Source organism: Bufo gargarizans, chromosome 1, assembly GCF_014858855.1.
Source record: "Bufo gargarizans isolate SCDJY-AF-19 chromosome 1, ASM1485885v1, whole genome shotgun sequence".
In the NCBI taxonomy this organism is placed as follows: domain Eukaryota; kingdom Metazoa; phylum Chordata; class Amphibia; order Anura; family Bufonidae; genus Bufo; species Bufo gargarizans.
The window spans coordinates 63,388,750-63,677,107 of NC_058080.1; the positions used below are offsets into that span (position 1 = coordinate 63,388,750).

Genomic DNA, 288,358 nt, shown 5'->3' on the forward strand with positions numbered 1-288,358 from the left:
TGTCCAATTTGAAGCCCCCCTGATGTACCCCTAGAGTAGAAACTTCAAAAAAGTGACCCAATTTTAGAAACTACACCCATCAAGGTATACAAAACTGATTTTACAAACTTTGTTAACCCTTTAAGTGTTCCACAAGAATTAATGGAAAATAGAAATAAAATTCAATTCAAAATTTTTGGGCAGATTTTCCATTTTAATAATTTTTTTCGAGTTGCAAAGCAAGGGTTAACAGCCAAACAAAACTCAATTTGTATGGCCCTGATTCTGTTGTTTACAGAAACACCCCATAAGTGGTCGTAAACTGCTGTACGAGTACACGGCATGGCGCAGAAGGAAAGGAATGCCATACGGTTTTTGGAAATGCAAAATTTGCTGGACTGGTTTTTTGACACCATGTCCCATTTGAAGCCCCCCTGATGTACCCCTAGAGTAGAAACTCCAAAAAAAGACCCCATTTTGGAAACTACAGGATAGGGTCGCAGTTTTGTTGGTACTATTTTAGGGTACATATGATTTTTGGTTGCTCTATATTACACTTTTTGTGAGGTAAGGTAACAAGAAATAGCTGTTTTGGCACCGTTTTTATTTTTTGTTATTTACAACATTCATCTGACAGGTTAGATCATGTGGTATTTTTATAGAGCAGGTTGTCACGGACGCGACAATACCAAATATGACTAATATTTGACATATTTGTTTGTTTGTTTCAGTTTTACATAAGAAAAAATAAGATTCTTTAGTGTCTTCACATTCTGAAAGCAATAGTTTTATTTATTTTTTGGGCGATTGTCTTTTGTAGGGGCTAATTTTTTTTCGGGATGAGATGACAGTTTGATTGGCACTATTTTGGGGAGCATATGACTTTTTGATTGCTTGCTATTACACTTTTTGTGATGTAAGGTGACCATTTTTACACCATTTTTATTTTATTTTTTTACGGTATTCACCCTAGGGGTTAGTTCATGTGAAACAGGTTCTTACGGATGCGGCGATACCTAATATGTATACTTTTTTAATTTAATTACGTTTTACACAATAACACAATAACAGCTTTTTTAAAACAAAAAAAATGATGTTTTAGTGTCTCCATATTCTGAGCCATAGTTTTTTTTATTTTTTTGGGCGATTGTCTTAGGTAGGGGCTCATTTTTTGCGGGATGAGGTGACGGTTAGATTGGTACTATTTTGGCAGGCATACGCCTTTTTGATTGCTTACTGTTGTACTTTTAGTGATGAAAGGTTAAAAAAAAATATTTTCAACTTTTTGGGGTCTGATCCCCTTTACAATGCATTCCAATACTTCTGTATTGGAATGTATTGGCTGTATGAGTAATACTGTGTGTATTACTTATGCAGCTTCCTGCCTGTAAGATCCAGGGGGCTGAATCCCACAGGCTCTTCACCGGAAGGCAGCCCCGATGCCTAAGGAAGGTATAGAGCTGCCTTTCATGCCATCGGGTCCCATTACAGCAGCATGGGGACCTGATGGCAACGCTGATCCCCGCCTGAATGACCAGTAAACGCTGCAAACCGCAGGTCTGAATTGACCTGCGGTTTGCAGCAATCGCCGATACGGGGGGGGGGGTCACAGGACCCCCCTCGGCATTGTCACAGGGTGCCTGCTGAATCACTCTGTTCTGATCACACGGAAATACACAGGCACACAGGTACGCCTTGTGTCCTTAAGGACTCGGACATCAGGGCAAAATAAATAAATACTGTATCCGTTTTTCCGGATGACACCAGAGAGAGGGATCCAGTGTTTCAATGCATTTGTTAGACAGATCTGCATCCGGATCCGTCTACAAATGCTATTGGTTTGCACACGGATTTCCGGATCCGGCAGGCAGTTCTGGTGATGGAACTGCCTGCCGGATCTTTACAACGCAAGTGTAAAAGTACCCTAACAAAGCTAGAACCAGCCCTGTACCTCACATGGGTCCAGAGATCTCTACATTCATTGCTCCAATTGCTCTACTAGACTATTTTTAGCCTGGCAGTTCATGGGTCATGTCCTTTCTGCTGCAGCTCTATCCCTGTAACAGCCCCAGCTTCTAACAGTACAGCTGGTGGCAGTTGAAGATGGAAGTGAAACGGATGAAAAATAAGTAAAAGAACCAACAGCAGATGGCGCAGTCCAGATACATTTTATTAAATAGCATTCTGGTCATACTACATTTTTAATTACATGCAAATAAAGTATTCAGATCCAGCTAGTTAAAAAAATTTACAATATGTTTCGTGACACAACCCCTTTTTACAGAAAAAAATATGTCACAGAGAAAACAATCATGTACAGGCGCAAAAGTTTTATAACATAGAATTATCGGACATAAATGTTTCATTTGACACTAAATTTGCAAAAGTGAACCACTTAAGGAGGATGTATCATCATGACAATTTATTCTTTATCCACAGGATAGGGGGTAAATGTCTGATCAGTGGGGGTCTGACCATTGGGACCCTTGCTGTTCACGAGAATGGAGGTTTTGTGAGATGGGGAAGCAGCTCTCATTGTCTGAACACTGTTTGTGTAAATTAAGTTAAATATCTGGACTGACATTCTGATGTTTGGCCACAAGATGCCGCTGTTTCCTAAACACAGCTACAGACTGCATATTGTTCCATATTCATGAGAGGTGGAGTTACAAGAGCCTGCAGAGGAAGAGATAGAGCAGCCATCTTGGGAAGAGCTTGGAAGAGGATCCAGGAGCTGTGTGTGAGGAGGATCCATCGACATCCAGGCGTGGGAGCATCCTTCGGTTACTAGAACTACAGCCCAGTAAAGCTGAGTATGTCCAAGGCCCTGATCCTGTCCAGAGAAATTAGGATTGCTTCCAGGAACGCTGATGAGAGCTGTGGAGCAAAGCAACATACACTGCGGTACCACATGCTTGTTTGAGAAGCTTTTGTTCGGTTCACAGCCACTAGCGGATGCAGAGCAGACCCTCATCACAGTGCTGGCGCCTGAAATCCTAGAGACCAGGACTGTAGTCAGTTAGATTGGATTTCGGTTTGTGTCAGGCCACAAGTGTTGCTGACTGTTCATTGCAAGGACTCTACACGTGACATTTCACACTGGAGAGCTGATAAACTGCTGGGGTTTGGGTTCAAAAGGAATACTCTGGCACGTGCTACAAAACCAGTTATGGGAGCGGGAATTCTGTAGAGCATTGTAAGTTTGTAAGCTGTTGTGCTGCACCGCAGACTAGCCCATACCACACACCCAAATAGTTGTTCTTGATCTTTTAGGCTAATAACAGGTAAGGCGTGGCTGTTTAATTGTGCCTGCAAGTAGGCGGCGCTGTGCAGCACTAGGGTCTCAGCCTTCAGGCTGGGTGTATGTAAATTTATTGTGTGTTCCCAGCATTTGTGGTTGTGCTCATTGCAACGTTTAAGTAAAATACTGTTTTGGCAAAAGCTGGTGTTGGAGTTGCTTTCCTCATTCGTAACTTTGGTGTAGCCTGGGGAGCCCAACCTGGTACACGGCTCACAGTTTGAGCACACTGGCGGTCACTTGTGCACTGCCGCTCCATACTGCTCTATGAGGCTAAATAGCTGAGCATTTGTGCTCAGCTATCTCCAGCAGACCTATAGAATCGAAGAGAGGTGGACACAAGCGTGTCTGACGCTCCATTAAAATGGAGAGTACATGACCCTGTTCTCATGATTGATGGTCATCCCAGTGATTGTACTCCCACTGACCTTACAGAGCGGATCAGTGCCCTCCCCTACCAAGCAGCAATGGTGGTCACAGTGGTAGGGGAGGGCACTGATCTGCTCTGGAGCTGAGGTGGTATCCACCCTTGTGGTCTAGATTGGAGAGTGGTCTTCCCGATTAAAATGAGTCTGAGAGCCCTATGAGATTGTATTATGAGGTTGAACTCAGTTGAATCAGACTAGGTACTCAGACCCTGTGTTGAGGACGAGTAGTGGACACCTAGTCAGTTAATTAGATATTAACGATCACTGAATCTCTTTTGACTCCTATGTTTTAATATCACGGGCTGATTTGCTCCTAATGTTGGGTCTGATGTGTACAAATTAGGCATACAAGTATGTGGTGGTGAAATTGTAACAAATAATAGAAAGTTCAGCTTGCATTATATATGAGCTGTCAAGTATAATGACAGGAAGATTCTTGTTTATATGATCGACATGACGTCGACGCTGAGGGCGTCATATGGTGACGTGGGACCTGCCGTCGGATCCTGTTGCGGCTTACGTTGGGGCGGGAATGCGCGCTCCATGTTGGAGACGGCATGGATGAGTGGCGTCTGGTTCCCATGACACCGGACGCACGGGGGCGCTTGAGACTGACGTCATAGAGGTGGCGCGCAAGCGCACTGGACACAGAGGAACGCCGAGGAAGCATGGCGATCATATACACATTTGGATAGAGACGGGTCCATCTAAAGCAGTGGTTCTCAACCTAGGGGTCGCGACCCCTTTGGGGGTCGATCGTCCCTTTCCGGGGGGTCGCCTGAGGCTTCCTATTATGCCCCTATTCCCGCCCCCCAAGTGAGCCGCCGCCAAGCACAGGGAGATGAGCGCTTCCATTGCGCTCATCTCCCTCGTAATCTGCCTGTGCTGCGGCGGTGCAGGGGAGGGAGAGGTGTGTCCCCTCCCCTTCCTCTGATAGGCTGCCGGCGCACTAGGCCGGCAGCCTATCTGACGCCGGCACAGGCGGCGCGATGACGTCATCACGCCGCCCTGAGCCTTACAGCGCGGGACACAGGCCAGAAGAGGCCTGCATCGCATCGCTGACACTGAGGTAAGTATAAGTGTTTTATTTTATTACAATACTGGCACATGATCATGATCATGATGGGGGGGGACTTAATACTGGCTGGCACATGATGATAATGGGGGGGGACTTAATACTGGCTGGCACATGATGATAATGGGGGGGGGACTTAATACTGGCTGGCACATGATGATGATGATAGGGGGGGGACTTAATACTGGCTGGCACATGATGATGATGGGGGGGGACTTAATACTGGCTGGCACATGATGATGATGGGGGGGGACTTAATACTGGCTGGCACATGATGATGATGGGGGGGACTTAATACTGGCTGGCACATGATGATGATGGGGGGGGGACTTAATACTGGCTGGCACATGATGATGATGGGGGGGCACTTAATACTGGCTGGCACATGATGATGATGATGATGGGGGGACTTAACTGGCTGGCACATCATGATGAAAATGGGGGGGGATTCAATACTGGCTGGCACATGATGATGATGGGGGGGACTTAATACTGACTTGCACATGATGATGATGGGCGGGGGGACTTTATACTGGCACATGATGATGATTGGGGGAGGGCGACTTTATACTGGAACATGATTGGGGGGGCGACTTAATACTGGCACATGATGATGATGGGGGGACTTAATACTGGCACATGATGATGATGGGGGACGGGGACTTAATACTGGCACATGATGATGATGGGCGGGGGGGATTATACTGGCACATGATGATGATTGGGGGACGACGACTTTATACTGGCACATAATGATGATTGGGGGGACATATCAGATATTTACATTACAATTCATAACAGTAGCAAAATTAGTTATGACGTAGCAAGGAAAAAAATGTAATGGTTGGGGGTCACCACAACATGAGGAACTGTATTAAGGGGTCACGGCTTTAGAAAGGTTGAGAACCACTGATCTAAAGAGATGTCCTCCCCAGGTCTGCAATAGGTATCGCAGTAAGTAGGTCTTATTGTATAAAATATGAAGTGAGATGTTAAGCACTAGATGGTTTATTTTCCCTATAATGGGGTGAGCACTAAAAGGGGTGGTACAAATTTTTTGCAAATGTCTATTAACATAATTGATTGGGTCATGTGACCTATTTGGTAGGGTATATGTATTTGATTTTAGTTCACTCTGTGAATTGCTTGAGAAAGATCGCACAGATCGAAACGTTGCATTATTTTGGTGAATAAAACTCTGAAAGATCAAGGCTGGAGAGTTCTGTCTGTTGGGCAGTGAGTGGAAATGTCAACTGCAGCACTGCTCCCATTCACTTCAATAGGAGCAGCTCTGTCTTTAAACTCTGTCTACTGCACAATGGACGGAGCTGTGGAGTTCCAGTGCCGAATTCCAGCACAGTAGCTACTGTGGAACAACTGAACCCCACCAATCAGATAGTGATGGCCTCTTCAGTGGATAGGCCATCACTTGTAAAGAATTCTGGTGTAGAGGCCACTTTGCAACAGAGACCCCATAACGATTAGTGATGTTGCGAACATAAAATTTTCCGTTCGCGAATTTCCACAAATGTTCGCGAATGGGCGAACCGCCATAGACTTCAATAGGCAGGCGAATTTTAAAACCCACAGGGACTCTTTCTGGCCACAATAGTGATGGAAAAGTTGTTTCAAGGGGACTAACACCTGGACTGTGGCATGCCGGAGAGGGATCCGTGGCAAAACTCCCATGGAAAATTACGCAGTTGACGCAGAGTGTGGTAAGTTGAATTCGCAAAGCGATTAATATAATCTGCATTAATCGCATTGCGATTACAACTTAGATCTGAGTTCCTAATGGTTGTATTGCTAGAATTGATGAATATAACGAATATAGCACTATATTCTCAATCTTCGTTATATTCTAGCAATACAACCATTAGGAACCCAGCTCTAAGTTGAATTCGCAATGCGATTAATATAACCTGCATTATTCGCATTGCGATTACAACTTAGGTCTGAGTTCATAATGGTTGCATTGGTCGCACCGTCACGTGGTAAAGGAAACGGGGGTGTGACTCACTGCAGCCTGGTGAGCGGTGGGGCGCCCCGGCAGCTGCCCTGCAGGAGTCTCTGGTGTCGGGAGGAGGAGGTAGGTAGAGCGGCTCTGACTTTATAGACCAAATTATTTTAATAATACCCCAATAATAAGTTAATAACCTAACCCCATTCATAAATTACTGTGGATTATTATAGAGACGGCCCCAGGCCAGGAGACATAAGGGGTTAGGTTGAACTGTGGGATGGGGCCACCCGGCCACATTTAATAATCTTTGCTCAGGGGGCCCTCATAAATATAGACCCACATGGTATGAACTGGTCATTTTTACTAAGGAATATAGTTTAAACGTTTATGTGCAAAAGAGAAAATAAGAAGTCAGCTCCAATCAGATATCTGCACATGGACCAAGACTCTGGGTCTATGCAGATATCTGATTGGAGCTGACTTAGTGACTTCTTTTTTTTTCTCTTTATCTCTTTATTATGGCTTCGGGGGGGGCAGGGGTGACACCACGCCACTGTAACCATTAGGAACCCAGCTCTAAGTTGAATTCGCAATGCGATTAATATAACCTGCATTAATCGCATTGCGATTAAAACTTAGTCAAATTTGTGACACTGCAGCTTAAGAATTAATCTAAGATGGATGCTATCCCTAAGATGGATGCTGTCCTTGCTATTTGATAGGAGGTGGGAGGGTCTAGGAGGGAGGGTCTACTGCTGATTGGCTGGAATGTGTCTGCTGACTGTGAGGTACAAAGTCAAAGTTTTCTCAATGATGACGTATAGGGGGCGGACCGAACATCGCATATGTTCGCCCGCCGCGGCGAACAAGCTATGTTCACCGGGAACTATTCGCCGGCGAATAGTTCAGGACATCTCTAGTAACGATCAGATAGTGATGGCCTCTCCGTTAGATAAGCCATCACTTGTAAAGAATTCTGGTGTAGAGGCCACTGTGCAACAGAGACCCCATAACGATCAGATAGTGATGGCCACTCCGTTAGATAAGCCATCACTTGTAAAGAATTCTGGTGTAGAGGCCACTGTGCAACAGAGACCCCATAACGATCAGATAGTGATGGCCTCTCCGTTAGATAAGCCATCACTTGTAAAGAATTCTGGTTTAGGAGCTACTGTGGAACAGAAACCCCCACTGATCAGATAGTGATGACCTCTCCAGTGGATAGGCCAAACCTTTTAAAGAGTTGGATAATCCATTTAAGGCCAAAAATAGCATGGTCTTCAAGAGGTCAATGATGTGAAAAGTTAAAAAAAATGGGCAAAAACTTTACAGGTCTTTGTAATTTTTATATAAAACATAAGTTCGTATATTGTCATCTATCGTAGGCTACAGTGACACAATATTGTGTTCATTCTCAGAGATAAAGGTAAAAGGAAAAAGTTTTATGCAAAAGTCCAAACTCCACACCAGAGAATTTCATCGACTGAGCTGAAACAAATCAAGCACATTGTGACAGTGACACAAAGTAATCATCCTTCCACATCTAAGCCCAGGAATTATTTATGACGGTAACATTTGGATGAAAGTGACGAGGCAGAGGACATGTTCTTCTCAACCTCTCGAAACCAACAGGGAAGTGTATTTAATTGGAAGAGATTTGTTGAGTGGAGTGTCATCGGCGGTGACACGAGGTGGGGGGTAATCATCACCTACTCCTCATGACATTGGTTTATGGATTGGAGAGTGTGTGGGAGAGAGGGAAACGCAGAGACATCTTCAGCCGCGTATCAATTATACATAAAGGAGAAAAGAGAAGTAACTGACAGCGGGAAGATAAAGTGAAAACCTCTTATTTCCTCCTCTATTTCCACCAATAACTAAATTGTCAGATTAGGGGTTTAAGCAGCAAATGCTAAACAGATCTTGAAATTATATAAAGAAAGAGCATGATGTCATAATCATAGAACATACTGTGTAAAGACAGAAGGGAAGATCTTCAGGATATGTCAAGGAGCTGAATTTTTGTTTTGTCAATTAAATGTAAGGATGTAGAAATATGTGTGTTTTATGGAAGTTAATGGAGAGAAATGGAGGAGGGTAGTTTCACCACGATACGTCTGGATAGTGTAATTTACATATGATGTGCAGTAACTTCTGCTGCATGTAAACTTATCTTTAAAGCTGAGAGTTCCTTAAGAGATAAGGGTCAGGTTACAATCTGCCCACAGAAGTCTATGGAGAGGGGAGGGAGACAGGGTAACAGACAAACAGAGATCCTGCTGCTGTGTCTGGTAATTTTCTTATCTCACCCCAGAACTGGATTCACAGCTACACTGGTCAGTACTGCTGTATAATGTGCTACTGCTTCTGAGTGTGGATCTGAGAGATAGGGGAGCAGGATCTGAGAGAGATAGGTGACAGCATAGCAGCTAGTCTCCAACATTAGATAAGGTAAAGTGATAATTAGAGATGGAGCCTGCAGAGTAGGAAAACTGTTGAAAAATGCAGAATACAAAAAGTCATAAAATGGTCACATATAGTGATATTCCTCATGTACACACAAGGCAAATTATTCAGTCACCTGAAATGATAATTACACTTTAAAGGGGTTTCGCGTTTTGATATGTCACTGCTGAAGCCAGGTGACCATGCTCACGCCCGGCTGGAAGTAAAAAAGTAGAGATCGGAACATGTACACAAGGGAGCCAGTGCCCAGGACCAGAGTGGCGGGGAGCAGGTAAGTATGACTCTTTCCATAGCGGAGGCAGGCTGCAGGGATCAGGAAAAGTTAGTTATTTTGAAAAAACCCTTTAAGATTCATTCAGATGCTAACATGACAGCGGGTCCTGGTCCGACCACAGATCTAATGATCCAAGCTAACAGCATCATTGAGATCTACAGGTCCTTCTAAAAAAATTAGCATATTGTGATAAAGTTCATTATTTTCTGTAATGTACTGATAAACATTAGACTTTCATATATTTTAGATTCATTACACACAACTGAAGTAGTTCAAGCCTTTAATTGTTTTAATATTGATGATTTTGGCATATAGCTCATGAAAACCCAAATTTCCTATCTCAAAAAATTAGCATATTTCATCCGACTAATAAAAGAAAAGTGTTTTTAATACAAAAAAAGTCAACCTTCAAATAATTATGTTCAGTTCTGCACTCAATACTTGGTCGGGAATCCTTTTGCAGAAATGACTGCTTCAATGCGGCGTGGCATGGAGGCAATCAGCCTGTGGCACTGCTGAGGTGTTATGGAGGCCCAGGATGCTTCGATAGCGGCCTTAAGCTCATCCAGAGTGTTGGGTCTTGCGTCTCTCAACTTTCTCTTCCCAATATCCCACAGATTCTCTATGGGGTTCAGGTCAGGAGAGTTGGCAGGCCAATTGAGCACAGTAATACCATGGTCAGTAAACCATTTACCAGTGGTGTTGGCACTGTGAGCAGGTGCCAGGTCGTGCTGAAAAATGAAATCTTCATCTCCATAAAGCTTTTCAGCAGATGGAAGCATGAAGTGCTCCAAAATCTCCTGATAGCTAGCTGCATTGACCCTGCCCTTGATAAAACACAGTGGACCAACACCAGCAGCTGACATGGCACCCCAGACCATCACTGACTGTGGGTACTTGACACTGGACTTCAGGCATTTTGGCATTTCCCTCTCCCCAGTCTTCCTCCAGACTCTGGCACCTTGATTTCCGAATGACATGCAACAGTCCAGTGCTGCTTCTCTGTAGCCCAGGTCAGGCGCTTCTGCCGCTGTTTCTGGTTCAAAAGTGGCTTGACCTAGGGAACGCGGCACCTGTAGCCCATTCCCTGCACACGCCTGTACACGGTGGCTCTGGATGTTTCTACTCCAGACTCAGTCCACTGCTTCCGCAGGTCCCCCAAGGTCTGGAATCGGTCCTTCTCCACAATCTTCCTCAGGGTCCGGTCACCTCTTCTCGTTGTGCAGCGTTTTCTGCCACACTTTGATACAGTGCCTTGATACAGCACTCTGGGAACAGCCTATTCCTTCAGAAATGTCTTTCTGTGTCTTACCCTCTTGCTTGAGGGTGTCAATGATGGCCTTCTGGACAGCAGTCAGGTCGGCAGTCTTACCCATGATTGCGGTTTTGAGTAATGAACCAGGCTGGGAGTTTTTAAAAGCCTCAGGAATCTTTTGCAGGTGTTTAGAGTTAATTAGTTGATTCAGATGATTAGGTTAATAGCTCGTTTAGAGAACCTTTTCATGATATGCTAATTTTTTTAGATAGGAATTTTGGGTTTTCATGAGCTGTATGCCAAAATCATCAATATTAAAACAATAAAAGGCTTGAACTACTTCAGTTGTGTGTAATGAATCTAAAATATATGAAAGTCTAATGTTTATCAGTACATTACAGAAAATAATGAACTTTATCACAATATGCTAATTTATTTAGAAGGACCTGTATAATGCAGCTAGTCTGTGTTTTTAGACCAAGGTAAAATGTAGTTGCATTATGGCTGTCTGAATGAGGCCTTACAGTCTCCAGAATGTGATGGAGTAATGCTCCTACCATAGAGATCATGGAGTGACAGAGCAGCTGCATACAAAACAGTATCTGTGTGTATAATCTTGCTATCTTGGCTTATCTAAGCCTCCAGCAAAATAACAGAACTGTCACTCTGTTCCCTGCCCTCTGCTGACCCTGTCCCAGTCTACATGGTTAAGCTAAAAAAAAACGAGCTGTGGAAAACAGAAAATGTCATTTTATTGTTTGTGCTCCAGTGTCTGGTCTGAAAATCGGAATATTGTAGAACAGTTTTTTTATATGGATAGTCACATAAAAATGGAGAGATAAAAAAAAACAAAAAACAATACATTGCTCCCACCCAATGGTATTGATAAGATGTTAGGCGAGGGCCTTGTTACAGGTTTTGCATCAGGAGCTTCGAGTTATTTCTCAAGCGACTGATCGAAATGTGTGGGCATCAATCCCCTGGGAACTCAAAACACAGAAGGACCTTCCCCAGAGATGTTTCCTAATCACTCTCAACCAATAGGAATTGCTGCACAGCCCCATTCACCTGCACTGTCAATGTTGCAGTTCCATGCATGGGGGCTCATGTGAGAGGTCCCAGCGATCGCAGACCCCCACAACTGTACACTGATCCTATTGCTATGCGATCAATGTAATTTGTGGGGGGAAAAACCCTTTAGGCTTCAATCTGAGGCAAGTATACCAGACTCCAGAATGGGAAATCGTCCTCGTAATATTACAATGTGGGTGCTTTACACATGTACTAATGTGGGTGCAGAACTAATAGAAAAAAACTGGCCTAAATGGGTGGAATTGCTCCAAACCCAAACACTGTAGCGTGTCTATAACCGGGGGAGCAATTCGCAGAACGGCAAACCCCAGCAAAAAATGCGTACAACGGAGGATGCCGGGGCGGACCGCATGCACCACATGGACTTCTTACACAAAATAATACAATGTGCAGATGAAAAAATATATAATTCCAAAAATCACTGCAAAACATGCACCAAAATGATACGCAACTGACACTACTAGCTAATTCCTTAGGCCGATGTTAAAAGCTGAGAACTTTGCCAATATCTTCTAGTCAGGAACATATCGGAGCCCCTCATGCACCACGTCACGGTGTCTGAGCACGCATGGAGTCCTACCACTCAACTGCCCGTGGTGTGTGAACAGGGTCTGAACAGTGCTAGAAACCAGCTCACAGCCAGACTCTCACATGCCTCCATAGTGGTATCACCAATGCACTGTGAGGTAGGATAAAGCTGTGAGCCGCCCCCACAACAGACCATGTGACACAGAAGCCGCACCCACAACAGACCATGTGACACAGAAGCCGCACCCACAACAGACCATGTGACACAGAAGCCGCACCCACAACAGACCATGTGACACAGAAGCCGCACCCACAACAGACCATGTGACACAGAAGCCGCCAGGTGCAAAAGAACGTTACCAACGAAATGAAGTGGCACATTCCATACACATAAGGACAAAAACGCCTAAATGGGTGGAAATGCTCCAAACCACAGCTTTATCCTACCTCACAGTTCATTGGTGATACCACTATGGAGGCATGTGAGAGTCTGGCTGTGAGCTGGTTTCTAGCACTGTTCAGACCCTGATCACACACCACGGGCAGTTTAGTGGTGGGACCCCATGCGTGCTGAGACACCGTGACGTGGTGCATGAGGGGCTCCGATATGTTCCTGACTGGAAGATATTGGCAAAGTTCTCAGCTTTTAACATCGGCCTGAGGAATTAGCTCGTATTATCCGTTGCGTATCATTCTGGTGCATGTATTGCAGTGATTTTTACAGAACTAATAGGCAGAAACCATCAGAATTCAGAGATGTTAGAATGACAACTTCCGTGAGAGCTGGAAGAAATGTCTTTTTGGTTTCCAGTTGAAAGATTCAGACCAGCATAATTAAAGGGAGTTATCTTTTGTACTTACACGTACTAAACAATTGTTCTATTGAACAGCCTTTCTGTGTCCACCTCAGTAAATGTGCTAGGGTGGTCACACATGCTCAGTCTTGCTTCTCTCGCTGTTCCTTTGGATACATTATATGAATGCAAAGGCGGACATATTTGCGGATCCGTTATTTGCGGTCTGCAAATAACGGATCTGCAAAAAATATGAATGATGTCCGTGTGCATTCTGTGTTTTTCGGAACAGAACAGCTGGCCCCTAATAGAACAGTGATAATCTTGTTCGTAATGCGGACAATAATAGGACATGTTCTATTTTTTTGTGAACGGACATACAGAAAGCACATGGAGTAACTTCCATATATTATTTTTCTTTTGGCCTATTGAAATGAATGGTTTCGCATATGGTCCGCAAAAAAAAAAGAACAGACACAGATAAGAAAATATGTTCGTGTGCATGAACCCTTAGAATGTATGGGCTCAGATGAGCTGAAGTAAGTTATTCACAAAGTCGCATGTGACTTTGTTTAATAACTTCCGTAGTTGATATTTAACCCCTTCCCGACCTATGACATACTACTACGTCATGGGAACCACTGCGTTCCCGCAATTTGACGTAATAGTACATCATGGTGATCGCGCGGGCACCGGAGCGGTGCAAGCGGGATCACTGCAGGGGCCTGGCAGTCCGTGGTAGCCGGGCCACCTGCCGTATTAACCCCTTCTATGCCGCGGTCCGCGATGACCACAACATAAAAGGTTTTTTTTGTTGGGTGAGTGATCGCATCGAGGCCCCGTGCTGTGGTGGCGGGGACCAGATTCGTCACAAGGCAGCCCGATGCCATGCAGAGGCTGCCCAATGCCTTGCACGGCATCGGGAACTGCCTTTTACGGGTGCCGAGGAGATCCCGGCCTCAGGCTGGGTCTCCTAGGCAACCTGTTAGGACTCTTTTACACGGGCGTCATATTTTTTGCCCAGATAAGATGCTGGTGCGTTGCGGGAAAATGCGAGATTTTACCGTGCGAGTGCAAAACATTGTAATTCGTTTTGCACGCGCGTGAGAAAAATCAGCATGTTTGGTACCCAAACCCGAACTTCTTCACAGAAGTTCGGGTTTGGGTTAGGTGTTCTGTAGATTGTATTATTTTCCCTTATAACATGGTTATAAGGGAAAATAATAGCATTCTTAATACAGAATGCATAGTACAATAGGGCTGGAGGGGTTAAAAAAAAAATATAAATTATTTAACTCACCTTAATCCACTTGATCGTGCAGCCGGCATCTCTTCTGTCTTCTTCTTTGCTGTGCACAGGAATAGGACCTTTGATGACATCACTGTGCTCATCACATGGTCCAATCACATGGTTCATCACCATGGTGAGGGACCATGTGATTGGATCATGTGATGTGACGTCACTACAGGTCCTCAGCCAGCAGCTCAACATTACAGAAGAAGACTGTACAGAAGAAGTGGACTCGGTGAGTTAATTATTATTTTTTTTTAACCCCTCTAACACTATTTTACTTTGCATTCGGTATTCAGAATGCTATTATTTTCCCTTATAACCATGTTATAAGGGAAAATAATACAGATCGGGTCCCCATCTCGATCGTCTCCTAGCAACCATGCGTGAAAATCGCACCGCATCCGCACTTGCTTGCGATTTTCATGCGGCCCCATTCACTTCTATGGGGCCTGCGTTGCGTGAAAAACGCAGAATATAGAGCATTCTGCGATTTTCACGCAACGCACAAGTGATGCGTGAAAATCACCGCTCGTGTGCACAGCCCCATAGAAATGAATGGGTCCGGATTCAGTGCGGGTGCAATGCATTCAACTCACGCATTGCACCCGTGCGGAATACTCGCCCGTGTGAAAGGGGCCTTAGTGTATGACACTGAGTCATACACTAACAGGAAATGCATTACAATACAATATGTATTGTAATGTATTGCAGAGGGGATCAGATCCCCAAAAGTGAACATCAGAAATAAAGTAAAGAAAAAAAAGCTTAAAAAAAGTGTTTTTAATGAAATTAATAAAGTAATAAAATTAATAAAGTAAAAAAACGCCCCTTTCCCCTTTTTTTATACTAAAAAACAGAAAAAACAAAACCCAAACATATTAGGTATCGCCTCGTCCGTAATGACCAGCTCTATAAATATATCACATGATCCACCCTGTCCTATAAACACCATAAAAAATAAAATAAAAACGGTGTAAAAAAAGCAATTTTTGTCACCTTACATCACAAAAAGTGCTACACCAAGCGATCAAAAAGGCGTATGTCCCACAAAATGATATCAATGAAACCATCACCTCATCCCGCAAAAAAAAATCCCCTACCTAAGACAATTGCCCAAAAAATCTCAGAACACGGAGACACTAAAACATCTTTTTTTTTGTTTAAAAACTGCTATTATTGTGCTAAAGTTAAATAAATGAAAAAATATACATATTAGGTATTGCCACCAGTGATGGCTGCCATTGTTAATAAGGTAGACTCACCTGTCCGGCGATGCACAGGTAAGCCCTTACTGGTGCAGTCACCAGGAGCAGGCAGTTCCGAGAACAGCCGCCGGGGACCTTCTCGGAACTGCCTGCTCCCGGTGACTGCATTTTATTTCAGACCGGCTCCCGACACAGGCGCAGGTAAGGGCTTACCTGTGCATTGCCAGACAGATGAGTCTACCTTACTAAAGATGGCAGCCCGCATGTGTTCGCTGGCGAACACTGCGAAGGGACCATCACTGATCACCAGATAAGATGCTGGTAACAACCAGCTCTATAAAAATATCACATTACTTAAAAACAAACAAAAAAAAACTGTAAAAAAAAGCCATTTTTGTCACATTACATCACAAAAATTGCAACAGCAAGTGATCAAAAAGGCGTATGCCCCACAAAATAGTACCAATCAGACCGTCACCTCATCCCGCAAAAAATGAGACCCTACCTAAGAGAATCGGTCGAAAATAAAAAAGCTATCACTCTCAGACAATGGAGACACTAAAATATGATTATTTTTTGCTTCAAAACTGCTATTATTGTGCTAAAGTAAAAAAAAAAAAAAAAAGTATAAATATTAGGTATCGCCATGTCCGTAACAACTGGCTCTATAAAAATATCACATGACCTAACCACTCAGGTGAACACCGTAAAAAACAAACAAAAAAAACTGTAAAAAAAAGCCATTTTTGTTACATTACATCACAAAAATTGCAACAGCAAGTGATCAAAAAGGCGTATGCCCCCAAAATAGTACCAATTAGACCATCACCTCATCCCGCAAAAAATGAGACCCTACCTAAGAGAATCGGTCAAAAAATAAAAAAGCTATGGCTCTCAGACTATGGAAAAAGTAGACATATTAGGTATTGCCACATCTATAAAAAAAAAAGTCACATGACCTAATCCCTCAGGTAAATGCTGTAAAAATAAAAATGGTGCCAAAACATAAATATTTTGGTTACCTTGCCTCACAAAAAACTTAATATAGAGCAATTAAAAATCATATGTACCCCAAAATAGTACCAATAACACTGGCACCTTATCCCGTAGTTTCCAAAATGTGGTCACTTTTTTTAGTTTATACTGTAAGGGTGCATCAGGGGGGCTTCAAATGGGGCATGGCATCTAAAAACCAGTTCAGCTAAATCTGCCTTCCAAAAACCATATGGCGTTACTTTCCTACTGTGCCCTGCAGTGTGCCCGTACCGCAGTTTACGATCACATGTGGGGTGTTTCTGTAAACCACAGAATCAGGACAATAAATATTGCGTTTTATTTGGCTGTTAACCCTTGCTTTGCTACTGGAAATTTTTTTATTAAAATGTAAAATGTGCCAAAAAAGTGACATTCGGAAATTTAATCTCCATTTTCCATTAATTCTTGTGAAACATCTAAAGGGTTAACAAAGTTTGTAAAATCTGTTTTGTATACCTTGAGGGGTGTAGTTTCTAAAATAGGGTCATTTTGGGGTAGTTTCTATTATGTAGGCCTCACAAAGTGACTTCAGACATGAACTAGTCCTTAAAAAGTGGGTTTTGGAAATTTTCTGAAAAATTGCAAGATTTGCTTCTAAACTTCTAAGCCTTGTAACGTCCCCAAAAAATAAAATGTCATTTTCAAAATGATCCAAACATGAAGTAGACATATAGGGAATGTAAATGAATAACTATTGGAGGTATTACTATGTATGACCTGATCTATAAAACGGTCATGTTACTTTTCCCGAACGGTGAACGCCATAAAAATAAAAAATAAAAAACTATGATGAAATTGAAATTTTGCCCACCTTACTTCCCCAAAAAAGGTAATAAAAGTGATCAAAAAAGTTGCATGTACGCCAAAATTGTAACAGTGCTCAGTGCTGAGCGATCGCCTCCATGTTCCAAGGCAAAATGCAAACTAACAGCGGAAACGTTCCTTGTTTTATAATGCGGAATGTCGGATATATGTTTTCTAATCCTGGTTTTAAATGCATTTGTTGTGCAACCCACGTATTGAAGCAAGCAGATTTGACATGTGATTAAATAGATGACGTACTTGGTATTGCAGTTCAAATATGTCTTGATTGCAAATTGTCTTTTATTCACCGTAGATTTCCTAGTGTTGGTGCACGTCGTGCAACGCATTTAATACCGCCCTGTGTGAGTCTTGACCAATCCTTGTCAAAACTCAGAACAGGGAGATGTTTTTTCATTATGTGACAGATGTCTTTGTACTCTTCACTGTAAGCGGTCGAGAACATAATGGCATCACCACCGGACAGATCATCTACATTGGATCTCAAACGTTGTTTACTATTAGGGAAAATCAAAGCCCTTCTGTCCAGTGATGGCGCCAAGTTCCTCTGACCTGTTAGTAATTCGGGGGGGGGAGAGCCTTTGCTCCAATCTCCTTTTGACTTTGTTAGACTCATTTTTAAAAGTGCAAACATCACTGCTCTTGCGCCTGGTTCGGATCATTTACCCCCTGGGGATATTGCGCACGACATGTGAAGGATGGCACGAAGTAGCCAGCAGGATTGTGTTGCCCACTGTGTCCTTCCTATAGGATGAAATACAAATGCCAGAGCTATCAACATCATCACCCCTGACGGATAAATCCAAAAAGTGAATGCACTCAGTGTCATCTTGACAATCAAAGGAGAGGGCAGCCAAGCATTGATTGAAGTAGGCGAAAAAGGTTGGTATGGCCGTCACATCGCCTGACCATACAAAGAGCAGTGATGTTTGCACTTTTAAAAATGAGTCTAACAAAGTCAGAAGGAGATTGGAGCAAATGCTTCCCCCCCCCCCCCCCTGAATTACTAACAGGTCAGTCCCAGCTGACTAGTCAGACGTGATAGTCAGATTTGAGCCAACCAGAGGGGAGGGTGAATCCTTTGTCTGCGGAGGAAAGGGTTAAAGGTGCTGATCACTCCTCTGTTTTGTGTGTGTGTGTCAGTCTGAAATACTGTTGTTTTGAGATGGGTCAGTCCCACTCACATGAAGAATGAAAAAAAAAAGTGACAAAGACAGTTAAGAATGTGACAAAGAAAGTTAAAATGTGAAAAAGAATGTTAGAGAAAGTGTAGACTCGTACAGAGGTCGCCCCCTGGCAACAGGGATGAAGATCTGTAAGAATCTGTGAAGTTAGAGCTTACAGACTGTGGGCATCAGAACTCCCATGATTTTGAGGGGGGGGGGGAGTTCTAATGAGTGAGAAACAGAGCAGTGTCAGGATGTTAATTGATGGCATTAACAAGAAAGAAAGTGCCCCAGTGTCTGCAATCAGAACGGCGCTTGTGTTAAATGTTCCGAAACGAACGGTTAAGTTTTGTTACCCTAATAATATGTGTGTGTTTAAATAGGGAATATCCTAGAGATCACAGCAGTAAAAGATGGTCAGTTAATGGATAGGTGTTGTATCCAGTGTGAGCTACAGAGACTTCCCCCACCTTAACAGAAACATTCCTGAGATAAGGGGAGCAGGCGAAGGAAAAAGGGGGGAGGGAATGAGGGAATGATGCAGAGTAAGTGATGTGTAATATATTATACAAGACAAAGAATTGTTCAATAATTTTCTTTCTTCTTTCCCAAGCAGGGTACTGTGGGAATCCAGCTTTTAACAAAATGACTGTATGATTATAACATGTATATTGTCTTACAGCGACAGACCATCAGCAATTCTGGGTGTGGTGTGGCTATCTGTTTCCAGGAAAGCTGTGTTTGTCTGTGCTGCAAGTTTTGGGATGAAACAATGTGGGTTGGAAGACATAAATGATTCAGTGGAATGTGAATGGGTGTGGCTTTGAGTTGTAATTGAGGCAAATATGTGTGAAGACTGATGGAGGTTTTTAGCAGAGCTGTGAATGCAATTCAGTTTTTATGTATGAGGGCGTGGTTATGAGCCGTTTGTGAAAATGAGTACATGAAAACATGAAAATATGAATGCGTATGGAGTACGGTATTTTTATTTATTTATTTATTTTAAATAATATGTGCATTGAGTATTTTATTTTTCTTGGAAGTTTTTTTTTTTTTTTGGTGCCAACAGCATTGATCAAGCTGTACATTTTTATTTATTTATTTTATTTTTAAATTGAAGTCAATGAAAAGTTTCTTATGGGCCCTTTGTGTGTTCATGTCTGTATTGTCAGATCTGTTTGTTTCAATGTTTGAAGTTACGTGTTACATGTTAAGTGTTGTGCTTCACATCAGAGCTCTGTTCTCATGAGCGGCTGGGACACTAATGACAGAAAGAAGGAGGACCACAGCGTCCGACTGAAGGGGGTGGACTTAGATGACTCAGAGCAGAGGGATGAGGATAGGGGTGGATGTTACAGACAACGACAGCCCTTGTGCCCATCCCCTAGTTACAGACACTCCCATGGAAGATGAGAAGTCCTGTTTTGTTTTCCAGTCTATTAATTCTGCGATAGGAAAAGTTGGATACTTCTGTAAGCCAAAATGCAGAGTAACATCAAGCGGCATTGGGTGGTTCAGTGGTGCCAACCATAGGTAGTGTTCCTTTGGCATTGCTTCAGCCCTGATGTCAAACGCCTCATTGAAGTGAGGGAAAAAGTAAGTCTGCCACCCTATGATGGGCCTGCAGAGTCTGTGGGACCCAGATCCCAGAAGAGAGAGTGTTGTGGTGTGTGTGGTACTCCTCATCCACACCACACGAGAGGATTGTATTCTATGTTGACCATGCCCGGATCACTGTCCGTCCCCACAGACACCCATGTTTTTTTGTCATAAGGAGAACACAGACAGGTGAGGGGGGGGGGAGTTAGATCAAGATTAGGAAACAGGAAATCCAGTATCGGCTCTACTTTTAAACATTTTTTAGCAGATTCAGTCTGCCCAATGATATCCCTCACTCTGGGTGATAAAGGAGTAGTCCCGTTTTTGATTGATACTGGAGCAGCCAAGACAGTTGTGCACAGCAAACATGGCCTCCCCTGATTTACTCTCCAAGGACACCAGCCTTTGGGTAGAAGTGGATGGGAAAGTAGTACGCTCCCTTTTTTCAACAGAAACCATCCATATTAGATTTGCCCCTAACCAAGATGCGCTTGCCCGTTTGCTGGTCAGTGGTAACGCCCCTTGTTGCCACCTAGGTGCAGATTTGTTTGCAAAAGTACATGCTGGTATCTCACATCAGGAGGACGGCACTGTGAAGCTTACAGGTGCCCTCCACGACCAAGAACTTTGTTTGTTGGCCATTAGTGATAAAATTCCCTGGTCCATGTTTGTATCAGTACTCCCAGAAGCTGAGAAAAACAAACCACTCACCATTGGATGGTACATGACCTACATGCTGTTAATGAAGCCACAGTTTCTAACACCCACATCGTGCCCAACAGACACCTTGTCGGCTCAGGTTCCCATTACCCCTACTCACTCCACTGTGATTGATTTGTCCTTTAGTCCCTACCGCCTCACAGATGAGGTGGTAGGTGTTTTTTTATGCCTAGAACTGGCAATTTTGTGCTCCCCCACACTGAGCCTATCAGATTATTACATTTAGATTGTATTGTTATGAAGTGAGTGGCCATGACTCAGCTGTCCTCACCCAACTGCATGGCCAGCAATAACGCCCCGTAGCATATTATTCAGTCAGACTTGATCCCGTGGCCAGAGGTGCCCCTTTCTGCATCAGAGCTGTAGTAGTTGTACTAGCTATGCTTGATGAAAGCTCTGAGATAGTTCTGAACCACAAAGTGATGGTGATATTACATCTATCCTCATGAACGTACAATCCAAATGATTGTTTTGTTGCCCATTATTGTTCCATTTTGTTGCCTGACAATGTTGCTCTCCAAAAGGTGTAATACTTTGGACCCAGCCACCCTGTTGCCTCTGGATCAAGGGGGGAGGGAAGAGTTAGGGCACCGCACTTTAAACTTTTCTTTCAGATTCAAAGGAAGAGGCTCCGGACTGTTTGCAGATGATGTCACAAGAGGTAGTGGGATTTCGTTAATCAGCCATTAGGTAATCTAGATCATGTGCTTTTTGTGGATGGATCGAGGTATGGCCAGTATGGCAGGTACTACACAGGTTGGGCAGTGGTGATTAAACGTGAACTACCACACATGTCTGCTCAAGAAGTGGAGCTAAAAGACTCTGAAGATGGCTTGCAGATATGCAGATGGAAAAACAGCCACCATTTACACTGATTCCAGGTGTGCTTTGGGATAGCCCATGACTATGGGCCCATATGGAAAGCCAGAGACTCCTTGATCGCTTCAGGTAAACCCATCGAAAATGGGGAAGCAGTGAGGTCTCTGATGGAAGCCCTCTTGTCACTAACATGAGGGGTGATGATAGCAACGAAAGGCCACTGTAAACGGATGCAGAGGAGGCAAAGGGGAAAGCCACGGCAGTTCAGGCGGCAAAGATGGCTGCCAAATTACCTAAGCAGACCCCTGTCTTAAGTGGCCACAGTTCAGATCCCTGAAATAACTCCTCCTGTCTCCCGAAAGTTCTTAAGACCTTACAGAACCAGATGGGGAAGGAGGAAAGGGACTGGTGGATGGAAAAGGGGGGACTACAAATAAGAAGGGAAACTTTACCTTCCCAGGTACCTCTACTCCACGATGGCACAGGCAACCCATGGAGTGATGCACCAGACAAAAACTGCTATGTGTGATTTAGTACGTAGCATATGGTACGCCCCAGGGTTCAGCACTGTAACAGTCAGACATACTCAAGGATAAATGGTTTGTGCCCAGAACAACGTGGGCAAGGTGGTTAAGGTACCCAAGAAACACGTCTTGCTTTTTGTATCTGTTTTCAACGTTTGCAGACTACCTTCAAATACCCAAGGTGGGCATGTATGAGTATGTATTGATATGTGATGACTTGTTTTCAGGATGGCCAAAACCGTACCCAAAGAAGTAAAGAAGATTATGGCCGAAGTTGTGTGCAAGTATGGGGTACCTTAGATCATTGAAAGTGACACAGGTGTTCACTTCACAGGTGAAGTGATGCAGGAGATGACGAAGGTTTTGGGTGTAGGACAGGCCTTACATGCTTCGTACCATCCACAAAGCAGCAGTAGAGTAGGAAAAATGAACTGAATGGGACACTAAGTTAAAGATTCAAAGCCTTAGTAGAGTGCCTGCTGGTAGCCCTCTTTTAGTAAGGTATACGCCTAACCGTGAGACAGGCCTTTGTCCCTATAAGGTCCTTTTTGGGTCAGCCCCTAGAATAGGATTTTACTTCCCACAGCAGCTCCAGATGCAACATGGTTGTCTGACAGATTATGTGATCAGTTTTGTATAAGCATTTGACTAAAGTACATTTTCGAGTTTTTGCTTCACTTCCAGGTTTTGATAAAGTACCAGGAACCCACCCACTTGTGTCTGGAGATTGGGTGGTAGAAAAAGACACGTTAGAAAAGTCCCTAAACCCTGGTTTGATGGTCCATTCCGAGTGTTATTGACCACAAGCACAGTGAAGCTCAAAGAAAAGCATAATTGGATTGATTTCAAGGAAGTGTTGAGACTGGTTTTCCCTTGTGTGACTGTTGATCATGACTCAAAAGAATATGGAAAAATTGTATGAAAACTTCGATCCAGAAAATCAGGAGCACTGATGACCTCCAGTCCCCCCATATAATATCAACGCCAGTTAGGGAAAGATCATCTGACTTCCCCTTGCTCAAATCCAGTGTCACAGGAGGCTGTTCGCTAGGTATGGCTTGTCGTGGAAGCTGGTGAAGAGGAGGCGGAGCATTAGGACAGATGTTTAGGTTTAATGAAAATTAATGAAATTCAAGGGGGGACTGTTAAAGATGTGTGAATTTTATTCTATATTTTGTATATCTAGGATTGTAATGAGTTAACTTTTTCTACTTCTAAGTGCCCACCCACCCCCCTCTTTGTTTCAAGACTGAAGAGGAGAGAGAGGGGGGCAAAGAGCTGTGCTGTGGGAAGTGTCTGATTTCTCATCTTTCTACAGGTGTCCTATAGAGTGTGGTGGAATGCGTAAGCCAATCATATGGCTTGATGATATGTATATATTATTCACTGCCTATAGAGAAGCACCTCTTTGAAGTGTCACATATGACGTAGGCAGTATTCTTGTTAGAATAAACTCCATTACAAAATGGCGATGGTAACCAGATGTTTACATTAGTTCACATTCCAAAGTAGGACCCAGTGCGCAGAAGCCAGGGTGCTATCTCCTCTCTCTTATCTCTTCTTCCTTTTTGACCAATGAAACAATGTTTTAGCCTCAGTGAGGACTGCCCTCTTCTGAAGATGTATATACGCTTACCCCCATGTAATTAAAGTTAGAGATTGCCTTGACCAACTTGTGTGTCAGTGTCTAGTCTCTCAGCCACGCGTGGATATTAACCCCTGGGGGGGGGGGGTACATTGATATGGAACACCAGAGTGTATCTTAAATGCCCTAATTTAGGGCGGTTTCATCAGGGGCCATCACAGAAAGCTTCTCAACAGAGAGACCTTCTGGATGTTCCAATTGAATACCCGGATCCCAGCAGGATTAAATAAGAGACCAGATTTAATTTTACAGTATAATTAAGTGTCTATGGGATTATGTTGGAATACATCAGCCAATGTTGTGGGTTTCTTGCTACACGTTTTTGATTTGAGTAACATATGTACAAGATGTTTTTACATTATGTCTGTTTTAAATCCTACTAAACAGTTAAAACACCCAAGTGATGCCTCAACCTCCGTGGATTGGTGGAGAAGGGGTATATGGGTGTTCAGTTTGGGTTTTTTAGGTCATAATTAAGGACTGATATACGAAGGTCCGAAACGCGTTGACTATACCCTGCCTATGAGGATTGGAAGCTTTACTACTAAATAAAGTGTCTCCTGTTGTTCCAGAGCCGGATTTTCTTTTTTTGTTGATTTGCTGTTGCGGCCGTGTCCAGGCTGGTACCGTGCTCACCACAGGTGCAGCAGGTGAGAGCTGCTCAATCCTCTCATTGTATTATAAAAGTAGAGAAATTGAAATTTGCTAAATTTTTCCAAATGTTTTTTTTTAAAATAGAATACCACTTTAAAACTTAAAACTTCTAAGAGACGGTTCTCCGTGCAGTATTATTCCGAAGTTTTGAACGAAGCGACTTCGGATTAAGCATCCGAAGCTCACTTTGCTCAACTCTAGTGGTGACGTGAGCCATGAGCCAAGGGGGGAGCAATGGAACTGGAACCCAGCAGCGGGGATCAGGTAAGTATGATCGCCATCGCGGGTCCGGGCCAAGCACAGGAAAGGTGGACAGACACTTTAAAGGAGTTGAACCACCAAAACTACTTCCCATAGAAATGTACCGACCCATATATGGTCAAATTACAATACCAGCAAGAATATATGGATACTCACTAGATCACCTAGAACAATGTGCCAAGACAGAATATAATCATATCATGCAAAATTTTATTATAATCACTAAAGAACACATAATTCACAAAACACACGATTAAAACACTGGAGCTGGTGGTGCATGATTAGCGGACCACAAAAATATATAATAGGATAATAAAGTGCGAATGTGCGGACAGCAGCAATAGATGGATAAATGCTGGCATCCAATAGTAGCCGACGACAATATGAATAAAACAAAACATCGCCGGCGTCACTGTTGTGACACACACAAGGCACCGAGGAGCTCAGCATTAAATTAATACAAATACAACTTAATAGTGGTCACCCTAGTTTGATAACATCCACCAAAATATACAAGGGAAATACCATTGCAGGCATACTGACCACCAAATAATCCACAACCAAGTGCACCCCTTGAGAAAGCAGCACGCAAAACGCGCGTTGGGGAGTGGACTGGTGGTGCGTGCACTTGGTTGTGGATTATTTGGCGGTCAGTATGCCTGCAATGGTATCTCCCTTGTATATTTTGGTGGATGTTATCAAACTAGGGTGACCACTATTAAGTTGTACCGATTTTGTATTCATTTAACCCCTTAGGGACCGGGCTCATTTTCACCTTAAGAACCAGGCAATTTTTTGCAAATCTGACCAGTATCACTTTAGGTGTGAATAACTTTAAAACGCTTTTACTTATCCAGGCCATTCTGAGATAGTTTTTTTCGTCACATATTTACTTCATGATACTGGTAAAATAAATTCATTTTTATTTATAAAAAAAATACCGCCGCCTTGGGGGCTCATCCTCATCGCTAGATGAGGAGGACGCGGATGACAAAAGGAAAGTGGGGTCATCCTCGTTCTCACTGGGGCTCTCGGACTCTTCGGCCGAGAACATCCGGCAGGCAATAGGGGAGTGTGTGTGTAGGGGCACGGGTGTTCGCGGACTTTGCCCTAAAAAATTTTTTTTTTTTTTTTTTTTTAATGCCCAAAAATTGGAAAAACTAAAATAACAAATTCAAACTCGCTGATCAGCCGTCCGAAGCTGATCAGCGGTGGGGTGTGTGATGACGCTAAGAGTGCCGGTCACAGTCAGCGTACGCAGAAAAAATAAAAACTGCTCGTGTCCCAAAATATGTGGGGGGGGGGGGGGGGGGGGCGGCAAGTTGCAGCTGTGGACCCCAGACACCCGATTAGGGTGATGCAACAGTTAAAACTTTTTTTTTTTTTCCACTAAACTTTCCCTGAATATCCCTGCTTAACCTAACCTGCCAGATGGCACTGTGGAGGGTCAGAAGGGGGTGCTGGGCACAGATGGGGGTGCTGGCTCTGGAGGTCGGATTGCAGGCTCCTCTCTCCCGGACACAGAAAGGAGGAGGAGAGCTGCAATAATTTTAACCTCCCGCCTGCCCTGCAGCCAATCAGAAGCGATCCTGAGCTCAGGATGGTAATTGGTGGTGTATTATCACATCGCCGATCACCATCCTGTTCCGGGTTATCGGGGCCCCAGAGACCCGAATAACAAGAAAGCGCAGCTAACCGCAGGACCCCTTCCCCCCCCCACACACACGCATTGTCCCAGGGTGCCTGCTGATTGATTTCAGCAGGCACCCAGTTCCTATCACCGCCTGCCATGCGGCGGTGATCAGAACTACACATGACATACCGGTACGTCATGTGTCCCCAAGAGATTAATGCTGAGCTCCTCTGTGCCTTGTGTGTGTCACAACAGTGACGCCGGCGATGTTTTGTTTTATTCATATTGTTGTCGGCTACTATTCGATGCCTGCATTTATCCATCTACCTCTGTAACTATTGCTGCTGACTGCACATTCGCACTTTATTATCCTATTATATATTTTTGCAGTCCACTAATCATGCACCTCCAGCTCCAGCATTTCATACTTTAAAGGAGTTCGCCAACTTTAAAGTGTGTTTTAAATAACCCCCACAGACAGCGGGATCTGTCAAGGAAATCCTACTTACCTGCTCTCTGATGCTTGGTATCAGCTCCTTGGGTCCACTGCTATTTTCACCCAAGTGATGTGCTGCTTTGGGACACGTCACCGTAGAGGTGTATGTGATCCCCATCTGTGCTGGAAGTTTACATACAGGCAAAAGCGGATCGGCCAGTCACGGTAAGTAATGTCCGTCGATCCCAGTGTTTATTAATGCTGGGGGCATCAAGTAGTTATGTACCTACAGATACCCTGCCGATTCCTGAATTCAACTGTACTGCCATCCTGAGGCGACTAGAGTAGATAGACAGAACATGGCAGCTGCGCTGGCCACCACAGAGGGGTAGCTTCTGGGAAGGGGTGCACCATCAAGAGGCACAAGGTAGGGGAAAGAGGGGTATGATGCTTCTGCAGAAGCACAGTATGTGGCGCTGTATTACCCTGTATGTTTTGTATGTCTTTAACAGTAGGGCTGGAGGGAAGGGGTTAGGTTGAGAAATTGTCATTAGGGGGTTGGACGCCGTTTCGGTTTTCGCTTCTGGCAGCAGAAAGGCTAGGTGCGGCCCTGCGTCTGGGAGGTATTTTGTGCGTCACTGTGGTTTTTGATGCTGCTGAGGCAGTTTATTGTGTTGCCCTGTGGTATTTGTCTCTGCCGGAGCGGTATTTTGTGCTGCAATATGGTATTGCTGGCCCTGGCTACTTGGGTTAGCCCCGACTTCTGTCAAAGTGGACCCGCCTAAACACGGGGCAGCTTTTAGTTTTTACTTTCCCTGTCCGCCCCCTGCCTACAGAGAATCAAGCGCAGTGAAGGGCGTGAGGGGGAGAGTTTCTAGGAGAATACAAGTATTCGATAAAACCAGACATGTCAGGTTAGGTGACAGGTCTTTTAGGAAGGGGGAAATGGTCTGTAAGGACGACTCTAGAATAGAACAACTGAAAGGCCATTAATCTTCATAAAGTACATCTGGAAGCGTTCGTGTAAGACGTACAGCGGTGTGAAATGAAGGTTAAATGCTCCAATTGTTCCAAAGTGTTCGAGTCACCAGCCTAATTATTGAAATGTGGCTTCCCGCGGTGTACAGCAGGCTATAATTTACCCCGCACCTTTTGTTCTCAACAATTGACATAAGACCTTTATATACGCCAGTCACTTTATCCTCATACTTCGACATAAAAATGTGAATTATAATAATATCCGTCATTGAAGTTCATATTATTTCTATTGTGTCGAGACTGATTTTTGTTTGTTGTGTTGGCAAAAAAAGAACAATAAAAGCAAAAAACTGCAGATAATGAATCACGGCAATCATTAGCGAGAACATTCCTTGAATTTTTATTTTCAGAAAGTTTAATTAAAAAATAAAAATAAAATCACAGAAAATCAGTGAGCAGGATGGTCTAACATGTAAGGTGCAGAGCAGTCTTATGCTTTTTAGGTAAAGGACATGGCCGCAGTTCTTCAGCTCCGTGTGCGTACGGGCAATGGACGGAGGGACGAGGACAGCTGTCGGAGTGGTTGACATAAAACCAGCAAAGTCGCGTCTTTGAGGTATTGGCTGAGAGCTTGCGTTTGGCTTCTGTCTTGCGTTTATCTGTAGAGGTTCTCGACTCTTGGCTCCAATCGCGTATGGAAACCAACGAATTGCGCACTGCAAAGAAGACAAAGTGTGTGGTTACGCAGAGATCAACATACTAAGTTTTCTATACCGATTCTGAAGAAGGTTGAGGTGTAGCAGAGACACCCCCTTAGCAGTGGCGGGCTAAGGGGGGCGGTCCACCCCGGGTGTCAGCTATACAGGCGGTGCAGTGCCGCTGCGAACTGTGAGTGGGAGAGCATCTCGGCCAGCCATTGCCAGTGAATCATTAACTGAATGGCTCAGGCGGGATGAGTGCAGTCAGCAGTGACAGAGGAGGGGAGGTCACGTGGGCAGCGTCGCAGCAGGGGGATCAGCCTATGAGGTAGCGTGCGTGATCTGAGTCAGGGAGTGTGCACGCACCTATCTCGCTCACTTGTATGCTTGCCTCCGGCCGCCGCTCACCCTCCTCCAGGCAGGAAAAAAATAAAAAACTTTCCATCTATGCTGCCGCTCGCTCGATCCAGTGCTCCTCTCTAGTCCTCCTGAAAACAGCTGTGTGCCTTGTAGTGAATTGAAGTGACCACCAGTGTTGTGTCTCACAGACAGGGTGTGTGCAAATATACACTGTAGCCGAGCTGAGCCTGCTGCTGCTTCCAAAAATAAAATAAAAAAAAGCTGGTGTGGTGTGCGTGTGTCAGGGCATATTACTGTGCAGGGGGCATTACTACTACGGAGGGGTCACAGAGGGCAATACTACTACTACTACGGAGGGGTCACAGAGGGCAATACTACTACTACTACGGAGGGGCACAGAGGGCAATACTACTACTACTACGGAGGGGCACAGAGGGCAATACTACTTCTACTACGGAGGGGCACAGAGGGCAATTCTACTACGGAGGGGCACAGAGGGCAATTCTACTACGGAGGGGCACAGAGGGCAATTCTACTACGGAGGGGCACAGAGGGCAATTCTACTACGGAGGGGCACAGAGGGCAATTCTACTACGGAGGGGCACAGAGGGCAATACTACTACGGAGGGGCCACAGAGGGCAATTCTACTACGGAGGGGCACAGAGGGCAATTCTACTACGGAGGGGCACAGAGGGCAATACTACTACGGAGGGGCACAGAGGGCAATACTACTGTGAAGGGGGAACAGAGGGCATTACTACTGTGAAGGGGGAACAGAGGGCATTACTACTGTGAAGGGGGAACAGAGGGCATTACTACTGTGAAGGGGGAACAGAGGGCATTACTACTGTGAAGGGGGAACAGAGGGCATTACTACTGTGAAGGGGGAACAGAGGGCATTACTACTGTGAAGGGGGAACAGAGGGCATTACTACTGTGAAGGGGGAACAGAGGGCATTACTACTGTGAAGGGGGAACAGAGGGCATTACTACTGTGAAGGGGGAACAGAGGGCATTACTACTGTGAAGGGGGAACAGAGGGCATTACTACTGTGAAGGGGGAACAGAGGGCATTACTACTGTGAAGGGGGAACAGAGGGCATTACTACTGTGAAGGGGGAACAGAGGGCATTACTACTGTGAAGGGGGAACAGAGGGCATTACTACTGTGAAGGGGGAACAGAGGGCATTACTACTGTGAAGGGGGAACAGAGGGCATTACTACTGTGAAGGGGGAACAGAGGGCATTACTACTGTGAAGGGGGAACAGAGGGCATTACTACTGTGAAGGGGGAACAGAGGGCATTACTACTGTGAAGGGGGAACAGAGGGCATTACTACTGTGAAGGGGGAACAGAGGGCATTACTACTGTGAAGGGGGAACAGAGGGCATTACTACTGTGAAGGGGGAACAGAGGGCATTACTACTGTGAAGGGGGAACAGAGGGCATTACTACTGTGAAGGGGGAACAGAGGGCATTACTACTGTGAAGGGGGAACAGAGGGCATTACTACTGTGAAGGGGGAACAGAGGGCATTACTACTGTGAAGGGGGAACAGAGGGCATTACTACTGTGAAGGGGGAACAGAACAGAGGGCATTACTACTGTGAAGGGGGAACAGAGGGCATTACTACTGTGAAGGGGGAACAGAGGGCATTACTACTGTGAAGGGGGAACAGAGGGCATTACTACTGTGAAGGGGGAACAGAGGGCATTACTACTGTGAAGGGGGAACAGAGGGCATTACTACTGTGAAGGGGGAACAGAGGGCATTACTACTGTGAAGGGGGAACAGAGGGCATTACTACTGTGAAGGGGGAACAGAGGGCATTACTACTGTGAAGGGGGAACAGAGGGCATTACTACTGTGAAGGGGGAACAGAGGGCATTACTACTGTGAAGGGGGAACAGAGGGCATTACTACTGTGAAGGGGGAACAGAGGGCATTACTACTGTGAAGGGGGAACAGAGGGCATTACTACTGTGAAGGGGGGAACAGAGGGCATTACTACTGTGAAGGGGGAACAGAGGGCATTACTACTGTGAAGGGGGAACAGAGGGCATTACTACTGTGAAGGGGGAACAGAGGGCATTACTACTGTGAAGGGGGAACAGAGGGCATTACTACTGTGAAGGGGGAACAGAGGGCATTACTACTGTGAAGGGGAACAGAGGGCATTACTACTGTGAAGGGGGAACAGAGGGCATTACTACTGTGAAGGGGAACAGAGGGCATTACTACTGTGAAGGGGGAACAGAGGGCATTACTACTGTGAAGGGGGAACAGAGGGCATTACTACTGTGAAGGGGGAACAGAGGGCATTACTACTGTGAAGGGGGAACAGAGGGCATTACTACTGTGAAGGGGGAACAGAGGGCATTACTACTGTGAAGGGGGAACAGAGGGCATTACTACTGTGAAGGGGGAACAGAGGGCATTACTACTGTGAAGGGGGAACAGAGGGCATTACTACTGTGAAGGGGGAACAGAGGGCATTACTACTGTGAAGGGGGAACAGAGGGCATTACTACTGTGAAGGGGGAACAGAGGGCATTACTACTGTGAAGGGGGAACAGAGGGCATTACTACTGTGAAGGGGGAACAGAGGGCATTACTACTGTGAAGGGGGAACAGAGGGCATTACTACTGTGAAGGGGGAACAGAGGGCATTACTACTGTGAAGGGGGAACAGAGGGCATTACTACTGTGAAGGGGGAACAGAGGGCATTACTACTGTGAAGGGGGAACAGAGGGCATTACTACTGTGAAGGGGGAACAGAGGGCATTACTACTGTGAAGGGGAACAGAGGGCATACTACTGTGAAGGGGGAACAGAGGGCATTACTACTGTGAAGGGGGAACAGAGGCATTACTACTGTGAAGGGGGGAACAGAGGGCATTACTACTGTGAAGGGGGAACAGAGGGCATTACTACTGTGAAGGGGGAACAGAGGGCATTACTACTGTGAAGGGGGAACAGAGGGCATTACTACTGTGAAGGGGGAACAGAGGGCATTACTACTGTGAAGGGGGAACAGAGGGCATTACTACTGTGAAGGGGGAACAGAGGGCATTACTACTGTGAAGGGGGAACAGAGGGCATTACTACTGTGAAGGGGGAACAGAGGGCATTACTACTGTGAAGGGGGAACAGAGGGCATTACTACTGTGAAGGGGGAACAGAGGGCATTACTACTGTGAAGGGGGAACAGAGGGCATTACTACTGTGAAGGGGGAACAGAGGGCATTACTACTGTGAAGGGGGAACAGAGGGCATTACTACTGTGAAGGGGGAACAGAGGGCATTACTACTGTGAAGGGGGAACAGAGGGCATTACTACTGTGAAGGGGGAACAGAGGGCATTACTACTGTGAGGGGGAACAGAGGGCATTACTACTGTGAAGGGGGAACAGAGGGCATTACTACTGTGAAGGGGGAACAGAGGGCATTACTACTGTGAAGGGGGAACAGAGGGCATTACTACTGTGAAGGGGGAACAGAGGGCATTACTACTGTGAAGGGGGAACAGAGGGCATTACTACTGTGAAGGGGGAACAGAGGGCCATTACTACTGTGAAGGGGGAACAGAGGGCATTACTACTGTGAAGGGGGACAGGGGCATTATATGTGAAGGGGGAACAGAGGGCATTACTACTGTGAAGGGGGAACAGAGGGCATTACTACTGTGAAGGGGAACAGAGGGCATTAATACTGTGAAGGGGGAAACAGAGGCATTACTACTGTGAAGGGGGAACAGAGGGCATTACTACTGTGAAGGGGGAACAGAGGGCATATACTGTGAAGGGGAACAGAGGCATACTACTGTGAAGGGGGAACAGAGGGCATTACTACTGTGAAGGGGGAACAGAGGGCATTACTACTGTGAAGGGGGATGGAGGAACAGAGGGCATTACTACTGTGAAGGGGGAACAGAGGGCATTACTACTGTGAAGGGGGAACAGAGGGCATTACTACTGTGAAGGGGGAACAGAGGGCCATTACTACTGTGAAGGGGGAACAGAGGGCATTACTACTGTGAAGGGGGAACAGAGGGCATTACTACTGTGAAGGGGGAACAGAGGGCATTACTACTGTGAAGGGGGAACAGAGGGCATTACTACTGTGAAGGGGGAACAGAGGGCATTACTACTGTGAAGGGGGAACAGAGGGCATTACTACTGTGAAGGGGGAACAGAGGGCATTACTACTGTGAAGGGGGAACAGAGGGCATTACTACTGTGAAGGGGGAACAGAGGGCATTACTACTGTGAAGGGGGAACAGAGGGCATTACTACTGTGAAGGGGGAACAGAGGGCATTACTACTGTGAAGGGGGAACAGAGGGATTACTTCTGTGAAGGGGGAACAGAGGGCATTACTTCTGTGAAGGGGGAACAGAGGGCATTACTTCTGTGAAGGGGGAACAGAGGGCATTACTTCTGTGAAGGGGGAACAGAGGGCATTACTTCTGTGAAGGGGGAACAGAGGGCATTACTACTGTGAAGGGGGAACAGAGGGCATTACTACTGTGAAGGGGGAACAGAGGGCATTACTTCTGTGAAGGGGGAACAGAGGGCATTACTACTGTGAAGGGGGAACAGAGGGCATTACTACTGTGAAGGGGGAACAGAGGGCATTACTACTGTGAAGGGGAACAGAGGGCATTACTACTGTGAAGGGGGAACAGAGGGCATTACTACTGTGAAGGGGGAACAGAGGGCATTACTACTGTGAAGGGGGAACAGAGGGCATTACTACTGTGAAGGGGGAACAGAGGGCATTACTACTGTGAAGGGGGAACAGAGGGCATTACTACTGTGAAGGGGGAACAGAGGGCATTACTACTGTGAAGGGGGAACAGAGGGCATTACTTCTGTGAAGGGGGAACAGAGGGCATTACTACTGTGAAGGGGGAACAGAGGGCATTACTACTGTGAAGGGGGAACAGAGGGCATTACTTCTGTGAAGGGGGAACAGAGGGCATTACTTCTGTGAAGGGGGAACAGAGGGCATTACTACTGTGAAGGGGGAACAGAGGGCATTACTTCTGTGAAGGGGGAACAGAGGGCATTACTACTGTGAAGGGGGAACAGAGGGCATTACTACTGTGAAGGGGGAACAGAGGGCATTGCTACTATGGAGGGGCACAATGGGCATTATTACTGTGAAGGGGCACAGAGGGCATTACTACTGTGAAGGGGAACAGAGGGCATTACTACTGTGAAGGGGGAACAGAGGGCATTACTACTGTGAAGGGGGAACAGATGGCATTACTTCTGTGAAGGGGGAACAGAGGGCATTACTTCTGTGAAGGGGGAACAGAGGGCATTACTTCTGTGAAGGGGGAACAGAGGGCATTACTTCTGTGAAGGGGGAACAGAGGGCATTACTTCTGTGAAGGGGGAACAGAGGGCATTACTTCTGTGAAGGGGGAACAGAGGGCATTACTACTGTGAAGGGGGAACAGAGGGCATTACTACTGTGAAGGGGGAACAGAGGGCATTACTTCTGTGAAGGGGGAACAGAGGGCATTACTTCTGTGAAGGGGGAACAGAGGGCATTACTACTGTGAAGGGGGAACAGAGGGCATTACTACTGTGAAGGGGGAACAGAGGGCATTACTACTGTGAAGGGGGAACAGAGGGCATTACTGTGAAGGGGGAACAGAGGGCATTGCTACTATGGAGGGGCACAATGGGCATTATTACTGTGAAGGGGCACAGAGGGCATTACTACTGTGAAGGGGGAAAGATTAAAAGAATGAAATGTATTTAGCCTTGAGAAGAGATGTCTAAGGGGGGACATAATTAACCTATACAAGTATATAAATGGGCCACACAAAAAAATACAGTGAAAAACTGTTACATGTCAAATGCCCTCAAAAGACAAGGGGGCACTGCCTCCGACTGGAGAGGAAAAAGTTCAAAGCTTCTTTACTGTAAGAACGGTGACTCTGTGGAATAGACTTCCTCAGGACGTGGTCACAGCAGGAACAGTGGACTGTTTATAAAGGGTTTAGATGAATTCCTAAAAGTAAAAAACATTAATGCTTATGAAAACGTGTAGAAATTCGAGTCTCACTTCCTTCTGGGATTTGCGTCTCCACCTATCCCTTGGTTGAACTCGATGGACTTATGTCTTTTTTCAACCGTTATAACTATGTAACTATAATATTAAATTTAGGCGGCAGTTTACACGTCGGTATAAAATGCAGCTGCCGGTAGAAATAAACCTGCACTTAGCCCGAGGGCCCGTCTACCTGGGAGAGCAGAGGGAAGCTGAGGTCAGAACCGCTATTTATTCTGACCTAGAAACGTATTGATGGCTCATAAGGAGAAACACAAGAAAACAGAATGTGCTCCTCAGATTACGGAGAGCTCCTTTTATCATCTTATGTAACATAACAGGAGGTCGGCCCGAGTGCACTCTGCAGATAAAAATCATTTATAAAGTGCACCTCAAGCTACAAAACGTACAGTCCAGTATCTAAGTATCTGCACTAAGCTAACAAAGACATTGCTTCTTGGAAACTGTCAGCAAGTAGGCTACCTGCATAAGCTCAACTTATTCCCAGCATTGTTCAGATAGCAATATGTACCAAGGATACAACAAAAAACAACTAAATATTTCAACTCCATTAAGACTTTTCTGCTGTTCTTAAAAGGGATTGTCTAGAATTTTCTCATCGATCAGTCCATTTATCAGGTGTCACCGGAATGGGAGCAGCGCTGCAGTAACCAGCACTACCCATTACACAATGGGCAGAGCTGTGTACTTCCAGCTCATCAGCAGGGGTGCAGGGTGTCGGATCACGCTGATCAGATATTGATAGGCCATCAATAGTAAAATCCTGGACAATCCTGTAAGAGGTCAATGGCATCTACTCTGGTGGTCTATGGTAAAGAGGAGGTTAAAGGGGTTGTCCAGGTTCAGAGCTGAACCTGGACATCCCTCCATTTTCACCCCGGCAGCCCCCCTGACAGGAGCATCGGAGCAGTTCATGCTCCGATGCTCTCCTTTGCCCTGCGCTAAATCGCGCAGGGCAAAGGCATTTTTCTGAGTTCCGGTGACATACCGGGCTCTCTATGGGGCTGACAGGAACCCCGGTGACGTCACCGGCACTGATGGGCGGGATTTGGCTCTGCCCTAGCCAGTAAAACGGCTAGGGCAGAGCTAAAGCCCGCCCCTCAGAGCCGGTGACGTCACCGAACACACTGCTGGGCGGAAGTTACCGCCCGGCAGTGTGTTATTGAAAACACAAGAGCCCGTGCCCTGCGCGATCTAGCGCAGGGCACTGGAGCGCATCGGAGCATGAGATACTCCGATGCCAGGCTCAGGAGGGCTGCCGGGGTGAAAATAAGGGTATGTCCGGGTTCAGCTCTGAACCCGGACAACCCCTTTAATAATCTATTCCCTAGTGGTTTGGGATAGAAGAGGGGTCAATACTGCATTTCCTGGTGGTCTCGGGTAGAAGACTGTATAATATTTTATTCCTTTGTGGTTTTGGTTAGAATGGGGGGTTAATTAAAAACTATCCCCTGATGTTTACACACATATATGTAGTAAATAGTTGTACGGTGCCCGCGGTGGTCCCTCGATACAGGACGGATAAACAGAGAAAGTCCGCAGCACTCCTTGAAGTAAAAAATGTGCAGTTTATTCACACGTCAGAAAATTGACAACATTTCGGTTCTCTCACAGAACCTGACTTGAGAAAGGTTCTGTGAGAGAACCGAAACATTGTAAATTTTCTGACATGTGTGAATAAAACTGCACATTTTTTACTTCAAGGAGTGCTGCGGACTTTCTCTGTTTATCCGTCCTGTATCGAGGGACCACCGCGGGCACCGTACAACTATTTACTGCATGCGAAGGAGTGCTGCCTAACCTTTTCTATGTATATATAGAATCCTGCACTTGTGGCCAGCTGCTTATGACGATCCCCAGCAAAAATGCATACGGTGGAGGATGCCCGCAGCGAACCACAAGTACCACAATAGACATCCTACACAAAAGATAGCAATTATGTGGATGTGATAATCAATATAACAAAATAATAGCAAAGACAGGTGCACTCTGCGGTCTTACTAAAGCCTCAAACTGAGCGATTAGCCTCATGCTCCTGTAATTTGCCCACTGGCTCCTGGTATTGCCCATACGGCTCAGGTAGGAGAGTGTTAGGTCCTGGGCTACTTGAGAAACCTTGGCGTGGTGCCCGGGATCAGACATGTCCTATATTTGATTCCCTAGTATTTTAGGATAAAAAAGAGGTGTTAAAATTATATCCCCTAGTGGTCTAGGGTAGAAGGCGGGTCAATATTCGTTTCCCTAGTCACTTTGGATTGAAGAGGCATTAATATTAAATTCCCTAGTGGTCTAGTGTAGAAGAGGGGTCAATATTAGATTTCCTAGTATTTTAGGATAGAAGAGGCGTTATTACATTCCCTAGTGGTCGACAGTAGAAGAGGGGTCAATATTTCATTCCCCAGTATTTTAGGATAAAAGAGGTGTTAATATTATATCTCTTAGTGGTCTAGGGTAGAAGAGGGGTCAATGTTTGATTCCCTACTGTTTTTGGATAGAAGAGGCGTTATTATATTCCCTAGTGGTCGACAGTAGAAGAGGGGTCAATGTTTGATTCCCTACTATTTTTGGATAGAAGAGGCGTTATTATATTCCCTAGTGGTCGACAGTAGAAGAGGGGTCAATGTTTCATTCCCCGGTATTTTAGGATAAAAGAGGTGTTAAAAGTATATTCCTTAGTGGTCTAGGGTAGAAGAGGAGTCAATATTTAATTCCCTAGTATTGTAGGATAGAAGGTGTTAATATTATGTTTTCCAGGTGACTACGGTAGAAGAGAAGTCAATAGTTGATTCCCTAGTGTTTTAGGATAGAAGAAGGGTTAATACTGCATTTCCTAGAAGTCCAGGGTTGAAGAGGGGATTATAAACAGTCTCCTGGTTTACTCATTTCTCCAGGCACCAACAACATCGCCTCTGTGTGCAGTCTCCGAGAGGAAGCTGAAAGTATGTCACATTCAGCTTCCATGCCTGCCCTGCACAGATCAAACGCCTCTGTCCCTGCCCTGAAAGGATGAAACTGTGCTTTGTGGACACACTGCCAGATTAAGGGAACTGTCAGGGGGCCTGGTACTGCCTATAAGATGCAGAGAAAGTAGAAGCCTGAAAAATACAAAAATATCTGAACTGTCTAACATCGAAATAGTAAATACTTTGGGTATAACTGTGTAAGAACAGTATATGGACCCCCTTTGTCTCTTAATCATAGGAAACCCTCCTTAACCCCTTAATGACCAGCCTGTTTTGGGCCTTACTGACCAAGCGTTTTTCTTCGTCACCTTCCAAAAGTTATAACTTTTTTTATTTTTTCGTCTATGTAGCTGTATGACGGATTTTTTTTTATGGGATAAGTTGTAGTTTTTAATGGTGTCATTTTAGGGTACACATAACTTTATGATTAACTTTTATGATGTCTTTCTGGGAGGGAGATGGGAAAAAAAAACAGCAATACTGCCACTGAGTTTTTATGTTATAAATTTTACAGCGTTCATTTTTCAGTATAAATAACATAATATCTTTATTCTCTGGGTCTGTACGATTACAGCGATACCAAATGCATATTTTTCTTTTACATTTTACTACTTTTGTGCAATAAAACCTCCTCCCTTTTTCTAAAAAAGGAAGAAAATCTTTTTGCATCGCCACTTCCCAGACCTATAACTTTTTTATTTTTCTTTCTATGGAGTTGTACGAGGGCTTGATTTGTGTGGGACGACTTGTAGTTTTCATTGGTATCATTTTGGGGTAAATTAAGTTATTTTTTCGGTGGTGACTAAGAATAAATTAGCAATTCTTCAATTTATTTATTTTTTACTGCGTTCACTGTAGGGGATAATTTGCATGGTATTTGTGTAGTGTGGGTCATTACAGATGCAGCGATACCAAACATGTGGTGGTGATTTTATTTTTGCAATTTTTTTTATTGGAATGTTTTATTTAATAAATGTTTTTTTAACCATGTAATAGTCCCAGAAGGGGACTATAACAGGCAATATTTAGATTGCTTTTAAAATATAATGCACTATCCCCATTGCATTTTAATGTCAGTGTACAGCCTGCTAGAAAACACTCAAGGCAGACTTGGGGCCTACACCAGGCCCCACCCAGCCTTTACACACATCAGAACCCCGCAATCGCATTTGCAGGGTTGCCAGTGGGACACAGAGGGAGTGCACTCTCTCTGTCACCGGGTACATGCGGCATGTAAGGGGTTAAACAGCCCGGATTGGCACTTCTGCCGTTCTGGACTGTTCGAACATGTGAGAGCCTAGCCGCTGCTTTAGAATGGGCCGTCGAGAAAAGGCAGATAGGTCATCAGTATCTGATCGTGGGGGTCTGGAATCCGATCAACTTTTCTTTTTTTTTTAAAGGCAGCGGCGCCTTTGCTTTCTTGCAGCTTGGCAAGCACAGCGCCGTACATTGTATAGTGGTTGTGCTTGGTATCACAGCTCAGACCCATTCACTTGAATGTGGCTGAGCTGCTCCTAGGCCATGTGACAGATGAGCGTGTCATCACTCGGCCTAGGAAAAGCAGACAGAAGGCTGCAGCACTCAAAGGAGTGCCGCTGCCTTCTCAAACAGCTGATCGTCAGGGGTCCTGGGATTCGGACCCCCACCGATTAGATGCTGATAACCTATACAGAGGATAGGTCATCAGTAGTGTTGAGTGAAGTTCTTGAAAATTCAGTTTGGACACTTTGCAGAATTTTACAAAAAAATTTGCTTCATGACAAATCACTTCTTCACGAAGTGCATTTCTTTGTAAGCAGTGGGTGCAATGACAGGGAACGGCAATTGCACCGCTCCCAGTCATTGTACCCCTCAGATGTCCTGTTCATAGCTGATCACAAAAAATAAAAACCATACCCAATCCATTTGATCGCGAAGAGCCTGCCACCGCCACCATCTTGATTGAAGATCCAGAAAATATTGGGAAGAGGTCTTTTCTGCCCTACAAAATGAATCTATGATGAACTATAACCCGGGGATCTTGATAGTGATTTTTGGAGACTATAGTTCAGAAACGGAGGTCCCCCCTCAGGTTAGACGGGTCTGGATGAGAGGATTGATGGTAGCGAAAGCTATAGTGGTCAGATACTGGGGCTCTGCCTCCCAGACTTCGTTAAGGGAGTGGGATTCATACCTTCAACAAATTAAAATATTCGAGGATAGCGAAAGGAATCGGAGAGTTGCACGCAGAGCCACGTAGAAATAACTAATGTATTTGTTGTATGTTGCATTTGATTGAACTGAGGGGAACAGCAGCCAATGGGGGAGGGGGGGGGGAGAGATGTTTATGAATTTTATATTGTATACATAGATGCGATGGATGTGATATATACTGTTACACTCTATGCATAATGTGATTGATATTCGTCTATGTACTAATTCTATGTTTCTATAAAACAAAAATATAGACAATATTAAATAAAAAAAAAAAAAAAAAGAAGATCCAGTGTGAAATATTGCGCAGCACATGACGTCATCACGTCAGCAGGTGTGGTGACGTCAAATGCGGTATCTTCAATCAAGAGTAGCGGTGGTGGGTTCTTTGTCTAACACCCCAGAGTTGTGTTACAAAACTCTTTTACCCCGCTACAATCTGTTAAGCGCCTTTACATTGTCATCTAATGGAATTTTACATAATATCCTCACGAATGTGCATTGAAAGCCTTGTTAAATGCATATTGTTGTCATTCTTCATGTTCACCAGCAGGTGGCAGCAATGTGTTAGCAAGGAGTTAATTTAGTTTAGTGTTTCTGAGCTGGAATAGTTCATTCCAGTTTAGCTCCCCCTTCTGTGAGCAAAGTGGGCTGCGCCCATATCCTGCCTCATGGGGAGGGAAGGAAGTTAAGTTAGTGTGCCAGCTACCCCTGGTTGGGGAAGGCTGTGCGTGTAGGAGCTCCCAGATATAAGGATTCAAAGCCAGGACCTTGTCTCGGCTGAGACATTGATCATCATCCTCAGCCTGAGCCTTGCAGTCTCAGCTGGAAAAAGCAAGCAGACAACTCCAGCTCCAGGAAGAAGCATACCCTGTGAAGAAAGCTGTGAGTACAGACCAGAACCCAGGAGAAGCCATATTCCTCCTCAGCTAGTCAGTCCCCAGACAGCAGAAGATAGAAAGTGCAGAAGCCAAATTCCTGCCACAGTTTAGAGCTACAAGCAGACGTCCTTTCCTGAAAAGCTCCAGGTACATGAGAGAGCAGAAGCATAAATTCCTGCCAACCATTGCCAATACCTGCTGGGACCTAAGACTAAAGCTGTACCTTGCTTGGATGAAAGTTACTACAAGTAAAGACAAGTTTGAACTTTACCCAAGGTCTGGATCTCAATTACTGCTGCAAATTCCTCTATTACTCCTACTAGCACCACACTCATTTTATTGCAAGTGAGCCAGGATCCAGGAGTCCAGCCGCACCCAGGTAGGAGACACCGTTGACACTATTATCACTACCATACAGAGACATTATCCCCCTCTGGCATTCCTAACCTGGTACGCGAGTTATTACATCTTAAAGGGGCCTGCAACAGTACCTGCGCAAGCTGCAATTGGGGTCACGAACAAACTATAGACTATTACACCCATATCCTGACCCACTGCATAATTTGGCGCCCGTGTAAGCATACCTCGGTCGAGCTCATTGCATTCGCACTTAAATGAGGTATGATTTTTTTTTTACCCCATTTCAGGGGAAATCGATTTGTTAACACAAAGCACGAGGAAATTCGGCTTTGTGACGAATAAAATTTTTCATTAAATTTGGATCGAAGTCCACTTCAGACACTTCGATTTGCTGAACACTAGTCGTCAGTAAAAAAAAAAAAATCTCAGAAAGTCTCTCCAGCAATGCCCTAGTAAGGCCTCCCGCACAAGACCGTTTTTTTGCGTTCCGTATACAGAACCATTTATTTCAATAGTTCCACCCAAAAAACAGAATGTACTCTGTATGCATTCTGTTTCCATATTTCCGTTCCGTTGAAAGATAGAACATGTCCTATTATTGCCCGCAAATCATGTTCCGTGGCTCCATTCAAGTCAATGGGTCTGCAAAAAAAATAAATAAAAATATAATATAATGTACTCCGTATTTCTTCCGTATCCGTTCCGTTTTTGCGGAACCATCTATTGAAAATTTTACGCCCAGCCCAATTTTTCCTATGTAATTACTGTATATGCCATATGGAAAATTGGAACGGAAACAAAAAAACTGAACAACGGATCCGTGAAAAAACGGACAGCAAAACATTCAGAAAAGTCATACGGTCGTGTGCAGGAGGCCTAATAGTGAGCTATTGTCTGGCCAGGTCGCTGCTGTGCAGGAAAGATAGATAAAGGGGCCAAAATCAGAGCTGCGGCCTGTCTATTCTAAGGACTGGTAGGGGCCTCAGGGCTGGAACTGTACAGATCACAAGATGGGAATACCGCTATATAGACGACATGTCACAGGAGCGGAACTGTGTCACATTTGTTAGAATGAACAGACCATGGTTCCCCTCTCAGTGCTGCGCCCTTCATCTTCTGGAAGCGTTGGGAGCTCAGGACCGATATCACAATATCTCCATATGGAAATGTACATTGCGCTCTCTTTGTTCTACAAATTAGTGGAGGGTTAACGGCACAGACCTCACCGATGACCTCATCTGACAAGGGTTAGTGACAGATCAGAAGTTGTCATTTCTTTTTTTAATGACCTATTAAAATAAAAAAATAAACTAAACAAAAAGGTGCTCAGAGGAGATCCCTCGCAGAAGTTCCTACCAAGTAAACACACATAATAACCGTTCCGTTAACATCAACCTGTTGACAGTTTCCAGGCAGCAACACAAGTTTTTTTTTCTTCATGGAATTGAGCAAAAATGTATGCAAAACATGGACAAAGGAGATAAAAGTAATGCTATATATATTGCGGACTGTATAATCCATGTTAATCAATAGGGCTTAGGTGATAAATATCAGATCGGCGGGGTCTGGCACCTCACACCCGGCTGACGATCAGATCCAGGGCTACCAGGTTACAGCTGATCACCTGAGACCCGACACCCGGTTGATCCGATACCGATGGTCTATCCAGAGGCACAGTCAAAAATATCAAACCCTGGAGAACCCCTTTAAGTCACTTTCTAGCGGCACACAGATGTTTCACTCACTGAATCCCTGCACTCTCATGACATCACCAACTCCCATTAGCCACCTGCACCGCGGCTGATGGGAGTGCACACAGAGGCTTTACCCGCTCCTGTCTGCACATATGCCAGATCCTGTAAAGGGCTTGTGTGCCCATGACAGCCATCGGCCCAGGAAACATGGTTGTATCAATCAGCCCTTAGCCTTAATACAGCGCCTGCACAGGTAAAAGCTGGAGCACACGGAGATAGCTGAAAGAAATAATTCAGTCTAAGGGCTCATTCAGCCAACCGTATATTTGTGGCCGCGTTGTTTCGCAATTTTTCATTCATTTCAATGGGGCTGCAAACGATACGGACAGCACACCGTGTTATTCTATTATGCGGCCCCACAAAAAGATAGAACATGTCCTATTCTTGTCTGTTTTTGCGGACAAAAATAGGTACCTTCTATCGTAGGGCTGGCTATTCCGTTCCAGTCGTCTGAAGGGTACAGGGCACTAAAACGGCCATTAAAAATGGATACGTTATAAGTTTTTCATCCGTTTTTAAAGACCATTAAAAAATGTAAGTTAAACAGATGAATTATAGGCTTCTCTTTTAAAACCCACCCCTGCAGTGCCCTCAGTGTACATAACGTACCCATGGTACCCCCTGGATATACAATGGCTCCCTGGGGAATGCTCCCCGGTATAAATAATGGCCTCTTTGTGTCCCCCAGTATAAATAATGCCCCCCTTTTTGTCCCCCCGTATAATGGCCCCCTTTGTGTCCCCCGGTGTAAATAATGGCCCCTTTTGCGTTCCCCAATATAAGTAATGGTCCCATATAATGCTTCCAGTATAAGTAATGGCCCCACAAAGTGCCCTCTGTAGATATAATGCCTCCCCATATATAATTAGACCCCCGTTGTGCCCTCTGTATTTATAGTTCCCCATAGACTGCAATGGTTCTAAAACGTGACTGATGTTTCTCACCGTGGTATGAACTCACCCTCTTACCTAGGAAGACTTGGTGATTGTTCCTGAGCAGGGTCTGCAGACCGCCACACTCATTCTTCAGTCTCTGTAGCGTCTCCTTGTCCAGGACTTCAGCGACTTCCCGTATTGGAAGACTTCCTGTAGTGGATATGGAAAAAAAAAAAAAATTCAGAAATCCGACTTTCAGCACCCCCACAATCTGCTGTCTGAAGGGGCTGTATTGCTCAGACAAGTGCTGCAGACTTTTCACAGTATAGTAAGCACAGCGCCGTACATTGTATAGTGGTTGTGCTTGGTATTGCAGCTCAGTAACATTCACTTTGATGAGTCTGAGCTGCAGAGAGGTCACGTGACAGACGGATGTGATGTTATAGGCCGAGGCCGTAACGCTCAGCCCTTCCAGCGGCTGATCAGCAGAGGGTGGCGGGAGTTGGACCCTCACCTATCAGATATTGAGGAGACATCCTGAGCACAGGTCAATCTCAGAAAACCCATTTAACCCTCACAAACTCTTCTTTTATGACCAGGATTGATTGGCTGACATAAATACTAGCACATTTTCTATAAGTAAATAGGAAATATCACTTCAACATGAGATAGGGCATACGAACCTAGTCACTGCCCTAGAGTACCAACATCTAGATCATTAACTCCTTCTCTAGAAGCCCTATATGGCAGTACTTGAATGGAAGCACTGAAAGGCAGTCATATTCATGGCACCAAATGGCAGTAATATGGGCAATGACTAGCAATCTTATTCAATGCAATGAACGGCAGTATTACTTGGAGCACTGATTTAACAGTTGTATTCTTATTCCTGGCACTGAATGGCAGTCATGTTTTGTGCACTTAGCAGTATTATTTGGTGTACTGGCTATCAATCTTATTCATCGTACTAAACAAGCAGTCTTGTGATTGTGGTAGTCATTTGGGGCACTTAATGGCAGTATTACGGCACTATATATAGCCGTCTGTTACTCATGTCACTGAATGGCAGTATTATTTGGAACACCGGATGTCAATCTTACTCATGGCACTGAATGGCAGTATTACTTGGTGCAGTGACTAGCAGTTTTTTGGGGGGCACTGAATGGCAATATTATTTGGGACACCAGATGTCAATCTTAGGCTACTTTCACACTGGCGTTTTGGTTTCCGTTTATGAAATCCGTTCAGGGCTTTCCCGGATCCGTTTTGCCCTAATGCATTCTGAATGGAAAAGGATCCGCTCAGAATGCATCAGTTTGCCTCCGTTCCGTCTCCATTCCGCTTTGGAGGCGGACACCACAACGCTGCTTGGAGCGTTTTTGGGTCCGTCTGACGAAACTGAGCCAAACGGATCCGACCTGGCACACAAGGTAAGTCAATGGGGACGGATCCGTTTTCGCTGACACAATATGGCACGGATCCGTCCTCCATTGACTTTCAATGGTGTTAAAGACGGATCAGTCTTGGCCATGTTAAAGATAATACAGAGGGATCTGTTCTGAACGGATGCAGACGGTTGAATTATCTGAACGGATCCGTCTGTGCAGATCCATGATGGATCCGCACCAAACGCGAGTGTGAAAGTAGCCTTACTCATGGCATTTAATGGCAGTACAGCAGGTCAGGAGACACAGACACAGACTTACTCCCTCTGTTCCAGGATCGCTCGGCTCCATCTTTAGAAAGGTTAACCTTCTCTCCGGGGTCAGAGCAGAGTAATAACTGGGCGACTTGCAGGACCACCTTATCGATGAAGTCCCTGGGAAGTGACACACAGTTCCTGACCTTTTCCACTTTGTCTCTGGGTTGGAACCCCGATATCCAGTCCCCATGTTCTGTCCTGGAACAATCGGTAATCCTGTCGGTGTTGACGTCACCAGTTGCATCGTCTGTGTGATGTGTAGAGGTCTCAGAAGCCGCTTGGCTAGTTACAGAGTCCGCTGAATGACTGGAGATATACTGAGCTCTCTGTGCATCAGCCTGGGGCTCCTCGGCAGGAGAGTAACTCCTGGACTTCCCTAGAAGACACACCTGTAGAGAGGTCACCAGGAAGGAAGTGTTAAAATCTGTGTATATAAACTACTTACTGGACACATTAATCCTAATTAAAGGCGCTGTCCAGAATCAGAAACAAAAGGTCTGCTTAATTTTTTGGGAAGCAATGCCACCCTTGTCCTCAGGTTGTGTTCGGTATTACAGCTCGTAACCATTTACCTAAATCTGAATTGTGCCTGTGTATATTGTGTGTGATCCCCTTGTGCCACCAAATCTGCTCCGACCTGTCGAGACATGGACTACACAGAATCTCTGAATACGTCCTGTGGTTTTTGGTACCAAGGCGTTCGCGGAAGATCTTATAAGTTCTGAGGCGGGGACTTTCTTTTTCCAGCACATCACATAGATCAGGGGTGCCCAACCTGAGGCCCTCCAGCTGTTGTAAAACTACAACTCCCACAATGCCCTGCTGTAGGCTGTCCAGGCATGCTGGGAGTTGTAATTTTGTAACAGCTGGAAAGCCACAGGTTGGGCATCCCTGCCATAGAGGATTGGATTGAGATCTGGGCAATTTGTAGGCCAAGTCGTCCACTTGAACTCTGTCATGTTCTTCAAACCATTCCTGAGCAATGTTTGCAATAAGCAGGACACATTACCCTGCTGGAAGAGACCGCTGCCATAAATATTTAGGTAGGTGGTACGTGTGAAAGTAACGTTCGTGTGAATGCTAGGACCCAACTTTTCCCAGGAGAACATTTCCCAGGGCATCATATTGCCTCCACCAGCTTGCCTCCTTCATATAGTGCACCCTGCTGACATCCCTACCTTTGCTCCTCAGGTCAATGAGCCTTGGGCACCCATAACCCTGCCACCGGTTGTCCTTCCTTAGACCGCTTTTGATATGATGATGCAGTCATCTAGCTATCACAATTTGGATCTTGTCGCTCAGATTCTTGCCCATTTCCAACACATTTTTACTGAGCTGGTTGAGGCGTCAGTGTGAAATGAATGGGTCCACGTCCAATCCACAAAAAATGCGAATCAGATGTGGGAAAAAAAATATAAAAAATACAGTCGTGTGCATGAGGCCTTAGGCGGACATAAGTGAGGGGGCTTCTTACTCTTTTTGTTGATGGGATTCTCAGACAATCTTCTTCCACCACGAATCCGCACCGAGTTCCAACTTCAGTGACAAAGTCCAGGTATTCTCTGTACTGGGTCTTTTTACTGGATTTTCTGTTATATTTTCCGTAGAAACTGAAGAAGCAGCACGGCAATACGAAGAAGCGGCAAGAATAAGAAGACCTGGAAGAGAAGTTCTTCAATGTAAGACACAAACAGACGCTCCGTCCACTTCATTTTTTCCATTATCGTTATTGCAGCTATAGCTAATGTTTTCTAAGCAGAAGGAGCAGGTTTTGAAGGGTTTTTTCAATTTTCTCCCCAGACCTGAGCTGCCTCAGGAGAAGAATGCAGCTCGTTATCAACAGAGCACGTAAATCTGGTAGAAAACAGAGATCAGATAAAGTAAAAACTTTTGGGAGGATTATCAATGTCAATCACTAACCTTTAAAGGGGTACTCCCCTAGGACATGCAGTCAGTTGCCGATAGGTCAAGGTTCAACCTCAGACTCCCCACTGACCACAAGCAATGATTTAGTGCAGGCATTTCTAACCTGCGGCTCTCCAGCTGTTGTAAAACTACAACTCCCACCATGCCCTGCTGTAGGCTGACAGCTGTAGGCAGTCTCGGCATGCTGGGAGTTGTAGTTTTGAAACAGCTGGAGAGCCTCAGGTTGGCCATCCCTGATTTAGTGCTTTACTTAAGCGTTTTATCCTGCGAAGTAACGCTCTGGGCTGCGCAGCGCACTGAAGCACAACCCTGTTCGTTTGTTCGGAGCTGTGCTGCAGTGACCCTGCGCAGTAAGATGGACTCTGCACTGCAGCCCTAGGGGACGGAACTCTACAAATCATAAAGTGATGGCGTATCCTTAACAATATGTCATCACTTTATGAAATGGGAATAACCCAGTGATATCCTCTACAACAGGGATAGGCAACCTCCGGCACTCCAGCTGTTGTGAAACTACAACTCCCAGCATGCATACTTACACTGCTCTTCTCCGAACTCCCATAGAAATGAATAGGGCATGCTGGGAATGGTAGTTTCACAGCAGCTGGAGTGCCGAAGGTTGCTGATCCCTGCACTACAATATGCCATCACATGCTGATCTATCAGGGCCCGACTGCCGAGACCCCCGCTAATGGCAGAGGTTGCGGCGAGCTGTGGTGCACTGCAGGCTGAGATCCCTCAAGGGCATCCAGGATCAGATCCGTACTGAGTCCAAGGACGATTCTATTCCCCAACCTGTGCAGCAATATAGAAACGCTGGCAGTGCACATTTGATTCACGGTGGCTGAACCTGAGGACTATCTAATGTGTATGGGGAGGGCCTCCTGACCTTCCCCTGACCGCTGATCTTAGATTTCAACCGTTCGAGAAGAGAAAACCGAAAGCACTTGTTAGTCTCTCCTGTTGCCTGGCCAAGCCGAGTATGCCTTACACATGGGAGAGAGAACTGTTGGCCAAACGAGCGTTCAGCCGACAGATCTCTCAGGTGAGTGGCCAGAGTAAATCCATGGAATGGGGACACTGAAGCACCCCGCTTTCACAGATCCGACCTCAGCTTAACATTCAACTGCACCTCCTCTATGGAACATATAGGAAGCTTTATTCATTACCGAGCGGCGATTACGGGCAGCCAAGGTGTCAGCTCATCAGAATGGTTACCAATTATCCAGTCCGTGTCTGGAAATAAGTAATTATCACTTGGTGTAATAGCAGATTCCTAGGAAAGACAAAATGAAAGTCGTGAAAAATCCAGAAATCCACAGGCAAATTTACCGCATAAAACTAAATTGCAAAAAAGGAGATTTTTGTGAAACTCACCTGTAAAATCTTTTTCTCGTCTTTTCCATTGGGGGACACAGACCATGGGTATAGCTTAGAGGTATTAGTAGGAGGGACACTATGCAAATGAAAGAGCTCCTCCTCCTCGGGCTATACCCCCAGACTCCACCAGGAGGAACTCAGGCGTTGCACAAGCAGTAGGAGAAGGAGCAAGAAAAAATCATGGAAACCATCGGACCAAGCCATAAGGTCCAACCAGAAACAGAAAAACTGAACTAAAGACCCCTCCTGCAACAGGAATAATGGGTGGGAGCTGTGTCCCCCAATGGAAAAGACGAGAAAAAGATTTTACAGGTGAGTTTCACAAAAATCTCCTTTTCTCGTGCTTTTTTCCATTGGGGGACACAGACCATGGGACGTCCAAAAGCAGTCCATGGGGTGGGAAAAAATATCAGCACCGCCAGGAGGAACGCCCCAACGGTCAAACAGGAACCACAGCCTGCAAAACCCTGCGGCCAAAGCCGCATCAGCCGAAGCCAGTGAATGCAACTGACAAAAATTTGCAAAGGTATGCAAGGACGACCAGGTGGCCGCCGTACACAGCTGAGACGCAGAGGCACGACTGCGTCTTGCCCAGGAAGCCCCCTCCGCCCCAATGGAGTGAGCGGCAATTCTAGCCGGGGGAACTCCACCACAAGCGTGACAAGCCGCGGAAATAGCCAAGCAGATCCAGAGCGCCAAGAACGGCGGACGGAAGCAGTAGCCGCGAGACACACCTTCAGGACCCGTACAACATCCAGGGAATGCAGAGTGCGTTCCTTGGGGTTAGCCGGAGAAGGACAAAAGGAAGGCAGGACAAGATCCTCATCAAGGCGGAAGGGAGAGACCACCCTGGGCAAAAAGAAGGGGACTGGACGGAGCACAACTTAATCCTGGAGGAAAACCATTAAGGCTCCTGACAGGAAAGAGCGGCCAGCTTCGACACCAGTCTGACCTAAAAGCTCGTGATGGGACGTGAACTCACAGCCACTGCATAATAGCCCAGAACTTTAATCACTACGCTATGTAGCTGTATCAGAAGCTATGGTCACAAGGAAGTCCAGATGAGAACAGTCAGAGAGACCCTCCTCAAAGGCTCGAAGGGAGCCGACTGCAGAGCGCGCAGAACCAAATTGAGATCCCAAGGAGACAAAGGGGGAACATACGGGGAACCGAATGCGCCACCCCCGAAGAAAGGTCACCACCGGACCCTTAAGAGCAAGGGACCTCTGACGGCCCGCGCCGAAACCTGACCTTACAGGGAACTAAGCGACAGTCCCTGCACAAGCCCAGACTGAAGAAAAGACAGTACCATCAAGATGGAAAACCGAAGGGGGGGGAACCCCGAACCCTCAAAAAAGGATAGGAAGGCCATCCAGGTACGATAGTAAATCCGGGAGGAAGAAGACTTCCCCGGACTGATCATGGTCCTAACCACTGAATCCGAGAACCCCATCTTTATCAGGATGGCGGTTTCAACAGTCACGCCGGTAAACGAAGAGACCGCAAATTCCGGCGGAAGAACGGGCCCTGAGACAGTAAGTCCTGTCCGTCGGGAAGAGGCCATGGGGCGTCCGCCAGCAACCGAGCCACGTCCGAAAAACCACGCGCGGCGAGGCCACTCTGGGGTGATGAGAACGGTCGGAGTCCCTTCCGCCTCGAACTGGCGTAGACCCTTTGGCAGGAGAGGAAAACAGAGGAGGCTGAAGTCCTGCCACGGAGACACCTGCGCATCCATCCGTACGCCTCCGGATCACGGGCGCGAGCCAGGACCACTGGGATCTTGTTGTTGAACCCGGACGCCATTAAGTCCACATCCGGACGGCCCCATCTGTGGCAGATTTCTTCGAACCCTTCTGGATGCAGAGACCACTCGCTTGGATCCACCGTGTTGTGGCTTAGAAAGTCCGCTGTCCAGTTGTCCATTCCTGGAATGCAAACTGCTGACAACACCGGAACGTGAGTCTCCGCCCACGTCAGAATTCACTTCACCTCCTGCATCACCATCCGGCTGCGGGTCCCGTCCTGATGGTCGATATAGGCCACGGCCGCGGCATTGCCCGTTTGAACCCGCACTGGGAGGCCCGCAAGGAGAGAGGTCCAATAGGAGAGAGAGAGCGGAAAAAATCGCCCTCAATTCCAGAAAGTTGATTGGAAGGCGAGACTCTGCCGCCGGCCAAATTCCTTGAACCGTGCGAGACTGGAAAACGCCCCCCCAACCCAGGATGCTGGCATCGGTGGCGGCGATCGTCCAGGAGAATGCGAGAAAGGAACTCCCCGACCTCAGGTTCTTTGGGAACAGCCACCAAGGGAGAACTGCCCGAACCCGCTGAAAGGTAAAGGATCTCCTGTTGCGCCAGGCGAGTGTGAAACTGGGCATATGGAAAGGCCTCGAAAGAGGCTACCATAAGACCCAGGACCTGCAAGTATTCCCGAATGGAGAGGCATGGGGAGCGCAGCAGATGCGACACTGCCCCCTGGACCTGGGAGGACTTGAAGGCTGGTAGAATACTTTGGCAGCCGAGGTGTCCAAAATCACCCTCCGGAAGGAGAGCCTCTGGGACGGGAAGAGGCAGGAGTTTGGGAAAGTTACCAGGCAGCCGAACCGTTCCAGGGTCTGAACAGTGATCCGGACGCTGTCCGTGGTCTGCGGTAGAGAGGGGGGCCTCTATCCGGATATCGTCCCGACAGGGCAGCAAAGGAATGCCCCTGGTACGAAGAAGCGCCATGAGCGGTCCAGGACCGTGGCAAGGACCCGCGGGGTGGTCGCCAACCCGAAGGAAGGGCGACAAACTGACAGTGTCGACCCATAATGGCGAAGCGCAGGAATCGATGGTGGGATTCCGCAATCGGGACATGTGATAGGCCTAGGAGCAGCAGGGCGGGCTGACTGGGCCCTCTAGTGCCGGGAAGGCTGGTGCAAAGGAAGGCCTCTTTGCGGGCGACCTGAGACCCCCGGCGGAGGAAGCAGGCGACGGCCTACCAGATGAGAAACGGCAAAAGGCATGCAGAGACGAACTCGTCCAGCTGATCCCCACAAGGCCTGGAAACCCCAAAGGGGAGATTAGCAAGGGAACGCTTGGTGGAGGCGTCAGCGTCCCACACCTTCAATCAGATCTCTTCGCGCTGAGTGACAGAGATGGCCAACCTGCGGGCAAAGAGGGAAACAATGTCCCTAGAAGCTTCGCAAAGAATGTTAGAAGCCTGAGACATCTGGAGAACCAACTCCAGTGTGTTAGTAGCCGCATCTCGTACCGCAAGTTCCTGGTGGTGGTGTTGTAACCACACCGAGAGAGCACTGGCTACCCCTGCTGAGTGAAAGGTAGGTCACAGGGACGCGCTGCCAGCGAAAAAAGGACCTGGAAGAGAGTCTATGCGTCTGTCTACAGCATCCTGGAAAGAGGAACTGACTAAGACAGGAAGGGCCACATAATTGGCTAATCCGGCCACCGGAGGATCCACCTTAGGGGGAGGAGACACCTCTCCTCGCCGTCAGCAGGGAAAGGAAAGTATATTCATGCGCTGGGTGGTCGAGAACCTTATTAAGACCACCCCAGGCCCTGGACATGACCGCGGAAAAATCCCTCATGGACCGGGAACATGGTAGTCTCCGACTGCCTGGACGGAAAAAGGGGGAACTCCTGACCAGTGGAAGGAGGAGAATCCCCTTGGAGAATAAAGGTGTCTCGGACAGTCACCACTAAGTCAGCCACCCTGGTGGAGAGCTTAGGCGAGGGGTCCCGCTCCATGACCTAATCAGAGCCGGAAATTCTCCTTCAGACTTGCGCTCCCTAAGGGAGGGGAGAGTCGCCCGAACGCGCCTCTAGACGAGGGGGGGGGGGGGGGGGGGAGAGCCAGAGCCATCCGAGGAGGGATGCTGCTGCTCACGCTCCCTGTTAGTATTCGGGCGTCTTCTGTGGAAAACCACTTAGAGAGGTGGTTGGCGTCACAGGATTTGAAAATGCCCTATAGTCCAAAAAGGACGTGGCTCGTCCGAGCCGGATAATTCTCCTTCGGAGTACTCTCCCTAGGGAGGGGGAAGAGCAGTCCGCAAGCGCCACCGGCGAGGTGAGGGGGGTGGAGAGACCGAGACATCCGAGGTGGGATGCTGCCGCTCACGCTGCCTCTTCGTAGTCAGTCACCCACTGTGGGGACCACTGAGAGAGATGGAGTCGTTAGCGCCACAGGATTAAAGGACATGGTTGCCTTGGTGACTAAGACCAATTTAGCGGCCGCGCTGGACATGGCAGATGCCCAAGCGGGGACCGCAGGCCCCCAGGGACGTGGAGGAGGGGTGGAGGAGGGGGGTAAGGCAGGGATGCAGGCAATACTTATCTGCTCCTGCAGAACTTCTCCCTCGACTCCAGGACCAGCAGGGATGCACCTCATCAGGCTTCTGACTCCTTGTCCAGGAGTGCAGTGTTCTGGTGGAGGGTGGCAGCAGGAGACCCAGTAGCTGGTGGGATACCGGAGCTGCAGGTCGAGCCCGGATCCACTTGTCTTCTTTGGGGGGCAATGGAGGCAGCCAGGCAGCGTCCAAGGAGGCAGCGGGCATTCCACGGGGGACCAGGAAGGCGCCATGCCGACCTGTGTCCCCATCTAGAATAATATAAACAATTTTTGAAGGCTGAAAGGGGCTTTGAACTCAGAAAGCCTGGACATGGGGCAATAGCAGCAGTACCACTGAGCTACCAGCTTGCCTGGCACAAAACGGAGTAGAGTGATGAGGAGCTGCACGGCCATGAGCAAACAGAGTCTCCGGTGTAAGGAGAGTCAGAGCGGCATGCCGAGGCTCCGCCTCCCCTAACGCGTCATTATGGCGCGAAAAAAGCGCGCGAAAATAAGCACGCGCACGAAAAATAAGCGCGCGCGCGAAAATATGCGCGCGCGCGAAAATATGCGCGCGCGAAAATATGGCGCGCGCGAAAATATGGCGCGCGCGAAAATATGCGCGAGCGCGAAAATATGCGCGAAAATAAGCGCACCACGTGGAGGAGCGGCCTGCCGGCGGGCGCTGAGGGAGCGCAGCAGCCAAGGCCCGACGAGAGAAGCGCTGAAGCCCACAGTTTAAGGGGAAGAGATGCCAGTACTCCAGTGCCAAAATGAAGAAAGTGCCCCATCAGGATCCTTCTTCAAGCTCACCCAGGCAGCCACAGACAAATAGACACAGAGGGAGGGGGAGGGATTGTGCAACACTTATCTGCTCAGCATGCTCCCTCGATGTCCAGACCAGCAGGGATGCGCCTCTTCAGACTTCTGACTCCAATCCAGGAGAACAGTGCTCTGGAGGAGGGTAGGCAGCAGGCGTCCCAGCAGCTGGTGGGATGCCGGAGCTAACAGGTCGAGCCCGGATCCACTTATCTTCTTGGGGGGAAATGGAGGCAGCCAGGCAACGTCCCAAAGACGGCGGCGGGCACTCCACGGGGGACCAGGAAGGCGCCATGCCGACCTGTGTCCCCATCTAGAATAAAAATAACAAAAAGGAGTAGAATCAGAGAATGTCAACCTCCTTCACCAGACACTAAGCAAAGACTGAGTTCCTCCTGGTGGAGTCTGGGGGTATAGCCCGAGGAGGAGGAGCTCTGTCATTTGCATAGTGTCCCTCCTACTAATACCTCTAAGCTATACCCATGGTCTGTGTCCCCCAATGGAAAAAAGCACGAGAAACCATACGTTGCATTCTGATACTCTTCTGACCTGTTAACAAAACTCGAATTAGGCTACTTTCACACTTGCAGCAGAGGATTTCGGCAGGCAGTTCCATCGCCGGAACTGCCTGCCTGATCCGTCAAAACGTATGAAAACTGATGGCATTTGTCAGACGGATAAGGATCCTGAGCCAAATGACAAATGTATAGTGGTTGTGCTTGGTATTGCAGCTCAGTAACATTCACTTGAATGAGTCTGAGCTGCAGAGAGGTCATGTGACAGACGGATGTGATGTTATAGGCTGAGGCCGTAGTGCTCAGCCCTTCCAGCGGCTGATCAGCAGGGGGTGGCGGGATCCGGAAAAACAGATCCGGCATTATTTATTTATTTTCAAATTTTTTGCGGTCTGCGCATGCTCATGCCGGATCCGTTTTGCCGGAACACTATGGGCCGGATCCGGCAATAATGCATTTTTCAATGGGAAAAAATGCCGGATCCGGCATGTGTTCCGGAATTCTGGACGGAGATAAAACCGCAGCATGCTGTGGTATTATCTCCGTCCTGAAAAGTCAAAAAGACTGAACTGAAGACATCCTGATGCATCCTGGACGGAATGTTCTCCATTCAGAATGTATTAGGATAAAACTGATCAGTTATTTTCCAGTATAAAGCCCCTAGGACGGAACTCAATCCGGGAAAAGAATAGCGCTAGTGTGAATGTACCCTTACGGTATATGGAATTGCAGAAATCTTTACAGCAGTTTGCTTTACGGTTCTTATAACATAATATTTCATTTTTCTTCATAATTCTGTTTGTTGCCCTTGACTATGGGTCTCTCTACTCCTGCTGGCAGCCATGTGACGCAACAATTTTTAACGGGAAAAGCCTGTGACATAAATTAACATGCCGTGCATTTAAAGGGGTTATGCAACCCCTATAATGTCTCCCCAAATGCCTGGGCCCCTTACACATATTGTACTTGTCTTGCTCCCCGGCATCCGCGTTGCTTCTGACGCCAGCATGGCCGCCGCTACATCTCCCCATCGCGCAAATGAAAACATCTGGTGACGGGGGGGGGAAGCAGCCAATAACAGGCCGCGACGGGGACGAGCCTCTCTAGCATCGCCAATATCTGCCACATTCCATGCAGTGTGTGGAGGAGAGGTGTTAAAATCTCGTCCATTTTGCTAGTTCTGTAATGCGTTGAGGATTTTCTGCCTGCTTAATCTGGTCCGAAAATCTGCAGCGTATCCAACCCACGTAAACATGCCCTAACAGTATAAGGTCACACCCGGACCCAGCTGCAAGACCTGGACCCTACACGATTCCATGGCGAATCAGTTTCCAGTTCGCTTTAAATCAGAAGAGTGCAGGCCTTAAAGGGGTTGTCCAGTTTCCAATAATGATGACCTATCCTCAGGATAGGTGATCAATATGAGATTGGCGGGGGTCCGACTCCCCCGCCGATCAGGTGTTTGAAGTGAACGCAGCGATTGCAGTCTCTTCATTGTGTACCTGCTCGCTGTAGACATTGCAGCAGGTGTATCCTTCTTCCCATTCACTTGAATGGGAAGGAGCTGTAATTACACTGCTCGTCTCTGCAGGTACACAGTGAAGAGACAAACAGCGGATCGCATGGGTGCCAGGAGTTTGGATAGACCCCCATCGATCTGATACTGATGACCTATTCTGAGTATAGAGCATCAATACAGGAAACCGGACAACCCCTTTAATATGGCCTGACGGTCATCTGAACTCCTACACCGCAGACCGGTAGCATTCTGAATTTAGCTATAAATAGAGAAGAAAACACCTCCCTTTCATGCAAGTTACCGTTTAATAATGCCCTGTGTACGAAACAGAAAAGGGGCCATTTTCTCATGTGCGGGAGCATGCCAATATCAGCGTGAGCAGACCCAGCCGTAATGTGCCTACAGATGGCATTTCTCCCTCTCCCTGGTGGAAAACAAACAATCTCCCGACCACAGGGACCGCCAACCACCATTTAACAGTAAAAGGCTTTGAAGAGGTAAATGTAATGGATTTAATTGCCTTCACCAGCGATGGATGCCATTAAACCATCAGGACGCAGGTTTAGAAGAATGAATTCGCCGGAGGGAAATTAAAAAGGAAGCAAAAAAGCTGGACCCCTCTAAGCAATAAACAGCTGAAATGAAAAGCAGCGCATGTCTCATGTAGAAATATCACGTTGTCTGGCTCTCAGGCGGTGTCTGCCGCGGCACGCAGCTACTTCCAACGTAAAGGTCATCAGCCATACCACAGAATACATTTAGCTTACCTCCAAAATTGTCCGTGACCCGTACATATCCCAGATTTTTCTCCTGCGGACATCAATGCCTCGGCCAGGGTGCTGTTATCACATGTAAAATTTAAAATAAAGAATTACTATTTTACGTACAATATTCCTTATGGGCATTATTTGTACTGCTATAATTCTCATCTTGTTCAGTACATTTTATTAAAGCGAACAAGAAAAAACCGTCACGTCCTTGTGTACAGAACCTGTGTGGAGCCTTCAAAGCTTAGCTTGTGCTGCAGACTCCTTTTCTTCCGAATTCATTAAACTGGTAGTTGTTTTCATTGTCTGCCGTGGTACACATGGTGCAGCTGCAGCCCGGTCACGGGCACCGTGTCTACCAGCTCACTGTACATTCGCCACTAATCACTACTTAAAACTAACTTCTAAATCCTCAAAGACTTTTGACACCCCCCTTCCGAGTAGTCACAGCAAGGGCAGCCCAAGCCCACTTCCATGTAGACACAAGCGACGAGCCCTCCTCACATCATGATGATGCGCCTATCACCAGGTGTTGTACGTAGATTCAGGTATTGGCCTCTGGTACAACTAAGTCAGCATATGGCACCCGCAGGGTCTTTTCTCTAGCTAGCCGGAGTGGTTTGTGGCCTAGGGAGATTGATTTAGATCAGGCATGCTCAACCTGTGGCCCTCCAGCTGTTGCAAAACTACAACTCCCAGCATGCCTGAACAGCCTACAGGTATCAGCCTACAGCAGCGCATTGTGGGAGTTGTAGTTTTCCAACAGCTGGAGGGCCGCAGGTTGAGCATGACTGATTTAGATTCTTAATGGAACTGGGGGAAAGCACCTGCTTGACTAAAGCATTAAAAGGGGTTTCCATTACAGAAGTAGAGACCAGCAGACATGCAGTCAGCATTGCCAATGAACTGTAATATAAGTAGGGGTTCCTTTATGTTTTTAACCCCCTCTGAGCCTGCTGGGACAAAGGCTTATTTTGGAGATCCAGTGACGTACCAGGCTCTCTATAGGGACTGCTAGGCAGAGGCTTCCGCCCAGCAGTATGCCAGGTGATGTCACCGACACTAATGGGCGGACTTTAGCAAATGCCCTAGCCTGTAAAGCAGCTAGGGCAGCGCTAAAGCCCGCCCATCGGAGCCAGTGACGTCACTGAATACACTGCTGGGCGGAAGCCTCTGCCTAGCAGTGGAAAAACAAAGAAAAAAGCCCTTGGAAGATCCACAAGCTATAGGGATAGCATGCTCCAATGCTAATATCAGGGGGCTGCCAGGGTGAAATTGTGGGCATGTCCGGATTCGGCTTTGAAGCCGGACAACCCCTTTAATAGCAGAGAGCAAAACCTAGTTGCCATAGACAATTTTCCAGTCACCATGAAGACAAGGAGGGTCATTTACTAACTGATATGAGTATCCGCGACTTTCCCCCACTCACGCCAGGTCTAAAAAAGGGAGCGGGGAAGGGGGCAGGCCCGTCTCATTTATCATTTTCTAAGCCTGTTTTAGCAGTAGAAAATGTTCTAAATCTCTGCCAGCAAGGGAGACGGCGCCTCTACATACCTTTGGAGGATCCACCACCAGCGCCTAAAAAGACGGTCTTAATAAATGACCCCCCAGGTTTTCTTCAGCACAGGTCCAAACCCACTACTACATTTAGATGACTTAGCGGCAATATTCAGACCCAAATCACAAAAATGTGCTGTGTCAAAATGCATAGAATTACCTCTTCATTGCTTAAAATATGAACCAGGAGTCCATTTCCACATCCCAAGTCTACAAAGGACTGCTTCTCCGTACTTTGCCTTTGTGATCGCTCTTCCTCCCAAAGAACCTACAAGAAACACAAGTTGTGGCAAAAGTAAATGAGAATCTGACAGTAAGAGCAGCAGTCTGAACTGAGCAAATTTGAGGTGTCACAAAAAAAAACTGCTGGTCTCCTCAGAGGCAAGGATCCAGGTATCCAGACAGGAGAACACTATAGCTGTCACTCAGAGCAGAACCAGGCAGAATAAAACTTCATATTGACACAACCCCTCATGACAAAGCTCCACAAACTGTGTTTACCCAGATTCCCCTACCTAGTGCTGTCAGCAGTTTAGCATGATCAAAACTGCTGACTAAGTCCTGATAAATCTGGTGCCCAGTGAGACCATTAATTAGTTGGTGCACATCTTGAGTAACGCCCCCCCAAGCTGGCAAGTAACTCCTCTTTCCTGCTATGCAACATCTTTGGTTGGCACGCTGTCACCGTAATAAGGGTCTAAAATGCTTAAAGGGAACCTGTCACCGGGATTTTGTGTATAGAGCTGAGGACATGGGCTGCTAGATGGCCGCTAGCACATCCGCAATATCCAGTCCCCATAGCTCTGTGTGCTTTTATTGTGTAAAAAAAACGATTTGATACATATGCAAATTAACCTGAGATGAATCCTGTCCCTGACTCATCTCACATACAGGACTCATCTCAGGTTAATTTGCATATGTATAAAATCGTTTTTTTTACACAATAAAAGCACACAGAGCTATGGGGACTGGGCATTGCGGATGTGCTAGCGGCCATCTAGCAACCCATGTCCTCAGCTCTATACACAAAATCCCGGTGACAGGTTCCCTTTAAAGGGGTTTTCCAGTAATAACTATATATTATTATGCATCCAGCCTGCCTCTTGAAAGAGAAGATTCATACTACTCCATGCCACTCTGGTCCTCTGCTGTCTCCATCTAGCGGTCCCTACAGTGTTTACATCTGGCTGGCCATGGTCATGGTTACAAGCACAGCTCCAGCCAATGACTTGTGGCCACATCACCGCTGAAGCCAGTAATTGGCTGAAGCAGTGCATGTGACCATGCCAATGTCTCCATCTAACGCTTCCCATAACTGTTTACATAAGACTAGCCATGGTCATGGTGGGGGACATGTGACTATGCCCATGCACCACCGGATGTAATAGGTGCGGGGCCTGGAAGATGATAACATTGGAGGCAGCGTGGAGCAGTTAAGTATGAATCTTCTTTTTCAGGGGGCAGGCTGGGGCATTACATAAAATATAATTATTACTTGAAAAACCCTTTAATAAATGTGGTTCAAAGCATGTCCACCAGCCGCATCAGAATTCAGGTGAATTTGGATTAGCAGATCTCCCCCATGTAGTCAGCTCCTGAGCGCCCTCTAGTGGTGGCTGCAATCTGCAATTTTTTTTTACTTATCTAGGCAGTGGATTAGGGGGTCTGTTTCAATAAAAAGGACACACTGACCAGCCTGAAGACATACTTAGAATAAAACCTAAAATAGAAGATGAGGATAAGTCGGGAAGATCAGTAGAGGCTCAGCTACGATTCATGCAAAACTACATGAGGACTTGGCTGTGAAACCACCTCTTCTCTGTCAGCCGTGAAGTCATTTTACTCTGTGCTGAATACGGCGTTCCCTGGCGTCGCACATTTAAAGCCAACATGATTCTGCCACGGAAACTGGCCACGTTGAGAACAGATATACAGCCAGGTGTTTCACAATTGGAATCTGCCCTTTTAGACTCACTAACAGATAGGTCGCTATGGCCACATCTTCATAGACAAACTTTTCAGGATCTGTGACTTCAGGCCAGACCTGAGGGGGAGAGAAAAAGAAGAAGAATGTGATATTAGCAAAAGGATTCTGTACAACTTGTCCTTAGAGGGAATTACAAAATAAAAATTCTGGTATTCTACATGCCTTTCCAGATTTCATCTGTTTCTGGGAAAGCTGGGTGACGACCAATATTGCTACTATTGGGGATATTTTTCAGGAGGGTCTCGTTTTAAAAAGGGTTATCCCATTCATTATTTTCATGCTAATGGCCGTTTCAACATACTTCTGCATAAAAAATTACTTTTTCAGAATTTTTTGCTTCTATATGTCCCAATTGATGATGCTGGGATAAGGATCTGGATAGAATCGGTCTCCTTTCCCTTCTGGCAGCTGACTCCAGAAGGAGTCTTCTCAGCTAGACTGCCAAGATGCTGCAGAGGCTTTGTTCCTTCCCGACATTGGCAGAAAGCCTTTCTATGGGCTGTCCTGTGGTGACCGGCAGATCCACCAGTTCTCAGCACATTTGGGGGACCTGCACATTGCTATACACTGGTGGTATACAATGCAAGTAAATGAACACCAGGTGGCGCCATACTATGTAAGTAAATGAACACCAGGTGGCGCCATACTATGTAAGTAAATGAACACCAGGTGGCGCCATACTATGTAAGTAAATGAACACCAGGTGGCGCCATACTATGTAAGTAAATGAACACCAGGTGGCGCCATACTATGTAAGTAAATGAACACCAGGTGGCGCCATACTATGTAAGTAAATGAACACCAGGTGGCGCCATACTATGTAAGTAAATGAACACCAGGTGGTGCCATATTATGTAAGTAAATGAACACCAGGTGGCGCCATATTATGTAAGTAAATGAACACCAGGTGGCGCCATATTATGTAAGTAAATGAACACCAGGTGGCGCCATACTATGCAAGTAAATTAACACCAGGTGGCGCCATATTATGTAAGTAAATGAACACCAGGTGGTGCCATATTATGTAAGTAAATGAACACCAGGTGGTGCCATATTATGTAAGTAAATGAACACCAGGTGGCGCCATACTATGCAAGTAAATTAACACCAGGTGGCGCCATAAAATGTAAGTGAATAAACACCAGAAGGCGATAGAATATGTAAGTAAATGAACACAAGGTGACACCATACTATTTAAGTAAATAAACACAAGTTGGCGCCATACTATGTAAGTGAATAAACACCAGGTGGCGCTATACAATGTAAGTGAATAAACACCAGGCGATGCCATACTATGTAAGTGAATAAACACCAGGCGAGGACATACTATGTAAGTAGATGTCATTACTCTTTACAGTATCTTTTTAACAGAAATTAAATGGCAAATATGCTCCATTTTTATGATCTATACAATTAATATTATATTCAATGGTGGGACAAGCAACAGCCTTCTAGATATATAAATCACTTTAGTCATCAGCTTCCAGGGTGTACCACTATCATACTCTTAACAGAGGCTAATGATCAGGCAATAATCAGGATTTGTCACAAGCTAATTATAGTTCCCCTTTTGTGGTTGAGGGACCTTTGGACCTTCTTTAGTCGAAAAGGGTGCAAGGGCAATTGTAAGTATAGCTATACCACTGCTACGGATTCAACAGAGAATTAATTTAGGCTGAATTTGGAGGTCCTAACAAAAACAAACCTATAGGTGCTCTGTTACTCATCTTCCCAGAATACCATTAACCAAGTCCTTTTGGCCAATCAGAGGTAGTCAGAAAAAGGTCATGTGGTGTAAATCCCGCCCATGCAGAACCATTCAGAAATGGAGTACACAGAAAATGAGCCCTCCTGTTGGTGCATGGCTTCAGATCACTCCAGGGACTTGCTGACCATGCCCTCCCCCTTCACTGGTTAGCATCATGGCGTCTGGGCCCCAAAGCTGCCTCTATGGTGTATACTGCATCTGAAATTGTACAAATATTCTAGGGATTTCACACAATGTAGGATATTCACATTTACTGCCTACGAAACTGAAGAGCAGGGTGAAAAATTGCTAAACTTCCAGCAGTAATCTGGGGCAATTAATAAGAGAATATGAGCCCGGGAAACGACTCATTGCTATGATTTTACTGTAATATGTGCCCTGGCAGTGATGGATGAGCCCCGGCTACCTTCACCATATCTCTGTACTTCTCCTTCAGGCTCTGATACCGCTTGCTATATTTATCCACCGCAATGAGCGATAGCGTGCTCTTAAAGTCGCTCCTCTTGTCCTCCGTGGACCACTTGGCCAGCCGAGACAGCAGCTCATTTTTCATCCAGGAGATTTTAGGGTAAATCACGCCATCCGACTCCCAGCCTTCTGCATAAAGAGTGAATAGGGAGAGCGACCTGGAAAACAGCCATATACAATTGTATCAGGAGAACATACCCAAGCACAGGTCCCACCCATTCATATCTTTTATGCCCATTTTCTAACACAGATCCATTGCGTAAACATATTTAACCCCTTCAAGACCAGGGGAACTTTATCCCCCCCCCCCCCCCAATCTGCCATCACATTCGTACTTTCCCGTATGAGGGTCTGTCTTCTGCAGGACAAGTTATATTCTGTAATGGCACCGTTTAGTTTACCATATCTTGCGTTGACAAATTCTTTGTGGGGTGGAATTGAAAAAAAAAAAAAGGCACTTCCGCAATCGTTTTTTTGAGTTACAGGGTTCACGGTTCTCTAAAAATGACATGAGGACCTTCTTCTGTTCTGGTCAATATGATCACAGCGATACCATCTTATATATACACGCCACCAGAAATTGAGCGCAAAAAAAAAAAAAAAAAAGCATCTGGAAAATGTAAAGGGGTTTTCCAGTTATACACAAAATTTAAAAATTACCCAGTCAGGTGATGAAGTCACGAGTGCATTTTGACTCCTCCAGCGTAACTGCGAGACTCATGGGGAGCATCTGCAGCATCAGGTCACTGCCTCTCCTTCTCCTTCGAATGTCACAGATTCAAGCCTGCTTGAAGTAGGGTTGGGCAATATACCGGTATTTAGGATACACCGCGGTATTAAAAAAACGGCCATATGGCGATATCGCAGTTTCTTAATTACTGCTGTATTTTAGTGATGTCATAGGGGCAGTCGAACGTCAGAGTGCTGACTGCTTCTAAACATCCAGCGCACATTACAGAGCAGTACACCCACCAGCCGGCATGCGGAGAAGGAGAGAGTCCCTCCCTCCCCACTGTGACGCCACTGCCACCAATGAAAAAGATTAAGAGGAGGGGCTGTGAAGCTGCCGCTGGCCACCAATGAAGATAATACTTGGGGGGGGAAGGCCACTGAGCCACCAATAAATATAATAATTCACATTAGCGTTCTCATTTCCGCTATTGAGATTGGTCATAAGATCTCAAAAGCGGAAGAAAACGCTTCAGTTTTGTCCCTATTCATTGTCAATGGGAACAAAACTTAACTGAACGAAACGGAATGCTCCAAAATGCATTCCGTTCCGTTTGGTTGCGTCCCCATCGCGGACAGAAAAACGCTGCAGTACAATGCACTGTGCTTAATAAGCAGGGAGAAGACGGCTGATCGGCAGGGGGGGTCCTGGGATAGGACGGCTCATCAGTAAAAATATCTCGGAAAAGCCTTTTACGTTTTCCATGTATTCTCTAAAAAAAATTGTTAGTGTCATTTTTATTATGCTTTACTAAAAAATAAAAACCTTTGGAAAGAAATGTTTTTGCATCACCATATTCGGACACCCATTATTTAATATTTTTTATATTCCTGTCTACAGAGCCCTCTCCTTCCTGACTGACGGGGGCCTGTTCCTGCAGGTTCTTTTCGCTTAGCCCTGTCAATCAAGAGGGAGAGGCTAGCCGAGGAAGCAGGACTCTACCCAAAAAGACGATGGAGATAAGGGTTGGGCATGTTGGGTTTCAATATGCCTGATCCTTTTGTTCCCAGGGAACTAAGCAGCCACCAAAAGGAGTCTGACATCGGCTTCTCATGCGGAACACATGCATGCTCGGCCGATGTACAACGGGCAGTTGGGAGAGATGCTGCATGGCCAGCTTATGAATCAGATATACCTTAAAAGGGGTCTCCGGGATTTAAGAAAATCAAAATACCTAAATATTACTTTATAATAAATATATTCCCAGATATCTTGCATTAGTTATAATGGCTCATTTTGTCTGGGGGAGCAATCATTAGGGGAAATAAAAAGGCCGTCATCCTACTAGTACACACAAAACCTGTCCTAATCACATAGCAGGACACAGTCACATTCCCACCTCCTCTCTGTACTTCATGTCTCCTCATGAACTCCATTCCTACAGAGATTCAGCTGAAGATCTTACCAGCTGTATTCAGGCTCATAATCCCTGACAAGCAGAGCAGAGAGCAGGATGAGGCAGCTCTTTACCTCAGGGCTCTGAAGTAACTTGTCCTGCAGTGTGATTAGGACAGATATTGTGCTTACTAATAAGACGGCGGCCATTTTATTTCCCTTGATGATCGCTCCTCAGACATAACTAATGAAAGGTATGTGGAAATATATTTATAATAAAGTAATATTTACTTATTTTCATTCTCTTAATTCCTGGAGAACGCACACCTCAAAATGCTAACATAAAGGGAAGTCTGGCTTCCACCGCACACCTAGGGGTTAATGAAAGCCTCAGTAAATAACAGAGGACACAGAGAGAATCTGCATTGAGAGGAGAACAAAGAGCTTAGAGGAGGCGAGATAAAACATAAAGGGGGAACCGAAGGACTGAAATTTCATTTACATTTTAACAAACTAAACAGAAACCTGATTAGAGGAACTGCAAACGAATGCGCTCGCTCTAAGGGAGATAAATGGAGGAACAATGCAGAAACTAAAGGCCCGGAAATATCCAGGAGGTTTTATAAAGGATGCTGATGGAGACGATTATCTGTGCTCCGCACTCAAAAGCCTGGGTGACAAACAAAATGGCTGCCAGCCAGGGGTTATCACCCAGCAAGCCTTGCCACTTGAATAGTAAATGTGCCTTTAGGTCTCAGAGTTGGAGTAGAGAGCCGCTAACAAGCCGTATGTACTATCTGAATGGCTGGCCCGTAATACTACTTTCTCTGCAGAGCCCAACATACATTTTCGACACAAAAATAGGTGAATGACACCTTCCCCTTTAAGGGACTAAACATGGAGGCCTGGAAAGGGTTGCCACAGATTACAGGGAAAAAAAAAAAAAAGGTAAAAAAACTTTCTTTTTTCCCTGAAACAGCGCCACTCTTGTCCATGGTTGTGTTCGGTATTGCACCTCAGCCCTATTTAAGTGAATGTATCCCCAGAGACAGACCAAGGACAAAACAAACTCTTTAAAGCGGTATTCTGCCTATGATAAAAGTCATCTCCTATACACAACTATTAGATTGGTGGGGTTCCTACTTTTGGTACCCCCAGTAATCATGAGAACGAGGGCCCCCTCCCAAAATGAACTAAGCGGTAGGTTGAGTATGCACACTGCTCCTCCATTCATTTCTATAAGAGTTCAGGAATCAAGTGGGCGCTTGTATGCCGCTGTCCTCCCCTAGAGATGAATGGAGCAGTAGTGCGCATGCTCACCCTGCTGCTTCATTCAGTTTGGGTGGCATCAAAGGGTATTAAAGGGGCTCTGTCAGCATGATATGATCAACCCTATTAAACTAGGCATACTGGCTGGAAGGGCTCCCCATGCTGATTAAAACTGTACCTTTCTTTTCTCTGTATGCAAAACAGCTGCAGAGATAGCCGTGTTTTTATTTGTATGCAAATGAGCATGTTGGAGCACCAGGAGGCGGGGCTGAATCCATGGAGCACTGCTTTGTAACACCCCCTTGTGCTCTGCACACTCCCCCTACCCTTGATTGACAGGGCTAGACATCAGCATGCTCCATGTACACATCATATACTCTATGTACTACAGCCTTACCACACTGAGAGCTGCTCAGAAAGCTGAATGTATTGTAGTATAGCCTTTTATTACAGATTCAGGCCTCATTCAGATGGCCGTAGTTCTGGGTCCGCACCCGTTCTGCAATTTTGCGGAACAGGTGCGGACCCATTCATTTCAATGGGGCTGCAAAAGATGCTGACAGCATCCGTGGTTCCGTTCCGCGGCTCCACAAAAGAAATAGGAGCATGTCCTATTCTAGTCCGCGGACAAGAATAGGCATTTTCTATTATAGTTGCGGCCATGTGCGGTCCACAAATTGCGGAATGCACACGACTGGTATACGTATTTTGCGGATCCGGAAAGCACTACGGCCGCCCTAAATGGGTCCGTTAGGATGCGGTTGTGTTACATTGAAACAGAACAAACCATATCCGGCACTAAAATCATTGTAATCTGAAAAAAAAAAAAAAACAGATCCGTCAGTGACTTTCACAGACCAGACACAAAACTGCAGCTTTCAGTGGTTTTGCGTTTGGTCAAAAAATGCAACAAAATGGAATGGATTGCATCCTGATCAGTTTTGTCCCCATCGACAGTGAATGGGGACAAAATGCAAGTGTGAACCAGGCCTAAGCTGACACATAATAATGGTGACTTTATAATCACATATTGTGCTTGTGAATAAAGCAGTTGTATGTAGATTAGCCTTCTGAGCAGATCTCAGTGTGGTGAAGCTATAGTACATAGTGTATATGATACGTAGATGTAGCATTCTTATGTCTAGCCATGTCAATCAAGTGGAGGGGGGGGGGGAAGAGTGTGAAAATGAAAATCACACATACTCTACTACATGACAACCTCTTTCTAACAAATCTAGAACCAGCCCTGTACCTCACATGGAGCCAGAGATCTCACCATTCATTCCTCTGCTAGATTTATGAGAAGCTGTCAGCTCAGGAGCGTGTCCTTTCTGCTGCAGCTGGTGGCAGTTGAAGAATGGAACTGAGCATGTGCTTCTGTCTCAGTGAGAAGGCAGAGAAATTAGAAAGAGAACAAACAGCAGGTGGCGCTGTACACATAGATTTCATTGAATAACTCAGTAGCTATAATACTACATTTTTAATTACAGGCAATTACAAAAGTGTTCAGATCCAGGTGCTGGTTTGGAAACTGTAGAATATTTTGCATAGGACAGCCTCTAACCTTTAACAGCATTTAAAGAAACATTTTACAACAATCAAAGACCATGGGAAATGACAGAATGGGGACTATTCATTGACTTCTATGGAAGAATGTTGTGGGCATACTCTGACCTGCGCAGGGGTAATTGTGCAGAGAGGGGCCGAGGACATAAGCTGTGATATCACCTATTGTGAATAATGGATCCTGTGTTATATATTCAGAAGTGTTATCAATCCTTGTAATCCTGCCCTTGATAATAAGATGACTGCTGAGAAGAGATCTGTACACAGAGAAGTATTTCCTATTAGGCTTCGTGAAAGCTGCAAGATTTATTCTTAAAGGGGTATTCCCATCACAGACAATGGGGGCATATCGCTAGGATATGCCCCCATTGTCTGATAGGTGGGGGTCCCACCTCTGGAATCCGCACCTACAACGAGAACGGTGCGGGAAGAGCTGTCGCTGGAGGACCCCAGATTTCCCGGGTTCCGTCTACCACCAAGCTCTGCTCCCCGATGCTCCCATAGAAGTAAATTGGGAGCGCACCGCGCATGCGCGGCCCCTGCTCCCATTCATTTCCATGGGACAGACGGAAATAGCCGAGCCAGCGCTCAGCTATTTTTGGCGGCTCCATAGAAATGAATGGAGGGCGGCTGCGCATGCGCAGTGCGCCCTCCGTTCATTTCCCCGCTCCGTCCTCATTGTAGGTGCGGAACCCGTGCACCTATCAGAGAATGGGGGCATATCCTAGCGATATGACCCCATTGTCTGTGATGGGAATACCCCTTTAATTTAGATAATGACGTGAAAAAAAATACGTCTGACATTGAGAGATGATGGCATATTCCCTTTTAGGGGGTACTCCAATAGGAGTGGAAAAACTGGAACTCCTCTTTAATAAAATATCAGAAAATGGCACCTGGTAAGGGAATGGTCCACTTTGACCATATGTAGCATCTCCACATGTGTGCACTGACCATTAGAGGAGGACGCCATCAAGTCGTGTTCATCTACTGAACAGAATTTGGTGGCAAAAGAAATCAATACAGAATATATAAAAAAATAAAAATATTAAAAAAGGTGTAATGAAGAAGACAATATAGAGCAGTGGGTGGAACCTGGATGACTCGCAATAGAAAACTCTTCAGCGGGAGAATGAATGAGTGCAATTAAGGAAGCACTCCGGGATTTATTTTCCTTTCCCTATACCGTGTAGGATAGGCCATTTTTAAAGAATAAGGCCTCTTGCACACAAACTTTTTTTTTTCAGTTTACGTTCAGTTTTTTGCACTCCGTATACAAAACCATTCATTTCAATGGGTCCGCGCAAAAAAAAAAAAAAAAACGGAAAGTACTGTACTCAGTATGCATTCTGTTTAAAGATAGAACATGTCCTATTATTGCCCGCAAATCACGTTCTGTGGCTCCATTCAATAGAAAATTTTATGCCCAGCCCAATTTTTCTATGTAATTACTGTATACTTTATATGCCATGCTTCCGTTCCTCAAAAAACGGAAACCAAACAGAAAAACGGAATGGAAACACTACTGAAACAAAAAGAAAAAAAACGGACCGCCAAACACTAAAATAGCCATACGGACGTGTGCAAGAGGCCTAAGATAGAGACTCTTGTGAACACCTGTTTTATTTGATGTGCAATGTGTGAGTTGTCTGCCATCTTTATTCCTTCTTCCTAATGAACCCTACATTTCCCATCATGCCTGGCTTTGCAGAGACCGAGCGGGTGGAGTCTCACCACACCACAGTGTGTAAGGGCAGCCATGACAGATCAGTGACAAAGAGCTGCTGTCCCCTCACACTGCAGGGTCTCCATGTTTTCCTAGGTGATGTAGCTAGCTCCTGTCTGACCTCTCTCTTCCCTGTCAGCATTCACAATGCAGTGAGACCAGTGCGAAGCTTCATCTCATAGAACTACACTGGAGAGTCGGCACACACTGATAGTACAGACAGGCAGTGTGAGTCAGGAGGTTTATAGAACTGCAGTTAATCACTGTATACGCTCTTGACCCTTTAAATAGGGAAGACTTTATATCTTCAACAGAATACAGGGGTATACAGAGAAACATGAAGGGAGGGGAGGGACTTGAGAGCTTCGAGGAGGGATGTGATTGGTGATGATGTCATTAGGGAGTTCACAGGAAGTCATCCAGTGGGAGAGAGCAACTTCCTGTTTGGTCACATAACCAAGTACCTATAATGGAAAGGTATGGATTCAACTAGCTAAAAATGTAATGGAGTACACTGCTAGGATACTGGTGGTAAGTTAGTAATATATGTAAAATAAAAAAAAAAATAACGTAGTGCTCCAGCGGTCTCCTGAGCGAAGCATCATATCCTAGATACGGGCTAATGTATGCAGTGCAGAAAACGCTCACCATTCATCACCCTCGACATGTTCAAGACGGATCTGATAAATGTTGTTTTTCTTGACCTGGAAATGTCCCTGGCTGGCTTCTTCCAGCGGGAGAAATGTCACTGCGTTGCCGGAGACATCTGGAAAAGGGTTTCAGAGAACAGGTAACGTGACTTCTTCTCCATGATCTCACCGCCACAAAGGTTATGTCACAGACAGAACAGCCATGGCTCTGTTCACACTTCCTTCATGTAACGGACCCCTAGGACTTAGAATGGGTCGGGTTCTGCTGTGAAGTCTGGGATTTTGACACACTTACCGACATCATAGTTGGCAAATTCTGGGCATGTAAGCCCCACTCTGGGAAGGTCCCAAACCCACTCAAATATGCCCACTTTTGTGGGCAGTTTTGCTCCCATTTTCAGGATGGGACAGCCCCATTTTGCCAGGACAGTCCTTGTAAAGTCAGGACTGAGGCTCCAAGTAGAAATGTGAACACAGCCTTAAAGGGTTATCCAACACCTATTATGCCCCCCCAAAATGATCAGGCACCTCATACAGGTTATACTTACCCTGCTCCCCGGCACCTGCGCCGCTCCTGATGTCCGCTCGGCCGCCGCTGCCTCCCTAATGTCATCCGCAATGCTAGGGAGGCTCGTTCTCATCGCAGCCTGGCACCCCAAACCCCTTTCCCCAAACCCAGGGGTATCAGGAGCGATGCAGGTGCTGGGTACCTATAACCTATATGAGGTGCCTGGGCATTTTGGGGGGCATTATAGGGGTTGGATAACCCCTTTAAAGTGGAAATCAGGTTTCCAGCTATAAACTTTCTGAAAGGTTATACAATTGTCCACTATACTTCCTGTATTAATCCCACAGTTTTTAGGATCTCTGCTTGCCGTCATTCAATAGGAACCTTTATTGTTTACTTAAACGGGATGAACTCCTGGCCTGGTGGTGGGATGGCTGCTCGGCTCGTTACAGTAGCACTCCTACAAAAAAAATGATTCTCTGACCTGTTAAAAAGGTAATCTTCTCACCAGTGACGTATTTGTGAGTTATAACCTCCCTTCTGATCCTCAGCCGTCATGTGACCAACACTCAAATCCTCCAACTGACACAGGACAGGAAGTCAGTTACTTCTCTATTCATTCCTATTAGAGTCCATTCACACGTCCGTAGTGTATTGCGGATCCCCCCATAGAACTGCGGACAAGAAAAGGACATGTTCTATTTTGTTCCAGAGCCGCGGACCGGAAGATCGGGGCCGTGCTCCGGAAATGCGGATGCGGACAACACACTGGCATTGGGGAGGGGTCAACGGTATCCCAGTGCTGCTGAATGGCTTAGGGTGTTTAATCGGCGTATAAAACCACTATACCCACTCTCAATTAGGCCATCCAGCAGCAGGGTCTGGTGCTGACCCTAATCTCATACCGTAATGTGCACCACTGTTTAGCACTGGGGTATGAACTACCTTTCTGATGTGAACCTGACTCTCCCGATTTATTTATCCCAATTTTCCTTGGGTGTCGGGAGTATTACGATATAAGCCTGTGAACTGGGTGTCGCTCCTTTTAACCGAATATAGTAATAAAGATGTATTGTTTTATCTTTTAGTGTCTTATACAGGCAGTGAGTAGGAGAGTCTGTGTTGGTCACATGACACAGCTGAGGATCGGAAGGGAGGTTATAACTCACAAATACAGTCTCTGGTAAGAAGATTACCTTCACTACAGATTACATCATGTACCTTTCTACCAGGTCAGAGAATAAAAAAAAAAAATTGTGGGACTCCTAGAAGAGACCGTGAGAGTCCTGATTACTCCCCCTACACAGGATGATTGACAGCTCTCCCCATACAAGTCTTTGTAAACAGAAGGCTGTCAATCACTGTATGTGGGTGGGGTGATCCGGACTCTCACTGCTTCTCCTAGGAGTCCTGTGAGGATTTACTCTAAACCTTTTACTCAGAAATCCTGCTCCAAATCATACAAACCTAAATATCAGAGGCCCGGCTTCTCCCCTTCTCTCACGTCCTCCTTCCAGATAGGGCACCAGAAATCACATGACAGGCTCCCTTTAAAGGGGTTCTGCAGTTATTTTAAACTGATGATCTATGCTCCGGATAGATCATCAGCATCTGATTGGCGGGGGACCGACACCCGGGACCTCTGCCGATCAGCCGTTTGAGAAGGCAGCGGCGCTGGCAGTGCCAGAGGATAGATCATCAGTTTAAAATAACTGCAGAACCCCTTTAAGGCTAATTTTCCGTATGGATGTATTACATTTTGTGAACGGAGAGCCCCCCAGATGCCTCTTTCAGTTTCCGAAGGAGCTGTGAAAAATGAAAGACGGAAGGAAGATGAAAGCAGGAAAAACGGATTCTCCTTATGTGCAAAACCATCAGATTGTCACAGAGCAGAACATGACACATTCCCTGTCACTCGTGTGAAAGAGGCTCGAGGGGTTAAACATCACATTTTATGAATGCACCTATTCACTGACAGCAAGCAGAGATCTCGGAATGTACACTATATACTTTCAAATCTTGATTACACTTCCATTGTACACAATTATACAACAAGCAACGTTTTCTACGCACAAGGCCATTCTCAAGCCTTAAAGGGATTCTGTCGCCACATTTTACCCCCTACAGTAAAACATAGCTACTTGTAGGGCTCCCTGAGAGTCTTCATTTATTTCTTTATAAAATCGATTTTAGTGATATGCTAATGACTTACAAAAGGTGCCCAAGGGGATGTCCTTTCCTAACTTGGTGCCCAGCCGCACCCCTCGGTCCGGTGCCCAGCGCCGCCTCCAATATAATATATTCAAGAGCCAGCGCGCTGACGTAATCCCTGAGCCTGTTTGAAATCCTGCGCGTGCACACTACAGGTAATGGCATCGTCGAGCGAAGTGCGCATGCGCCGGCATATAGCGCACTTCGCTCGACGATGCCATTACCTGTAGCAGGATTTCAAACAGGCTCAGGGATTACGTCAGCGCGCCGGCTCTTGAATATATTATATTAGAGGCGGCGCTGGACTTAGGAAGGCGCCGCTAGGCACCGGACCGAGGGGTGCGGCTGGGCACCAAGTTAGGAAAGGACATCCCCTTGGGCACCTTATGTAAGTCATTAGCATATCACTAAAATCGATTTTATAAAGAAATAAATCAAGACTATTAGTTAATAAGGGCATCATTTAATACAGCCCAGGGAGACCTACAAGTAGCCATGTTTTACTGTAGGGGTAAAATGTGGTGACAGAATCCCTTTAAAGGGTTTCTACCACTTAGGTGTCACATATTTGGCTGTCAGACACTAGCGATCCGCTAGTGTCTGCTCTGGCCAACCATCCTAATATAATTGCTTTTGGGGCGGTGGTTTGGCTAAAAAAACTACTTTTATTAATATGCTAATGAGCCTCTAGGTGCTATGGGGGCGTCATTAGCACCTAGAGGCTCCGTCTACCTTCAGAAACTGCCGCCGCCGAGCGCGTCCCTCCAGCCCGCCCATCTCCTCCCGAATGCGATCCTCGTATGTATTCTGCGCATCCGCAGTGAATGTCTGACCGCTTCCGTGCTCAGACATCTCCACTGCGCCTGCGCGATGACGCCATAGTGCTCCGAGGAACAGGCGCAGTGGAGATGTCTGAGCAGGGAAGCTGTCAGACATTCACTGCGCATGCGCAGAATACATACGAGGATCGCATTCAGGAGGAGATGGGCGGGCTGGAGGGACGCGCTGGGGGCGGCAGTTTCTAAAGGTAGACGGAGCCTCTAGGTGCTAATGACGCCCCCATAGCACCTAGAGGCTCATTAGCATATTAATAAAAGTAGTTTTTTTAGCCAAACCACCGCCCCAAAAGCAATTATATTAGGATGGTTGGCCAGAGCAGACACTAGCAGATCGCTAGTGTCTGACAGCCAAATATGTGACACCTAAGTGGTAGAAACCCTTTAAAGGCTATGTAAACATTAGGGGGCAAATATTATTTTTTTATGATTGCATTTTACACCTTTTGGGCTAAAAATCATTTTTTTTCAATTGGTCCTTATTAAAAATAATTAGCCGTTCTGTCACCAAGGGTTAACCGTCTAGCTATGTGACTGGTACTTTCACTTTGTGCCGGTCATCTAATAACCCTCATCTGTAAATTATTGAAAAAGGTCATAAACACTTATTTAAAGGGGTTGTCCAGATTCGAAGCTGAACCCGGACACAACAATCCGATAAATGAGTGGAGCGTCGGCGCTTTTCACGCTCCGATGCTCGCCCTTGCCCTGCGCTTTCTTGGGATCCGGTGACGTACCGGGCTCTCCATGGATAAGCTAGGCAGAGGCTTCCGCCTAGCAGTGATCCCGGTCACGTCACCAGCACTAATTAGCGGTGCCCCAGCCTGTTTTTACATCCTAGGGCAGCACTAAAAACCGCCCATTAGAACCAGTGATGTCACCGGGATCACTGCTGGGCAGAAGCCTCCGCCTAGCAGCGTTCAAAGGTAAACATAACAGCTGAATCGCACAGGGCAAGGGGGAGCATCAGAACGTGAAAAGCTCCGGTGCTCCACTCATTCATGTTGAATGAGTGCAAATCGGGTTGTGTCAGAGTTCAGCTCCGAATCCGGACACCCCCTTCATCAGTAAGATAAGGATTGAGCTGTACAGAGAGTGTTTATCATGTCAGAGAGCAGAGATAAGGAGCCGTCAGCTGAGCTGCCTGATGGAACAGAGTGAAAATACAGATCCTGCTACGAGAGAAACTCGAGGCTGCACAGAGACAGGGGCTCAACATTTTTAATTGAAGACCAATTGAAAATTATTTTTTTGCTCAAAATGAGTACAAAGCAATAATAAAAAGGTGTCCATGGCCTTAAAAGAGCTTGTGTGAAAAGTTACCCTTTTCATGCTGCAGGGGAAATGCGCAGCTCAAAACAGAACGGAAAGGCTTTGAAGAACGCAGTGGTTTTTGTTCGTCCAATTCCGTTTTTCATGGCGATTTTTCTCACTTCCATGTGAATGCAGTATTGGTGGACATGAGGCACCAGGGAGCGGTGAGTATGCTCTTTACGCACCACTCCCTGGACCTCTCCTGCATCTCACTGCAGCACCGGCAGCCACCCCTCTTTTTAAAAAACTAAATATGGTCACCCTACTGATTGGCCACATGTAACATGCAAAAAAACACTGTTTGCTGAAAGAAAAAACACAGACATAAGGAAATGCTGTGGTATCTGCGGCAGAGTCTAGGGTGACCCCCGTCTGCAGTCTGGTGATCACTGGGGTCTATGGGTTGACTGTATGAAGGTAAGATAACGCACGAGGCCCTGTTCACACTGGGCTCACCTCTCAGTAGCAGCTCTCTCCGGGGCTCGGTGGACGGGTAGTGCGGGTTGGCCTTTGGGATGATGCTCCTCAGCACGCCGCCGCCCTCATACCCCCTGACCCGGGCCAGCACCTCGTCATCTCCCCCCGGGCAGCTCAGCCCTGACAGCAGCCTCTGCACCGCGTCTTCCTCCCATTCCGCCTCCACACAAGAGCCGCACAGCCTCTTATTCAGCACCTGCGGCTTCTCCACCCACACTGCCACCGCTGCCCAGAACCCACCGGGCAACACCGAGCCGGGATCCGGCACACACAGCTTCCCCAGCTCCGGCATCTCCCGGCTACAACATGTGTGCACACAGCGGCGCCTGCTAATGACCGTCACAGCTGTCAAACTAGATTGTCTCCATAACCGCAGCCATTTTACTTAAGACCGCCTATATTTTTTCCTATATAAACTGGTCTTCACAAAAATGGCGGCCAACAGCGCTCCCCAGTATAGTCAAAACGACTATTTTTAGTGTGCATTTTGCCCTAGCAACCAAAGGACGTTTCCATCTGTATCAGGACGCATATTGATGACGCTTTCTCATTGCTTACTGGCAACAGTTTGGAGACTGAATGTAATCTAGACCGCGTCATGAAGCGGCGGCCATCTTAGTTTCGGGCAACCATTCTGGTTCGGGTTCTATGACTCGCACATTAGATTCAGCGACTTCCATTTTTGCTTGTACAGTCCTTTTGGCAAATGTATGTTTGTATTTACATAGCGGCACACGTTTTCACATAAGAGGGAATTCAAGCTTGAGACTATTGCCCAAAAGAAATATGGCGGAAGGGACTTCCCCTTCCTATAAAGGATCTGTGCCTGTGGGTGTAGTATTTGGCTGTCACTTTTAGACTCTCTGCTCTGTACAGTCTAGGAGGGCATAGCCGTCACTGAGGTGAGCTTGATATAGCACCATTTCTTCCTACTGTTTGTGTCTGTGGTTGAACTATAAGTCCCAGCATGCCATGATAGCAGATGTTCCATCAATCCCCCTAAGGGCTTGTGCACACAAATGTATTTTTTGTCCGTGTTCGTTCAGTGTTTTTTTTTTTTTTTTTTTCCTGGCCAGTATGCGGAGCCATTCACTCCAATGGGGCTGCAAAAAAACTGAAATGACTCAGTGCGCAATACGTTCCTGTATGGCCATTCCGCCAAAAAATAGAACATGTCCTATTACGGTCAAAGACAGGACTGTTCTATGAGAGGCCAGCTCTTCCGTTCCGCAAAATATGGAATGCACATGGCCAGTATCCGTGTTTTGCACATTTGCAAGTTGCGGACCGCAAAGCGACAACGGTCGTGGGGCATGAGCCCTAAAGCTGTTGCAGAGGAAACGTTTTAGGGGATGCTCCTATTCCAAAAGCTGTGATATGTCTCCTTTCTGGCTGGGGCTGTAGGGTGTGCGGGGGCGTGACCACTAATACTGGCGCAGTAACCCTCTGCCATGCGTCTCTAGCGCACGTGCTGCAAAATATGGCGCAGCTGCTCAACATACCCGGGTATAAGCGGGCAAAACCTTGTGTAATGAGGCTTTAAAACCAAACCCTCTTTTATCAGGCAACTGCTGGTTGGATTTTTGTGCGACGGTCATGTCGCATTGTGATACTATTATAAAAAAAAAAAAAAGTTGTGACTTTTCTGTGACCAGAAGTCGCCGTTTAGTTGCGCGACACATTTCGCCATGCAGCCCTAGCCTTTCATGTTCCCACATCTTTCAGGCATTTTTGTAAAGATCTGCCTGAATTCCCCCCCAGTTCTCCTAAGGCCTCATTCACACGTCAGTGTTCGGTCAGTCATTGTCAGCCAAAACCAGGTCCTGGTGAAAAACCCACAACAGGTGCAGACATTTCCCTTGAACCTCACGATCACTGATGGAAATCATTGCTCAAACACAGACCTACCTAAAGGGGTTCTCTAACTTATTAAAAAACACCCCCCAGCAATGGTGATAAAGTAATGTGTACTCATCCTTTGCTGCTCCCATCCTCCCCGCCGAGCTTTGTTTGGCTGCAGCAATGACCGTGCCACATACCACTGTGGCCAGTGGGTGGCTGCTGCGGTGGGGGATGGAATAGGTGAGGAGTGTATGCATACTGTTATTGTTTTATCACAATTGCTGCCAGCAGGTTTGTCCCTATGACACTGTTGCATGTGCGCAGTTGGTCCCCTGTTCATATGTGCCCACATTGCTGAGGAAAATTATGTTTTATTATATGCAAATGAGCCTCTAGGAGCAACGTGGGCGTCACCATTACACCTAGAGGCTCAGCTCTCTCTGCAACTGCCGCACCGTCTGCACTTTGATGGGCAGGGCCAGCTGTGATAACGTATTCACTGCCTGGTCCTATCAAAGTGCAGAGGGCGCGGCCGTTGCAGAGAGAGCAGAGCCTCTAGGTGTAATAGTAACGCCCCCGTTGCTCCTAGAGGCTCATTTTGCATATAAAAAAAAAAACATAATTTTTCTCAGTAATGTGGACACATATGAACATGGGACCGACACAGATGCCTTCAGCTGCCAAATGCACATGTAACAGGTCAGCCAGTGTCATAGGTACAAAACTGCTGACAGATGCAGGATTTTCCCGGACGTCAGTATTGATGACCTATCCTCAGGATAAATGATCAGTATCTGATTGGTAGGGATTAGACTCCTGGCACCCTCTCCGATCAGTGACTTTCCGGCGAGCGCGGCAGCCTCTTCCTAGGCCATTTACATCACGTTCATCGGTCGCATGTCCTATGTGCAGCTCAGTCCCTTTCAAGGGAATGGGGCTAAGCTGCAATACCAAGCACAGCCACTATAGAATGTACGGCGCTGTGCTTGGAGGCCACAACTTTTTGTCAAACAGGAGACAGACCCCCCACTGATCAGATGTCCTATCCGGAGGCTAAGCCATCAGTATTAAAGTTCTGGGAAAACCCTTTTAACATATTCAGGACTCCGTTAAAAGGTGACTCATTGGGGAGACTGAGTCCCTATAGATATAGGGGAAATTATTATTTTAGAGTTCCCCTTTAAAGGATTTATCCACATTGGACAATCCCTACTTGTTAGAACGGTCCCTTTGGTACATTTCTACCAACAGATTATCTGACCGATTTCTATCCAATCAGACCAATAATTGGTGCGTGTAACAAAAGATCTGTGTGTGTGAGCGGCCATCTGACCAATGATTGGTCCGAAAATCTGTTGGTGTAAATGCCCCCTAAGCAAATCGTCCTGTCGTCGCCCCCCCCCCCCCCCCGCACTGGGACTCGGCGATAGACTGTAATCATCTGTGGGGGGGGAAGCATTAGGGCTCATGCACAGGACTGTATGTATTTTGTGGTACGCAAAAAATATCGCTGTCGTCCGTATGCATTCTGTAACTGAACAGCTGGCCCCTAATAGAACAGTCCTATCCTTGTTCTATATTTTTATTTTTTTTGCAGAACAGACACCCTGAAATGGAATGCACACGGGGTAACATCTGTTTATTTTGAGGACCAATTGAAATGAATGGTTCTGCATACTGTTCACAAAAACAGAACAGAACGGAAAGAAAATCAGTTTGTGTGCATGAGCCCTAAGTGATCAGTTTCCCTGCAGCGCCACCACAGGGGGAATTAAGCACTACAGTGTCCATTCAAATGCATGAGATGCCTGTGTAATATAGGGCAGGTCTTACAGAGAGAGAGACACGCTATGTAACCGCTCTCCACTCTGGTCAGAAGATGGATTCCTCAATAGGGTCAATGAAAATGGACCACACCTTTTAAGGTCCTCCAGGTTAGTTGGATGACGCACACTATGCTTGCTAGGAAATTTTGCTTGTGAGTGTTGCAACCCAAAGTACAATAGAACCAGATGGAGATGTACTTTAATACCCTGGTACGGTGGAGTCCCAAGTCCAGACATCTTATCAGTGTAGTCAGAGTCAGTAAATAACTGTGTGCCGGGCAGAGATCTGTCACTGAGCTGGAGTGGTGTCCTTATAGATCATCTCCTAGGCTCGGGGTCCGGTTGGTTTCCGTTTAATAGTAAGTATAATACTGAGCGGTGATGCAATCTGTGTCCGGGGAGAAGTATTGTCTATAGATGTCACCATGTTCACGGAGCTTAAAGGGTGGTCCCATATGGACATGTATGCCATGTCCCCATGTCTGATAGCACCGGGTCACACCTGTGGTGGCCCTCCCCTGTCATGTGGTCAGTTGCTCATTGACGTTGCTCCAATGTCTGACGTAGTATTTCGTTTTCTCCAGCAGGTTAATAATGATCACTGCCAGTAAGTCAGACTCCGTATCTCAAGATGGACTGCTGCCTGACTTACCCAACGGGCCACTCAGTGAATACCGCCGAAAGGCCTCCTTCAATTGGAAAGACATGGCCATGTTTCTGGAAGATGAAGACATCATCGCTTTTAAGGTATGGGGGTAAGGTCTAAAGCTGTGATCTCCAGCTGCAGCATCCATCATGCACTGACAACTGAGAGTTATAGTTTTGCAAAGCGGAATAACGTCTCGCAATACCCCCCCCTCTCCCCATCATCCTATTTAAGGTAAGGTGTAAGATCTAAAGCCATGATCTCCAGACTGTGGTTCTCCAGCTCTTGAATAGCTGCAGCATCCATCATGCACTGACAGCTGAGAGTTGTAGTTCTGCAAAGTGGAATAGCATCTCTGAATACCCCATCTCCTCACCATGTCCTAATCAGAGGTCTAGGAAGCTGAGATATGGGGAACTCCTCACAATGGTTCTTTAATAAAAAAATAATTTACTTCTGCCCTCAGAACAAGATCTTCTCCACCCTAGAGAGTGATCCACTTTTCTACCGTCAGCCTGGGGTGGACCTACCTTTGGAGAAGTACAGAGAGTTGACATTTCTACGGTGCAAGAAGATTTTTGAATATAACTTTCTGACTTTTGAGGCAACCATGGAAAAGCCTCAGAAAATGCTTGTCCTCATCAACTGCCTTGGCATGTACGACTGGTCCCTGTCCACTAAATATTTCCTGGACACACAGGTTAGTCCAAAAGTGTCTGCACTAACCACCTTGTGTAAAAAGCTACGTACACCTTCAGAACCAATTTGTTTATTGCCCGAATTTACCTAAGGTTGAAAAAAGCAACGTTACAAATGGTCCACCTTAAAAATACTGTTTGGGGTCCACAGCTGCCATGTACACTTATGCATCTCCATGGTAACAGACGGCAAACGCACTTTGTGTAGTCTGGTCCTGCAGTCATGCGTTCTCTTACTCCCAGCTAGTATACCAAATGTGTCCTAGAGAACAGATAGAAGACGGCAGGATCCATCTACACAGGGTCTGTTGTCTGTTACCATGGAGACACATAAGTCCGCGAAGAAGCTGTAGCCACACGGGCAGACATTTTTAACGAATGTGTAATAAAAAAATATTTTGAAAAAAATGTTGGACATGGTCTTTAAGAAAAAAGGAGGGAGGGGTTTTCTTTATGGACTACTTATGGCTGCTTTCTTCCAAAAGACTGCCGAACACCTGTCCATATGTTGTGTGTGGTATTACAGCTCAGCCCCATCCACTTCAGTGGAACTGAGCAGCAGTACTAGGACAACTCATGGACAGGTGTCGGACTATTTTAGCATACAGCAGTCCATTCACGTGGTGTGTTTTTTTTTTTTTTTGTTTTTTTTTTCCCCCGTTTTGGCACAGGAAGATAGCAACTGTGCCAAGATCTTCAGCACTGGCTCCCATTAAGAAAAAAATGGGAGGCAGAAATGACGCGGCGTTCACTGGAATTTCGGCGCTGGTGTCCGCACCAAAATTTACCAGGGGGGGTGGGGAACGCTGTGTGAACAGGCTCTTATCCTGTAGTCCTGGCCAACCCCTGATATTGTTGACATGCGGTTAGTCGCAATGCCATGACAATGTCATCACTGCAGGACGGCAACAGGGGCTGACAGGAGTAGCGGCAAACTTTCAACGTAAGTAACATTTGTTTGGTTAGTTTAGCACATCCCCTTCTTTCTCAGCAATTTAAAAAGTTCAGAGAAAACCCCTTTAAGGTCATTGTTCACCTTTTGCTATCGCTTTGTTAGGTCCAAATTTCAAAGCCGGTTAATTAATACATCTTTTTATAGCGATTGTGTTTTCTGATCCTGAGCTCCAAATACAAATCACTGGAAACGGGATCAAATGTACAACATATCTCTGAAGTATATGCTTCGGTGATACAAAGGCAGGTTAACCTCTTCCTGACATTCACCACACATGTACAGTGGATGTCTGGTCTTTTAAAGATGGTGCCTGCTATAGCCAACCGGCGGCAGAGTCTGTGATCGGAGGCAACTACGATTGTGGACTTTTAATCCCACTGATGCCAAGATCAGTTGCGACTACGGCATCCGAGATGTTATTTACTGGGAGAGCGCGGCGCTTCAGGTGACCAAATGGCCTCTTGCGACTAGATCACTGGGGCCATTCAGTTGCTATGGCTGTCGGAAGGCTCCTGTCATAGCAAAGTTCCTATCGAGTCCTGCCTATGGCCACGACGGCACCACGAGAGAGGATCCGCCCTCCATAGACAGGAACCTGAAGCACAAAAAGGCGGAGGCTCTTCTCCCACTTCAGTATGGTTTCCTGTCTGATGGAAGCCTGTGGTACTGTATGGCTACTCCCTTGGATGCCTTTTTTTACGTGCGTTTCCCCATAGCATATTAGAGGATAGGGTAATCATCCGACCTGATCCGGAGTTCCTTCCTAAGGTAGCTTCTAGGTTTCACAGGTCTCGTTAGATTATCCTTCCAATCTTTTATGAGACGCCAACTACGGAGGAGGTAGAGTCTTTTCATTATCTTGATGTTAGGAGATGTTTGATACAGTACTTGTCCAAAATTAAAGACTGGAGGAAATCTTCCTCAATGTTTGTTGTCTTTCAGGGAAAAAGTAAAGTTTATGACGCATCTAAGAGTACTTTGGCTGGATGGATTACGTCAGCAGTGTCTTTGGCTTATTCATCTTCAGGGAAGTCTCCTCCTTAACGCCCATTCTACAAGGGCAATTTCTACCTCTTGGGCAGAGAGGGCTTCTGTCTCTATTGAGGATATCTATAAGGTGGCAGTCTGCTCTTCTCCGACTACTTTCTCCAAACATTACTGGTTACAGTTAGACTCTTCTTCTGATTTGACTTTTGCTACTAAGGTGCTTTCTGCTGTCAACCCACCCTAAGTGTCTCCTTGGTTATTCACTCTCGTGTGTGTGAGGGGGGAAAAAATGAAGATTACTCTTACCGGTAATTGGATTTTCCTGAACCCACAACAGCACCACGAGAGAGGTGATCCACCCCCATAGACAGCAAACCTGAAGTACAAAAAGGCGGAGGCTCTCCTCCCACTTCAGTATGTCTTTCCAATGATTAGAGGAACTCCGCCCATAATTATCATCAATACCTAAAGATCTTCTATGCATTGCAAAGGCTGGAATCTGTGGGGAAATATGCTGAATATACAGTTTTTATCGGGCGGCCTTGCTGCCGGTCATGCAGCCTGGGGTTTAAAACTATAACTGTGCCAAAAAACGACATGACCCTTCATGGCGCAGTGTCTGGACGGACGGTGGAAAAACCTTTTGTAAAATCTGCAGTGTGGGGATCCAAGGCTAATAAATTTAAATCCCCATTCTTAGGTAATAGCCATAGGAGGGGGGGGTCTGTAAAATGAGAACCATTCTAAACCTCAATGTGTGCCATCCAAGAGCATTATTACCTTTCGCCTGTACAATATGAAGAGGAGATGAGCCTCCAACCTGGACAGCTGAAGATACTTGACATTAATTGCTTCCTAAGTCCGAACCCAATCTGGAATCGTATTGTACTATTTAGAAGGGTCTTTAATCCTGTATTCATACTAGTGCTCAGTATTAACAAGGCCTGGAACAAAGTAATCATTTTCCTCCATCTAGTCAAGCTGTCCTGCAGAGAAGGCCTTCAGGTCTATTTATAGGTATACAGCTCTATTAATATGGCCACATAACTGCCTTTTTTTCCATTTCACAGGTCTTTGGTGTCGCTATTGGAAATACAGGTTCTGAGAGGCACGAGGCGATCCTACATCAGACACAGACCATGGAGGTAAGTTAATGATAAATAACCATAGGTGATCACATCAGAGCTCACAATATTGTTTCCATATTGCACCTTATGACCGTCCTGCAAATTCGATTACCATATTTTTTGGACAATAAGACGCACTTTTTTAGCAAGAATTTTTTTTGCCAAAAAGTGCCTGAGTCTTATAGTCCTCGGTTTGGGTGGTCCTGCAGTGTCAGACCTACCTGACTTCTTCTGGAAGTGCTAATATATCGCTTTGCCCAATGGGTGAGACAGACCCTGCTCACTTCTGTCTCCCTACCCAATACAGATCTGTGTGATCAGTGCAGGAGAGGAGGCTGAATGAGCATGGAGAGGACTGTGAGAAAAAAACGTCTCTCCCCATGCTTCTGCAGCTTGAGGATCATTGATACCATGAGGTCGAGGAGTCACACCAGGAAGAAGTAAAGGATATTTTAATCAAAGATAATAGTATGTAGGATGCGTATGTGTATCTATGTGTACATATAGCAGTGCTGTGTGTGTCCTTCGGTGCATGGTTTAATGCTCTATGTATCTGTATGATGCCATGGATAGAGTAAAAAAAATAGTTTTAAAACATAAATAACAGAACAAGCAGTCATGAAACTATGGAGCAATACAAGAGATGCACATGATGAGAGACACGTTTACCCCTATCGTGACCACATGCACCATTTTTTTTTGATTCAGTGGTTAGAAGATGACACTAGTGTTGACAGGAGCTGACCAAAACTATCAATTCTGATCCCCTACCCTAGACTATTAAAGTCAATGACATTAAAGGGACACTGACAGGCCCAAAAAAGCATATTTAGGGGTATATATGACAGTATAGGTCTTATAAAGGGTATTAGAATCATCTAAGTATCCCCCCTGTCCACCTCATAAATACAGTAAAAAGAAGTTTTATAACCTGCTTTCCTGGCGTTCAATCTGCCCAAGGGGCGGTGCTTCATATCAATTTGCGCCCAGCCAGCCTCGCCACAACTGCCGTTTGAAGCGCCACCCAGCTCATCAATATTCACTGAGCTGGGCGGCTACTCTGAAGCGCTGTACTAGTGTCCCCGGCCATCTTCAGCGCATGCGCCCGGCACCCTCACTGGCCGGGATCGCATCGCGCGTCTGCTTTATGCGCATGCGCTGTGCTTTATGCGCATGCGCTGTGGCTGAGCTGCTCCTAGACCACGTGAACGATGAACGTGTCGTCACTGGCCTAGGAAAAGCAGAGAAGGCCACAGCCCTCACCAGAGCATCGGTGCCTTCGCAAACAGCTGATCAGCAGGGCTCCCAGGTGTCAAACCCCCAACAGAGGATACAGTTGCAAGAAAAAGTATGTGAACCCTTTGGAATGATATGGATTTCTGCACAAATTGGTCATAAAATGTGATCTGATCTTCATCTAAGTCACAACAATAGACAATCACAGTCTGCTTAAACTAATAACACACAAATAATTAAATGTTACTATGTTTTTATTGCACACACCATGTAAACATTCACAGTGCAGGTGGAAATAGTATGTGAACCCCTAGACTAATGACATCTCCAAGAGCTAATTGAAGTGAGGTGTCAGCCAACTGGAGTCCAATCAATGAGATGAGATTGGAGTTGGTGGTTACAGCTGCCCTATAAAAAAACACACCTGTTCTGGGTTTGCTTTTCACAAGAAGCATTGCCTGATGTAAATGATGCCTCACACAAAAGAGTTCTCAGAAGACCTACGATTTAAGAATTGTTGACTTGCATAAAGCTGGAAAGGGTTATAAAAGTATCTCCAAAAGCCTTGCTGTTCATCAGTCCACGGTAAGACAAATTGTCTATAAATGGAGAAAGTTCAGCACTGCTGCTACTCTCCCTAGGAGTGGCCGTCCTGTAAAGATGACTGCAAGAGCACAACACGGACTGCTCAATGAGGTGAAGAAGAATCCTAGAGTGTCAGCTAAAGACTTACAAAAGTCTCTGGCATATGCTAACATCCCTGTTAGCGAATCTACGATATGTAAAACACTAAACAAGAATGGATTTCATGGGAGGACACCACAGAGGAAGCCACTGCTGTCTAAAAAATCCATTGCTGCACGTTTACAGTTTGCACAAGAGCACCTGGAGGTTCCACAGCAGTACTGGCAAAATATTCTGTGGACAGATGAAACTAAAGTTGAGTTTGGAAGAAACACACATCACTGTGTGGAGAAATAGGAACAGCACGCCAACATCAAAACCTCATCCCAACTGTGAAGTATGGTGGTGGGGGGATATGGTTTGGGGCTGCTTTGCTGCACCAGGGCCTGGACAGATTGCTATCATCGAAGGAAAAATGAATTCCCAAGTTTATGAAGACATTTTGCAGGAGAACTTAAGGCCATCTGTCCACCAGCTGAAGCTCAACAGAAGATGGGTGTTGCAACAGGACAACGACCCAAAGCATAGAAGTAAATCAACAACAGAATGGCTTAAACAGAAGAAAATACGCCTTCTGGAGTGGCCCAGTCAGAGTCCTGACCTCAACCCGATTGAGATACTGTGGCACGACCTCAAGAAAGCGATTCACTCCAGACATCCCAAGAATATTTTTCCTCTTCCTCCCTTCACAAAGTTACCAAGGTCTGCAGATCTCCTACTGATGGATATCCTGCAACTTACAAAGAAAAACAATAGGGTAGATCCGTATGGTTGTTCTGCCCTGTGATGCACAGATTGTACTTACACTGCACTCCTCCAATATCGAGCGTATCACAGATTTCCTCTGCAATCTAGTTGGTTCTCCGCAGGGAAGGTGCACGTTCACACACTGTTACACCGTGTTCAACCACGGACTCGATTACAGCATACGCCTGGTGAGTCTACTGGGGTTCCCAACTTCTTTAGGTTCAAAATTTTCTGTGGATACAAGTTGCTCCCACCATAGTGAAGCTCTGATGACTATTTAAAAAAAGTTTTAGTACATACTTACAAACATGCACTTAAAATCGCATAAAAATCCCAGCGTCTTTTCTCCTTGCCCGATCAAAATAGAAAAGAGGGTTCAGGAAGATGGCAGCCCTCTAGAGGGAAAGGGAGAGGTTTTCTGTTCACTCCAGAAAGTCCCTCAAAGCCTTCACAGTGATGCTGAATCTCGGGTAGGGGGCAGATTAAAAAAATATTCGCCTCAGCCTGGGAAAAGATTTCCACTTCTCCTTGGGTTCGAAGTACAATAAGGAAAGGTTACAAACTGGAATTTATCGCTCCTCCACCAAACGTGCAACAAGCCTTTACTTCAAAAAGAGAAGCAATTGATTCTAGAATCCAAAATACTTTCTCTTCTGGAAAATAGTTATTATCCCGGTTCCAAAAGATCAGGAAGGAAAAGGGTTTTATTCACCCATCTTCTTAGTGCAGAATCCAAACAAAGCCCACAGGTTAATAATACATCTAAAAAAGTTAAACAAAAGTTAAAAAATTGAGACTATCAGTAAATCTTTTGACTTGTGACTGCTACATAGTAACCCTGGATCTCTCCAATGCATATTACCATGTCCCCATCCACAAAAACTTTCAGAAATTTTTCAGAATTGTGCTATTTCTGGGGGGGCAGAAGCGACCCTTCCCTTCAGGTTATCCTCAGCCCCAAGAATCTTCTCAAAGATCATGGCTGAGGTGACGTGCCATCTACAATTACAGGGGGGCATCTTGATTATTCCATACCGGGGCGACTTTTTGGTGGCAGCCCCGTCCCTACAGGATCTCCACATTCACCTACATATTATACAAACAAATCTGTTGGAGTTAGATTGGTTAATAAGCAAAGAAAAATCGGACCTAGTTCGCAGCCGGTAAAAAATTGTTTGGGGGAGTCCTCCTCAACTCCCGCAATCTCATGTCCTTCCTTCCTCAAGCAAATATATATTTATTTTATTTTTCCGATCTGACTACAGGCGGCCTCCAACCACCTGTTTTCCCCACACTTGAGGGGGGAGACCAGTGGGTCCTCAAGCCCGCTGCTCGTTCCCCACCTCTGGAAGACAAGGAGGAACAGTGGATCTCAAATCCTCTGTTACCCACCAGCAACAGTGTCACCTTGCTGCTACTTCCAGAAGTCCCCCACCTGTTACCAGTGTAGCTGCCCTCCCCAAGGGGCAGCACACTGAGGAAGGTGACACTGCTGGAGTCTGGGTGGGCACAAACAGTCTAGGGAGGCGGGGACTGTACCCACAGAGCGCAAAACTTTTGCGCTCATGTCTTTGGCCCACTGATCTACGACCCCAACCTACTTAACCCCTTCCTTGCCTCAGTGCTTCTGTGGCTGGGGGAAAAATAATTACCGATCACTCTTAAAAGGGTTGATAGGATTGGGGCTGCATGTAATTCCCACAGATGATGATATTAACCCTTGGAGCTCTGCTCCTATTTTGGGCTTTTGTTCCCATCGCCCTATAGCAGTGTGTCACCAGCTTGTTATCCTAGTGCTTGTAGTGCCCCACGTTCAGGCTTACACTGTGTCCGCTCTACAGCTACAATGGAGCTAGTGGCGCAATGGATAAGCGGCGTGCTTGCCCTACCACTAGCTACTTACGACTAGGATACTGTACAGTCTGTAGCATTTCTGGAGTACTTGCACTACCATGGTATACTGTACAGCCTGTAGCATTACCCTCCTTTCATAGGCGAAGTACTTGCACTACCACGGTATACTGTACAACCTGTAGCATTACTTTCCTTCATAGGCGGTGTACTTGCACTACCTCCTGGATACTGTACAGCCTGTAGCATTGCCTGCCATCCTTAGGCGGAGTAATTCCACTTCCATCGGGTACTGCACAGATTGTAGTACTACCCCCTTTTTTTAGATGGAACACTTGCACTACCACTGGATACTGTACAGCCTGTAGCATTATCCTCCTTTCTTAGGCGGAGTATTTGCACTACCACTGGATCCTAATTATTCTGTATCATTGCTCTTTTTTCATAGGGAAGGTATTTGCACATGGGACCCTATACATCCGGTAGCAAGGCCTCTTTCCACAGGCAGAGTATTTACTTCACCACTGGATACTACACAGCCTGTCACATTACTCTCCTTTTATAGGCGGAGTACTAGCAATACCATTGGATACTGTACGTCCTGTACCATTACCCCCCCCCCCCCTTCCATAGTGGGTGTATTTACACTTCCACTGGGTACTGTACATTCTGTGACATTATCCTTATTCCATGGAGTAATTGCGCTACCACTGGATCCTATACAGACTGTAGCATTACTCTCCTTCCTTAGGCCGAGTAATTACACTTCCAACGAAGACCATATGTTTTGTCGCATTACCCCTTCCACAGGCGGACTAACTGCACTAATCTTGGTTATCTTCTGTCCGGTTGGATTTCCATCTTCTAGTTGCACCACAATCTCATACTGTAGATCCTGTTGCATTACCCTCCTTCAATTGACGGAGTAGTTGCACAACCAGTAGTGCCTGCACTACCAGTGGACCCTGTACATCTGTGGGGTTTCCCTCTTTCTGTCAGCGGAGTAACTCCACTACCGCTGAAAACTGTTTATCCTGTTTTCACTATCCGTCTTTCTTACGTGGAGATGGGTACCACACCTGCATACTGTAAGATCCTGTAGCATTACCCTCCTTCCATCGGTGAGGTAGTTCCACAACCAGTGGTACTTGTTCTACTAGTGGATACTGTACATCTTGTCGGGCTCCCCTCTTTCCATAGGTGGAGTATTCCACTACACAGACAATCTCATTACCCCCCGTCATAGGTGGTATTTTGGCACTACCACGGGATACTGTGACTACTTTAACACTATCCTTTTCCTCAGGTAGTCATTGTACGGATTGGGGTCGAGCGCCTACGTGGCAGCCTCTGTCTTTCCAGGGTGTTGACCCACGACATGCCTCTCCTCGTGCCTTGCGTCCCTATGCGAATCATTCTAATTGAATTGCTTCTCCTTGGCACGCTCTGCGTCCACACTCCTTCAGTAGGTGGAACGTCTGCACAGGTTGCCAGTTTTCTTCGTTCCCCACTGGAGTATTGTGCTACCAACAGTTCATGTTGGCTACTGCTGTTTGACCTCATTTTCAGGTGGAGTCTCCCCTCTGGAGAGGCCATGGGTGCTGCTCCGTGGCTACTACTGTGTTACCCCTTTCCAGGGGGAGTTTTTTGCGTTCTTCATTCAAATGCCGACAGTCACTGGTTCTGGCTCACAGGACTCATTGTCAGTAGGCGCGGCACCGGAGTTTCTTGCCACATCCCCTTCCTCCATATGGGTTTACGCAACTTCTATGTTTTCAGACATGTACGTTGCTTCTACCTGTTCCCTTGGCCTCGGTACTTTTTCTTTAGCTTCTGGTTAGGTCAGGCAGCCTTCCATAGGTATCGGACAGCTTCTCTCTTCTCTTGTTATGGAGCTTTAAGGTCTTCCTCTCCGTGTCTCTGCTTACCACATTTGTCATTCTCCTTGAGGAACATTCTTATGAGACAAACCCCTTGGCCGTAGGTCTAAAGCGGATGTTTTTTTGATCCCAAAGGACACTCTTTTCCTACCAGGTTACTCCCCAATTTTTTTGCTTTTGGGCCGGTTCCATTGTGTCCCTTCTCTCCCTCGATATTGTTTTCTTGTGAGCCATGGTCATGCCTGACATCCAGGTTCTCTAGCCCTGTCTGTTAATGGTTCTGCTAGAGTGCTCTTCTCCTTTTGACAGCCTGGTATGTAGTTGGGGGTTGTCTCCTCCTGACACCTCTACTTCTTCCACCTTGGGGGGTGGAGGCTCTGTTTGCTCTGGCGCCTGACTTATTTTCATTCTTGTCCATCTTGTGGATATTCGGTGTGCTCGCCACTTCTTCCGAAGTCTCCTAGGCCGTGGCTTATGTCCCCGGGGCTGTTCTTCTGCCCAGCCGGGGCATCTGGGTATTCAGACGCTCTCTGGCTGGCCTAACTGAATGGCTCTTCCTGTCCTTTTTTCCGGGGTCCTTGTGTGTCTTCCCCCCCCCGCAATTCTGTGCGGGGCCTTATGACCGGCCTTGGATTTGTTCTGGTCTTGTTTCCTTCCCACGGTACTGCTCTTTAAAGTTCCATGGTCTTCTGTGTCCCCCCCCCCATGATACGAGCGAGAAAGTAGTAGGATTTAATTTTTTTTTGTCTTGCCTGTAAAATCCTGTTCTCACTGAGTTCATTGTTCATTGGGGGACACAGCTCCCACCCCATATGTACATTGCTAGCTCTCCCTTTTGGGTCCCTCCGGTTCTTGATTATGACCCATCTTCGCCTTTTTCTTACTTTTTATTTTCTGTTGGCTTCTCCTGACTGCTCCTACTGCTTTTGTACAAACTGATTAGCTCAGTGTCTGCAGGAGGAGTATAGCGTAGAGGAGGAGCTAACACTTTTTTTTTTTTTTTTTTTTTTGCTTAGTGTCGCCTCCTAGTGGCAGCAGCTATACCCATGGTCTTTTGTGTCCCCCAATGAACTCTGCAAGAAAAGGATTTTACAGGTGAGGCAAAAATCCTACTTTTGGCGACATACAGATCAGGTCGTTATAACTACAGACGCCAGGGGGTGTGGGGGGGGGGCGGGCACACCAAAGATCAAGTGTTACAAGGAATCTGGAGTCAAAAGATGGCAGCAGCATCCTCCAACTCAAAAGAGTTGATGGCAGTTCTCAAAGTGCTTCTTTCTCTGCAGTTGACCATAACATCCCAGCACGTGAAAATACTGTCCGACAACTCCACTACCGTTGCCACTCCACTAATCTAAATCGGCAGGGATGGACAAAGAAAAGCGCTGGGGGAACTTTCAGGAAGAATCATCTTCTGGGCAGAGAAACTTGGCTTCATTAACCGATGTTCATCTGAAAGGCAGGGGAAACATAGTGGCGGATTTCCTCAGCAGAGAAACTCTGAGAGAAGGTGAATAGTCACTAGATCTCAACATGTTCAAAGAAATAAATATAAAAAAAATTGGGTTCCCCAATAGTGGACCTTTTTTGCAAACCAGAAAAATAGACAAGTAGAAAAGTTCTGTTCCCTCTCTGTTTGGAATCAACCTCTGATAGATGCTCTAGCCTCTCCATGGCCAGAAGGTCTACTTTATGCCTTTCCACCTTTCAGCTTAATTCCAAGGGTACTAATGAAGGCAATAGAGGTCAAAACTTATTTAATACTGATCGCACCCTTCTGGCCAAAAAGATCCTGGTTTTCTCTCCTGTCCAACCTTGCAGCAGGGGAATTCTGGCCTCTCCCCTCGTATCTAGGTCTACTGCATTAGGGCCCAGTGTTCCACCCAAGCTTATCTCCATTACATGTAACAGCTTGGAGACTGAACAACTCATCTTAGAACGGAGGGGTCTGTCTGAGCCGGTGATCTCCACTCTTTTATTGAGTAAAAAGGATTCGACTTCCAAAATCTATTTATTCAAGGACTTGGAAGGCCTTCTTCGAGTTCACAGGGGATAGATGGTATCACAGTCTGGATCCTGATGTACCCCTCCTATTAGATTTTCTACAGTTCGGTCCTGATAAAGGACCCTCAAGGTTCAAGTATCCGCATTAAGTAACTTCTTGGAAAAAAAATTAGCAGACCTGCCTCTGATAAAACGATTACTGAAAGGTGCAGCAAGACTGTTTTCGTTTCATCATTCTACGATCCCTCCTTGGGATTTAAACCTTGTGCTTGAAGTTCTAATGGACAGGGGCGGATCAGGAACCTAAAGTGGCCCTGGAAATACATAGAAGTGGCCCATTATTGTAGGAGGGTCTAAATTGACAGGAGGCGGGCAACAAAAGTGGGGGGGGGGGGGGGGGAAGGGGTCAGCAAAACAATAGCGCAAAATATTGCCCCAAAAGCTGTCCCTCTGAGTTAGCCATCAATACCGGCCATTTTATCTCCTCATCTTCCAGTTGTCTCTGATTAAGATATGGAGCAGGGGGCTCAGGCAGTGAGATGTGGGACATAGTTAAATTCAAGAGGGCATGTGGCTTATTCTGTACCCAGCCAGCTGCAGGGATGGGGGCTTGGGCTGCCCACCGGGAAACTTCCCTGTAAGGCTTATGGCCAATCCGCCCTGCTAATGGATGCACCCTTCGAACCTTTAAAGTACAAAACCACTTTTTTATTGGCATTCACATCCGCCAGAAGAGAAGAGGGGGAGATCCAAACTTTTTCCAGTGGATCTCCTTATTTCCGTTTTGGATGACAGTATCCTTCTCTGACATACCCGTATGTTTCTTCCCAAAGTCGTATCCAGATTTCATTGCCAGCAGGAGGTATCCTTACCGTCATTCAAAAGCAGAAACTGATGGGGGAGCCACCTTTTTTAATTGTATCGTGGACGTTGTCTATGATGTGATTAAAGGGGTATTCCTATCTCTGACATTGTCGGTATATCGCTCGGAGATGCTCCCAATGTCTGATAGTTGCAGGTCCCACCTCTGCGTCCCGCACCTATTTTTGCAATGGAGCTAGCAAAGTGGTGCACCCTCTATTCATTCCTTTGGGAGCACCGAAAATAGCTGAACGTTGTCCGTCAACCCCATAGAAGTGAATAGAGCAGTGGCCTCGCTTGCACACTGCGCCTCCCATTCATTCCAGCGTTTTTCATGGAGGGCGGCGGCGGTGTGCCCTCTGGGACTTTGCTGGCTCCATTCTAACTATAGGTGCAGGTCCCAGAGGCAGGACCCCCACCTATCAGACATTGGGGGCACATCCTAGCTTTATTCCCCCCCCACCCCCCCAAATGTCTGAGATGGGACAACCCTTTTTAAAGGGGTTATCCAATCCCTATAATGCCCCCCCCCCCCCCCTCACAATGCTTGGGCCCCTCCTCTAGAGCATACTTACTTGCTCCCCGGCACCCACGTCCCTCTGGATCCCTACATGACTGCTGCTGCATCTCCCCAGTTGGGCGGATCAAAACATCCAGCGACAGAGGGAGCAGCCAATAGCAGGCTGCGATGGGGGCCAGCCTCCCTAGCGTCAACTGTGATGCTACTTTGAATCCGTATGCAAATGAACAGTTAAGTGCATTGAAGGTGGATCCAAGTCACTCTGTGCACTTTTGCTTCCTCTGCCAGCCCCTCCCTCTCCTTGATCACAGCACCAGATTCCTACATCTTGTCTGGCCCTGTCAATCAAAGAGAAGAGGGAGGGGCTGGCAGAGGAAACAGGAGGAGCAAGGGTGTTCAGAGTGACTTAACCCCTTAAGGACCGAGGACGTACCGGTACGCCCCATTTCCCGAGTCCTTAAGGACCGAGGACGTACCGGTACGTCCTGACTTAAAATCGGGATTCCGGCGCCACGGGGGTTAATTGGAACGGGACGCCGGCTGTAATCATTCAGCCGGCATCCCGTAACAACGCAGGGGGGGGTCATGTGACCCCCCCCCCCCCCCCGTGTCGGCGATCGCAGCAAACCGCAGGTCAATTCAGACCTGCGGTTTGCTGCGCTTTTTGCAGTTTCTGATCCCCGCGGTCCCTGACCGCGGGGATCAGAAACTTCAGAGTGCCTAAAATCAATATTGCGCACCCCCCCCCCTGCACCCCTGCACGATTTGATGGCGGCGGGTGGTGCAGGGGGGGTGTCGCAGGCAGTGGGGGCGTTGCGGGAGGCGGGCGGTGCGGCAGGCGGGATCGCGATCCCCCGCCCGCCTCCCATTGCATAATCGTTGGCGTCTAGTGGGTTATACCAGGGTGCCAGCACATTGCTGGCACCCTGGTATAAACGGCTGACATCGTTGATGCGATGTCAGCCGTTTAACCCTTTCCATACAGCGGTCCGTACGGACCGCTGTATGGAAAAGGTTAACAGCGCAAGGAGCTCCCTCCCTCTCCGATCGGGGGGCTGCTGTGCCTTTGCAGCCCCCCGATGGGAGAGAGCCCCCCGAAGCCCCGTCCTCACCCTTCCCCGTCTGCGAAGTTGTGGCAGACGGGGAAGGTTCCCATGGCAACAGGACGCCTGCTCAGGCGTCCTGCTGTCCATGGTGCTGAACAGATCTATGCTGAAATCATAGATCTGTTCAGTGTAAGTAAAATACAGTACAGAAACCTATATAGGTTCTGTACTGTATTTTACAGACATCAGACCCACTGGATCTTCAAGAACCAAGTGGGTCTGGGTCCAATTTTTTTTAAAAAAAAGTGAAAAAAGTTAAGATAAAATAAAAAAACATTTATCACTGAATAAAAAAAAAAAAATACACTACACATATTAGGTATCGCCGCGTCCGTAACGACCTGATCTATAAAACGGTCATGTTACTTTCCCCGCACGGTGAACGCCATAAAAATAAAAAAATAAAAACTATGAGAAAATATAAATTTTGCCCACCTTACTTCCCAAAAAAGGTAATAAAAGTGATCAAAAAAGTCGCATGTACGCCAAAATAGTACCAATAAAGCCGTCATCTCATCCCGCAAAAAATGAGACCCTACTCAAGATAATCGCCCACAAACTGAAAAAACTATGGCTCTTAGACTATGGAAACACTAAAACATGATATTTATTGTTTCAAAAATAAAATAATTGTGTAAAACTTTTATAAATAAAAATAAAGTATACATATTGGGTATCGCCGCGTCCGTATCGACCGGCTCTATAAAATTATCACATGATCTAACCCCTCAGGTGACCACCGTAAAAAAAAAAAGAAAAAAAAAGGTGTAAAAAAAGCAATTTTTTGCCATCTTACGTCACAAAAAGTGTAATAGCAAGCGATCAAAAAGTCATATGCACCCCAAAATAGTGCCAATCAAACCGTCATCTCATCCCGCAAAAAATTAGACCCTACTCAAGATATTCGCCCAAAAACTGTAAAAACTATGGCTCTTAGACTATGGAGACACTAAACAATTTTTTGGTTTTAAAAATGAAGTTATTGTATAAAACTTGCATAAATAAAAATAATTGTATACATATTGGGTATCGCCGCGTCCGTGACAACCTGCTCTATAAAATTACCACATGATCTAACCTGTCAGATGAATGTTGTAAATAACAAAAAAAAAAAAAGCTATTTCTTGTTACCTTGCCGCACAAAAAGTGTAATATAGAGCAACCAAAAATCATATGTACCCTAAACTAGTACCAACAATACTGCCACCCTATTCCGTACTTTCTAAAATGGGGTCACTTTTTTGGAGTTTCTACTCTAGGGGTGCATCAGGGGGGCTTCAAATGGGACATGGTGTCAAAAAACCAGTCCAGCAAAATCTGCCTTCCAAAAACCGTATGGCATTCCTTTCCTTCTGCGCCCTGCCGTGTGCCCGTACAGCAGTTTACGGCCACATTTGGGGTGTTTCTGTAAACAGCAGAGTCAGGGCAATAAAGATACAGTCTTGTTTGGCTGTTAACCCTTGCTTTGTTAGTTGAAAAAATGGGTTAAAATGGAAAATTAGGCAAAAAAAAGAAATTCTCAAATTTCATCCCCATTTGCCAATAACTCTTGTGTAACACCTAAAGGGTTAACGAAGTTTGTAAAATCACTTTTGAATACCTTGAGGGGTGTAGTTTATAGAATGGGGTCATTTTTGGGCGGTTTCTATTATGTAAGCCTCGCAAAGTGACTTCAGAGCTGTAGTGGTCCCTAAAAATTGGGTTTTTGTAAATTTCTGAAAAATTTCAAGATTTGCTTCTAAGCCTTGTAACATCCCCAAAAAATAAAATATCATTCCCAAAATAATTCAAACATGAAGTAGACATATGGGGAATGTTAAGTCATCACAATTTTTGGGGGTATTACTATGTATTACAGAAGTAGAGAAACTGAAACTTTGAAATTTGCTAATTTTTCCAAATTTTTGGTAAATTAGGTATTTTATTATGCAAAAAAAATAATTTTTTGGACTTTATTTTACCAGTGTCATGAAGTACAATATGTGACGAAAAAACAATCTCAGAACGGCCTGGATAAGTCAAAGTGTTTTAAAGTTATCAGCACTTAAAGTGACACTGGTCAGATTTGCAAAAAATGGCCTGGTCCTTAAGGTGAAAATGAGCCCGGTCCTTAAGGGGTTAAAGGGGTAGTCTCACTTCAGCAAATTACATTTTATTTTGTAGGGAAAGTTAATACAAGGCACTTACTAATGTATTGTGATTGTCCATATTGCCTCCTTTACTGGCTTGTTTCTCGGGGTTACTGCCACCTCTGCAGCGCACATACGATTTTGCCTTGACGGGAGATGCTGCACACGCATGCCCATGTGCACTCCCACAGACCCAGTCACCAGACAGGCTGGTGCTTTTTCCTATAGTGTACAAGCACGACCACCACTGATGGGTTGCAGGGTGGTCATAACTCCTGGGCATGAGCAGTGTATATTCTGATTGGAAAAAGGAATCCAGCCAACAAAGGAAGCTATATGGACAATCACAATACATTAGTGGCGCATCTATTCTTATGGCTCTATGTTGTGCCATTCCAGAGGGGTGTTAACAAATTGGGGGGGGGGGGGGGTCCAGCCGGTTACCCCACCGTACCCTTACAGAAGACTACTAGCAATTCATTCCATTCATAACTAGTAGTAGAAATAACCGGGAAATGGTACAACATAGAGCCATAAAAATAGATGCTCCAGATGCTTGAGCCACCACTTCCAGGGATACCCCTTTTAATCGTCCTCTTACACTGGGAATGCAAGTAGCTATTAAAACAGGCATTTCAGGAGAGGGGACAGCTCCTCTTTAATATAATATACACATATTTGGTATCGTCATCACCATAATAACCGATGCAATAAATTTATAGCTTCAATTCTGATTGATATTTCGTAATGGGCAAAAATAAAGAAGTGCACTTTTACCAAAATAAAAATTTCATATAAACACCACTATATATGTATTAAAAAAAAAAAGACTCCTACACAACACTACCCTAAAAAATAAATATGAAGCTCCTTACAGCTGCATTGTGGGGAAACATAAAAAAAGTTATAACATTCAGAATGCCATGAGGAATAATCAAAATCTAGTTCTGGTCCTTTTTAAAGAGGTGTTCCTGCCCATATACTCATCTCGCCGCTCCTCCGCAGCTGCCGCTCAGTGGCGTCTCTAGCTTTCAAATTTTTTGGGGGGGCACACTGGGGGCCAGGACAAAAGTAGGGGGGGCAGCTATAACAACGATACATTTACACAAGTACGCTTAGAAATGCTGCGATACTTTACCCAATACCTAAAACCGCAACAGGGAAAAAAGGTCCTGCTGTCTGTGTTTCAAAAAAATAAATAAAAAATCACATGGCATAACATACTATATACGGTATGTGTCATCCACAGATCCCCCTCCCTATAACAGTGTCATTCACAGATCTCCCTCCCCGCCGCTCACAGGAGTGTACATTTGACATTTCTAAACAGTAATCCATATCCTGCAGTAACTTTAAATCCGGATTCAGCGGCCGCTCATCTCTACTAGTACCTTAACCTTACACCACTCAGCTAGCTTCGGTAACAGGGCCAGGCTACAGCCTACAGGTACTGCCTGTTAGTTGTTACCAAGCGAGTGCTGATTTCTGCAGGTCAGAGGATACGGATTACAGTTTAGAAGAAATGTACACTCCGTGTGAGCGGTCCAGACCAGTGGCGGATCCAGAGCCTGGTCTCGGGAGGGGCACTTCCAGATTATTTTCTGTCTGCCGCCACAGAACAAGGGTGCTTATAGAACAGACTTCACAGTGTAGCGGTATACTGTATATTGTGTGGCACAGTGTAGAGGTATACTGTATATTGTGTGGCACAGTGTAGAGGTATACTGTATATTGTGTGGCACAGTGTAGCGGTATACTGTATTGTGGGGCACAGTGTAGCGGTATATTGTGGGGCACAGTGTAGCGGTATATTGTGTGGCACAGTGTAGGCTATATGTGTATAACAAACATATTTCACATGAAAACTCACAATTACTTGGCTTGGCCCTGGGGGATCTCGGACGCCCCTTCCACACTTTGGCCGGGGGCTCGGTGGAGCTGATGTTGTGTTTTTATCCTGATGAGAAAGATTTCATAATAAGGATTTGGAGAAGGGACAGAGGGATAGCAGAGCAGGGAGAGGCCGGTGCTGCTACTAGGGGGTCATACCATGGGGGAGTAATAAAGCCCACCATAATGCCCCCCCCCCAGTAGTAATAATTCTTATAATGTGCAAAAAATACCCCCTTGTAATGCCTCCAGTTGAGCTAATGTTCCCATAGTTCTCCATACTGTGCTAATATAAAATACCCCTATATAGTGCCCCCATAGTGGTCCTCTCCCCCTTCCTCCTAGTGCCCCCCATAATGTACCAGTATAAAATGCCCCATATATCGTGCCCCAGTAGATGCCCTCAGTGTCCCCCATAATTTGCAAGTATAAAATACCCCTTCTTAGTGCCCCCCCGTAGATGACTCCATTGTAGTCCTCTCCCCCCCCCTTCCCCATAGTACCCACCATAATGTGTCCCAGTATAAAATGCTACTGTACAGAGCCCCCTATATAAAATACCCCTTTGTGGCCTCAGTAGATGCCCCTATAGTGCCCCCCATCACGTGCCAGTAACAAGTGCCCCACATGTGCCAGTGAGAGCCCCCCCATAATGTGCCAGCCCAGTAACAAGAGCTTAGAGTCCCCCTAATGTGCCTGTAAAACTATTGTACATGTCAAAAAACACAAAACACTTACCTCTTCCGGCCTGTGTCCTGCGCTGTATGGCTCAGGCAGCGCGATGACGTCATTGCGCCGCCTATGCCGGCCTCTGATAGGCTACAGGCACTAGGCCTGTCAGCCTATCGGAGGATGGGGAAGGGACATGCCTCTCCCTCCCCTGCCTTCCGCACTAGCACAGGCAGATGACTATGGAGATGAGCGCAATGGAAGCGCTCATCTCCCTGTGCCCGGCTGCGGCCGCTCAGTTGGGGGGGCCTTTTATATGGGGGGGCACAGCGTGATGTAGGGGGGCCATGGCCCCCCCTTGGCGACGCCACTGCTGCCGCTCCCGCGGTGCTTGGGTCCCTGCTGTCCGCCACTTCCTTCTCCTGTTCTCAACATCGCTGCGAATGCTGCTCGGCCAATCGCTGGCTGAGGCAGGTCATCCTAAATATCTATAGTTTGGTTACATTGGCCCTTTTTATATTGTATTTCTTCTTTCAGATTTTTGGCTGCTTGGCGCTTACAGAGCTCAGTCATGGCAGCAATACAAAGGCTATTCGGACAACGGCAAGGTTTGACGCTTCTACCAAGGTAAGTGCGGACTACATCAGTTCTGATCTCTGAAAGCTCTCCGTCCGGACTCTATCCATTCTGAGGTAGCCAAGCGATGTACGCTTCAGCAGTCCCATAGAGAATGAGTGGAGCGGCGGGGGCACAAAACCCACGTTCTCAAGATCAGTTGTCTATCGGGGAAACTGGTAGTAACAGTTAATCGTTCTCTACGTGTCCACCGAAAAATCACTCTGCGCAAACAGGAGCCTAAAGCATATGTTTAAGCTGGATTGGCAATGGGGGTTCTCGCGCTATTAAATGTAGACCTCAAGGACATGGCAGAGCTGCGTGCACTGAGCAGTAAGGTGTGCCGCCATATGATGCTTATTGCAGAGATGGCCTCCCCTAGGTGCAATCTTCGGAGCACTACTTCATCTCCTCCTCTCCATGTCTTCCATTCCTTCCTTTTTACAGTATTTTCCGGACAAAAGCCCGGAACAATACTGCATTTGCAGAATCCGGCATTAATTTCCATAGAGATGTATTCATGCCGGATCCGGTACCAAGTATTCATCACCGGATCCGGTTTTCCGGTCTGCGCAGGGATGTAGAAGGAGCGATTTATTAATTTTTTTCACTTTTGATCTTAGGAATTTTTTTTTATACCGTATCCATTATTCCGGATGAGACGGATCCGGTATTTCACCGGATCCGGCAGGCAGTTCTGTTGCTGGAACTGCCTGCCGGATTTAAATAACGCTAATGTGAAAGCACCCTTAACATGGTCACTTGGGTAATAAGTATGTTTGTTTGTTTTTTGACTGTGGGAGGGAATCCAAGTACCTGCAAACTCCCTGTAGTAGTTACACTTAGTTGGATCTGATCTCTGGATCCCAGTATTACTGGACAGCTGCTCCATCCACTATACTGGTCACGCAGACATGAATAGAGCAGCGGCTGCTTAAGATCATGGCTATAGAAAGTCATTGCAATGTTTTTTTATTTCCAGGAATTCATCCTCAACACCCCAGACTTTGAGGCAGCTAAATTCTGGGTGGGTAACATGGGTAAAACCGCCACCCACGCTGTTGTGTACGCCCAGCTGTACACTTCGGACGGGCGCTGTCATGGATTGCATTCCTTTGTTGTACAGGTAAGGATTATCAGTTTATTACAGACCACTGAACCAGAAACCACAGGCGGCTCATCAAAATAGGAAATCCGAAAGCTCATAAAAAAAAAAAGAAGGAAAGCGGTGGACTAAAAAAAACAAAAAAACATTACAGTATTATAGGTTTATTCTATAATCTGTGGAAACACTTAAAGGATTTTGATATTGATGGCCTATCCTCAGGATTCATATTATTAAGGGTCTGACTCCCAGGAATGAGCACTGTGGCCTCTTCACAGCGCCATACATTGCATAGTGGTCATGCTTGGTATTGCAGCCCAGGCCCAATCACTTGACTGGGACTGAGCTGCACCTAGGCCATGTGACAATTAATTTGACTGTCTCTGGCACCAGCGCTCACCGGAGCACCACTGCCTCCTCCTAAACAGCAGATCAGCGGGATTGCTGGGAGTCAGACCACCGCTGATCAGATGTTGATGACCTATCCTAAGGGTAGGCCATCAATATCAAAATCCCAGACGACCCCTTTAACATCTTCATTTGTATATGTTTGCTTCTTCCATAAGGGGTTCAATTTATAACCAATTGTCACTTTTATACTTAGATTCGGAACCCCAAAACTCTGCTTCCCATGTCTGGCGTGATGGTGGGCGACATTGGCAGGAAGCTGGGACAAAATGGCTTAGATAATGGGTAGGTTGGATTTTTTTTTTCAATTTTTTTTTTTGTACTCTTGAGCAAGCTTGTTAAAGGGGCTGTTTACTTTGGATGAACCCTGCTTTTCATTCTGGCTAACAGGTGGGGGTCATGAACAGAGGACCCCCATACTTATCACATGGGTTTTCTAATGTACACGGCTTTATCCTTGTCCAGAGTGATTTTAAAAAGCTGTCTTTTGCCCTGGAGAACCTGACCTTTAAGAGGCATTCCGTTATAGAATTTCGTTATGGCCCGTGGTAATGGAATCCATATCGGAATGGTAAATCAACTCGAACTTGTAAAAACACAAGTTCGCTCATCCCTAAATGAATTTCTGTTCTGTACAGGTAACTTTTCAGTAGCTTGAGAGACCGCAACAAGCGGTTGAAACGTCGCTGCAATTTTTTTATTATATCGGCGCGCTGCTGGCTTTTTGTATTTTTCTTCTAACTTTTCAGTAGCTATTATCATCACATGCAGGATTACAATGACAAGTAACACCTCTGTATAGATAACACAGGATCCACCATTTACAATAGGTGATATCACAGCTTATCTACTCCCTCCTGACCTCCGCACAGGTCACAGAGCATGCCTAGAAAACTCTCCCATAGAAGTCAGTGGGGGTCCCCTCCTGACCATCGTGTCTATGGCCCATGGGGCTGCTCTTAAAGAACAGGAGGTCTTAACATATTTTAGGCCTAGTGGTCAGTGTAGAGAAAAGAGAGAGAGAAAAAAGTGTTTAATAAAAAAAGTTTACAGTAAAAAAAAATGTGCCCCTTTCCCTTCATCAAATAATTTTAGTAAAAAATTGCGGTTTTCGTATCGCATGACCTACCGCCTCAGCTGAACGCAGTTTAAAAAAAAAAAAAAAAAAACGGCCAAAACAGACTTTTTTTTTTTTTTTTTGGGGGGGGGGGTCAAAGTCAAATCCTTCAAACATCTCAAAAAATAAATAAAAGTGACATTTACAAAATAATGGAAACATAAAGTAGACATATGGGGAATGTGAAGTAATAACTATTTTAGGACTATACTGTCTTAAAAGAAGAGAAATTGTCATTTTTGAAATTTACAAATTTTTCCAAATTTTTGGTAAGTTTTTCACATTTACCACTCAAGAAGTGCAATGTGTTACGAGAGAACAGTCTCAGAACGACTTGGATCAGTGAAGGTGTTCCAAAGTTATTACCACATAAAGTGACTTGCGTCAGATTTCCAAAAATGTGGCCTGGTCCTTGAGGTGCAAAAAATGGTTCGGTACTAAAGGGGTTAAGTTTGAGAACGGCTCAATGGAAAGTCACAGGCAACTGATAAAGAAACATTGGGTAGCGCCTACTATGCTGTGCAATCAAGGGTCCATGTACCACAGGGGCAGACCGAATGACTACTATGTGGTCCTTGAGGAGAGAGGGGGGGGGGGCAGTCATATTTGGTCCCATTCCTTTTATAGTCCCTGCATTGTTAGCCCATGGAAAGGGGAGACTGACACCCAGGCCGTTCTGTCCTGACTGCAAATCCCAACACCCTTATGGGAGCTCGTTTTTGATCCTTTTTTTTATGGGTTCACGTCCTCTAGGTAGACCAGTGACTTAAAGGCATTCCTATAGATGCGGGATCTCCTGTGGTACAAGTCGCCAACTAAATAAGGCTGATCACCATGGTTCTTGGCAAGATTTTATTTTGTGGGTTTAGCTGCTTTGTGGTTCTTCGTTCTTACCGTATATGATAGATCTGCTGGTTTTTATTTCTTCATGTGTATACAGAGTTCAGCCACCAGGCGGCACTACTGCAACATGGTACAATCAGTGGGACTTTATCCTTTCTACAGTCCAGTTTTTCTGATGATTTTGCTATTTGTCTTTGCCAGGTTCTCAGACTTGTTCTCGCTAGGGATCGACCGATATTGATTTTTTTTAGGGCCGATACCGATAATTTGTGAACTTTCAGGCCGATAGCCAATAATTTATACCGATATTCAGTGAATTTTCATTTTAGAAAAAAAAAAATTCATACACAAATCTGCTGAAAGTGAATGTTTATTGTTACCGTGTATTTTTTTTTATTTTTTTTTGTAAATCTTTCTTTTTCATTTATACTTAATATATATATTTTTTTTTAACTAACTTTTAGCCCCCTTAGGGACTAGAACCCTTGTCCTATTCACTCTGATAGAGATCTATCAGGATGAATAGGACCTCACACTGTCCCTGCTGCTCTGTGCTTTGTGCCAGGGCTTCACGAGCATCCCGGCTGCCATGGTAACTGATCGGAGCCCCAGGCTTACACTGCTGGGGCTCCGATCGGAGGAGGAGGGGACCCTCTGGCCACTGCCACCAATGATTAATACTGGGGGGGGGGGGGGGGGCGCACTGCGCCACCAATGTTTTTAATACTGGGGTGGGGGTGGGGGACGCACTGCGCCACCAATGTTTTTAATGTGGGGGTGGGGGGCGCACTGTGCAATCAATGATTTATACTAGGGGGCCTGGGGGGGGGGTGCGCACTTCGCCACAAATGAAGATAAATCTCTTATTTATTCATATACAGGAGGCGGGAGCTGGCTGCAGAATCACATAGCCGGCTCCCGACCTCTATGAGCGGTAGCTGCGATCCGCGGCACCTGAGGGGTTAACTACCACGAATCGCGGCTACCGCCCATAGAGGTCGGGAGCCGGCTATGTGATCCTGCAGCTCCCGCCTCCTGTTCAATTTGAATGAATGAGAGATTTCTCTTCATTGGTGGCGCAGTGGCCACAGCCCCTCCCCTTCTCTTCCATCTGTCTCTTCATTGGCGGCAGCAGCAGCACAGGGGGAGGGAGACACTGCTTCCTTCTCCCCTGTGCTGCAGAGGGAACACGGAGAGCGCTGTCAGCAGCGCGATCTTTGTTCCCCATACATTATCGGAATATCGGCAAAATAGATGCCGATACCGATAACTGTCAAAATCCTGAATATTGGCCGATAATATCTGTAAAACCGATAATCGGTCGATCTTTAGTTCTCGCTGTACATTCTAGAGGCTGAAAATTACGTTAAATCTGCATCAGATTATCAAAATGTGTCACTTTCCATAAAAAAAAACAAAATAAAAACGCACCCTATGATCTATGGCACATTAAAAATCAATAAGGAGATGTTTGTGGGTGGCCTTCTAGTAAAATCAACTAGGCTCTATATACAATTGACCGCTAAGACAGGCATAGCACCTTTAACCTGTACTACACAAATGGTCCCTCTCGTCTCTAATCTAAATAGCGCAGCAGTTTTACTAAACTCGGCTGTCTCACACTTATTTTAAATAATAAGAATAAAAGTTAAATCTTATATTAAATACAACAAGGCATACTCAGTAAACAGCATACAGATATTTGAGACCACTGAGAATACTTTATAGTGGGTCTAATCTATAGACACCTACTATAAACATATGACATGGCCTTCACATGTATTTCAGTGCATAAAACACACCAAAATACGTATTAAAAAACACTGAGTGAACATGGCCTTATAATATGAAATCTCATTTTACTCTAAAATAAGGAAAATGTTGCTCTTAACCCCTTCCTGTCACTGCGCTACCGTTTCATGTCCTAGTAGATGCGCCACATTCTATTAGGATGCCGAGCTTTCCCTCGCGCCCTGCTGGAAGTATGAACACTGTTGCAGGAAGGTGTCGGCTCAACAATGACCGCGGCATCTAAGGGGTTCGACACAGGGAGAGGACAGATCACAGGGGCAGTTCTCTACTATTGCACGATCTGGCATAGGTATTTGCCCATTAGGACATATGTGGTATGAAAATAAAATGCAAAAAACAATGGTGGAATTTTTCCCCATTAACAAGAATAAAACTTTAAATTATATGTACACCAAAGTGGTAAAAAATATGCAACTCGGCCTGCAAAAAACACAAGCTCCTAAAGGGCTACGTAGATGAAAAGATGAAAATGTTATGCCTCAAACTTATTATTTTTTTTTTTTACTTCCCAAAAAGACACTTTTATTCAGCCAGAATACTAAACCTAAAAAAAAAAAAAAAAACTTCTATGAATTTGCTATGACCGTAATCGTACTGACCTGCGAATGCAGCTGACATGTCATTTTGGCCAAACAGTCTATGGTGTTCCAAAATAAACACAAAAGGCAGGGTCAGAAGAGCATTTTTTTTTTTTTTTTTTTTTTTTTTTTTTTTTCTGTTTTCTTTTCTCACCCCTCCTCGCAAAAAATTAATAAATGTGAATAAATTACATGTACCTCAGTGATGCCAGTAGAAAGTACAACTCGTCCCTCCACAAAAAAGCCTTGTGCAGCTTTGCCAGTAGAAAAATAAAAATGTTATGGCTCTTGGAATGCGACAATGATAAAATAAAAAGATAAAAAATTGCTTGGACCTGAAGACTCCAAATACGCTGTTGCTTAAAGAGGTCCTTTCCCTTTTTTTTTTTTTTTTTAAACTCCCCTCGCGGCTGCCCCTTTTTACCCCCCCCCCCCTTCTGTTTTTGCGCCCTATATGCTGATGGTTAGCACCAGTACAGGGAGGAGGAGACACCAGCAATTAGCCCGTGCCACAGCCAGGGAGAAGTAGATGCTATCTATTAGCATACAGGGCGCAAAAAACAGAATGAGGGCACAGCGGGTGAAAGATCCTCTTTAAAGGGGTTGTTCACCCCCAGATTCCTTTCAAGCAGACCTCCCCCCCCCCCCCCCCAAGCGTGGCTGGACAGGCAGAGGAGACCATACTTACCTGATCCCTGCCACTGGGTTCCAGCTCCTTCGTCGTCGTCCCCCACTGCAGATCTCTGGTCTCCCAGCATCGGCATCCAATATCTGGCTTCAGCAGTGACCCATGTCCCACATGTGCCCCAGTGACATGTTGCATGGGGGACACTGTAAATCATTTTGGGAAGCTTTGACCTCGATTTTAACTCCTAAACAGGTAAAGATAGGTCAAAATTGACACTTCCGATCTGTTTCTGAGAAAATTAGAGCCAAGACTGATATATCACATGGCCTTCAGCACAATGGCTCAGTGGTTAGCACTGGTGCCTTGCAGCACTGGGATCCTGGGTTCGAATCCAACCAAGGACAGTCTCTGCTTGGAGTTTGTATGTTCTCCCCGTGTTTGTGTGGGTTACCTCCAAAGACCTACTGATGGGAACTTACATTGTGAACTCCATTGGGGACAGTGTGATGTAATGTCTGTAAAGTGCTCCACCATCTGCCTGCAGCTCTAACGCCATGTTCAATGTGACCGGTTCCCTTTAAAACATCTCTTACAGGAGCTCAGGCAAAAGGGGAACCTCCTAATCGTGTACAGAAAAATAAAATTTACAAGCAGGGCAGATGAGAAAAAAGGAATATGTTTCATCTGGTTTTAAGATGTTAAAAATATACATTCCCTTTAAATACGTGGTTGGCTTTAACCTTTCCTGAGAATTCTGGTCTCTGGGGCTTTCACTAACTAGGCCCTTCCTTTTAAAAAACACTTTAAAGTCATGTGACTAGGAGTTTTTCAGGAATACAATATTGATGACCTATCCTCAGTATAGGTCGGCAATATTTGATTGGTGGGGATCGGACCCCTGGCACTACCGGCAGACAGCTTCTTGGAAGGGCAGCGGTGCTTGGAGGAGTACTGCAGCCTCCTCACAGCGCCGTACGTTGTAAAGTGGTTGTGCTTGGTATTGCAGCCCAGGCCCATTCACTTGACTGGAACTGAGCAGCACATAAGCCATATGACCAATGAACATGATGTCACTTGCCTAGGAAGAAGCCACGGCGCTCAGTGGTGGAGTCAGAAGTCAGCCTCCTGCCGATCTGGTATCGATGACCTATCCTGAGGATAGACCATCAATACCAAGCTCCCCCCGAAACCCTTTTAAGCAACTTGATATAAAGACTTCACGTCCACAATGAGCTAGAAAGGAATGCTGGGAGATTTTAGCTCTGAAGCCTCCATATTTGATAATGCAGCTCTCGACTATAATACAGTCTGTAATTCAGGATTGGCTCAAGATGAATGAATACAATGAATGTAGAAAGTTGGTTACATTTGTATGTAGATTAGGTCTATAATGATGTGGACACAGTAGATGCACCCCGGAGAATGTCCATATAAATAAAGGAACGACTTTCTGCGGATCTGATTTCAAGGCGTCTATGTTTTTATAGGGTTTGTTTAAATTTCACAAAGCAGAAGCTTTCCGCACCCGTCCTGATGATTGGATTTGTACGCAGACGACATGCGATACGCTGAATGTAGGGGAATGTGCCCTGAAGTCTTCACCGTATTGTTCTAATTATCTGCCCGTTACCTCATCCGAAAAACACCCACAATACTGAAGTCTTATGTCAGACGGAGCAAACAGAGCGGGTGTACAGTGTACCTGATCTACAAAGCACACGGGAAGGAACAGTTTATACGTTTTGAGTGCAAATAATTTAATAGAATTGGAAAAAAACAAAAACAAATATTCTGCCTTAGTTTTATTTTTATGGCGTTCTGTTTTTTAAAACTGACCTCATCTTATCTTCCTTTATATACCATTTTCTTATGTTTTAATACTGAAAAATAAAAACTTTATTACAAACCAAAACCTTTATTTGCTGTCATGAGGAAGGACCCATATATCTAAGAGGTCTGAAACGCGTAGCTGTATACTTGCATTACGGATTTTAACGCTGGAATAAAGGTCATTCTTAATTACACCTGAATTGAGCTGGATACTCCTTTTTTTTTTTTTTTTTTTTTTTTTTTTTTTTTTTTTTCAAAACATTTATTTATATTTGTTTTTGTTTGCTTTTTTTTGTGGGGTGGTCTATAGTTTTTACTAACCCCATCTTGGAGTAAAAATGACTGATTAGTTTCTCTTAAATGTTTTGGGGGGGAGGCAAAGCAACGAAAAATGATGGATCAGCCATTTTGAGTTTCTTTTTTTCCTATTTAAGGCATTTACCGTACAGGATAAATGCATTTATTTTTAACTGGGGTTTTGGGACACAGCAGTTCAAATTTTTATTTTTTTATGGAGAAAGGGGGTAAATTGTTGTCTTTAAAAACTTTGACAATTTTTTTAAAAACTTAGGGGAATTGAACATGCGATCATCTGATCGCTTCTCCCATAGAATGCAATGGATTATCTTTTACAACCTGTGGGAGTTTCATTATGTTCCTTTGTGGCAGTGCTCCATAGGATCACCTCTGTGGTAAGCCTCGGCCGCCTCTAGCAAGCTCAAGGCTACCACAACGAACAAACTGCTCCTCTTGATCTCTGGATGGGGGTGGGGGGTTAGGGCCCCGGGAGAGCAGCACTGCCGGGAAAAAGCCTATTGGATGTTATGGTCACAATTGACTATGGAATCTCAGCGGTTAAATGTCCGCATTTGGCGTCATCACCAATCGGGCATTAGCTCCTGGTGTCTGCTGTTTAAAACAGCAGAAACCCGCAGCAGTGGCACCTGCTCATCTTCTGAGTGGGTGCCTTTCTTAGTTGGCGGATTTCCGCCGTACATGTACAGTCAAGGTCTGGAAGGGGTTAATACACAAGAATATTCTGCTGGCCTTAGAAGCAGCCAATTGACATTGCATTCTGTTCTTTAGTCTCTCATCTACCAGGTACTTCTAGTCGGACTTCTCCAGGACATGGGCAACAGAGCTCATTGCAATTAAAGCTTGCTGTATTTCAATTATTGCCTAACTCTGTTAATTATTGTATTAAGAATTGGTACTTGGACATTGCATAATGTGACACCATAATGCAAGAAATGGGGGAAAGGTTGTTGACACTTCTGTGACTGTGGCCAAATATGCTTAAAGGGAACCTGTCACTTGGATTTTGTGTATAGAGCTGAGGACATGGTCTGCTAGATGGCCGCTAGCACATCCGCAATATCCAGTCCCCATAGCTCCGTGTGCTTTTGTGTCAAAAAAACGATTTTATATATATGTAAATGAACTTTAGATGAGTCCTGTCTCCTCCATGCTTCAGAGAGGAGTCCAGTGTTCTCTGACTCTGAGCCCAGCACCACCTCGCATCCTCTGAATCTCCTCCTTGCTCCCCGACGTCACAAAGCTAGAGCACCGTAATCTCGCGATGTGCGAGCTAGCGCATGCGCAGTTCGTTCCCTGAGGCTGATGCTAGCACAGGGAAGGAACACTATGCAGACACTGCGCATGCGCTAGCTCGCGCATCGCGAGATTACGGCGCTCTAGCTTTGTGACATCGGGGAGCAATGAGGAGATTTGGAGGATGCGGGGCGGTGCTGGGCTCAGAGTGAGAGAACGCTGGACTCATCTCTGACGGGACTCATCTAAGGTTAATTTGCATATCTATAAAATTGTTTTTTGGACACAATAAAAGCACACAGAGCTATGGGGACTGGGTATTGCGGATGTGCTAGCGGCGATCTAGCAGCCCATGTCCTCAGCTCTATACCCAAAATTCAGGTGACAGGTTCCCTTTAAAGTGAATGTCTGCCTTTTTTCATAATTTGCCTATAGTCCTAAGACTATCGTTTTTTCCTTATCTTGAGATGTGCCTTTCACTTCCATAAAACGTAACTTTTATTACAGCTGAATCATTATTACTGACCATTAAATCTACCTATTTAAAAACTATCAGTTGTGTTGCCTATTTTTTTGTTAATGGATCAGTTTATACTCTGTTCCCTATCTGGACTGTAATGCAATAAGGGGCTGGAAGCTGCGTGCTGGCTCCAGACTCCCCCCTATTCTTATGCTGAATACACTTGTGTTTAGACTGAATACACTTATTGCTGAATACACTCGATATTAATAGGCTACACCCCTGCTCTAAAAACACCCTCAATGACTGTCCCCCGACATGTTTCGCCAGCTAACCTGGCGTCTTCAGGGGATCGGACAGTCTACGAATTGTTGGGCGTTGCATGGATCTTTTATAGACTCCCACGGTGGCGTCATGTCTCTATACTAATTATGTGATCTATTAAATTACATTTCATTTTCATCTGCTTGGCCATTGGGCCAGGTGTATCAGACGCTCCACCCTTAGGAATCTCCACGTATCACCTACTATCCTCCCAAATCTCGCATTTTCTTACCTCGTCCTGCGCACGTCACTGGACTTAAAATTCTTACCCTTACGGCTTTCATTCCGTGCATGTCAGGGAACTTAGTCTGTTTCTCGCACTGTGATCGTTACTGCGCATGTTTCCGGACTTAGGTGATTTTCTGTCACTCCACAATAATTGCACTGCTGTAGACTATAGAGCAGGAATCATTGAAGTAATAATGTGGATCAATAAAGCGAGTATGTTACAAATGGTATCGGGGTTGTAAATGCATAGTCTAGAGCAGTGCAATTGTTTTTGTATAATTTCCCATAATTGCTCTGCTTCTTTGTACAGTCATAACTGTGAAGGAAGAGGTCTTCTTTAGGGCTTCCCTAATATATTTTTCAGCCTAATTATTCCCTGTTTCAGCTGCATAGCTAGATGCATTTCTCTCAGAAGCAGGGGCATCTGTCTGACAACAGGCAGTGAACTGCAAATTAGGTGGAAGGGAGACCCCTAGTGGCCATGACTTTATAGCTTTTTTTTTTTTTTTCAGGTAGATGCAGGCAGATAATTTTTTTTTAATGAAGTGATTTAGAAATTTGCTAATCGCACTATTCTGTATTATGTGAAAGTACAGTGACTCTTTTAAACTTCGCAGGTGATAAATTTATTCCTGTGAGCAATGATTCATACTCGCTACCATTTGGGTGAACCCCTTTCAGATTTATTCTTATTAAGTCTACCACTTCAACATGAGGGATGCGGAGTCTAGTAATATTCTGACCTCCTCCACCCCGCCTTGCAGTGTTTTGGGATACTGCCCCCTTACTCATACATGAAGTATAGGGCGGACTCTCCTGAGACGTGGCATGGGAGGAGGCCAGAATGCTGCCACTCTCTGCATCCCTCATGTTGTTAAAGAGTTTGTCCGGTTTCTGATCTTGATGACCTATCCTTAGGATAGGTCATCAATATCAGACCAGAGGTTGTCCGACTCCAGGCATTCGAAGAGAACGCAGCGACCAGCAGGTATAATTACAGCTCTGCCGTCCCATTCACTTGAACAGGAAGGTGCACTTGCAGTTGCACTCCATCTCGTTCAAGTGAATGTAACGGCTGAGTTGCAATTACACTGCCCACCGCTACGATGTGGACAGCGAACATGTAAACCGTGAAGAGAAAGCGACCGCCCTGTTCTGTTCATACAGCTGATCGTCGGGGGTGCTGGGAGTTGGACCACTGCAGATCTGATTATTGATGATGTATCCTGAGGATAGGTCGTCAATATAAAAAAAAAAAAGTGGACAACCCCCTTTAATTAAGGAATCATGACTTGTCTTGTGTATGAGAACCTCAGGTTTCGGCTTCCTTGGACGACCAATCTCTGCTCGGGTGGTTACACATAATAAATCCATAGTGCCATTCATTTTGCTGCTCACGTAAATATTTATGGCTGCAGTAAATATTCGGCAGGGTTAGTAACACGCCAACGCCAAGATAAAACAAACCGTCAGCTTTTACTAGAAATCGGAGCTCGAAATAAACCCCAGAAACGCTGCCAACATTTTTGTTACACTCTGCGATCCTTCACTCGTACACCCCTCGCTGTAGGGTTCCTCCTTTTATATAGATACTGTGTGTTGGAGAAAGACCGAGCGAGATCTTCAAGGAGAGCCTAGAAACCTATGGATCCCCTCTTCATAGCAGTCCCTGAGCTTCCATAGTGAGGAGCATGTCTAAGTGTGTCCTGAAGGTCTCATAAGAGCTTCTCCAAGAGCTAAACCGCAGAAAGTTTTGGAGTTTCTGATGCATTCATTGGTATGGCATGGTCCTCATTGGGTTAATAGGGTAAACTTCTCATCAAACAGTGTTTGGTCCACTCTTTAGGATTTATATTATATATATTTTTTTTTATGTCTTAACAGATTTGCAATGTTTCACAATGTTCGGATCCCCTATGAAAACCTATTAAACCGCACGGGAGATATTTCCTCCAGTGGGAACTACACAAGTGCATACAAGGTGCTATTACAGATGCATATATATGTAGTTATTGTACTTTATTATGTGTGATTTTATAGAGATCTATGTCTGTTGATCTTTGTATCGATCAGTCATCTATCTACCGGTCACCTCTCCATCTAATCTCCTTCTCTCTGGAGTGTCAAACGGCTCACCAGGAGATAAGTCATTTAAAAGGGTTTTCCGGGAATAGAATATTGATGACCTATAGTTGGGATAGGTCATCAGTATCTATTTGGTGGTGATTGGATTCCCAGCACCTCCGCTGGATCACGTGGCCTATGTGCGGTCACGTGGCCAATGTGCAACTTGGTCCCATTCAACTGAATGAGCCTGGGTTGCAATACCAAGCACAGCCACTATACAATGTACGGCACTGTTAGGAGGCTGCAGCGCTCACCAGAGCACCACCTCGGTTACAGTGCTTGGAGTTCTCAGGGTAGGTCATCAGTATTCTACTTCCGCAAAACCCATCAAATGCTTTAGATGGGAATATCCCTTTAAATGAACATTCTAGTTAAAACCAAGCTTGGGTTTGCTCAATCACGCAGTGCCCTCCATAAGTTACTCGCTCACACTGTACCCCCAGTAGTGCCAGTCACCGAGAGGCCCCTTAGGGCAAGTTAACACACTGAGGAGTGACTCAGATTTTGTGCTCGTGTACATGACCGCAAGGGCTCTGTATTGCAGACCACAAACAGCAGTTTGACTTGAATGGGTCCACGATGCAAAAGATAAGACATGTTCTATCTTTTGCGGAACGGAGGCACTGATTAGAAGCTCACGGAAAAAGCCACAAAGGGCTTTCATTGGCTTTCGGGTCTGTGCCGCCGCACTGCAAAAGATAAGACATGTCCTACCTTTTGCCGTATCTTGCGGATCGCGGACCTGTTTGCGGTCTGCAGCACGGCCCTTACGTTTGTGTGCATGAGCACTTTAGCTGTAGATTCCACTGACTGATGGGAAACCATCCAGATAATAAAAACGTGGCTGCACAACATTTCACATGCAAACAATTGAACTAAGTGGGGATCCTTCTAAATTAAAGTGGTATTATACCGGCTGCGGAAGCCACCTTGACGCCTGGTGGATGGGCCCGACACACGTTTGATCAAAAATGTGCGCAAAGAGCTTCCATTTCTTCATTTATAGTCGGTATAATACCACTTTAATTTAGAATGAGCCCCACTTCTTAGTTCTATTGTTTGCTTGTGAAATGTTGTGCAGCCATGTTTTTATTATCTGCATGCTTGCTTTATGGATATGCACCTGGGACCATGTTTGTGTAAGGGTACTTTCACACTAGCGGTATTCTTTTCCAGCATTGAGTTCCATCCTAGTGGCTCTATACCGGAAAAGAACTGATCAGTTTTATCCCCATGCATTCTGAATGGGGAGCAATCCGTTCAGGATGTCATCGGTTCAGTCTTTTTGACTTTTCAGGACGGAGATAATACCGCAGCATGCTACGGTTTTATCTCTGTCCAAAATTCCGAAACCTATGCCGGATCCGGAATTTTTTTACATAGGCATGTATTAGTGCCGGATCCGGCATTCAAATTGGCGCATTGACTGCTTCGGTATTCCGGTCTGCGTGCAAAAAATTAATGCCGGGTTCCGTTTTTCCGGATGACACTGGAGAGACGGATCCGGCATTTAAATGCATGTGTCATACGGATCAGGATTCTGATCCGTCTGACAAATGCCATCAGTTTGCATGCGTTTTGACGGATCCGGCAGGCAGTTCCGATGACGGAAGTGTGATACGAAACCATCAACATGTGAATCCTTTTTTAATCGGTAAACCATCAAAGGCTACCAACCCACAAATCTCTTTATTTATTTTTTATTATTCCGTTTGTACCTATAATTTGATCTGATTATTTTAGTTTCTATTGTATCTTTTTGCTTAGTGTTGCTTGTGTTAAATAGGACCCATCACCTTTCCTGATGTCTGTGCAATAACTACCTCCATTAGCTATGAAATAATTCATGTGTGTGTGTGTGTGTGTGTGTGTGTGTGTGTGTGTTTTTTTTTTATAATTCATTTTTTCATTCCTCTGTTATGCCACCTAAAAAAATATTCATAATTTGATAGTGTTTGTGAGACATGCCTCACTGACAAGGGGAAAGGGTACACCCAGTGTAGTCGCACATTTCCAGGAGGCATAACAGAAGAACATCACAATGCAGTACTGTCCAGTTCTAACTAAAGGTTCCCAGAATTTACCAAACTAGCTATAGAACTGGAAGAGAGGAGGGTTATATAGGGAGAGGGGAAGCTGTATATTTTATAGTGCCCTGGACTCCTAGGGTCGAGGTGGTATAATTATCGCTATTGACTTGGAGAAAAGTATTCCACACTAAATAAAAAGCAAGTATCTTCTTTGTTGCCTCATACCAGCTCTTCATAGTTTCTTTGGGGCTAGTTTTATAACTGTGTAGATATTTTATTTATTTTCTGACTTTTTTTTAAATATTGTTTTGGCATTTCCTGCAGGACCCAAAGCAGCGTCTTGGCGCTTCTCTCGGCACTCTGTCCAGTGGTAGGGTATCAATCATTAGCATGGTAGTCACAAACCTGAAGCTTGCCATTACCATTGCTATCCGTTTCTCTGCAACACGCCGTCAGTTTGGGCCAACTGAAAAGGAAGAAATACCAGTTCTGGAGTACCAGTTACAGGTACATGATTTTTTTAAAAATCATTTTGTGTGTGTATATAATAAAAATGTTGGTGCTTTATTCTATATCTAGAATATCTGTATAATATTCTAGAGTTAGATGTCTACAGCCAAACCACTGCGTCAATAGCCACACAGTATTCTGGTATTTTATAAACCACCTTGACCACCAGTGCGGTATCGTGGGGTTCACTTATTGTGTATTTCAAATTGTATGACACTTATCCTACCACGTTATAGTTCTTTTTATGATATTACATTTGTATTGGTCTCTGATAAGTGAAAAGGAATCGGGTTCCCTCTCACTATACTCCAAGTGCCTCCCATGATTAGTGTTCTATTCCCAGTCCCTCCCATGATTACAGTTCTACTCCCAGCCCCGCCTATGAGGTTTACACAGCACAGTAGTGGCTAGTCTCCTTTTGTTTTCTCCCTCTAACTCAACCATAGTGTTTTGAGTTTGGGCTAGGTAGAAAATGATGGTATTGGAAGCTACCTGAGAAACATTCAACTATGAATTCCCAAAGGAGAGAAAACTTACTGTATAGACCATCGTGCTTGTGCCAAGGATGTGCATTCAATAACAGTCCCGTATGGTGCCCATAGATTTTAGAAAAAGTCTACAATTTAGACCACAGACCCTATGCCAAAGATATATAGGTATGCAATAAAGACAGCTCCAGTGGTGCCTACAGAGTAGATGTCTCCATAGGCATCAACGTTGGCTAATAATGAAGGGAACTAGACTAGAACCGGCACCTGGATGGGTACCCCATAGGGTTTTCCCTCATATGTCATCTATTGTTATTAATAGTTCTGATAAAAGATGGATCGCGAATATGTAAGGTTAACAGGGAATTCCAGAAGGACATGTAGTAAATCTTCTTCATCCACTATTGCCCTTGCTCTCTTGTGAAGTCCAATGAACTTGCCTTTATAAATGGAACTGGGGGGGCAGTTGATCTCTCTATGGAACCATAGAATATACATATTACAGATCAGCATATTCCGTAACTGAAGACTTTTGACTAGTCCGTACCCCATGGCATTTCTAGCAAGTGTAACCCAAAGTTGTTTGTTTCCCAAGAGTAGCTAGGCGCCCAGGCGTTTTATAGAAGTACTTTGTCCTTTTCTATTTGGATGGAGATGCGTTGTGTATCCTATTTGCCGTGCGTTCCATCACTCATGAAAGCATTTTTACTATTTAAGAATCCTCAAATTTCTTATGTTCAAAAATGTTACATTTTATTCCTTGGGATAATGAGCATGACATTTAGATGAGAGGAAAACTGATACTGATGGTGGAAAAACTCGGCTCTTGTTTCTGCAGCAATTAAATTTGTCCAATTTTACTGCAAAGTTGAGCAAAGACATCAATTTCCTGAAAGCCAGGATTATACCAGAAATAAGGCTTGATTGCACGAGCCACTTATGGTGGAAAATAAAGCCAGTCAGCTGTGATAAAGGCCATGCATAATATAGAGGTGCAGTGCGTCTCCTGTCCGTCGACAGGAGAGCTGCTTCTATGCTGGCTCCATCAACGTTGCGACCAAGGCTTCTCATCTCTAATGGCATCAATATTTGCACACCGTAGGCCTTCAGTTATATTCATTAAAACGTTTTTCCGAGATATTTTACTGATGACCTCCTCTGGATATCCTCTGAATTGATGAGTAGTTATGAGCTGTTAGGAAGGTAAAGATGAGCGCTAATTATTGAGCAGTCAGACCGATCCTCTGGATAGGTCATCAGACTCTGATCTGTGGGGGTCCGAAAGCCAGAACCCCCGCCAATCAGCTGTTTGAGAAGGCATTGGTGCTTTCTCTCTGCTCACCAAGCACAGCGTCATCCATTTGATATAGCGGCTGTGCTTGGTGTCGCAACTCAGCCCCATTCACTTCATTGAGGTTGAGCTGCACCTGGGCCATATTACCAATGAATATGTTGTCACTGCCCTAGGGAAAGCACGAAGGCTGCAGCGCTGGTGCCTTCTCAAACAGCTGATCGGTGGGGGTCCCGGGTGTTGGAATTGTTATTACATGGGGAATGCATGAAGCTTTTAAAACAGACATGTCTAGCCTGATTCTTCATCAGAAAGGAATCCGAGGAAGGATCATCCATTGTCACCATCAAGGGCCACGTCCAGTGTATATTGTGTTTTGTCTTCTGCTGTATCAGATTTTTTCAGGGGCCAGAATATGAGGAAACTGACTGAGATGGAACGTAATCTACTTAACTTGTGGCTTTATGCAGGAGCCCATCACTGTGCCTCATGGTCTGCACGTGGTGGTCTTGTGTTGTCCCCATTGTATTTTATATCAGTGTTAGAATTACTGCAGAAACAGAAACTTTTTGTAAAATCCTCCCAGTCTGTTCTTTTATTTTGTACAACGTCATCGGCAGACTTCTAAGGGTCATTTTGTCCCTTAGAACAGATTTCCATGTTGAACTTGTACTGCTTACTTGTAGACTGTGTCCGTCATATTGATCATATAACATCTTCTAAGTGTATTTCACTTGTATTCTTGTTTCATTTAACTTTTTATTTTATTTATTTTTCCTTTTTTTTTTTTTTTTTTTTTTTTTTTTTTTTCCAGCAATGGAGGTTGATCCCTTATCTGGCTGCAGCTTATGCTTTAGACTACTTCTCCGTGAGCTTCTTTTTTAACTTAATTGAGCTTCAGATCGGGATTCTTATGAAAGATCGGAGCCCAAGACAGGTAAATACTGTACACTTTATAGTTATGTTTCTATTCTGGCAGAAAAGTGGCGACAAGACTTTATATTCAAGAATATGGCAAAAAAATGTGAATGAGTACTCGGCACAGGAACTGTGGTCCCCGTTCTTGAGTCTCGTGAGGGTATTATCCATCTCAAAGTATCCACGCTAGAAATCGGACACCAGCAATGACCTGCTACTGGGAGGGGTCAGCATAGCAGTTGGGGATATACAAGGCTGGTCCTACATGAGGTTACACCCCCCCCCCCTTTCCCAGTAGTTAAAACAGAGCTAAACTTAGTATTGCAGAAGTGTCCATCCAACACCATTCCTTTCTAGTAATAAATATTGCCCCTCACTTGCACCTCCTTACTTCCCCAGTTCTCAGAGCAGACCCTATAGTTCCCCAGTACTCACAGCAGAACCTTCCCAGCTGGCTTTACACATCAGTTTAAGGTTTTACCCCCAGTAGTCCTAACAGAGCTCCACATAGTATTTACGTGTCCATCTGCAACCTTTTCTTTTTTTAGTAATAAAAAATGTGCCTCACATGCTCCTATTTACTTCCCAGTCTTTGAAGCAGGGCCCATATCTCCCCCAGTAGTCAGAGCAAGGCTTCCCCATCCACGTTTCCATGTATTTTCCTCCACAGTCCTAAGAGGTTCTTTTGGCTGCTGATTTTAGGTGCCACAAGAGAGATGCGATCACTTGATGAACATTGCTTATTTGTCGGGTGATCGTGGCACCTTTACCTGGGGCAGTTATATGGTTCCGTGCCGATCCCCGTGTAAAAGACCCTTTAAAGGGTTTGGCCCATCTGGGAGACCGCTGGCATATTGCTAGGGTGTGCCTTCAGTGTCAGATACGTGCAGGTCCCACATCTGGTACTCATTCCTTTCTAAAGAACAGAGGCCCCCAAAGTGAAGGAGAGCACACCATGCATGTGCAGTGTGCTCTCCATTCATTGCTATGGGAGTTCCAACAATACAAGAGTGAGCACGCTTGGCTATTTTCAGAAGTCCCATAGTGGTGAATGTAGAGTCCACCATGCAAGAGCAGCCTCTTGTCCGTTCACTGCATTGGGATTGCTGGAAATGGCCAAGCCAGTGCTCACCTATTTTTGGAACTCGCATAGTGATGGCTGCACGTCTGCAGCTGCTCTGTTTTTTTTCTTCAGGGGTCCCATTCTGGAGATGGGAGAGGGTCCCAGATGTGCATCTATTTGACATTGGTGGCATATTCTAGTGATATGCCATCAGTGTCCTAGATGGGAATACCCCATAAGGGAAAAAACACTTTTAAAAGGCCACTTAAAAATGGACTTGGTGCACTGATGAAGAGCAATTCAGAACCTAAATAATAGGATGAACGTGAATAACTGTGTCCTAGATATGAAGATTCAGCAGTTTTGTAATTGTCTTTTTAATAAGCACTTTTCAGTATGTGTTACCATATAAGGTCACAATCATCCCGGAACAAGCGCGTTTTGGTAGTCGTCCATTAACCCGAGCGTGCACTCAGATTTAACCACATGCTTAACTCTGCTTCTTATTTCATTGCTATGTAGCCTTCAACTCGATCAAGGCAACCAGGCCAGAAGACCTTTATGGTGGCCATGGTTTCTGTGTGGAAGGGATTTAGTGCTGTGATTTATTGTAGGATAAATTATAGGATTGTATTTTTTTGTGGCTTTTTGTCTTTATGTAAAAGATCACGTTCAGGAATAACATGCATTGCCAAAATGTTAGCTCCTCAACCTTTTATAGCTTACATGTAGAATAAATCTACATAAAAAGTGGACTAATTTTTGTAAATACTATATTTTACACTTTATGACGCAGCTGAAGCTAGGTTTGAGAGGAGGAAAATAAGAAAAAAAATATTTTTCATCACACCCACACGCCCCTCCGTATCGGATGCATGGATCAGACCCCGCCCCTCCATATCTGATTCATGGATCGGACCCCGCCCCTCCATATCGGATTCATGGATCGGACCCCGCCCCTCCATATCGGATTCATGGATCGGACCCCGCCCCTCCATATCGGATTCATGGATCAGACCCCGCCCCTCCATATCGGATTCATGGATCAGACCCCGCCCCTCCATATCGGATTCATGGATCAGACCCCCATCAGACCTCCATGTCAGACCTTAAATAAGTTCCCTTACCTCTCCTGCTCCACCACTACTCTGCAGATCCAGTGGTCTCTCTTGTAGTGCAGCAGTCTGGAGTATAATATAGGATGTAATTCAGGATCAGGTGTATAGTGTAACCAGTGTCTGACTGGGGTACCTGGGGCCCACCAGTAAAATTTATTTTGGGGGTCCACCGTACGAATACATTAAATAGGTTATTTATTATTTTTGAAGTTTTTATATGAACACAGGCTGGTTGAGGTGCTGTACATTGGATATATGTATGTAGTGCAGTAAGTCTACAGTGCTATGTGCCACTTGTGCAGGGGGTGGGAGACTAGGGGCCCACCGGGGGATTCTCCTCTACACTCAGGCTTGGACTGGCCCACAGGGGTAATGTATGTGTGTATAACATTACCCACCTTATGTATAACACTGCTAGGGGTCCACACTAGAACTTCCAGTTTCAATAGTTTGCATGCAGTGTTTGGAGATCTGGCCCTTTACAGAGGTGCAGTGTTGCAGAATGTCTGTGGCTCCATAGTGTGCCGCTACCTGGACTCTATACGGATACATGCGTAACGCCTCTGCTGTGTGTATGAAGCCTTAGACCACGTTCCAATGTGGCTGGTTCGTTTTGGTTTATTGGTGCGGAATTGGTTCTGAAAATCCAGAAGAGTCCAGTTTAATACATGTAACTGGGATATTCAAAGCCACATTTACCAGCTATTTCTACAGTGAATTTGGTGACATTTATCAGTCCAGGGCATGCCTATTATGTCAGGAATTTGCAATGAAAATGATGTATGGCGGTAGCTGTCATTTTATGATGTATTTTTTTTCCCTTTATTGCTCCTATCTTCCGTTCTAGGCTGTGGTCACACGACCATGTCCGTGCAACTCTTTCTAATTTCCTGTGATGTCATGGCCATGGGCGGAGTGGAATGATTGGGGCGTGTCTGTGGGTGGGAGGAGCTATAAACTAGCTGAATGTTAGGGGCAGTGACAGGGAAGTGTCCATGTGGGTGGGAGGAGCTATAAACTAGTGAACGTGTGCCCCCGGACTGCTGTCCAACCCCTTTGACTATAATGAGGGCGTGGCGGAGGCACAGCAGCGCGCGGCGAGAGGCTGCCGGAATAAATGTCAGACAGGTCATAGTTTTATTCCGGCAGCCTCTTGCCGTGCCTCGGCCCGAACTCCGCCCCGCACCAATTATAGTCAATGGGGACCGGGCGGCAGTCTGGGGGCACACGTTCACTAGTTTATAGCTCACCGGACGGAACAGCCTGCCGGAGGTCCGTGCCGCTAGTGTGAAAGTAGCCTTAGGGGGAGTGTCCATGTGACTGGGTGGGATGAATTATAAACTAACTGGGCATCATGGGTTTAGTTGGATACGGGAACAGGGAGTGTTACTTACAGGATCGAAGCAAACGGAGGGATTGGTTTACATGGTAAAAACAGGTCAGGTCCAAATTGAAAACAAAGTTTTATGGGGAAGATGTACCTGAGGTTAGCAACTACATGAGAGTATCTGTTAAACATAGTAACTCCAGAAAACCCCTTTTTATAGGGGTTGTCTCAGTTCAGCCAATGGCATTTATCATGCAGACAAAGTTTAGTTCTCTTCTTCTGGATAGGTCATCAGTATCTGATTGGGGGTCTGATATCCAGGACCGCTGCTGATAAGCTGTTTGAGAAGGCGCTGGCACTCGCAGTAGCACCACGCCCTTCTTGCAGCTTTGACTAGGCCATGTGACGTCCCATTTGTTGGTCACGTGGCCTAGACGGAGCTCAGCCCCAGATACTATCCATTGCAGTGCATGCAGGCCTATGTACGTTCCCATGGTCCCAGACAGCAGAGAGTCCTGTACAAGCACGGCCACCACTGCTGGATTGCTGGGCGGTTGTAACCCCTGGAAACGAGCAGTGTATAGTGTGATGGAAAAATGAATCCAGCCAGCAAATAAGGCAATGTGGACAATCACAATACATTAGTAAGTGGCCTGTATTAACTTCCTCTTCTTGATAGATGCCATTTACTGAAGTGAGGCAACCCCTTTAAGCAAAAACCGATGTGTGAACACGCCCTTACTGGTTATGTAGTGTTTGCACATGGAAACCAGTCTCCTGGCTGCTCGTTCTGCTCATGTACGAGACGACCTTCTTATAATCAGTGTTCGCAGTGTCCCCGCCACCTTGCCCTTCTATCCTATATGATAATATTCTGTATAATCTCGGCTCGTGTTTGCAGTGTCCGCACCGCGTGTGCCGCACAGGGTCATAAACCGCGTCTCCCACCAAAGCATTCCTACTGTACAAAGATGCCAGAAAAGGGTATTTTTAGCTGTTAGTAGGAAGTTCTGTTTTCAAGCAAAATTATTCCATCCTTGTGTTTTTAGCTATTTTTTTACGTCACTATTTATAGTTTCAAAGCTAAAAGTGGAAAATGTGAATATTTAAATAGAAGCGAGTAATTGAGATAATAGAAAGTATTTCAGTTTTATTTGACCTTGGGCCCCGTTCAGACTATAGTTATACATGAGGTCCAGGAAAATCTTCTAATGCTTCTCTTATGCATACGTCCCCCATACGCTGCCATTGTAAAAAAAAAAAATTTGTTACGGACATTTTCTAAAACGGGATGTTTTTTCAATACCGGTAAAAGAATTTCCATTTATAGCATATCCATATGTGACCCGCTCCCTTCTCCAGAATGGGGCTCCGAGGTGGGACCTCCAACCCAGTGGGGCCCCAAAGTAAATGAATGGAGGGCGGCCGCCATGCATGGATTGCTCGCTGTTCGATAGATGAGACCCACAGTTATTGGACATTTATAACATATCCTAGTGATTTGCCATAAGTGTCACAGATGGGAATACCTCGAAACCGGGCATATTGACACTCTCTTTTGGCATATAGTCCATTATATCCTATAGATATGATCAGTATATGTGCTAGCAGCTTCTCTCACATTGTATAGACTAAACATTGGATGATCTACACCAGGGGTGGCCAACCTGTGGCCCTGGAGCCGCATGCGGCTCTTTGCTTCTCACGGCTCTAGCTGTGGAGCCGGGGAGCAGTCAGACGGCTCACTCTCCACCTCAGGCTCAGATCTCTTCTCCTGATCGGACACTGTTACTACTTTGTAGCTCCAGCTCACTCTCCACTACGTCCTGATGCACACAGTGTGAGAACGTAGTACCTGGAGATGCGCACTACGACCTGACGTTGTGCTCCTCAGGTCACCGTGGGGAGAGTGTCAGACCTGCAGAGTAGCAGGTGCCCGAGCAGGAGAGGGAATCTGATCTGAGCACTGGGAGTCTGATTTGTGTTGTCTGATCCGAGCATTGGGGGTCTTATTTTGGGGGGTCTGATGAGGTTTGGGCATCTGATTTAGGAGTCCAGATCTGAGGTCTGATGAAAAATATATATATTTTTTTTGTTTTGTTTTTTTCTCTGCTAATGAAAAATAAGAAAAAAAATATTTTTTATCAGACCTCAAATCAGATGAGAATCTTTTTTTTCTGTTATATTTCTTTGTTATAAAACCTAGGTGCATCTTGTAGGGCGAATAATACGGTGACTCGTGTGTAAATGTATAGGTTGTGGCTCCTGGTATTCTTTATTTATGTATTATTTGGCTCTTTGTGTCTGTAAGGTTGGCCACCCCTGATCTACACAGTATACTATACACAGGGTGATTCTAAAGTCTCCACACATCAGAAATAGTGAGCGCATTATAGCAACCAATCACAGCGCAGCTTTCATGTTTCCAGAGCAGTTGAAGAAATGAAAGCTGAGCTTTGATTGGTTGCTATGGGCAGCAAGGCCTAGTTCTTCTGAGGCCCACTATTTCCTATATATGAAAACCTTTGACTAATATATATGTTTGGCCGTAGGCAGAGGTATAACTTGAAGCTTCTGGGACCCAATTGGTAACAGGATCCTCCATGTGCCATGTGTAATGCCAGTGTCTTATGTGGTAGAGGGGCTTTTATACCTCTTAAAGGTATGACGGTGGCTATAGGTCACAAACCGGTCATGATCATAACAGGTGCTGGAATCAAACATCTACAGACTCCCCAAACCTCAGCTGCCACCACTGACTGAAACGCTGCAAAAGCCACGTATAAACGTTCTGCTCACATTGCGATCACACATTCAGGCTATGGATTCTTTAGAGCAACAAGGCGGCCTTATAAAGTGAATATTTTATACACACTAAACAGTGCAGAGCTTACAAAACCCATGTAAAAAGAACATACACAAACAGTAAAAGTAAAATAAATGGGAGAAAGTGAGAAATGATGAGAAGAACTGTCCATCTGCACCTCTGTAGCTGGCAGAGGCCCAGCCTGCCTGACTCCATCCTGCTGGGATGGAATGGAGGCTTAAAAGCAGTCAGCCGCTTGGTGAATGACCCTTCTCGTCAGCAGGGAATCCGTATACAACAGGCACACAGCACATCTGATTCCATAATGGTTATTACATGTATGTACCCCCACATCACATTTATTACCGTATCCATAAATTCTTGCCCCACAAAAATGAGCGCTCACAAAGCTTCCATCAGCAGAAAGATAAGTAAGGCTACTTTCACACTTGCGTTCGGGGCTCCGCTTGTGAGTTCCGTTTGAAGGCTCACAAGCGGCCCAGAACGCATCCGTACGGCCCTAATGCATTCTCAGTCTGGCACCGTTTGGCCTCCTCCGCTCAGCAGGCGGACACCCGAACGCTGCTTGCAGCGTTTCGGTGTCCGCCTGGCCGCGCGGAGCCAAACGGATCCGTCCAGACTTACAATGTAAGTCAATGGGGACAGATCCGTTTGAAGTTGACACAATATGGCTCAATTTCAAACGGATCCGTCCCCCATTGACTACATTGAAAGTCAATGGGGGACGGATCCGTTTGAAATTGAGCCATATTGTGTCAACTTCTAACGGATCCGTCCCCATTGACTTACATTGTAAGTCTGGACGGATCCGTCTGACTAACTTTCAGAATTTTTTCTAAAATATAATGCAGACGGATCCATTCTGAACGGACCCCATCGTCTGCATTATAGGAGCGGATCCGTCTGTGCAGACACCGCTCCGAACGCAAGTGTGAAAGTAGCCTCATGGGTTCCAGAATATGGCAACAAAAGGGCCAGATTTATCAAGACCCGTGCTTTCTCAGCCAGACTTGACATTCCCTGTGCTGCCAGAGGATTCACCTAATTTATGATGAGACGCAGGCCTCGTCCTATATTATGCGCATCCGCTGTCAGTCCATGCGCCTAAACAGAAGTCGGCAGAGCTGCCGTAGATTTGTCTTCATCCGTGCCAGAAAAATTGTGAAAATTAAAATAAATCTGTCATGTGTTGGAAAAGTGCCAAGGGTGGAGTAAAAAAAAAAAAAAAGCCACATGTGACAATATTTTGACTCTATATCATCTAAAAAAGTTGCAACTTTTTTACGTTGGTTTATCGGGCACAAGTAGATGGTAAATGTCCCCCAAAAAGTTTTTTTTTGTTTTTATTTTCTAAAAATAGTAAAACATGGCTACAAATATATAAAATTTTTATTCCTGTAATCATATTGACCCACAGAATAAAGTTAAAATATAACTCTTACCACTCGGTGAACACTGCAAAAATGAAATTCTAGACACAATGGAGGATTTGCAGAACCTTTGTAATGTCTTAATTTTTTATTTATTTGATGCACTTGTATAGGGCTGCTATATTTTGCAGCACTTTACAGACATTATTAGCTCAAAATGCTTCCTTCAGGCTCCTACAGTAAGTTCCAAGTAAGTGAACTGTCAAGGAGATAGAGGGAGGAGTCTAATCAGTGGAGACAGAGGCATTTTTCGGTAATAAGATATATTACAAAGTTTCTTATCTTCACTATTGAGTGATGGACAGTTCTGTATACACTTTAATAACGGGACAACCTCTAACTTTTGTTATACAAGGAATTGGCTGTTAAATTTGCATACATCCATGAAAACATCTTTCAGGGCTCATGCACAGAAGTTTGGGGAGGAATATGGAATTCCTATAAGTGTTGGATGGTGTGTGATGCCTCCTTAGATCATTAGCTATACCATATTCCTCAGATGTGCTCCACTTTGTAGGACAAGGTGCACCCTGAGCAGTTATTCCATATGGTGGTCATTAGGCCTTCTCTGTAAGGATGTCTTGTCTTGTGTGCCTCCTAGTATACAGAATATTCATGAACTTTTTAAATTGTATTTTTTATTTTTTTTTTTTTTTTCAGGCTGAACTTGGCAAAGAAATCCACGCTTTGTCCTGTGCCGGTAAACCACTGGCCTCATGGACTGCACAGCATGGGGCTCAGGAATGCCGGGAAGCATGTGGAGGTCATGGCTTCCTAGCTAGTAGGTGACCAGATTACTGTCATTCGAGTGGACGTATGATTAGATCTCGGGATGAGCTGGTTTTTATGCCTCACAGATTATCAGTCATAGTTCAGAAAGATTCCACAGTGTAATTAGGGATTACTGGATGCATCTGTTTCTAAAAGGCAGGTTACGGACTGATAAGATGTGTACTCCGGCCAAAACAAGTCGCATCCAATTACGAGATCCGTCTTAAACTAGAACTCCATTTACACATCATAAATGTCTCCGTAAAAACTGAATGCACATTTTATCTTGGGTGCAGCTTGAGGTTCCTGGACTCTGATGGAAAATCTGTCCCAGTTATAAATTACTAATAGTTTTCATGTTTTTTTTAAAGGGTTGATTGCCGAGGCTACTTCACAGGTTTCTACTGCGCATTGATATCCCCATTATTTATGACTGAGTGCTCTGCCCCTTTGTTTTCTGTATCGACGGGGCACCCCAGATGTAGACCCCCCCCCACAGTGATAGTCCCAGGCTCATGCCATAACATAAGGCTACTTTCACACTTGCGTTGTTAATTCCGTAATTGAGATCCGGAATTAAACGGATCCGTTTTGATTTTGCACATCAGGATGCATCCGTTCCATTAGGATGCGGTTCTGTGAAATTAAAATGGTTCCATCACTACATACATTGAAAGTTAATGAGTGGTGGATTTGTTCCATAATGTTCAATAATTCAGACTGATAATCGGATCCTAGTTGTTCCGGATTAAAGGCATCTGACTTCATATTAAAAACTTTAGCCACGCTATACAGGGTCCTGCCATCATACGCAGGTAAGGCTACTTTCACACTGGCGTTTTGGTTTCCGTTTGTGAGCTCCGTTCAGGGATCTCACACGCGGTCCAAAACTGATCAGTTTTGCCCTAATGCATTCTGAATAGATAAGGATCAGCTCAGAATGCATCAGTTTGTCTCCGTTCCGCCTCCATTCCGCTCTGGAGGTGGACACCAAAACTCTGCTTGCAGGGGAGGCAAACGGATCAGTCCTGACACACAATGTAAGTCAATGGAGGACGGATCCGTTTTCACTGACACAATCTGGCACAATAGAAAACGGATCCGTCCCCGATTGACTTTCAGTGGAGTTTAAGACGGATCTGTCATGGCTATGTTAAAGATAATACAAATGGATGCAGACGGTTGTATTATCTGAACGGATCCGTCTGTGCAGATCCATGATGGATCCGCACCAAACGCGAGTGTGAAAGTAGCCTAATTTGTGTAACTCCGACACCCACACTAATAACACTGTTTGATCCTGGATTTCCTTTTGAAGCAAATAAATAAATTTTGCAACCAATATTTTTTTTATTACTCAAATGCATATAAATTATGATGCAATTTGCAAATGCCTATTGCTAGAAAAATAGGACTACAGCCTATGTTTGCAGACTACATACTCGTTGTGTAGTGTTTCTGCAGTCACTTCACTCCCATCTGCCTCCTTATGTTAACCTACAGACTCTAGAAGGGAGAGCAGCGGCAGTGGAGTAACATGACTGCAGGATCCGACTACACAGGGCATGTTTGTAGTCTGTAACCATTGGAAACGCATAGGTCTCCATATCCGCTGTAGACAAAACATGTAGAATATTCTTAAAGGGGTCGTCTCAGAGGGACAACTTATCAGCTTATCCACAGGATTGATAAGTGACTGATCGGTGGGGTTCCTACCACTGTCCGAGTGCTAGAATCGGGGAATTGTGTCCATGTTTGAATGACGCAGCGGTCAGGCATGTGCACTGCCATTCCATTCAGGACTACAGGAGATAGTCCAACAGACATATAGGGGTCATTTATTAAGACCAGCAGTTTTAGACACCGGTCTTAATAAAGGCCCATAGCTGGTGGGAATCTGCCAAAGTTTTGAAGAGGCACCGGCCTCTCCGTAACTTTGGCGCATCCAACTCTAGTTCTAAATGTAAGACTACTTCCGAGCTGTCTTACATTAAAACCATTTTCTATGCCTGCAGTCTGTCCTCTTCCCCGCCCACAATTTTAGATCTGGCGTGAGCGGGGTGTAGTCGCAGATATCTGCGCCTGACATACGCCTAATTTAGCCGTGTTTCAGAATAGTAAATGACCCCCGTAGATTTTTTAGGGAATAGGCTCGACCACAGCTCCATTCAAACTGTGGGCATGGTTACTCTTGTTTTCGTGATCAATGAGGGTCCCAGCGATCGGACCTCACAATCGGACACTTATCCTGTGGACCGGTGATGAGTTGTCAGGGGACTACACCTTTAATCGAGACTTTTCACAAGGTTGCTAATTCTTGTTGATGCACGGAGTAATGAGGGTCCCAGCGATCGGACCTCACAATCGGACACTTATCCTGTGACCGGTGATGAGTTGTCAGGGGACTACACCTTTAATCGAGACTTTTCACAAGGTTGCTAATTCTTGTTGATGCACGGGAGTAATAATACATAGTTGCAAAAATGTGCATACCCTTTCCAAGTGTGGCTGCTTCTGCTCTCTGTGCTTAATACTCGTGACCTTTACAGACCCCTTTTTGTGCAGTTCATTTTTCATACTTAAAGGGAACCTGTCACCAGTTTTCTGGTGTCCTAACTAAGGGCAACATAAATAAGTGACTGATTCTCTTAGCAAAATGCTGGGTCACTTTCCTTAATTGACCCAGTCAATCTGCCAACATCTTGTATTGAAAAGCTCCAGCTGATAATGATGAGTCCTGAATATTCATGAGCTCCTGACTCTCCCCGCCCACCTGCTGCTGAGTGACAGTTTGTTTCCATATGAATCAGCAGCAGGTGGGCAGGGGAGTGGCTATAGCTCTGAATAAAATATACACTGGACTCAATGACATCACGCTGGACTCAAATCGGCTCATTAGCATGCGGCATCTTTGTGTGTATATTATGAGATAACCATCTGTCACACCAGTAAGTGAATACATCTAAGGCACTTTTTAGTAGTTAATGATTGTATATAATTAGTTAGATTATAATCAAATATCCACATGACAGGTTCCCTATAAATCAGGTAACCAGAAGAATTTGTTTTTTTTCCATTTTCTAGTGAATCGTTTAGGTGACATCCGCAACGACAATGATCCAAACTGCACTTATGAAGGAGATAATAATGTCCTACTACAACAAACCAGTAACTATCTGCTGGCCCTCGTCCAGTCTATACACGAAGGTCAGTCTCCACATCGCATCTCCTTTCTCCTGCTCCGTAATCTCGCTTTGTAAGGCCTAATTTCCCCCCTCATTACTGATAACACCGGGCTGAATTTATCATTTGGGACTCTGGGGCCGTGTATTTTTCAACTGTGGCTTCTGGTTTTACATGGGACTACATCATTTTAACTCCTACAGTCCTGTGCACCAACAGCGCACTCTCAAATGCCTCTGGCCTCCATGCAGCCACCGGACCATACGTTGTATATGGAAGTGCTCGGCATTGCAGCTTATTCACTGGAATAGCACTGAGCTGCACAAAGGCCAGGCGACTGATGGACGCGCCATCTCAAGCTGATGAGGCTGCTGCACTCCCTCCAGTGCTGCGCCCCCTGCTGTCCGGTAGGGGGTCCTATAGACAATCGTGTAATGCAGAGATGGCTGGGTCCATCAGGTTCGGTGCTGTTCTTTCAAAGCACCTTTTGATTCTGGGTCCTAGAGAAGATCCGCAGCGGGCCATTCAGCACCCGGATGTCTATATTCCCTAGTACGGCGTAGTATATACTGCTTGCAGGCCCTAATTGTGGATTCTTTTTATTACCAGATAACGCCCCCTGTGAATCTCCTCTGGGCTCCATACATTTCCTCAATGATTACAAGACCATTCTGAAACGCAAGTTTACTGCAAGCACCGTCAGGGAGTGCCTGGACTGTGCAGGTAATGGGGTCACATTTTCTAACATGTGGATTCAAGGGGTACAAGTCCTAATAGCACTGCATTTACTTCTTAGTATGAACTTGGCCACAGAGATGCCAGGGGCAGGAGGCGGCAGACAAATGGCTGAGAAAATCAGCCTTACATCATACTTCCAGACTGCGTTTAGGACAGGATCTCCCATTCACTGATTGCTGTGTACAGAGCTCCTGTCCCTAAGAGATGTGCAGAAGTGTAAAGCAGCATGTAAAGTCTGTTCTATATTGTGTTAGGACTGTCTGATAATCCTGAATATCTCATAATCCAGCAGCTGTCAGGTCCCTTTAAGTGGCAGTTTACTATTTTTTCATACTATCGTATGCTAAAATACCCCCCATTATTTTCCAGCCACATTGCCTTGTGCATTATAGAATTGTTGTATATTCTATGTACAGATCTCCTCTCCAGGAGCGCCCTCATGTCTTGTACTTCACTATATGTTTGGACAGGACGATAACTCATCGATTGACGCTTGATGACATAGGCTAATGCAAACTGAATATGGGAGGAATGATCACTACCGCAGTCATTGATCCTTCATTCTATATTGGCGATAGAGAACGCTTTAGAGACAGTGCCCAAACTGCACCCCAGAGCCCACTTATTTATCACAAAGTGCCAACGCAGCAATTTACCCTGAATACTACAGTCCAGTATAGTATATCGTCCATGTACTTTATCATATAGCTATAATAGCCGCCTACATTCAGTGCGCTGCCTGTGCCGTTCATAGTGCGCTCTGCGCTGATGATGGCAGGAAAAGTCTGAGGCTACTTTCACACTGGCGTTTCTGGGTCCTCCTGTGAAATCAGTTTCAGGGCTCTCACAAGCGGCCCAAAACGGATCAGTTCAGCCCCAACGCATTCTGAATGGATAAGGATCCGTTCAGAATGCGTCAGTTTGGCTCCGTTGCACCTCCATTCCGCTCTGGAGGCTGCTTGCAGCGTTTTGATGTCCACCTGACGATACGGAGCCAAACGGATCCGTCCTGACTTACAATTTAAGTCAATGGGGACGGATCCGTTTTTACTGACACAATATGGTGCGATTGAAAACGGATCCGTCTCCTATTGACTTTCAATGTAAGTCAGGACGGATCTGTTTTGACTTTTTTTTTTTTTTTTTTTTTAAAGAATAACAAAAACAGATCCGTTCTGAACGGATACAAGCGTTTGCATTATCGGTGCGGATCCCTCTGTGCCGATACAAGACGGATCCGCACCGAATGCACGTGTGAAAGTAGCCTTAGACATATTGGTACACCACAGACTTTCCAGGGCGTGGGTGCCCACAGAGAGGGCTCTGAGTGCCGCCTCTGGCACCTGTGCCATAGGTACCCCACCGCTGTTCTATACTATTCATTATCGGCAGCACATCCCCGTCTACACAGGGAGATATTTGGGCATCTTTCATCCTGATCAGCTGACAAATGAGCGTTTGCTGGTTCATCGGCTGCCCGGTTATACGGGCCAGTTATTGGGGACGAGCGCTCCTATGAACGCTGGTTCCCGATAATTGGCCCGAAAATCGTGCAGTCTAATAGGCCCCTTTTATACTGTGACCTCAAGCAGAAGTATCTTTAGAATCCTGAAAAGGCCAATTCCATGCTGGTTTTCTAGACTCCACACCCTGACCGTCTCAGTCCCCCCCCACCGCCTGCATGCCTGTCAGTTGTCGCTATGGAGAACAAACAGACGTGTAATAGAAAATTGCCAGTCGTTAACCTAATTGCCGTATTTTTCTAAAAATCTTTGGAATGTGTTTTATAACCCTTGACGATCAGCTGTTATTTCTTGGAGAAGAGGGCAGCGTTCCACCGAGGGGAAATGTGCTATTATGTTTTGCTCATTAAAGTCAATGGGCGACTGTAACACAGGATCGTATGGACTCCTCCAGAACTGGAGCCCTCCCAATAGACGGGATGATGCACATGGACAGATTATTAATAGTAGGGTACATTCGGTGTTAATTGGGTGAGGGAAGGGTGGCTGTAGGCAACTGCTACGCCACTGGTTTGATAGGTTTACTGCAAGCACTGGCTTGACTGTTCTTAAAGGGGTTGTCCAACACCTAAAGCAGTTTTAAGTATGACCCTGAAAGTGCTTAGGCATAAAGGGAAAAAAAACCACCCACCCCCATGGGACCTGAAGCAGCAGGGATGGGACTCGGAGCTCTAGAGAATATGTGAATGGCTTTTTCCTTTATGCTAAACACGTTCATGGCCATAATTAAAATAGCTTTCAGGATCGGGCAGCCCCTTTAACTGCGATACTCTACTCTATAACCATGAGTAAATGTGAGGACAACTGTCTCTCACAATTCTTTGTGGCTGCCTGACCTACTCCTCAACAAAGGTCACCGGACCCTGAAGGGAAGAAGACCGAAAGGTAGGACCCCCACCGGTTACGCTACTTTCACACTGGCGTTTTGGTTTTCAGTTTGTGAGATCCATCATGGGCTCTCACAAGCGGTCCAAAAGGATCCGCTCAGAATGCATCAGTTTGCCTCCGTACAGTCTCCATTTTGCTCTGGAGGCGGATGCCAAAACGCTGCCTGCAGGGTTTTTCTGTCCGCCATGTGGTGGGGAGCAAGACGGATGCGTCCTGGCACACAATGTAAATCAGTGGGGACGGATCCGTTTTCTCTGACGCAATAGAAAACTGATCCGTCCTTCATTGACTTTCAATGGCGTTCATGAGGGATTCGTCTTGGCTATAGAAGACATAATACAACCGGATCCGTTCATGACGAATGCATGCGGTTGTATTATGGTAACGGAAGCGGTTTTGCTGATCCATGACTGATCCTCAAAAAACACTAGTGTGAAAGTAGCCTTAAGCACCTAACATACTATGAATACACCGTAATTGTTTGTCATTGGTATTTCTCTTTAAGTCCCCCCCCCCTCCCCCTCAATAAATACAGGTCCCTGTATAGATTTTATACTGGGGCCAAAAACCTACCACAGCTTCACCTCTGACCATAGGCCCTAATATTGCCATCTACTACTTGCATTTCATTTTAGGCTGCATTCACATTGCGTTTTAGCCCTCCGCAGGGCTTTACACCAGGGCTATACATTGGAATACCCCAAAACAGTACTCAGGACGTATACTGCCGCAGGTACGTTGACTTTAATGGGTTAAAAGGAGTTCAGTGCATTCATCTTCTGGCCCCCAAAATGCCAGAAAGGGATGGAAAACGGGTCAAATGAAGTCCAAAGATGAATCCTTTTGAATTCCTTTTAACCCATTAAATCAACATACCTGTCGCGGTATACGTCATAATATTTTCAGCTATTCAGACGTATAGCCTGATGGGATAAAAATGCTAATGTGAATGCAGCCTAATTTGGTTATTACCAGATTCAAAGATAAGATGGAGACCGGATCCCCCTCGGCCTATATCTTCTGGGAACTGGAACAGTAGAAGACAATAGTAATGTCTGAAACTTCCTCCCAGCTTTCCCAGTGTTCACCATCACCCTCTGCTTTCAGCATGTTGGGCCCCCTTTTTCCGCCTTTGCGCACAGCGGAGACGCAGCGATAAGCACTTTCTTACAGCACTTGAGAAGATTACACAACACATCACTTTCAGGCAAACAATGGAGGAGAAGCAGAGAGCAGCTGTGAGTCATGGGAACAACTGCTGCACATTACCGCCAGATGTTCTTTATCTCCCAGGAACATGTTTGGGTGGATTTCTTTCCTTTCCTGGAAATTAATTGTATATAGCAGCGTTTTTTACACTTGGTTTTCCCATCTCCGCTTATACCTATATAAACAGCCTGTAGTATGCAAAGCAAAAAAAAAATCTTCAAGGTTGTGGTCTGTCTCAAACCCTCTCCAAAATGAGAAGTAGTCCCAACCTATTCCCTCTAAGGCAGAAGACCCTGCAAGATTAGCCCTGTCTGGGCACCTGGGTCTTCCAGGGCTGCCATCGTTGTTGGCATCATGTGAGTTGAGGGACGTGAAGGCTACACATACCTTCCTAGACCCCTCCAACAGGGACACCCATAAGGACACCTCAACCTAAAAGGTGTATTCCGGTTATAACAAGTTATCCCCTATCTATCAGATCGGTGGGGGTCCCATCGCTGGGACATCCGCCGGTCCTGAGAACGGGGGCCCCCTACCCTGTGGAGCCCCCCTGTACTGGACGGAGCGGCTGGTTGGAAATGCATGCCGCCGCCTCAATTCTTTTCTATCGGAGCGCCAGAGATAGACGACTAAAGTGCTTGGCTCCCAAGAAATGAATGGATCATCAGCGTACATTTCCAACCAGCCGCTCCGTCCATTTCAATGGGGCTCCACAGCAGGGTGCCCCCCGTTCTTGTGATTGGTAGGTGTCCTAGCGGTAGGAAACCCCCCCCCCCCCCCCCCCCCCCCCACCAATCTGATAGGGGATAACTTATAACTAGTGTTGAGCGAACTTCTGTTTTAGGTTCGGCGTCTAAAGTTTGGGTTATCGAAGAATCTCGTTATGGATTCCGCTGCCACGGACCATAACGGAATTTAGGATCCATTACTCGATTCTTCGATAACTCGAACTTCAGACGCCGAACTTAAAACACAAGTTCGCTCAACACTACTGATAACCAGAATATTCTTTAAAGTGAATGCACAGTGAAAACATAAAGGAATGATTCCGACCTGCACTCGGAGAAGCACGCACGCACTCCTCGTGTGAGATTCATACCCTGGACTCTAGCCTTGCAAGACAACAGTGCTAACCACTCGGCCATGATGCTGCCTCAACTGCCCTCTAATAGTGTTATTTACACTGCAGTTATAGACCGTTGTATCTGTCAGCGGCGCAGAGTCAAAATTTTCACTCTCGCTAAATGTAGAGATTAGGGCATTACTTTCTGGGAAAATGTGAAACACTGCTGTGCTCCAGAAGAAAGGCTTTCTAGTGCCACCCATAGGTGGCTTACCAGTGAGTGTCATGTGATCCCTTAAGGGGGTCGTAGATGGGTTGCTTTCTTTCAAAAACTGTACCACACCTGTCCAGGACAATCGTCATATGACCTAATTGTCAAAGTCCTAGCACAGAACTAGGACTGATTGATTTCGATGAGCACCAAGTAATCAGCATTTTGCTTTCATGCTACAGATATAACCAGGGTATCCAGCCCATGTCCCGTTGGGGTTGCATCATTGTAAAATGACTATATTGTCATGTGCGGGACATGGATATAGTCAGGTAAGCTTTTTTACACTGAGCTTCATAGGCCTACACTTCCTTTTCTGTATAGATCACTTTTCAGTAGTCATCTCATTATCATCCTAAGTAACCCCCTGCATATATAGATAATACAAGATCCACAATTTGCAGTAGGGGGTTTCACAGCTTATTTACTCCCCTTCCCTGCAGATTGAGCTCTGCACAGGTCACAGAGCATGCCCACACCACTCCCTCATAGAAGTCCTCTCCAGTCCGTAGGTTCCTATGGCCCACGTGTCCCTTGTTAGGCAAACCTCTGAATGCTGTTGAGAGCAGTTCAGGAAAGTTTGCTGCCCCTATAAGCATGTCCTGAAAATATGCAATCCTAAATAAAAGATTAGAATAAAAGAATATCTTTCACAATCTGGTTTATATTAGTATAAAACCAACACATTCCCTTTTAATTTGTAGTTCTGAAGAAACAGGTTACAAGGCCCCGAAATCCCAGCAGCAAGGCAGTTTGTGCACATTAATCCCCACCTGTTATGGCCCTTCTACTACTTATTGGGGTTGTTTCCACCATCCTCACATGTTGTTCCCGTATACAATGCTGGATGTTTCCTCCTTGTAAGAATAATTAGTAGAAATGATCAGCGGCAGGTTGCGGGGACTCCCTGCTCATCTATCACGGGGCTTGGCAGGACGCCGTTGAAATGAGTCTTTACAGTCTGTTTAGTAATTCTCTCTTGGGCCGTGTCTTTCAAGGGGTTTAATAATAAGGCTGCAATGAGCCATTGAGGAAAAAATTTGACTGTCGGGAACAGTCTATTCTCTGTATCATCCGAGGTGTCTAAATATTGAAACATAATTGGGCAGTACGGTGGCTCAGTGGTTAGCACTGGTGCCTTGCAGTGCTGGGGTCTTAGGTTCGAGTGCGACCAATGATAACATCTGCATGGAGTTTGTATGTTCTCCCTGTGTTTGGTGGGTTTCCTCCCGTTACTCCGGTTTCCTCCCACACTCCAAAGACATACTGATAGAGACCTTAGATTGTGAGCCCCATTGGGGACACTGTGATGCTAATGTCTGTAAAGCGCTGCGGAATATAGTGCGCTATATAAGTGCGTTAAATAAATAAAGGCCTCTTTACATGATGTAGCAGGCAATTGTCGAAGGAAGCGTTCAGCGTTCATTCCTGACAATCGCCTGCTTGTCAGTGGAGGAGACCACTGCTATTACATGTAAGTCTCCTCCACAGTTGGGGAGGAGTGATTTGTTAATGTGAGCACTCGTCCCCATACAGAATCAGTGTTTGCCAGCAGCAGAGTGTGATTAGATGACACCATCTGCTGCCGGCAAATGATTTAGGTGACCGCACCAATGATCCTATTACCCAGTGAATGAGCGTTTGGCTCGTTCATTGGGTAATCAGCAGTACCATTACACTGGCAGATTATCACTGAGTGTCTATATGAAAGCTCACTACCGATAATCTGCCTGAGCATTGGGCAGTGTAAAAAGCCCTTTTCTCTTTATGGTAATGAGGTATTCGGAGCACCGAGGGGTGGGCCTAGCCCCTCGGAGCACAGCCTCACCTCTGCTTTTATGCCTCAGCCACTCCCTCTCTCCAATTGATTGACAGGACCAGGCATCATCACTCTTCCAATGCCTGGCTCTGAAATCTTATGCTGCCCAGAGTACAACCCCGATTGGACTCCGCCACGTGAGATTTCAGGGCCAGGCAGCAGAACGGTGAAGATGCCTGGTCCTGTCAATCAGCTGGAGAGTAGGAGAGGCTACGGTCTAAAGGTAGAGGTGGAGCTGTGCTCTCACGGTGCTCCGAACACCTCATTAGCAAAAAATTAAAAGTACTAATATCTTCAAAACACTACAACAGATTGCACTCGGCATGATCAACCCCACCAGGTATTATCCCTTGTTTACTAATCATGCTAACAGAAGCTCTTTAAAACAAAAAACAAAATTGTATACCGGCGGTCATTTTTAATTTTTACTGTATGGAAAATGCTTGCTCAGCGGCCAGCAAGGTGAGTAATGACTACCATCTTGGCCCTTTTAAAAAAAAAAAAAATAATAATAATTTCACCCAGACAATTGCTTTAACCCCTTCAGGACCCTGCCATTTTTCACCTTAAGGACCAGGCCATTTTTTACTGTCACTTTGTAGTCAATGTGGCCACCATTAAAGGTCCCACATGGTTTCTCATACAGCTTTCCTAGAGTCCTGAAAAGCAGCTGGTAGTATGGGAATAAGACTGGGGGATTTTAAACTGAGTCTAGGCACCCCTAGCTGAGAACTAGCCATCTGGATTTCTTTTCAAGGAACGGTTAATGTCGATGGATACAAGGCTTTTCTGCTTGGTCGGGGATGGCAGACAGCCTCGAGGAGGAGAACATCATCTTCCCTACAAGTATAAGGTGATGTTATCATGCTTGTGTCATACATAAGCTGGCCACAACCAGCCCCTCAGGCCGGGGTTCCTGCAGGGTCCACAGTAAGCCGTCTGCGGTCGGAAAACCACATTCCCAAACATCTCTGGACAGGATTATTTTCACGTAAACTAGAGGAATTCTGCTTAGCTGGTTATTCACATTACATTGTCTAGTCGCTGACCGCCTGTCCGCCATCCTGACGTGTCTTCTTTTGGGAATGCTTGGATCTCCAATGAAATAACCATTTCAGAGGATCTGGTTTGTGCAGTTCCTCTGTTATCCCTCCAGGAAATGTATGAATAAATTGATAATGGACGTTGCCATGATCCCTTCCATATGTAGTATGGTACAGTCCATGATGATACAAATCTGTAGTCGTTTTCTCATATACCTTTTACGCGGTCTTTTTCTATTATGGAGCCATTGCGTTTGATGCTAGTGGAGCTCTGTGGCTTCGTACTATGCATGCAAGTTGCAGATGCGGAAGTTTCGCATAGCTAGGTGTGCACAAGGTAGGGCGAGTTGAATCGGGCATTTAGGCAAATTTACAATATCTCCAATGCAGAGAAGGTGGGGGCTCCACTTTAATTTTAGCATCATTCAACCAATGCTGACCCATGGACCGTGGTAAAACACGGTGTACACATTAAAATGAGTGGGTACGTGTGCTGTCCGTGGATCACTGACGTGTGACTATGGCCTAGTCCACATTTCCGTTTTTCACTGTGTGCTGTGCGCATTTTCCACGGACAGCACACATACCCATTGATTTTAAATGCGTCTGTTCACATTTCAGTATTTTACTGCCCGTCGGTCAGTAAAAAAAATCACAGGGACATGCACTACTTTGATCCGGGATCCATGAAATTAACAAACCCCACGAATGGCATCCGCGGTTCGGGAAGACTGATGGAGATTCTTTGGAAATACATTTTCAGCTAAGTAATGTCAGTGAATTACGGAGGACACGCGGATGGTAAAAAACGGACACACAGACCAACTATGGATCCTTCACGGATGAAACGTGTACGCCTTTTTTTTTTTTTTCCTCGGACATGTCACTGACACTGAAATGTGGATGAGGCCTAAAACAGGCAGTGTAGTTCATGTGGATTTTTTTGCACAGATTTTCTTGCACACTTTGCTGCGTTTTCCGCACCAAAATCCACAGGTGTTGCTTTCAGATTTTGAAGCGAATTTGCCCAAGATCTCATCCATCGCATTGCAAAGGGTGAAATCTGCACCGAAAATCCACACAAACCATTGACTCACTGCGGATCGGCTGATGGTATTTTGTAAAACGTCTCTATGTTAGCTGGTACTGCGTGACTGCACACGAAAATTCTGTGCGTAATACGCACTGTTTGCATGTGGCCTGCCAACTGAGTGGATGAGATTTTCAAAATGTCCTCAACATGGTGCAGACGTTTTCTACACTGAATGTGACCTGCAGTGTTGATTTTGTGCAATGCAAAGGGTGAGATCTAGGGCAAATCCGCATCAAAATCCGTGCCAAATTCTATGGATTTGCTTCACAAATGCAGCGAAATCTGCACAAAAATCAGCTTGAAAAATCTGCATAAACTACACCGCCGTGGTGCATGTACCTTTTTTTTACAGAAACTGATACAGAAAGGAAATGGGGAAACTGTGTAACTCGTAAACGACCCCTGCCTTTCTGCCAGCTTTCCCAGACTGTCCCAGGAGCCTTCACAGTAATTTCTAGTTTTAATATCACTTTTAGGTAAAACTGTTATAACGCGAGGTGCACTTAAATTTTTTGCAATCCATTTTAGAATATTGAATACGATTCCCTGTAACCAGATGACTGGCAAGAGATGGGAGTTTGATTGGAATCATTTCTCGATTTTTGTATTCCAGACCTTGCCAACAATTTATACGGTATATTCAGTCCAAAGCGCACAGCTCGCAGGCCGCTCTATAAAACGTAAAGCGCTTTCCATTCTAGAACATTTATAGTGAGTGTTTTTATTTTTTATTTTTTTTATAATCCTCCAGGTCTCTCTTTAATTGTGAATGAGAATTACAGGCTGTAAAGCTGAAGTGCGTGCCTTATTACAGACCTATACACGGCGAGGGTGGAGGGCAATAGTCTGACATTTACAGGGAGATCAACCAGGTCTCGGAGCTGCAGTTATCAGCAATGCGCTGCTCTCGCTTACCGATGGATCCTGCCATGGGCAATATTTGGGACATGTGTGACATTAGATGTATTCTCTATGAGCAGTTTGCTTTAAAGGATTTCACTTCAGGTTCTGGTGTCTTGCCTGAGCTGATATCCATACTTTTAAAGAGTCTCTGTCAGCAAGATCAACCCTATAAAACCAAGCATACTGCCTGGTAGGGCTCATTATACTGATCAAAAGAAAGGTGTCGTTTTTTTTTGTCTGTATATTAAACAGCTGCAGAGATATCTGTTTTATTCATTTGCAAATGAACAAGTTGGAGCACCGGGGGGCGAGACTGAATCCTTTGAGCACTGCTGTATAACACCCCTTGTGCTCTGCACACTCCATGCTGATGTCTAGCCCTGTGAGTCCAGGTTAGAGCACAGTGTGCAGAGCACAGGGGCTGTTACAAAAGCAGTGCTCGATGGGTTCGTCCTTGCCTCCTAGTGCTCCAAGTTGCTCATTTGCATATGAATAAATACACACCTGTATTTGCAACTGTTTAATAGGGTTGATCATGCTGACAGAGTCCCTTTTAATTCTCTGTGTAGTGGCAGACTCACACTTTTTGCTGTGTATGCCGGGAGTCCACTCATAGGAATAGAGCCTCAAATGTATCTCCACACTTATGTATACCCATGTTTAAGCCACCGTAACTTTTTTTTTTTTTTTTTTTTTTTTTTTTTTTCCTTCATTAACATGACTATTAGGCCTAGTTTAATGCAGGAGCAATTGCAAATTGTTTTTGTACAATTTGAGTATACATAAAATACAAAAGTAATGCATATATTTTTTTTTTGCCGGCGCAAATATACAAAAGGTAATTTTTTATTTTTTAATTTTTTTTCAGTACATATTTCATACTAAATAATCAGTTCAATGTTCAGGTTATTTCAGTCTTGTGCATACTGTACCTATTAAGTGTAGTTTTCTTTTGTATTTTATGTGAAATAATACCTATCTTTGCGAGTTTTTTTTTTTTTTTTTTTTTTTTATTACATTAGTTATTACATCTGTTTAAAATCCCCATTAAGAAATTACTGTCTTACAAAATTCTTTTATACATGTAATGTACTAGGATACTCCTATATTCTCTGTGTCTGTCACCGGCTGCCGGTAGGACAACACTACTGTGCCCTAAGAGCAGAAATTTACAGTCCAGGGCTCCTTTCTTAGTTTCCAGGGCTGAATGCAGAGGGCTTATCCATGCTCCAGTCAGATCACTGGGACCCAATCAGAGGGAGAAATCCTTTTTGATCATCACCTAGCCCCAGACTGCAGCAATCAAAAGGTTAACAGTTTAGACTGGAGCTGCCTCTGATCCTGGCTGTAGATCAAAAGGCTGCTCTGAGAACTGGATCTGTTAGTTAGTTTGTTCATAGAGCAGGAGTGCTCACAAAAGCGCTTTGCTCCCTCTATAATAAATAAAAAGACAGTGGGTGGTCAGTAAAGGGTTAAAATAAAGAGCAGTTACTCACCGATCCCCCTGCTGCTGCCATTTGGATGCTGCTCTGGTTCACACTACACTGCACTTCCTGTTCCCAGGTCGACGCACAGGAAATGGTTTGATATGTCCGCTCAGCCAGTCACTGGCTAAGGCAGGTCTCCACTGCGGTCTGAGTGGACAGCTCAAGTCATGTGTGCGTCAAGCGGCAGCGAAAACCTCTTTAATAGGGATGAGCGAATCTATTTTTACGAATTGATTTGTCTCGTCAACAAGTTCTTCACCTGCGAGCGGCTGTCCCCGCTGCTGAGGAATGTCCCCCCTGCTGCTTTATTGACAGGGCCAGACATTTTGCCCGGCCCTGACAATGTTTCTCTACTTGCACCAGAGGAGTAGAGGCGCATGCACAGACGCTGCTTTGGGAGCAGAGCCTCTGAACTTTCACCACAGGCACAAGATTGTCAGGACCGGGCAGAATGTTCAGCACGGTCGGGGATATTCTTCAGAAGTGGGGACAGACCCTCGCAGGGGAAGATTCACTCACTCTTTAAAGGGAACCTGTCATCAACGTTATGCTAACCTCACTCTGGGCAGCATAAATTAGTGACAGAAATGCTGATGTCAGTGATGTGTCATTTATGAGCTAAAAGGAAGTGGTTGCCGAGAACCAGCCTCATAATCATTGCAGCCCAGGTCCTGAAAAGAGTCAAATCTACCTGAGAAGAGTCCTGGTTATTCCTAATCTCCTGCTCTCCCGCCCATCTGCTGATTATTGGCAGTTCTCTCCTAGAGAGAAAGGGAGAAAACTAGGTAGAAGACTGTCAGCCATCAGCAGGTGGGCAGGAGAGCAGGAATTCATGAATAACCAGGACTCTTCTCAGGTGGCCGTGACTCTTTTCCAGGCCCAGTCTGCAATGATTGTGATGTTGGTTCTCGGCAACCACTTACTTTTAACTGATAAATGACCGACCGCTGAAATCAACTCTCCTGTCTACGTTTATTCTGCCGTTAGTATGGGCAGCATGAAGTTGATGACGGGTTCCCTTTAATGCTTCTCTACACCCAGGTGGCTGTACTCCAAAAGTGGTTGTCTTTAGTGTTTTCGGGAAGTTCTAACCATAGTCAGCCATTTTTAAATCTGTCTTTGGTCACACAGACTCTTCCCTGCTTTCTACGCTCCTTTCTCCATATGTGTCAGTCTTAGTCGAGACTTCATACTCCCTGGCATCGTGCAATGGAAAGTCCTACTTTAGAGTTTTTTTTTTTATTAAAGGGTTGTCCAGGATCAGAAAAAACATGGGGTGGTGCTCTTTATGGAAGGAAGCAGCCATGTTTTTCTGATCCTAGGCAGTTCCTTTTGTAGGCCAGAGTCTGGGGAAAACAGACTAAATCTATTAAAATGTTCCCCTTTTCTCAGTTTGATATCCTACCATATTTTAAAGGGGGATTTTGTAAATAATAAAAAATATGCCCACACTGGTGATTGTGATAAAATTAGCAAAAGAAATTGGGGCACATTTACAAAGTGTTACCCTTACCCCGTTCTAGGTGAACATATCACATTCTTGATATTGGACTAATTCACTATTCTGGCGCATGAACTTTTGTAAAATTGCATTATCGTAAATCCTGTGGTAGGTTTACACTAGAATTCTGTCCGTCCATCAAAAATGTGTCATTGTGCCAGAAGTTGGCATACGTTTTACTGAAAAATACAGCAAAGATGTTGGCGCATTTAGGCCATGGCATGCCCATTTCCCACAAAGCCATGCCCCCTTAGGCGAGGTGTAAAAATCTTAGAAAAGTTTTTAAAATGGTAAATGTGATGGAAAAGATGCACACAAGTTTTTTGCTGCAAAATGCACCAAAAAATGGCACATTTTCAATTGTAACTCTGCTCCAGTATGGTCACCAATTAAATCGTCCACCTCACCCAGCTCTGGTCCTAGCCGATCTCCAATTTACATGAATGTGACTGTGACCTGCCCGTATCCCACATGACCGCTGCAGCCAGTCGCTGGCATCTGTGCTATACAGCACAAGACCATTGAGCTCAACGGGCACACCACCACCATGTAATTAGAGCCTGGCACTGTGAACGATGGGGGATTACACCAGTGAGTATATTTTGATTATTTATCACAATTGCTAGTGTTAGGCAAATTTTCTAATAACTTGTAGAACATCTTTAAGAAACGCATTGAAATTATTAAAGTAACTAAAAATATAAAATACAGTATTACTGATGAGGAATCCAATATTGTTCTATAAAATCATCTTAGTATTAGCCTTAAAGTAAAGTTCTTTTCAACACTGTCTCATCCAGTAATATACAGAGTTATTACAGGCAAAGTTAATAAAAATAATACAGAAATTACATAAAAACATATTTGTTCCAAATATGGTGCCAGAAAGCAAAGACAATTTGTTCCGCACGTGCAAAACCAAGTACAGTACCATTCACTAGGCTATTTCCGTTGAAAATTATTGAATAAGGAAGGGTGAATGTTAGTGCTGTTATCCCATCCGTGTGCCCAAATGCTTGTGACCCATGGCATTCTGGGCCTCTGGGACCCTCCACCGAGCCTGTGAACGAAGCTCCTTCTAAGGTTTCCTGAGGCACTTGAATAAAGCGGCTTTGCAGGATTCGGCCGGGGAGCTGCCGTGCAAGGAAGAGATGCAACACTATACCAACACTGCCAACCCTTCTTTCTCAAGATTGGTGGGGGTCCAAGAGTTTATTATTTATATTTTTTCCTACCCCCCCCACATCAGGAAGTTTTGGGATATCCTATTCATAAGATGGGAATGGCCATTGTAGGGATCTGCCCTAATGGTAGCCTTCAGATAACACAGCAGCAGCCCTTTTAGCGGTGAGAAGCAAAGCAACGATTGTCTTTTATTCTTGACAAAACAATAAGGCAGTGACCGGCTTGCTCCAGCCAGCCTCAAAGAGACAATAAAGTCCCGTATCTATAGCACAACACAGGTATGGTTTTGCACAGTAGCGTAACCCCACGGGTGTATGTGGACCTCACTTTGTCCTCAGTCTTTCTGGCACTGCAACTCCAGCTCAGACTCTGATCCCACACCGCACTCCACAGAGCTTCACAGTCAGAGAGGTAATAACACCCATCTGACACTGCGGCTGTCACCCACCCAGCACTATGACTACTCCCAGTAAGAGCCGTCCTGGATCAGCTATTCACAGCTATACTAAATAAACTAAATGTCAACCACCTACTGCCGCTGACACACCTGAACTACTGGCTCCTAATTCACCGAGGCCAGGAACCTCGGTAACTCGTATCAACCATCAACAATGGTCCCTTGTGCCTTCCTACATACCCCTCCCTCTGCCCAAAGCTGGGGGTCTGGGCAACTTCAGCAAGCATGCAGTGTACTCTAGACAGGGCATCTGCATTCCCTTGCAGTTTGCCCAGCCTATGCTCCACAGAAGAAATAAAATCCTGTAGAGCCAGAAACCAGCAGGTGACCCGGGCATTGTTACTCTTTTTCTCCCTTAGCCATTTCAGAGGGGCATGAGCCAATACCAGCTTAAATTTCCATCCCAGGAGGTAGTATCTGAGGTAATCAAGTGCCTACTTAATGGCCAAGCATTCTCTCTCAATTATCAAATAATTCCTCTCTTCTGGGGACCGCTTTCTGCAGAGATAACACATGGGAAGTTCCTCCGCATTTATGACCATCACTGCCCCTAGGCCTACCTCTGATGCATCTGTCTGAATGATAAACTCTCGGGAGAAGTCTTGAGCTAAGAAGACTGGTTGTTTACAGAGGGCCGCCTTAAGCTTCTGGAAGACGGCTTCAGCCTTGGGGGACCACTTGATCATGGCCGACTTCCCTCCCTTTGTAACATCGGTCAAGGGTACTGCTATTTCCGCAAACTTGGGGACAAATCTCCTATGATATCTCACAATACCGAGAAATGTTTCTTGGTAAGTGGCCATTCTTGGATAGCTTCCATCTTATGTATTGGGGTTTTATCACCCTTTTTCCCACGATGTACCCAAAGTACCTGGCCTCTTTCATCCCCATGGCACACTTACTTGGATTTATAGTGAAGCCAGCCTTAGCGCATCTAGGACGCCTTTAATTTTACTAAGGGGACTCTCAAGCAACGATTGTCTGTTATTCTTGACAAAACAATAAGGGAGTGACCAGCTTGCTCCAGCCAGCCTCAAAGAAACAATAAAGTCCCGTATCTATAGCACATCGCAGGTATGGTTTTGCACAGTAGCGTAACCCCACGGGGTGTATGTGGACTTCGCTTTGTCCTCAGTCTTTCTGGCACTGCAACTCCAGCTCAGACTCTGATCCCACACAGAACTCCACAGTCAGAGAGATAATCACCACCACCTGACACTGCTGGCTGTTTTTGGTAGGCCAGTCAAGACCTGGCCTAGAACGTGGCGAATAGTCACCCACCTAGCACTATGACTACTCCCAGTAAGAGCCGGACCTGATCAGCTATTCACAGCTATACTAAATAAACAAAATGTCAACCACCTAATGCCGCTGACACACCTGAACTACTGACTCCTAATTCAGAGGCCAGGAACCACGGTGACGCGTATCTACCATCAACGATGATCTCTTGTGCCTTCCTACACCCTTTAAAGGGGAAACCAGGCAATAGTCATCCTATAATCTCAGTGGCACAACCAATTTCTAGAACAAAGGTGTGGTGCTCCACAGGTTTACAATCTTGAGCAGACTGCCATAGATCTGAATGGTCCTTTGTGTGGGTAAGGCTACTTTTACACTAGCGTTCGGGGCTCCGTTTGTGAGTTCCGTTTAAAGGCTCTCACAAGCGGCCCCCCGCTGCTTGCAGTGTTCGGGTGTCCGCCTGGCCGTGCGGAGGCAAACGGATGCGTCTAGACTTGCAATGTAAGTCAATGGGGACGGATCCGTTTGAAAATTGAGCCATATTGTGTCAAATTCAAACGGATCCGTCCCCCATTGACTTTCAATGTAAAGTCTGGACGGATCCGCTCAGGCTAATTTCACACTTAGAATTTTTTCTACAATATAATGCAGACGGATCCGTTCTGAATGGATCCATCGTCTGCATTATATGAGCGTATCCGTACGCAAGTGTAGCCTAACGTCTGAGGTTTGTAGTGATAGGAGGATTGAGGCTGGCGATACGTAGATGCTACCGAAAGCTTGTTCAGCCGTCTGCTATCTCTCTCAACACCGGCCAACATGCATTTTTCCTGAACAGGGAGAAAGCTGCTGCCAGGGTAGTCCCATCTTTATCTTCCCCCAGCATCTATCATCAAGACTCCTTCCTACACATTAGATGGCCGGTCATTCCTGATGGTATTGGCACATTTGGGTGTCATTTATTGGGCTCTGTATTTCTGAGATCAATGAATCCACAAATGTAGTCTTTTGAAGTCAAAAGATCACTTTTAGAAGGTTCCACCCATCATGGCAGGACAATATTGGTTAACAATCAACTTTTCTGCACCAAAATCTTAGTTAAAATCCACACAGTGACACGAATTTTGGCCAAACGCGCTTCGGATTTTATGCAGTAGACCCGCTATGTGCAGGCGTGCCATATCGGTAAGGATTATGGCAAGTTCTGGAAAGGAAAATCTTGTGCTTTTCACATGAACATTCAGGATCCTCCATAGACGTTCTGACTGGGAGACATGGTAACAGATCCTGGTAATTCCACAACACAACTCAACCAAGGAACCTGCTCCCTCCCTTGAGGAAACTGAGACGAGAGCTGACAGCAGCGTGCAGTAAGCAGTTTACACTCGTCTTGTACATTGTAATGTCACGTCACATTCCCCTGATTAACACAATGTCCCCGTCCCGTCCTTGTTATGTTGTTTTGATGGAAACCTTGAGACGTTACAGCCGTATAATGGCAGTTTAGTGCTAAGATTATACAGTATTGGGTGCACGGAGTCCTGCCATGACATCAGTGGAACAGTCGCACTCTTGAGTCCTGAAAAACACTCTCTTACTTTTATATACTTTTTATATGTTCCTAGTTTAGCTGTAGTTAAATCCAGGAAACAGATGCCCGGCATCTACATCTTTACTTTCAGGAACCTGCTTGCTGTTTTCCTCATTTAATGGGAACAGATCATCTAATTTACATTACTCAGGATTATTACAAACATGAAAAATTCTACTTTTCACACTGGCCTCTAGACAAGTCACATTAGGAGGGGGATGTCCTGTTTTCAGTTGTCCGCTTTGCTGTGTATAAGAAGTAGTAGCACCAGAGTCCAGAAAATCCTTTACTGTGCCATGCCAGGTATACAGTAATCGACAGTAATCGACGCTTCGACCCATGGTTACAGTCAGGTCTCTACCAAGCTTACAATAGACTCGTAACCACTTGTAAACTTGATAAAGACCTGATGGTAACCATGGATTGAAACATTGTTGATTGACTGTATACTAGGGCTGCAGTAAATATTTTAGTAATCAAGTATTCTACCGATTTTTTTTTACGATTAATCGAGTACTCTAATAAGAAAAAATGAATTAAGACTGTTTTCCTTTATAAAAACTGATCAGACCCCCTGACATTAGTTCCCCCCAGTGCCATCAGCTCCACTATCCCCCAGTGCGATCAGCTCCCCCCCACCCCAGTGCCATCAGCTCTCCCCCCACCCCAGTGCCATCAGCTCTCCCCCCCCCCCCACCCCAGTGCCATCAGCTCTCCCCCCCCCCCCACCCCAGTGCCATCAGCTCTCCCCCCCCCCCCACCCCAGTGCCATCAGCTCTCCCCCCCCACCCCAGTGCCATCAGCTCTCCCCCCCACCCCAGTGCCATCAGCTCTCCCCCCCCACCCCAGTGCCATCAGCTCTCCCCCCCCCCCCCCCACCCCAGTGCCATCAGCTCTCCCCCCCCCCCCCACCCCAGTGCCATCAGCTCCCCCCCCCCCCCCCACCCCAGTGCCATCAGCTCTCCCCCCCACCCCAGTGCCATCAGCTCCCCCCCCCCACCCCAGTGCCATCAGCTCTCCCCCCCCCACCCCAGTGCCATCAGCTCTCCCCCCCCCCCCCACCCCAGTGCCATCAGCTCTCCCCCCCCCCCACCCCAGTGCCATCAGCTCTCCCCCCCCACCCCAGTGCCATCAGCTCTCCCCCCCACCCCAGTGCCATCAGCTCTCCCCCCCACCCCAGTGCCATCAGCTCTCCCCCCACCCCAGTGCCATCAGCTCTCCCCCCACCCCCACCCCAGTGCCTTCAGCTCTCCCCCCCACCCCAGTGCCTTCAGCTCTCCCCCCACCCCCACCCCAGTGCCTTCAGCTCTCCCCCCCCCCCCACCCCAGTGCCTTCAGCTCTCCCCCCCCACCCCAGTGCCTTCAGCTCTCCCCCCCCACCCCAGTGCCTTCAGCTCTCCCCCCCACCCCAGTGCCTTCTGCATATTTGAGGAGAAAGTTCAGATCGCTTCTGCTGCACACGTGCATCTGGGATGTAAGGACTATTTCACTGGAGGTGAAGCGCCAGGTGCTGTCTAACATTCTATATTTTGAGCTTTGCTGTATAGACTGGGACAGAGTGAGCAGATCTGATCACAACGCTGTGGTATTACTGGAGGCCAAGATGAGGCAGTATAGCAACACTAACGCTGGGTTCACACCTGAGCGTTCGCGATGGAGCGCTCTGTATGCGCGATTGTACCGCCGTTTGCAATCGCGCATACAGAGACACGCGAACGCCCATTGTCGCGCGTTCCCCAAAGTCTATGTACGGGAACGCGCGACAAGACGTCCCAAAGAAGCTCATGTACTTCTTGGGGCGTCGGGCACTTTACAGCGCGATCGTACGCGCTGTAAAACGCCCAGGTAAGAACCATGCCGATAGGGAAGCATTGGTTTCTCCTTGTTGAGCGTTTTACAGCGCGTAGGAACGCGCTGTAAAACGCTCAGGTGTGAACCCAGCCTAAATGTTATACAAGTGTAAACAGATAAGGGTCTGTATGAGCCTAAGGGGGGAAGGTTTCATTCCATCACTTCCTAAAGACCAATGCCGTTCATTGCAGTTGTCCTAAAGAATATTCACCATGCTTTGCCATCTTTACAGACTATAGAGAAAGAAAGAACATGCCTCCAATAACGCTTACACCAGGAAAGTAAAAAATATATATAGCTACAATGGCATATATTGTCTATAGATCACTCATATTTTGTGTGTTCCCCTTACATTGAGAAACATGGCAAACTCCGCTTTCTAATACAGTGGCAAAAGAACCCTCTTTTAGCATAAATCGGGCCCCTTACACCCTGTGGGCACACGCAGTATATACATTGGGAGCATTTCCAGACGTATACACCGAACATAGCCTTGCACAGATAAAACAAAGCTATCCGATCCAATGTCCTACTGTAGGGCGGACTTTTGCTAAAGGAAACCAGCAGAGTTCTGAAAACTGCTATGTATGAATGGACATGAAATAACTCAGAACTGCTACAAAAGCAGTAAAATATCTGCACAGTTTTTTAATATAGATTTAAAACGGAAATCTATGTTGAAAGACAGATCACCGTAGGTTGTAATTCATGTCAAAGTATCTAAAAATGACCCAATGTATCTCAGAATGTGTTTCCTGAGCCTAGTATAACATCAGCGCCTCTCCAACAGCTAGGACGTGCCTCACAGCTTGGGAGGTGCTGGAGTCGTTTCTGTATTGACTAATAGTAATTTACTGAAATGATTGTTTTGATTTATTGTATTACTGTACGTTCTTGTCTTTCAGTGGCTCTGGACGCCTACAAATGGTTAGTCTGCTACCTACTCGGAGAAAGCCACCATAAACTCCAGCAGGAGAAGCAAAGAGCTGCAAACGATTTTGATGCCAGAAATAATAGTCAGGTACGGAGTAATGCAGGCAGTCCTTATGTGGAGGGTCTTAGCATTCTATGTAGAGTATATGTCATAGTTACGCTTTCCTTCATCAGGGCAAACATTCAGGTTACTGCCCTAACCCCTAAATACTATGACCAGAATAGCTTGAGGCACCTCACTGGGACCCAGGACATGCTCTACATGCCCACCCCAAGCTGTGCCCCTGATATCCATGTTTAATAATGTACACTGTGTGCATTACACCTCTGCTGTGTTCATTACTTTTCTTGACATTATCCCTGTACTGTGACATCACTGTGTGCATTATCCCTGTACCGTGACGCCACTGTGTGCATTATCCCTGTACCGTGACGCCACTGTGTGCATTATCCCTGTACCGTGACGCCACTGTGGGCATTATCCCTGTACCGTGACGCCACGGTGGGCATTATCCCTGTACCGTGACGCCACGGTGGGCATTATCCCTGTACCGTGACGCCACGGTGGGCATTATCCCTGTACCGTGACGACACGGTGGGCATTATCCCTGTACCGTGGCAATACTATGTTTCCTATTCCTTTCATTTGACATTACAGTGTGCCTTTTCCTTGTTTACTATGGATGTGTGCATTATTCTGTCAATCTATTCCAAAAGGGAGGAACAAGAAAAACAAACGGCCAAATGGATTGCCAAGGGGATGTTTTGGGGGTGGATGGGATACATAAATTAGATGTTTGTGCACTACTAAATAAAAAAAATCCTAATTTTCCCACAGTATGTCAGTTTATGGGTTAAGTATTGTTTCCTTCCTCTTCAAGGTGTACTACTGCCGCTCCTTGGCCTTGGCATTCATAGAACACACAGTTCTGCAGAGATACTACGATTACACCCATGACCCAAGTACACCCGGCTCCCTGCAGCCCGTGCTGAAGAAGCTGTGCTGCCTGTATGGACTGTGGTCCCTAAATAAGCACATAGCTGTGCTCTACCAAGGTGAGGCTCCACCGTGTGCACCATGACTACCACATGCGCCTGCTCTTATTGTATCATTAATTAAATGCCTCCTTATCGGCTTCCAGTGTCTCGAGGAAATGTCCGTCAGGATTTTTCAACCAATAATTGTTTTCGGTGATCCGGATAATAATGGTGTGCAAATGCAGCCTATAGGGGTTGTAGAAGATAAGAAATACATGGCTGCTTCTCTCCCCCCCCCCCCCCCCCCCATCACAAAAAAACCAAAACGGTGCTACACCTGTCTACGGGTGGTGTGTGGTACTGCGCCATAGCTCCATTCACTCCAATGGAGCTGAACTGCAACTCCAGACACCACCTATAGACGGGTATAATGTTCTTTTTAGAAGAAAGCAGCCATGTTTTTCCACTTGTGGACAGCCGCAGATTATTATTTAGGAGTGCAGGATTTGTATCCATTCTGTTTTGTTGTTGTAACTGATCCCGGGGAGATTTACCCTTTTAATATTAGGAAGCCACATGGAATCGTCCTATAGATGAGATTCTGGTGACAGATCCCGAGACAGAAGGTGTCCATTATGATCAGGATCTGGATAAGAAGCATCCGCAGAGCAGACATTTTCAAAACCACAACATCCTGATTGGAAGCGTGGACCCGAAACGTTGCCAAAAACAGATTTTCTGGAAAATTTCATATTGAAATCTAATGTCAAGTGACCAAATTACTGTAGGATGTAGTTGTATCAGGGGTGTTGGATTTAGGCCTATACTACATAGAAGTCTCATCAAATATTTTGATTAACTCTTTCCTTTTGTATTGCACTGGGCCTATATCCCCTTGCTAACTGGAAACCATCAGCAAGTTACTACCGACAGATTTGTTATTTTTATAGGTTGCTCGGTCTAGTACTTTGAGTGCAAAAGGGTGTATTTACTGAATGGGATTGCTTGCCCTACAGCGCCTTAAATGGGTTGTGTGACTGCGGCTCATAGAAGGGTCCCTAAGCAGGGGACTGTCCTCAATGATGCCCATTAAGAGGGTATATAGAAATGCCTCCACTAGTCTCCGGATATTTTAGCAAGTGCCAAAATCTTATAAAATAGTGGCATCTCTTGTGGATATGCCAATACCTTATGATCAGTGGGAGGACAACCCCTCCCAATCTGATTTAGCACCGGACCCCCTGTGAAGTTTTCTCTGCACCTCCCTGACCACCCAGCTGTTCAGGGTACTTCCATTGGGAGCAATGAGGTGGAAGCAATGCTAAACTAACACTCTCTTAAAATCGTTGGGTCTCGGAGGTTGCACCCCAACGACTCGTATCCCAGAGACTATGCCTTCTCTTCATAAGATGGAACACCCCTTCAATGCCATAGATTTATACTCTCTTGCTGTTTTTTTTCCAGGTGGATACTTTGCTGGTGAACTGCCTGGTAGGATCGTGCAGGACGCAATTCTGGACCTGTGTGGCCAGGTAGCCGATCAGAATCTAATGATTCACTTGGCGAACATACATTTTATTGCTAAACAGGACCCCCCCCCCCCCCCCCCTTCACTTAGCTCTCAGAACAGCAATTCTCCAGTTCCAACACGTACCAAAAGTTTGGAGAGGGGTCTGCTGACAGGACATGGGGGTACACCGCACTCTGGTCAGATAGAGGTGGCATCAGCTTTATGCCTGGAAGTATTATCCAGCTGGAAGAGGCCATTAGGTATATTGACTGTAAGGGATGCGGATGACTAATAGGTTGGCTGTGGCTGTTCATCCCACCATTGAGACAAGGTAGGATGGGTTCCTGGAGAGGTCTTCCTTACTCCAGTCTGATCTTACCATCTACATGGTGCAGAAATCAAGATTCACCAGACTAGATATTACTTACCCATTCTTCAGCAGTTTGGTCTGGACCAGCGTCTGTTCCTTAACTGCCCAGTGTGGACTTCTGCTGTAGACCATCTACGTCAAGGCTCCTCATGATGTGTCTTCACAGATGCTGAGGAAACATGTAAAGGAGGCCATACAATAACTTTCAGCCTGAATGGACATTTGGCCGACTCTTCCCCCCCATACACATGCATTGCTTAGCTCAATGCAGACGTCCTTTCAATTGGGAAAGGGGAATCGGCTGCTGCCAGACACCTATGGTAGGATCGGCATGTCTGGCACCCACACACGTTAGATGGTCAGGGAGTCCTGCCGGATTTGGCTGATGTTCATCTAATGTGTATGGCCAACTTATCAGTAGGGTTTGCAGATATAGTATATCCCACATCATTTATCGTAGAGACCCTTAAGGGTCCATTCACACATCCGTATGTGTTTTGCGGATCTGCAAAACACGGACACGGGCAATGTGCGTTCCGCATTATGCGGACCGCACATCACCGGCACTATAATAGAACATTTTTCAGGAACGGAATTGTGGACCCGAAAGTGCGGATCCGGACAGCACATAGTGTGGCCCCATAGAAATGAATGGGTCCGCAATTCCGTTCCGCAAAATGCGGAACAGAATTGCTGATGGGTGAATGGACCCGATTTTGTTTTATTTTTTGATAACCTGTCCTCAGGATAGATCATCAGTATCTGATCGGTGAGGGTTTAACCCCTGGTATTCCCATTGATCAGCTGTTTGAAAAGGCCAAAGCCAGTGCCTTCTCACACCGCCATACATTGTATAGCGGCTGTGCTCGGTATTGCAGCTCAGCCCCATTCACTTGAAATGGGACTGAGTTGCACCCAGGCCATGTGAAGGATGAGCATGACCTCACTGGCCTAGGCTAAGCTGCAAGAAGGCAGTGGGTCTTCTCTGAGCCCCTTGGTCTTCTAAAACAGCTGATTGGTGGGGGTCCGAGACCCGACACCCCAGCCGATCAGGTACTGATGACCTATACAGAGGATAGGCCATCAGTTAAAAAAATAAAAAGTTGGAAAACCCCTTTAATGTTATTAGAAGTACTCTGGGTCACAGTCACCAGGTAGATTTCTGGTGTTTTGTGACTGGTTGGTTAAAGTCCAATATAATGTGGATAGAGAAGCTTTTCCGACAAAAGGCCAGTGATTTCAGCCGCAGTTGACCTCTGTTTTTTACATTCTTAGGCCTCCTGCACACGACCGTACGTGTCCCGTTGCCGTATTGCGGATCCGCAATACACTGGCACCCTTCCGTGTGCATTCCGCATCACTGATGCGGACGCATTGACTTGAATGGGTCCGGAGATACGGAACGGAACCCCACGGAAGCACTACGGAGTGCTTCTGTGGTGTTCCGTTCCGTGCTTCCGTTCCGCAAGAAGATAGAACCTGATACCCATTGATTAGCTGTTTTAGTGCCACTCCGGCACCAGAAGATGGTTGACTTCAGTGGGCGCAGCGCTGCGATAACCCGCTCTGTCTGCTACACATTGGACGAAATGATGTGTTTCCGGTGCTGGAGCAGCCTGATTGGCGGCCTGTGGGACCCCCAATGATCAGATATTGATGGCCTACCTTTGAGGAGAGGCCATCAATAACAAAATCCTGTCATACCTCTGTAAAAGTTTTTGTAATATACTTTGTCTTTCAGTTCTTAACTGTTTTCAAAATGTCTGCTTGCTGTCAGTGAATGAGTATTCCTTTTAACCTACTTCTGCTCAAACAGCTATAGATTGTATCAGTTTAAGTCTCTGCTCACTTCACATTATTAGAGCCTTCCATCTGACTTATTTGTCGAGTGTATTTCCATTGATGGAAGGCCCTGTCTAGAGTTTCATACGTCACCCACAGTCTCCCGTGCTATTTGCAAACACTGATACCCTGTGACAAACCCTCAGCTGGACTAGGGACTAAATCGGGAACCGCTTTGAGCCTCAATAATATTTTCAATCCCTGACACTAAGAAAGCGATCAGGGAATCAAGAAGCTTTTTCATTACACAGCAGATAGTGGACGACCCCCTCAACTCTATGTCGGGTGTAGCAGAGCTGAGCTTGTGCGATGAAGCAAGCATTGTGATTATCTGTAGTTTTTCAGACGCGCACACTGTGCATGCAGCTGCAAAGAGCTAAACAACAGATTCAGCTCTGCTACATCTGTAATTGGATTTGCTTCTCCTGGACATTGGTGTAATGGTCCAGTACGGAATAAGCTACTTTCACACTGGCGTTTCTGGGTCCACTTGTGAGATCTATTTCAAGGCTCTCACAAGCTCCAATGCATTCTGAATGGATAAGGATCCGCTCAGAATGCATCAGTTTGGTCTCCGTTGCGTTTTTTTAGACGGTCACTAAAGCGCAGCTTGCAGCGTTTTGGTGACCGTCTGACTATGCGGAGCCTAACGGATCCGTCTAGACTTACAATGTAAGTCAACAGGGAAGGATCCGTTTTTCACTGACACAATATGGTGCAATTGAAAACTGATCCGTCCCCCATTGACTTTCAATGTAAGACAGGAAGGATCCGTTTTCACTTAGACTTATTTTTTTCATGAATAATGCAAACGGATCCGTTATTAACGGATACAAGCGTTTGCATTATTGGTGCGGGTCCGTCTGTGCAGATACTAGACGGATCCACACAAAACGCAAGTGTGAAAGTAGCCTAAGATATAAGCACCGGAGTGTGACGGGATTTAGGATTTTACAAAAAGACCCCCATCAGTCCTTTTTTCTCTGCCAAGCTTATTGAACTGCCATCTGCTTTGATTTAGTTAGTTTGCTCCGCGTTTACGTTTTCTTGGCCACTCGAGATCGACCATATGAGAAAACCAGTTTAGTAGATGGAATAAATGCAGATTCCACATTAAACAGCAGCAGTAGTTCTGCTCAGGATGACCAGATCATGTCCTTGTAGAATTCCCATCGAAAGGTTAACGAGGCTCGAGGAGGACACAAGACACGGAGAAATCTTCCAGACAGACTCCATGTTGCTTCCAAGACAATAAAAGTGAATCCTGCGCTCCCCTGACGGCGTGACCACTCGCCTTTCACTCTGTGTCATTTCTAGCAACCCTTCTCTTCTGCTCTGTTTTTGCTTTGGTTTCTATGGAAAGCGAGGACGGCTGCCAACATTTTTCCTCTTTTCACACAGTTGAAAGACGATGCCGTGTCTCTGGTGGACGCCATCGCTCCTCCAGACTTCATCCTGAACTCCCCCATTGCCAAAGCTGATGGAGAGGTAAATTCACGGAGGAATAAATCCTCCCTTGCTATAAAGTTTTAAATGTTTTGTCCATTTTATTTACAAGAATTATTAAAATGTAATTGACTGCTATGCGTTCAGATGTAGCAGTGCTGATGACCTATCCTCCCCTCTAGATAGGTCATCAGTATCTGATCGGTGGGGGTCCGACACCTGGAACCCGTACCGATCAGCTGTTTGAGAAGGCAGTGGTGCTCACGGTAGCGCTGCGGCCTTCTCTCAGCTCACCGCCATTTGTATAGCGGCTGAGCTGCGCCTAGGCCACCATGTGACGTCATGCTCATTGGTCACATGACCTAGGCGCAGTTCAGCTGCTATACAATGGCGGTGAGCTGAGAGAAGGCCGCAGCGCTACCGTGGGTATCGGTGCCTTCTCAAACAGTTCAACGTCAGGAGTCCCGGGTGTCGGACCCCCACTGATAATTTAACTGATGACCATCAGTGTCTGATCTCGGGAAAACTCCTTTAAAAGGGGTATTGTCACCTTAGACATTTATGGCATATTCACCGTATGTGTCATTAATGTCTGATAGATGGGAGGGGGTCTCTCCGCCGGGCCTTGAACCTATATCCAGACCTGGGGGGGCCCCCCTGACCACCATGTCACTGTATGCTATTGGAGAGTGAATAGTGAGGTGGCTACACATGTTCTTCTATCTATTCACTTCTATAGGTGGTAAAGCAACAAACATGAGGTGGAACCTGCCTCGTGTATGGGCCACCAATATCTTGGGCTACTTTCTCACTGGTGTTTTGGTTTCCGTTTGTGAGATCCGTTCAGCGCTCTCACACGCGGTCCAAAACGGATCAGTTTTGCCCTAATGGATTCTGAATGGAAAAGGATCCGCTCAGAATGCATCAGTTTGCCTCCGATCGGTCTCCATTCCGCTCTAGCAGCGTTTTGGTGTCCGTCTGGCGAAACTGAGCCAAACGGATCCGTCCTGACACACAATGTAAGTCAATAGGGACGGATTCTTTTCTGGCACTATAGAAAACGGATCCGTCCTTCATTGACTTTCAGTGGTGTTCAAGACAAATCCATCTTGTCTATGTTAAAGATAATACAAACGCATCCGTTCTGAACAGATGCAGACTGGTGTATTAGCGGTGCGGATCCATGACGGATCCGCACCAAACACGAGTGTGAAAGTAGCCTAATTTGGGAATCCCCTGGGCCTGCATGACCATGATGTAGGTTTGCCTTCAGTCCTAGTTACCATTAATGAAACATTATGATGGATTGATGAGTTCTGGCAAAGCACAAACTCGGATGAGCTGCATCCGACAAGCTCCTCTCTGCCGTGTCGGACCCATGCCATTGGGTAGCACCTGACAATGCAGTGGCAGAATTTATTGATTTCTTAAAATCATTATTAATATGTAATTGTTTGACTGCTATAAATACACATGTAGCAGTGCTGCAGTTGTCATTTAAAGGGGTATTCCCCCCTTAGACATTCCCCCCTCAGACATGGCATATTCGCTGGTGCATTTTTCATTATAACTAATCTTAAAGGTTGTCTAGCTTATAATACCATTATAGGGTCTTCATTCAGGGTCCTCGCCTATTAGCCGGAACGGCTGCAAAGAGTCTTTTGCGCTGAAGGACCCAGAATGTTTGCGCCTGACACAGATGGCCCATTGGTTTCAATGGGAACTGTGTAATGTTTTATTTTCCCATGTGCTGGCGCTACCGGTTTCCAGTACTAATCAGATCGCCAGTCTTCCATCAGATGTATACGTTTGGTGTACTTCCTGATGTTTACCTTAATGAGAAGGATCTGATGTAGGACACTGTATACATATATTAAATACACACCTTAATTAAATGCATATATTAAAGGGGCAGTCCAGGATTAGAAAAACCGGGCTGCTTTCTTCTAAACACAGGTCCATTCCTTCCAAGCTGCAATACCACATGCTACCTGTAGACAGGTGTGGCACTGTTTTTTTTTTTTTAAAGTAAGCAGTCATGTTTTTCTAATCCTGATTTTTAAAGGGGCTTTCTACAATATTACATTCATTATGTGTCATTAGTGTTAATCCCAGATCCTCCATCCTTGCAGTATATGAATATATGGTTAGTTATAGAGTAAAAACTGGGACTTGAGGCCCCCGTAATATGGCAGGATGACCATCCGTTACCATCAAGCTTTAGAAGTCTAACTCGCGTTACGTTCTTACAGCTGTACAAGAACCTGTGGTCCGCAGTCCTACAAGGAGAGAAGGTTTTGGAGCGTCCATCATGGTGGCCTGAATTTTGCTGCAACAAGCCTGTCATTAGCAAGCCGAGATCGCAGCTCTGAAGGCACACATAGGTTTAGGTCCATACATGTGACATCCGTATATGTAATATATGCGTATTGCACAATTGTCACGTTTTTTCATCCATTCCTCATTTATAATTGTCTGTAAAGCATTGGCTGGTTAAGCATAATTTTTCTGAATAGTGGTAAAGATGGCAGTGAAAAAAAAATGCATGCGGCTCCCGCACAATTATTAGTGTACTATAGCACAACAGGGCTTTGTTTTTTTTCTTAAAAATATCATCTACGTTACCCACTGTATGGTAAATGTGTTTCGGACTAGCTTCTACATACTCTACTGCTCTTCCAGCTTCTATAGTATCTAATAATCTCCATCTTTTATCATCATGTTCTTTTCGCTTATTAATTGAATCTCTTTATAGCGGTAAGAACTTTGTATTTCTTATAAGGGGCTCCAAATTCTCTCCATAGATTTGAGACAAAATGCTAGTCAACAACAGCCACCACTAGAGGCTGCCTAGCAGCATACTGCACGTTCTTATCCAGTATGCAGTAAACTCCTAAGCTCCCTCTAGTGGTGGTAACAGACAATGGGAAGGTAATATTCCATATGCCTGTGTAGGGGGATTTCAAGTCCTGCATCAGAAAACAAGGCTTTGAATGCTACAAAGATATACTGTACTGAAATGAATCGGCACAAAAATAAATCTGTGTTCGGGGGGGTAAACGTTCACTTTACGTCTAGAGGAGAGCAAAGTGTTTCGTCTAACTGGGGGGGGGATGGCATCTCTATATCTCATGTATCTGAATGTCCAAAGGGTAATGTATAATAAACTAAATTACATCTGACAATAGGAGACGAGGGATGAATTTTTGTTGCCTTGTTGGGGGATTTGCTGCAAAGTGAAAGTTACAGAAAAGTGGCAAAAAGGTACGATAGATAGATAGATAGATAGATAGATATATATCTATATCTATCTATCTAAGGTACATTGATTACACTTTAAAGGGGTTGTCTGACTTATTTAAAAAAAAAATGGCCCCCAGTGCTGCAGTGATAAATTAACACATACCCCCCTGTTCATGCCTCATGGCTTCCAGTGCTGCTGCTCCAATCCTCCCCGACAGACTTTGATTGGCTGCTGCTTTGGCAAGGCTATATACAGTACACATGACCACTGCAGCCAATCACTGACCTCAGCGGTCATGTGCTGTAGAACACTGAGGCCAATGATTGGCTGCATCGGTGTCTAAGGTATAGAGGCATGTCTGTTATTGCTGCAACCAAGAAGGTAACGTCATGGCTGTAGAGGTAAGGAAGATCGGTGCAAAGGCGCTGGAATTGATGGGGGCTAAAATGGGTAGGAGTATGCATTGTTTAATTTTTTTATTTTTTACATTTTTTTATTTTTTATTATTTTTTTGCCAATTGCTACGAGGAGGCACTTTTTATTTTTATTTAATCAGACAACCCCTTTAAGGCTTGTCCTACCGTATGGTGCTTTACATGTATGAGGGCACCCTTAGGCTTCTGTAGGTTTTACTTTGCCTCTAAATACATAAGGGAACCACAGAGGTTTCGTCGGTCAAATGGCGTACAGATCTAACAGAAAAAAAAAAAATATTCATGTCCCATTGGAAGCATGTTGTATGGAGATATTAGTCAGACTATGGCTTTTTGGGGGGGAGAAACCTCCAGTATATATCAACCCGGAGATCATCATGTGGTGCCACGCAAACTACAGAGCCGCAAGGAACTCCATGTGCCGCCATAGAGCCACCTGCACACAGCTCCGCAGGCAAAAAGAAAGTCCATAGGATTGTCGGGCCCAACCTTTTCCAAAAAAACACATTTCCTCATTGCATAAGCATGTGTGCGGTGACCTCACCCCCAACGCTCTGTCGCTCACAATCCATTCAGTAAATGTAGGAAGTATTAGATTTGGATGATCTTCAAAAAGTCGTCACCAGCAAAAACACAATTATAGTCTAATAGCCCGATGTAGAAGACACATAGTCGAATATATTTTCCACACTTTCACAGAATGGGGATGACACATTGAACTGGTTTGGACCTTTTAGCTTTTGAATGACCTTGGTTAGAAGCATAGGGTCTGTCTGCAGGGGAAGTGTAGCATTATATGGCGGCACTGGCTTTGCCAGATCAGCTTAAAGCGGCACATCCCAAACTGTGGATCCCCAAACCCTATGACATCCAGTAGGGCATATGGAGAGAGGAAACCACTGAAATAACATATAACCTGAGGGCAGGTCCTCAATATCGGAATGGTGGAGGGTCCAACACCCGGCACCCACATCAATCAGCTGTTTCGAGCAGCCACCAGCACCGGAAACTACTTCCGGCTCCATCCATTGTATAGTTTCCAGTGCCGGTGGCTGATCCCTAGGAAAATCATTAAGAATATTGCATATGATTTTTGTGGTTTTCTATATTTTTCCTACGTTTCCTTTTTGTTGTGATCTTGATGCCGTTTTATATGGGCTCTTTCACACAAACTGATCCTGTGTGGGTGATCCGCTGCGTGAAAGAGCCAAGCCCAGTTCCGGACAGCAATTATGATTGATTGATGCTCTGTGCCTCGCTGACCTTTTTACAAAAAAATCAGTGACCACTTTATCTCACTGGGATTTTGTAGTAAAAAGATCAGAGAGGCAGAGAGCATTATCATGTTACTGCTCAGTGTCTCTGCTGTCCGGAACGGGGCTTGGCTCTCATTCACGCACCGGATTACCCGCACGGATCCGCTCATGTGAAAGAGCCCTATTTCTCCACAGAGCAAAGTGTAACCTGGCGTGAATAATCTATATACATGAATTAGATGGAGCATGTAATACCCACCATTACTAACGCATTCTGTCTAGCAATCTGCTGTCCGCCCATAATCCACCGCCATAATCTACTCACTGTAAAACTTCGGGCATTTTCTAGACATTAAAGATAATTCCTTTTCGTTCCTAAATAAATGTGAACAATTTATAATAAAACTGATTTGGTTGTTTTTATTATGGATATATAATATCCAGATCTTTATTATCCATATGTGTTTTCTTCGACGGGTAAAGACATCTTGATCTGGTCAAGCTCAGCTTTGCAAATTTCTAACAAACTCTGCTCTAATACATCTAAAAATTAAAGGGGTGGCCTTACAGTTTGGCTATGAGGGACACCATCCGTCCATGTGCACTTTTGAATGGTCACATGTAATACTTCATGTCCTCTGACTGACGGGCGTTGCAGAGGAACAGTGCAAGTAGCATCTTCCCTTTGCAAAATTGGACGATTTTTGGGTTCTTGGGGAGCAGCTTAGTAAGGTGGGGGATAAAACTACCCCTTTATGCTTTGTAGATCTTGCTCTTCTCACAAGCTATTGTGAATGGTGGATCCTGGTATGTACGTATATATAGGAGTGATATTTCATTGTAATCTTGCCTGTGATGATAATAAGATGACTGCTATGAAGTGATCTCTACAGAACAGGGCAGACTGGCCACTGTAAAAACTGCCGTGTTGGTGACATGGAAATTAAGATCCTGATTTAAACAATAGATTATTTTCTAAGTACACATTCCCATTAACCCTTTCACCCCCCCTGATGTAACTGTAGTTCAACAGTGTGTATGAAGTGGGCTCACTAGCTGAGCCTGCTCCATACTCTATGGGTGCCGACTATGCAATACAGATGACACCCAGCAGCAATGATGCAATCGGATAGAACTTTGATCCCAGTCATTAAACCCCCAGATGCCATGGTCAATAGCGATCAGGGCATCTGAGAGGTTAAATAGATGGAGAGAGCGCCCTCTGTTGTCTGATCAGATCCCCTGTGCCCAAATCGCAAGGTTCCGATTGGTTGCTATGGAATCCTGGGACTTTATAGCTCGACAGCAAACTACCTGTTAAGCTCTGACATAGGCAGGACTTAATGGGCAGCCAGTAAAAATCCCATAGATTGCAATAGTATACTATTGCAGTGTGTGGCATAAGTGAAAAGAGGATTGTTAACGTTTCCTAAAGGGACTAAAAAGTACAGTAAAAATAATAAAAATTAACTTACACCGTTTTGCAAATAAACAATAAAACAAAATGCATAATTGGTATTTCTGCATCTGAAAAATGTCAGCAAAAAAGGTGAAAACAAAAATGGCCCCTTTGCCATTATTTTTCACCTCTTCCTCCCATAAAATGTGATCAATAAGTACATGAAAATGCTCCCCCCCCCTCAAAAAATGTTTTGTAGATTGAAATATAAAAAAAAACTAAAACTTTGTCAGAATATGGCAATTATTGTAAAAGTTGTAAAACATAATATAAACCATATAAATGTGATATCTCTGTAATTGTATAGACCCTCAGAATAAGGTCCTCATGTAATTTGTTAGCGCACAGTGAATGCTGTAAAAACAAAGCCCAAAAAAGCATGGGGGAATTTTTATTTTTATTTTTTTCAGTTTCATCCCCACAAAGAATGATTTTCCCATATTTCAATATATGATATGGTAAATGAAATGATGCCATTAAAAATACATTTTCTGCTGCCAGAAACAAGCCCTCGTCTAGCTACTGTAGGTGAACAGAAAAGTAAAACAAAAAATGTTACGCTCTGAGTCGCCCACCAATCACTAGAAGGAGAGAGAAGCGCTCGCGGATTGTGCCCCTAGCAGGGGGTACTCTGAACTAACTTTCACTAGCTAAATTCCTCCCTTGAGGGAGCAAGCTATGGTTCCATTCTAGGCAAGGTAGCTCTGCCATTACTGCCGCCATCTGCTGGTGAACCAGGTATATTACACTTGAACATAACACTTACATGGAAAAGAATATGCACATTATACAGGACCTGGAAATGAATACATATGATGACTTATATTAACCATAGAAGACAGTGGGCAGGTGTGGAAGGTGGTAATGCACCTCTTACACATCCTCAACGCTTCTCTTCCTTCCAGCGATCAGTTGGGGTCTTAGCACTCAGGCCCCCAAATGATTAAATCTGTATGAGATTAAAAGTAAAAAGTTTTACCAGAACTCAGTGACCAACACAGTAATGTGTGCAGGGAGCTCCCACCTCTCCCCTGAAACCTCTCAGACCTTCACAAACCAGATGCACACAGCAAAGGAGAAGAAAAGGAATGATGACACACACTGCTGAGAAATAGGTTGCATGTGGAAAAACAAGGCCTGCTCTGCTACATCATCGCAATCATCACAGTGACTAAGAAACTGTAGTAGTGTTGAGCGCACGCTCTGAATATTACTTACAATGCCCGGGGTAACAGGCTGGTCATACACATTAAGCTACTTTCACATTTGCGTTCAGAGCGGATCCGTCTGCATTATATTGTAAAAAAAAATTCTAAGTGTGAAAATAGCCGCAGACGGATCCGTCCAGACTTTACATTGAAAGTGAATGTGATTTGACAAATCTCATGTACACTTTGCAGATTGTTTCCAAGCAGAAATTGACCTGTGGTGAGGATTATGAAATCCGCAGCCAGTCAATTGATTCTGTGGATTTTACTCTTTGCAATGCAAAGGGTGAGATCAGGGCAAAACCGCATTAAAATCCGCAAGTAAGGCCTCTTGCACACGGCCGTTGTGCTCCCGTGGCCGTATTGCGGGCCGCATACGGTGATTCCGCAATACACGGGGCACCGCCTGTGTGCATTTCGCATCCCGGATCCGGACCCGGACCCATTCACTTGAACGGATCCAGTAATGCGGTGCGGAATGGAAACACTACGGAGTGCTTCCGAGGGGTTCTGATCTGTGCTTCCGTTCCGCATAAAAATAGAACTTGTTCTATCTTTTTGTGGAATGGACGGATCACGGACCCATTCAAGTTGAATGCACAGAACAGAACCACAACGGCCGTGTGTGAGAGGACTAACAGAGGAAACGGAGAAATGTGCGCACAGGTAGCCAGAGGGACAAAGTTTTGGGAATTCTGTAGGAGTTTTCCCATTACAACAACTTATTTTGCCGGAGATAGCAGAGTGCTGGCCAGTGGTGTACATAGAGAAGTAAGGGCCCCATAGCAAGGATCACACCAGGCCCCCACACAGGACAGAAGGGCTTCTGCCTAAACCCTTTTCAGTGACCCTCGGGCCATTTCTCCACTGCTTTATTTGCTATAAGTTGTTCCTTTAGAGGGTGGAGTCCTGACCAAGTTTTCACCTCCAGAAGAAGAGATGATCCCAACTTAGACTGGGCCCCCTCTTGCCCTGGGCCCCATAGCAGTCGCATGGTCTGCCGCTCTGGTAGTTATGCCCCTAGTGCTGGCACTTGGCTATCTCTATAGAGCAGCACACACAGATCAAACAGGGGAACACAGTGATCGGCAGGGGCCCCTGTGGTCAGACTCCCGCTGATCAGACACTTATAGGGGATACCTTGTTGTAATTGGACAATCCTTTTAAGCTACATCCCGATTGTTGTACGTCTATGGGACTGTTCCAGACCTTGCAGCAGATTTGTCTGAAAGGGGCTTGCAGAATACCATGTTCTTCAAAAAGCCTTTCAGATAAATGGAACTTATTTTCAGTTGCAGAAAGTTTCAGTAACAAATTCTGCCGTATGTGAAGACACCTTTTATAGAGTGAGATTTCATTACAAACTGCTAGTAATTCATTCATAACTTCTAGCAGGAATAATAGAGGAACGGCACATCAATAGTCCTAAGGACAGATGCTTCAGAATTGTTGGTATATGGGGAATGCAAGTAGTTACTACAACAGACCTGTCAGGAGAGGGGACAGCTCCATGGGTGATACTTTGTTAGGCTACATTCACACGAACATATTTGGTTTCCGTGTCCGTTCCGTTTTTTGTTTTTTTTTGCAGATAGGATGCAGACCCGTTCATTTCAATGGGTCCGCAAGAACTGCGAACAGCACACCGTGTGCTACCTGCATCCGTATGTCCGTTCCGTGGCCCCACAAAAAAGATAGAACATGTCCTATTCTTGTCCGTTTTGTCGACGAGGATAGGCATTGTTACAATGGATACGCAAAAAAAAAACGGATGCCGTCCGCAAGTGAATCTAGCCTTACCATAAAGCACCTCTTCAAAGGGGTTGTCCCATGATTAATGCAAAAAAGAAAAAAAAATCATACAGTTCATGACAATCTCTTTCTAAGGGCTCATGCACATGACCGTATGTTTTGTGGATCCATTGATTTCGATGGGGCCACATCCGTTACACAGTCTGCAAAAAAGATAAAACATGTCCTAGTCTTGTTTTTCAGACAAGAATATGACATTTCTATTGGAGTGCTAGAGAAAATGGCAGCATGTACACAGCTGGGATCATGTGCACAAGGCCTAACAAAGCTAGAACCAGTCCTGCACCTCACATGGGTTCAGAGATCTCCCCATTCATTGATCCAATTGCTCTGCTAGATGGTGGCGCTGTATCCTTTCCCAGGGGTGTGTCCTTTCTGCTGCAGCTTATTCATTATCACAACTCAGGGCTTTTTCCTCAAGGGCGTGTGTCCTTTCTGCTACAGCTCTCTCCCTGTAACTGCCACATCTTCTAACTAAAGATATGGCTGGTGGCAGTTGATGGATGGAACTGAGCTTGTGTGACCACCTCAGTGAGGAGGACAGAGAAAGAAGAATACTAACAAACAGCAGGTGGTGCTATACAGATAAAAAAAAATTATAGAATAAGTCAGTGTATAAAAATTTTTTAATCCAGGTGCTGGTTTAAAAAATCTAGAATATTTTTTTGTAGGACAACCCCTTTAGAGAGTGCTTAAAAAAATCCTCTCTTGCTTTTGGCATTAAAAAAATGAACAAAAAACTGTAAGGCCTCCTTCACACGGGCGTTGCGTATGAGGGCCGGACAAGATGCGAGACTTCTTCACAGATTTTATTATTTTCCCTTATAACATGATTATAAGGGAAAATAATAGCATTCTTATTACAGAATGCTTAGTAAATTAGGGATGGAGGGGTTAAAAATTAAACTCGCCTCATCCACTTGTTCGCGTAGCCCGGCTTGTCTTCTTTCTTCTTTGAGGACCTGGGAGGAAAAGGACCTTTGGTGATGTCACTGCACTCATCACATGGTCCGTCACATGGGTCATCGCCATGCTGATGGACCATGTGATGAGCGCAGTGACATCACCAAAGGTCCTTTTCCTCACAGGTCCTTAAAGAAGAAGAAGATAGAAGAGAAGCTGGGCTGCGCAAACAAGTGGATGAGGTGAGTTTAATTATTTATTTTTTAACCCCTCCATCCCTAATTTACTTAGCATTCTGTATTAAGAATGCAATTATCTTCCCTTATAACCATGTTATAAGGGAAAATAATAATGATAGGGTCTCCATCCCGATTGTCTCCTAGCAACCGTGCGTGAAAATCGCACCGCATCCGCACTTCCTTGCGGATGCTTGCGATTTTCACGCAGCCCCATTCACTTCTATAGAGATTGCTGCGATTTTCACGCAACGCACAAATGATGCGTGAAAATCTCTGCTCATGTGCACAGCCCCATTGGAGTGAATCGGTCCGGATTCAGTGTGGGTGCAATGCACTCACCTCACGCATTGCACCCGCACGGAATTCTGTATGCCCAGCAGTATGAGGCGCCAAGTAAATGAACTTGATGTGTATGTTGCGCTCAGATTTGCATGTAGATTTTGCCCCAGATTTCACCTTTTTGTATTGCAAAGAATGAAGTCCACAGTGAGAATCCACATACAGTATGTGCACACATGGTATCATACAGCTTTGTCGCCATGTTTGGGTTATCCGAGCTTAGAAAAACATGGCTGCCTTCTGCCAAATACAGCACCACACCTGTCCATGAGTTGTGTTGAAGTACTGGAGCTGAGCTGCAATACCATAAACAACCTGTGGACAGGTGTGGCGCCATTTTTACAAGATAGCAGCCTTGTAAACCTGAACAACCTCTCAATTTCAAACTCTGGTTGATATTTATGAGCTGGACAGGTTCCAGGTATTGAATCAGGAGGGGGTGACTAATCTCGTGCTCTGCTGTCTAGTGATGAACTCAGTGGGGTTGTGCTGACTTCTCCAGCCAGGTGCCAGATCATCCCTGCCCTCATGAACTGCACAAGTGAGACTGAGAGTTCACACAGCTCGCCGGCTTCATACAGCGTTATGAGTCACAGGGGAACGTCTTCATGTAGATGATTGATGATCTGCCGTGGACCGTATTTACCAGCAGTTACTGGAAACGTGACTTGGAAGGGTTTGTCACCATAACAATTCAGCTGGATTCACATTAGTGGGGGTCTGGGATGTCGGACCCCCACTGATCGGAACTATGGCATGTCGTAAAAATATACTATCACTTTCTCTCATAGGAAAGCTTATTTAATCTATTCTCAGCAAAGATACTTGAGAGTACCAGCATTTTATATAGTAACCCCTTTCCTGCCCTAGACCACCATTGGTGCAGACTTTAAAGGGGAATTTCCATCATTAGCCCTAGCGATATGCTATCATTGTCTGAGATGGGGGATACCCCTTTAAACCATTAATGGCTCAAGATTACTCAAGATGCAGATATTAATCTATTCATTGCACTTCATTGCACCAGGGATACTGTATCAACACAGATGCCTTCAATAACCTGAACCACCAAAAAATTATCTTCTTCATTACCCTAAACAACCAGGGAGGTAGACATTAGCTATCAGTACCCGCCTAGATCAACTGGAAAGTGGAGATTAATTTTTAAAGTACCCTTTCACACGTCTTCCGCGTGGGTGCAATGCGTGACGTGAACGCATAGCACCCGCACTGAATCCTGACCCATTCATTTCGATGGGTCTGTGTACATGAGTTTTTTTTTTCACGCATCAGTTCTGCGTTGCGTGAAAAATCGCAGCATGTTCTATATTCTGTGTTTTTCACGCAGCCCTGGCCCCATAGAAGTAAATGGGGCTTCAGTGAAAAAGGCATCGCATCTGCAAGCAAGTGCGGGTGCCATGTGTTTTTCACTGATGGTTGCTAAGTGATGTTGTTTGTAAACCTTCAGTTTTTTATCACGCGCGTGAAAAACGCATCAAAACGCATTGCACTGCGCAGAAAAAACTGAACGCAATCGCAGACAAAACTGACTGAACTTGCTTGCAAAATGCTGAGAGTTTACTGAACGCACTCTGAACGCATCCGGACCTAATCCGTCACGCTCGTGTGAACTCAGCCTTAGGCCCCTTTCACACGGGCGTGACAGATTAGGTCCGGATGCGTTCAGAGTGCGTTCAGTAAACTCTCAGCATTTTGCAAGCAAGTTCAGTCAGTTTTGTCTGCGATTGCGTTTAGTTGTTCAGTTTTTTCCGCGCGGGTGCAGTGCGTTTTGATGCGTTTTTCACGCGCGTGATAAAAAACTGAATGTTTACAAACAGCATCTCTTAGCAACCATCAGTGAAAAACGCATCGCACCCGCACTTGCTTGCGGATGCAATGCGTTTTTCACGCAGCCCCATTCACTTCTATGGGGCCAGGGCTGCGTGAAAAACGCAGAATATAGAACATGCTGCGATTTTCACGCAACGCAGAACTGATGCGTGAAAAACAACGCTCATGTACACAGACCCATTGAAATGAATAGGTCAGGATTCAATGCGGGTGCTATGCGTTCACTTCACGCATTGCACCCGCGCGGAAAACTCGCTCGTGTAAAAGGGACCTTAGGGTTTTGGTATTACCCTTATCACTCCTCTAGAACTCAGCGATGTTATATGCTTCACTAGGCTAGATCAGGAAACCTGGGATGTATGTCTCTTCACTACCCTAGTCCACCACTTCTCTAGACCTCAAGGATCTTACAGTAAACCTTTTCACTGCCTTAGATGAGGATATTTACCATTACCCCATAAACCACCAGATATTCAACTATTGTTCCTTAAGAAAACAATGGTCAAACATGTTCTTTGTTAGTAGGCCCAGAAATTCTGTGGGCTGACCTGATTCCCTGGATGTTGTAGGCAATATTTAACTAGTGTTTTTGAGAGGGTGCTCGATAAAACCTATCTGGATCCTGTATAAAACTGGTGGAGGCCCTTGGGCACAAGATTTTTGTAAAGGTCTCCTCCTAAGCTTTATATGATACATGGCAAGTTGAGCTGACTATACATACAACTGTTGGCTTACCTGACCAATTTCGATAGGACCTACAATTTTGTATGAGGGCAGTCCCACTGTCCCACCAGTTGGAGGAACATGCATGATTCATTTTACATATGAGATGACGTGTCTTGCCGTCACTTTTTAGCCCTCTTCCTATGGCAGTAAGGAAGAATATTATTTCTTCAAGACATCAGCAGATCTTTTTTTGTTTTGACTGATGTCCATTAGAATTGTATCTTGGAATGTCAGAGGGCTCGGGGAAAGGGTTAAAAGGCAAGCTATCATGGATGCAGTAAAAAGATACCTTCCAGCAATTATTTGTATAGTAGAAACTCATCTTACTAAAGAAACCCGGCGCCGTCTGGCAACGGGATGGCACTCTCAATCTTATCACTCCACTTTCAGCGGATCTTCCAGGGGCGTTTCAGTCCTGATTCATAACTCTGTAGATTTCATCCTTATAAAATCCCATATAGATGATCAGGGTAGATTTATTTTCCTACATGGTAAGCTGTATGGCCACAGTTATATTCTGGCTTTCTTCTATATACCCCCTCCATTTTCAATGCACCCATTGATTCAGTTAATGCTTTTTACTGAAAATAGATCAGAATGTCGGTTAATCCTGATGGGGGATTTTAATGCGGTCATGGACCCCAATAAGGATAGATTCACTTTAGATGCAGATCGGGGGAGGAACCCCTGTAACTCCTCGTTGCCCCAGTTTTGTTTAGAGGTAGGAGTGGTAGATATATGGGAACACCTCGGCGGAGGAAAGAGAGTATACTCTTGTGTCAGTAGGGGCGGTAGAGCAATGTCTAGGATTGATCTAGCATTCACCAATGAGAGCAACTTGAGTAATATCCGTAAGATACGATACGGAGTAAGAACTGTTTCGGACCACTCACCCGTATTAGTTGAGGTTCGCACTGGGGAGAATAAGGATAGAAGGGGGCTAGGATTCAAGCTGAACCCATATTGGCTCACCATTTTGGAGAATCCTCAGTCTATTAAGCTACTGATATCCTCCTTTTGGGAGGTGAATCTTCCCTCTGCTAGCATCAATATAGTATGGGATGCCTTGAAAGCATACTTAAGAGGGGTCTTTATAAGTGAGATTGCTGCAGCAAAGAGAACATTTAGGGAAAAAGAGGAGGAATTGGTCAAGAGTGCTGCATCTACAACTGAGCGATTTACCAGTCAACCCACGGAATACAACAGGGAAGAGATGCAGAAGGCTAGCTGCTTTTTGGAGAATTATCTAGTAGAGAAAGCAAACCATAGAGTATTTTTTAAGGGGCTTAAATATTTTTCGGAGTCTGGACGCCCTGGTAAGCTCTTAGCAAGAATAATTACACAACAAGATAGGAAAAATCTATCTATCACCTCAATCCGTAATTTAGAGGGGGAAATTCTAACAAATCCAGAAGGGATCAGGGATACCTTTCTACAATATTTTGCTCAGATATACAGATCCTCTTCTGGTTTGTCATCCGAACTGGCGATGCGGTTCTTGGAGAGGATTCCACTTTCTACCTTAAATGAAGCTCAAATAGAATATCTGGAAGAGGAGTTGTCTCTCTCTGAGCTGAGGGAGGCTCTGGGGTCTATCTCGGGGAGCTCATCGCCAGGATTGGATGGCCTTCCATACGAGGTTTATCGTAAGTATAGCGAGACGATTCTCCCCCAGATGCTAGAGGTGTTTTCCCAAGCAATACAGGGAGGGGGTTTACCATGCTCTATGATGGAGGCTCTCATTGTCTTAATTCCAAAAAAGGATAAAGACCCGGCAGAATTGAGCTCCTATAGACCAATTTCTTTATTAAATACTGATGTTAAGTTACTATCAAAAATTTTGGCTAGGAGGCTCTCGCGGGTTATATCCACTATTATCCACTCAGATCAAAATGGCTTTATGCCAAAAAGGGGTACCCATCACAACCTGCATAGGCTATTCATGAATATTCAGTCCCCGGGGAGCGGTGTCCGCTCCATCCTGTCGATGGATGCTATTAAAGCCTTCGACAGGGTGGAGTGGACCTTTCTCTGGGAGGTGATGAAAAAATGGGCTTTGGCCCAAGATTCTTGGCGATGGTACAGCTTCTATATAACTCCCCAGCTGCCAGGATAAGGATTAATGATATGACAACAGAGAGCTTTACACTAGGAAGAGGCACCCGTCAAGGCTGTCCTCTTTCCCCCCTGCTATTTAATATTTACATTGAACCTTTAGCGGCTAGTATAAGGCAGGATCCGAGGATGGCTGGCTTTGGCACAATGGGGAATCATGATCTAGTATCCCTTTATGCAGACGATATCTTGATTTTTATGCATCAAACAGACACTACTCTTCCCCGCATAATGGACCTGGTTGGTCTCTTTTCCGGTCCTTCTGGTCTGGAGATCAACTGGGAGAAGACCGTTCTCCTCCCTATAGACGAACTGCGGGGTGAATGGGATAACCAGCTAACGATCTCTGATTCAATAAAGTACCTGGGGATAACAGTTTCTGCCAAACCCCAGGAATACCTACAACTCAATCTGCTTCCCTTGCTGATAAAGCTGAGGGCTAAAATTAAGATATGGCAAAAAATCCTGTCAGCGAGAGCGGACAGAATTTCATTAATAAAAATGGTAGTGCTGCCCCAGGTTCTTTACGTCTTGCGCAATTCGCCTGTATGGATAGTAGATAAGTACTTAAGATTGATAGAGCGGATGCTTAATGATTTAATATGGGGGAGGAAGCGTGTGAGATTGAAGGTACTCTACTTCTCTATGCCCTATAATCGGGGAGGTCTTAACCTCCCCTATTTTAGGGGCTATTTTGTGGCCTCTCAACTTTGCTTGTTTAATGATTGGGAAAATAGCCATTTCTGCAGTAAGGTGGTGAAAGATTCAGGCTTTGCGGATTTTTTTACAGTACTTGAGTCTGACTATTTATCAAATGCACTAAATGGGTATACACTTTTCTGCAGAATGGCCATAAAGACTTGGCGAAATATAAGGAACTGGTGTGGAGCTGGGGCATCACTCATTTGTACTCCATTATGGCATAATCCAAAGCTTTTGAATTTAAATGATTTGAGTTGTAGCCAGTATTGGAGGACCAAGAATGTTCAGTACCTACATCAAGTGGTCAGTGGTGGACACATTTTGCCCCTTGCGGAATTAAAGCAAGGGGCAAATTTAGGTGAGGTGGCTTGGTATGCATATTTTCAACTGAGGTCAGCACTCTCTAGCACTGCGAATCGCTATCTTTTTACTATAGATACTCCTGAATTTTTACATGATTTAATTTGCAAGAAAATTGTCACGAGAATTAAAGTATCACATTGCTATAGACACTTAATGAAAAAAAATTTTCGGATGTTCTTTCACCAGGACAGAGAGCCTGGTCATCTTTGCTTTCAGAGACGGGCCCTCCAAACTGGGAGAATATAGGGGAAAGTTTAAAATTGGTTTCACATAATTTTAACCACACTGTTGTACAATTTAATATTTTGCACAAAATATATGTGACACCTATATGGTTATATAGGAGAGGACTTAGAACCTCCTCTGATTGCCCACGCTGCGGTGAATCCGAGGCAGATCATTTACATCTGTTCTGGGACTGCCCAATGGTGAGCAGGTACTGGAGATTGGTTCAAACCAATCTGGCTCGTAAACTCAACATTGTTGTTCCTTTGTCCCCCAGGATATGGGTCCTGGGAGATTTATCGGAGGTTAACTATCAACCTACAAAAGGCCGATTGCTGATTAAGGTGATGTTTCTGGCTAGGCTTCTTATCTCCAGAGCATGGTTTTGCTCTTCCGCTCCAGACTGTAACAACTGGCTGGGTCTGGTTGAGAAGGTGAAAAGCTATGAGAAGATTTTGTACAAACAAAGAGGATCCTACTTAAAGTGGAGTAAACTGTGGAAAGATTGGGACACGATTAATTAACTAGGATTTTTTTTTTTTTTTTTTTTTGGTCCTGCAAGGTGGGGGGTGGGTGGGGGATGGTCGGGTGGCTTTGGGGAAGATCCAATTAGTCCGGTTTCTTTTTGTATGCAATGTATTAGTGAAGAATGCGAAGTCATAATGGAGTATTGGAGTATCTCTAGAAATGCTGGAGGTTGGCAGGACCCACCGGCATCAGATATTGGTTAAATTTTGACCTACCTAAAATATTGAGTAATACATGGGCGGGGGCCCGGGGCTCGGGATCTCGGGGGGTCCGGGCATCGGGCGTGACCCGGAATGCGGCTCTTCCTGTCGGACATGAGCCTCAACCACGGGCAGTGATCTGACACATGTGTGGGATGGGTGCTACTATGTGTCTTCTTTTAATGAGATGGAGTCGGTGTTGGGTTGTGCTCTCTTAATGAGACAGTGCTGGTTTTGGCTCTGTTTTTGTTTATATTCTCTTCAATTGCCGGAGACTGCTGAGCGATATTTGACTCGAGTCCTTTTCTACACGAGACACCGTGGTAAACACATGCGAGTTATGCTTAAACAGGGCATTAATACTCAACTTAACCACACGGGGATGAGGCAGTAAAACACGTGAGTGGGCTTTACACCACTGTGATAGAAGACTGCTGGACCCCCCTTTTTTCTTCGGTTCTATGGAAGTGTGCGATTAAAGATCGTTGTGAGCTCGCCCCGCACGGTGTATGTGAGCACCAGATGATTCGCCACACGAGTGTTGATCCTGTCGATCGTGCTCACTTATGTTTGAGGGAAGCCGTATGCGGTGCATGTTCGCTGCTTGGCGGGCCGCCCGGGCTGCGGGCCTCTGTTCCCTGCCCTTATAGAGATAATAATATTAAATAAGATGTTTTTGTCCATCTGCATTATTAAAGCTTTTGATGCCGGGTGGATCCTGCTTTCTTCCCAGGAAGTGAGATCTCCATTTGATTTTGTTAACATGCACATAATTATGGACACTTGCATGAAATTATATTTAACTATGTTTAAAAAATTAGAATTGACGGACTTATGGATTTTATAGTATTGTAAATGTAATATTGGTATGAAGTTTTTGTATAATAATAAATAAAATATTTATAAAAAAAAATAAAAATATTGTAAAATGAGCAGTAAGTGCCTAACAAACATATATGTACAAATCGAAAAAAAAAAAAAAAAAAAAAAACACCAGAGACACATTGGGCATTGAAGATCCAAAACGAGTACAGAGTTCTGGTTCCTATGTCTTGCTGCTGGTTATGGAGGCCCTTGGCATTTGTCAATTTTGCCCTCCCTGTAACCCAGCCCAGGCATGGATCCAGTGTGGCACTATATAACAGGCTTCTGTACGGCTAATTATTTGGGTAGTATATGATGATATTTATATGAAGGTGTTTTGGATCAACCGGCTTACAGCCAGGAACGTTGCTCATTGCTCTATGGCTGCCTATTGAAGACTTGTATGGAAACACTATCATTCAAGGTCAGCAGTAGAGATGAGCAAATCCATTTGTAAGAATCGATTCGGGTTTTGCTACTTTTTAACACCAAAACCATGTGCAGCGTCCTACTACATGTGTGTGGACACTGTTTAAAAGCACCTTTTTCCCTAAGAATTGTATTATGCTCTGCTATGTAACTTTGTACTAACTTATCTGCTAAATCCCTGTTACTGGGCAGATTAGGTGTAATTTATACATCCCACCACTAGATGGGGATAACACTTAGGTTCTATAAATACTTAGGTCAGGCCTAGATAGTGGGTGAAGCTTAGACAGATAGTGAGTTAGTGGTTCCAACAGAAATGAGAATGCAGAGCGAAGACTACACACCACTGATTAGTAAGTGGAGCCAACTTCGCTATTTGGTAGTACTAAGGTGTGAGGCGCAGAAGAGTGTTTTCCTTCTGTGACCGGACTATATACTTGCATCCCTGACCAGTAGGAGAGATTTTGCCTCCCTGGAACAGACCCAAGCACCTAGAAAGATTCATCTGTGATAATAGCCGTTATTTAGGGCCACAGACACCTTTGCGCATGGTGGAGGACTTTAGGGCTTCTGGCCGCCACACCATAACTCTGGGAAACAGATTAGCTTCCTGTCCCAATATTCAGCTTGGAGGGAAAAGACAAGGTATAGGACTGAGCATACCAACTGGAATAAGGTACTCCATATCCACAGCTTAAATCCAGCCAAGAAAGCCTATAAAGAGTGGATTCACAGGATAACTCTACTGCTAACCAAAGACTGCATTTTGTTTTATGTACCTAATGCAACTGGAACCAACATCAGTAAAAGTTGTGAGTTGCATCTCACCACTGTCTACCTCATTATTACTACTATTGGTTGTACCACCATTAACGGTACTGGCGTCACGACAAATACCATCAAGGGACTCAGCCACAACAAGCACCCTAAGAATCCCTAACATCAAGGGCACCACAACCACCATCTTGGCTGATGCTTCCCTACCACAGAGTGTGCCCTGGAGGATTTCGTGCTGTCCACCTCAACACTGTGCTGCCAGCCCAGGGAGGCTATCTGCTAACCGAGAGTAAACTGATGAACTGTGTGTTATACCATTTGGCCCCTCATTGGTCCACCGTGAACCTCACGTGTTGCCCCTGCGCTACTGGCTGGCTGCACATGGTATATCCATTATCCATGATAAATCTCCCCGTTATGTTATGGTTAATAATTCTTCTAGGCGCTCGGCAGACATTGTTAGAACTGCTCCGTGCTAATAGACCTTAAAGGGAACCTGATTTTTGTGTATAGAGCTGAGGACATGGGTTGCTAGATCGCCGCTAGCACATCCGCAATAATCAGTCCCCATAGCTCTGTGTGCTTTTATTGTGTAAAAAAAACGATTTGATACATATGCTAATTAACCTGAGATGAGTCAGAGCTTGAAAATATGACTCTTCTCTGGTCACACAAGTAAGATATGACTCTTTTATGTTAATTTGGATATGTACAATAAAAGCACACAGAGCTATGGGGACTGGATATTACGGATGTGCTAGCGGCCATCTAGCAACCCATGTCCTCAGCTCTATACACAAAATCCCGGTGACAGGTTCCCTTTAAATGGTAAATTCTTATTGCAGTCACGCTCGGCACTTTCCAGCGCACACTTGGAACCGTTGCTAATATTGTTTAGACAGGTTTCAACATCACATTTTTGGCGTTAAAATGTTTCTAAAAAAGAAAATAAAGTTAAATAAAGTCCTAAAATATATTCAGATCACTATCGCAAAACCTTTGTTCCTGAGAGCTAGGGTTACATCCCTCAGGGCTAAGTCACCTCATCTAAGGCAACCGCTTCATTACCATAGACCTTTCTTTTATTTATTTTTTTAACTGTAAAAATTATGAAAAAATTTATATTTTTCCTTTCTGTTACAAAAGGTTTCAAGACAAAACATTTCAAAAACCATTAGCGTACATTTGTACTGTGAAAAGGGACGCTATTTGTGTCATTTATCTACTGGCTGGGGCCACCGCAAGACTTCAAAAGGCTACAGCGCGTTTTGGATTTTGGCGGCCTATTTTTTTATTGCTGGCCCTATGGCACTGTGCTGCCAGTACAGATGTTGGACAGCGCTAGAACATTACAAGCCCCTTCAAAGTGATTTTTTTATGTTGTCTCCCTATGGTATTCATTAATTGATAAGAAAATGCATTCGTTTGTACATTTTACTCAGAAATGACACCCAACCCTTCCCCCGCTATACTAAACTTAGCTAAAACAAATACCTAGATTTTTAGATTTTTTTTTAAGAAAGCAAAAAGGGGGGGAAAGTGTGTATGTTTGTATACTGTAGACACAAAAATTCCACTATACTATTGCTAAAACTAATATTTTTATTTATTCATTTTTTTATGAACGAAAAAAGGGGGGATGTGTGTATGTGTATAGGTAGTCTGCTATACTACTGCTAATACTAGTAACTATTACTATGACTTTTTAATTTTGTATCGTCTTGATTTCACTTCTTTTTTTTTATTCAGATTTTTATATTTCATTTTCTTATTTATTTATTTTTACTTTTTTTTTTTTTTTAAGTCAGTGCAGAAAGGGGTTAAATCACAGACTGCAGGCCCACAGTTAATTTTATGACCAGCAGGGGGCGCTCTTATGTCAATAGTGCTCCCTGCTGGCTTTTACATTGTACCCTGTGATGGAACCTTGAAGCAGGGTGCTACAAGGATGCCACGCAGCGAGACCACTTCTGCTGGTCTGGGGACTCCTTACTGTGACCGCAGCTGTCTGACAGCGTGGTCACAGCGCCAGCAGATCACAATTTAACCAGGCGCTTTTATATGTCGGGTTACAAATAAGAGCCTACCGCCACCGCGTCTATAGTCATTCTGCGGTAGGCAAAGGGTTAAAATTGTAGTATAGCCCCTGAGCTATATAATAAAAATCTGTATAGCCCCACCTGCTGTTTGTTCTTTTCCTTACTTCTCTGTTCAGGTGGTCACACATGCTCAGTTCCATCCTTGAACTGCCACCAGCTGTATCTACTGTTAGGAGCTGTGACAGTTGCAGGGAGAGAGCCGTTACAGAAAGGAAACGCCCCCCTGAGCTGTGATAGGGAGAGAGCTGCAGCAGAAGGGATATACGTCCCCTGAGCTGCCAGACGGAAATAAATCTGGCAGAGCCATTGAAGCAATTAATGGGATATACAGGTTAAACTCGAAAAATTAGAATATCAGTGCAAAGTTCATTTATTTCAGTAATGTAACTTAAAAGGGGAAACTAACATATGAGACTCACTACATGCAACAGCGAGATATTTCAAGCCTTTATTTGATATAATTTGGATGATTAAGGCTTACAGCTTATGGAACCCCAAAGTCACAATTTTGAGGTCCCTTTTGCTCAGGGGGTATGGATTAATTAGCTGACTAGAGTGTGACACTTTGAGCCTAGAATATTGAACCTTTTCACAAAATTCTAATTTTACGTTGCATTACTGAAATAAATGAAGTTTTGCATGATATTCTAATTTTTCGAGTTTCACCTGTATGTAGATCCATGTGCGGTAGCTTTGTTGGACATTGTCATGTACTGTATGATCTGTGATTTTCATTAGTCACTTTGTCTGGTGAGGCCCAGAACTTCGAGAAGCCTTGTCATATAGTATACAGAAGATATAGAAACCTTTTTATCATAATTCTGAAAATCCATCAACCTGTGCAAAAAACCCAGAAAGTAAGTTAGATGAATGATGGAAGCAGGAGAAGAGCGTGCCGATCCGTACAATCATTGGATTACGATATGGAGGACCAAACGTCATGTTATAAGGAACATTAACTGAGGGACTGAATACCCTGTAGCCAATCACATGATCAGAATGGTGACAGCAGCAGGAGAAGAGTGTGTTGATCTTGTTGCAGGCAGTGACCTATACACACGTCATTATAACAGTGAGCGGAGAACGACAGTACATATGACAGAAGTGATTGATTATGATATGGTTTGGTGTACCTTTAAGATTTGCCTGTTTTGTACGATATGTGACTGTATTCTAATAGGGAATAGAAAATCTGTTACTTTGCTGGTTATGTCTACATTTTGTTTGTTTAGTTGTCTTCCATTTGACCATGACCTGCCCATTCATGTCTGAAGTGCAGATGTTTATACAGCTGGGCTACAAAGCAGCTGCAGAGAAATACTCCAGGCTTTAACCATTTGTGGAGTATAGGACATTTCTATTCTTCAATGTGGCTTCCAGCTGTTGATAAACTGCAGGACCTAGCTGATATTTCTGAACACGAAAAAAATAAAATATGAATGCATGTGACTACTCTGAACCTTATGTATTGCAAAACTTCAAAAACAACCATGTGAACCATTGTCTATGTATCTTGACATTACACAAAGCAACTCTGCCTGCCTTTACCAAGTAGGAAGTCCCAGCATGATCTCAAGCACCAACCAGCACCTGGATTACATCCCTCAATGCTTGTCAGCTCATCGTAAAATGGCCATGCACCATTGTGCAGGGGATTATATTGATAACCTATCCTAAGGATAGATCATCAATATCAGATTGGCGGGAGTCTGACACCTAGCACCGCGCCGATCAGCGCCTCCTCAGCACCTCAGAGCCTCCTGAGAGGAGGAGGCGCTGCTTCCTCTTCATTACACTACGCATTGCGTCCCTTGCAGCGGCAGCCTAGTGTATTTACAAGTCACTTGAATGGAGCGAGTACTCATCATTACACTGCACTTTCAGACCCCCGCCAATCAGATATTGATCTATCAACCCATTTAAACAGCTCTAAGACCCCCATAGACAGGCATGCTATGAATGTAGTTACTTAAGCATCTGCTTTTCACTGAAATATAGTCATACCAAATCATACTTTATCTTATGCTAGGTTGCTGTAGATCTATATTAGATGTAGTACAACCAGAAATGTGATATTCCTTTAAAAGAGTTATCACATGGTTAATGTAATAAAGTGAAAATAAGACATCAGTGCATGACAATCTGTTTCTAACAAAGCTAGAACCAGCCCTGTACCTCACATGGATCCAGAGGTCTCCACATTCATTGCTCCTCCTGCTCTGGTATATTTATTTCAGGTTGGTAGCTCAGGGGGTGTGTCCTGCCTGATGCAGCTGTTGGCAGATAAAGGATGGAACTGAGCATGTGCGTCCACCAGTGAGATGGACAGAGAGATTAGAAAAAAGAGCAAACAGCAGGTGGTGCTACACAAGTAGACTTCATTCAAAAACGCAGTGGTTGTACTAAATTTTTAATTACATGCAATTCTAAAAATATTTAGATCCAGGTACTGGTTTGAAAAATGTAGAATATTTATCATGGGACAACCCCTTTAAGACAAATTAAAATGTGCATTCAAAGGAAAAATATGTCTAATATTGTTTTTAATTGGTCTTTGTTACAAATATGGAGCCCTTTTTCCTGTACAGGGCTGAGATGCTCTAACAGAGGAATCTGAATTTTGTCTCTGTTCCGTCAGCCAGCTAATCTCTGATCTCTGACATTATAAACACTCATTATAGCTCAGTTCTTATATCTTACTGATAAGATTGTGGTTTAAATAAGTGTCTATGAACTTTTAGTAATAAGAGTTATTAGATGACCGTGAAAGTAAAAAGTACGATTCACTCAGCTAGACAAACAGTTCACCCTTTGCGATAGAAAGGCTTTTTAATAAAGACCAATTGAAAAAGATATAAAACAATTACTAGAAGACTTGCGGGAGGGTGGAGGAGGGGGATGGAGCTGCAGTATCTCCAATATCTTTCTTTGAGTCTGTGGAACTGCCACTGGAAGGAAGAGACCGTCCCCTCCGAAGGCTTAAAGAGAGCTGATGCACATTTAAAGAAACCAGCAGCGGGAAGGATTTAAAAAAAGCCCAAAGTGTAGGTTGCACACAACATGAAACAGTTTTTAGATTTTTTTTACATCAACTTTATTTTTACAGCAGAAATATACAAGCAATACACAATATACTGTATGACCTGCATTATTTATCATAGGAAAGTCTTTTGTCAGCTATCATAACAGATACTGGTGAATACCCATCGGTCTTTTTATAGAAGTACTTTTTGTGCATCGATAAAGGAACAAATTCTATAAGAATTACTCAACATGTCCCAGAATGAATAGATTCTGATGTCATTTTTCAATGCCTACAGTCAGAAAGATAAAATGTCTTCATAAAGGGATTTAAACTTGGAATATATACGGTAACTCGAATAATGTAACAATACATTGTTGCCATTTTTTTCATTATCCTTAATGGAAACTTCCGGTTAAGATAGGACACTTTCCCTCCTAGAGAAATTTTTTATGGAAAGATTCTGGCTACCTGCAGCCACCACTAGAGGGAGCTTACTGTGTACCATTTACATTGACTTTAGTAATAAAACAGAATGTACGTTCGTAAGCTCCCTCTAGTGGTGGCTGAAGGCAACCAGAATTTTATCATCAAACTCTATGTGTATGAAAGGAGTTTGGCACTCTGGAGTCTAGATCAGAAAAACGGAGCTCCAACCGCCATTAAAATGAAATACAAAATTGTTCAAAATTGTTCAGCATAAATGAAGGGGATAGCACCGTGTTTTCTAGCGCCACAATCAGAAATTCTTGTGAAAGTTTTTTCTATATAAAGCAGGCATCCTCAAACTGCAGCCCTCCAGCTGTTGTAAAACTACAACTCCCACAATGCCCTGCTGTAGGCTGTTCGGGCATGCTGGGAGTTGTAGTTTTGCAACAGCTGGAGGGCCGCAGTTTGAGGATGCCTGATATAGAGGATCGCGACAAGTTTACTCATAGCCTACATGACTATTCTGTGAGCTATGTTATAAAATATAAGTCAGAACTGGGCACTGCCATCTGAGCTGAGTTCATCTGTGTGTGTAATGGGTACCTACAATGAACACCATTTGTCTAGGTGGAAATCAAACATAGCAAACCGTTAGCACTGCTAACGCCACATCTGTACAATATGCTATAAAAATTCTAATAAAAACTTTTTTTATGTCATTGTATAAAAGTATATGCATTGGACTGCTAAGCCCATACCCTCAAAATCCTTACACCACCCAACAGTATAACTTGTGCAGTAGACCATTGAGTTGAGATGATCATAATTGTAATATGACATCTAGGGAATGTCGTAGTTTAAAGGGGGTGTCCAGGATTAGAAAAGCATGTCTACTTTCTATTTAAAAACACCGCCACACCTGTCCACAGGTTGTCTGTAATATTGTAGCTCAAGTCCATTCTGAGCTAAAATACCATGCACAACCCATAAACAGGTGTGGCGCTGCTTTTGAAAGTTTTTCTAATCTGGTTCAACCCCTGTATTTCCTGCCAAGCTTCCGTGGTTGTTCTCCATCCTAAGCAGAGATGGGCATATACCATATGTGCAGCTGCAGAACGGTACTGAAAGGGCTCTCCTATATTGATGACCAATCTTCAGGATAGGTCATCAATATAAGATTGCCGGAAGTCCAACACCCGGCACCCCCCCCGATCAGCTGTATGACGCGACGGCCCACGCAATGTGCAATGTGCACAATATGACGCGACGGCCCTGCTCACTGCTGCTTTGCCATAGGCATAGCAACAGCAGGAAGAGAGACGGGAGACGGCACGTGCACCGTCTCCTCATACAGCTGATCGGTGCGGGTGGCGGGTTTCGAATTCCCGTCAATCTGATATTGATGATCTATCCTGAGCATAGGTCACCAATATAGGGGAGCCCGGAGAACGCCTTGAAGGCAAGCACTCCTCCTGACTATTTGAGTACATACTAGGACTACACCCTGTCCTGGCCATGCCTCGCACTTACATAATTGCCAACAGTCCTGAATTTGTAGGGACCCTCCCTTTCAGAGACAGTCCCAGCAAACTCAGGCTGTCCCAGGCTAAAAACTGGCGGCATTCCGAGGGCAGGAACTATTAGTCTGGAATTTTCTAAATGAAAAATTGGTAAATATGCACTAACTGGTAGGTGGGAAAACTGGCGAGGAATTTTCTGAACAACCATGAACGAGGTGACCTGTAATTAGCATACTACTGCCATCAAGTCCATACAGACCCTATACTGTTCGTTGTTCCCCCCATCCTCAGCACAGTGCTTATTCATTGTATTTACAGACTGGTTGCTACAGATGTTCCTCCGGACAACCCTATTAAATATGTTGTCATATGTAAGGGTGTATAACAGCTACAGTTCCAAACTCCTGGCGGCCAAACCTGCACAAAAAATGTTCTGCCACCTGTCTACTGAAAAAATACACCGGCCACCATGAGGAGTGTGTTCCCTGTGTCTCCCCTCTCTGCAGTGACTGGGGGGCTGCTGTGTACTGTACACGTGAATATACAGCAGCCTATCAATCATCACCATGAGGGGCGGCAGGAGGCAGGGGTAAGTGTTCGTATGAATGTACTGGACTCCTAAGCTATGTCTCCAGGGTATTCTTTCAGCGTTTCGACTAGTCATGTGACCACAACATTTTTTTGTGCTGTTTTGGCCATTTTATATATGTTTTAAGAAGAGAAAGTCAGTCCCCAGTTATACTCCAATTCTCCGCACCTGCTTTCCATATCCCTTATGTCTATTTACTGCACAAATAATCTCACAATGCCCCTTTACTGGTCATGTACACCAAGAAACTATAACATGTGTCAGCTTTTAAACAACTGCTATATTGAAGAGTCGGTGCAAGAATGACTGAAAGTGCATACTTACCTCTGAATATCATTTCATAGTTTACATATAGAATTCACCCACATAAAAATCTATGACATATATTGTACTGATCCTGAGTTACAGTTTGGCTTATATTCCAGAGCTGCACTCAATTCTCTGCTTGCATTATGCCTACACAGAGATTAATTTTTTTAAAACTAACTTTACCACAGTTTTTTAGGAGCTTAGCTAATTTGTTAGGGAAAGGAGGGGTATGGCATCTCTGACATTGAGTTTGTTTACTGTTTTAAAGAGCAACCAGCAGAATTCTGAATACAGCTCTGAGGTATAATACAGCTCAGAATAAGTGCAAGATAGGCTATGTATATACAGTACACAGTGACTCCACCAGCAGAATAGTGAGTGCAGCTCTGCAGCATAATAGAGGGTGTAACTCAGGATCAGTAAGGGATAAGAAATGTATGTACACAGTGACTCCACTAGCAGAATATTGAGTGTAGCTCTGCAGTATAATACAGGGTGTAACTCAGGGTCAGTACAGGATAAGTAATGTGATGTATGTACACAGTGAGTCCAATAGCAGAATAGTGAGTACAGCTCTGCGGCATAATACAGGGTGTAACTCAGGGTCTGTACAGGATAAGTAATGTGATGTATGTACACAGTGAGTTCAATAGCAGAATAGGGAGTACAGCTCTGGGGAATAATAAGGCGTGTAACTCAAAAATCTGTACAATATAAGTAATGTATTTACCAAGTTATTTAATATGTCATGTAGATTACATCTATGTAGAAACTTTACAGTGGTGTTCGAAGGTAGGGATGCTCTTTACTATCACATTGTCATTGTATGCTTTTTAAGCTGTGATATTTTACAATTTTTGCAATTTATTTTCTACTATGGCAATATGTTTGCCTACTCTATTTGCCTAAGGAAAGTCACATGCACCAGAAGATGTTGTGATGCTCCTCAGTTGTCTAAGTACCTTACGTATTAACAAATACTCAGCATTTTTGGGGCTGACCTGCAAGCTTTTTGTTCATTTAGTATAGTACAGACATGGTTCACAAAAGGTCATGGTAGACCACCAGAATGCAAGTGTTCATAACTCGCTGAGCAAGACGGTATTCTCCTCTTTGTGGCAACCACACAAAATCTCATTGAAAACGGTCTTCTATGCGGTGGCCCTCTTAAAGAAGAAAGCTTAGTATGGCTGGAACTGGGTCTCCTCAAAGAGGTGGTCTTTCACAAGCCGTCTTTTGTGAGGAGTACCATGCAAGACAGGAATATGGTGGCTTCTTTGGTTGAAGCATGAGATCTTTCCGAAGATTCATTCTGTGGCTTCATGTCTTTGGTTTCACCTTGTATTGTAGATGAGTTTTATTTGCTTTTGTCTTCCCCTTAATTACATTGAGATCTCAGGTTCTATGTTAAATAGAAGGTCATCGTTCCCTCTTCGAACTTCGAGTAGTAAAGGGGATTCATTCATTACAGCCTCATGCAAATCACCAGATGTCAACAGTGGTCGTCCATTGACCTTCACGATAATGTCACCATCTTTGATTCCCCCTCTGTAGATGTAGAAAGATACCATATGTTAATCTTTTCTAGACATCTATAAACCTGCACTGGAGTTGACGACCTTAGACCAGAATCCTACATGGTTAAATCACAATTATGACTTTTGGAGTCGTTTCAAGGGAACCCATCATGTTGAGCCAAATTTTATACAGCAGGGGCATCTGAGAAGATTGATATATATCATAGTATTTTATTCAGTTAAATCCCTGCTCTTTCTATGCTTAAAAATCCAGTGGGTGGTGCTATCAGTGACTTACAGCTATCCCTGAATGAGTAAGAGTAGATGTCAATCATTGAGGCTGATCACCCACTGGACTCTCAAAGCCAAAAATAAGCTGGAATGTAAATGAAAATATCATATTCTGAATAATTCCCGTATAAGTATATATCTCAATCTGCTCAGCTCCTCCTGTTCTATAATCTGCAGCTTGCATATAGGACTTTGTTTGGTGACAGGTTCCTTTTAAAGCAGAGTTAAAGCAAGAAGTTAAAAATTCTTCCCTGGATAGAGCCCTCCTTTCTCGAAAACTTTTACTTTCATAGGCACCCGCACCATTGTGTGAATCTGTTAATTCCTGGGCAACCAGGGACAGACTGGGTACTTAAAGTGGCCTTGAAAAAAATCAAGTATCCCTATGTTGTAGGAGGGTCCAAATTGACCAAAGATGAGGCAACACATGTAGGTAGGAACAACATAAGTGGGGGTGGCCTGCAATAACATAGCGCAGTGCAAAATACCGCCCCAGCAGAACCAAATATCAGAGTACAGCACAAAATACTGCTGCCCTCGCCATAGTATTCAACTGTATCACTGTCCTGAGGGCTGTGATACAGTTGAGTCCAGGAGGGCACCTGCAGCTGTTGGCCAGGTTTATAAGTGCTCCTAGCATTAATTAATTCTGAGAGCATCAGATCTTTATGTCCCTGGCTGGCAGCCATAAAAGAGCTTGGTCGCCCCCCCTGGAGATCTGCCCATCCGGAAATTTCCCTGAAGGGTCTATGGCCAGTCCAACCACGTAGAATGTTCTCTTCATTTTTCAGAAGAGACTCCATGTCAGACCTCAGTTCTATGACTGCCTAAAAACACGAGCCTGAAAAGGGCTAGATTATGACAGTACTGCCCCTTGTAACTTGCTGTAGGACACTAGTAGTAGAAGTGATGCCCAAAAGGCAAAAGTGGTCCAAAAAGTAAAAAATCTATTCAAATTTCTGCCAAATTATCTTCTTATCTTCACAGATAGTCAACCTTGCTACGAAGGTGTAAATGAGAAAATGGAAGGCATATGTGTGTACATTTATGTGTTCATACAGGGGCATATCTATATAAGGTGCAGAAGTAGAAGCCACACCTGGGCCCTGAAGCCTGAGAGGACCCACAGGCTCCTCTGCCACATAAGAAGACATCAATGGCACATTGTACAGTAGGTGGGGGCCCTGGTATAGATTTTGCACTGGGGCCCAGGACCTGCATGTCAGGTCTCTGTGTCCATAGATTAGTAGGGAGTTACACCGTTGTAATTCTGTATGTCTGACATATGAGATAGTGTAACGTCTAAGCTTTTAGGCAGAGTCTACATACAAATAGACTTGTACAACATTGAGAACAGGTTGTCAAACCTATAATACTGTATGTTTGCTATTGCAATTCATTTCATTCATATTGCGAAGGGAACTACATAACAGGTAATGGGCCGTATTAGTGGATGCTGATGACAATATCTAGTTTTAGTTCTTACTTCTGAGACGGTGAGTTGGGCAGAACTTCATGAACGTATATACCGCTGCTCACATCTGGGAAATCTGGATTGTTCAACTTGAGTTCCTCGACAAGTCTGCAACCAAATTAAAAGAATGCATTGTTACCAAGATATACTGTACATATCTGCTATAACCCATGTCAAAAGTAACTGCCCCCTTAAACTGTTTGCGTATTTGCTTTAATTCTAATGCATGGATAAGCTTCCGGGCAGAAGATTTCATATTAAAAAATGACATAATAGTCTCTGTATGGTCCAAAAATTTTCCAAGGAAGAAAAGTCCCCATTACTAGTAGTCTCTCCTCCATCTGAAGGGCAGACACCTTTGACAAATATCTGTCTTGGTCATGGGATGGAAAACTACTGGAAGAACAGCCATGACATTTTACTTATAAGGTTGGGTTTATACTGTATGTCCCCCCATAAGAGTGTCAAAGTCCCCCCATAAGGGAACACCAGATGCCAGAAGCTCTATGTGCAGTACTCCAGACCTGGGGGTACTACTATCCTAAATGTAATATAATGTCATGCTATACACTTTGTTCACCAGCAGATGGGATACGGTTGACCATGTTTGGCAATAGGAATGGGAATTACCATCCCATTCATCCCCCTCTAAGCCTACTTTCACATCTGCGCTTATGCTGTCCGGTTTTGAGATCCGGCATGGGATATCAAAACCACAGCGAAACGCGTCCGTTATAATAATAAAGCCGACTAGATCCATTCAAAATGGATCCGGTTGTATTACAGTATATCGAAAATTAACTTTTTTTTGTGTCCGTAAAAAACAGATCAGGCACCCTTGACTTACATGGTTTTTGGCATGTTCAGTTTCCCATGCCGCACACAAAAAAACGCTGCTTGCAGAAGTTTTGGGTCCGGCATGGGAACGTAACAAACCGGAACGGAATGTGTTCTGGTGCACTCCGTTCCGGTTTGTTCACTTTTGTCCCCATTGACAATGAATGGGGACAAAACTGAAGCTTTTTTTTCCTGTATTGAGACCCTATGACGGATCTCAAAACCAAACCTCACAACGCAGATGTGAAAGTAGCCTTAGTAGGGGTGCGCTACTCTGACTTCCTGCCAGGGGAGGGGTAGAGCTATTAAGTAAGTTAGAAAGTAGAGAGTGAGGAGTAAGGGAGCCTGAGATCCGGCTCCTGTTCCTCCGGGCCATGAAAACCCCAGAGGCAGCTCATCTAGGAGGAACACTTCCCCAGAGAAATAATCCAAAGGAAAATTGCCCAGTAAGCGTCTATCTTCTGCCAGCTTTATTTCCAAACTTTTAAAAACAAAAGCTGAGGTTGCGGACACTCAATGTGTCCTTAGATGTAGTCAAACTTCAAGTGTGTCCACAAATAAATATACAAACATATTCAATTATGTGATGATGTCACACAAGTTCCTCCGAATATTACAAGCTAATACAAATCATATGTTCCTCACAATGGCAGTGCTGGCCGAGCATCATGGGGCCCAAGTATATAAATGTATGAAAAAAGCTTTTCAATAATGGTAAAATAAGTCAGTTCTAGAATTCATTCCATAAGGTTTAACTGAATTCAAGGTAAAAATCCAGTATGCTTCTGGATTTTTGGCGAGAAGTAATTTTCTTCTATCGCCACCTCTCACAGTTTTACGGGGGGCATAGGAATTAAAAATGTTATAACTTTTTATAGGGACTGATATGGTTTAATTTGGGGGACAAAGGGACCAATAGGCTTTCTTGGGGGGGGGGGGGGGGCATAGGCACCGCCAGTGTTTTATAGGGGGACTTAGGGACTGATGGAGATTCATAAGAAGACATAGGGACTTAGAGTGTTTTACAGGGAGGCACAGGAACTGAAAGTTTTATAAGGACTGATAAGGTGTTACAGGGACCAATAGGGTTTCGTCGAGGGGCATGGGAACTGACAGTGTTGTGTTTCTAATCAGACTTAGGGACTGATGAGGATTCATAGGAAGACATGGGGTATATGGACTTAAAGGGTTTCAGACACAGGGACAAATACAGATAATAATAAGTTGTTTTTAGTTCAGTCTGATTATTTACAGAGTAAAAGTACTCAAAGTTTATAATGAACAAGTCAAACTCAGTTCATGTTTGGTGCCAGAAGCTTCTAGCCCTCGGCCAGAAATGAGTTTTGTATTAGTTTCAGGCTTCGCAGCTACAACTTTTTCCATAGCAGATCAACGTTTTTCGGCAAGCATCCAAGCCTGTGTTACTTACGCCGGAGTTATAGTCAGCATCTTTATCCCGATGAAACGCTTCTTCCCGTCTAAGGAAACAATGTCAAGAGTTCTCGTTAGTTCACTTTAGGCTCCATTAGAATGTATAAAAAAAATTAAAAAACATTTGTTCACCTTTTACAAAGGTCAGATTGTTCGCCTCCAACTACGAGGGAGAGATATAGGAAAGGCAGGAAAGACTATAAGACTATCTGTCAGGTGGAAGATTTATGGTGGGAATGTTCAACGTCTACTAAGTTAGGCATGTACTATGTAACCTGCATATGTTCGCGCTTCGCTCTCTTTTATTTTAGAGACTGCGGTATGCTTTTTTTTTTTTTACATCCAAGACCATAATTCACAGTGCTCTATAAATTACAGTCATTTAGCCTGGCTGTTCAGTCTATGTTTACAGTAAGCTTAAAGGGGTTGTTCAGGATCTTGATATTGATGACCTACCATCAGTTTCAGATTGATGGGGATCCGACTCTCAGCACCCCCGACGATCAGCTGTTTGAAGAGGCAGCAGTGACCTCTTCCTAGGCCAGACATCACACTCATCATCCATATGATCTATGTGCAGGGCAGTGCCATTCAATTGAATAGGCCTGGGCTGCAATACCAAGCACAGCCACTATACAATGTATCGCGCTGTGCTTGATGTGCCTTCTTCAAACAATTGATTGGTGTGGTTACTGGGAGTTTAACCTACACATATCTGATATTGATGACCTATCCTGAGGATGGACCATCAATATCAAAATCTGAGGCAATTCCTTTGGAACCTATGCTTGATTTAAAAAATGACCACTCGTCTGTCCACAGTTGCCGCATTCCCAGCCATTTACGCTCCCCGTGGGACAGGAACTAGCTTGGTCCTATGACTGCTGCAGCCAATCACTGGCCTTAGTGACCTCATGTGTATCATCCAACTGGAGCTCCAAATCTCTTAGATCTTATCCAAAGTTTTAGGAGGCAACAAACAGACACACTGACCCTTTGACTGTCTGGTTTAGCTCTGTTGTTTATGTCTGAAGACTTGTTTATGTCTGGAATAACTGCTTAGTCATTTCTCACAGACTTACACTGAAACTCTTTAGTCTAGGACAGACTAAAACTCTAAGGCCCCTTTCACACGGGCGAGTTTTCCGTGCGGTTGCGATGCGTGCGGTGAACGTATTGCACCCGCACCGAATCCTGACCCATTCATTTCTATGGGGCTGTGCACATGAGCGGTGATTTTCACGCATCACTTGTGCGTTGAGTGAAAATCGCAGCATGCTCTATATTGTCCGATTTTCACGCGACGCAGGCCCCATAGAAGTGAATGGGAAGTGTGAAAATCGCATAGCATCCGCAAGCAAGTACGGATGCGGTGCGATTTTCACGCACGGTTGCTAGGAGACGATCGGGATGGAGACCCGATCATTATTATTTTCCCTTATAACATGGTTATAAGGGAAAATAATAGCATTCTGAATACAGAATGCATAGTAAAACAGCGCTAGAGGGGTTAAAAAATTGTATTTATTTTTTTAACTCACCTTAGTCCACTTGATCGCGAAGCCCGGCATCTCCTTGTGTCTGCTCTGCTGAACAGGACCTGGGGTAAGCATTAAATAGAGGTTAAGGACCTTTGATGACGTCACTCCGGTCATCACATGGTACGTCACATGATCTTTTACCATGGTGATTCACCATAGTAAAAGACCATGTGATGACCGGAGTGACGTCATCAAAGGTCCTTAACCTCTATTTAATGCTTACCCCAGGTCCTGTTCAGCAGAGCAGACACAAGGAGATGCCGGGCTTCGCGATCAAGTGGACTAAGGTGAGTTAAATATTTTTTTATTTTTTTTTAACCCCTCTAGCGCTGTTTTACTATGCATTCTGTATTCAGAATGTTATTATTTTCCCTTATAACCATGTTATAAGGGAAAATAATACAATCTTCAGAACATCAATCCCAAGCCCGAACTTCTGTGAAGAAGTTCGGGTTTGGGTACCAAACATGCGCGATTTTTCTCACGCGAGTGCAAAATGCATTACAATGTTTTGCACTCGCGCGGAAAAATCGCGCATTTTCCCGCAACGCACCCGCCTCTTATCAGGGCAAAAAAACATGACGCCCATGTGAAAGAGGCCTAACAATGTTTCTTTTAGGCTGTGCTTCTCCATTCTATCCCTCCCACTATAAGGTTCTAGTTCAGCTAGAAACTGTATATAAGGAGAGCAGTCAGAGCCCCTAGTTGTCTGTAGATATAGACCAGTGTTTAGTTGGAGATACTCTGCCAGACAGCGTGAATGACCATAAGAAGACACTGAGATGGGATTGCTCAGCCACAGACCCTGAGTCACTGGCCTTTGGCCAGGGAACCAGCCATCTGAGAGAGAGAGGGACAACTAGATCAGTCCTTTCCTTGGAATGTATCCTTCTTCTGCCAGGGAGGAGACTGGAGAAGACAGCTCAGTGCCCTGTCTGTATTGTTTTGCACTTGAGTTCCTCCATTAGAGAAGCACATTGGGTTACTGCAGACCCGGACTCTCTGGACTTTTTTCTACTATTGTGGTGCACCACTCCTTACCATCCCCTCTGGAGAGCAGCAACAGGCGATGACACCTTGATGATCTCCAGGGGGACCCAGAGTAGCGTTGGGGCCACTCCAAACCTGGCCACTGCATAAGTAGCAAGCTCCTAGGCTTCCTATAGTAAAGCCTGTGGACTGCCAGAATTTTCTGTTCCCACAAGTCCATAACAGCTACCGTATAATAGATCTCCTATATCTGCCATGAAAAAATACCTGAAAGGCTGACAGGAACATGCAGGAAAATGTCAGTGTATGCTGGAATATAGAGCTTGGCATTGAAAAAACAGAGCATTAATACTAATAAATACATCTGCACAGAAGGTTAGACCTAAAACATGATGGTAAAGGTGAGCATTCAAGTGAGTATTTGCATCTTTCAATTTCTTTTATTTTTACCCTTGAATTTTTTGTCATGTGACTCGTTCATGAACTTGGTGATACGATCGGATGGAATTGCAAAGGAAATCCCAGCAGCCACTTTCAGAGTATTAATTCCAATCACCTCTCCATCCTGGGTGAAGAAATACAACTACAGTTAGACGGTTTACACTGACTTCATTCCACTTATCCACTCATAACATCAAAGGCAAATACTCCAGACTTTTTTTTATTTGTTCCAGGACGACTGTACAGAACTACATTTCCAGCATTGCCTTGAATCGATCATTTTGCTGGCAGCAGTTTGCTTAAAATACTAATGAACGACTCAAATTGTACCAAACTGAAATCAAAATTCTCTGGTTAACTTTGAAGGGGTTGTCCCACCCCAAAACCAATTTTAACCCTGAAAGTGTCAAATGAAAAAAAAAAAAAAAAACACACTATTCACAGCTGCTTCGCTCCAGTGGCGAGGCTCATGTCCTATTTCCTTCCTATCCCCAATGGACCAGAAGTGTGACGTACCATCTGTGGTCACATGCACACCTGCACGCAGGGGTTGTCAGAGCTGAACCCGGACATAAGCTCCCCTTCACTTATTTAGCATGTATGAGTAGCATGTATGAGTGGAGCATCAGAGCATTTCTTGCTCCGATGCTCCCCCTTGACCTGTGCTGCATCGCGCAGGGCAAGAGCTTTTTCTTCACTACCGATGACGTGCTGGGCTTCTCATGGGTATGCTAGGAGGAGGCTTCTGCCTAGCAGTGAGCCCAGTGATATCACTGACACAAATGGGCGGTCTTTAGTGCTGCCCTAGGCTGTTTTTCACTAAAGACCGCTCATTAGTGGAATCACTGCTAGGCAGAAGCCTCCGCCTAGCATACAGAGAAAAAGCCGGGTGCGTCACCAGCAGTAAACCAACAACCCTTGTCCTGCTCTATGCAGAGCAGGGCAAGGGAGGGCATCAGACCTAGAAATGCTCCGATGCATGCTAAATGAATGAAGGGGAGCTTATGTCCAGGTTCAGCGCTGAACCCGGACTACCCCTTTAAGTGGCCTCAGCGATGACGTGTCCCCAATTGGCACATGACCACAGAGGCTCAGGGCAGTAAATGACATAAGCGGTAAACGTGCCCACATGACACTTCTGCTCCTCTAGGATCCGGAAGGAGCAAGGATGGGAGCCTGGTGGCAGTGATAAGGTGAGCAGCTTTTTTATATTCTCAATTCACACTTTCAGGGCTAATATTGGTTTTGAGGCCTGACAACCCCTTTAAATATATTACAAATATTTAAATATTATATTCCTAATTTAATATGGCAAAAGATCAATCCAAGTGAAACTCATCTGTTTGTGTCCATACAATAACACTTCTACCTAGACTGGCAGCTCAGTGTTATCACAGGATCAATGGATATTATAAGAACCAGTGAGAACTGGTCTTAAAGGGGATATTCAATGGTTAATGTAAAAAATTATCATACTATGTTTAGTATGCCCTGTACCTCATAGGGATCCAGAGATCTCCCCATTCAATGCTTCAATTCCTCAGATTTTCTTCAGACTGGAAGATTAGGAGGGCATCCTTTCTGCTGAGGCTCTCTTCCTATCAAAGCTCAGGGGGGTGTTGTTTCTGCTGTAGCTCTCTCCTTACCACCAGAGGGCGTGTCCTTTCCACTGCAGCTCTCTCCCTATCACAGCTCAGGGGACATGTCCTTTCTGCTGCAGCTCTCTCCCTATCACAGCCTGGGGGGAATATCCTTTCTGCTGCAACTCTCTCCCTGTAACTGTCACAGCTTCTAACAGCAGATCCAGCTGGTGGCAGTTGAAGGATGGAACTGAACATGTGTGACCACCTCAGTGAGGTGGACAGAGAAATCAGGATTGAGAAAACAACAGTTTCTGCTATACAGATAGAGGTTATTGAATATCTATATGGCCTAACTATTTTTTTAAATGCATACAGTTACAAAAGTATTCAGACCCAGGTGCTGGTTTGAAAAAGGTGGAATATTTTCCATGGGACAATTAAATATTCTGGTAGATATGCAGTCCAGTGACCCTGTGATAACATCCATGTACCAAAGCAGGACGTGTTGTCAGCCACACAGAAGCTCTTTCCACAGGAGGTCAACAATGTAAAAATTGTATATAGATGATTTAATAGTTTGATCATTTTTTTACATCAGAAAACTTCATAACCAAGAATCGTTTTAATTGCTCCTTTTACAAGGTAAAGTATTCTGATCAAATCCTACAAGTCCACAGGAATTTAAAGAGGTCATACTTTAACCCTAGGGGGTACTAAAGCTCCATCTGCTACATATAAGGAGTCGGGCACTATAGAGTAGTTGAAGACCCTGATACAAAAATTTGATACAAGTCCACATGTTACCTTTCTTGTTGGAAGGTCCATTCACCCACTGGTCATTATGAAGCTCAAAATTTACACCCAATGCCATCATTCACTTGACTCTCTATTTTTCAGCTATTATTATTGTTCCTTGACATCATAAATCCCAAAATATAAAGATATCGATACTTACCAAATTTACCAAAGGACCCCCAGAGTTTCCATACTGAAAAAAAAAAGAAACCATAAAAAATATTTGACAATTTACATGGAGAAATCATTATGACTGTGTGTGACCGGGTAATGGTTTGTTCACAGTCTCGTTATGGTCAGTGACAACTCTGATTTTGATGTCTGCATCAAGGATGAGATCAAAGTCATTAGCATTTGCTGGATTATCAGGTGATCAGTATATAACACAGCAGGAATGGACCAACTGTGTCAAGGTGGGTCAAGAGACACCGTTGTTTGGCACTAAGGGGACAGACAAGTGCCTGGTCAGTGGACAGGTTGAAGTCAGGGCAGACAGAATGTGTTCAATCTGGTAAACAGGCAAAAGGTCAGGGCAAGCAGCACATAAACAGGCCAAGGTCAGGATGCACAGAACAGGATTGTAATGGACAGTGGGTGTGGACCCATAGTACCAACTAACTGGTTTGACTTTGGGTTAATCCTAAAGGTGTAATCCTGCTGATTTGGTACACGGGCAGACAATCAGAATAGCACACCTACACTGGTTAAACTAGTAAACTAGGAACCTAAGCTCAGGTAAGGAGTGAGAGGGCAGTCCAGCATTTATAGGAGAAGCGGATTAACAATTAGAAGCAGGAGAGGAGGGGAGTGGTGGTGATGGCAGAAATGAGAGTAGAAGTAGTAGTTCAATAAATAATGTTTCTTATAGGGACAGTGTTGAACACGGGCTGCAGATGTAACAAGGATCAACATGACAAACCGGTAAAGGTCAGGCATGGGAGTTCAGAAACCGCAATAACCTTTGCAGAAACTAGGCTAGGTAAGGGCTTATTACTCAGGGCCCTTTCTATAAGGAAAGGCAACTTATATAACCCATGGAAAGCAGCCATTGGCTGGGGACAGAACAGGCTCTGTGCACTGGCCAATTAAGAGCTGTGAAGAGTGTGCAAGCTCTAAGGGAGCAAACCAGGCAAGAAGCAGAGATGGCAATAAGAAGTCTACAGTGTGGGACCAAGCAAGATGCACTTCGATGACTATAGCCACCAGTAGGGAACAGAGAGACACAGCCAACAAAGCAGATCTGCTGAAGCTGTAAGTATGCTGAAGAGCATGGCCGCCAGGTTCGGTGAGATGTTGGGTACAGACCACCAGCATTACACGAGAACATGTTTACACAGAGCAGTGATTTGAACTGAATGTTTCTATGAACATGTTTTGGCTCAATCATTGTCCTTCATAAAGGGTCCTTGAGATTCCCAAATCTTATACTAAAGATACTATCCTTTTCTCTTGGGATAGTCCCACCAGCCTGATACAAAGTTACACAAAAAGAGGCATAAATATAGTATTATAGACCTTCAATATCAAGAAAACAGGGCAGCACTCTTTACTCCACCTATTCACATGTAAAAGGAGGAATACACCTTATACACCATGCTTAAGTGGATTTTCATGGGCTTTTCATAAAATCATTACTGGTGATGTTCTCGGTAACCTGGGAACCTCATCAACACCCAGAACCCTCTAGCCTATCGGGATCTTTCATAGAATATAATGGAGAGTAACTGCAAATACTGTACAAGGTCAATTGTCATCCAAGAATGGTGACTTACTGTTACTCTTACTTGTCTGTGGCACAACTATTGGAGGTACAGAGGTAGTAGTCTCGGCCAGTGCCTAAGGGGTCCCAACAGATTGTGAACTAGGGTCCATGAGCTCCAAGCAATGCATCTGGTTCTTCGAACCAGTGGGGGTCCCAGTGATGAGACCCTCACCAATCAGAATTTTAACTCATATGCAGTATATTATCCACAATCACTTTCACTATTTGGGTCTTGACTTGTTTACTGTATGATACCCCATATAAGAAAAATGTGGACAAGGAGCAGTGACTGCAGGTATTAAATCCTCAAAAAATCTTTCTATCTGGAAAATACGTCACAGACTTACATTAATGATGGCGTCCGTCTGCACATAGTCCATGTCTGAGTCTCTCAGGCCGAGTTCTCTTCCATCTCTCTGGGCTGTGCTGACAATTCCTGTTGTCACTGTGTTCTGTAAAGCAAATGGGCTTCCGATAGCCACCGCAAATTCTCCAGGTCTAAGATCTGCTGAATGGCCCAATAGCAAGACCGGTAACTTTTTCTAAAACAAGACCACAGTTATACAAATGAGTGAAGAAATGCAAGTTTTGCACAAAAAAAGACATATGTTGTAACATTAGTGCCCGAGACTATAACTGGCTATCCTAAGTCTGTCCAGTGACTCTGGTGACATCTCATCTTGTCCATTGGCTAATGCAAAAACTAGTGGCAGATTGAGAGTGATCTGGTCCCCTGGTCGCAGCCCCTTACCAACCACTATAGCCATTATACACTTATTAATTGTGTTGTTTTCTTTTTGTTTTTTTTGCTGGGTCTATCTATAAACTTTAAAGGGACATGCCTATCTTAGGAATTTATGCATATCTTCTCCATAACCACAGCCACATCTCCCTTAAAGTACTTGGAGAGCACAAAGCCAGGAAATCTGATGACTCCCTTACTTCTGATAGGTGAGGGTTCCAGAGGTGAGTATTTATGGCATGTATCCTGAGGCTACCCTTTAAGAAAGGTTGTAACTGACAAAAGAGCCATTCCCCCATTCTGGTCATTGGCCAAGAGTCACACTGGCCCACCAGAGTACAAAAGCATCTTCCAGTGCACCCTGGCTCTCACCTAATAATGGCTCTAGAGCAGTGTTCCTAAATTCCATTCCTTAGCTCCACCTGACAGTCATGTTTTCAGGATTTCCTTGACATTGAGCAGGTGATATAATTAGTGTCAATGCATCAGGACTTACCACAGATATTTATTCTGTTCTGTGAGATATTTTCAAATCATGACCAGCAGGTGGGCCCTGCAAACTGGAGTTGAAGAACACTGCTCTAGTGGACCAGCAGAGGCCTACTCCTTTAACTAGCATTAATTACGTAGGTCTACTAATCACAGACTTTACAACCAGGAATAAGAGATTGACTGTGCTCCTGAGTTTTTACGAACTGCAATTGAGTTAAGTCTCTGTTTGTGAGCCAAACTCCTGGTGCCTTCAGTTTTTTTGGATATGATGTAGCTAACATTGCTAGCCATCCTTATAATTTCTCAGTCACACAGTTGCTCCATCCCATCCCTCTTGCAAGTCTTCCTGACAGTCATTGCAATTACAGGACCTTCCCTCTTCTTATCAATAAAACAATCTCATGTCTCTCAGATGCACTAATAGGAATTTATTGATTTTTTTTTTATTTCTGTAATATCTACAGATCATGCCAATCACTGCCAAAATTTCACTGGAATGCAAAGTATGGAAAAATAATGGGAGTCATGATACTCTCAGTCATAAAATGTAGATACTGCGGTCCTGGCTGCTCTATATAACATTCAATGTTCATGTATACTTACTTTGGAGTGTATCTTGATTGTTGCAATGTCTGACTTTTTGTCTATATCTTTGATGGTTGCCTCGTAGGTGTCACCGTTATGGAGCTGAACTTTTAGGTGCTGTTGCCCTGAGACAGTGTTCCTGCTTGATACCACGTGAGCGTTGGTTACAATTATTCCCATGTCCGAGATGATAAAGCCTGATCCACTGGACAGAGGGATGCTACGGCCAAATAGTGGGTGTCTATGAAAAGTAGGAAAGATGGGTTCATCCAGAGTACCATTTATGGTTTGAATATTTCATTTATTTTGCTCATAGGAGAACAGACAAAAAAAACAACAAAGAGGACATGCAATAGGATATGCAATCACTTCCTGCAAAATGGCTGCTCACCTTAGAATGAAGGAATATGCATGTCAACTCAGACATGGGAGTATGGGATGAAGTGACTGTAAGCCTGATGCCATGGACCAGATTCTCCTCAGTTGGAAGACTGGTAGTGTCAGCATAAATAGAATTGCAAAAAGAGAGACATCTTGTGTGGCTTCTGAGTAGCAGTGATGTAGTACAAAATTGATGGTTTTACAGTAAATGTCCACCTTTTAGTACTTGTTATTGGGTCCAAAATTCTGTGCTGAATTTTTTTTAAATATATCTTTATAGAGGAGCCTGCATACTGCTTAGACACTGACCTCAACAGTAAAACAACATACAGTAATCTCCTAAGCTCCCCCTAGTGGTGGCCACAGGCTGCAAGAATTTTATCATTTATCTCTATGACTAAGCAGGCGATTATAAGCTCTCTATCAGAGAAACAAAACTCCAACTGTTAAGATGATACAGTACATTAAATGATTCAGGACAGAATTAAGGACCTATTTACATAAAAATGGTCTTCAAGGGTAGCTTTCACCATTCATGCACTACTACTAGTGCTTACTATATATAATGTACTTTGCTTGAAGAATATGTTGTAGGATACCTATTCTACTAGTTGCTACTTTAAGTGCAAGTTATGATCTAAGGGGCAGATGACAGATATCTGGAAACTCTTGAGAACCAAAAATACTGTACTATGCTGATGCAGGAAAATGTGGAAGCTGTCTGATAGCTGATTTACAAGTTCTGGTTTTTCAGTAGAGCTTGAATCATCTCTTGTGGCCTTTACTTGGTGTAGACATGATTTCAAGATTTGTGGTATATGGAAAAAATTTGAAGAATTTTAATGCTCGTGTTTAAGGAAAAATATCCTCCTTCGTACGACATCTATACTGTATGTGCCAAGTAGCTGAAGGCATCTACAGTTGGATCCTATCCATTAGTAACAGATTACTAAATGATTAGTAAAAGATTACTAGACCCGATTTTTTATATATATTAGTTTTTTTTTCTCAAGCAGAGCAAATCCTATTACAGCCCTTACTACAGTAGATTGAAATAATTGGACAAGTCACTTCCTCCCAAAAGAATATCACACTCCTCTTCTACTGCCGTAATCAAATTTATGATCTGATTGGCTACAGCGGGGATCAGCACCCCAGGCACTCCAGCTGTTCCTCTTTTTACTATGGGAGTTACAAGAACAGCTAAGCAAGTGTGTATGATAGGAGCTGTAGTTTCACAGCAACTGGACCCTTGGTTACAGGGTGTCCTACTCCTGTTCACTCCATGACAATACATCTTTCAATGTGCATTCTTGTCCTCATTAACTAAATGACATGAGTAGACTGGTCACTGGCTCCCACAAGATCAGCATATTCGCCTGCTGATTCACCCCTACAATCTACCGGCGTGGTCTGTATCCATGACCTTTTAGTCACTGTCTCTGTCCAGTCCAGCTCTTTGTCCTCAGTAACATAATAAAATGAGTGGACAAGTCACTGCCTCCCACAAAATCAAGACACTTATCTCCTGCTGCTATCAAAATTCATATCATTTATCAGTGTGCTATATATCCGTTCTACTATCATAGCATTATATTTGGCCTATCCAATTCCTGTGTCCTCAAGAACATAAAGCCATGAGTGGACAGGTCACTGCCTACCACAAAACCAACACACTTCTCTCCTACATCTGTCATAATTTCCATCATCTATCCGTTTGGTCTGTATCCATCTACACTAGTGTTTCCAAACCTGTGGTTTCCCAACTGTTACATAACTACAACTCCCATCATGCAGCTACCTGAACCTGTGGCTACAAGGCATGATGGGGAATGTAGTTTTGCTGGAGAGCCACAGGTTAGAGATTTCTGATCTACACTATGACATGGTATGTGTCCCGTCCTGCACCATTCTTAGCATGATATATGTGGATAGGTCACTGGATCCAGCAAGATCAACCAACTCCTCTCCTACTTCTTTTATCTCATCATGTATCATTGTGGTCTATAAGTCCACCTTACAACAGTCTCCATCCAGTCCTGTCGTCACTGCAGGTCACTGCTTGTCACAAGTTCAGAACACTCTTCTCCTGCTGCTGGCATGGTTATGCTCTGATTTGTTTATGAAGGATATTCCAAGCAGGCAGAAAATCTACTTGACCAATTTTATATGAAGTGCTTGTCCTCTAAGTAATACTAAGTAAAGCAGCAGAGTATTTTTGGTGGAACACATAAGCACCATGGTGTGAATACTCCCCGTAGAGCTCGGTCTACGTCTCTTGTGCTAGTCTTAAGTCATTTCAGGTCAGTGGATTTCTAGGCTCATAAATATGAAAGATGGAGCAGTGCAAACTCTATGGCAAGCACTTAAGAATTTTTATAGCTGCGAGGAGCCTGCATTTGCTTTGGCACAATCCCTTTCCCCAGATTACAAATTACTTACTGCATTTTTGGACTCTACCCTATAGTCAACACTAGAAGCAAGCAGCAATTTTCGTGATTTAGAAAGAAGCCGTCCTGCCTGTGGCTGTGCCATTAATGCCAGATAATCATTTTATTTCACCACTGCGGTGCAGACATGAGATGGACCCGCCAAGTATAAGAATAATCTACCTCTAAACTGCCTTTTAAGAAACACTGAGGTACTCTAATAACAGGCAATGCTGGGCATAAGATTGGCAAACAGTAGAACCATGCTTCATGTACCATGCATAAGGTCTGCAGCCAATCATCTCTCAGAAGTGTGATATCAATGGGGTATCGGAGGTGGGAGCACCTGGATCCCAATGCAGAATCTATTACAGGTGCCCACCTACCATGTGCCATTTAAAATATTGGTATACCAGTATAATACTGGTATTTTCTGGCGCCTTATGTGGCATTGGGTCCTATTAGGCTCCAAGACTCAGTTGCAACTGCAACCTCTACACCTGCTGTAGCGTCAAGTAGCATACACTGACGACTGCCTACCCAAAAGATGGCAAAAGTACCAAAAGCCAAGTGAAAAGTAAAGGTTGAGAAACACAAAACAATCTACAGTATGGTACGTTCACACTGCAGAAAATACAAGTTGTAAAATTCTGACTTGTGTTTGTCCACTGTAGAAATCAAAGGCGGACCCTTGGATTTCAGCCATGGAATTGTAATGTTAATGCCGCGGATCTGATGCCTACACAGCCTGATAAAGTCAGTGCCGAATGGACACTGTCAGGGTGCAGTCATATGCAGTACCCCAGAATAGGGTACTTGCAAACTGTTCTTATTATGTAATGTTGTAATGTACCAGCATATCTCTGTATGGATCAGTCGGGGTTAATAATCCTGGCTCTGCTACTGTAGGAAGTTGGACTTAGATCTGCCCTTAGCTCAGTGAGTTGTGTGCTAGTGGAGGAAGTGAGAGGGAGCCACATGTTCTCGCTCCTCAGAGAACTAGGCCTGAAATCCAGAGAATCACCATCTCTGAAAGATCCACAGAGAGATACTAGAAGGTCCAGAATCTATATGGACAAGCACAGTCAGTAAGGTATTTGCTGTTTGAGGCTGATAGAGACTTTACTGCAGTGAGAGGGACTCTTGAACACTGTCTGGCCTACTGTATCTCAATCCTGTACCCCTCAGCTGGGAATTACAGTCACCACTGCAAGAATAATATTGCTAGCTTTAGATACTGCAGTTAGAGAGAGGAAGGAATACTACAATCCCTATCCTTGCCTATTTCATATACTGCTATCTGGGAAGATGTACACTCTGCATTATTTTCAGGGTCAGACTGGCCCACCAGAGGATCCTCCAGTGGGTCCATTCTCTGAAACCATAGTGGACCCCAAAAGTCCAGGAGAAAAATCTCATTTAGATCGGGCTTTGGAGCCAATCACTTGCTACAAGGTTCTATGTCTTTGATTCAAGACCTCTTAGACTTTATTGACGATATGGGGGTTGGGCCCAATTTTCTCTGGTCGGCCCAAGGAACCCCAGGCTGACACTGATTAATTAACTGTGTTTTGATATCATTTGATGAACTACAACTCCCATTCTGCACTTTAGTAAACAGAGGCATTTATTTTGCACAGCTGGCCTGGTTACTAACTCCAGCACCATTTGCTGGCCACAGCACTTACATCTCCTGCCTTTGACCCGAACCAAACTCACAACACCAACTCCCATCAGGCAGGAGCCCCAACATCAGGGTTTGCCCTGACGGAAGAATGTGTGTGAGGATTACCATTGTGAATAACTGTTGCAGCCAGAACCTCTACCACTCCCAGAGCTGGCGGCACACACATGCAGATATTTTATGCAGTTTTTGAAGCAAAATTAGGATTGGATCATAAAAGTAGAGAAGGTATTGAGGACAGATTTGACTTCTCTTTTTTGAAACAACAAAAAAAAAAACTTGCATGTGTTTTCTACAAGGAACTTTTACAAGGATTAATGTTACAGGCAATTACAGTATCACCAACAAACCAAACATTCCCTATTTGCCTGATCAGCAGCAATCATCTCCGCTGTATGGGGGGCAATCAATTGCTACTGTGATCACTTGTCCCCATAGATTATCATTGAGTCAGGGTAGCAGACCCATGTTTAGAGAGGGAGACCTGCTGCCCAGAAACGATCATTTCTGATGCCAGCCGAAAAACACAATCAGTACTGATTACTGATTAATATCAAAATGGCTGCCACATTAAAGGGGTTGTCTTATCTTAGACAAGGGGGGCATAGCGCTATGATTATGCCCTCATTGTCTTATAGGTGCAGGTCCCAATGCTGGATCGGAAACAGAGCCCCGCAAAGTGGTGGCTGGAGGACGCTGGTGAATAGGAGAGCACTGCACATGACCGTCCACCTGCTCCCATTCACTTCCTATGGGCCCTGACAGAAATAGCCGAGCCAGCGCTCGGCTATTTTCGGCGGCCCCATAGAAAATGAATGGAGGGCGGCTGCGCATGTGCGCTCCGTTCTCAACAGGGGCGGATTGGCCATAGACCTTACAGGTAAATCTCCCAGTGGGCCGATGCCCAAGGGGCCACCTGACTCCTCCTCACGGCTGACCACTGGAAGTTTTTGGGGATGTATTTTGTGCTGTTGGCAGTATTTTGTGAGAGACTGTGGTATTTGCCTCTGTTGGGGTGGCATAATGTACCGCATTATGGTATTGCTGGCCCCACCTACTTGTGCTGGCCCTGCCTTTTATCAATTTGGACCCAACTACAAAATGGGGCCACTTTTAGTATTTTTTCCCGGGCCACTTTAAGTTCCCAAGCCCCTGGTTCTCAATATAGGTGCGGGTCCCAGCAGTGGGACTCGCACCTATCAGACAATGGGGGCATATCCTAGTGATATACCCCACTGTCTGATATGAGAATAACCCTTTAAGGTGTTGGGTTTTGCCACCCAGAACAAAAGTGTTGGGTTTTGCCACACAAGTTTCTTGGCCTAACTCTCATTCAATTGCTTGCTAATAATGGAGTTCCTCTAACAAGGTAAGGCCATCACCCGGAACCAAAAGTGATGGGACCAACCATATCTAGGCCTTCTCTCTCCAAGAGCCCCACAAAAGATCCATAGTCAGACTATAGTACTCCTTTAGGGTACAACCACTTGGTCAGGTTTCCTGATGCAGTTTTGGAAGCCAAAAATCAAGAGTGGATCATAAAAGGAGAGATAGTACATAAAGGGCAGAAACGACTTCTCTTTTTTGAATTCACTCCTGGTTTTGGTTTCCAAAACTGCATCAAGAAACCCGACTATGTAGTCGTACCCTTAAAGAACCAAAACAGATTAGAAGACATTACCTGACAAAAAGTTCAATGTGCACCACTGCCGGAGCAATCTTTTCCACCACATCAGCAATGAAGTTAAATTTGTACCTCGGGCTGTTGGGATGTTGGTGACCTATACTGGCAAAAAAAATTGGGTATGTTAGTAAGAACATTCCTGGATGAAGACTCCTACACGCAGACAGAATTATGTTAATTATAGTCTTTCAATGTCTGGATAAGATGTCTTCTAAACCCCATAGGCAGCCATAACCTTGGCTGACCCCATATTTCTAAAAGTTCACAAAGAGCAGTCAAAATAAACCAACATTCATAGATCCATAAATGGAGATGATAGATGTCATTTGTTCCACCTGTGTCACTGGACCCATTAACTACATAGGGGTTAACACAGATCTTAATTTTCTCCACCACATGGCACATACATAGTTCCAGACTTAAGATACTTCTGCCCTTCCTCGACTAGTTGCGGCGTGCTATGTTTACTTGAGGATGACCACATTAAAGGGTCCACTTGAAAACATTTGGCATTAAAGTAGCAAGCTTCTCAACTGATGGAGACGGAAGGTTTCATGTGGTCCGAAACCACAAACATTAACCCAACATGGAAAATAGAAGACTTTTAAATATTTACATGTAAAGGACCATTCAGTGTAAACTCCAACTTGGCTTACACCAAAAATGCTACTAAAATATTCAATTATATAAACAGTATCTAAAAGTTCCCGAAGCCTATTAGGGGAAAAGTTAATGAAGGTACAGATGAAAAGCTATGGCAAGAATTTTCCTATACACAAGTCTCTGTTGTTTGAGCTGAAGGTTGTATGTATCATAAAAGCTGTCTACATGTATTCTGTTGGGTCCATGGAAAGGGAAGCTCCAGCATTGGTTGGCCCAATCTATTAACACCATGCGGAATTGTGCATATGTTTAGATGTCTCCAACACTATAGAGATCACAATGTCAACAAGATAGGAATGTGGCCCAATGGTTTTGCTATTCTTCCAGGAACTAAAGTTGCTGAGTCTACAGGTAAAGAGGCACCATGTCATGCTAGGATGGAGGTTTGTTACAAGGTCAACCAGGACCAGGAGGCGGGCTTGTTTTATTCTTAAAGGGCATGTCCATCTTTACAACTACTAGTTTTATTGCTGCAGTGGATTTAAAACGAAAAATTAGGCAACATTGTAAACAACCTTCATTAAAAATTGTATATAGCTCCTAAAAAGACCTGTGTGTCTCCATGATAACAGACTACAAACAAACCATTTGTAGTCTGACCCTTCAGTAATACTAACCTTCCAACTTTTTACTATGTCTTAAAGGGAACCGGTCACCGGGATTTTGGGTATAGAGCTGAGGACATGGGTTGCTAGATGGCCGCTAGCACATCTGCAATACCCAGTCCCCATAGCTCTGTGTGCTTTTATTGTGTAAAAAAAAACTATTTGATACATATACAAATTAACTTGAGATGAGTCCTGTCCCTGACTTATCTCACGTACAGGACTCATCTCAGGTTAATTTGCATATGTATCAAATCATATTTTTTTTACACAATAAAAGCACACAGAGCTATGGGGACTGGGTATTGCAGATGTGCTAGCGGCCATCTAGCAACCCATGTCCTCAGCGCTATACCCAAAATCCAGGTGACACGTTCCCTTTAAGGCGGGTTCACATCAACATTATGAATTCCGTTATTGTTTTTCATTAAACCATGGTTATAACGAAAAATAACGGAATTCATGAGACGGAATTCAAAACGGGGTCTGGTTTCCTTTATGCAGGACAGAAAAGAAAGTCTTGTCGACGGGAAAACTATAGAATATTTTTCATGGGACAACCCCTTTAAGCATTAAAACACAAGAAAAACTCTATAAATGTGGTCTTGCTGTAATGGTACTGATCTGGAAAATGAAAGGCACAAGTCAGTTTTATCACATAGGGGAAGCTGTAAAAACTAAACCCATAAAACTATGGTAGAATTGTGTGTTGTTTTTTTTTCAAATTCTATCCCATTTGGAATTTTTTTTTTCAGCTTCCTACTACATTGTATGCTATATTACATGATGCCATTAGAAAGTACCTGTCCTTCAAAAAACAAGTCCTGATACTGCTATATTAATGGAAAATTAATGGCTCCAGAAATGCAGGGGGTGAAAAATGAAAACACAAAAATGGACAATCGCCCCGGTCTGTAATGTACCTCCATATTTCATATGAGGGCATACTGTACTGGGGGTTTTCCTGTTGTATGTCATGGTGGTACTCTCATCTAGGATCACATAACATAACAGATGTCTCCAATTTCTATAAGTGTTTCTTAATGTGTTTGCCCTATACTGTCTTTTGAGTATCTCTGATAAATGGCATCCTATATTCTATCTGTCTTGGCAGAAGCTACCTGGCATTGATAAGACATTATTTACTAATCTCCCTTAATCCCTTTTTTAAAGTGTAACTGCCATTTTATTTTTATTTGTGTAATGTATAGGGGCAGTAATGCTGACCATTTTTGCAATATACTTTAATTACTGAAATCATACATTTCTGTTAGAAAAATAGCTCTAAATTGGCCCATTTTAAGCCTTAGCAACGCTCCTCTGTCTTCTGTTTACATAACTGTGGAGACTTGCTCAACACTTACTGTGCTATGTAAACAGAAGACAGAGGAGCGTTGCAAAGGCTCAAAATGGGCCACTTTAGATCTATTTTTCTAAAAGAAATGTATGATTTCAGTAATTAAAGTATATTGCAAAAATGGTCAGCATCACTGCCCCTATATATTACACAAATAAAAATAAAATATTTTTAAATTCTTATATTTTTTAATGTTTCTTCATAATAGGAAAGCATGTTCACCAAAGTTGAATCGACACAAGAATTCCTCCCTCCCTTATTCATTGCCTTTACTCATTGATGCATTTTACATGCAAGATATTTGGAGAGAAAAAAAAGGGAAAGAAAATATTTGATGACTTCACGAGTAAGCCAAGAAATATTTGAGAGTCATTCAGACTTGGCAGCTCTTCTAAATATTGGACGATACCACCTATGTAAATAGTTCTGCTCACCCGTTTCAACACCGGCCACTGGAGCGACGCCTGGCAGTTCTTAGGATGTATCTCACTGCTCCTCAATCCTCACCTCATTCTGTGGCACCTTTTCACATTTTATGACCGCATGACCATAAAATTTGGGTTTTACAGGCCTCAGTGCATAAATAAATAAACTGGCCTGCTACCAGGGTTAACGGGTATCTGCAGATGCGAAGCTAGAACTGCACTATGCGGCTTCTCATCCCATATTCTGGAGGAAAGATTCAAGAAGATTGATAGTTATTTTCCATTTTACCTCGAGATATCATAGAGCTTACAAAAGAGACTTTGTACAGGAACTCATGGCACGTGACTGACTAGCCCTGGCCTGAAGAATCCATAAAATAAAGCGTATTTCAAGAGATTTCAAATAAAACTGTTCAGGTTTGTGTCTCAAAGAAAGTGCTAAAAGCTGCCAGTTATAATGATTTCTAATCAAACTCAAGTGGGAGGAGAAGTTAGCTACTTCCTCCCTCACATGATAGCAATTCATGTTCCATCATCTACAAGAAGACATTTTAAGGGGTTTCCCAGGCTCCACATATGAATAAATATTAATAACCTTTCCTAACACTGCACTGGGTGGCTTAAATGGGAGTTGAGCTGCAATGAGACAGCAAAGCCGCTACACTTTGAATGGAGCTGTGCTTCTGGATCCATTCAAAGTGCTAGTTCAAGCACCACAGGCTGTAGGGATTCGGGAACAGCTGATTGATGGGAGTGCCAGGTGTCATGTAGTACCCCAGACCTGGGGTTACTACTTATGTAAATGGTTTGTAATGCAATTTAATATAATGCTATACACTTTATACACCAACTGATGGGGTACGGTTGGCAGTGGCTGGCAACAGAGAGTAAGGAGTGAGGGAGCATGTGATCTAGCTCCCATTCCTCCACGCCATGAGGACCCTAGAGGCAGCTCATCTAGGAGGAAGACTTCCCCAGACTACAGAAGATCTATAACCTACTGTCACGCTTCGGTGTGGGAGGGAAACACCACACTCAGCATAGGAGGGAAGGGGGGAACAGGGAATCAGGCCTGAGAACTAGGGAAGGAAAATTGACACTTCCTAGTGAAAACCCTAACCAAAATCCTGACTGACTACCAATATGAACAGACCCCAAAGGTAGGTGAGTCCATACGCAGGAATACCTAGAGTCCTATCAAGCCCTATAAGATCCTGGTACTAATGGTAGGGACGAGACTACCTGTTTTTCCAAAAGGAAGGACAAGCTGGAGTCTCATTCAGGCCTAATACAAACAATAGGGAAATGCAACACACAGAAACCAAACAAAATACAAAAGGGAAAGGAAAGACTTAACTTCAAAGGAGCAATGGAAGCACCAGGCACTCAGACAAGATCCAACCACAATCTATACAAAGGTCCAAACAGAAGCTATAAACCGCACAGCATTGTGGGAGAAGCAACTATAAATATAGAAGGTTAATAGCCATACCTGGGGAAAGAAGGTGTGGCAAGCACCAGAAACAATACAGACGTCATTTAATACAAACTGAAAACATGTCAGATCAAACCACGTGTTGCCAGTCTCACCAATCTCCTGCCACCTGTAGCGGAAACACCCACAACATATTATTGTCAGCAGAGTTATCAAGCTATCAAAACTCCACTGCAGGTTGAGGGATACCCCATGGAGATACAAGGAAAGAGCCCAGGCAGCTTTTAACTGTAACAAGTGAAAGTGAAGGCATCAGACGTCTAAAGCCCAAATGGCACAGCCACTACACAAGGCAGTGCTTCGTTTAACATGGCTACTTTGGTATTTTTTAAATGGGTTGTTGGGTTTAGAAAACCCCTTTTTAGATACTCTATTAGGTAAGTATGAATTAATTAAAGGGGTCCCTCCGTGGAGACCTTCATCTATTGTCTACAGTGGAGAGAGGCTACAAATATGATTTATGTCTCTGGAGGTCCCAACACTTACATATATTAGATAGACAATGGGCAGCGCGGTGGCTCAGTGGTTAGCAATGGTGCTTTGCTGTGATGGTGTCTTAGGTTCAAATCTGACCAAGGACAACATCTACATGGAGTTTGTTTGTTCTCCCCATGTTTGTGTGGGTTTACTCTGGGTAGTCTGTTTTCCTCCCACACCCCATAGACATACTGAGAGGGAATTTAGATTGTGAGCTCCACTTGGGACAATGAGCGATGATAATGTCTGTAGAGCGCTGCAAATTTTTGATCGGACAGCCACGCTGAAATACAGTGGGCAATGCTGAGGATCGCACTGTCTGAGCCAAAATTCTGCTGTAAAATCCATCGTTTGAATGTCCCCTATAAGTGAGTAAAATAAACAACTAAATAGACAGCACTATTCCAATTAGAATTGTGCAGTACTTCAGTTTCCCTGTGGTGGCGCTGCAGGGAAACATTTGCTGCCTCAGTTTACCACTGATCGCTAGGATCAAAGCAGCAGAACACCTTATGGACTCTCTTATGGACAAAGATTATTCTTACACTAGAGATACAGTATTAGTGTTTCATGTTCTGGGTCCTCCATTGTTCTTGCGCTATTAGGGCAAATGTAACATAGGAATAACTCCTATGTCTTCCACGGCACCAGGTTACATTGGCCCCATTACCCTGCTCTTTCCTGTCTTCATAGCTACCTTAGTGTGGGCAATCAACGGGAAAAGAAAGTGCCCCAATGATTAAGCCACTGTTCTTTGCTAAAGAGCACCTGTCAGCAAGATCAACCCTATTAAGCCATATGTACCGCCTGATAGGGTTGATCGTTATGATTAAAATTATATTTGTCTTGTTAAAACAGCAGTGTTCCCCCCAAAAAAATTTAGGAATCCTCTGTACAAATAAGGGCTTCGTTGCATCGAGAGTACAAGTCTTTTTTCTTGGGGACGCTGCAACTGGTTTTCACAAGACAGCAGAATCAACCCGACCAGACACTATGCCTGGTTTAATAGGGTTGATCCTTCTGACAGGTGGTGGGGGCTATATATTTTCAGCAACAGATCATGGGGGGCTACCACCAGTGAAACCATCCCCAGAAGCACCTGTACTGGGAAGGTTTGTAAGAAGATTGTTGAGATAACCCCCCCCGCAGTCCTGAACTGCATCCCCTCACAAAGAAGTGTCTGAAGTTAACATTGTTATACATAGAGTTATAGTCCATAGAAGTAAGGCGGGGTTCACATTGCGTATTTCTCATCCATTTACCGTATACAAAAAACATATCTGTTTAACGGATGCCTCATGCCTCAGACATAGAGTTCCATTGTAAAAAAAAAAAAAATGGTATACGTTTTTTTACCGGACTTGCAGGATACAAGAACGTGATGTGCCTCATTTTTGTATCTTTTTTTACGTCAAACGGAGGCATAAAATGTGATGTGAACCCACCCTTACCTGAGCCACTTTATGTTTGCTGGGATGTATACCGGTGTGCCCCTTTTCATTGGCAGGTGCATTAACAGTTTACTGCTAGTTATGGTATATGGTATGAGGTGGCCGGGCGCTCCTCGTGGCAAGTTGTGTATGTGAAGCAATAGTGTACAGTGTGACAGGTGTAGCGGTGACAGGCTGCATGGAACCGATCAAGAGCCGCAGCAGCAAATTGGCCAGGTCTGTGATAGAGGTGGGTCCGGCCAGCAAGTTACACTAGAGATGTTTATCCTGAGATCATCTAGGGAGACAAACTGCCGTCCTGGCATATTCACCAGCATTGGCCGTGGCCTTGCATAGGACAGCCACGTATGAGGAGCATCCTGAGGGAGACTCTAGGGCAGGGATGCCCAACCTGAGGCCCTCCAGCTGTTATAAAACTACAACTCCCAGTATGCTATGGTCAGCCTACAGCTATTAGGGCATGCTGGGAATTGTAGCTTTGCAACAGCTTGGGGGCTGCAGGTTGAGCATACCTGCTCTAGGGACACTTCTGAGCAGAGATTGTAAGCGTGCCAACCCTTGGTGCCCTGCCACATTCTATATGTGAGACTGTTATACTGCAACCAATGCACCGTGTGCCCTCTAACAGAGACTATAACTCATACACTACGTGACATCTAGGACAGACTATAACTAATATGGCACGTGCCTTCTAAAAGATGATGTAACCAATATGCTGTGTGCTAAGAGAAAGTGTAACCAATATGCTGTGTCCCCTCTAAGAGAGAGTGTAACCAATACACTGTGTGCCATCTAAGAGAGACTGCTACCAATACACTGTGTGCCATCTAAGAGAGACTGTAACCAATACACTGTGTGCCATCTAAGAGAGACTGCTACCAATACACTGTGTGCCATCTAAGAGAGAATAACCAATACACTGTGTGCCATCTAAGAGAGAATAACCAATACACTGTGTGCCATCTAAGAGAGAATAACCAATACACTGTGTGCCATCTAAGAGAGACTGCTACCAATACACTGTGTGCCATCTAAGAGAGACTGTAACTAATACACTGTGTGCCATCTAAGAGAGACTGCTACCAATACACTGTGTGCCATCTAAGAGAGAATAACCAATACACTGTGTGCCATCTAAGAGAGAATAACCAATACACTGTGTGCCATCTAAGAGAGACTGCTACCAATACAAAGTGTGCCATCAAAGAGTGACTATACCCAATATGTTGTGTGACAACAAGGAGATACTATAAGAAATTTGCCAAGTGCCCTCTAAAAGAGACTGTAACTAATATGCCATCTGCCCCCAAAGATAGACTGTAACCAATATGCAGTGTGCCCGTCTGGGAGAGACTGTACCCTATATGTTGTGTGCCATCTAAGAGACACTGTAAGTCTGTAACCAATATGTTGTGTGACATCAAGGAGATACTTTAAGAAATCTGCCCTCTAAGAGAGACTGTAACCAATATGCCTTGTGCCATCTGAGAGACACTGTAACCAATATGCTGTGTCACATCTAAAAAAAAGACTGTTCCATTGCTCGTAGTAGCTGCCACCATTGTAATAGCCTCTGTATCTGCCAAGCTTTGTAGCCTAATAATGTGTTTATAACCACAAAGTGGTTGTGCCTCTTTTGTATTAAAGTAACTCAACATCACTGCCACATTTCAGCCTTGTACCGTGCCGGGACCATCCTTTATAGAGGTTCAGGGCCACACACTAATTGACACTCTTAAAATGACATCACCTTTAAAGAATTTCCCCACCCAAAAACACTTCTCTAACTACTTTCTAACGTTAGTGGAAGTGTGTAGTACTTTTTGAGAAAAGGAGTTCTCAAGTTTATGTTAACTACCCAGTTTAGGTGTGTACAAAGTAAATCATAGTCCAGGTGCAAAAACATTGCTCCTCCCTGTCCTCCTATAGGATCTTTCATGTTACCCACCTCTAACCTAGAGTATAACTGAGTGTTTGACACATAAACGTCTAAGCGATCTCCACCATGCAACTTCCCAGAGGCAAGCTATAGAAGATACATTATATGTTGGGTACAGAAACAAAACTGTACTTCTGAATCCACTAAACTATGTTTTCAAGAGCAGAGGACTACGTGGACAGCCAAGAAATTTTAAGTAGACCCCGGTCTGTAGACTTGACTTCTACTTATGTGGAATTTCAGTGAAGGCACCCGAGGTATTTATACAAGTCTAGTCTACCACTGCCTACAAGCATTGACAATAGAGTTTATTTAGCAAGTCCATGACGCGTGAAAACAAGAATCTGGCATCAAGGAAAGGATTCTACGAGGAGGTGTAAGGAAGAGAAGCATCTTCAGAAACTGCATTCCAAACTTTATGGTAGAATTGACCATAAAGAGGGCACATCAAAAATGTTTTTCCTCTTTTGCCAGCTCCCATTGTGTTTTCCCTATCGGGCATTATACAAGGTGATGGTCAGTGGCCCACGTTCCCTATTTATCACTAGCACAAAGGATTTGTGGCACTCTTCCAAGTGCAATGTATATTGGTAGTCAAAGCCTTCTACTCATGCAAAGGATTGCAAGCAAATACCTCAGTAAGAAGATGAAGGGGTACATTTTACAACAGATTATATCTGAAGACATGCTTTAGTTAAAGGTAGCCCTTCACTTTAAAGGCGTTGTCCTCTTCAAATTAGAGCCACCAATTCCCAAGAACCTTGGCAACGATACAAAAAAGTCCACCGGAGCAAGAGATGCTCTACAGAGTGGCTCTACGTCCTGGCTCATGGAGTGGCGTCACCAGCAAGGGATTCCACTACATATGATGTCTATGTACCTTAACAAGGTATAGAGACCTTGGTTGTGTTTATGAGGCCACCCCTAGAAACCTCAGGCTAGACGGTCATACAAGGTGACCAGCGTGACGTGAATTCAGTGTTTTTCTATTTGGGAAAACTGTCACAAGTGACCTTTCAACCTGTTACAAAAATAATCTGCCTCAGGGTTGTCCTTTTTAAATCAGAGCCACCAATTCCCAACAACCTTGGCAACCATACAAATACGTCCACCAGAGAGAGAGATGCTCTTACAGAGTGGCTCTACGTCCTGGCTCGTGCACTAGAGTCACCAGCAGGGGATCCCACTACATATGATGTCTATGTATCTTAACAGGGTATAGAGACCTTGGTTGTGTTTATGAGGCCACCACTAGAAACCTCAGGCTAGACGGTCATACAAGGTGACCAGCGTGACATGACTTCAGTTTTTTTTCGATATGGGAAAATGTCACAAGTGACCTTTTGACTATTACAAAAAAATCATCCTTAGCTAAAGAATGATTATTAATCTCAAATTCTTGAGGTCTCTGCAGCTGAGACTTGGAGGAGTTCTGCACTTCCCAGTAAATACGTCAGGAACTTCCTGATGCACTGTACATATGCTGTAATTTAGTCTCCTAGAGATGATCTCAGGGCTTACAGCAGCAAAGGGAAGGGGAGCAGTGTTGGGTTGAATAGTTTTTATCCATGAAGGGAATATAGACATAGATCTCCACATCTAAAATGTCATAATGCATAAGCATATCCAGCTATAAACCATGGAGTGGTCCTGGAAGAACTACAGAATCTTTCCGTCTTGACTTGCTACTACTGGTATGACTACAATGGAGGAACATGAGGCCGCCCAGGAGACAAAGTGGCATGGGGTCACAGCAGTCAGACCCAAAGACCTTTTTTTGTGTAATGAGACTAAACCTTTTAAGGGTATGTCCACATGTGATGGATCTGCAGCGTATCTTCTGGAATTCCTCAACGGCAAAACCTGCACCATTTCGATGTGGAATTCACTGTGGAAATGCTGTGGGTCTGCATTGTAAAGGGTTAATTCCGCAGCACGAATCTCCAACATAAATTGACATGTCGCAGATGTGAAACCAACACCACAGGTCAAGTTATTGTATGTGTATTTCTTCTTGCGGAACTTTTAGGCGCTGTGTGGTTAATATCTATAATCTCATCCACTCTGCTGCTACAGTGCAGAACACTGCGGATTTTCTGCATGCAATTCCACTGCAGAAAATCTCTAGCATATATATACGCCACGTGTAGCTGTACCCATTTTTTTTTTTCAGAGCATCACTTCTCAGTCCCGTCAGCTGACGTCTCATGTGAAGCCTTAGGGTACTTTCACACTAGCGTTTATGTTTTCAGGTATTGAGTTCCGTCACAGGGGCTCAATACCGGAAAAAAACTGATCAGTTTTATCCTAAGGCATTCTGAATGGAGAGCAATCCGTTCAGGATGCATCAGTTCAGTCCCTCTTACGTTTTTTGGCCTGGAGAAAATACCGCAGCATGCTGCAGTTTTCTCTCCGGCCAAAAATACTGATCACTTGCCGGAATGACGGATCTGGCATTAATTTCATTGAAGTGTATTAGTGCCCGATCCGGCATTAAGTGTTTCGGCAAAATGGATCCGGCTTTCCGGTCTGCGCATGCGCAGACCTTTAAAAATGAAAAAAATAAAATTAATACCAGATCCATTTTTCCGGATGACACCAGAGAGACGGATACGGTATTATAATGCATTTGTCAGACGGATCTGCATCCGGATCCGTCTGACAAATGCCATCAGTTTGCGTCCGGATTGCCATATACGGCAGGCAGTTTCGGCGACGGAACTGTCTGCCGGAATCCTCTGCCGTAAGTGTGAAAGTACCCTGATCTCTGACCTCATAAGCACTCATTTAGGCAGTATTCTTATCAGTTTGATAAGAGTTTACCTATAATGAGTGTTTATGAGGTCAGGAGATCAGAGATAAGGCTTCACAGCAGCTGTCAGCTGGGAAGACTGAGAAGTGATACTCTGCAAATAGATTCATTTTTAACCCCTGTAACTCAAAAACAGCTGAGAATTTTTAATAAAGACCAACTGAAAAAAAAATATGTTTTAGCCCAAAATAAGTAAAAATGGATATAAATGGTGTCCATAGACTTTAAGGGAATCTGTTCCCTAGACATCTAAAAGATGTCTAAAAACAACCAACTACAGCTCTGCTCCCACTGAATTGGGGTGGCAGCTGAGAACAGGTGCTGGATGTCGGACACCAATCTGATACTGGTGACCCATCCTAAGGACAGATCATCTATATCTACAGCCCGGACAATCCCTTTAATTCTTCGAAAGCTGCTGCCATTGTATCCAGTCTGCAACCCTCAGTACTCCAGCTGTTGTAAAACTACAACTCCTAGCCAGAAAACTTGCTTGGCCCTTCTCAGAATGCCTATAGAAGTGACTGTAGCATGCTGGGAGTTGTAGTTTTACAACAGCTAGAGCCTGCGCTAGAACAAGACCCAGGTTCTTGTCCATATTGAGTCAAATGCTATTAGACCCCCAGACTGTTCCTATAACCTGACAGCAAGCAGAGATTTTAGAAGAAGAGAAATTGAGTTAGGGCTCATGCACACTACCGTATGTAATTTGCGCCTGGATCAGCAAAAAATACGGATGACGTCCGTGTGCATTCCGTATTTTACAGAACAGAACAGCCGGCCCCTAATAGAACAGTCCTATCCTTGTCCGTTATGCGGACAATAATAGGACATGTTCTATTTTTTTCCGTAACGGACATACAGAAATGGAGTAAGGGCTCATGCACACGGACTGTATGAGGAACCATTCATCTCAATGAGTCTGCAAAAAAAACGGAACGTGTGCATTCTGTTTCCATATGTCTGTATTTCCGTTCCGCAAAAAAATAGAACATTACGGACAAGGATAGGATTAGGGGACAGCTGTTCCGTTCCGCTAAATACGGAATGCACACGGGCACCATCCGTATGTTTTGCGGATCTGTTTTTTGCGGACATAGGGTCATGTGCATGAGCCCTAACTTACGTTTTTTTTTGCGGAACCATTGAAATGAATGGTTCCGCATACGGTCTGCAAAAAGAAAAAAAGGAACGGAAGGGACAAGAAAATACGTTGGTGTGCATTGTGCATGAGCCCTATACACTGTATTGCTGTTAGTAGCAGTCATCATCCTGGCATGCATGCCCTCCTTACCCGATTGGCAGGGTCCTTTGTGCACCTGCACCACAGGGGAGTGCCCCTGCTGCAGCGCCCTCCTGCTGGCCAGTTTCAGCTGGCACAGGTTGTTGTAGGTCTGCCCGTCGTTGGCACACACCTCGTGGTCGTGCTTGCACTGGCAGGTGCCCTTCAGTCCTCTCTTGCCCGGGGGCGGCTTGCACTGCAGGGTGTCCCCGCACGGTGGGTCTCCCTCCCGGCCGCAGGGCTCCCCTTCCCCGGCGGCGCAGACCAGGCAGCAGTTGCAGCGGTCGGGCACGTACCCGCTGGGGCACACGGGGCTGGGGCACCGGGACACATCGCAGCGGGACGGGCAGGCGGCGGAGCCCAGGGGCAGCAGCAGCAGCAGGAGGAGCGGGCAGCAGCCTGGCATCCTGAGGAGAGTAAGTGCTGTGCCTTCTACGGGGCTGTGCATGGCATCGGAGGAGGATGATGGGGGCAGTGGCTGTGCCTCTGTTATATGCAACTGTATAATGAGAGGGGATGTGGAGGCTGGAGGATGGGGGTGTTACTTGGGCTGGAGTAGTCTACACCCACCCAGCCCCTTACTACAGAGGGGTAGGAGGCTCCAGCAGGATGCCAGCATTTGGGATATTGCTCAACTAGCAGCTCCATAGCCTGCTCATGAGAAGATGATGGCCAGCTGTCTTCTTCTACTCCGTAGTCCTGCATTTAATGGGCAGCCTGATGTAACCTTCTGGTCCATGGAGACCCCAATACTGTAAGGTGTGGAGACCCCTCACTGGCTTCCTTCTTCCCATTTGGCACCAGTACTTGGCTACAATAGCAATTTCTGCAGTTTCTCTTGTGAATGTTAATGGAAGTTCTTGCCTATTTGTATGTATAACCAGTACAGAGTGGAAGAAGTATTCTCTTGCTGCCTGGAAACCATTAACAAGCTGCCGTTGACTGATTCTTCTTATTTACTCCTGGTCCATACATTGGGTGGTGAAGAGGTCCTGTAAGAGGTAGCACTGCGCTACCCATCTGAAGACAGACATTGGGATTCATTTGTAATGGATAGTTACCATACAGGCATCCAATGTATGGTAAACCACAGCCACAAGTGGCACCAGCCTTCTTACTGACAGTCTCCAGATAATAACAGATTCTACTGATAGATAGATAGATAGATAGATAGATAGATAGATAGATATGAGATAGATAGATAGATAGATAGATAATAGATAGATAGATAGGAGATAGATAGATAGATAATAGATAGATAGATAGGAGATAGATAGATAGATAATACTAAAATGTTGGATTATTGGTTGACTGTGGTCTGTGTTTTAGAAAGAGGATTACAAGAAAGTTTGCTTTCTTCCAGAAACAGCGCCACACTTGTCCCCAGGTTGTGTCGAGAATTGCAGCTCAGCTCCTTGGACGTGACGGGGCAGAGCTGCAGCACCACACACAGCCTAAAGACGGTGCCTGATTATTACAGATTTTGGGAGTGACAGCACATAGGGAGAGTTCTTGTGGAATCCTTATATCTGTCATCACCAAGAAATCAATAATATCCATAAAGAGAAATGCCAAATCAGATCCTGCCATAACCTGAGCAGCCGGTTCATAGACGAGACCTCGATGATGGAGATGACAGGACATCAGAGGGCTGAGACACGTCCATTACATCACTGGCTGGCGGCAGACCCTGCCAGACGTCTCACATGGTCATATTACTGCTGCAGGAGCAATATCTGGCCATGGAAACTGTTACTTAAAGAGGTTTACAGGATAAGAAGAAAATGTCTGGTTTCGTCGGGTGGTCGGCGAGGCAGTTATCGATATCAGCGTCCGTAGGAATGTTCAATCCTGATCCTCGTGTTTAAGGGCATTAAGGGTTAGTTCCCGGCAAAGTCCTGGCACCATGATCACTGTGCGTCCATACACCATACTCAGCCGCTATGTTAATAGAGCATGACAGTGTCAGACAAAAAAAAAACGGATGTCACAAGGATGACATCATAATTTTTTATTTTTTTGGGATTCTTGTTTTGCGGACCTCAAAATACATACGGTCGTGTGAATGCACCCTTAGAATTTCTTGGTGTCCTGGATCAGCAGCATAGAGATGCTAACAAATGCCTCTTGTAAAGTCAGTGCCATGTACAGGGATCAGACTGGGGCTCCTTGGGCCCTCCGGAGGAAACCCGCATATCATCAATAAAGTCTAATAGGTTCTGATTCAAAGAAATAGACCCCAGTGGCAATTCATTGAATCCCAAGGTATCTCCAAATGTTTTTTTCTCTGCAGCTAATCAGGACATGCGCACACTGTCATGGCTGACAATACAAAATTATACACAACGCAACAGCACTCTGCAAAGGCAAAATGCATGGTCACAAAATATGGAAATGAATACTACCCTCACTATAAAAAATGAATAGGGGGTTCTTAGCAAAATCATGTATACCCATCCACCACGGCAAGGTGACCTCTTTTGGACGGGAACCTACACTAAATGTTGTCTCTTGTGGTACCATCCGGCCTCCAAGGAATTTTGGGTTCTGGCACCAGGAAAGGTAAAATACAGAGTGGGTTAAGTGTATATGTGGAACCTTCCTTCCCTAAATTCATTGGATTCCAGTTGGCATTTAGTGTAGGTTCCCATCCAAAAGAGGTTACCTTGTTGTGGTAGATGGGTGGATGTATTTGCCAAGTACCTGCCATCCATTTATATAGTGAGTATAGCATTAGTTTACATATTTAGTGTCCATGTATTTTGCTCATGCATGTTTGATTTATGCCTGCAGCTGCCACTAGGGGGAGCACACTGCGTAGAAATTTGCACAGCTCCTATTGAACTCAGTATTACATCTAGAGATGAGCGAATTTTTATATTTTGAAATTTGTTCACACTTTGTTTGTTGGTAAAAGGTGAATTGCGTTATGGATTCCGTTACTACAGACCATAACGTAATTCTATGATGGAATGCATAACGGACTTTTATAATTTAACGATAGCACAGGCAAAGATGTCCACGTAGTACGATCCATCCCGCTTGATCCCGTTGTTTTCTGCTTATTCATCACATATCTCTGTCCACACTTCCCAGTCACAACTTTTTTGCATATTTTATAAATGACATGATTTCATTTGGAATTTGTGGAACACCCTAAACTGGATTCCCTTCAGGCCTTAGTCATTGCAGCATTGCATTTATCAAATATTGTCATCCACGGTTGACTGAAAGAACATTTTGTTGGAAGATCTCCACCATGACATAACCTCCACCGATGACAATAATAAAGTACAGCAGAGAGGGTGGAGGACTTTTTTTTTAAAGTTTTTTTTTCTTCATATTGTCCCTCCCAAAATAATTCCTGCCTTGTGACGCCTCATTCAGTAACTTCTAATGGTGAGACATCATTTCCCGATGAGGGATGGTCGGGTAAAGTCATTGTTTACTTATTTGTGAAGGTTCATTTATATTACCGTATTTAAGGAATATGTACAAAGTGAATAAAAAAATGAAGTTATAACAAACTGTGTTGCCATAGAAACCAATCAAAGCACAGTTTTCATTTTTTAAGAGCATTGGTTAATCTGGACAGAGATAATTTTTGTGGCCAATGCTGGTGATGGCTGCCTAAACCTATAGCTCCCTTAGCCTTGTGCACAGATTCCACCTATTAACAGTCACCTGGCCCTTGTGATGGTTAAAGGGGTTTTCCAGGATTTTAATATTGATGACCTATCCTCAGGGTAGGTCATCAATATCAGATCGGCGGGGGTCCAACACACTTGAATACTACAAATCTGTCCCATTGAAGTGAAAGCTGCGCTCACTTCTGTGATGTCGATGGCGACCAGGTAAACAATGAAGGGAAGGCTGCGCTCACATTGGAGTGCGGCCTTCTCTTCAACCAGCTGATCGGCGGGGGTCCCAGGTGTTAGATCATCGCCGATCTGATATTCATTGACCTATTCTGAGGATAGGTCATAAATATTAAAATCTTGGAAAACCCCTTTAAGGTCGGCAGAGAGAGGCAGACTGATCCAATGGGTCCAATTAGGTTAGAAGGATCCTCAGAAAAGCACTATATTCTCCCACAAGTTCTTCCAAGATGGCGACAGAAGCAGAGGTAGAAACAGCAGAGGAATCTGATATTGACAGTCTAGCTGAGGATCGCGGTGACGCCACCTCCGCACCTACAGTCGTGGCCAAAAGTTTTGAGAATGACACAAATATTAGTTTTCACAAAGTTTGCTGCTAAACTGCTTTTAGATCTTTGTTTCAGTTGTTTCTGTGATGTAGTGAAATATAATTACACGCACTTCATACGTTTCAAAGGCTTTTATCGACAATTACATGACATTTATGCAAAGAGTCAGTATTTGCAGTGTTGGCCCTTCTTTTTCAGGACCTCTGCAATTCGACTGGGCATGATCTCAATCAACTTCTGGGCCAATTCCTGACTGATAGCAACCCATTCTTTCATAATCACTTCTTGGAGTTTGTCAGAATTAGTGGGTTTTTGTTTGTCCATCTGCCTCTTGAGGATTGACCACAAGTTCTCAATGGGATTAAGATCTGGGGAGTTTCCAGGCCATGGACCTAAAATGTCAATGTTTTGGTCCCCGAGCCACTTAGTTATCACTTTTGCCTTATGGCACGGTGCTCCATCGTGCTGGAAAATGCATTGTTCTTCACCAAACTGTTGTTGGATTGTTGGAAGAAGTTGCTGTTGGAGGGTGTTTTGGTACCATTCTTTATTCATGGCTGTGTTTTTCGGCAAAATTGTGAGTGAGCCCACTCCCTTGGATGAGAAGCAACCCCACACATGAATGGTCTCAGGATGCTTTACTGTTGGCATGACACAGGACTGATGGTAGCGCTCACCTTTTCTTTTCCGGACAAGCCTTTTTCCTGATGCCCCAAACAATCGGAAAGAGGCTTCATCGGAGAATATGACTTTGCCCCAGTCCTCAGCAGTCCATTCACCATATTTTCTGCAGAAGATCAATCTGTCCCTGATGTTTTTTTTGGAGAGAAGTGGCTTCTTTGCTGCCCTTCTTGACACCAGGCCATCTTCCAAAAGTCTTCGCCTCACTGTGCGTGCAGATGCGCTCACACCTGCCTGCTGCCATTCCTGAGCAAGCTCTGCACTGGTGGCACTCCTGATCCCGCAGCTGAATCCTCTTTAGGAGATGATCCTGGCGCTTGCTGGACTTTCTTGGACGCCCTGAAGCCTTCTTAACAAGAATTGAACCTCTTTCCTTGAAGTTCTTGATGATCCTATAAATTGTTGATTGAGGTGCAATCTTAGTAGCCACAATATCCTTGCCTGTGAAGCCACTTTTATGCAACGCAATGATGGCTGCACGCGTTTCTTTGCAGGTCACCATGGTTAACAATGGAAGAACAATGATTTCAAGCATCACCCTCCTTTTAACAGGTCAAGTCTGTCATTTTAACCCAATCAGCCTGACATAATGATCTCCAGCCTTGTGCTCGTCAACATTCTCACCTGAGTTAACAAGACGATTACTGAAATTATCTCAGCAGGTCCTTTAATGACAGCAATGAAATGCAGTGGAAAGGTTTTTTTGGGATTAAGTTAATTTTCATGGCAAAGAAGGACTATGCAATTCATCTGATCACTCTTCATAAAATTCTGTAGTATATGCAAATGGCTATTATAAAAACTTAAGCAGCAACTTTTCCAATTTCCAATATTTATGTAATTCTCAAAACTTTTGGCCACGACTGTATATCTACATTCTTCCTCAAGAAAATCCTGATGCAAGCTCTGAAACCTGTTATATGGGAACTTAATTAAATCTAAAGTTCGGGATACTGGGCAGAGGGTAGACAGTCTAGAGTCCATGTGTGCCAAAACTATCACCTTCACTGGAGCTGCGGCTACCCAAGTCTCACATTATGAGGATTACATCAACAAAGCACTTACCTTACTCAAAGACCGATGAGAACAGGAGCTGAAGAAGAAATGTCCAGATTAAAGGCTTCACTGAGTCCTGGTCTCCTGACATGCTGCCTAATGTAGTAATATTTTGAAATGTTATATTCTTGCCTGTCCTCTTTGTTGTTTGTTATGCTCAGGATCATGCTGTCTTTCATTGGTGACAATGGTCATTGCTGGGTCTGCTATCCTTTTCATAGATGGACTCCTCTGTGCCACTTCTCATTCAGGAGTCTCACTTCTCTGCCCCATCTCACCTCTCGCCTGTCCCCATATCCTTGCTGCAGAAAATCAAAACAGAAACCCATCTGAAGGACTCTGGAATTTCTAGATTATTTTGTGCAATAGTTGTATTGTTGTCACCCTAGCTTTGTATCAAAAGGCATAACCATCACCCTTTATAAATCTGGTTCTTTCAAATCGCTCAGCCGCTTATCCAATATGGTAGGTAGGTTCTTATTTTTAGAAGGAACTACTACCTCCAGCGTCTTCACGTTTCCCAACCTGCACCAGACCACTTGGCTTCTGAAGGCGGTGGAAGCACTTGAGCTTTTTGTTGAAGGAACTGTTTTTTAGGGGGGTAGAGGGATTTGAAATGTTTCCATGAACATTTTTGGATACTTCTACGGAATGCAGTGTTGCACATCTGCTTTGAGAAGACTTAACTGGGCATTAGCTTATATCTGGAGATTTGATAGTCCATCCTCTAAGGACTTTTCTACTCCTTTTTCCAATGCTCTTGTCAAAGATTCAACTGTATATTTCTTTCCTCCTGCCCAATTCTAGGTCTGCGAAGATTGACAACATAACCATATTGATCATGCTCCTGTGTACACTAACCTGCACATAGCACAACTGCCCCTTAATGAATGGCATTGACATTTGATTGCTATAGTTGAGTGTATCCATAAATATTCTAAAGCACAAATGTGTCAAGATGACCTCATTGCACTGAAAGATAGGCTTAAATTGACTTTAAATGTACTCCCTGCCAAGCACCACATTTATTTCCAACAAAGCGTATACTCCCATGGTAATATAGGTGGGAAGTTCATGTCAGCACTGACCAAAAAGGCCAGAGAAAACAATCTCATACTGAGTCCATCAAAACAAACAAGATGTACTAGTCAGAGACACGCCCAATATAGCTCAGGCCTTCCAAACTATATCATTTGTGCGACCCTGAAGTGGATAGAGAGACTGCTGTTAGGTCTTTCTTGCCTCTTTGAAGCTTTCTTCTCTATATGTTGACGATGCACAGCAACTTCTCTCACCAATCATACCTGCTGAGATTAAAAAGATCATTTATAGCTGCCCTCCAGGCAAAAAGCCCAGGACCCGACTGGTCTCCCCTTAGCCTACTGTAAGATGTTTCAAGACATTTTAACTACCCATTTCACAGCTTTATGCAATTCCCTCTTGACTGGGGGTTTGCTTCCCATACAGGCACAGGAGGCCCACATGGCTCTTATCCCAAAAGATGGTAAAGACCCACAGTAGCTATAGGTCAATTTCTTACTTCAGCTTAGACAAAGATTTGGGGAAAAGCTTTTAGCCTTCAGATTAAAATCTCTGGTTCTCTATCTGGTTAGTCCTGATCAATCAGTGTTGGTGATGGTTAGGGAAGGTAAAAACCAATCAGTGAATGGGACGAGCAGTTGTAATTACATTGCGCCGCTTCTACAAGCAGGTCATTTTGACGAGCAGGTCGTTTTGAAGCAGAAGCGGCGCTTGCATGAGCACTGGATACACCTTCAAACAGCTGATTGTTGGGGGTGTCAGGAATGGGACCCCTGCCAATCTGATATTGATGACCTATCCTGAGGACAGGTCATCAATGTCTTTGCACTGCACAACCCATAACTGGGGTTTGGGTATGGACACCTAAATCTTTTTTTCTTTTAAGATACCAAGGTACTGTGCCATGATGCTCCTGTTATCTGTGTTTTAGAAAAACCAACTGTCCTGTCTACATGTTGGTTATCAAGTTTTTATGACTTACAAATATTCCAACCCCAGATAGTTAAATGACAAATCCCATTCTGCAACATCTTTTCATGCCAGGTGTTGCTCTTGCAGAAACCCAGCGGGAGCAGTGGAGAAGACAGAAGTGGTGGTAGTAGTCACAGTACTCATGGTGGTGGGGTCCTCTCCTTCACTCCCAGGGCTCGCACGGTAAAGAGGGGGCACTCCTTAGAGATGCCATTACTTAAATATAAATTTATTACATACAGTTCAGCCTGAGGGGGGAACATTAATATTCATTTCTCTGCAATTCTTGACAGTGGGGTACAAACTCTAAAAGCAGCAATGAAGGCTAAAAACATGTAGGAGTAGGAAAGGGCATCTAGAAGCCCAAAAAGGGCTATGTGGTAGCCAAGAAAGTGCATTGCCCTCACAGACAAAAACACTGTACTCCCTTGTCAGTTGCACAAAATATCAAGAGATCTTCAGCTGTTCACAGACTCAGGGGTTCAGTAGAGTCCCTCTGTGTCAAACTGGCTGGTACTGACGAACAGGACCGGAAGTTGCACCTTCGATAGTCTTGGTTTAACACACACTGCCATAGTGAACAAAAGAGAGCCAAGTCCAAGGGCTTAAACTCCATCCTCCTTGTACAAAGCATCTCTGAGGGTGGATTATCTCATGGTTTAGGGTACTTTTACACAAGCGTTATTCTTTTCCGGTATTGTAAAGGGTCTTAAAACCGGAAAAAAATGCATCAGTTTTGTCCTAATGTATTCTGAATGGAAAGCAATCCATTCAGTATGCATCAGGATGTCTTCCGTTCCGTCCCTTTTTTACAGACAAAATCCAGGAGCAATACTGCACTTGCCGAAACCGGCATTCATTTCCATAAAGATGTATTAATGTCGGATCCAGTACCAAGTGTTCTAAAAATTGCCGCATCGCCGGATCCGGTTTTCCGGTCTGCTCATGCGCCTGGATATAGGAGGAGCAGGTTTAGTCTAAAGGATCCGGAAAAAAAGAGCTTTTCATTTGCCGTTGCCGTAACTGCCTGCCGGATTCTAACAACGCTAGCGTGAAATTACCCTTAGCCAATAGCATATATTTCAAGCTACAACACAGTATCTCCTATGAAAACCGGGTAAAGCAGTGCAAAGCATAGTAAAACAGTGCAAAAACATCGGGAATATATCACATCACAGAAACTGCAATAGCCAGGTTTGGGGTTGCCCCTACGCTACACTGGGTCCCCTGGACACCGTCGAGGTGTCACCACATGTTGCTGCTCTCTGGAGGGTAAGGCATGGGGCACGCCAATGGGAAATAAGTCCAGAGAGTCAGGGTCTGCACTAAACCAGTGTGCTTCTTTACTGGAGGAATTCAGGTGCAAAACAATGCAGGCGAGGGAGGGCTGGCTTCTCCAGTCTCCTCCCTGGCAGAAGAAGGGTTTGATGCTGAGGAAATGCCTGAGCTAGCTGTCCCTATGGTTGGTGGCTTTTCTAAAATTAGATTAGTGGTATACAAGTCCCTATCAGATTGGAACATTTTTGATGGAGTCCAGGAGAAATGGGACTACTTAAAAGTGGCACTATTAAAGGCAACAGATAATTGCATTAGGCTTGTCAGTAAAAGCAAAAAAGGAAGAGACCACTGTGGTCAAAATCATTAAAAACTAAAAGATAGCATTTAGTAATTATAAAAATAAAACAAACGAGGATGACAGGCAAATTTATAAGATAAGGCAGAGAGAGGCCAAACAAGTTATAAGAGCTTCTAAAGCACAGGCAGAAGAGGAATTAGCTCAGTCAGTGAAAAAAGGCAATAAGACATTCTTCAGATACATAAATAAAAAAAGGAAACTAAAACAAGGAATTAACAAATTAAAAACAAAAGAAGGAAGGTATATGGAAGTAGATAAAGAACTAGCTGACTGCCTCAATGAATACTTCTGTTCAGTTTTTACAAAGGAAAATGAAGGAAAAGGACCTCAGTTAGGAAGGAAGACTAATGAATCTTCTGATGCATGTGTCTTTACAGAGGAAGAGGTTCTAAGTCAGCTGTCTAAAATTAATACAAATAAGTCACAGGGGCCTGATGGAATACACCCAAAGCTATTAAAAGAGCTCAGCGGTGAACTAGCAAAACCATTAACAGATTTATTTAACAAATCACTGGTAACAGGAGTCGTCCCAGAAGATTGGAAATTAGCAAATGTTGTGCCCATTCACAAGAAAGGTAGTAGGGAGGAATCGGGCAACTATAGACCAGTAAGCCTGACATCAATAGTGGGTAAATTAATGGAAACCATACTTAAGGAGAGAATTGTGGAACATCTAAAATTCCATGGATTGAAAGATGAAAAACAGCATGGGTTTACTTCATGTCAAACTAATCTTATAGATTTTTTTGATTGGGTGACTAGAAAAATAGATGGCGGAGGTGCAGTAGACATCGCTTATCTAGACTTTAGTAAAGCTTTTGATACTGTCCCACATAGAAGGCTTATCAATAAATTTGAGTCTTTGGGCTTGGACTCCCATATTGTTGAATGGATTAGGCAGTGGCCTGAGGGACAGACAACAGAGGGTTGTAGTCAATGGAGTATATTCAGACCATGGTCTTGTTACCAGTGGGGTACCTCAGGGATCTGTTCTGGGACCCATATTGTTTAATATCTTTATTAGCGAAATTGCAGAAGGCCTCGATGGTAAGTTATGTCTTTTTGCTGATGACACAAAGATTTGTAACAGGGTTGATGTTCCTGGAGAGATACACCAAATGGAAAAGGATTTAGGAAAACTAGAGGAATGGTCAAAAATCTGGCAACTAAAATGTAATGTTGATAAGTGCAAGATAATGCACCTGGGGCGTAAAAACCCAAGAGCAGAATATAAAATCAGTGATACAGTCCTAACCTCAGTATCTGAGGGAAGGGATTTAGGGGTCATTATTTCAGAAGACTTAAAGGTAGGCAGACAATGTCATAGAGCAGCAGGAAATGCTAGCAGAATGCTTGGGTGTATAGGGATAGGCATTACCAGTAGAAAGAGGTAGGTGCTCATGCCGCTCTACAGAGCACTAGTGAGACCTCATTTGGAGTATTGTGCTCAGTACTGTAGACCATATGTCCAGAAGGATATTGATACTTTGGAGAGAGTTCAGAGAAGAGCTACTAAACTAGTACATGGATTGCAGGATAAAACTTACCAGGAAAGATTAAAGGACCTTAACATGTATAGCTTGGAAGAAAGACGAGACAGAGGGGATATGATATAAACTTTTAAATACATAAAGGGAATCAACAAGGTAAAAGAGGAGAAAATATTTAAAAGGAGAAAAACTGCTACAAGAGGACATAGTTTTAAATTAGAGGGGCAAAGGTTTAAAAGTAATATCAGGAAGTATTACTTTACTGAGAGAGTAGTGGATGCATGGAATAGCCTTCCTGCAGAAGTGGTAGCTGCAAATACAGTGGAGGAGTTTAAGCATGCATGGGATAGGCATAAGGCCATCCTTCATATAAGATAGTGCCAAGGGCTATTCATAGTATTCAGCATATTGGGCAGACTAGATGGGCCAAATGGTTCTTATCTGCCGACACATTCTATGTTTCTATGTGATCCAGGGTCTGTGGCAGAGTATCCCCATCTCAGCAACTTCTTCTGCTCACTCAATTGTCTGTCAGAGTCTGCTCTTTTAAGCACTGAGTCCTAACTTCAGAACACTAGGGGCTCTGGATGCTCTCCTTATGTATAGTTTATGGCTGAACTACAACCTTCAAGTGGGAGGGGTGGAGGGGAGAAACTCAGCACAAACAAATACAATGTTACAACTTCCATCTATCATAAACAAATACAATGTTACAACTCCCATCTCTCATAGACTTGCATTAGAGCTTCAGTGATACTCATAAGCAATGATACAGCAAAGATATAAAATGCAGTTACACAGTATTAATCTGTAGAAGTCAATGCAAGTTAACCCTTTAAAGTTTAATAAAGCAAGGAGTTGATGCCTTTGCATAAGGGAAACAGGTAAATGTCCACAAATGTCCAGACTTCAAAGCATCCCTACAAAATACAGGTGCATCTCAATAAATTAGAATATCATTGAAAAGTTTATTTATTTCAGTAATTTAATTCAAATAGTGAAACTCATATATTCTATAGATTTATAACACAGGGTGATTTATTTCAAGCGTTTATTTCTTATAATGTTGATGATTGTGGATCACAGCTAATGAAAACCCAAAAGTTAATTCAAAATGAATTTTAATACAGAAATGTTAGCCTACTGAAAAGTCTGTACAGTATATAAACTCAGTACTTGATCGGGTCTGCTTCTGCATGAATTACTGCATCAATGCGATGTGGCATGGAGATAATCAGTTTGTGGTACTGCTGAGGTGTTATAGAAGCCCAGGTTGCTTTGATAGCTGCCTTTCAGCTCATCTGCATTGTTGGGTCTGGTGTCTCTCATCTTTCTCTTGACAATACCCCATAGATTCTCTATGGAGTTTAGGTCAGGTTAGTTAGCTGGCCCATCAAGCACAGTGATACAGTGGTCATTAAACCAGGTATTGGTACTTTTGGCAGTGTGAACAGGTATCAAGTCCTTCTAGAAAATGAAATCAGCATATCCATAAAGCTTGTCAGCAGAGGGAAGCATTAAGTGCTCTAGAATATCCTGGTAGATGGCTGCTCTGACTTTGGACTTGATATAACACAGTGGACTAAAACCAACTTCACAGTGGACCTCAAGCAACTTATATTGTATGCCTCGCCACCCCTTTCTCCAGACTCTGGAACCTTTACTTTATCTGAAAAAGGGACTTTGGACCACTGAGCAACAGTCCAGTCCTTAACCCAGTCCTTTGGCCAGGTAAGACAGATGTTGCCTCTGGGTCATGAATGGCTTTACACAAGGAATGTGACAGTTGTAGCCCATGTCCTAGATATGTCTGCGTGTGGTGGCTCTTGAAGCATTGACTCCAGCCACAGTCCACTCATTGTGATCTCCCCCAAATTCTTGAATGGCCTTTTCTTGACCACAATTTCAAGGATCTGGTTATCCCTGTTGCTTGTGTACCTTTTACTACCACTCTGTGAACAGCCAGCTTCTTTAGCAGTGACCTTTTGTGGCTTATCCTCTTCGTCGACTCAATGACTTGTCTTCTAGACAACTGTCAAATCAGCAGTCTTCTCCATAATTGTGTAGTCTACTGAACCAGGTTGAGGGACCATTTAAAAGCTTACAAACCTTTGCAGGTGTGTTGTGTTGATTAGCTGATTACAGTGTGACACCATGAGTCCACAATATTGAACTTTTTCACAATATTCTAATTTTCTGAGATACTGACTTTTTTCATTAGCTATAAGCCATAATCATCAACATTACAATAAATACATTCTTGAAATAGATCACTCTGTGTGTAATGAATCTATAGAATATATTAATTTCCCTTTTTTAATTGAATTACTAAAATAAATTAACTTTTAGATAATATTCTAATTGATTGAGATACACCTGTATCTCTGCTTTAATTACTAGTAGTGTCATAGTGGGACACTACACTCTCATATTATAGCTCTCTTTTTTAACTAAGTTTATGGTTGGCCTTAGATATTCAGACTCAGCAGTAAAAAAATCCATGGAAATTCATTGAAATAGATGCCAACTGTGCCAGTGACCAGAGGCAGGATATGGAAATGCAGTACCACACAAGATGCTGCGAATTATAAGCAGTACATATAAAATAAGGCGTCTGTATCACAGCAGACATGAATATTTATAGCAAGTTAATGTCAACTAATGTATGAATCAATCAACCTGCAACCTCTTAATATTTTCCATTGAGGTTTTGGACCATAAATAGCAGAGTCTAGAAGGTGCTTCACTCAAGAGTCTACTGTCTACACGCTGCTCCTCAAAATGTTGGGTCTGTTCTCAGGACATGTTGGTAGAAGATGTCAGTATGTTCTAGATGAAGGGATAAGTCCAACATGATTGTTGGTGGTGAAGTGGTGGTTTACAGTGGTAGTTAGAGAAGGAGTGATTGTTTGAGTGCTGAAGGGTTCAGATATAATTGGAAGGCGGCAGACGTGTCTAGTGAGGACCTATGCTGCCATTTCCAGTTATGAGTGCTGACGTTTCTCTAGATTACTGCCCACAGACAAAAAGATGCATCACAGACTGGCAAGAAGTGGCAATGAACGTTAAAAGCTATGGACACCTTTGAGGTCATTGTTTTTTTAACTATTCTGTTTTCAGATGATCTTAATTAAATGTTTGCAACAGTTTTTTTTCTACCACCTTCAGTTTCACTGCATCTGCATACTGTTAGCTTCTCCTTCACAGTGAATCTGTCAGGGAGCTACTCTGACGGATTGATCTGTAGCCCTTATCTCTAGTTCCCTGACAGCTTATAATCACTCATTATAGCCAGTGGTGTAGCAAGGGGGGTGCGGGCCCCACCGGGTGACACCAGTGATGGGGTGACACCAGTCTGATGGCGGCGGTAGCAGGGCACAAGGAGATGAGCGCTTCCATTGTGGAAGCGCTCATCTCCATAGTCATCTGAATCGCCGTCCTCAGGACAGCGATACAGATGGATAATGCTGTGGGGCAGGGGAGGGAGAGGCGTGTCACATTATAAGGAGAATTATTTCTACTGGGGGGGCATTATGGTGGGCTTTATTACTCCCCCATGGTATGACCCCCTAGTAGCAGCACCAGCCTCTCCCTGCTCTGCTATCCCTCTGCCTCTTCTCCAAATCCTTATTATGAAATCTTTCTCATTAGGATAAAACACATCAGCTCCGCCGAGCCCCTGGCCAAAGAGTCGAAGTGGTGTCCGAGATCCCCCAGGGCCAAGCCAAGTAATTGTAAGTTTCATGTGAAATATGTTTGTTATACACATATAGCCTACACTGTGCCCTACAATATACAGTATACCGCTACACTGTGCCCCACAATGTACAGTATACCGCTACACTGTGCCGCACAATATAAAGTATACCGCTACACTGTGCCACACAATATACAGTATACCTCTACACTGTGTAGTCTGGTCTATTGTTTTGTGGCGATGGACGCAAAATAATCTGGAAGTGCCCCTCCCGAGACCAGGCTCTGGATCCGCCACTGCCCGGTAAGTGATCTGACTGCTAGCTCCCCCCCCCCCCGTCGGCAATCTGTCTGCTAGCACAACCCCCAAACGCTGCCCCCTTCACCGTCGGCGATCTGTCTGCTTAGCCCCCCACATGTCAGCGGCCTGTTTACTATCCAAAGCCCCCCCCCCCCCCCTGTTACAGCTTGGGTCGGTTGGCAGGCTCAGTGAAGGACGTGAAGGGACGTCAGCGGCGGCAGGGAGGAGCTTGGTGGACGTCTCCTACGTGACTCGTCCGCACAGGTCACAACACGATGACCACACGAAGAAGCGGTCATTTGGTGTCTCGGTCAGCCAGCCAGCGAAAGTGGGGTGCACCTGACCTAGTTGAGCTTCTGCCAGCAGGGGGGAAAGGGGATGCTGGGGCTCTAAGCTTTGGGGGGGTCTGCTGAGCTAATGTATGCCCCCCTACGGCAGAAGCACACCCAAAGCCCCCATATATGGCTAAAAAAATTATTGCTTCAGATGGGGGTGGGGGGGGTGGGGGGGGGACACCATTTTCTATCGCACCGGGTGACACCAGACATAGCAACGCTACCGATTATAGCTAAATACCGTAGTTTGATCATAACTTACCTAGAGAGCTGCTGCGGTGTGTGGCCATAAATCTAGAGAACCATCCACTGAAAGCAGTGGTTGACATCAATAGATCATCTGCTCAGTGACTTGCCTCCAAAAGCCACAGACCTGAATGACAGGAGAGGATGGGAGTGGTGGCAATGGCAACGAGGGTGGTTGTAGATCTCATAGTAGCTAATTCTTCTCTCAACGTGTTGTTGGCAGTTTGCATGTGCACTTCCCCTTTAAGGCTTGCCTCCCTGCTGTTTGGTGAGCAAGGGGTTAATCTTCATGCTAGTGGGGATTAAGGTGTTTCCTGGGTGTGGCCGAGGGCTTGATATATACCTCTGGCTTGCTGGCTGGGTGCAGTTGTACTACAGCCTTGCTTGGTGTTGGAGCGTTGCTCCTTGCCTGGGTATTTCTGCCCAGTCCTTGAGGGCCACCTTATGGAACATAAATTATCTTCCCTTATGTACCCTCCATGTACCTTTACCCTCACTTGTTGTATGTGTGGTGTGGGTTTATGTTCTGGGTGTGTGTAGCATTTTGGTGGTTGTTACATGTCCGGGCTATGGTGGTGTTGGTCCCTGCATGTATGCTATACGTCACCCGGTATGTTGATACCTCCAGAAGTAGGCTGGTTTCCCGGAGGGGGGAACCATAAGTCTGGGGATGCAGTGCTGCCTGGGGCTGCTGTGCACCTTGCTGTATGGGACCCAGGCAGTATCAGGTGTACTGGATACGTGTGTTGTTGTTTGTATGGTGTCCTATTTGGTGTGTGGGCACCTGTACTTTTCCAGTTGTGGTGGCTGCGGCAGGTAAGTGTGTTTCTGGTGTTCTTACCTGCCGACTCTGTTGCTGTATTCAGTCGTCCACTTTTCCCTGCAGCTAGGCCTGTGGAGACTCTGGTTCATCTGTGTTTTGGATGAACCTGGTTGTCTCTTGTCCCTGTCTCCTAACCTCAGGGATATTCAGGGATTTCAGGGTTCTGAGGTTTCCAGTGTATGGGCCCTCCTACCTTAAAGTATAACTGTCGTATTTTTATTTTTTTGAGTATTAGATTGTGGTGATTAATATCTCCTTGGTGGCCCTATTTCAACTTGACACTGTGTATTCAATTACCCCTTAATTCCACAGTTTTGTTCCCTCTACTGCCTACTTTTACCTGTGCTTAATATAGGGTTGCTATGCAGGGTTCGTCCTCTGTGTTGAAGGACGGAGGACGCAGAAGCAGGCTGCGTGCAAGGTCACATTACTGACAGCCAGGGACTGTAAGTAAATGATTAAAGCCAGGTCCTCCCCAGCAGCTGATAACAGTGCCTGGGCTGTGTGCACTTCTCCCTGTCCCTGCGCTTGGCAGACGCTCCCTCACTCAGCAGAGCTGGAGAAGTATAGTTGAAGCAGCGCAGACCAGGGAAGGGAGATCTGCCGTCTGCTCAGTGTATAAATGAAAGCAACATGTGGTAAGAGGACCCCTTTGTGCTGCAGGAGATTAACCCTTTAGGGGGAGGGCTCTGGTTACTGGCACTTTTGGGGGGCTATTGTTACTGGCTAGTGAGGGCAGGCGGGATTAGCCTCAGGGTGAGGGCAGTGGCGGCCATCTTAACTGAATAGTGAAATTGCAGATTTATGCAGACTGGTTGCTAAGGGCTGAATCTTATTAAATATGGGGGAAGTCAGTCTAATAGTAACTGATTCTGGAATATCATGTTATTAGTAACTACATATGTGAAAATTAAAATTAGGGTCTAAATGTGACAGTTATCCTTTAAGGGTCGGCTCATACAGTTAGGAGAACAGTGACAGATTTAGGGATGCTATAGGAGGTGACCAGCTCCCTTTTCTTGCAGCCTGGTCTAGCTGCTACCCCTATCCCTTTTACATTGTACGGTGGGGGGTTTCCCCCACTCCCCACCGTGACATAAACGCTGTGACCTCTTCGTAGGCCAGTGACATCTTGCTTTTTATTCACATGGCCTATGTGCAGCTTTCAAGGGAATGGGCATAGGCTGCAATACCAAGCACAGCCACTAAACAATGTACAGCGCTGTGCTTGGTGTGCTGTGAAGAGGACACAATGCTCACTAGTCTCTTGAAACAGCTGATCGACGCGGGGGCTCAGACCTTCAGATAGGGCATCAATATTGTAATCCCAGAAAACCCCTTAGAGTATTGAGCAGCAGTAATGAATATCCAAATGCAGCCCGTGAGGTAGTGTAAGGTGAAAGCATTGTAAGGAACCGCTTAGTAATCTAGAAGCACCTTGGATCCATTATTATTGTCTTATGAGTGGGTAATTGAAGTTCTTTTTAATTCTTTACACAGTGCGATCCTGGACAGCTCCCTGATACAATATATTCCAGCCAAGAACTCTTAGGTCTGACTACCTACTTGGAGGACAGGCACCCTGTCCATGCTGTCCTCCTTTATGGTTTTAGAGAAGGTCTCACCACTAAACAGGAATATGTGGAGATTATGCAGGAATGCAAGTCCATGGCCAAAAAAATATCCACACGGCGGCAACCATGGGATCTGGACTTCAAACCTTTCTACTCCTTTTACCCATTTCAGTCCCCTTTCTGTGGCTGCCAATAATGTAGGTATTGTTGGGAAACATAAGAAGGGCCCCGCATTCATTCAGTAGGCTCTCTTCCTACATATGGTTCCTGCTCTTTGTATAGTTCCCTATAAAGTATTCAAATAAAGTAACATAATTCATTCACCTGATAAAAACAACTGATTCTTTACATGTTATGTTTTAGCAGCTTGACATCAAATGGTGCCCTGTATGGTGGCATCCTTTGTTGGCGCCCCCACCTAAGTTATATTGCCATGCAAATGGTGGCTGATTAAAAGTGCCTAGATAAGTAATTATTATTGGCATTTTTTTTTTGTTGAAAAATGACAGCTTTTTAAAAATGCCACATGTATTTTTTGGCGTTTTTTTTGGTGTTTGTGTTGCATTTTTGTGCTGTTTTCTACAAATAGTGTTTTTGTACGTATGTGTTTTTTCAAGCAAGAGAAAAAAAACACCAAAAAAATGCCTATGCCACAAGATGCTAGAATATGGGGCAAAAAAAAAATCACTATTGCTATTTTTGCCATTTCAATTGAAAAAGTGAAGAAAAATGCTGCAAAAATATGCATGTTTGTACTGCGTTTCATACAGCTAACATCTGGAGTCAGGAGTGAGAGTCATCAGAATTTTGGCCCAAAAAATTTGCATTTCAAACCACACCCATTTTCCTGTGAAACCACACCCCCTGATTGTATGAGGCAACGTGGGTTATTCAGTTTTCATTGTCAACTGTTTAGAGCCATAACCTATTTTTTTCTATCAATATAGCCATGTGAGGGCTTGTTTTTTGCAGTTCAGATTGACGTTTCTATTGGTAGTATTTTAGGGAACATACTGTATATTGTAAATTCTGGATTACATATATTTTTTTTTTTTCTCTCGATCTTTACTGTGACAGAAAAATAACAAGGTTTTTACAGTCATGACAGTACCAATCATGTGTTTTTAGGTAAACTACTTTATATTATGAAAAAATAAAAAAAATTTTTTTGAGGTGGAGATTTTTATTTATTTTTATAATACTTTATTATTCTTATTCTTTAATTTTTTTATTTGTCCTCCTGGGGGACTTGAAGCGGCGATTCTATGACTGCGTCTACTGTATATAGTATTTATTTCCTCTAAAATATTAGACCCGGGATTAGCAACCTCTGGCACTTTAGCTGTTATGAAACTACAACTCCCAACATGCTCTATTCACTTCAATGAGAAGAGCCAAGCAAAAGTGCATGCTGGGGGTACACAAGATTTCTGACCTCAGACCACACCTCTGGCCTAGTCTAATACTAATCGCTGGCCCAGAGGTCTTTGTTACCTGCTGCCATAATAAAGCATCCACCACCCCAATCACGTTGGATGACGGAGACCCATTCCTCTGTCGATCTCCTTATTGACTGTTACATATAAAGGGTTAACACGATCACAGACCACCATGGTTTTTAGTATTCTCATGGCCATCAGAATTGTTTGGCCTGTTGGGTCCGGGGTTGTCTTTACGAACGTTGAGGAAGAAACCTTCAGAAGACAGTGCTACGCTGTGCTGCGGTTTGTGCCATAGGTTTTAGTGGAGACCCTATTGTAGGTTTAGCCCCCTTGAATGGAGCGAAGTATTAAAAAATTGATTCGGCTGCTTCACCGAATTTTAGCAAAGAAATCGCTTTGTGATGGATTACTTCGGGCACGAAGCGTATTTCTTTGTAAGTAGTGGGTGCAATGACAGGGAGTGGCGATTGCGTCGGCTTCCCATCATTGTGCCCCTCAGATGCTGCATTCATACATAATAGCGGCATCTGAGAGTAATAATATAGTGTTAAATAAAAAAATTAAAATAAAACTTACCTCATCCATTTGCTCGAGACGGGACGGCTATCGCCATCTTGATTAAATATCTGGCCCAAAATCTCACGCGGCCCATTATGTCGGCCGGCATGGTGACGTCATATGTCACTGCGCACAAGATTTCGTGCCAGATCTTCAAGCAAGATGGCAGAGGCCGGCCCGTCGCGAGCAAATGGATGAGGAAATGTTTGTATTTTTTTATTAGCTTTTTACACTATTTCAAGTAAAATTTATTCACTACCACGAAGCATGAGGAAATTCGCCTTCGTGACAAATGGAATTTATCCTGAGATTCGTGGACTTTGATTCGCTCAACACTAGTCAGCGCAATAAGCATTCCAATAACAGACCTGCACATTCATGGCAAAAACCCTTGGCCGCATGAACAGGACGCAGTGTGGTCTCCCATTGAAAACGATGAGAGGCGGTTCCAGCGCAGATTCGGCACGGTTTTCAGCACCGTGAAACTCTGCATTTAGAACATTCTATCTGAACCTACCCTAATACCTAAGAGCTGAGATGTCACTCTCAGTGGTCGGTGTACAGCAGTATTTAATGCACAATGATCGGTGATGATAGGTGTACGTCATAAAACAGCAGCACAATCGTTTTTTTTTTTTTTTGCTTTTTCCCAAACTAAAAATGAATATACAATAAATTAAAAGTGCTTGTATATGTTACCAAAACATGGCGCCTACTCTACGTAAAGTACACCTTCTGCCACACAATTAAAGCCCCTTGTAGCCACCTCAAACAGACAAAATTAACAGGCAAAGAGGAAAGAAAAACTAAAACTTTTTCATGTCCTCAATGCCACAATTTTCCCGACCCTCAAGCGGTTAAGAAATGCCAGCAATAAACAGAGAAGACTTGTGATTCCTCCTCGTAATTTAAGATAACAATTTAATAACATTTTTTTCTATTTTGAGAGACAACAGCTAAAAGTATTGTAACTGAATCCACCCATAGATCAGGCCTCCTGCCAGGGGCCGAAATTTAATAAAATTGTTTAAAAAAACATTCAACAGACGGATTGTATTTCCACCCCATGCAGTGTGCGGTATTTATCGGGCTCGGGTTACAGGGACGGGTGTACTGATCTATAGCAGATACTGAGAATTGCTGGATCGGAGCCTTTACTGCTGGTGCCGTGTGCCGTGCATTTTGGATCACAATGTCTGTAGAATATTCTATATAAAGTGTATTCAGGGCATTTCTCATTTCCCCTCTTCCCTTAGCGGCTCTCGGATTTGTCTGATAGAGGTGGTCCTACACCCTCTTGATTAGCTATAGCGGAAAACCAATGCAAAGCGCATCTTCTGCTTAGTTGGGTTCACGTGACCATCGTCATTAATAAGAATAAATGTCATGGAATAATTTCCCCTGTGATGGCCAATGAAGGGGTAATGTGTGAATGATGGGTGCAGCTTCCACTGGACCCTAGGACAACAGGGTCACTACCCTTTTGGCTTCTTCTCTGCACAGTTCTGCTCCCAAACTGCACCGTTCCTGGATGAAAGGACACACTTCCTGCCAGGAACTAGACTACCGAGGAGAGAGGAAGCACGTCCAATTGCTCCTGCTCTAAGGATCTTAGGGACCAGCATTAGATCGGGCACACCTATGAGACCACTACTCCAGAGAGACAGCAAGAATACAGAACTACAGATATCTACATTCAGCAGAGTGAGCACGCCGGCCACCACAGCCACTACTTTTTACTGTTAAGAGGACGCACCTACAGCGCTCATTCTCATGACTGTTATCCTTACCGAGCAGTAGATGAGAGAGAAGTGTTGATGTTTTCTGTTATTCTATGGTATTTTTCTAATTCTATTCTTCTGTGTTTCCTTACTATCATGCATATATTATTGATAGGGTACTCTCCTTGCAACATCGAATGCCAATTCTGTTTCTGATGCATAATCCCTGGCCATTTGGCTGTTGCAGGATGACCTTCTGCAGTGGCCAGGTTTGGAGAGGCCCCCAACTGCTATGCTGCAGTGTCTGCAGTTAACCAGGTGCTTCTTTACTGGAGGAAATCAGGTGCAAAACAATACAGGCGAGGAATAGGGCTGGCTTCTCCAGTCTCCTCCCTGGCAGAAGAAGGGTTTGATGCTGAGGAAAGGCCTAAGCTAGCTGTCCCTCTCTCTCTTAGTGTTGATCGCGAATATTCTAATCACACATTTTTATCGCGAATATTGGCACTTCGAGAATTCGCGAGTATCTAGAATATAGTGCTATATCTTCGTAGTTGCGAATATTCTAGATTTTTATTCATCAGTACCCATGATCCTTCACTGCTTCTTGCTTGTGGGCCAATGAGAAGGCTGCACTATTTTTGACTTTAGTAGTAGAATTGATCGCAAATCTTTATTGCAAATTTTCCGATTGCCGATTTTCCACAATCAAGAAAACAGTGAATGAAGATCACAAATTATCGAATTCGCGAATATATGAAGAATATTTGCCCAAATATTAGCGAAATATCGCGAAATTCGAATATTGCTTCTGCCGCTCATCACTGAATTAGTTACTAGAGATTGTCTGATTGGAGTTAGAAAGGAATATTGTTCCCCTAAAATGAGTAAAACTTGGCTTCTACCTCACAGGGGTCTTTTTGCCTTTCTCTGGATCAACTTGCAGGATAACAGGCTGCACTGGATGCACAGATGTCTTTTTTCGGCCTTATAAACTATGTTACTATGTTACTATGTCCCTATATAATGCCCCCCACCACAGTGTGCCAGTATATAATGCTCCTTTCACCTGCAGTGCCAGTATATAATGCTCCTTTCACCTACAGTGCCAGTATATAATGATCCCCCACCCCAGTGTTGCCAGTACATAAAGCTCCCCCACCCCTATAGTGCCAGTATATAATGCTCAAACACTCCTCAAAAGTTAATATATAACCCACACCAGACCCCTGAACACATAAAGGCAAGAAGTGGCCCCAGCAGAACAAACCCTAGAATCCTCCTAGGAAGAAGTGGCCCTGGACAATTGCAAAATTAAAAATTACACATCACCCCCCTCATGCCCCTCCATCTACATCCAAACAGACTGAAAACCAATAATACAAAAAAAACATGTTTATTGAAAGTTTAAGTTTAAATTAAGTTTTGGGTATTTTTTAGATGTGATCTGAAGATGTTCAGCTGGGCACTTCTGTGTAGATATTTGTCTGTAAGATGTTTTTCTTCTCATGAATGATCCCTGGTGAAGTTTTGTATCTCCAAGGAAGGATTCCCATGTTCTTTGCAGTCAGATCTTTTAGAAGAAAGACAAGAAAGTAAGTACAAGCATTCCAGGATGTAACAATATTAAGAAACACAATGAGAAATCCCTGCACCTTATTTTGGGGTCACTGTTTGGGGGCGCTGACATCCTTCATAATACAGTCCCCGTCCCTGTCAAAGTCATATTTTTCTTCCAGATCCATCATCTCTACATCGTCGGGGTACTGCCGTTCCCCGACCTCCATATCCTCAACCTCATCCCTTTCCACTCGTCGTCTCTTGTGTGGGACGACTTCCTCCGCTTTCCATCGCTTGCGAAAAATCTCCTCCACCTGACCGATCTCCAATCTGCGTCGCTTTCGTGAGCACATCGTGAGCCAGACGAAGACTGACACAGGTGCCAGGGAGTGAGCCGGTATTACCCACATTCTACATTATGACATCACAAGAGGTTGACCTCATCCAGATTCTACCCATTATGACATCACCTGAAGTGTGAGCAGACCTGGCATTAATTATGACATCACAATAAGTGTGAGCAGACCTGGCATTAATTATGACATCATAGAGTATGGAAGCTTCCACCAGGCCTGGAGATTCTACAACGCTGGTCTATGATAGATTCCCCCAATAGTGTCTATATTGTAATACAGAGTCCATATTATAATAAAATACACATTATAATATGCAGAGTCCACATAATAATACACAGAGTCAATATTATAAGACACTGAGGGGTTCATTTATGAACTGCTATATATCACTTTTGTGGCGTATATCAGTTACGTACCAAGTCTGAGAACTTTACCCAGTCACACCACTTTTCCAAAATATCGAAAAACGGGGCAAGGCATGGAAGGGGGAGAAAGTTGGCCCTGAGATCAGTTTGTATGTCAAGTTTTGGCGTAGAAAGTGAGCGGGTGTAGATTTAAGTTTATTGCACGGTCTGCTGGAGAAAGCACCAAAGTAATGTAGAGGTCTATGTGACGAACTACGACCGCCGCGGCCACAATACGTCACAAAACCGTCACAGCGCCCCTAGTGGTCAATCCGCAAACAGGCCTCTCAGCCACTTTCAGCACACAGACAGTCTAACTTGAGTCCGTACTGTCGATAGGCTGAAAGCACAGGGATTGGACCGCCGATTGACCGCAAGTAAGCGCGTGAGCGACCGGACCGGAACTACACACAGGGTAGTTTAACTGCCACCACCTTGCAATTTATGGGAGCAAGGAACTCACTATCTGGATAACAGAACCGAGTCGCTTTCTCTTCGGAGAGGCTTGGGTAAGTTTTTGCAGTGTTTGAAAACAGGCATATGGCTAGACAAATGACTTGGAGGTCATTTATTATATATGTATATACAATACAAATTATCAAGATGCACAGTAATTATTAAAACAATAATCAAGGAAAGTATAGTCCAATAAACAAAAAGGGAGAACAGAAAGAAAATACTTATTTTCCGCAGAAGAGATGTCTGTTGGTGAAATAGTCCGTTGCAGGGATAAAGTCCAAGAAACCTTTGTTCAGTGTAATAATCCGAATATGCCTACAGCCCACAGGTTCTCTGGCTGAGGCCCTCTTCAGGTGTTGTTAAAAGTGGAGAACTCCTTTAGCAGGGGGGATGTGATGTGATTTCTACATGTGATATATGTAATGTGATTTCTACATGTGATATTGAAAATGCTAATCTGCCTTGCTCCGAAGTCATACCTGTCCTAGCTGTGACTCGGAGTCGGGCAACCCAAAACTTGAACTCAGAACAGGGGGAAGAGGCTCCGGTCTCCTCCCACTCCTCCGACCCCAGGGAGGGTGACTGTCAGCCGCAGGCCTCGTACGCCACGGGCCAGCTGGCTGAAACGGATCAGGCGGCCTTCGAGCGCGCACTTCAAACCGAAGGCGAAATGACCGTGAGTACCAAGTCGCTTGTGGTACCTAGTGCCTTCCGGGGGCATGTGCTGAAATCCGCACATGACATCCCCTTGGCAGGACACTTAGGAATTCGCAGGACACTTGACCGAATTCAGGGGCATTTCTACTGGCCTAGAATGAGGATAGATGTCATCAATTATTGTCGGTCCTGTACAGAATGCCAGTTCTGAAATATGGTATATGCCATATCTCGGGATGTCTCCGCTGTACATAAGTAACGAGCACAGATTCATATTCCCCACCAAATATGGAGTGCAGGGATACCAAATATGACTATTATACCTGGTTCTATGATGGGGTAACACCATAACTTTACCTGGGCACCTCCATGTACATGTCCAGTGAATTCTGAGTGACACAATTATGTAATTTTTACGTCCTTAAGATGCATGGTCTCTCTTAAAAAGGAAAAAATCATATATTTCAGATTCATGTGTCAATCTGGGAACCTTGGTGCCGGCCTGTCTGAATCAAGCTAGCTTACAAGCCCCTCAACCTAAGGAAGCCAGCTGTAATTGCGTTATCTGCTGGGCATCTATTGACTGACTTGAACAAAATGACCATTTTGTTCTCTGGGTACACAGGAGGAGACGCTCTGAGTAATCAAATTGTAGGTTCTGGGGCCTAGGGAAATAAATACTGTTTAAAAGACCTACTGATCAATAAGGGAGAGTAATATTGATAATATTGGGAGGACAGTTCAATATTCTCGTGGATCATCCGTGACAGTCTACACCTGCACATAACTTTGGCAATTACTCAAGCAACACAGACTTAAGACCAGCGTGGAAAATTACGTTAGCCCCTGAGTCCGTATTAAAATACATCGTGGGTCATTTATTATTGGTAGTACGCCCTTTTTGGGCGTAATTTTGTAGCAGAGTTAAATGCAAAAGGGGTTTTGCGGCTGAATCTGCGACTTTTCCCCAATCATACCATTTTTCTGAGATGGCGGAAAAAAGGTACGGGGCGTCGGCGGGGAAGAGTGAGGGCAGGCTGGCCCATCTCATTCCTCATTTTTTACACCAGTTTATGGCATGTAAAATGGTCTTAAACTACACCAGCAAGGGAACTAGCATAGTGTAAAGCATGTTGCACGGCTGACTGTACCACGTGCCAAAGTTATGAAGAGGCCTGCACCTCTACATAAGTTAGACGCATCTGGCAGCAGAGCAGGAGTATTAAGACCAGCATCTAAATAGCCGGTCTAAATAAATGACCCCCATAGTGTCAATATTACAAGTCATAGAGCTTATTCTATAATGCGCAGTCTCCATATTATAATACACAGGATACATATTAAAATACAAAGAATCCATTTTATTTTAAACAGAATCTATATTAAAATCGATAGAATCCATATTATAACACACAAAATCCATATAATAATACACAGGGTTCTTATTATAATTCTCAAATCTTCATTTTGGGCCATCCACTCCCTTCTGTTCGTTATGTCACCTAAGCTTCTCTATTCTTGAAATCTCACGCAGTGATGGTCTGTAATCTTCTGGCGCTTGCGCAGTGCCTTATCTGTAGTGGGCATTGGACTCACTGTATGCAGAGCCCATGCGCCACGTTGCTGATGTCATCACTGCACAAGATTTCAAGTACAGTTATAGTAGAGTTAACACTGGTTGTTTTGTGAAAGGTGGCTTAGCTACATTCTCTCACATCACAGCAATGTCTGTAGAAGCTGAATTTAGCAGTTCACTCTGCTGTCTTTATCATTTCAAGGATTTACTTCACAGAAAAAAAATTCTGTAGGAAAAGAACACTACAGTCTGCACCATCTCCATTCTGTCTCAAGACAGGACATCTCTTCTTGGCAGTAAGAAGGATCAGCCCACTCCAACCAAGAGGTGAGGAAAGAGAGGTTAAAGCTGTTCCTGCAAACCGGTACTATACCTTTCTTGCAATAATAGCCAAGAAACAAACAGTGAAATACAATGCACAATAAACAACTGTAGTAACCCAAGATCTGGGGTAATACACACCCCCATGGTGAAAGGCTAGCCATCCTCGGTGGTGCTTGTGGTGTCCTCCTGGTAGACCTGCATCAGATACTCAAGGCCACACTTCTCGCTGACCATCTTCCTCCCATTGCTGACAAGAGACTGTAAAGGGGGAATATTAATCACCAATATTTATGCAAATATCAATAATTAATATTTATAAATAGGAGGAGCCGTCTATTGATGATTCCGCCTATTTATAACTTTATATTATTAACACTTTAAATTTGCCTATACTTTGCCTTACGCTAATCACTAACCTAACTGCATGCACCTTACTAAACTATCGCTAATAACCACACGTTACAGATAGTTACAAATTAAACAAGATATTTATTAATACCAACAGTACACTACGCACGCAATACACTAACAATACAGTACTATAAATACAGCACTAAACTACACTAGACACTCCCATATTCCACCCCACACACTAGCTATACAATAATGCACTTACATACACACAAATATCGGTAACCCACCCGCCTGGCTACTCACTGTCCCTACGGGGTACAAGGGGTTAAACACAATTGTGGCACTGCAGGGGTAAATACATGCAGGCCAAGGAACTGCTGCAGAGGTCTGCCAGGGTACAGGAGCTCAGCAGGGGTTAATGCTGAGGCAGGGCAGCATGCAGTGAAGGGGTTAATGGTCTGTAGGGACAGGGCAATACAGGGGTTAATTCTCTGCAGGGACTTGCAGGGCCAGGTGTCAGGGTAGAGCAGGGGTCCAAGGAACACAGGGTATGGTGCAGCAGTGAAGGGGTTACTGCTGCAGGGGTAACAGGGTTCACAGCTAGGGATAAGGGCAGTGAAGGGGTTACTGCTGCAGGGGTAACAGGGTTCACAGCTAGGGATAAGGGCAGTGAAGGGGTTACTGCTGAGTTCAGCAGCCAGGGTTAGGGGATGGTAGGTGGTGGTAATGAACCCAGGGACAGGGCAGCTGGCAGTGAAGGGGTTAATGGTCAGATACCAGGGGTACAGGGCAATGCAAAGGATCAGGGGAAGGAGGAAGGGGGGGGGACACCATTCTTGGGGGTCATTCTTCGGCCAGCATTTTAACTATATATACAGTACAGACCAAAAGTTTGGACACACCTTCTCATTCAAAGAGTTTTCTTTATTTTCATGACTATGAAAATTGTAGATTCACACTGAAGGCATCAAAACTATGAATTAACACATGTGGAATTATATACATAACAAAAAAAGTGTGAAACAACTGAAAATATGTCATATTCTAGGTTCTTCAAAGTAGCAACTTTTTGCTTTGATTACTGCTTTGCACACTCTTGGCATTCTCTTGATGAGCTTCAAGAGGTAGTCACCTGAAATGGTTTTCACTTCACAGGTGTGCCCTGTCAGGTTTAATAAGTGGGATTTCTTGCCTTATAAATGGGGTTGGGACCATCAGTTGCGTTGTGGAGAAGTCAGGTGGATACATAGCTGATAGTCCTACTGAATAGACTGTTAGAATTTGTATTATGGCAAGAAAAAAGCAGCCGAGTAAAGAAAACAAGTGGCCATCATTACTTTAAGAAATGAAGGTCAGTCAGTCTGAAAAATTGGGAAAACTTTGAAAGTGTCCCCAAGTGCAGTCACAAAAACAATCAAACGCTACAAAGAAACTGTCTCACATGCGGACCGCCCCAGGAAAGGAAGACCAAGAGTCACCTCTGCTGCTGCGGAGGATAAGTTCATCCGAGTCACCAGCCTCAGAAATCGCAGGTTAACACTTAACAGCAGCTCAGTTTAGAGACCAGGTCAATGCCACACAGAGTTCTAGCAGCAGACACATCTCTAGAACAACTGTTAAGAGGAGACTGTGTGAATCAGGCCTTGATGGTAGAATATCTGCTAGAAAACCACTGCTAAGGACAGGCAACAAGCAGAAGAGACTTATTTGGGCTAAAGAACACAAGGAATGGACATTAGACCAGTGGAAATCTGTGCTTTGGTCTGATGAGTCCAAATTTGAGATCTTTGGTTCCAACCACTGTGTCTTTGTGCAACGCAGAAAAGGTGAACGGATGGACTCTACATGCCTGGTTCCCACCGTGAAGCATGGAGGAGGAGGTGTAATGGTGTGGGGGTGCTTTGCTGGTGACACTGTTGGGGATTTATTCAAAATTGAAGGCATACTGAACTAGCATGGCTACCACAGCATCTTGCAGCGGCATGCTATTCCATCCGGTTTGCGTTTAGTTGGACCCCAAACACACCTCCAGGCTGTGTAAGGGCTATTTGACCATGAAGGCGAGTGATGGGGTGCTGCGACAGATGACCTGGCCTCCACAGTCACCGGACCTGAACCCAATTGAGATGGTTTGGGGTAAGCTGGACCGCAGAGTGAAGGCAAAAGGGCCAACAAGTGCTAAGCATCTCTGGGAACTCCTTCAAGACTGTTGGAAAACCATTTCAGGTGACTACCTCTTGAAGCTCATCAAGAGAATGCCAAGAGTGTGCAAAGCAGTAAATCAAAGCAAAAGGTGGCTACTTTGAAGAACCTAGAATATGACATATTTTCAGTTGTTTCACACTTTTTTGTTATGTATATAATTCCACATGTGTTAATTCATAGTTTTGATGCCTTCAGTGTGAATCTACAATTTTCATAGTCATGAAAATAAAGAAAACTCTTTGAATGAGAAGGTGTGTCTAAACTTTTGGTCTGTACTGTATATATATATATATATATATATATATATATATATATATATATCCATAGATGCTTGGGGCACATCTATAAATATATATATATATATATATATATATATATATATACATATACCTACATAGATATACACAAAACTGGGGGTATGAATGGGCAGCAATAAGCTCACCCACACATATGTATTATATACATAGAGATGTATCCTGACAAGGGGGCATACATACATCTCTATGCATACACATACTTGGGCCCATACTGGCCATAAAGAGCCAATATATATGTATATATGAAAAGGCATATATTAATCATAATAATACTTCCCTCTACAGAGACCAAGTTAAGTTTATAAGTATAGTTGAGCGGACATCTGGATCTTCGGGTTTGATGGGTTCTGCCGAACTTCTACTAGATATAGCTGTGGAATAAATTTTGCGTATATTTATAAATTGTGTATTTAACTGCCTGAATAAACGCTTAAAAGGAACTTTATTTGGGTATTTATTAAAATCGTGGTAATCTACCACATAGTGAACTCGTCAGGATGTATCAAAATCACCAGCTATATTTAGGATGTATCAAAATCACCAGCTAATACAATAGTGGCAACTATAACAATATGTTGCAACAGTATAAATCAACTAGCAAGTATGAATAGTAGTGATTGGGATAGATAAGTGGCGGGTGAGAGCTTTTCTTGTTTAAGCTCTACTTACAACCCTGCTTCTCTTAATCTCTAATATCCCATCACTATCTAAAACAAAAGTGGACTGTCTCTGCCTAATCATGCGTCTGCTCGACGCGCTTCTATATCACTGTACAACCAGTGACATGTCTTCAGGAGCAGAGTTACAATAAGCATTAGTGCAGTTCAACTAATCTCAGAACTTGCACCATGCTTGCTGGTAGGATAACGCTGCACGCTCCTGTTTGCGCGCATGCAGCTCAAGAGACACAGCCTCCGGCACTTGTTTGCGGCCGTCGATCTCATATCAAGATCGCCACTCCCACTGGGCGGAGCTTTCCTCGGCAAGCGGTTACGTCACCAAAAGGGGTGAGACGTCCTGTTGCTCCGCACTGCCTAATCTCCTATGCTAACCGCTATCGTGGGTAAACTTTCATGGGCAAGAATTGCCTGCCATATAGGGGGAGCACTGAAAATTAGTGCCGACTCCAGAGGTGACTATAGGACAATTATAACCAGTACAAAAGTAGATATACTCACATTGCCAATATCATGTATCGTCCCTTGAGACTATTGATACATAAGATGACAATGTGAAAATCAGAGGATATAGGGAATACCACGTATATATATGGATTTAGGATCTCCACACCCCCATAACTGCTAAAATGCATGCGGTCACCAATATCAACCCATATTACTAAGGTGGTATTTAAGGTTTCCCATATATCTTGATGTCTAGATGGTATAGTGACTGACACGTAACTGTCATGTTTTTCCCATCACGCGTAACTGTATAGAGATTTTTTTGGGAGAAAATCCTTCAAATGAAGCAGGTGTAGGATATATAGTAATTTAGACCAAATGGTTTTACTGTTCTAAGTTTAAAGATCCATTGGGCCTCTTTCCTCAGTAGCAGATTGTCTATATCCCCACCTCTTGGAGATCCTCTGACGTGCTCAATGCCCTGAAACGATATGCATTGTTTCACTACTGGGTGGCATTCCGTGACATGTTGAGCAATAGGCGTATCATCCTCATTAGTAATGTTAAGCAGATGTTCTCGAAAAGCGTCTCCTAAACTCCCTATTGGTTTTGCCTACATATTGTTTTTGGCAAATGCATGTAGCCACATAGACCACCCCTACCGTTTTGCAATTTATGAAGGACCTGATGACAAAATCTCGTCCTGTGGTTGTGCATTTGACTATGTTGCCCTTTTTAATGGCTTTACATGCAACGCACTTGCCACATTTAAACGTGCCGGGTGGTCTATTTGGTAGCCAGGTGGATTGTATTGGGGGACTGTATAGGCTGTGCACCAGTTGGTCTCTCAGATTACTTCCTCTTCTGTACGTAATCAGTGGGGATTCACTTATAAGATGTCCGACTATCGGGTCTTATTTGAGGATACTCCAGTTCTCCCTGATAATGTTCCTCACCTACTTACAGGCCGAACTGGATGGACAAATGTCTTTTTTCGGCCTTATGTACTTATGTACTATGTTATTGGCCTGATCATAGGTACCTATAATTCTTATTTTATTGTCCATCGTTCTTTGTTTGGGGACCAGGAGGTCATCTCTATTGCTGACTGAGGCATGTTGATATGCCTCAGCGAGACAGGGGCCAGGATATCCTCTCTGACTAAATCGTTTTTGCAAGTCAGAGGATGCTTTTTTTATATCAACCCGTTCTGAACAATTCCGTCGGGCTCTAAGGTATTGCCCCTTCAGTATTCCATATTTTAATTTAGTGGGATGTGCACTCTCCCATCTGAGCAGGGTGTTGGTAGACGTTGGTTTCCGAAACATCTTTGTAATGATTTTCCTGGATTCATCAATACTGATGGATAAATCAGAAATAGAAACGTCAGCTGAGTACTGTTGACTTCGCTCGTAAAAAATAGGCCTAGATAATTTTTGTTGAGTTCCATCACAAACTCATTAAAGGCCGTGCTGGTGCCGTTCCACAGAATGAATACGTTGTCTATAAATCTTAGCCATAAGATAATAGACGACGTCCACTGTTCCATAGCCTCACCGAACTTCACAAAAAAGTTTGAGTTCGGGACCCGAACTTGACCCCGAACCCATTGAAGTCAATGGGGACCCGAACTTTGGAGCACTAAAATGGCTCTAAAAAAGTCATGGAAAGGTCTAGAGGGCTGCAAATGGCATCAAAATGTGGTTAAGAGCATGGCAAGTGCTCTGCAAACAAAAGTGGATAGGGATATGACTTAAAATAACATAAAATACGCAAAAATATAAAATAATAATCTTGATCTAGGAGGACGAGGTCCATATGGAGTAGGAGGTTGAGGAGGCGGTGGATGTGGCGGTGTAGGTGGAAGCAGCGGTGGAGGAGGAGATAGCCTACACTGGTTTTTGGGTTTAATTAATTAATTCATTAATTATTCTTTTTTGTTTAAATTAAGTTACACCCCATGGTAAATATAACCTGTGATAACCCCCTACAGCCGTGCTAAATACACGTTCAGACAATACACTGGCTGCAGGGCAGGCCAGCACCTCCAAGGCGTAAAGGGCAAGCTCAGGCCATGTGCCCAATTTGGAGACCCAGAAGTTTAACCACTTCAACCCCCTAGCTGAAACACCCTTAATGACTAGGCCACTTTTTACACTTCTGCACTACACTACTTTCACCGTTTATTGCTCGGTCATGCAACTTACCACCCAAATGAATTTTACCTCCTTTTCTTCTCACTAATAGAGCTTTCATTTGGTGGTATTTCATTGCTGCTGACATTTTTACTTTTTTTATTAATCGAAATTTAAAAATTTTTTTGCAAAAAAATGAAATTTTTCACTTTCAGTTGTAAAATTTTGCAAAAAAACGACATCCATATATAAATTTTTCGCTAAATTTATTGTTCTACATGTCTTTGATTAAAAAAAAATGTTTGGGCAAAAAAAATTAAAAATGGTTTGGGTAAAAGTTATAGCGTTTACAAACTATGGTACAAAAATGTGAATTTCCGCTTTTTGAAGCAGCTCTGACTTTCTGAGCACCTGTCATGTTTCCTGAGGTTCTACAATGCCCAGACAGTACAAAGACCCCACAAATGACCCCATTTCGGAAAGTAGACACCCTAAGGTATTCGCTGATGGGCATAGTGAGTTCATAGAACTTTTTATTTTTTGTCACAAGTTAGCGGAAAATGATGATTTTTTTTATTTATTTTTTTCTTACAAAGTCTCATATTCCACTAACATGTGACAAAAAATAAAAACTTCCATGATCTCACTATGCCTATCACAAAATACCTTGGGGTGTCTTCTTTCCAAAATGGGGTCACTTGTGGGGTAGTTATACTGCCCTGGCATTCTAGGGGCCCAGATGCGTGAGAAGAAGTTTGAAATCAAAATCTGTAAAAAATGACCGGTGAAATCCGAAAGGTGCTCTTTGGAATGTGTGCCCCTTTGCCCACCTAGGCTGCAAAAAAGTGTCACACATCTGGTATCGCCGTACTCAGGAGAAGTTGGGGAATGTGTTTTGGGGTGTCATTTTACATATACCCATGCTGGGTGAGAGAAATATCTTGGCAAAAGACAACATTTCCCATTTTGTTATACAAAGTTGGCATTTGACCAAGACATTTATCTCACCCAGCATGGGTATATGTAAAATGACACCCCAAAACACATTCCCCAACTTCTCCTGAGTACGGCGATACCACATGTGTGACACTTTTTTGCAGCCAAGGTGGGCAAAGGGGCACACATTCCAAAGAGCACCTTTCGGATTTCACAGGCCATTTATTTACACATTTTGATTGCAAACTACTTCTCACGCATATGGGCCCCTAAAATGCCAGGGCAGTATAACTACCCCGCAAGTGACCCCATTTTGGAAAAGAAGACACCACAAGGTATTCCTTGAGGGGCATGGCGAGTTCCTAGAATTTTTTATTTTTTTTCACAAGTTAGTGGAATATGAGACTATGTAAGAGAAAAAAAAAATCATCATTTTCCGCTAACTTGTGACAAAAAATGAAAAATTCTAGGAACTCGCCATGCCCCTCACGGAATACCTTGGGGTGTCTTCTTTCCAAAATGATGTCACTTGTGGGGTAGTTATACTGCCCTGGCATTCTAGGGGCCCTAATGTGTGGTAAGTAGTTTGAAATCAAAATGTGTAAAAAATGACCTGTGAAATCCTAAAGGTGCTCTTTGGAATGTGTGCCCCTTTGCCCACCTAGGCGGCAAAAAAGTGTCACACATGTGGTATTACCGTACTCAGGAGAAGTTGGGGAATGTGTTTTGGGGTGTCATTTTACATATACCCATGCTGGGTGAGAGAAATATCTTGGCAAAAGACAACTTTTCCCATTTTTTTTATACAAAGTTGGCACTTGACCAAGATATTTCTCTCAGCCCAGCATGGGTATATGTAAAATGACACCCCAAAACACATTCCCCAACTTCTCCTGAGTATGGCGATACCACATGTGTGACACTTTTTTGCAGCCTAGATGCGCAAAGCGGCCCAAATTCCCTTTAGGAGGGCATTTTTAGACATTTGGATCCCAGACTTCTTCTCACGCTTTAGGGCCCCTAAAAAGCCAAGGCAGTATAAATACCCCACATGTGACCCCATTTTGAAAAGAAGACACCCCAAGGTATTCAATGAGGGGCCTGACGAGTTCATAGAATTTTTTTTTTTTTTTGCACAAGTTAGCGGAAATATTTATTTTTTTTCTCACAAAGTCTCCCTTTCCGCTAACTTGGGACAAAAATTTTAATCTTTCATGGACTCAATATGCCCCTCACGGAATACCTTGGGGTGTCTTCTTTCCGAAATGGGGTCACATGTATTTATACTGCCCTGGCATTTTAGGGGCCCTAAAGCGTGAGAAGAAGTCTGGAATATAAATGTCTAAAAATTTTTACGCATTTGGATTCCATGAGGGGTATGGTGAGTTCATGTGAGATTTTATTTTTTGACACAAGTTAGTGGAATATGAGACTTTGTAAGAAAAAAAAAATATAATAATTTCCGCTAACTTAAGCCAAAAAAATGTCTGAATGGAGCCTTACAGGGGGGTGATCAATGACAGGGGGGTGATCAATGACAGGGGGGTGATCAGGGAGTCTATATGGGTGATCACCCCCCTGTCATTGATCACCCCCCTGTAAGGCTCCATTTAGACGTCCGTATGTGTTTTGCAGATCCAATCCATGCATCCGTGGATCCGTAAAAATCATACGGACGTCTGAATGGAGCCTTACAGGGGGGTGATCAATGACAGTGGGGTGATCAATTACAGGGGGGTGATCAGGGAGTCTATATGGGGTGATCATGGGGGATCAGGGGTTCATAAGGGGTTAATAAGTGACAGGGGGGGTGTAGTGTAGTGGTGTTTGGTGCTACTTTACACAGCTACCTGTGTCCTCTGGTGGTCGATCCAAACAAAAGGGACCACCAGAGGACCAGGTAGCAGGTATATTAGACTGCTGTTATCAAAACAGCGTCTAATATACCTGTTAGGGGCTAAAAAAAATCGCATCTCCAGCCTGCCAGCGAACGATCGCCGCTGGCAGGCTGGAGATCCACTCGCTTACCTTCCGTTCCTGTGAATGCGCGCGCCTGTGTGCACGCGTTCACAGGAAATCTCGCCTGAGATGACGCACGGATGCGTCCAGGAGGAATAAATCGACCGCCTCCCGGACGCATCCGTGCGTTCAGCGGTCGGGAGGCGGTTAAGGGGGCAGACCCATCAGTCAGTACGTGTTGGCATGTGCACACATACTGCTCCACCATGTTGCATGTCCCCGTGATGTCCACGATCCAATTGGATATCTGCTCTATAAACTTTCGATGTTCTTTTCTGGGTTCCACGCCGGAGAGGGAGCGTGAGAAAGTAATACCCCATCAAGGGAGGTCAATGGATGAAATTAAATGTGATCAGCGGAAATGTGGGACAAATTATTGAAGCCGAAGCTTCCAGGTAAAGGAGGGGGCGCGCGGCAATTACCTACTCCCGAATTGGGGAGATAGTGACGATAAATAACAATACAGGACTCTTAAGGTGCCCTGTTGTTGGAAAGATTAATAAAAAATTATCGGGAATGTCACTGAAGTATTTTGGATTTGGAAACTGTTAGACAGGAGAGGTCCTGCTGCCGCTTTGTTGACTCTAGATAACTTCTGCCTGATCGCAAGTCCCCGTGATGTCCACGATCCAATTGGATATCTGCTCTATCAACCACAGCCAAGGGAGGTCAATGACTGCAATGTGATCGAGCTGAAATGTGGGACAAGTTATTAAAGCGGAAGGATCGAATGAAAGGGCCAATTAAAGACAAATTTTACAAATTTGAGTCCCTAAGCAGAGCTGGGGTTTTTCATCAGCAAAAATGGGATAATGTCACCCACCAATGGAACAGATGATTTTTAAAAATTTCGGGCCCTGTCAACTATGTAGAGCAGGGGTTTATTCACGGCAAAACTGTGTTCATGTCAACCACCAATTCAACAGACGATTTTACAAAAAATAAGGTCCCAGTCACCTATGCAGAGCAGGGGTTTGTATACGGCAAAATTGGTAAAATGTCACCTGACAAAGTAACAGACGATTATTAGCAATTTAGGTCCCTGTCACCTATGCAGAGCAGGGGTTTATTCACGACAAAAATGGTAAAATGTGCCCCAAGAATGTAACAGACGAATTAGTGAAATGTATTTCCTTGTCCACTAGGAAGAGCGGGGGTATATCACAGCCAAAAGTGGGTAAATTTTACCCGACAATGTAACAGACAGATTAGTGAAATTTATTATCTTGTCCACTAGGTAGAGTAGGGGTATATCACAGCCAAAAATTGGTGAATGTCACCCGACAATGTAACAGACAAATTAGTGAAATTTATTGACCTGTCCACTAGGTAGAGGTAAATTTGGGATATGTAACCCAACAATGTATCAGACAAATTAGTGAAGTGACTTAAAATAAAATTAAATATGTAAAAAAATAAATAAAAAATATCTTGATTTATGAGGTGGAGGTCCATATGGAGTAGGAGGTTGAGGAGGCAGTGGACGTAGGCGGTGTAGGTGGAAGCGGTGGTGGAGGAGGACGAGGTAGCCAACACAGGTTTTTATTTATTTATTTATTTATTTATTTTTTATTTATTTATTTTTTGTTTAAATTAGAGTACACCCCAAAAGAGTGGGAAATATAAAAAATACAACAATAAGCAATTGCGCTGCAGTATAACAATGGCTGGTTAGTGCCGGTATACATGTCTATTCTGCACAAGGTACGGACAAGTCGGATCCATGCCAGGTTCATTTTAATGAACGTGAGCTTGTCCAAATTGTCTATGTACAGGCGGCTGCGCTTGTCTGTAATGACGCCTCCTGCCATGCTAAACACACGTTCAGACAATACACTGGCTGCAGGGCAGACCAGCACCTTGAAGACGTAAAGGGCAAGCTCAGGCCATGTGCCCAATTTGGAGACCCAGAAGTTGAAGGGGGTAGACCCGTCATTCAGTACGTGCAGGCGTGTGCACACATACTGCTCCACCATGTTGGTGAAATGCTGCCTCCTGCTAAGACGTTCCATATCAGCTGGTGGTGCTGGTTGTTGTGGCGTGCTGACAAAGCTTTTCCACATTTCGGCCATGCTAACCCTGTCTTCTGAGGTGCTGGCGGTGCTGGTCTTGTGCTTCCACTGTGCCCCGCTGCCAGGTGGGAATGCCACCAGCAGCGCGTCTACCAGCGTGCACTTGTACTCGCGCATCTTACGATCACGCTCCAGTGACAGAATTAAGGACGGTACGTTGTTTGGATGCTATGCTGCAGTGTCTGCAGTAACCAGAGTGCTTCTTTACTGGAGGAATTCAGGTGCAAAACATTACGGGCAAGGAATAGGTCTGGCTTCTCCAGTCTCCTCCCTGGCAGAAGAAGGGTTTGATGCTGAGGAAAGGCCTAAGCTAGCTGTCCCTCTCTCTCTTAGTGTTGATCGTGAATATTCTAATTGCTAATTTTTATCGCGAATATTGGCACTTCGAGAATTCGCGAATATCTAGAATATACTTCATAATCACGAATATTCACACATTTTTATTGCCAATTTTCCTATTGCCAATTTTCCCAATCAAGAAAACTGTGGATGGAGATCACAAATTCTCAAATTCACGAATATATGAAGAATATTCACCCAAATATTCTCGAAATATTGCGAATTCGAAAATTGCCCCTGCCGCTTATCACTCTATTAGTTACTAGAGATTGTCTGATTGGAGTTAGAAAGGAATTTTTTCCCCCTAAAATGAGTAAAATTGGCTTCTTCCTCACAGGGGTCTTTTTGTCTTTCTCTGGATCAACTTGCAGGATAACAGGCTGCACTGGATGCACAGATGTCTGTTTTCAGCCTTGTAAACTATGTTACTATGTCACTATATAATGCTCCTCACCCCTGTCATGCCAGTATATAATGCCCCCCACTACAGTGTGCCAGTATAATATGCTCCTTTCACCTACTGTGCCAGTATATACAGGTGAAACTCGAAAAATTTGAATATCGTGCAAAAGTCCATTTCTTTCAGTAAGGCCTCATGCACACGACCGTTGTGCCGTTTTCCTTTTTTCTTAGCGGACCCATTGACTTTCAATGGGTCCGTGGAAAAATCGGAAAATGCACCGTTTTGCAGCCGAGACCGTGATCCGTGTATCCTGTCCGTCAAAAAAATAACCTGTCCTATTTTTTTGACGGACAACGGTTCACGGACCCATTCAAGTCAATGGGTCCGTGAAAGAACACGGATGCACACAAGATTGGCATCCGTGTCCGTGATCCGTGGCCGTAGGTTACTTTCATACAGACGGATCCGAAGATCCGTCTGCATAAAAGCTTTTTCAGAGCTGAGTTTTCACTTCGTGAAAACTCAGATCCGACAGTATATTCTAACACAGAGGAGAGGAGAGGGCTCACTGGCCACCAACGAGTTAACTACAGGGGAGGGAGGGGGGGGCCCACTGGCTACAAATGAGTTAACTACAGGGGAGGGAGGGAGGGGGGGGGCTGGCCACCAACGAGTTAACTACAGGGGAGGGAGGGGGGGGCCCACTGGCCACCAACGAGTTAACTACAGGGGAGGGAGGTGGGGGCCCACTGGCCACCAATGAGTTAACTACAAGGGAGGGAGGGGGGGCTGGCCACCAACGAGTTAACTACAGGGGAGGGAGCCCACTGGCTACAAATGAGTTAACTACAGGGGAGGGAGGGGGGGCTGGCCACCAACGAGTTAACTACAGGGGAGGGAGGGGGGGGGCCCACTGGCTACCAACGAGTTAACTACAGGGGAGGGAGGGGGGCCCACTGGCCACCAATGAGTTAACTACAGGGGGGGAGGGGGGGGCCGGCCGCACTGGCCACCAATGAGTTAAAAACAGGGGGGGGGTCTGCCCCCTGCTGCCTGGCAGCACCTGTCAGGCAGCAGGGGGCAGTCATGTACACAGTTTTTTAGTATATTCTAACCTGAAGCGTCCCCATCACCATGGGAACGCCTCTGTGTTAGAATATACTGTCGGATCTGAGTTTCACGATGTAACTCATATCCGACAGTATATTCTAACATAGAGGCGTTCCCATGGTGATGGGGACGCTTCAAGTTAAAATATACCATCGGATTGGAGAAAACTCCGATCCGATGGTATAAAAGGGACTCCTGACTTTACATTAAAAGTCAATGGGGGACGGATTCGTTTGCAATTGCACCATATCGTGTCAACGTCAAACGGATCCGTCCCCATTGACTTGCATTGTAATTCAGGACGGATCCGCTTGGCTCCGCACGGCCAGGAGGACACCAAAACGACTTTTTTTTCATGTCCGTGGATCATCCAAAAATCAAGGAAGACCCACTGGACGAAAAAACGGTCACGGATCACGGACCTACGGACCCCGTTTTTGCGGACCGTGAAAAAATACTGTAGTGTGCATGAGGCCTTATGCAAATGAAAAGGAATTGCATTAATGCAGCTTAAAATTAGAATTTTGTGAAAAGGTTCAATATTCTAGGCTCAAAGTGTCACACTCTAGTCAGCTAATTACTCCATATCCCCTGAGCAAAGGGGACCTCAAAATTGTGACTTTGGGGTTTCATAAGCTGTAAGCCATAATCATCCAAATTATAACAAATAAAGGCTTGAAATATCTTGCTTTGCATGTAATGAGTCTCATGTGTTAGTTTCACCTTTTAAGTTGGCTTACTGAAATAAATGAACTTTGGACGATATTCAAATTTTTCGATTTTGAGCTGTAATGCTCCACTTCCCTGCAGTGCCAGTATATAATGATCCCCCACCCCAGTGTTGCCAGTACATAAAGCTCCCCCACCCCTATAGTGCCAGTATATAATGCTCAAACACACCTCTAAAGCTAATATATAAACCACATCAGACCCCTGAAACAACACATAAAGGTAAGAAGTGGCCCCAGCAGAACAAACCCTAGAATCCTCCTAGGAAGAAGTGGCCCTGGACAACTGCAAAATTAATAATTACACATCATCCCCCTCATGCCCCCCATCCACCTCCAAACAGACTGAAAACCAAGAATAATAATAAAAAAACATGTTTATTGAAAGATTTTTTTTATTATTATGTTTTTTTGTAATTTTTGGCTGTGATCTGTGGATGTTCAGCTGGGCACTTCTGTGTAGATATCTGTCTGTAAGATGTTTTTCTTCCCATGAATCATCCCTGGTGAAGTTTGGTATCTCCAAGGAAGGATTCCCATGTTCTTTGTAGCCAGATCTTTTAGAAGAAAGACAAAAAAGTAAGTATATATTAAGTAACAATATTAAGAAACAGAATGAGAAATCCCTGCACCTTATTTTCGGGTTCACTGTTTGGGGGCGCTGACGTCTTTCATAATACAGTCCCCGTCCCTGTCATAGTCGTATTTTTCTTCCAGATCCATCATCTCTACATCGTCGGGGTACTGCCGTTCCCCGACCTCCATATCCTCAACTTCATCCCTTTCCACTCGTCGTCTCTTGTGTGGGACGACTTCCTCCACTTTCCATCGCTTGCACAAAATCTCCTCCACCTGACCGAGCTCCAATCTGCGTCGCTTTCGTGAGCACATAGTGAGCCAGACGAAGAATGACACAGGTGTCAGGGAGTGAGCCGGTATTACCCACATTCTACATTATGACATCACAAGATGTTGACCTCATCCAGATTCTGCACATTATGACATCACAATAAGTGTGAGCAGACCAGGCATTAATTATGACATCATAGAGTATGGAAGCTTCCACCAGGCCTGGAGATTCTACAACGCTGGTCTATGATAGATTCCCCCAATAGCGTCTATATTGTAATACAGAGTCCATATTATAATAAAATACACATTATAATATGCAGAGTCCACATATTAATACACAGAGTCAATATTATAAGACACCGAGGGGTTCATTTATCAACTGATATACATCACTTTTGTGGCGTATATCAGTCACGTACCAAATCTGCGAACTTTACCCGGTCACACCACTTTTCCAAAATATCGAAAAACGGGGCATGGCATGGAAGGGGGAGAAAGTTGGCCCTGAGATCAGTTTCTACGTTAATTTTTGGCGTAGACAATGACTTAAATCTACGCCAACAAGGGAGCGGGTGTAGATTTAAGTTTATTGCACGGTCTGCTGGAGAAAGCGCCAAATTAATGTAGAGGTCTGCACCTGCACATAACTTTGGCAATTTCTCAAGCAACACACACTTCAGACCGGCGTGGAAAATTACATTAGCCCCCGAGTCCGTATTAAAATACATAGTGGGTCATTTATTATTGGTACTACGCCCCTTTTGGGCGTAATTTTGTAGTAGAGTTAAATGCAAAAGGCTTTTCCCCAATCATACCATTTTTACGAGATGGCAGAAAAAGGGTACGGGGCGTCTGCGGGGAAGAGTGAGGGCAGGCCGGCCCATCTCATTCATCATTTTTTACACCAGTTTATGGCGTGTAAAATGGTCTTAACCCCTTAAGGACCAGGCTCATTTTCACCTTAAGGACCAGACCATTTTTGGAAAATCTGACCAGTGTCACTTTAAGTGCTCATAACTTTAAAACGCTTTGACTTACGCAGGCCGTTCTGAGATTGTTTTTTCGTCACATATTGTCCTTCATGACACTGCTAAAATTGGGTCAAAAAAGTTAATTTTTTTGCATAAAAAATAAAAATGTTACCAAAAATGTAGAAAAATTTGCAAATTTCAAAGTTTCAGTTTCTCTACTTCTGTAATACATAGTAATACTCCCAAAAATTGTGATGACTTTACATTCCCCATATGTCTACTTCATGTTTGTAGCATTTTGGGAATGATATTTAATTTTTTGGGGGTTGTTACAAGGCTTAGAAGTTTAGAAGCAAATTTTGAAATTTTTCAGAAATCTTCAAAATCCCACTTTTTATGGACCAGTTCAGGTTTGAAGTCATATTGTGAGGCTTAGATAATAGAAACCTCCCAAAAATGACCCCATTCTAGAAACTACACCCCTCAAGGTATTCAAAACTGTTTTTTCAAACTTTATTAACCCTTTAGGTGTTCCACAAGAGTTAATGGCAGATGGAGAAACAATTTTGAAATTTCTATTTTTGGGAAAATTTTCCAATATAATCAATTCTTTCCAGGAGTAAAACAAGGGTTAACTGCCAAACAACACTCAAAATGGGTTGCCCTGATTCTGTAGTTTGCAGAAACACCCCATATGTGGTCGTAAACTACTGTTTGGCCGAACGGTAGCACATAGAAGGAGGGGAACACCATATGGGTTTTGGAAGGCAGATTTTGCAGGACTGGTTTTGTTTATACCATATCCCATTTGAAGCCCCCTGTTGCACCCCTAGAATAGAAATTTCAAAAAAGTGACTCCATCTAAGAAAGTACACCCCTCAAGGTATTCAAAACTGGGTTTACAGACTTTGTTAACCCTTTAGGTGTTCCACAAGAGTTAATGGCAGATGGAGAAACAATTTAGAAATTTCTATTTTTTGGAAAATTTTCCAAACTAATCAATTTTTTCCAGGAGTAAAACAAGGGTTAACTGCCAAACAACACTCAAAATGGGTTGCCCTGATTCTGTAGTTTGCAAAAACACCCCATATGTGGTCGTAAACTACTGTTTGGCCGAACGGTAGCACATAGAAGGAGGGGAACACCATATGGGTTTTGGAAGGCAGATTTTGCAGGACTGGTTTTGTTTATACCATGTCCCATTTGAAGCCCCCTGTTGCACCCCTAGAATAGAAATTTCAAAAAGTGACTCCATCTAAGAAAGTACACCCCTCAAGGTATTCAAAACTGGGTTTACAAACTTTGTTAACCCTTTAGGTGTTCCACAAGAGTTAATGGCAGATGGAGAAACAATTTTGAAATTTCAATTTTTTTGAAGATTTTCCAATATAATCAATTTTTTCCAGGAGTAAAACAAGGGTTAACTGCCAAACAACACTCACAATGGGTTGCCCTGATTCTGTAGTTTGCAGAAACACCCAATATGTGGTCGTAAACTACTGTTTGGCCAAACGGCAGGACATAGAAGAAGGGGAACGTCATATGGCTTTTGGAAGGCAGATTTTGCTGGACTGGTTTATTTACACCATGTACCCTTTCAAGCCCCCTGATGCACCCCTAGAGTAGAAACTCCATAAAAGTGACCCCATCTAGGAAACTACGGGATAAGGTGGTTGTTGTTTTGGGACTATTTTTGGGGTAAATTTCATTTTTGGTTGCTCTATATTACTCTTTTTTGAGGCAATGTAACAAAAAAATTAAATTCTAAAATTGTTTCTACATTCGCTATTTAGTTTTGTGGAACACCTAAAGGGTTAACATAGTTTGTAAAGTAACTTTTGAATACCTTGAGGGGTGTAGTTTCTTAGATGGGGTCACTTTTTTGGAGTTTCTAGTCTAGGCTACATCAGGGGGGGCTTCTAATGGGACATGGTGTCAAAAAAAATCTGCCTTCCAGAAACCGTATGGAGTTCCCTTCGTTCTATGCCCTGCCGTGCGGCTATATAGCCATTTACGACCACATATGGGGTGTTTCTGCAAACTACAGAATCGGGGCAATAAATATTTAGTTTTGTTTGGCTGTTAACCCTTGCTTTATTACCGGCAAAATGGATTCTAATTGAAATTTTGCCCAAAATGGGTGTTTTGGCACAGTTTTTATTTTATATTTTTAACACCGTTCATCCGAGGCGTTTGGTCAAAAGTTATTTTTATAGCGACGACTTTTACGCATGCGACGATGCCCAATATGTATGGCTCTCAGACTTTGGAGACACTAAGCAGGCATCCTAAAACTGCGGCCCTCCAGATGTTGTAAAACTACAATTCCCACCATGCCTGCTGATGGCTGTAGGTTGTCTGGGCATGCTGGGAGTTATAGTTTTACAACATCTGGAGGGCCGCAGTTTGAGGATGCCTGCACTAAAACTAATATTTTTTGGGGAAAGAAAAATTGTTTCCGTGTCTCCAAAGTCTGAGAGCCATAGTATTTTATGTTCTCTAGTGGACTGTTGGGGATTATAAAAATGTAGTACTCCATGGAAGTGTGATACTCCCTGAAGCAATCGATAATGCAGAGGCCCGGATGATCGGGGCACGTGTCACATTGAGTAGTGGTGTCCTTCCGTATCCCCCTCTTGTGACACACTCTGCACTTTTTTTTGGTTCGTCCCTTCTTTCCAGTATGGGGGACCACACCTGGAAAATGTTGGCCAGGGACGATCCGGGCGCCTCCAGTTCCCGAGGTACTCCGGCCTGCTCTTTCCCGGTCCGAAAAGATCAGGTCCTTGAGGACTGCCTCATAGAATTGGAGGAATGTCCCTGTGCTGCCAGCGCTTCGGGATAGTACAAAAGAGTTGTACATGGCAACCTGCACCAAGTAGACCGCAACTTTTTTGTACCATGCCCGGGTTTTGCGCATGGCGTTATATGGCGTGAGGACTTGATCAGAGAGATCAACTCCTCCCATATACCGATTGTAGTCGACGATACAATCGGGCTTGAGGACCGTTGCCGCGGTACCTCGCACAGGGACAGGGGTGGTGCTGTTACCGTAGATTGTGGACAGCATAAGGACATCCCTCTTGTCCTTATACCTGACCAGCAACAGGTTTCCACTGGTAAGTGCACGGGTCTCACCCCTGGGGATAGGTACCTGGAGGGGGTAGGCAGGGAGGCCGCGTAGATTTTTCCGCACGGTCCCACAAGCGAACGTGGATCTGGCGGCAAGGGACCTGAACAAGGGAATGCTGGTATAAAAGTTATCCACGTACAAGTGGTAACCATTATCCAGCAGTGGGTACATAAGGTCCCACACGAGTTTCCCGCTAACACCGAGAGTGGGGGGACATTCTGGGGGTTGAATACGGGAATCTCGCCCCTCGTACACACAAAATCTGTAAGTGTACCCTGAGGTACTCTCACAAATTTTGTATAGCTTCACGCCATACCTCGCCCGCTTTTTGGGAATATATTGGCGGAAACTGAGTCTCCCCTTGAACGCAACGAGAGACTCATCAACCGCGACCTCCCTTCCAGGTACGTAGGCCTGCTGAAATGTGGCCCCAAAGTGATCGATGACCGGCCGTATCTTATACAGCCGGTCATAGGCAGGATCACCTCGGGGTGGACATGCTGCATTATCGGAATAATGCAGACATTTCTGGATGGCCTCAAACCGGGAGCGTGTCATGACCATACTGTACAGTGGGGTCTGGTACAGGACGTCCCCACTCCAGTATTGCCTGACACTGGGTTTTTGGACTAGACCCATATGCAGCACGAGGCCCCAAAATGTCCTCATTTCGGCTGCACTGACCGGCGTCCAGCCACCGGGTCTAGCCAAAACTGAGCCTGGGTTTTGAGCGACGAACTGTTTGGCGTACAGATTCGTCTGCTCCACCATCAAATTCACCAGTGGGTTACTGAAAAAAAAACTAAAATAGTCTATTTCAGTAAACCCCACTGTGGGAATCTGGATTCCAGGATTGCCAGCGAAATCCGGAATCTCAGGCTCAAAGTCCACTGGGGGACACCAACTAAGTTCATCGACAGGGGGCTCCGGTGGACTTATTTGGTGGGCCGGGAAACCAGTACGAACCCCAGGGCGGCTCGTACTAGGGTGGGCCACAGGATCCCTAGCATGCGGGGCCCCTGGCTCCGCCTGCCGGCGTCTCCGCCGCCTTGGTGGCTCATCGTCATCTGATGATGATGAGGAGGATGCGGATGATAAAAGGAATGTGGGGTCATCCTCATCCTCACTGGGGCTCTCAGAGTCGGAGGCAATCTGGGCGTATGCCTCCTCGGCCGAGAACATCCGGCGGGCCATGGGTGTGTGTGCGTGTATGTGTGCGTGTGTGGCAAACTTTATTATATGTGCGTGTGTGTGGGGGCAACGGGTGTTCGCGTACTAAAAAAGGCAAAAAAAAAAGGGCAAGTGTTAGGAAAAAAAAAAGTTAAAACTTGCTGATCAGCGGTACAACGCTGATCAGCGGTGGGGTGGGCGAAGCGCTAACAGTGGACGGACGCTAAAAAGTGCCGGCCAGTCAGCGCACGCAGAAAAAAATAAAGTGGGGGGAGGCTGGTGGGGGGGGGGGAGGCTGGTGGGTGGGGGAGGTCTGGGTTAGGGTTAGATGGATAGATGGAAGTTTGGAATAAAAGTACTTTTTCTTTTTTTTTTCCTAACTTACTTTTCCCTTCTTTCCCTGCCTAACGGTGCCTCTCCCTCACTGACCCTAACCTACCTGGGTGGCGATGGGTGCAGGAGGGTGATGGATGGCGATTAGGGGGACACAGGAGCTGGTGCTGGACGATGCTGCACGGTCAGGGTGCTGGACAGGAAGAGGAGGGGAGAGAGGAGCGCAAGAAGTTTGAATCTCGCGCCTCTCTCCCCTGCACCAATCAGCACCCTGGACAGCAGGCATCAGCACCAGGGCCAGCACCGCCTCTCCAAATCCTCGGACTGCGATTGGTGGTGTATAATTACACCACCGATCGCAGTCTTTTTCTGGTTCATCGGGTCACAGGACACCCGAATGGACCGGAAACGCAGAAAACCGCAGGTCTGAATTGACCTGCGGTTTTCTGCGATCGCCGATACGGGGGGGTCAAATGACCCCCCCCCCTGCGTTGTTACGGCATGCCGGCTGAATCTTCATTTTGGGCCATCCACTCCCTTCTGTTCGTTATGTCACCTAAGCTTCTCTATTCTTGAAATCTCGCGCAGTGATGGTATGTAATCTTCTGGCGCTTGCGCAGTGCCTTATCTGTAGTGGGCATTGGACTCACTGTATGCAGAGCCCATGCGCCACGCTGCTGATGTCATCACTGCACAAGATTTCAATTACAGTTATAGTAGAGTAACACTGGTTGGTTGGTGAAGGGTGGCTTAGCTACATTCTCTCACATCACAGCAATGTCTGTAGAAGCTGAATTTAGCAGTTCACTCTGCAGTCTTTATCATTTCAAGGCTTTATAAGTATAGTTGAGCGGACATCTGGATCTTCGGGTTCGACGGATTCTGCTGAACTTCACAGAAAAGTTCGAGTTTGAAGTCAATGGGGACCTGAACTTTGGAGCACTAAAATGGCTCTAAAAAAGTAATGAAAAGGGCTCGAGGGCTGTAAATGGCATCAAAATGTGGTTAAGAGCGTGACAAGTGCTCTGCAAACAAATGTGGATAGGAATATGACTTAAAATAACATAAAATATGCAAAAATAAAAAATAATAATCTTGATCTAGGAGGACGAGGTCCATATGGAGTAGGAGGTTGAGGAGGCGGTGGATGTGGCGGTGTAGGTGGAAGCAGCGGTGGAGGAAGTAGCCTACACAGTTTTTTGGTTTTAATTAATTAATTTCTTTATTTAAATTAAGTTACACCCCAAAACATTAGTAAATATAACCTGTGATAACCCCCTCCAGCCGTGCTAAAAAGCGTTCAGACAATACACCGGCTGCAGGGCAGGGCAGCACCTCCAAGGGGTAAAGGGCAAGCTCAGACCATGTGCCCAATTTGGAGACCCAGATGTTGAAGGGGGCAGACCCATCAGTCAGTACGTGTAGGCGTGTGCACACATACTGCTCCTCCATGTCGCACGTCCCCGTGATGTCCACGATCCAATTGGATATCTGCTCTATCAACTTTCGATGTTCTTTTCTGCACCTACCATATTGATCGCGGTTAGCGGCGAATAGAGATGTCGCGAACATAACATTTTCCGCTCGCTAACGGCAAATGCGAATTTCTACAAATGTTCGCGAACGTGCGAACCGCCATTGACTTCTATAGGCAGGCGAATTTTAAAACCCACAGGGACTCTTTCTGGCCACAATAGTGATGGAAAAGTTGTTTCAAGGGGACTAACACCTGGACTGTGGCATGCCGGAGGGGGATCCATGGCAAAACTCCCATGGAAAATTACATTGTTGACGCAGAGTTGGATTTTAATCCATAAAGGGCATAAATCACCTAACAATCCAATTTTTTTTTGAACAACGTGGTTTAAAACATCCAGTGTGTGTATACGATCAGGTATAATGTTGTATCGATCAGGTAGTGTAAGGGTTACGCCCGCTTAACAGACATTGACAGACCAAACTCCCCTTTTAATGCACCGCAAACAACCTCAAACAGTCCATTTGCCCAACAGCAAACTTCCCATTTGCACAAGGTTGGATACCAAGCTAGCCATGTCCCGTTGATGTCATTGAAGGTTTCTTCCTCCACCCAGCCACCTACAACACGAAGGGTCCCGGAAAGGTGAATTGAATTGATTTTTCGAATGGGGAGATGGTTAAAAAAACTCTGGCTCCCTCCACTTTGTTTGAATCCACGCCACGGTCACTGCGTCTGCGCCGTGCAATTTACTGTCCCACCCAATACGAGTGGTATTTACTGTAGTACTATTCTCATCAGTTTAATCCCTGTTACGTCCCCAATCTGGGGTCCATTTATTAAATAGATTTTTCGAATGGGGAGATGGTTAAAAAACGCTGTCTCCCTCCCCTTTGTTTGAATCCACGCCACGGTCACTGCGTCTGCGCCGTGCAATTTACTGTCACACCCGATATGAGTGGTATTTTCTGTAGTTCTCTTCTCATCAGTTTAATCCCTGTTACGTCCCATATCAGGGTGGGATTGCCTTTTGTGAAAAAAAATTTAGGCTGGGTACCTTCGACTGCCTTCACAGTGACAGACCAAACTCTGATACACCAAACTGAATTGATTTTAGGAACCGGGAGATGGAAAGAGCAGCTTGGTCGGTCCTCTTACTCCCAAGTCGGGGCACTGTGCTGTGACACCCTATATGAGTGGTGTCTTAACTAGTACTATTCCTATCAGTTTAATCCCTGTTACGTTCCCTATCCGGGAACGTGTGTCGAATTGATTAACCATTGTCGAATTAACGAACCATTACGACATCCCGGAATAATTTAGTTCTGAGCTTTGTACTTGATTTGTATTGGAATTGTTGGGGATTTTTTAAATTGTCTGCATTATTTCTAATAAACTATTAAGAGACTTTATTATGATTTTTTTATTTTATGTATTAAAAACCCACCCATACAACTTAAAAAAAAAAAAAAACATCCAGCCGTCCCGATCACTTTTGGTCTGATTATAATGAAGCAACGGCCTTATCATCTACTGTCAGTCTCTTCGGGATCCATGCCTCATTCATCTTAATGAAGGTGAGGTAATCAACACTTTTTTGACCGAGGTGACTTTTGTCAGTGACAATGCCTCCTGCTGCACTGAAGGTCCTTTCTGACAGGACACTTGAAGCAGGGCAGGCCAGAAGTTCTATCGCAAACTGGGATAGCTCAGGCCACAGGTCAAGCCTGCATACCCAGTAGTCAAGGGGTTCATCGCTCCTCAGAGTGTCAATATCTGCAGTTAAGGCGAGGTAGTCTGCCACCTGTCGGTCGAGTCGTTCTCTAAGGCTGGATCCCGAAGGGCTGTGGCGATGTGTAGGACTGACAAAGCTCCGCATGTCCGCCATCAACAACACATCTGTAAAGCGTCCTGTCCTTGCCGCCGTGGTCGTGGTAGGAAGAGGATTACTTTGACCTCTTCCCCAGTTAGATTCCCGTTGTGCTGTGACATCCCCCTTATAAGCTGTGTAAAGCATATTTTTTAGTTTGGTTTTGAACTGCTGCATCCTTTCTGACTTCCGGTAATTTGGTAACATTTCCGCCACTTTCTGCTTATACCGGGGGTCTAGTAGCGTGGCCACCCAGTACAGGTCGTTCTCCTTCATCCTTTTTATACGAGGGTCCCTCAACAGACATGACAGCATGAAAGACCCCATTTGCACAAGGTTGGATGCCGAGCTACTCATTTCCCGTTCCTCCTCCTCACTGATGTCATTGACGGTCTGTTCTTCCCCCCAGCCACGTACAAGACCACGGGTCCCAGATAGGTGACAACAACGAGCACCCTGGGATGCCTGCTGTGGTTGATCTTCTTCCTCCTCAAAGCCACATTCCTCCTCTGACTCCTCATACTCCTCTTGCAGCGTTGCTGCAGGTCCGGCAAGCAATGATGACAAGGCTGTTTCTGGTGGTGATGGTGACCACAACTCTTCCTCTTCATGCTCATCTACAGCATGATCCAGCACTCTTCGCAGGCACGCTCCAGGAAGAAAACAAATGGGACGAGGTTGCTGATGGTGCCTTCGGTGCGACTGACTAGGTTTGTCACCTCCTCAAAAGGACGCATGAGCCTACAGGCATTGCGCATGAGCGTCCAGTTACGTGGCAAAAAAATTCACAGCTCCGCAGAGGCTGTCCTAGCACCCCGGTCATACAAATGTTGAATTGTGTGTTGAATTCCAACGTGTCGGGCTGTCGCAAATCAAGCGCCTCACTGGCATGTTGCTTTGGCGCTGAATGTCTGAAAAGTGCGCCATGGCCGTGTAGGAACGCCTGAAATGGCCACACACCTTCCTGGCCTGCTTGAGGACGTCCTGTAAGCCTGGGTACTTAGACACAAAGCGTTGTACGATGAGATTTAACACATGTGCCATGCACGGCACATGTGACAACTTGCCCAAATTCAATGCCGCCAACAAATTGCTTCCATTGTCACACACCACTTTGCAGATCTCCAGTTGGTGCGGGGTCAGCCACTGATCCACCTGTGCGTTCAGGGCGGACAGGAGTGCTGGTCCGGTGTGGCTCTCTGCTTTCAGGCAAGTCAACCCCAAGACAGCGTGACACTGTTGTATCCGGGATGTAGAATAGCCCCTGGGGAGCTGGGGGGGTTCAGTTGATGTGCAGCCAGACGCCGCAGCAGAAGAGGACTCAGCCGAGGAGGTTATGGAAGAGGATGGAGTAGGAGGAGTAGAAGAGGTGGCAGTAGGCCTGCCTGCAAGTCGTGGCGGTGTCACCAACTCCGCTGCAGAGCCAAGCATTCCATGCTTGGCAGCCGTCAGCAGGTTGACCCAATGTGCAGTGTAGGTGATATACCTGCCCTGACCGTGCTTTGCAGACCAGATATCTGTGGTCAGATGGACCCTTGCCCCAACACTGTATGCCAGAGATGCCATGACTTCCTTTTCAATCACCGAGTAGAGGTTTGGGATTGCCTTATTAGAAAAAAAAATTCGTCCGGGTGCCTTCCACTGTGGTGTCCCAATAACGACAAATTTTTTGAAGGCCTCAGACTCCACCAGCTGGTATGGTAAAAGCTGGCGGGCTAAGAGTTCCGTCAAGCCAGCTTTCAGACGCCGGGCAAGGGGGTGACTCTGTGACATTGGCTTCTTACGCTCAAACATTTCCTTAACAGACACCTGACTGTGGGCAGATGAGATGGAACTGCTCAAGGTGAGAGGCGGAGTTGCGGGTTGTTGAGAGGGGGCAAGGAGGACAGCAGTGGTTGACGTGGCTGAAGATGCTGCACCAGGAGGAGGATGGTGGCTTTGAGCTTGTGTGCTGCTTCTACTCGTCATCATGTGTTGATCCCATAGGCGTTTGTGATGTGCGATTATGTGCCGTCGCAAAGCAGTTGTACCTAGGTGGGTGTTGGATTTTGTCAGAACTATTGGGTATGAATAAAGTCCATAATTATAAGGCCTATATAAGAGTATGGACATGAGCCTAAGGGACAACCATTTTGTCTTATTTTAAGGCAGAGTGAATTCAGGATTTTTTTTTTTACTCTGAAATTGCTAATCTAAGGTTTACGATATATACCAAAGTGTTTACCTAGGTCTGTTTTGTGAGAAGATGTCCCAAGGCCTAGATAAGACAATGTATTTGAGTTTTGATAATTTTAGTGAATAGAAAGACTCTAATCTTTCTTTGTGGTTTTTATATTAATCAATATAGGAGTAGATTGATTTTATATTATCAATTTTAATAGGTGTGCTGAATATATAGTATATATATAAGAGTATAGTCCTCATAGATATATTCAGTTTTAAGATTAGAAACGAGGTATAAACTCCTCTGTCATGTTTAGAATCTGTCTCAGTGGAACACACAAATTAATTATTTCTTTCCTGGAATGGAGAAATGTGGACACAGGTGATCATGAACAAACCCTGTCTCCTCCAAGAACAATGAATTGAGATAGCCCTATTTATCTTGATTTAATCAAGTCTGGTCAAAAGACTTAAGGATACACAAGTTAGTTGACCAAGTATAAAACTCATTGTCTCTTCAAGATCTTCTCAAGGTTTTGTCTGAAACCTTAGATTACATTTTATTGCTATTATATAAATAAGAGAAATAAATGAGTGCTTCGATTTTTGTATGGAATACTAGTGCCATCTAGTGTTAGGGTAACAAAGATCTAGGGTATATTTTTCCCTAGAGGGAGGTTCTATTAATTATAAAGTGAGGTCACTAGTTAATGATAAAACTTGGCCAAGCCCTTTCTAAGATAGGATAAAAAGATGGTATGGGCTGAGAGAAGGGGGATCTCTCTCTCTCTGAACATCATCTTGACCACCTTGCCAGTCATTGGAGGCAGCCATCTTAGAATCATTGAAACTGATTTCTGCTAGCTGACATTTTGGTATAGTATAACCTTACCTATATTTTATAGGATAATTAGTTAATATAATACATATCTACATATATATATATTCAATTAACCATACTTTGTGCATAGTATCTGTTTTGGAATAAGATTGGGGTGTACCTGCAGCATCATCCTGAAAATTAATCCAATACAGGGAGATTAAAATATACTAGTGAAAACACGGTATTATCTCCAAGGAACTGAATTCAGTTCTAGACCAGTATGGTTGATAATATATATATATATTTATATAGATAAAAGATAAACCAGATTTGGGTTTAATCGGACATTTGTCGGCTGAGAGAAATCAAGTATTAAATTGATTTTAAATATAAGTGAGGGGTATTATTATAAGAAGGCATAATTGTGTATATATATACCATATATGTTCTCAATTATTTTTGTCTTTACCACTATTTTGCATATCATTGATTGAATTTTATTACCGCCAATTTTATTATATATATTATTTTGCACTATAAATTGTATTAATAAATTACATATATATTTTGTCTGTAACTGGGTTTTGTCTTCAATTCAACGCAGATCACAAGCTTGTTTTAGCTTGATATTTATGATAATAAGTTAGAATCTCCTTTATTACCGATTTTAATTTATTCACATAAATCATATAGACTGTCAATCGGAGACAGCATAAATATTCCGACAATTTCCCACGACTTAGTTTCTTTTGGCACAGGTTGCAAATGGCATTGCTGTTGTCAGAGGCAGACACACACAAAAAATGCCACACTGCTGAGCTTTGCAGTGACGGCATTCTGGTGGTGGCAACAGCATGCGTTGATTGGCGTGCTGTCTGGCTGACCCCGGGTGCCGATACATGCTGTCTGACTGTGCCACTAGCTCCTTGCGAAGACCTCCCCCTGCTTCCAACTCGTCTCCTCCTTCTCTCTGTCTCCCCTTCTGAACTTTCCCCCTCTTCTTCTTCTTCTCTTCGAGCTGGCACCCACGTGGCATCCACGGACACATCGTCATCATCACCAAGGTCTGATTTGAATACAAGTCAGAATCGGAACCTGCGCTGATTCTGATACGAGCACGGATTTAAAGTGATGGGTAGATATACAAGGGAAGGGATATTCACAATAATGTTTGAAGTGATTACCTGACGAAGGAGCCCGACTGGCTCAGAAACGCGTCGGATTGAATTTGTCCCCTGAAGGCTTCCATACTCAGTGCGGTGACGTCACACGCCAAGTTCCCGGACATCAACTGGGGTTCCCTCGCGTGAGTGATTTGGTGCCGGCCGGAGCACCACCTACGCTAGAGGTTGAGCCTGAAGGTACCTGGATGCCAACTTCTCTGATCCAACAAGAAGAACACTCCACGGAAACATTGCCTGTTAAAGAAGGTAATCACTTCGAACATTATTGTGAATATCCCTTCCCTTGTATATCTACCCATCATTTTAAATCCGTGCTCGTATCAGAATCAGCGCAGGTTCCGATTCTGACTTGTATTCAAATCAGACCTTGGTTATATTTTAATATAACGGTCACTGCAGCAGACCGTGGCAGTGAACCTAGCAGCGATTCCCTGATTGATACGTAGTGTTGAGTAAGTCCGGGAGCGCGGGTGGGCTTGTATACATTCTACAAAACACATCGTCATCATCAACCGCTTCACTTGTATCTGACACCTCAGCAAAGGAAGCAGCAGCGGGTACAACATCATCATCATCATCACACTGTACGTCATGTGTGTAATCCTGCCTGACTGAGACATATCCCTGTTATCTACATCCCCTGGCAATAATGGTTGCGCATCACTAATTTAAACCAACTGATGTGTAAATAACTCCTCTGAGGGATCAAGTGAAGCGGCTGTGGTGGCTGTGGTGGTAGTGGTGGTGGTGGCGGCGGGCGGGAGAGTGGTGACCAAAGCTGAGCTGGAGGAGGATGGTGCGTCAAGGTTCTTAGCGGAAGCTGTTGAAGACTGGGTGTCCTGTGTAAGCCAGTTAACTATTTTCTCTGACTTTTTTGGGGTTCAGGGTACGTGGCCTCTGAACACTGGGCATTATTCCAGGGCCAGTGGAAATCACAGCACCACGAACATGACGGCCCCTACGACATGGCCTGCCTCTGCCTGTCATTTTTTATTAGATAAGTGTTACTATGCGTGCAAGGTACTGTGCCACTCTATATAAGTGGTGGGCAGTGGGCACAGTACAGTCTGTGTGGGCCTGGCTGACACACACACGGACTTGCAAATGTGATTAGATCACAGTTAAATTTTAAATAGATTTTTTTTTTCTGAAAGGTATTTGGGCGAATGACATCCTGTAACGGTATGAGTGCAGGCCTAGCCAGCCACTAGCCAGTGGCCACAATACAGTATGTGTGGGGGCCTGACACACACGGGCTTGCAAATGTGATTAGATCACAGTTAAATGTTAAATAGAATTTTTCTGAAAGGTATTTGGGCGAATGACACCCTGTAACGGTATGAGTGCAGGCCGAACCAGCCACTAGCCAGTGGACACAATACAGTATGTGGGGGGTTTTGGAAATATATAGTGGCTCACCCCTCCTGCTAATATAGATTGGTGCTCTCACTAAGTTGTGGTTCACCCAAACCACATATGAAATATAGGTCAATTAGAAATGGAAATATAGTGGGCACTCAATATCCGGATCTACGTATTGGGTACAACAGATTTATTAAGATAGACAAAATTAATCTACTACATATAATAAAATAAAATATAACTTGCAGAATGTTCCCAAGTGTATGACAGTACAAGTTTAAAAGTCATAAGATATTCCTAAAAATATATAAAAATAATAATATAACAATATAATACTCCTAGAGGTTATTGATATATAGATATATATTCACATTCATAAAAGTCCCTTTAAGATCTTCCGCACTAGTTTGTGCGATTAATATATTATATATACTGAGTTTTGGCAATGTTCTATCCGCTTATGAATTCAAATCTGTAGGTCTCGCTTCTATGGAAGATTATAGTGGTGGTTATTCAGGGGTTAGTACTATGCAGTATATTAGTTTGATTTAACTTACTGCTTGATGTTCGTTGGTTTCTCTAACTTTCGTGGCGTCCCACTGCTGGTTAGATCACTCACCCCTCTTCTTATAAGCTGTCCATATGGTGCGCTTCCATTTAGCGGTAATATTGCAATGTCCACAAGGTTTCCTCTTGGTCTCTGTTAAGCGTCCCACGTGTAGATGGTTTGTCACGTGATCGGGGCTTCAGAGCGCTTGTCACGTGATCGGAGTTTCAACACGTCACGTAACCTAGTTCCGATGTAGTTGGCTTAGTTCAAGTTCCGGAGGCGGTACCAACCTCCGTGAACATCAAGCAGTAAGTTAAATCAAACTAATATACTGCATAGTACTAACCCCTGAATAACTACCACTATAATCTTCCATAGAAGCGAGACCTACAGATTTGAATTCATAAGCGGATAGAACATTGCCAAAACTCAGTATATATACTATATTAATCGCACAAACTAGTGCGGAAGATCTTAAAGGGACTTTTATGAATATGAATATATATCTATATATCAATAACCTCTAGGAGTATTATATTGTTATATTATTATTTTTATATATTTTTAGGAATATCTTATGACTTTTAAACTTGTACTGTCATACACTTGGGAACATTCTGCAAGTTATATTTTATTTTATTATATGTAGTAGATTAATTTTGTCTATCTTAATAAATCTGTTGTACCCAATACGTAGATCCGGATATTGAGTGCCCACTATATTTCCATTTCTAATTTACCTATATTTCATATGTGGTTTGGGTGAACCACAACTTAGTGAGAGCACCAATCTATATTAGCAGGAGGGGTGAGCCACTATATATTTCCAATATCAAGCGCTTTTTTTCACCTAATAGTTGTGCTCCTCTCCCTGCTAAATATGGATATCTGGAACTTCATAGAGGGGCAAAAACAGAGAATGGATAATTATTTATTTGAAGGCAACAATACGACAGAAGACACACAGGATAGATCTGTGTCGGAAGTTTTTAGAGAACTCGAGTCCCTCCTGACAAAACAATTAAAACAAAAGTGGGAAATAAAATCTTTAAACCGCCATCTAGAACAGGGAGTTATACCAAGAGGACTCAGACTCTCTAAAACTCCAGCTCAAGATCTATGTAATGATATGTTTGACAAAGAATGGGAAGACCTATTGAAATCACAATCCATAGCACTTATACAACTAATTGTTAAAAGGAGAAGAGTAATATTGGAAGAAGTATCAGGTAAAATAGAAATATTGAAAGAAACCCTAGATAAATTCCCAAAAAATGAGACATTTAAGAACTGGCATGAAAGAATATGTAAACAATTAGGGATGGTAGAACAAGATATCATATCAAAAAAAAGCAGGAAAATCCAGAATTTAGTGAGGAATGATAAACAGAACGATAGACAATCTGTAAAAGATGATCGAGCACAGAATATTAAGCCCCCCAAATCAAGAGAAAAAGAAACTAATGAAGAAAGACCAGCTCAATATAATATTCAAACGACAAATAGGTATGAAGCACTAAGTAACCCCCTTTTTTTAGACCGGACACCCCCACACCACAGGATACGCACGCAACCTCCCAGACAGTCACCACAGGAACAATATCACATAACTCCAATCACGGGCCATCACTACAATTTGAGACACAAAGAGGAAACACAGAAAAGGAATCAGGACCAATACTATCAGAAAAAATATCAAACAAGGAATCAACACTCATCCTACACCAACAAGGAGACATATGTAGGAAATTATCACAAACACCAGCACAATCAGAATGCAGGAAAAAGACGACACGACGAGGAAGAGGGAAGGGAAAGAGTAAATCACAGGAAACATTGACGGAGGAAAACAATTCTGTGATTAACTTAAGTTTAAACACATTTACGCCGGCACAATATGCACTATTAAATAAAGGTTTAAAATTTGCACCTACAGCACATTTAAGTAAATTTGACACATACATAGGGATTGAAAAATTCGTACGAAAATTATGTTTAAAAAAATATTTTCTCAAAAATCCTATAATACCGAAAGGGGAGAAACAAGGAGTATATGTACATACGGATCTAAAATTAAAAAGCAAAATGTACCCAAGACATGAAATGGGACAGGATATAACTACTTTTAAAAAAAACGTGGAAGCTGACATAAGGAAGATTAAAGGGGAATCAAGGAGATTCAATAATCTGAAACCACATGAGATACAGGCTATTAAACAACTGCAAAAAAATGACAATATAACAATCCGCCCTGCTGATAAAGGAGGAGCCATAGTAATTCTAGATACATCTAAATATGACAATGAATGTAAGAAATAATTGGGAGATAACGATACATATAGGAAACTAGTAAAAGACCCAATTAAAGAATTCAGCCAATCATTGGAAGTATATGTAGAGGAGGGATGTAAAAAAGGATTTTTAAATGAACAAGAAGCAAAATTTATTATGGGAACACAGAAACGTATGCCCATATTTTATACTATACCAAAAGTCCATAAAGATCCAATAAACCCCCCAGGAAGGCCTATAATTTCTGGCATAGGATCCTATAATTCAAATCTGTCCCACTATCTGGATAGGCTACTACAGCCAATAGTAAGGAAAACATTCTCATATATTAGGGACACTACCCAGATCGTACAGAGCATCGAGAGTTTAAAATATGATCCCAATTGGATTTTGGGTACTCTCGATGTTAATTCGCTGTACACGATAATAAAACATGATCAGGGTATAAATGCTCTGACACAACAACTAATACAATATGGAGAATACTTACCGGAACAAGTAAAATACATAGCTGATGGGGTGGAACATATTCTAACCCATAACTATTTTTCCTATGACTCCGAATTTTTCCTCCAAATAAGAGGAACAGCGATGGGCACCAGGTTCGCCCCCAGCTATGCTAATCTATTTATGGCGCAGTGGGAGGATCAGCATATAACATCAAGGATGGGGACGAACCTGGTGCTCTGGAAAAGATTTATAGATGATGTGATCTTTATATGGCAGGGTACAGAGGAAGAACTCGCAGTATTTTTAGCAGATATTAATCTAAATGACAGGAATATAAAATTTAGCTCAAATGTCAGTAAACAACGGATTGAATTTTTAGACTTAACTATTAAAGTAGAAGGAGACCAATTAATATGCCATACATATCAGAAAGATGTAGCTCGTAATAGTTATATTCTATATACGAGCTGTCATCTACCAAGGTGGTTGCTAAACATTCCTAAGGGACAGTTTAGAAGACTTAGACGAAACTGCACAAAAGAAGACGACTATATGAGGGAAGCCCTAACTATGAAGGAACAATTTCTTGTTAAAAAATACCCCCCTAAACAAGTAGATGAGTCATTAAAAGAAATACAAAAAATGGACAGAACAAAATTCTTTATAGAAAAAGAAGCTAAACCGACTATAGTTCAACAACAGAATGCTCAAAAAAATGATGACTTAATGAGAATTATCTTACCGTTTAGTGCACAATATAAGAAAATAGAGGCAATTATTAAAAATCATTGGCACCATATCATAAAAGACAAGACAATAGGACCATGTCTATCCAAAGGCCCACAAATAGTGTACACAAGAGCACCGAGTCTAGCTTTGAAAGTGGCACCATACATTTGTTTATAATATAACTTATATGAATATAATGCGGATGATAGTTTCACATGATATATGTATGATTATAGGATGAACCACAAAAAGGGTACATCCAAAACATAAAGAAAATATATAGTCAAAAAAAGTGCCCATAGACTGGTGATCCTGACCAGATTTTGGGAGGAATTCCAATTAGAAGAAAGGGTGTGACTTATAAAGATTTATAAGGAGGAAGTAAGGATCTCACAAACTAGCTACTGAGGAAGAGGTTCGTAACCTCGAAACGCGTATAGCGGGAGTGGATGAGATCCTTAAAGCAACGAGACGTCTCATATTATTATAACCAGCAATAAACCTGTGCAGAAAAATAATAAGATTATCGCCAGAAAGCTGTGTAAACGGAGGTTGGTACCGCCTCCGGAACTTGAACTAAGCCAACTACATCGGAACTAGGTTACGTGACGTGTTGAAACTCCGATCACGTGACAAGCGCTCTGAAGCCCCGATCACGTGACAAACCATCTACACGTGGGACGCTTAACAGAGACCAAGAGGAAACCTCGCGGACATTGCAATATTACCGCTAAATGGAAGCGCACCATATGGACAGCTTATAAGAAGAGGGGTGAGTGATCTAACCAGCAGTGGGACGCCACGAAAGTTAGAGAAACCAACGAACATCAAGCAGTAAGTTAAATCAAACTAATATACTGCATAGTACTAACCCCTGAATAACCACCACTATAATCTTCCATAGAAGCGAGACCTACAGATTTGAATTCATAAGCGGATAGAACATTGCCAAAACTCAGTATATATAATATATTAATCGCACAAACTAGTGCGGAAGATCTTAAAGGGACTTTTATGAATGTGAATATATATCTATATATCAATAACCTCTAGGAGTATTATATTGTTATATTATTATTTTTATATATTTTTAGGAATATCTTATGACTTTTAAACTTGTACTGTCATACACTTGGGAACATTCTGCAAGTTATATTTTATTTTATTATATGTAGTAGATTAATTTTGTCTATCTTAATAAATCTGTTGTACCCAATACGTAGATCCGGATATTGAGTGCCCACTATATTTCCATTTCTAATTTACCAGTATGTGGGGGGGCCTGACACACATGGGCTTGCAAATGTGATTAGATCACAGTTAAATTTTAAACAGAATTTTTTTTCTGAAAGGTATTTGGGCGAATGGCACCCTGCAACGGTATGAGTGCAGGCCGAACCAGCCACTATCCAGTGGACACAATACAGTATGTGTAGGTGCCTGACACACACAGGCTTGCTAATGTGATTAGATCACAGTTACATTTTAAATAGAATTTTTTTTTCTGCAAGGTATTTGACTGAATGACACCCTGTAACGGTATGAGTGCAGGCCTAGCCAGCCACTAGCCAGTAGCCACAATACAGTATGTGTGGGCGCCTGACACACACGGGCTTGCAAATGTGATAAGATCGCAGAAAAATATTAAATAGAATTTTTTTTATCTGAAAGGTATTTTCTGTCATGAATGAATGGTGTGCACTGTGCACACAGTGCTGTCTATGACTGGGCCTGCAGCCTCTTACACACGGGCAGCCAGGCAATATATATATATGAAAAAAAAAAGCAGACTGATGTACCAGCCCTGAAAAGGGCTTTTTGGGGTGCTGTCAGGACGCTGTCCTTACAGCAGATGAGTCTGTGGACTCAGAACAATGCCCTAGCTAACGCTTTCCCTATTGAATCAGCAGCAGCTACACTCTCCCTCCTCTCTCTGTGAAAGCAGATTCCGAATTTCTAAAATGGATGCTGTCCTGGAGGTGGGAGGGTCTGGGAGGGAGGGTCTGCTGCTGATTGGCTGGAATATGACTCCTGACTGTGAGGTAGAGGGTCAAAGTTTACTCAATGATGATGTATAGGGGACAGATCGAACATTGCATATGTTCGCCCGCAGCGGCGAACGCGAACAAGCTATGTTCGCCGGGAACTATTCGCCGGCGAATAGTTCGGGACATCACTAGTTCCTACACGGCCATGGTGCACTTTTCAGACATTCAGCGCCGAAACAACATGCCAGTGAGGCGCTTGATTTGCGACAGCCCGACACGTTGGAATTCAACACTCCTAATGTTCGACCGCCTGCCCCAACAAGAAAAAGCCGTCAACGAGTATTTGTATGACCGGGGTGCTAGGAGAGCCTCTGCGGAGCTGGGAATTTGTTTGCCATGTTACTGGACGCTCGTGTGCAATGCCTGTAGGCTCATGCGTCCTTTTGAGGATTTGACAAACCTAGTCAGTCCCACCGAAGGCACTATCAGCGACCTCATCCCATTTGTTTTCTTCCTGGAGCGTGCCCTGCGAAGAGTGCTGGATCAGGCTGTTGATGAGCGTGAAGAGGAAGAGTTGTGGTCACCATCACCACCAGAAACAGCCTTGTCATCATCGCTTGCCGGACCTGCAGCAACGCTGCAAGAGGTGTATGAGGAAGAGGAGTCAGAGGAGGAATGTGGCTTTGAGGAGGACGAAGACCAACCACGGCAGGCATCCCAGGGTGCTCGTTGTTGTCACCTATCTGGGACCCATGGTGTTGTACGTGGCTGGGGGAAGAACAGACCGTCAATGACATCAGTGAGGACGAGGAACGGGAAATGAGTAGCTCGGCATCCAACCTTGTGCAAATGGGGTCTTTCATGCTGTCATGTCTGTTGAGGGACCCTCGTATAAAAAGGATGAAGGAGAAGGACCTGTACTGGGTGGCCACACTACTAGACCCTCAGTATAAGCAGAAAGTGGTGGAAATGTTACAAAATTACCAAAAGTCAGAAAGGATGCAGCAGTTCAAAACCAAACTAAAAAATATGCAGCTTATAAGGGGGATGTCACAGCACAACGGGAATCTAACTGGGGAAGAGGTGAAAGTAATCCTCCTCCTACCATGACCACGGCGGCAAGGACAAGACGCTTTACAGATGTGATGTTGATGGAGGACATGCAGAGCTTTTTCAGTCCTACACATCGCCACAGCCCTTCGGGATCCAGTCTTAGAGAATGACTCGACCGACAGGTGGCAGACTACCTCGCCTTAACTGTAGATATCGACACTCTGAGGAGCGATGAACCCCTTGACTACTGGGTGTGCAGGCTTGACCTGTGGCCTGAGCTATCCCAGTTTGCGATAGAACTTCTGGCCTGCCCCGCTTCAAGTGTCCTGTCAGAAAGGACCTTCAGTGCAGCAGGAGGCATTGTCACTGACAAAAAAGTCGCCTCGGTCAAAAAAGTGTTGATTACCTCACCTTCATTAAGATGAATGAGGCATGGAACCCGAAGGGACTGACAGTGGGGGATACGTTTGACTAACAAAAGGCCTGATGACATGCCTTGGCCTCAAAATGGTCCCCACGCTGCTGTATTTAATGTCTGCTTACCGGATGACTTTCGTGAATTCTCCGCCACCAACTAGGGTTCAAGCCCCAATGTTTTAGTCACCTTTCTGCCTGGAAAACATCAATTTTTCCGGCCGCTGCTACAGCAGCGGCTGCAACAATACCTAATTTTTCAGATATGTGTACATGCCTAATTTTTCTGGCCTCTGGTGCTGCACTGTGGCTGCAAAAACAAAACAAAAAAAAAGGCACATACAAGTGTCAATTCCCCTTTGTGATCGGTACCTTGTTGTGGTGAAGGGGCTTGCGTATCACAATGAAGCGATCATCACCTCTATGAGTGTGTTGGCAATGTTGCCACACCCCAGATAAGGCCGCTGCTTCATTATGATCAGACTAAGTTGTATGGGTTTTTAATACATAAAATAAAAAAAGTGAAAATCAGGAGTTTGAGCAGCTCTCACCTGCCAAGGATTCCACTAATATAGCGCGGACCGGCTCCTTCACCCGAAGTAGGAGAAATATAGATATGAAGAAAAAAAGGATTGGTTGGTCCAGCTTGTATTCGTGGTAATCCAAAGCTTTATTCAATATTCAGTAAAATCCAGGTACAGGAATGCATGTTTCAGGCACAATAAAATCCTAGCCCTTACTCATGACATTTTCCAGTACACTGCAGAAAGTTTTTATAGAGAGGAGGGAGGGACTGACTTTCTCACCTGAGGTAATCAGGCTGAGGTTCAGCCACTCCCATCCCATCCACAAACCAACACTCAATTAAAAGCATACCATAAATTTATGTGATTTATAAAAACATAAAAAGAAATAGCAATGACATATTCAGAAAAAAATATATAATAATGATGACGGAACTAGATGAGGAAAATGAGAAAGGAGGAATACTATATGATCAATAGTTTGAAGATCAATATTGTAGGATGAGGTCAAGTTTTTTATTCAGACCATGGGGTTGGCGACTTTCTAACTGGAAAATCCAGTAGGATTCTCTATTCAGAAGTTTGCGTTTTCTGTCACCACCTCTTAAAGGTTTTTTGACTTTTTCGATACCTTGTGCTGACATATATGAGACATCCCCACCATGCACTGTGGCAAAGTGGAGACTTGCCGCAGATACATTGCGGTTTGCATGGTGCGGTATGTCTGATATATGTTTTCTAATGCGCGTTTTTATGGCATTTGTTGTGCATCCTATATATTGCAGCTTACATTTGGTGCATGTTATGCAGTAAATGGCAAAGGTGGTGTTACAATTGAGAAAGGAGTGTATCTTAAAAGTCTGGCCATTAACAGTAGATTCAAAATTCTGGCTGATTTTCATGTATTTGCAACAAATACAAATGGAATGACCACATTTGTAGTTCCCCTTTGTGGATAACCAAGTGCTCTGAGTAGAGCAAGATTTGTCATTTCTAAAAAGGGAGGGACTTACTGAGCTAGCTATGGTGGGTGCTTTTTTAGCTGCACATTTTACGCCTTTTTGTGCCATTGCTGCCCATGCCTTGTCGCAGGCCAGAACCGGAAAGTGTTTTTTTACAATATTACAAATTTGGGTGTATTCTTTGCTATATTGTGTTACAAAGATATTTTTTCTTTCATGGTTCAATGTCTCTCTAATATTGTGACTGTGTTTTTTCACATTAGTAGTTAATAATGAATTCCTGTCAATGTTTGATACCTCTCTATTGCATTTGTCCAACATTTTTTGTGAATAAGCCCTATGTGTCAATCTTTTAGTAATATTTTCTGCCTCTGTTTTGTAGGTTGACTCGTCACTGCAATTCCTTCTGGCTCTAATTAATTCTCCCTTAGGTATATTCCTGATGGTATGTGTGGGATGGCATGATTGTGCAATATTACTAAAAGATTGACACATAGGGCTTATTCACAAAAAATGTTGGACAAATGCAATAGAGAGGTATCAAACATTGACAGGAATTCATTATTAACTACTAATGTGAAAAAACACAGTCACAATATTAGAGAGACATTGAACCATGAAAGAAAAAATATCTTTGTAACACAATATAGCAAAGAATACACCCAAATTTGTAATATTGTAAAAAAACACTTTCCGGTTCTGGCCTGCGACAAGGCATGGGCAGCAATGGCACAAAAAGGCGTAAAATGTGCAGCTAAAAAAGCACCCACCATAGCTAGCTCAGTAAGTCCCTCCCTTTTTAGAAATGACAAATCTTGCTCTACTCAGAGCACTTGGTTATCCACAAAGGGGAACTACAAATGTGGTCATTCCATTTGTATTTGTTGCAAATACATGAAAATCAGCCAGAATTTTGAATCTACTGTTAATGGCCAGACTTTTAAGATACACTCCTTTCTCAATTGTAACACCACCTTTGCCATTTACTGCATAACATGCACCAAATGTAAGCTGCAATATATAGGATGCACAACAAATGCCATAAAAACGCGCATTAGAAAACATATATCAGACATACCGCACCATGCAAACCGCAATGTATCTGCGGCAAGTCTCCACTTTGCCACAGTGCATGGTGGGGATGTCTCATATATGTCAGCACAAGGTATCGAAAAAGTCAAAAAACCTTTAAGAGGTGGTGACAGAAAACGCAAACTTCTGAATAGAGAATCCTACTGGATTTTCCAGTTAGAAAGTCGCCAACCCCATGGTCTGAATAAAAAACTTGACCTCATCCTACAATATTGATCTTCAAACTATTGATCATATAGTATTCCTCCTTTCTCATTTTCCTCATCTAGTTCCGTCATCATTATTATATATTTTTTTCTGAATATGTCATTGCTATTTCTTTTTATGTTTTTATAAATCACATAAATTTATGGTATGCTTTTAATTGAGTGTTGGTTTGTGGATGGGATGGGAGTGGCTGAACCTCAGCCTGATTACCTCAGGTGAGAAAGTCAGTCCCTCCCTCCTCTCTATAAAAACTTTCTGCAGTGTACTGGAAAATGTCATGAGTAAGGCCTCATGCACACGACCGTTGTGTGCATCCGTGGCCGTTGTGCCGTTTTCATTTTTTTTTCACGGACCCATTGACTTTCAATGGGTCCGTGGAAAAATCGGAAAATGCACCGTTTTGCAGCCGAGGCCGTGATCCGTGTATCCTGTCCGTCAAAAAAATATGACCTGTCCTATTTTTTTGACGGACAACGGTTCACGGACCCATTCAAGTCAATGGGTCCGTGAAAGAACACGGATGCACACAAGATTGGCATCCGTGTCCGTGATCCGTGGCCGTAGGTTGCTTTCATACAGACGGATCCGAAGATCCGTCTGCATAAAAGCTTTTTCTGATCTAAGTTTTCACTTCGTGAAAACTCATTTCCAACAGTATATTCTAACACAGAAGCGTTCCCATGGTGATGGGGACGCTTCTAGTTAGAATACACTGCAAACTTTGTACAAGACTGCCCCCTGCTGCCTGGCAGCACCCGATCTCTTACAGGGGGATATGATAGAACAATTAACCCCTTCAGGTGCGGCACCTAAAGGGGTTAATTGTACTATCATATTCCCCTGTAAGAGATCAGGGCTGCCAGGCAGCAGGGGGCAGACCCCCCCCCCTCCCCAGTTTGAATATCGTTGGTGGCACAGTGTGCCTCCACCATCGCCCCCCCTCCCTCCCTCTATTGTATTAAATCGTTGGTGGCACAGTGTGCCAACCACCATCGGCCCCCCTCCCTCCCTCTATTGTATTAAATCGTTGGTGGCACAGTGTGCCAACCACCATCGCCCCCCCCCTCCCTCTATAGCAGTAACATTGGTGGCAGTGTGCGGTCTCAACAGTAGAAGATTCATACTTACCTGCTTGCTGCTGCGATGTCTGTGAACGGCCGGGAGCTCCTCCTACTGGTAAGTGACAGTTCTTTAGCAATGCGCCGCACAGACCTTTCACTTACCAGTAGGAGGAGCTCCCGGCCGGACACAGACATCGCAGCAGCAAGCAGGTAAGTATGAATCTTCTACTGTTGAGACCGCACACTGCCACCAATGTTACTGCTATAGAGGGAGGGGGGGGGCGATGGTGGTTGGCACACTGTGCCACCAACGATTTAATACAATAGAGGGAGGGAGGGGGGCCGATGGTGGTTGGCACACTGTGCCACCAACGATTTAATACAATAGAGGGAGGGAGGGGGGCCGATGGTGGTTGGCACACTGTGCCACCAACGATTTAATACAATAGAGGGAGGGAGGGGGGGCCGATGGTGGTTGGCACACTGTGCCACCAACGATTTAATACAATAGAGGGAGGGAGGGGGGCCGATGGTGGTTGGCACACTGTGTCCACCAACGATTTAATACAATAGAGGGAGGGAGGGGGGGGCGATGGTGGGGGCACACTGTGCCACCAACGATATTCAAACTGGGGAGGGGGGGGGGCTGCCCCCTGCTGCCTGGCAGCCCTGATCTCTTACAGGGGAATATGATAGTACAATTAACCCCTTTAGGTGCCGCACCTAAAGGGGTTAATTGTGCTATCATATCCCCCAGTAAGAGATCGGGTGCTGCCAGGCAGCAGGGGGCAGTCTTGTACAAAGTTTGTAGTGTATTCTAACCTGAAGCGTCCCCATCACCATGGGAACGCCTCTGTGTTAGAATATACTGTCGGATCTGAGGTTCACGAAGTAGCTCATATCCGACAGTATATTCTAACATAGAGGCGTTCCCATGGTGATGGGGACGCTTCAAGTTAAAATATACCATCGGATTGGAGAAAACTCCAATCCGATGGTATAAAAGAACTCCAGACTTTACATTGAAAGTCAATGGGGACGGATCCGTTTGAAATGGCACCATATTGTGTCAACATCAAACGGATCCGTCCCCATTGACTTGCATTGTAATTCAGGACGGATCCGTTTGGCTCCGCACGGCCAGGCGGACACCAAAACGACTTTTTTTTCATGTCCGTGGATCCTCCAAAAATCAAGGAAGACCCACGGACGAAAAAACGGTCACGGATCACGGACCCACGGACCCCGTTTTTGCGGACCGTGAAAAAAAACTGTCGTGTGCATGAGGCCTTAGGGCTAGGATTTTATTGTGCCTGAAACATGTAGACCTGCATTCCTGTACCTGGATTTTACTGAATATTGAATAAAGCTTTGGATTACCACGAATACAAGCTGGACCAACCAATCCTTTTTTTCTTCATAAAATAAAAAAAGCATAATAAAGTCTCTTAATAGTTTATTAGAAATAATGCAGACAATTAAAAAAATCCCCAACAATTCCAATACAAAGCAAGTACAAAGCTCAGAACTAAATTATTCCGGGATGTCGTAATGGTTCGTTAATTCGACAATGGTTAATCAATTCGACAGGGATTAAACTGATAGGAATAGTACTAGTTAAGACACCACTCATATAGGGTGTCACAGCACATTGCTCCGTGCATGCGCAGTGCCCCAACTTGGGAGTAAGAGGACCGGCCAAGCTGCTTTTTCCATCTCCTGGCTCCTAAAATCAATTCAGTTTGGTGTATCAGAGTTTCGTCTGTCACTGTGAAGGCAGTCAAAGGTACCCTGCCTACATTTTTTTTCACGAAAGGCAATCCCTGATATGGGACGTAACAGGGATTAAACTGATGAGAAGAGAACTACAGAAAATACCACTAATATCGGGTGTGACAGTAAATTGCACGGCGCAGACGCAGTGACCGTGGATTCAAACAAAGGGGAGGGAGCCAGCGTTTTTTTAACCATCTCCCCGTTCGAAAAATCAATTCAATAAATGGACCCCAGATTGGGGACGTAACAGGGATTAAACTGATGAGAAGAGAACTACAGAAAATACCACTCATATCGGGTGTGACAGTAAATTGCACGGCGCAGACGCAGTGACCGTGGATTCAAACAAAGGGGAGGGAGCCAGCGTTTTTTTTAACAATATCCAGTTCGAAAAATCTTTTTAATTCACCTTTCGGGGACCCTTGGTGTTGTAGGTGGCTGGGTGGAGGAAGAAACCTTCAATGACATCAACGGGACATGGCTAGCTTGGTATCCAACCTTGTGCAAATGGGGAGTTTGCGGTTGGGCAAATGGACTGTTTGCGGTTGTTTGCGGTGAATTAAAAGGGGAGTTTGGTCTGTCAATGTCTGTGAAGCGGGCGTAACCCTTACACTACCTGATCGATACAACATCATACCTGATCGTATACACACACTGGATGTTTTAAACCACGTTGTTCAAAAAAATTTAGGATTGTTAGGTGATTTATGTCCTTTATGGATTAAAACCCAACTCTGCGTCAACTATGTAATTTTCCATGGGAGTTTTGCCATAGATCCCCCTCCGGCATGCCACAGTCCAGGTGTTAGTCCCCTTGAAACAACTTTTCCATCACTATTGTGGCTAGAAAGAGTCCCTGTGTGTTTTAAAATTCGCCTGCCTATAGAAGTCAATGGCGGTTTGCCCGTTTGCGAACATTTGCAAAAATTTGCGTTCGCCGTTCACGAACTGAAAATTTTATGTTCGCGACATCACTAGTAATATTTTCACCATAGTGCTCTCTGGTATTTATAATGTCCTTCCCCCCTGCAGTTTCTAATCACCCCACAGTTATAACCCCCTGTAGTGCCCCCAGTATTATAATCACCCCTGTAATGCCCCCTGTGATATAATGGTCCTGTAGTGCCAGTATGTATAATGGCCCCTTTAGTTTCCTCTGTATTATAATGCCCCTGTAATGCCAGTATGTATAATGCTGCACCGTCGTCCCCATACTGCCAGTATATAATGCTTCCCCTGTTGTGCCAGTATATAATGATCCTTTTCCCTGTCATGCCGGTATATAATGCTCCTAGCCTATTATTCCAGTATATAATGATCCCTTTCCCTGCAGTGCCGGTATATAATGCTCCCTCACCCTTCAGTGCCTGTATATAATGCTCCCTCACCCTTCAGTGCCTGTATATAATGCTCCCTCACCCTTCAGTGCCTGTATATAATGCTCCCTCACCCTTCAGTGCCAGTATATAATGCTCCCCTTCCCTGCAGTGCCAGCATGTAATCATCTCCACCCCAGTGTTGCCAGTACACAAAGTTCCCCAACCCCTGTAATGCCAGTATATAATGCTCAAACACACCTCAAAACGTAATATGTAGACCACACC

The 288,358-nt window shown here is 44.5% G+C and overlaps 3 protein-coding genes across 7 annotated transcripts; 1 reads left to right on the forward strand and 2 right to left on the reverse strand.

Moving 5' to 3' along the window:
* Positions 1–28,319: 28,319 nt before the first annotated feature.
* Positions 28,320–75,799, reverse strand: TRMT44 (tRNA methyltransferase 44 homolog). 2 transcript variants are annotated; one of them, XM_044295824.1, is made up of 11 exons: positions 75,454–75,799; positions 70,127–70,244; positions 62,791–63,010; positions 60,605–60,673; positions 58,790–58,897; positions 57,073–57,144; positions 48,916–49,022; positions 47,295–47,478; positions 45,825–46,209; positions 44,212–44,328; positions 28,320–28,659 (listed from the first exon to the last, which is right to left on the reverse strand). In XM_044295824.1, the coding sequence occupies exons 1-11, from the start codon at positions 75,764–75,766 to the stop codon at positions 28,409–28,411; spliced, it is 1,944 nt and encodes a 647-aa protein (XP_044151759.1). In that variant the 5' UTR covers positions 75,767–75,799; the 3' UTR covers positions 28,320–28,408. The 2 variants fall into 2 exon arrangements, with proteins under 2 accessions (XP_044151759.1, XP_044151750.1); XM_044295815.1 differs by having other exon boundaries at positions 44,204–44,328.
* Positions 75,800–76,220: 421 nt separating this feature from the next.
* ACOX3 (acyl-CoA oxidase 3, pristanoyl) lies at positions 76,221–159,925 on the forward strand. 4 transcript variants are annotated; one of them, XM_044295836.1, is made up of 18 exons: positions 76,221–76,376; positions 79,727–79,889; positions 80,255–80,488; positions 83,499–83,573; positions 99,670–99,759; positions 100,730–100,873; positions 101,457–101,545; positions 112,516–112,612; positions 115,113–115,295; positions 117,892–118,014; positions 126,421–126,541; positions 129,616–129,738; positions 130,324–130,437; positions 150,484–150,599; positions 151,393–151,567; positions 152,954–153,021; positions 156,613–156,699; positions 158,910–159,925. In XM_044295836.1, exons 2-18 carry the CDS (start codon positions 79,737–79,739, stop codon positions 159,027–159,029), a joined length of 2,112 nt encoding a protein of 703 aa, XP_044151771.1. In that variant the 5' UTR covers positions 76,221–76,376; positions 79,727–79,736; the 3' UTR covers positions 159,030–159,925. The 4 variants fall into 4 exon arrangements, with proteins under 4 accessions (XP_044151771.1, XP_044151778.1, XP_044151794.1 ...); XM_044295843.1 differs by having other exon boundaries at positions 79,730–79,889; XM_044295859.1 differs by lacking the exon at positions 76,221–76,376 and adding an exon at positions 79,400–79,501 and having other exon boundaries at positions 79,730–79,889.
* Positions 159,926–184,854: 24,929 nt separating this feature from the next.
* On the reverse strand, positions 184,855–217,943 carry HTRA3 (HtrA serine peptidase 3). The gene is made up of 9 exons (XM_044280517.1): positions 217,477–217,943; positions 204,956–205,055; positions 198,799–199,021; positions 197,309–197,503; positions 195,360–195,392; positions 192,831–192,945; positions 189,848–189,896; positions 187,594–187,689; positions 184,855–185,847 (listed from the first exon to the last, which is right to left on the reverse strand). Exons 1-9 carry the CDS (start codon positions 217,910–217,912, stop codon positions 185,682–185,684), a joined length of 1,413 nt encoding a protein of 470 aa, XP_044136452.1. The 5' UTR covers positions 217,913–217,943; the 3' UTR covers positions 184,855–185,681.
* Between the last annotated feature and the right edge of the window lie 70,415 nt (positions 217,944–288,358).

What these genes read in the sequence shown, in the direction of transcription:
- TRMT44 (XM_044295815.1), bottom strand. Translation starts at nt 75,766, where the DNA reads ATGCCGGAGCTGGGGAAGCTGTGTGTGCCGGATCCCGGCTCGGTGTTG. An exon ending in CATGTCGAGGGTGATGAATG is followed by an intron (nt 63,011 to 70,126) that starts GTGAGCGTTTTC and finishes GCTGTTTTCCAG; the next exon opens with GTCGCTCTCCCTATTCACTC. An exon ending in CCATAGCGACCTATCTGTTA is followed by an intron (nt 58,898 to 60,604) that starts GTGAGTCTAAAA and finishes TGTTTCTTGTAG; the next exon opens with GTTCTTTGGGAGGAAGAGCG.
- ACOX3 (XM_044295836.1), top strand. Translation starts at nt 79,737, where the DNA reads ATGATCACTGCCAGTAAGTCAGACTCCGTATCTCAAGATGGACTGCTG. An exon ending in CGTCCAGTCTATACACGAAG is followed by an intron (nt 129,739 to 130,323) that starts GTCAGTCTCCAC and finishes TTTTATTACCAG; the next exon opens with ATAACGCCCCCTGTGAATCT. An exon ending in TTCTGGACCTGTGTGGCCAG is followed by an intron (nt 153,022 to 156,612) that starts GTAGCCGATCAG and finishes CTTTTCACACAG; the next exon opens with TTGAAAGACGATGCCGTGTC.
- HTRA3 (XM_044280517.1), bottom strand. Translation starts at nt 217,912, where the DNA reads ATGCACAGCCCCGTAGAAGGCACAGCACTTACTCTCCTCAGGATGCCA. An exon ending in CAAAGGACCCTGCCAATCGG is followed by an intron (nt 205,056 to 217,476) that starts GTAAGGAGGGCA and finishes TTGCCAGTATAG; the next exon opens with GTCACCAACATCCCAACAGC. An exon ending in AGACGGACGCCATCATTAAT is followed by an intron (nt 195,393 to 197,308) that starts GTAAGTCTGTGA and finishes TTTTTTTTTCAG; the next exon opens with TATGGAAACTCTGGGGGTCC.